At 39.2% G+C, this 268,259-nt stretch overlaps 28 protein-coding genes and 1 long non-coding RNA gene across 64 annotated transcripts in view; 16 read left to right on the top strand and 13 right to left on the bottom strand.

Annotated features, from left to right (window-relative positions):
* Positions 1-4,122: 4,122 nt before the first annotated feature.
* LOC101159508 (dedicator of cytokinesis protein 7) lies at positions 4,123-27,433 on the top strand. Of its 5 annotated transcripts, none has more exons than XM_011478026.3 (50): positions 4,123-4,332; positions 5,798-5,885; positions 7,743-7,918; positions 8,111-8,179; positions 8,282-8,408; positions 8,739-8,951; positions 9,636-9,721; positions 9,814-9,880; positions 10,129-10,278; positions 10,350-10,430; positions 10,594-10,750; positions 10,859-10,989; positions 12,196-12,289; positions 12,377-12,539; positions 15,131-15,248; positions 15,767-15,837; positions 15,929-16,067; positions 16,443-16,544; positions 16,649-16,735; positions 16,997-17,228; positions 17,393-17,557; positions 17,646-17,821; positions 18,362-18,463; positions 18,787-18,873; positions 19,421-19,516; positions 19,599-19,739; positions 19,956-20,069; positions 20,166-20,336; positions 20,438-20,577; positions 20,700-20,869; positions 20,961-21,106; positions 21,350-21,532; positions 21,994-22,120; positions 22,203-22,287; positions 22,405-22,501; positions 22,594-22,728; positions 23,292-23,444; positions 23,586-23,744; positions 23,843-23,943; positions 24,034-24,226; positions 24,322-24,465; positions 24,589-24,720; positions 24,822-24,836; positions 25,123-25,248; positions 25,330-25,419; positions 25,501-25,737; positions 25,808-25,951; positions 26,095-26,201; positions 26,297-26,470; positions 27,088-27,433. In XM_011478026.3, exons 1-50 carry the CDS (start codon positions 4,283-4,285, stop codon positions 27,128-27,130), a joined length of 6,354 nt encoding a protein of 2,117 aa, XP_011476328.1. In that variant the 5' UTR covers positions 4,123-4,282; the 3' UTR covers positions 27,131-27,433. The 5 variants fall into 5 exon arrangements, with proteins under 5 accessions (XP_011476328.1, XP_011476326.1, XP_011476330.1 ...); XM_011478024.3 differs by having other exon boundaries at positions 22,200-22,287; XM_011478028.3 differs by lacking the exon at positions 18,362-18,463 and having other exon boundaries at positions 22,200-22,287.
* A 1,649-nt stretch (positions 27,434-29,082) lies between these two features.
* kank2 (KN motif and ankyrin repeat domains 2) lies at positions 29,083-42,516 on the top strand. Of its 2 annotated transcripts, none has more exons than XM_004071602.4 (13): positions 29,083-29,174; positions 33,620-33,704; positions 36,417-36,488; positions 36,944-38,302; positions 38,464-38,658; positions 38,740-38,848; positions 38,928-39,533; positions 39,615-39,702; positions 39,940-40,159; positions 40,317-40,459; positions 40,569-40,769; positions 40,850-40,948; positions 41,293-42,516. In XM_004071602.4, exons 3-13 carry the CDS (start codon positions 36,452-36,454, stop codon positions 41,347-41,349), a joined length of 3,114 nt encoding a protein of 1,037 aa, XP_004071650.2. In that variant the 5' UTR covers positions 29,083-29,174; positions 33,620-33,704; positions 36,417-36,451; the 3' UTR covers positions 41,350-42,516. The 2 variants fall into 2 exon arrangements, with proteins under 2 accessions (XP_004071650.2, XP_020560868.1); XM_020705209.1 differs by lacking the exon at positions 29,083-29,174 and adding an exon at positions 29,258-29,342.
* Positions 42,517-45,613: 3,097 nt separating this feature from the next.
* Positions 45,614-50,089, top strand: gb (hemoglobin embryonic subunit alpha-like). Of its 2 annotated transcripts, XM_011477879.3 has the most exons (4): positions 45,614-45,646; positions 49,345-49,442; positions 49,532-49,739; positions 49,896-50,089. In XM_011477879.3, exons 2-4 carry the CDS (start codon positions 49,345-49,347, stop codon positions 50,022-50,024), a joined length of 435 nt encoding a protein of 144 aa, XP_011476181.1. In that variant the 5' UTR covers positions 45,614-45,646; the 3' UTR covers positions 50,025-50,089.
* On the top strand, positions 45,641-46,412 carry LOC101155030 (hemoglobin embryonic subunit alpha-like). Its single transcript, NM_001278898.1, is given in 3 exon segments — positions 45,641-45,744; positions 45,834-46,041; positions 46,198-46,412. Coding segments are annotated over 3 exon segments (435 nt in total). The 5' UTR covers positions 45,641-45,646; the 3' UTR covers positions 46,327-46,412.
* gb (hemoglobin subunit beta-like) lies at positions 47,698-48,354 on the bottom strand. The gene is given in 3 exon segments (NM_001278899.1): positions 47,698-47,875; positions 47,955-48,177; positions 48,243-48,354. Coding segments are annotated over 3 exon segments (444 nt in total). The 5' UTR covers positions 48,335-48,354; the 3' UTR covers positions 47,698-47,746.
* A 2,062-nt stretch (positions 50,090-52,151) lies between the features above and the next one.
* Positions 52,152-52,914, top strand: LOC101159018 (hemoglobin cathodic subunit beta). The gene is made up of 3 exons (XM_004071601.3): positions 52,152-52,304; positions 52,486-52,702; positions 52,786-52,914. Exons 1-3 carry the CDS (start codon positions 52,213-52,215, stop codon positions 52,912-52,914), a joined length of 438 nt encoding a protein of 145 aa, XP_004071649.1. The 5' UTR covers positions 52,152-52,212.
* Positions 52,915-54,710: 1,796 nt separating this feature from the next.
* On the top strand, positions 54,711-55,851 carry LOC101174997 (hemoglobin embryonic subunit alpha-like). The gene is made up of 3 exons (XM_004071343.2): positions 54,711-54,900; positions 54,976-55,183; positions 55,630-55,851. Exons 1-3 carry the CDS (start codon positions 54,806-54,808, stop codon positions 55,756-55,758), a joined length of 432 nt encoding a protein of 143 aa, XP_004071391.1. The 5' UTR covers positions 54,711-54,805; the 3' UTR covers positions 55,759-55,851.
* Positions 55,852-64,666: 8,815 nt separating this feature from the next.
* Positions 64,667-65,336, bottom strand: LOC101175238 (hemoglobin embryonic subunit alpha-like). Its single transcript, XM_004071344.2, has 3 exons — positions 65,205-65,336; positions 64,928-65,135; positions 64,667-64,853 (listed from the first exon to the last, which is right to left on the bottom strand). Exons 1-3 carry the CDS (start codon positions 65,297-65,299, stop codon positions 64,725-64,727), a joined length of 432 nt encoding a protein of 143 aa, XP_004071392.1. The 5' UTR covers positions 65,300-65,336; the 3' UTR covers positions 64,667-64,724.
* Positions 65,337-66,214: 878 nt separating this feature from the next.
* On the top strand, positions 66,215-66,938 carry LOC101174748 (hemoglobin subunit beta). The gene is made up of 3 exons (XM_004071342.3): positions 66,215-66,345; positions 66,421-66,643; positions 66,731-66,938. Exons 1-3 carry the CDS (start codon positions 66,254-66,256, stop codon positions 66,857-66,859), a joined length of 444 nt encoding a protein of 147 aa, XP_004071390.1. The 5' UTR covers positions 66,215-66,253; the 3' UTR covers positions 66,860-66,938.
* A 3,927-nt stretch (positions 66,939-70,865) lies between these two features.
* LOC101158529 (hemoglobin subunit beta) lies at positions 70,866-71,679 on the bottom strand. The gene is made up of 3 exons (XM_011478023.2): positions 71,544-71,679; positions 71,149-71,371; positions 70,866-71,063 (listed from the first exon to the last, which is right to left on the bottom strand). The coding sequence occupies exons 1-3, from the start codon at positions 71,633-71,635 to the stop codon at positions 70,935-70,937; spliced, it is 444 nt and encodes a 147-aa protein (XP_011476325.1). The 5' UTR covers positions 71,636-71,679; the 3' UTR covers positions 70,866-70,934.
* Positions 71,680-72,716: 1,037 nt separating this feature from the next.
* Positions 72,717-73,419, top strand: LOC101175481 (hemoglobin embryonic subunit alpha-like). Its single transcript, XM_011478022.2, has 3 exons — positions 72,717-72,849; positions 72,930-73,137; positions 73,219-73,419. Exons 1-3 carry the CDS (start codon positions 72,755-72,757, stop codon positions 73,345-73,347), a joined length of 432 nt encoding a protein of 143 aa, XP_011476324.1. The 5' UTR covers positions 72,717-72,754; the 3' UTR covers positions 73,348-73,419.
* A 1,209-nt stretch (positions 73,420-74,628) lies between these two features.
* LOC105354600 (hemoglobin subunit alpha-A-like) lies at positions 74,629-76,660 on the bottom strand. The gene is given in 5 exon segments (XM_020704981.2): positions 74,629-74,747; positions 74,750-74,791; positions 74,794-74,845; positions 74,983-75,117; positions 75,996-76,660. Coding segments are annotated over 5 exon segments (423 nt in total). The 5' UTR covers positions 76,071-76,660.
* A 43-nt stretch (positions 76,661-76,703) lies between these two features.
* Positions 76,704-77,782, top strand: LOC101158279 (hemoglobin subunit beta-A-like). The gene is given in 6 exon segments (XM_011478021.2): positions 76,704-77,100; positions 77,188-77,301; positions 77,303-77,362; positions 77,364-77,398; positions 77,439-77,549; positions 77,552-77,782. Coding segments are annotated over 6 exon segments (447 nt in total). The 5' UTR covers positions 76,704-77,011; the 3' UTR covers positions 77,590-77,782.
* A 592-nt stretch (positions 77,783-78,374) lies between these two features.
* Positions 78,375-89,019, top strand: nprl3 (NPR3 like, GATOR1 complex subunit). Of its 3 annotated transcripts, none has more exons than XM_011478020.3 (14): positions 78,375-78,788; positions 79,233-79,302; positions 80,302-80,340; positions 81,054-81,186; positions 82,837-82,911; positions 83,613-83,766; positions 83,860-83,938; positions 84,029-84,166; positions 85,036-85,192; positions 85,509-85,615; positions 85,737-85,866; positions 87,125-87,314; positions 87,406-87,598; positions 88,272-89,019. In XM_011478020.3, exons 1-14 carry the CDS (start codon positions 78,593-78,595, stop codon positions 88,435-88,437), a joined length of 1,827 nt encoding a protein of 608 aa, XP_011476322.1. In that variant the 5' UTR covers positions 78,375-78,592; the 3' UTR covers positions 88,438-89,019. The 3 variants fall into 3 exon arrangements, with proteins under 3 accessions (XP_011476322.1, XP_004071388.1, XP_004071387.1); XM_004071340.4 differs by having other exon boundaries at positions 83,857-83,938; XM_004071339.4 differs by lacking the exon at positions 80,302-80,340 and having other exon boundaries at positions 83,857-83,938.
* Positions 88,915-90,902, bottom strand: mpg (N-methylpurine DNA glycosylase). Its single transcript, XM_004071599.4, has 3 exons — positions 90,475-90,902; positions 89,622-89,826; positions 88,915-89,477 (listed from the first exon to the last, which is right to left on the bottom strand). The coding sequence occupies exons 1-3, from the start codon at positions 90,733-90,735 to the stop codon at positions 89,023-89,025; spliced, it is 921 nt and encodes a 306-aa protein (XP_004071647.2). The 5' UTR covers positions 90,736-90,902; the 3' UTR covers positions 88,915-89,022.
* Positions 90,903-96,418: 5,516 nt separating this feature from the next.
* rhbdf1 (rhomboid 5 homolog 1) lies at positions 96,419-124,771 on the top strand. Of its 5 annotated transcripts, none has more exons than XM_023957467.1 (19): positions 96,419-96,796; positions 114,590-114,734; positions 114,832-114,971; positions 115,861-115,962; positions 117,107-117,320; positions 118,215-118,421; positions 118,534-118,656; positions 118,803-118,966; positions 119,261-119,512; positions 119,632-119,743; positions 119,844-119,918; positions 119,993-120,154; positions 120,265-120,365; positions 120,951-121,014; positions 121,377-121,468; positions 121,605-121,680; positions 121,849-121,949; positions 123,616-123,769; positions 123,860-124,771. In XM_023957467.1, exons 2-19 carry the CDS (start codon positions 114,618-114,620, stop codon positions 124,277-124,279), a joined length of 2,676 nt encoding a protein of 891 aa, XP_023813235.1. In that variant the 5' UTR covers positions 96,419-96,796; positions 114,590-114,617; the 3' UTR covers positions 124,280-124,771. The 5 variants fall into 5 exon arrangements, with proteins under 5 accessions (XP_023813235.1, XP_023813234.1, XP_023813231.1 ...); XM_023957466.1 differs by having other exon boundaries at positions 115,858-115,962; XM_023957463.1 differs by having other exon boundaries at positions 115,855-115,962.
* A 252-nt stretch (positions 124,772-125,023) lies between these two features.
* aanat2 (arylalkylamine N-acetyltransferase 2) lies at positions 125,024-126,032 on the bottom strand. The gene is given in 3 exon segments (NM_001104846.2): positions 125,024-125,360; positions 125,471-125,625; positions 125,798-126,032. Coding segments are annotated over 3 exon segments (627 nt in total). The 5' UTR covers positions 125,964-126,032; the 3' UTR covers positions 125,024-125,054.
* Positions 126,033-130,630: 4,598 nt separating this feature from the next.
* On the bottom strand, positions 130,631-138,261 carry mgrn1 (mahogunin ring finger 1). 2 transcript variants are annotated; one of them, XM_023957461.1, is made up of 17 exons: positions 137,769-138,261; positions 137,393-137,511; positions 137,129-137,217; positions 136,875-137,021; positions 136,265-136,382; positions 136,111-136,177; positions 135,999-136,042; positions 135,874-135,921; positions 135,549-135,617; positions 135,288-135,447; positions 135,087-135,196; positions 134,796-135,010; positions 133,013-133,124; positions 132,893-132,938; positions 132,710-132,814; positions 132,375-132,418; positions 130,631-132,219 (listed from the first exon to the last, which is right to left on the bottom strand). In XM_023957461.1, the coding sequence occupies exons 1-16, from the start codon at positions 137,854-137,856 to the stop codon at positions 132,378-132,380; spliced, it is 1,578 nt and encodes a 525-aa protein (XP_023813229.1). In that variant the 5' UTR covers positions 137,857-138,261; the 3' UTR covers positions 130,631-132,219; positions 132,375-132,377. The 2 variants fall into 2 exon arrangements, with proteins under 2 accessions (XP_023813229.1, XP_023813228.1); XM_023957460.1 differs by lacking the exon at positions 132,375-132,418 and having other exon boundaries at positions 137,769-138,260.
* Positions 138,262-138,576: 315 nt separating this feature from the next.
* Positions 138,577-144,662, top strand: cdip1 (cell death inducing p53 target 1). Of its 3 annotated transcripts, none has more exons than XM_020705206.2 (5): positions 138,577-138,817; positions 140,192-140,285; positions 140,540-140,692; positions 141,953-142,229; positions 143,254-144,662. In XM_020705206.2, exons 2-5 carry the CDS (start codon positions 140,210-140,212, stop codon positions 143,363-143,365), a joined length of 618 nt encoding a protein of 205 aa, XP_020560865.1. In that variant the 5' UTR covers positions 138,577-138,817; positions 140,192-140,209; the 3' UTR covers positions 143,366-144,662. The 3 variants fall into 3 exon arrangements, with proteins under 3 accessions (XP_020560865.1, XP_020560864.1, XP_004071385.1); XM_020705205.2 differs by having other exon boundaries at positions 140,188-140,285; XM_004071337.4 differs by having other exon boundaries at positions 138,582-138,817; positions 140,140-140,285.
* A 20-nt stretch (positions 144,663-144,682) lies between these two features.
* polr3k (RNA polymerase III subunit K) lies at positions 144,683-145,858 on the bottom strand. Its single transcript, XM_004071336.3, has 3 exons — positions 145,642-145,858; positions 145,459-145,546; positions 144,683-144,922 (listed from the first exon to the last, which is right to left on the bottom strand). The coding sequence occupies exons 1-3, from the start codon at positions 145,750-145,752 to the stop codon at positions 144,795-144,797; spliced, it is 327 nt and encodes a 108-aa protein (XP_004071384.1). The 5' UTR covers positions 145,753-145,858; the 3' UTR covers positions 144,683-144,794.
* A 192-nt stretch (positions 145,859-146,050) lies between these two features.
* On the top strand, positions 146,051-148,460 carry snrnp25 (small nuclear ribonucleoprotein U11/U12 subunit 25). The gene is made up of 5 exons (XM_004071335.4): positions 146,051-146,439; positions 147,059-147,149; positions 147,802-147,907; positions 147,985-148,059; positions 148,155-148,460. The coding sequence occupies exons 1-5, from the start codon at positions 146,227-146,229 to the stop codon at positions 148,210-148,212; spliced, it is 543 nt and encodes a 180-aa protein (XP_004071383.2). The 5' UTR covers positions 146,051-146,226; the 3' UTR covers positions 148,213-148,460.
* Positions 148,461-148,501: 41 nt separating this feature from the next.
* On the top strand, positions 148,502-152,509 carry LOC105354536 (cell death inducing p53 target 1). The gene is made up of 6 exons (XM_011478017.3): positions 148,502-148,638; positions 151,128-151,277; positions 151,365-151,499; positions 151,571-151,669; positions 151,866-152,013; positions 152,108-152,509. Exons 2-6 carry the CDS (start codon positions 151,136-151,138, stop codon positions 152,214-152,216), a joined length of 633 nt encoding a protein of 210 aa, XP_011476319.1. The 5' UTR covers positions 148,502-148,638; positions 151,128-151,135; the 3' UTR covers positions 152,217-152,509.
* A 752-nt stretch (positions 152,510-153,261) lies between these two features.
* On the bottom strand, positions 153,262-163,738 carry LOC101157539 (MKL/myocardin-like protein 2). Of its 3 annotated transcripts, none has more exons than XM_011478015.3 (13): positions 163,431-163,738; positions 161,049-161,114; positions 160,044-160,099; positions 159,881-159,956; positions 159,481-159,642; positions 159,015-159,193; positions 158,717-158,830; positions 157,707-157,975; positions 157,377-157,512; positions 156,457-157,290; positions 155,646-155,741; positions 155,510-155,570; positions 153,262-155,426 (listed from the first exon to the last, which is right to left on the bottom strand). In XM_011478015.3, the coding sequence occupies exons 1-13, from the start codon at positions 163,528-163,530 to the stop codon at positions 154,966-154,968; spliced, it is 2,610 nt and encodes an 869-aa protein (XP_011476317.1). In that variant the 5' UTR covers positions 163,531-163,738; the 3' UTR covers positions 153,262-154,965. The 3 variants fall into 3 exon arrangements, with proteins under 3 accessions (XP_011476317.1, XP_004071645.1, XP_011476318.1); XM_004071597.4 differs by having other exon boundaries at positions 157,731-157,975; XM_011478016.3 differs by having other exon boundaries at positions 163,446-163,737.
* Positions 163,739-179,818: 16,080 nt separating this feature from the next.
* On the top strand, positions 179,819-191,533 carry LOC101157296 (protein shisa-9B-like). Of its 2 annotated transcripts, none has more exons than XM_020705204.2 (4): positions 179,819-180,783; positions 181,962-182,068; positions 188,476-188,616; positions 190,770-191,533. In XM_020705204.2, the coding sequence occupies exons 1-4, from the start codon at positions 180,269-180,271 to the stop codon at positions 191,147-191,149; spliced, it is 1,143 nt and encodes a 380-aa protein (XP_020560863.1). In that variant the 5' UTR covers positions 179,819-180,268; the 3' UTR covers positions 191,150-191,533. The 2 variants fall into 2 exon arrangements, with proteins under 2 accessions (XP_020560863.1, XP_004071644.1); XM_004071596.4 differs by having other exon boundaries at positions 179,820-180,783; positions 190,767-191,533.
* An 11,918-nt stretch (positions 191,534-203,451) lies between these two features.
* Positions 203,452-205,739, top strand: igfals (insulin like growth factor binding protein acid labile subunit). The gene is made up of 2 exons (XM_004071334.4): positions 203,452-203,581; positions 203,698-205,739. Exon 2 carries the CDS (start codon positions 203,703-203,705, stop codon positions 205,434-205,436), a length of 1,734 nt encoding a protein of 577 aa, XP_004071382.1. The 5' UTR covers positions 203,452-203,581; positions 203,698-203,702; the 3' UTR covers positions 205,437-205,739.
* A 3,542-nt stretch (positions 205,740-209,281) lies between these two features.
* Positions 209,282-221,175, bottom strand: unkl (unkempt family like zinc finger). 3 transcript variants are annotated; one of them, XM_023957459.1, is made up of 16 exons: positions 221,074-221,175; positions 220,237-220,446; positions 218,523-218,699; positions 217,983-218,116; positions 217,728-217,863; positions 217,539-217,656; positions 217,303-217,387; positions 217,004-217,170; positions 216,461-216,649; positions 216,078-216,128; positions 215,811-215,988; positions 215,634-215,723; positions 215,324-215,557; positions 214,977-215,164; positions 214,637-214,894; positions 209,282-214,491 (listed from the first exon to the last, which is right to left on the bottom strand). In XM_023957459.1, exons 1-16 carry the CDS (start codon positions 221,136-221,138, stop codon positions 214,405-214,407), a joined length of 2,367 nt encoding a protein of 788 aa, XP_023813227.1. In that variant the 5' UTR covers positions 221,139-221,175; the 3' UTR covers positions 209,282-214,404. The 3 variants fall into 3 exon arrangements, with proteins under 3 accessions (XP_023813227.1, XP_004071381.2, XP_020560862.1); XM_004071333.4 differs by having other exon boundaries at positions 209,282-214,454; XM_020705203.2 differs by lacking the exon at positions 216,461-216,649 and having other exon boundaries at positions 209,282-214,454.
* A 4,428-nt stretch (positions 221,176-225,603) lies between these two features.
* Positions 225,604-228,392, bottom strand: gper1 (G protein-coupled estrogen receptor 1). Its single transcript, XM_004071332.4, has 2 exons — positions 228,001-228,392; positions 225,604-227,090 (listed from the first exon to the last, which is right to left on the bottom strand). The coding sequence occupies exon 2, from the start codon at positions 226,690-226,692 to the stop codon at positions 225,628-225,630; it is 1,065 nt and encodes a 354-aa protein (XP_004071380.1). The 5' UTR covers positions 226,693-227,090; positions 228,001-228,392; the 3' UTR covers positions 225,604-225,627.
* Positions 228,393-232,090: 3,698 nt separating this feature from the next.
* Positions 232,091-238,697, bottom strand: gpr146 (G protein-coupled receptor 146). Its single transcript, XM_011478011.3, has 2 exons — positions 238,337-238,697; positions 232,091-235,404 (listed from the first exon to the last, which is right to left on the bottom strand). The coding sequence occupies exon 2, from the start codon at positions 235,366-235,368 to the stop codon at positions 234,367-234,369; it is 1,002 nt and encodes a 333-aa protein (XP_011476313.1). The 5' UTR covers positions 235,369-235,404; positions 238,337-238,697; the 3' UTR covers positions 232,091-234,366.
* Positions 238,698-264,894: 26,197 nt separating this feature from the next.
* The window catches only part of LOC110014357, an 11,296-nt gene continuing 7,931 nt past the window's right edge, over positions 264,895-268,259 (bottom strand). For 12 of the 16 annotated variants that reach the window (XR_002873657.1, XR_002873654.1, XR_002873665.1 and 9 more), the window contains 3 exons: positions 267,781-267,918; positions 267,232-267,361; positions 264,895-265,597 (listed from right to left, as the gene is read on the bottom strand). This is a non-coding gene — a long non-coding RNA (uncharacterized LOC110014357). The other 4 variants (XR_002873660.1, XR_002873659.1, XR_002873661.1 and 1 more) reach the window with 4 other exon arrangements.

Raw genomic sequence — 268,259 nt, 5'->3', positions numbered from 1 at the left:
ACACACAAAGCTCTTAGACATTCTCTTTGTTTTTCTCTCTTCGTTTCTTGCTGCTGTCTTCCTTTAAGATGCGGGAAGAAAAAAAAACATACTCGTGACGGACACAAAACGATTAGAGGAGGTGCGGCTGTTCTTGTTCTGTGGAGTTGAGCTGCTTTTAGATGGATTTACTCTGTAAATGCCTATGATGAACAGTAAATAACATAGAAGACAATTTCTGCCTCCAGTTTAGCTTTTTTTTTCATTGCACTTTCAAGAAGGATTTCATGTTGATGTTTTCGATAGATGAGACAGTGAAATTTTGCCTTGGAAATGAAAAAAAAAACCTCTCCTCTTTCTCCCTGTAGCCCAGCTTTCTACCCTCATTGCCCTTCCCCTTTTTAGTAATAGGAGACTTGAAATCAATAGCACATTAGTCTGGCCGGAAACTCTTGTGGAATTAAATATGAATGACTGAGATTGCAGCTCTACCTGCTGCTGAGAGGAAAGCATCATGGCTCTTGGGGATATGGATTTTTCTTCCCCCTCCTTCCTCGAGTAAACAGCCTGGCCTTTTTGTGCTGTTCCTACAGCTTACCACATCACTGTGCCACTTAGTTTTGTACCAATAAGTGTGCAGCAGAGATCACTCAGAATTCTTTCAGATTGTTATCTTTTTTGTTTTTTTCCCCCCCCTGCTCCTGTCCGATAGCCTAATTCGATAAAGTAAATGGAATTACAGACGTCACAAAGCCGCGACAGCTGAAGAGGCTCGAAGAACCAAGCGACCACACCCATCCTCCGAGCACAACAGCAGTACCATTTAAATATGAAAGAGCACTCTGCTTTTTAACAGATTGCATCTTTTCCCACTAATTTTCTGTATGACTTTTGTTCGAGTGACTGATTTCTTTCTCTTTTTGTTTTTTTTGCATGAATGTCCACAGTTTGGGTCCATATTTTTTTACATGCTGTTTGTCTTAAAAGAGTGATTTCCCCAGAAGCTGGAAAGTGCTTGCTGGTGGGAGGAAGGTAATATGAGACAGAAAGCTACTGTTTGTGCTGCTGGGAATTGGGAAGAGCTTGGTAATCTAATACACAAAGATGATATAAAAGTAGATATATTTGTGAGCCATATTTCACTCTATCAGAGATGAAACGGTTAGTGACAGATGGAGTGATATTGTTCCCCTGTATGGAGGATAAGTAAGGCCCCTCCTGGTTTCCCTCCCTGACAGATGTAGGGGGACGACCACAGTAGACTCTTCTTTCTTTCAATTGATTTGGGTTCTTGAACCCTCAGGGACTGGAGGATGAAGGTAGGATGGGGGTATAGGTAATATGATTTTGAGTTAGGTCATTTCCTGCATTCTAAAACCTTTAAAAAGTACAGAAAAGTGCAGTAAATACATCATACATTTGTCATCCAGGATCACTAATAACACTGTTGGTAGAAGATTATAGACTATTTCCTTCTATTTGAGGTTAGTGAGTAACAGCTTAGCATCCATCCATGCATGTAATTTAAGCAATGGAAAAGATGTTGATACTCTTATTTGCCAAGGAATATTTTAACTGATCTCCTGCAGTTTTTTTTTAAATAAAAAGATGATAAAAAATTATTGTTTCTAATTGATAACCTGTTTTTTGATGAAAGTTGCGTGTTTAGGAGAGAATAAGATGATGCTGACTGATTCAGCAATGATTACCTCTGCTTCTCCAAACCTGACTGTTGGATCATCATTAAGAGACTTAACAGCTGTCTGGTAGCAGATGCGTCCTGTTGCACCACTCTCTCCATCCCTGGAGGGGAAAGGTCATAATAGGGGTGGAGGTTGAGGCAGAGAGTCCCCTAAAGTTGCTACGTGTTAATGCATTGTGAAATAAAAACAAATGAGCATCTGCCTGCCTTTTGTATTGACCAAAACTCTGAAATGCAGATTGGAATTTGCATTATTAATAGCAAATTTCAGCCAAACAACCAAAACTGACGGTCGCTGCAAATTAATTTTAAAATATTTTCTTTCTTATACATGAAATGATTAAGATTGTGTACATTTTTGCTTCTAGAATTTTTTCAGAAAAAATAAACAAAAGAAGTAAATGCATTTAAAAAGACTCCCTTGTGGGGTGGGGCGGAGAGGGGACATGCCCTGGCCATGGGCGCGTGGCAGCAGAGCAGGTGGATGACGGGCAGCTGAGTAGTGAGCTCCAGAGGGAGGAACGGGGGGGGGGGGGGGGGGGGGAGAGTGCGGGTGGGGGGGGGGCATTTTGAAGGACTCTTGGGGTTGAGAGAAACCCTGAAAAAAGGCAACCCCATCTGGAAATGAGGTGGGGGCTCTGGTGTGAAAGAGATCTAGTGGGTGGTGTCTGACACTCTCTCTTTTGTTCCTTGGTTACACAGCAGTGATGGTCGTGGTGGTAGGGGGGCTCTCGCTGACGTGGGGGGCTGGGCGCTCAAACAATAGTGCCGATCCAGGATTTGAAAGGATTCAACGAACAGAAAAGCAAAAAAGCAAGCATGGAAGGTGTGGACAGAGGGATAAAGCAGACGTGTTCAGCCCACTTTCCTACGAGGCAAAGTTGCTGCAGTCCCCTTCCAAAAACAACCTTTTAGCTTAGTAAATCTTAAACACTATGAAGCAATTTTTAACAGTAACTTTACTGTTTTTTGTTAAGATGTAAATTAACTTTGAAAGAAGACTAGTAGATAATTCATAGATAACAAAACAATAAATTAAAGGGATTGTAAAAAGCAGAAAAAAAAGGATTTTCTGCTGTGTGGTGGAAACGTGCCTGCATAGGGAGGAGGAGATGGCAGGCAGCATCTCCATTTATTTTCATTAACAGTTTCTTCAGGCCAGACTCACGCCCGCTGCAAGCTCTGATGCGTCTTCGAGTGCTGTTCCATGCATAAACACACATCCCAGACATATCTGTCCTTGGTCGGCTTCAGCCAAGCCTCTGTCGCGCAAGGTTAAATTTTCCCTTCTCGTTTTCCACATTTCTCCTTTGCAATTCATGCTATTCATCAGCCATCTCACAGAGGACAGTGGAGTACCTGCAGCAGCTCTCCAGGGTGCTGAATAAGGACGACTGCAGGGAAGAAGGAGAGAGGGGGATGGCAGAGTTGGGATGCAGTAATCTGAGTGGCTTTATAGTCTCCCCATAGGAGGCATGGGGGTTTGGAGTGATTGCTGGTAGGACAAAGTGAGATGTAGACCTGCCATTACTGCACGATGACTAGTCCCCCACTTCAGTGATAAGATATTGTCAATGACATCCCTAATTTGCTCAAAAACAACAGTTACAGGCCCGTTCTTGTGTACATTTTAAACATCTCTATATTTGTTTGTGTACATGTGTTATTGGTTTTCTTGGTTAGTTTAGTGGGTTTTCCAAATATATTAATTTATTACGGGTACCCCTTAGGTGCATTAAGTAAATCTTTCTAAAGATACATTTTATCATCCGAGAAGAGGTCAGATTAGTTAAAAAATAAGGCGAGGCCCTTTCCCAAATTACATTCATGGTAAACTGCACCATCTGCTGGTCATAAATTGGTATGACATGCTGGTTTGTATTTTTCAGATCAGGTGTGTAAGAAAGAAAATTCGCATGAATGAATAAATACATTTGCTGACAGTTAATAAGTTATAAACTCGCTTTGTGCTCCTGTGTTTAGATAAAAAATAGTGAAAGTGACAAAGTCAAGTATCCAAACTGAAGAAATCCCCTTTATGTTAATTCTTTTAAGCTACTTTTGTACACTTCCCTAACCTTTAAACTGAAGTGAAACCCGTAAAACGCATAATGAGGTTGAAACGCAATACTGTTAGGTTTCTCTAAACCGGTCAGGTGAGGTTTCTTCCTGAATTTAACAGAGAACTAAACCAGGTATAACTGTGTCAAACTCGCATTAAAGAATGACAGGAGCAGAAAGGAAGTGACAAATTCTCAAACATTTAGAAACTACACTGACCCAGGAAATACTAATTTACGAGTGTATATGTTAAATATACTCGATGCAAAAACAAAGCTGATAAAAACGGAGTTGATTAAAAGCATGATTAGGCATCCTGAGAAAAATAATTGTATTTTATTGTGAAGTGTCACCGGATGTAGTGCTAGCTTACCGTTAGCCATGTTCAGCTCCCGACCGCTAGGAGGAACAAGGAGGGAGATCCTTGTCTAGCCCTGGAGTGGAGAAGGAAGAAGTCTGCATCCCGGCCAGCACCAGAAGGGAATGAGGCGAATCACTTTCAGATAGACTTTGAAGACTTTATTTTCATGGGTGGAAGACATGACATCGACGGCGAGCGACAGAAGAGCGTTTGCTCATAAAATCAGCCGGTGAGAAAGCGGCAGAAGTACGGCTTAACAGACGCGCGCGCAAGTGCATCGAAGTGACCTACTGGACCGAGTGTACACACAGAGTATGCTAGGATTTGTAGCGTGGTACACTACATTTGAGACGTTCCATTTTAAAGAATGCTTTTATATAATGAAAGTGTGTTTTAAAGTTATTATTGCAACTGTTCTTGATGTTTTTTCTATTTATTTACTGTTTACCCGACGTTATTGTTATGCCGTGCATTGTTGTGACGAGCCAGTTCAGAAACACAGAACCAGCATGCAATGCGCAGCTTGTTTTAACTATTTTTGACGTTTTGTTTTCGGTTATAAACTGTAGAGAAAAAATAGTTGTAGCTATCATGTGAACAGCCCATAGCAACTTGTTTGCACATGTTACAAACTGGTTCTTCTCCTAATAAAACAAAACAAAATTTAAAGTAAGACTTAGAGTCTCAGCATTGGGTTTAATAAGACTGTTATGTTTGCAATTTTTATATATAGCAAACTAACAAGTTCACACAAGTGTATAGTTTTATTAATAAGCCTAATTATGGCTTCCTAAGAGGCTAAAACAAAGTAAATCATAGGGCTGTCATGTGTTTCCTAAGCAGCTCTTGCTGGACAGTGCGCTATTGAATCTCTGCTGTAGGCTGCATCCTATAGTGGACACCCTCATTCCCCCCTCTGTTGAGATTGTTTTCTCCTTATGTGGGTCCAACACCATTGTTTTGTTCCGGATGCAGGAAAGGGTGGGAAAGGCCGTTCTGGCCATTGCATTTGGAGTCCATAGATTTCCTTTTTCCTGTTTTAGAAGAACGCGTGGAGAACTCCACTCACAAGTGCCTACCACACTGTTCCGCTTCTCAGTGAAGCAGAGTTTATTGTTTTATCTTGGCAATTTGATCTAATACTATTTGGGGAAGCATTAGCACTAGGTCTACTTCGTTATTGTAACAATATCTGTGCATACATTGAGTTTTTCCTATTATAGTGGAACTGTTGAAGCCCTTGCAGCTGTGTTGAGGAGAGAAGCTGACAGTTCGTGAATCTGAAAGAGCAGCTGCTCACTGTCTCTGCAAGGGAGTTTTTTTTTTCTTCTTCTCTGCTTTGTCTTTAAGCCTCCTGTTTTCTATTGGTTTGCAAGAGCCAGGGACAGAGATCTGGCTCTGTGCCTGGTCCTGGAAGCCTGCTTACCACTTCTTTGTAAAGTTTTTTGAGTCCTTGTCTGGAACAGCTGTTGCCTTACAGCAGATTAAAGAGATGTTCCCAAAACTACACCACTGACTCATGCTACTGCAGATGATGTCTCACTTCCCAGAAAGTTTGGGAAACTGAAATTTGGAGAGAAAAAGCATTTGCTATACATATGTTTAAGGTCTTTACAATAGGACAAATGTGTATTTTTATTTGACCTTTATCAATACTTTATTTGTGGGTGATTTCCTGTTGTTGTTTTTTTTAGGACGGTTGCATCAGAAGTAAGAAAACAAGTAACCAGAGACTATGGATCACCTCAATTGTCAAAGAAACGAGGTGGCCCACACCCCCCTGTGAGTCACCCAAATGCCAATTACTTGTATTCAGGTGTAAAATACCAAATTTTACACGTTTATGAAAAAAAAAGTTTATACCTATTCTTGTTCATCTGAAATATTTTTCTACTTGGGTATCAAGAAAACCATCCAGAACAGATTATTTTATTAAATTAAAGGCAGTTATCGAAGTATTTTCTGAAAGTTTATTTTCAAAATGCTGGGGTAAATGGAGTGCTGAGGTTGCATGTCTTATGTTGAGTCATCATTTGAATCCTTAAGCTAACCCAGAAGCCCAGTGATTTTAATGGCAAATTCTGGGACCTTTGAGTAAAGCGATGTTCACACTGCCCTCTGCAAAGCGTGTCCCAGTGGCCACTTCCAACAAAAACTCTTATATAAATATGTGTTTCACATTCTCTCACATTCACAGGTAGCTACGCAGGTTTTTACAACCATTTTCGGGCTCTATGTACCAAACATGTGGCCATTGAACGCACATTGCCAGTTAAACCAGGTTGAACTTTCACCAATCAGGGACTCGAAATTTGGTAGTGACAAATGGATTAGGGTTGTGCCGATGGACGGTGATGAGTGAGTGACATCCCGATGGAGAGACACCATCGTGATGCCACGTTGCGAGTCGACACCATAAGCCGCGGTTACATGTGCAAAATATCTTGATCGGATCAATGGTCGGATTAGAAGTCCTAAATCTCCCACACATACCGCTCATGTAAGAAAGCACCCCCCCCCCCCTTCCCATCAAACACAAAGCTGTAAGTCTGCACTCTGCCGGTGTGCGGGAGCGGACTACTTCTTTTCTATTTTGTTTGTTACTTTTTTTGTTAAAGTCACTTCCCTCAGTTTATACTGGATCATCGCAGATGAGTCATTAGTTGGGTAATAAAATAAATAAAGTAATAAAGTAAAATAACGAATAGCAATTTCATAAGAACGAAAAATTACCCCCCCCCCCCCCCCCAACGATATCATCGTCCATCCCGATGGTTGACACCAACCCTAAAGTGGATGGCGTCCCTCTTAATTCGCGATGGAACCGAACTTAATAATTGCTGTTGGATGACGCCAAGTCTTTCATATATCGGAATAAAGCTGTGGAAGAAAAAGCCTGAAACAAGATTTACGAGATTTGCACCACTACAACATTTTGCACTAAGCTGCTTCCAACTGTAGGCGGCGGACATGCGCTAGTAAACATTAGAAAAGGGAGAAGAAGCGGCCTCTCCTTGCTTGTCCAATGTGAACACCATGGGCTAAATGAAGGTTTAGGAATGGGTTTAATGTGAGGGTCACATGGCTGGTGTGTCCGTAAATTTAATGCAGCAAAATCTCTAAGCTGAGAGGTATAAAAACCTTTTTTAATGACTTTAAAATCAGTTCGTGAATTACCAACCAGTAGGATTCAATACAACCTATCCAAAATTACGTTTGGTGAAACCCAGTCACAGCTTTGTGGAACTGTGTCAAAAGTTATTGTCCTGATTTTTAATAACTAAATAAAATTCCCCAAAATATCCATCTTTCCGACAGATAATAATTGTAAACTGGGAAAAGGCTGCCTGCTAAAAATGTATAATAAATCACTTTAATAAATGCTTCTAAATATATAAGTTTGTTTTAATAAATTCATCAGGCCAAAAAAAACATTGGAACGATCTACTTTTGCCTTTCAATCCTGTTTTCTTTCTATCATCGCATGAATCTTTGATAGCTCACTCTGGTCTAGAATAATGGCACACATTCTTCTCACAGTGTGTTAATCTCTCCGATCCGGCTGATCAGATTACACTCGCCTATGATTGTCGTGTTGTAGTTCTGGGTGTGTAACAGTGTAATAATTCTGGCTGACAGTTGCCCCTGACGGAGGTCGTGGAGCCTGTGGACTTTGAGGAATATGTGAGCAGTCACGCTCCTGGGGTGGAGCCCGGCCCCCTCAGACAGCTAATGGAGTTCCCCCAGGATGACCTGGAGCTCCTCCAGCTGGAAAAGGAGTGCACAACACTGGAGCCCCCTATGCCTGAAGAGGAGTGAGTCCAAATGCTGCAAATGAATTCATCCCAAAGAATTAAACTCACAGTCGCTCTGTGGTTTTTACTTGATCAAACAGAGCATTAGACTCGCTCTAGCAAAGGACAAACACGATTAGAGATGAGAACAAAGGTCTTTCTTCTTTCATATCTTCATATCATCCTCAATTATTGATGTGTTTCTCTGTGTAGCACCCTGGATTCCAGAGTGAGAGATGCTTTGGCAGTCTACACAGACGACTGGCTCATCATTCAAAGAAAGTATGTCGTTGCTGCCACCAAGAGAATTAAACACATCACTTATTTTCTGTCGGCGTTTTCACACAGTTAACACTTACCGCGGCTGTGCCACATGCTCTGCAGATACCAGCACTTCAGCACCATGCACAGCCCTCACAGCTCCGAGCGGCAGAAGGACAGGCAGCGAGGGCTGCTCAAACAGACCTTTGAACTGGACGAGGCTGATGTTGCTGAACGCCAGGATGATCAGGTAGACGCTACAGATGTTCGGGCACTTAAACACACGATGGACTGAAAGTTTAAAAGCACTCAGAAGCACTTTGATTGTTTCTTGTCTGGGCTAAGAGAGGGATGGAGTTGATGGCCTGCTATTATGGTGGGAAGGGCAAAGTGAGTTGTGTTTTAGTCAGCGTTTTATTGAATTAGTGGATCTAACTTCCCCATTTACTTGTTCTCCTTACGAAGAGTTTTCAATCGATTTAAAAATAAGGGGATTTGTACCGTATTGTTCTTCGTTTAGTCCATGTGTTGCTTTTAAAGAAAACACAATCTCAACCCCCCCCCCCCTCGTGTGATTCAGGATGATGCAAAGCGACGGTCCGTGAGCCTAGACGAGACTCCTCGGGGCAGCTGGGCCTCCAGCATCTTTGACCTGAAGAACTCCTCCCCCGATGCGCTGCTCCCGTCTGTGCTGGAGCGGACAGCCCCTGACGACATGGACCGTCACAATACAGAGGCACGCCAGCAGGGGCGCCACAGCGATCTGCTTGGCTTGTACCCTCCACCTGATGAGGTTTGGATTAAGAGAGTTCAGGGAGAAAAAGAAAAGATAAATGCAGTCACTTAGTCATTTATTTGGAGAGCGGCCCACTAGGAGAAACTGAGCAAACATCCATGTGGCCGGCAAAAAACATGTTGTGTAATCATCAAAAACAAAATAAGACATCATGTTTCTGGTGTTGTACAGTTAGCTGCAAAATAAAAGCATAATTCGGTCAATCTGGTAGTGTTTTTGCTTGTCTCATCAAAGGATAATCTGTTACACTGCAAACAAACTATGCCAAAATCTGTGCCAAACTACCTTTTATCTGATTGCAAACACTTACGTTCAGAACGAAAGAGCAGCTTGAATGGTGACTGATTCTTGGTCTGACGTGCATATGAAAAAGCGATTAACAAGATTAAACACACAACAGTCTCTCAAAAGCAATCTTTTTGTAAGTTGATTAGACTGGTTGACGTAGTATGCTGTTGCCATGTGCCCACGTCAGGCGAACTGTACTAAATGTTCCCAAGCTGTGAAATTCAATGTCTGCAAATCCATCCACGTTGATTGAATCGTTTAATTTTCAATGTTCCTTTAGCCGTCTCTACCAGTCCTTACATCTGTGTGCAGATTTTTTCCCTCTACCACTATGTTACCATGACATCTGAGTCAATGTTAGCTTGAGCTGTTGCTGTGTTTTTTGTGTGGCAGGATGAAGCAGTAGAGAGATGCTCTCTACCCGAAGCACCCAAAGAACACTGTGGTCAGAGGATCCTGGTCAAGTGTCTGAGCCTGAAGTAAGAAACCAGTTGGAAAACCCTGGATGACATTTCTGTTTCCAATTCTGTAAAATCTGTCTATCAGGGAATAAATTATGTTTATTTTGCAGGTTTGAAATTGAAATTGAACCGATATTTGGTTCTCTAGCTCTTTATGATGTCAAGGAAAAGAAAAAGGTATTTTGTGTGTTTGTGTGTCTTTTTTCAAATTATTTTAGTTTCACTATTCTTACACTCAGCACTTAACAGCCACTTACATAATGCTGAGCCCATACTTGACTAAATGAATTAGCCTCAATTCAAAAAGGTCTAAGTGGTTTTGCAGTTCAGATCATTGAGTCAAAACTCAATTAAAACCCTCTGATCTACATTTCCATTACTGGTTTTCCATCCACAACCCTTCACTGTCTCCCACTCTCCGGCAGATCTCTGAGAATTTTTACTTTGACCTAAACTCGGATCAGATGAAGGGGATGCTTAAGCCTCACACGCCTCAGGTTGCCATATCCACCCTGGCCCGCTCTGCAATCTTCTCCATCACGTACCCCTCTGCTGATATTTTTTTGGTCATTAAGGTACAGAAAATTGCCGGCCCGTAATTATTAGTTACTGTTGTTACAAATGATCACCTTGAATTCTGTTTCAGCTTGAAAAAGTCCTTCAGCAAGGAGATATCGGAGAATGCTCTGAACCCTACATGGTTATGAAAGAATCAGACTCCTCTAAGGTACAGAAACAGAAATGTGTTGTCAGATGCTCCTCACCTTCAGCTTGATTACACTCTGTGTTATTCAAAAGCATGTTAGGTTGTTGTCAGAGAAGTTTTCCATCCTGTTTGAGATGTAAGATTTTGCTAGGGATAAAGTAACGCTGACTTTTTTCTGCTGCAGAATAAAGAAAAGCTGGAGAAGCTTCGTCTTCAGGCAGAACAGTCGTGTAGCCGCCTTGGACGTTTCCGCATGCCTTTTGCCTGGACGGCTATTCACCTCTTCAATATTTTCAGCAGCGCGGGAGGTCTGGATCGGTCGGATCCAGACTCTGACTCTGGTATCTCAATTTACAAGCATGTTTGCTGTTGACTTGACATATTTCATATTCCTGTCTGGCAGAGCTGCACCAACACAAGCCTCCTCTGACATATCGTCTCTTTCCTAGAACGAAAGAGCCATGGAACCTGGAATGAAAAGAAGAAGAAAGGGTTTGAGAGGATGAGCGTCGGGGACGAGATGTGTAACTTTGCCACCTTTCGTCCAGCGACCCTTACAGTAACTAACTTCTTCAAGCAGGTCAGTCTAACTTCAGTGTGTGAGACATTTCCAGATTGGGACATAAAAATCCCCTACTTCATTACTGAAGTTAGTATTTCCCTTCAAATCATAAAATTCTGGAGATTTTTGTTTAGATTTTAACAAAAATAACCCCAGATCAAGATTTTAAATTCTTACATTTAACACTACAAAAGATGGTTTGTATCCTTTAATGCTCAAGAAAATCAGTACAAACAACAAACTAACCCACCATGTTAGAAAAAGCCTTAAAACTCTGTAATTTAGCTAATATACTATATTAGCAGATCAGTGTCAAGGTTTCTGGATACTCCAGTGCTTTTCTTTTCTTCATGGATTGCCTGACTTCAAACCAGTTTGTGTTCTTGTTTAAAATGACTCATAATCCCAGAGCAGCACGTTGCTGCTTTCTGCAGAAGGAGCAGAATTGCTCAGTTTATAATTTAAATCCTGTTTTTGTTCTAATTAATACTGTTAGGCAAATATGTTCATCAAAATTGATTTTTTTCAATGAAAGCATATATCTATTTACACACACATGAAATCAATTTTTCTTTTTTGCCATGTTGTTTTTTTGTGAAATATTAAGTAAAAGAAAAGTTGCATTTCTATTAAATGATTCCAAGTGCTTAAAACAGGTAAAAAATATTAGAAAAATTGCCCAATATCTGTCAGTGGAATGTTTTTTTTTTTGTTTAGTTTTTTTGTACTAAAAAATTGATTCAGTAGTGACTCCTGAAAAGTAATGTTTTAAAATTGTTTATTCAGGTTTCTGTCAGGAATTTTTATTTTTATTTTAATGAATTTCGTTGTCTAAAAAATAGTTATATGGTAATTTGATTCTTATTTCAATCTCCACTCATTACTCTGAACATTAGCAAAAAGCTTTTATTCTTTAGCATCAATATTTGATGTATTTTGTTTAACAAAGCTTATTCTAAAATAAAATACTAACCAGCAGAACATTTTTACAGTTAAAGCTCTACACTAAAAGCACCAAAGTTCAGTCGTTGCTATATGCTGAATTTATCACTGGCTGGTAAACTTAAAAATCCCAATATTTATGTTGATAGTTTGCTTTAGCTTGTATCCTACAGCTTTTATTTTTGTTTGTTTTTTTGCAGAATTGATCAGTCTAGAATCAAGTTTAATCACAAAAGGTGAAGAAAGTGTGCACTAACTCTGCTTCTGTTTGTGCATAAACAGGAAGGAGATCGACTTAGTGATGAAGATCTGTATAAGTTTCTGGCAGATATGCGCAGACCGTCCTCTGTTCTGCGACGGCTGAGGCCCGTGACAGGTAAACATGTCGTCACATTCGGATGATGTAAAAACTGAAAAGCTTTTTGGTTGTGGGTTGTTTATGAAGCGTTTGTTTCTCCCTCAGCTAAGCTGAAAATCGACATTTCTCCAGCGCCGGACTCTCCTCATTACTGTCTGTCACCGGAGCTGCTTCACGTGAAACCTTATCCAGATCCACGTGTGCGTCCCACCAAAGAGGTGCTGGAGTTCCCTGCTCGATACGTCTACACGCCACACACCACCTACAGGTGAGCACTGCATGCTCAGTGGTGCACGCACGCACAATCTGTAACCTGACCCGCAAAAACAAACATCCATCCACTCTCTGGGCGCGTGAGCCAACACATGTACGCCTATTGATTTTGGACGGAGGCAGACTATTTTTTATTTTCTGGAAATAGAAATTATTCAATTCTAACTTAAATTATAACATGTTGTTCATTAAATATAAACCATGCGCATTTGCACTGCAAAAATAGAATCTTAAGAAACTAATTTCCTTGTTCCAAAAAAATATTCTTATTTTGTTTTGCAAGAAAAATAATCTTATCAAGAAAATTTTTAATAGCAAATTAAAAAAATAATCTTAGTTTAAGAAAACATGTCTTGGTGACTAGAATTTTCTTCTTAAAATAAAAATTCTTGGTAAACCCATTTTCTTACCCTATTAGCAGTTTTTTTGTGCTTATTTATAAAACGTTGTTTACATTTTGAAAAGCTTTGACTTAAAAAAAAAAATTGTGCTTTTTGAGTATGTGTAAAGAAAGACCAGACAATATTTTTTGAGACAAAATCTTTTAATAATTTAACATATCTTAAAAAAAATCTTGAAAAGGGTTAAGTTATAATATATTAAGAAAAAGAAAAAAAACAAGAGCCACACAAGAAATGCGCAAGAAATGAATATTGGATTCTAACAGAAAGCATTTCTAGCCCTCAAAACAAAAAGGTTTGGAAGTGACTGGAGTGACGTCAGGGATCTGACATTAAATCAGACGTTTCTCTTTCAGAGCAGCGGTGACTTTGTGAAACCATTTAGGATTCCTGCACAACTCCACTCTGCAAAGAAGATGTACAAAAGTAAAATTAGTAAAAGAAAAAGAAGTCCTAATTTTCTGTTAACTTTTGGGATCTTAAACACATCTCACCATGGTCTCCAGTTTGGAGAGCTGCTCATTTTGAGTATCGATGTTTTCTTTATGCATTTGGTTTAGGAGCTGTAAACCTTTCAGCATGTTGGAGTGCATATGTGCTCTCTCCTAAAGGAATACAGTTATTCAGTGGCTGCTCTTCACAGTTCTCACGATGGGGACTTGGAGAGCTTCAGCTTTCCGTTACCTGCAGCTCCTTGATGCTGGTTGGTGCGTGATTGTTGATGAACATCTCCAGCCTCTGTACTTTGGTCTTTAATTCTTCCTCGTCTCTTTGTAAGCTGTTCAGCTGCTCTTTAGCCTTCTGGGTCTGGGCTTGGTCCTGGTACATCTGGACCTGTCAAAAATACATTCACCTTTATTATTATGATCTGTCTCTTTATATTAAGAATGGAATCATTAATATTTTCAAAAGAACGCAGTTGGATTGAGGTGTTATCAGTAAGAACAGGGTGTCATGCGGACAGTTTTTGGAGTCACAGAAGAGGTGCCTTGTTATGTCTGCAGAAGTTCACTCTGATGGAAACTTCCTACACTCACTGCCTTCAACCTTTCTGTTCTCCTCTGTTTTTTTTCTTCTATCTTGCAACAATACAGCTTCACACAGGAATTCACTGTTGACATATTTTAGTGCTATCTTACCTGCAGTAACTGTATCACTTCTTTCATCTGCTTCTCCACCTCTGCAGCCAGCTCGGCCTGCTTCCCCAGCTTTTGGAGAGTGCCTTCATGGTTCTTCAAAGCCCGGTTGATCCTTTCTATCTTAGCTCCGGTGGTTTCATAAACATAGTTAAGCGATTCACTCAGTTGTATGACACCAAACATGAGTACGTTGACTTCTTCCTGAGGGGCAGTTTTCTCCTCTAACTTGCCCGGGCTTCTGATGGGACCTGCATGGACTGCTCCTAAACCTGCCACCAGGCAAAACAGACCGAAGCTCCAGATCATCTTGATGATTGTCTCCCACTCAGATGACAGAGCAGATTTAGGCTTATTTGGATTTCTTTTTCTGCTCCTCACAACAAGGATTTGATGTAAATTTGACACAAACTTTGAAACGGCATCCGTACAACTCCCATTTGCAGTAGCAGAGCAGAAGCGTAATCTGCTATTGGATAATGCAAGCGAGAGCTACTCACACTCCTTTTATAGCGACTCAGGATTTGCAACACACGGTAAAATATTAGCTCTGCAATGGTTCGATCACGGCTGCAGTACATGGACTCAAGCTCTGTGACCTTTTTTCCCAATGACCTTTTTGTGAAGGTTAACTTGCATGTTTCTAAATTTGTCATTTAGGTCATAAACTTTCAATGTGCACACCAAAAAAATGTATAGACTGCTGTTTGTTTAAGACAAACACAATGTTTAGCAACGATCTGCATACCAACATGTGAAGTAAAAAAAAAAAAAAACCCTACAAGAAGAGTCAACTCCCCAGGATACGTGATGGAAATCAGTCGTTGCAAAATCTGAACAATAGTTACCTCTGCAGTTTGACTTGGACTGAAGTCAGAGTGGTGTTTGCTGATTGGATTCATTATGTGTAAACTCCTCCCATGTTTGCACACAATTATTTATCTCGTGTAAAATTGCACTTTTTCAATATAGAAAAACAAAACTCAAATTTCTTTATGGTTTTGCATTCACTAAATCCTGTTCCTGTTTTTTTTTTTTTTTAAATACAGGAATTTGCTGTATGTTTACCCACAAAGTGTGAACTTCAACAGTCGCCAGGGGTCAGTGAGGAACATTGCTGTGAAGGTTCAGTTCATGGCTGGAGAGGACCCCAGCCAAGCTTTACCTGTGAGTAACGGTCAAGGACAGGCAGGAGACATAACTGCTGTGTTGGAGGATGATGAAATCTCAATCACAAAGCTCCATGTGAGGCGTTATCTACTCTGAAAAGAATGTGGTTAAAATCCCACTCCCATCATCTTTTGAGCTTGTTTTAAAAACGTTCCCAGTGGTCCTTTAGTTAGGATTATGCCGTTTTTAACCTAAATTTAAAAAAAAACGTGTCGTTTTCTAGCACATGGTTTCTGCAGAGCCGGAGTAGTTCTTTAGAAATACACAGAAATTCAATTTTAAGACTTTTTTCTCTTAATAGTTCTCCTCCATCATCAAAAAAACACCACAAGAACATGTTAAAAACATGATTTCTATCAGAGAGCGACATTAAAAGTGACATGTTTTTAATAGAAAGTTCAGTAGTTTTTCATGGTTTTGTCATAATTTATTATTAGCTTTTTTTGTGGTATGTGTATATTGTTGATAATAAAATCCAAAACATGCAAGAGGGCTTACAATTTGTTGTTGATCAGGTTATCTTTGGAAAGTCGAGTTGTGCCGAGTTCCTGACAGAAACCTACACTCCTGTCATCTACCATAACAAGTAAGGCTCAAAAGACTCTCTGCTTGCTTCATTTAGCTTTTCTTTTACTTCTTTTTTTTAACTGAGACCTTGTTTAACTGTTCCTGAAAAGGTCTCCTGAGTTTTATGAAGAAACCAAGATGAAGATTCCTGCCAATCTGACAGACAATCACCACCTACTGTTCACGTTCTATCACATCAGCTGCCAACCCAAACAGAACACTCCTTTGGAGACCCCTGTGGGCTACACTGTGAGTACGCTCAAAACCGGGATCCCTTTTAAAGTGGTTGTGCTATGGAGAGAGACTGAGAGGGGGCTGCAACAAAGCTGCTTACCTCCTGCTTTACCTTCACCTCTAAACCAAGAAAAATTCAATTTAAAATCTGCTTACTCAGGTTCACATATTGGTTTAAAAATACGGATACAAATATTTTTTTCAAATGGCCATAAAATGAGTTTTAAAAGACTTAAATTTAGCTTGTAAAAAATTCTAGGAACCCTAAAAAATTCTAGAAAAATTGTCCCATTTTAAATTTTAATGATGCTGCTCAAGTGCCAAAAAAGGCATAAAAGGTCTTCAGAATATTTCATTTATAAACTAATTGTCTTCCTTTTTTGTGTTCAGTGGATTCCTTTGATGCAGCATGGAAGGCTTCGCACCGGTTCATTCAGTCTGCCTGTGTCAGTGGAAAAGCCTCCACCGAGCTACTCTGTGCTCACCCCTGATGTGAGTTGTTTTTTTTGTAATCACTCTGTATACATTTCTCTGCTGTGGCCTCTTCCTTTGCGATGCGTCTTGGTGTGAAACAGCTGGGTATTTATTCATGGCAGGTTCAGCTCCCAGGGATGAAGTGGGTGGATAATCACAAAGGAGTGTTTAATGTTGAGGTGATAGCAGCTTCTTCAGTTCACACTCAGGTAAGTTCACCCATACATGAGAATAATGCTGAGGTTTAGTGGGATTTTTTTCCCTGATTTAAAAGCTGCCAGAGGTGTGAATTTAGTCATTTTTGCTCATAATCCTAACTAACGTGATTTAAACACTTGTAGCTGTTTCATTTATAAGCCTCCGTTCCATCTATTCTCCGATTCTAATGTAGAATCCACAAATGTCTTTGGTTATCAGATCTGTGAAAGCTGAGCTAGTTCGACTTGTAAACGTTGCGGATGTTCCCTTAGGACCCCCACTTGGATAAGTTCTTCACCCTGGTGTATGTTTTGGAGGAGTACTCCTTCCCTTTTCGCCTCAAAGACGTGATCATAACCGAGGCTAACATGGAGGGGGAGCTTAAGGCCAGCATGGCTGCACTGAAGGGGGCTCTGCTGGACACCTGCATCCGGTTTTTGCATCAACTTCTCAACAAACTTATTCAGCTCATCGTATACCCTCCCGTCATTGCAGGACAAATTGGTGAGCAAACGTCAAATATTCTTGCTGCGTGACAATTTCTGTCCTTTTGCTCACAAATTGCTGGCGTTTGAATAGCTGTTGCTAAATGATGCTGGGCTTTGGCCAATGTAGACAAGTAATGTGTGGTAAAGTCTACCTTGTGCTGATCATTCCATCATCTGCAGTGAACCTTGGCCGACCTGCCTTTGAAGCAATGGCCTTGTTGGTCAATCAGATCCACAAAAACCTGGAGGGAAACCAAGACCTGCATGGGCGCAACAACCTGCTAGCGTCTTACATCCATTACTGCTTCCGTCTGCCCACTGCTGAGCCCACCATGCCACCGGGAGGTGAGGTGGACCCACCCTCTTTGTTCTTAAATTAAGGTTTGTTCACATTTGTGGTCTTACATCCACGTTCTATGTCTTTACTAAAAAGCTGGCGCCTCGCAGTCTTATGAGATGCCTGTTCAGTATGCTACAATTTCCCGAGCAACGGGCCGACCGAGCAACCTCTTCCTGTCCCGCTCTAAGAGTATAAGCAACTCTAACCCTGACCTGGCCACCACACCCGTTTCCCCTGACGAAGAAGTCCAAAGGATTATAGGAAACAAGGTAAACACGCCTTCAAAACTGTTCAAATTAACTATAGAGCATTTTAGCATGTGGAAATGTATACATTTTTGTAGATTTTTGGTCGTGACTTGTGGTTGTTTGCTTATTTGTCCTGTTTACATTAATACAAATGTTTCTGCTGATTTTTTTTTTTAGAACAAAAAGTATTCTTTTAATATGGTTTTATAATTTATGGATGTATCTTGATTTAACTAAACTGCTTTGATGTTTCAGAGCAGATTCCATAAACTTGATTGGTTTCTCTATGCTTAAGTGCAATTCTGCTCTTCGCCTCTTTTCCTTTTGTTTTCTAGTCCCCCTTGATATGTGTGTATCCCAACCTGCTATTTTCTTAATTTTATTTTGTCCTCAGTTGTTATAACCCTTTTTTGTGTTGATTGTTTTTTTTTTTTTGGTTTTTGGTTCATTCCTGTTGAAATCTCGTGTGGTTACTTCCTCCCCTTTCTCACTGTGTTCTTGCCTCCTGCGGCTCTATGTTTCCGTGTGTGCTTTGTGTGTGCGCCTGGTGGCTCGTGGCAGGGCATTGACCGCTCCCATTCCTGGGTGAACTCTGCTTACGCCCCTGGGGGCTCCAGATCTGTTCTACGCCGGAACCCCAACTCCAGCTGCGAGCTCAAGCAGGTGCCAAGTCCTTCTTCCTCCTTCGCTTCATCTGCTTTTAACCATCTTCAATGCACTCTGGTGCTTGCTTCATCCAACCTGTCGCATCATTTAATCACTCGCTTCATCTTCTCCATGGCTCCAAACACATTTCTCTTCGCTGTCTAACAAGCCTAATATGTAGTGATTGATTGACAGAAGCTCTGCCTGCGGCTTGTTAGATTTCTTACCAGCCTTGCACTCCTGGGAGGTCGTAGACGTCCTCTCTCCACCCACCAGTTCCCATCCACTCATTTTCACATCACTGTCATCTCTGTGTTCACCTCACCATCACTTCATGTCAGGCAAGCGACCTCAGCTGCAATCGCATGTCTGCCTTTTTGGACAGCGTGGCCTTGTTTTCAGTTCCTGCAAGGCAACTTACTAAGAAGGTAAAACTACTTCAACAGACTGTAGATGTGACACTCTTTGTAGCAGACTAACACATATTTATGCCATGACTCTCACAAGGTTATTCAAATCTGTTTTTTTTTGTCTTTGATTTAAAGCTTTTATTGAAATTTGACTGTCTTAGAAATATATTGGTACTGGAATTTATTAAAAAAATGTAACTAATTAAAGTTGTCTAATTTAAATTTTAGAACCGAGATCTCATATGTCTTCTAAAAGACCCACTCTGATAAAAAAAAAAAAAATGTATTTTTGGTGTTTTTACCACGATCTTGTGACATTCTTCTGTTTCCTATTATTTTTGTCAAGTACCGGTAATAAGAAAATTAAGATCATAACTCGGAGGCAAATTTCTAATGAGCTACTACCACTCTGCAGAAACTATGTCCTATTTCATTTGATTTAGGCTAAAAAAAACATCATTATCATAAACAAAAGACCTCTGGGAAAGCTTTTACAATAGATCAAAAGATGATTGGATTTTTTTAAATGATTACTTGCAAAATGAATGCACTGTTTCATGTTTAGCTGCTTCATGAAGAGCTGGCCTTACAGTGGGTGGTGAGTACCAGCACCGTGAGGGAGGCGTCGCTGCAGCAGGCTTGGTTTTTCTTCCAGCTGATGGTCAGTTAACTCTTGGAAATATTCAGTAGCTCTGAAATGTTTCCATCTTTTTCACATTTTCATTTTTGTTTTCAATCTGCAGACCAAGAGCATGGCTCATCACTTATTTCTGACGTCTAAGCTGGAAACACCCAGACGCCAGCGGTTTCCTGATCGCTTCGTCGATGACATTGCAGCACTGGTGTGTGCTGTCAGCGCAGACATTGCAAGCCGATACCACAAGGTAAAGATATGGCATCGTTTTTGAGAATGCCGTGCTGTTCATCAGCAATATTTTGGGATTTTTGAACAACACAAGACAAAGAAAAGTGCTGTTAATTTCCCTTTCCAGGGATTGAGTTTCTTTGATTGATTCAGACATTTTTGCCCCAATTTTGATGACTTTGTATGCTATTTTTCTAAAATGCAAATTCATATTCTCCTTGAAACTCTCCATTAGGATGTGGAGCTGGTGGAGAGGCTGAACAGCAGCCTCGCCTTCTTTCTCAATGACCTGCTGTCGTTACTGGACCGGGGCTTTGTGTTCAACCTCATTCGCACCTACCACAAACAGGTGTGCATTCACTTCCTCATCAGTCTGTTTTAATTCCAAGCAACTCGGTGCTTCACTTTCATTTTAATGTTTTCTACACCCTTTTGCATACAACAGATTGCCAACAAGCTTCAGACGGCCCAGAATCCCAGCTCCCTGAATGCCTTAAGAATAGATTTCACGCGAATAATCTGCAGCCATGAGCATTATGTCATCCTCAACCTACCCTGTTCCACCCTGAGCCCTCCAGCGTCCCCTTCTCCTTCCACCTCCTCCACCACCTCACAGGTACCAAAGCAAGCTGGGGAACGCATTTAGTCTTAAACTGCATGCTACAATCAGTAAAAGTTGGATAATCGCAAACGATTTTTTTCTATCTTTCTTTATAGAGTTCAGCCTTTTCCAGTTTGTTGCAGGACCAGGGTGTGGCCACCATGTTTGATTTGTCATTCCCCTTTCGTCAGCAGCACTTCCTGTCTGGCCTGCTGCTCACTGAGTTGTCTCTCATTCTTGACCTTGAGGGTGAAGGGTGGGTACTGGGTGTATTTTACAAATGCTGTTCAGAATGCTGCTCGGTTAGAAATACCTAAGAAAAATACCCAAAAATACCCAATAAAACATTCAGTATGACACATTTTTTCTCTTCCACAGGGTGTTCTTCCTACATAAAAAGGCCATCAGTGCTATTCACTCCCTCTTGTGCAGCCATGACGCGGATCCTCGTTACAAAGACCCTCAGGTCAAAGCCCACGTTGCTCAGCTGTACCTGCCTCTCATCCCCATCGTCCTGGAGTCGCTGCATCAGCTCCATGACTTCTGCGGTTAGCATAAAAAGTCGTGCAGCTTCTATGGCATCAAGAATATTTTTATTTTATTTGCAGAAATACTGACTACTTTTCCTGTTTCTTGCAGACTCTTCGCCTGCGTGGGCTCGCCATGCCCACGCCGATAATGCTGACCCAGACAGTAACAGCACTATCAGTCAGTCTGTTGCTATGGCAATTGCGGGTTCCCCTCTGCCGCATGCCAAAGTGAACCCATTTGCACTCCCCTCAGTGGTAAGTGATAGAGGCAGGGGTCACACTGCTCCCCGGGGCCCTGCAGACTGAAGGGTCACAGATGGGTCTCTTGTGTAGGAAGCTGCTGCTTCACTTTGACAGACAATCATCTCCAAAAGCATTTGTATTCTTTCCATGTTTGCCTGTAGGTGGTTTTCTGTCCATTTCTTATTCGATAAAGAGTCATTTTGTTCAGGTCTGCCGCAGAAATTGGCATAGAGTTTGTGTGTTTGTCTTTATCAGGCTGGGCGGCAGTCCAGCTCTCTGTCAGCTGAGTGCAGCAGGACGCTGCTGGTGTGTTTCCTGTGGGTGATGAAGAACGCAGATGCTGCTCTTCTTGAACGTTGGGTGTCTAATTTGTCCGTCCTGCAAATCACCCGCTTGTTGGACCTGCTGCACCTCTGCGTCTCCTGCTTTGAATACAAGGTATAAAAAGCGTATACCGTCATAGGCAAGGGGGTATTTCGCCAACCTTACACCATCATGGGATGACATTTGACGGATTCAAAACAAGTTTTCCATAAAATTCTGCAATTTGGTTTGGATCAGTGCAGTCTGGAACAGCATGCCCTGACTTGTTTCCATGTTCATAAGTGTAGGCTGGATGGTAACCATTGCATCAGCTGAGTAAATATGTTTACATTTCACACAGCTGATGCAGCCTATATTTAACTTTTACAGTCTTTTTCAATTATTTTCAAATTCAAATCAGTGACGTTCAGGAATTTTTATTATTTTTCTTTGATTTGATTTACTTCTATTAATAAATTAATATTATTATTTGTATTACTTTGGCTGCTGTTAATAACTGCTACCCAAAATGAACAAAAAAAAAGTCAAATGAGCTTTAAATGCGCCTCTTTTTATCATCACATTTTGTGTTTTAGGGGAAGAAAACTCTGCAGAGGATTAACAGCCTGACGTTTAAAAAGTCTCAGGACATGAAGGCCCGCCTGGAAGAAGCCATTCTCGGCACCATTGGAGCTCGACAAGAAATGGTCCGCCGCTGCAGAGGTAAACTGCATGACAAAAACATCCCTTTTTTCTGTACTTGCGAACATGTGACGGATTTATGAAGATGTGCCTGTTCTAGCAGAAAGAAGTCCTTATGGGAGCCATGAGAGTGTTAGGTGGAGAAAGAATGTCACTCTCTGGAGACAAAACGCAGACAGAGTCGACAAGTATGTTTCTACAGTACCTAGGTTTAAATTATTAGCAACGTAATCAAACATAAACTAACTAATAATAGTACGTTTTTGAGTTAAATTGTTATCATGTGATTCTAATGGTAATAATAGGAGTAAGGCTGACATGGAACAGGAGTCTGTGGTGGATGGAAACTTGGCTACTGAAGCTTCTCTGATAGTTCTGGACACACTAGAGATTATAGTAAAGGTAAGAATTATGCTTTTCAATCATTAACTACATTTTTTTTTCATTTTTCTAAAATTCCCTGGGTGGAGTTTTTGACCTCTCTCCTCTTTCAGACGGTGGTTGCATCAGAGTCTAAGGAGAGCGTTCTGGGGGGCGTGCTGCGAGTGCTTCTCCACAGTATGGCAGGAAACCAGAGTGCCCTCTTTCTGCAGCATTGCTTTACTACACAGAGAGCTCTGGTTTTCAAAGTAAGAGCAGTCTCTGTAAAGTTAGATTTATTCTTTAGCTGTGATTTAAAGATCCACACTGATTATCTTTTGGCCTATTTTAAAAGCGGTCCCAGTGTTTTTTTAAATATGATTACGCTGTTTTTAGCCAAAATTTAAAAAAATTGTGTTGTTTCCTAGTATTACTTAATTAGAAATAGTAGTAGTTTATTAGAAATTCACCTTTGAGCTGTGGGCGAGACTGTTGAAGCGGAGGAACCCCTCCATCCCTTCCCCTACCCATTGCTGAGAGCTCAGAGCAGGAAGCTTGTGGCCCGCCCAGCATATTTTCTACGTCACCAATAAGCTCTTTTTCAAACAGCATTTTTTTCATCTGCTCCTGGTTCACAACAATTTAAATAAAGAAATACCGGTACTCAGTAATTTAATCTTAAGCCAAATTTTCTGTTAAAAACACTATTTTCATCAGATTGGGTCTTTAATTGCAAGAAAGAGATAATTTTTGTGGATTCAGAGTTTGTCTGTTTTTAAGTAGTTTATTGGATGTAAGGAAATAATGTTTCTTTTTTAATTTTATTTTGCAGTTTCCAGAGATGCTGTTCGAGGAGGAGACGGAACTTTGTGCAGACTTGTGCCTGCGTCTCCTGCGACACTGCAGCAGCAGTGTGGCCTCTGCCAGAAGTCACGCCTCAGCTTCTCTTTACTTACTCATGAGGCAAAACTTTGAGATTGGAAATGTACGTTTAAACCTTATTGTGCTATTCAATTCTGATTATCTTGTTTAGGATATTTAAAAAAATGCTTCCTTCATAACATACTTCCACAAACACTCCTCATTTTCTGTCTCGGTTCTGTTTTTTTTTCTGGCTCTGCTTCAGAACTTTGCTCGAGTGAAGATGCAGGTCACCATGTCTCTGTCCTCGTTGGTGGGAACGTCGCAGAACTTTAACGAGGATCATCTTCGTCGGTCACTAAAGACAATATTGATGTACGCAGAAGAGGATGTTGACCTGCGTGACACACCTTTCCCAGACCAGGTGTGTGTCACCGAACTCTACTTTTTCTTGGATTAATCTCTGAATCTTTTTGCAGTAGAAGAGACCTCACCATTGTGATGTTTAATCAAAAACTTCAGGTCAAGGATTTGGTGTTCAACTTGCACATGATTCTCACTGACACTGTGAAAATGAAAGAACATCAGCAGGATCCTGAAATGCTCATTGATCTCATGTACAGGTACAGAGAAGATCACGAGCAACAGCAAAAAAAGTTAAAAAGTTGTTTAAAGAAAGACTTTCAGGATTGAAACTGACTGAAATTTTTCAGGATTGCCAAAGGCTACCAGAACTCGCCTGACCTGCGCCTGACGTGGCTGCAGAACATGGCGGGGAAACACTCGGAGAGAGGGAACCACGCTGAGGCCGCCCATTGTCTGGTTCACAGTGCAGCCCTGGTGGCAGAATACCTGAACATGCTGGAAGACTGCCGCTACCTGCCTATAGGCTGTGTTACATTTCAGGTTGGTTTATGCGCTTCATTACGAAAAGTTTCAATAATTCTATTTACGAAGAATTCATGAGCAAATGTTAATGTTTTTCTCTGTTTTTCTCACAGAATATTTCATCCAACATATTAGAGGAGTCCGCAGTATCAGATGACGTTCTGTCCCCAGAGGAGGAGGGCATTTGTGCCGGGAAGTATTTCAGCGAGTCTGGCTTGGTGGGCCTCTTGGAGCAGGCAGCTGCTTCATTTAACATGGTATGGCTCATATTCTCTGAATGCACGGGGACAGTGTTAGGTTACAGCATTAACACAACTGAAAGATAGCTGTGTGATTGAGTGATGAGTACAAATCATGTCTTGTTATCTTAATATGTGCAGGGTGCCATGTATGAGGCCATTAATGAAGTGTACAAGATTCTGCTCCCCATCCATGAAGCTAACAAAGACTTCAAAAAGCTGGCAACTGTCCATGGAAAGCTGCAGGAGGCCTTCAATAAAGTCTGCAACCAAGTTAGTCAGCTTGAACCTAAGATCAACTGCAAACAACCAGTGTTTGTGAGCAAATGTACTTAATCTGCTTTTAATTCTGTTTGTCTTCCTGTCTGCTGCAGAGCTCTGGATGGGAGGTAACAGCTTCATTTAAAACATTGAAAAATTCCACAATAAAGTTGAATAGGTTCATTTAAGAATAACGTTTCTTATTTTCCCCATTGCCTCTTTCTGTTTTTGTTTTTTTTTTCTCCTCATCTTCTGCGTCTTTCACAACATATTTCTGGTGAGTTGTGCAAAACACTTTCATGCTGGTGTTTAAAAGTTGCATCACGTTCAAACTGTTTCCATTTCTCTTTGCTCCACTCTTTTTTTTTTTTTTTTTTTAATTGCTTCCATTTTTTTCCTGTCTGCAGTTCTTAGAGAATGTTTGGCACCTACTTTCGAGTGGGCTTCTATGGCTCACACTTTGGAGACTTGGAAGAGCAAGAGTTTGTCTACAAGGAGCCTTCCATCACCAAATTAGCTGAGATTTCACACAGACTTGAGGCACGTTGATGTGACATAGATGTGGCATCTGTGAATTATGAGAACTTGTTTTGCTTCATAGTGACTGTGTGTTTTGCACAGGAGTTTTACTCAACCAGATTTGGAGACGATGTGGTTGAAATAATCAAGGATTCCAGCCCTGTGGACAGAAACAAACTGGATCCCAACAAAGTAATTAGACATGTCTATTTTAAGAGTGAAAATAACAGTTAAATGTTATAAAATGTGTAACAAATCTATTGGTTGTTGCAGGCCTACCTCCAGATCACCTATGTGGAGCCTTACTTTGACACATACGAGCTAAAGGAGAGGATCACCTACTTTGACAAGAACTACAACCTGCGTACTTTCATGTACTGCACTCCCTTCACCCTGGATGGCCGCGCCCACGGCGACCTGCATGAGCAGTACAAACGCAAAACCATCTTGACAACATCTCATGCCTTCCCCTACATAAAGACTCGCATCAACGTTATCCACAAGGAGGAGGTGGGTCCCCGCTCTGCCGTGATCACGTCTTATTAAATGCAATGTCAAATCACCCTCCTGTCATCTGCAGATTATTCTGGTCCCTATTGAGGTGGCAATTGAGGACATGCAGAAGAAGACTCAGGAGCTCGCCTTTGCCACAAATCAAGACCCTGCAGACTCTAAGATGCTACAGATGGTTCTGCAGGGCTGTGTGGGCACGACTGTCAACCAGGTTCTGACGCTTTTTGAAGATTGAAGAACTCATGTCTGCCTCTGGAGTATTAATTACAATAAGAAGTGCTTGTAGTCTGAGTCACTGTTTTAAGTAGTGATAAACATTCCTCAGCAAATGTGTAACCGTTTTCCCTCCGACAGGGCCCCCTCGAGGTGGCGCAGGTCTTTCTCTCCGACATTCCTGATGACCCAAAGCTTTATCGCCATCACAACAAACTGCGGCTCTGCTTTAAAGACTTCACCAAGAGGTGACGACACACTCCACACCTGCGGCACAGATTGCTTTTCAAACAAAAGCGGCAGATCTCAAATATCCCAACCTCCTGGGCTATTTTTCGTGCAGGTGTGAAGATGCCTTGAAGAAGAATAAAACCCTGATTGGTCCGGACCAGAGAGAGTACCAACGAGAGCTGGAGAGGAACTACAATAAACTGAAAGAGGCTTTGAGTCCTCTCATCAACCGCAAGATCCCCCAGCTGTACAGACCCCTGCCAGCTCAGAGCACTCAATTGCAACTGTAACTCAAGACATAAAACACACACACACTCACACGCCTCCACACTGGGAGCAAGAAATGACCTCATGCTGCTTCTTTAACAGCTACACAAAAACAACATTAAACCAAGCTTATCACAATTCCACCTACAGACTAATACCATCGAACTCAATTAAAACTATTTAATTTAGTTTTTTGTTTTTTCCACTTTTGGCTGAAATTTGAGTTTGCACTGCAAAACCTCCTCTCTTAAAGTCCCACTCCGATCACATTTTAGCTATTTTTAAAGCGTTCTCAGTGGTCTTTTAGTTATGATATTTATTTTTATAGCCTAAATAATAAAACCTAGGTTGTTTTTTTCAGACATAGTTTCTGCAGAGCAACAGGAGTTCCTTAGAAAGTCACCTCTGAGTTCTTTTTTTTTTTTACCTGTTACTGTGAGCTCTCTGTTTACAATCTGTCAACCAAAACACAATTTTCATTGGAGTGGGTCTTTAAACTTAAGTCAAAAGCACCTGTGTCATATTTTAACATTTAAAACGTGTTTAAACTTGATGTTAACCTCTTAAATATGAGCTGCATCTGTGTTGCAAACATTCAGTCCTTCACACTCATCATTCTGGCCGTCTCTCCTGCAGGAACTCGGGCAGCAGGTCCAGCTTCCGAAGAGTCGACTGTTGATCTGCACCAAACTGGGAAACTGCGCAGAGCAACAACCACCGACTCCAACCGTCTGCTCCCCCTCCCAGCTGCCCTGCACACCAACTGTTACAGACACACACACACACACAGCTAGTTGTCACCTCTTTCCCCTGCTGTACTGTCTCCCCCATCACCACCACTGTTAACTCTGTAGGAAAAAATCTCAACTGTTTATACTGGAAGCTTATCTGCCTGGTAAACATTGTCACTTGAAACGAAGTTCCTAAGAGGCTGCGTTCAAAAAAAAAAAAAAAAGCTAAAGCTTTCCAAAGTAATCCACTCTGAGAAGACCCAAAGTAATCTCTCTGAGCTGGATCTTGGCTTTAACTTGAGTTTTTATCAGAGTGCAACACCAAACATTTACTGTCAAATTAATTTGAGTTGCATTTCTTTTTTCAATCTGTTTGCAAGATGTTCTTTGATGTTTTTTTTTTAGGCTATTGCCCTTAATAGTTAGTCCAATTTTTTTTGTTTTGTTTTATTTTATTGTCAGCAGACCAAATATCTGACATTCCTCCTCCTTGAAGTTGTAACTTTTATCTGAGCATTCCTCATTTGTAGTACAAAGTAGGGTGTTGTTGGCTTCTTTTGTGAGTTGCTGACCTCGTGGTTTTCTAATAAGGGCAAAAGTTAAAACAAATGGGCTGAAAAGTCTTTTTTTTTGTACATATATATAACTGTGAAACTAAAAAACAGCAGTCACGTCAAACATTTATCACTGAAGTTCTGGCTTGAACTTGTTAAAGCTGTGGGATTTATTATCGGCAACTGTTTGTCTGTAGGTAATCTACAAAAACGAAGCACTCCAAATGTTTTGTGCATGTTGAATATTTGCATTATTTTTTAACTGCTGTATCTATCCGATTGCACTATTGTAAACCAAACTACGGCACAGTAACACCACTAAACTTTTGTTATTTTACAAAGTAAAAGAAATGTTCTTTTTTTACTTTTTTATTTATTTACACTGTCTTTTATTAAAACAAACCTGGTTCGAGACCGAACCGCTGTATGTGTGGTAATTCATCTACATCCTGATGACACATTCAGATATCAGTGTCACTGATGGGATTCACATGGAAACAGCTTGTGATTATTGTTGCAGTTTAAACTTTGAATCCATGCCCAAACCTTCAAATACTGAATTGAATTTACTTGTTTCAGCTCAAATATATTACTGTTTGCCTTATTCTTTTGCCTGCAGATTCTTTTAGATGTTTGAAAAATGAAACAATTTGACAAACTATTCATAATAGAAGATGCTCTGAGGATTTATTTCTAATAGTTTTTGGAAAAACAAGAACATCATAAGAAAACATTTTTGAATTTAATATAACATCAAACAGAAAAAATGTCAGATACCTTAAATCAAACTTTTTGACTATAACTTGAGCTCAGGAACTTGTCTGATTTGACCCTGGAGAACCCAAGGAGTCAATTTTTACTCCTTTTTTAAATATTTGTTTTTGCTGCCATCCAAAATGAGCAAACAAAAAAAAAAAACTAACTTTAAAAGCAGAAAATTCCTTTTAGGTTCTGCATGTTTAAACCGTATAGTTGATATTACTAAATTATTACCTAATTTCGAGAATTCAAACAAATTCTACACCACAAATGAAATATTTTTGTCTTTCTTCATCATTATAGTTACATTGAACCTTGCCTGTGTCTCATTAATTGTTATATATCTGCTATTATTTCATTTTTACCACCTTAAGTTCCAATTAATTTGGTTTCTAAAATAAAAGCTTAAAATTTTTAATTTGCTTTTTTTTAATTAAAGAGAATTAGTTGATGGTTAACATTCTTGAATGTTTTCGAGGTCACAGAAGGCCTTTTTTAAATTTTTATTTCTTTGTGACTGAGCCGACCCTGTCTGAGATGAATAGCGGGGCTCCTGAATGCTGCTGGCCCTTTAAGAGGTGCGGGAGGGGCCCGCAGCATCTCGGCTGCGGTGTTTTTGTCTCTGTCTGTCAGTGAGCGCTCCTGGGCCGAGAAGGCTGAAAGGATTCCCAGAAGGAAGGTAAGAGTAGCTATTAAGTTACGTCTCCTCTGTGCGAGGAAACGCAGCGTGCGGGACAAAAATGCGTGGATCTTTTTTTCTAGATTTCCATCGCGCCTCAGACAGACGACGCTTCTTTAGCGGGGACTTCTTTGTGGACCGTCGGTCCTTCCCAATCCCATTCCTCCGGTCAGTTCTGTCCGAAGTAACGCATCGTTAAAGCGTTAAATAGCCTCAAATGATGTTATATCCTTAAAACTAAAGATTTAGTTCCGATCAACTGTGTTTAGTGACGTCACATTCTCATCTTTGGACCTTTAGAGGAAGTGAGTCTCATGGTGATGGTCGCTTCTCCGGTGCGCCTTTTTTGTTCAGAGCATCATCGGAGGCAAGGAGCGCCGTTTATTTATAACCTCATTCAATAATCGCTCTTTCTAATATTTCCACGTGATGTAAAAGCGCGTGTCATTTCTCCAACCGGGTGGCCACATTCATAGATCTTTAGTCATCCACCTGGAAAACCTTCTTTCCATCATACAATCGTGAGGAAAAGCTCCTACCGTCTCACATAATGCCTCATGGAAAGTAAATCTGAACTTTTCTCTCTGATCAGTGCTCTCATCATCCTAACTTTTACCGTCACCTCCTCCATTGCGCATTTCGGCTTGTTTACGCACGGCTTGGAAGCGTCCCTTTTTTATTGTTGCACATGTCGCAACATTCCAGCGTTTTTTAATCTCATTAAAAGCCCCAAAAACTCAATTGGGACTCTTGGGAGAGGGTGGGTCCCATCCATCCTGCAACTTTTCATTACTTCCAGATGTTTGCTCGGCGCTTCTTGCCCTCTCAGCTGCTGGTCTCGCTGGCTGAAGCCAAAGGGGTGAAGCTGTTGGTCAGACCTGGGTAAACATTGTTTTTATTTTTAAATATAAAACCTTAACATTTTAATATTTTTATCAAATTGAACTGTAATGCCCAATTAAACATTTTTTGTGACAGAAAATGTAATAATTAATTGCTCAGGTTCACGAGAAAACACATGAGATGTTGTTTTCATGGAGATCATCCAGACATTGGCAGGCTGCGGGGGTGTATTCATCACCCAGTTACCCTTCATCATACAATACTTCACTGTCCTGCTGTTGTATAATGACTTGCTGACTCTACTAAGTCCCCTCAACTAGTTTGCAGCAGCAGATACTTTATATTGTGCAGCTTCAGTGTTCCGACTCCATAAAAGCATTGTGTTAGTGTGGCTTTAATGAGCTGTTATGCTTTAATTGAAAGTCGTCTCTTTGTGTTGCTAAGAGGGATGTTCTGGAATTTCGTCCAACAACACGAGAGTCCTCTATCCTGCAATTTGAGAATCCGAATGTGATTGTCTCATTTGGACCCAGGGGTGCTGTAATGGAATGTGGGGCTATAAACTCCATTTGCACACCGGGCCACACGCCGGGCACTTAAAGAACTAATCAAATTATGTCCTGAACTTTCACAGGAAGACCTGTCTGCTGATGACATTCTTCTGGACAATTTAGGAGCACAGTGACTGACATCTATAATCGCTATGACTCCTAAATGTTGTAACTGAGCCCTTTTTTAGACCGTTTATCGTTGTTTTGCTAGATTTCAGTTCCAGTAGAAACGTTTTTTTGAGCTAAAGAGGGATTAGGATAAAGTGATGACCCTGCTGGTAATCCCAGCGACCAAGAAAGCAGGATAATACTACTTCTGTGCATCTCTGATGATTAACAAAAATATACTTGACAGATCCTAAAAGAGATCCCAAATCCCAAATAGAGTAAATTGGTTATTTTCCTGAGTAATCTCAGTAATCTCTTAATGACTAAGAAAAGCCCCAAATCAGCCCTGTCCATGCTGGGCCTGTAAGCTCTTGTTTTGATCAACAGGCTTCTCTAAATAGGGAAATAATTGATAGGAGCCTTTAGATTGGGTCAATAAGGCTCTTTAAAAATGCAGTTTGATTGGTTCATGCTCTGAGGAACCCCAACACACGCTGACCTGCTTTTTAACCCCAACATTCTTTCTGTTTGTCACATTTTCCTCCCTGCTTCATTAGTTCGAATCCCCACCTCCACAACTCCTCAAGATTTTTTTTCCCCCCAACTTGTTTCTGTGTGTGCGTCTGTGCTTTTGCGTGTCCTTTTTCCGGTGCCGCTCCTCGCTGCTTAGCCCCACCTCGGCTCGGTTTCCTGTTGGAGGTCAGCACAATGACCAGTTGCAGTCAGGAGAGCCGTCCAGTCCATGAACCATCTCCTCTTCCATATCTTTATTGTGAAAACAGGCTGAAGGAGTCTCTGGAGGTGACATCCATTCTGTCCTCATTTTTAAAGCCATAATGGTAAAAAAAACACACACACATCCCAGTGGAAGCTCTGTAGGACCATATGAGATCATTTAGAACTCTTGGTGAAAGTCCTTTTACTATTGTAAACAGTCAATCAACTGAGTTCTGATAAAGTCAGGTTGTGTATAAATGAAGCCTTTCGTGCTTCACAGTGTAGAGACTCACATGCAGCTGGATGAGGTTTATGTGAACATCTGAAAACAGCTCAACAATGGGTTTTATTTTAGTTGGACAAAGTGTCTATTTATGGGAGAGGAATACACAAATGCTGGTAAACTTCTTCAGGGCGGCTCCTTTTTATCGTCCCTGAGAAAGAGCCTCCTCTCAAACTATATTTACTGTGAGGGGGAGCCTGCAGTCCTCTTTGGGATCTTTTTTGATGTTTTTCTCTGCGATAAAAGAAGCAGACTTAATTCTGGCGTCAGGAGTGGTGTCTTGGTTTCGTCCGAATCTGAGACCTCATGCGTTGTCCTCATTCCAAAAGTTTCCATCTGAAAGTCTCAGCCGGGTCCCCCCCCTCCTCTCCGCCTCTCCTTTTGCCTTTCTTCCTCCACATTCCCCATCTTTCTCTCCCACCTTCCCTCACATACTGTACTGCTCTCCTCTGCGCCTTTCCCCATCCCTGCCCCCTCTTTTTTCCAACTTTCTTGTGCTCTCCTCGTTACTCCTCGCCCTGGGCTGGGAGGAAGTGACAGAGTTGATTTTGGGTCTTTGGGGAATACAAAGATGAAAATCGTTTTCCTGTAACCCTTTCTTTATCACATCTCCAGCTATCATCCTCCGTGTTCTGCAAGTAGCCTGGTTTGATGACAAATTAAAAAACATAATTTCATCAGAAGGTACGTTTGATTTAAGGCAGCCAAGTCGTCCAGTTTTCATATATTTTTGTGTTTTCACCTGAATAAATCAAGTTAATAGCTTCAGCTGTGTTTGTTGATCTGTGGGAGTCTTCAGGCCTCAGACTGTGTTGATGTGTTGGGGATCTGTGGGTTTTCAAGTGTCGAGTGGGAGGCGATGGGAGTTTAGTGAGTCATTTGCTGTCTGTGCCACGAGGTTAAAGCCAGTGCCTTACATTAAGCAGTTTGTCTTTGACCCTATGGCTTGAGAATAACTTTTCCCATTGATATACAGCTTTGGCTGCTTTAGACATACGAGAATATGTCATTTATGCAGCATTTAGCAGCATTAATAACTAGTCTTGTCGGTGAAGTCTTTAGGACTTCAGCAATCAATCACAAATGTAAGCCTTGCGTCTTTTATTTCCTCTTTCTGTCAGCATGTGGGTCCACAGCGCCACTTTATCAACTGTTTGTTTGTTTTGAGGTGGGTTTTTCTGCCGCACACACACGCAGAGCTTCTCTCAGGCTCTGTCTGTAAGATGCCCCTCCTCATTTTCTATTAAAACCAGCTGTGGAACTCGGAGCTCGATGAATGGCTCTTTGTGATTTTGGCTGTCGTTCCAGTCCAAAAGATCTGTTTCTCCCTCCAGCCCCCCTCCCTCTGCAGAGCCGGCATGACAACACCATGAAACAATGGGCTTAATAACAGCGAGTCATGTTCTGATATTAAGCAAAGGTCACCCCTGCCTTCGGGGCTAAATGTCGACCACACGGTTGCAACGTCCTGACCAGCTTGAGGTTGAGCAGACTCTGACTTATCCAATAGCATCTGCTTTCGGGTTTGTGCTGGTGGTGGCAGTTCCCACCAAACTGGAGGGTGTGAGTCTGCGCTGCTGGATTTAGGAGTGTTAGTCACACCAGAAAGAAGGCAGAACATGTTACCCAATCACATGGCAGAGAGATTCCCGCTGCTGGCCTTGAATTGATTAGATTGCCCTGAGCTGCTGTGTAAACTGTGACGGAGGTGTTTAGGACATGGATCCAGTTTCACTCATGCCTGTTTCTTCTGCTTTACCTGTTGATCAGTTAAAAAAACTCAAAAATGTAACACCTTTTTAAAATCAACCCATTTAAATATTGTTTAAAGTGTCTTTTATAAGTCCATTTTCTTTCTTTATGTAAGGGTTGCACGCTTCAACTATTTAAGTAAAGTGGTTCAAGTTTCAAAAAGGACTTTTTTTGTTGTTTTGTTTCTTTAGGTGCTGACTGTTACAGGGGAAAGAAAAGGAAAGAAGAGAAGGAGGCTGGGGAGGAGAACACTCATCCTCACAGCACAAACAGCTGGTATGAAACCGTAAAAGAAACCTCTTTCTTTTTCCTAAATTGCAAGTCATTAAATGACTGGAAGAATCCATTAAGATTCTTCTTTGTTGCTGTTTTCTCGTCCAGAAATAATGGACTTTGATGCACTGTAATGGCAATAATGATGAGATAACACAATAAACGGAAGCAATGAGTCTGACAAACTTTGGAGAGCTGACCTCCAAATGTGGCCTGGCACTTTTAATGACTCCTCGGGGTGGTCCCTGGTCTTAAGATTGAAGATAAAAGGATGTTTGTAAATGCCATAAATCAAACCCAGTGTGCAAACTTCCAATGAAAGAATGAAGAAAGCTGAAACCTCACAGAGAGAAAATGAAAACGAAAATGTGCCGAAATTACAGCACAATAGTTATTCTCATGGCATCTTACAGGACATACTACTAACATTCAATTTGTGCTGGATGACCTGCATCCTACCCCCCTGAGGGCTCACTCAATCTTAATAGGAAGGAATGGCATAAACTTGGCAGTGTAAGCTTCTTTTATTATGATTTGCAGCAGGAGGTGGGGGAGCGCCGTGGAGGCGATGTTATGGATGAGGGTAGCCGAGAAGAGCTGTCTGGAGAGGGGCAGAGAGGAAAGGGCGAACTCGGCTTTCTGTTCATCCCAAAGGAACTCTATGAGAGAGGAGGGAGAGGGAAGAAGGTCAGCCAGTCTGGGCTCAGCAGTGCGCCCGAGGTGGATGCTTTCACAAAAAAAAGCTCTCACAGAGCCAACGAGGAAATAGACATTTCAAGCAGAACAATCCAGGGGGATTAGGAGTTGAAAACCGGTGGACAAAGTCAGCCTCGGAGTCTGGCTGGGGTGTGTGGTTGCTAAACTGCAGACTCTAATTATATCTCATCAACTGTCCCCTGTCAGCGCTGTCCCCCACCCTACCGCTGGCACACAGACACCCTTCTGTGTCCTCTCCTCACTTTCTCACACATCCAGTCAAACTAACAAAGCACCGCAACCCAACTCATAATCAGTCTGACGCTTAATTTGCAGATTTAAGCTTAAGAGAAGCACAAAAACAATTATGGTTTTAACTCTAAAATCTTTTTGTCTTAGCTTCTTAAAATCTTTGCTGATTCTTATCTATATATCTTTTGTTTATATTAGTATTAGCATTTCATATCTACGTGTATTTAAGTTGAAAGTCTGTAGATCCTTTCTTGTCACACATTTTTCTGCATTAGACTGAAGCGTACAGTGTTATCATGGCTCCTCGGTGTGATGAAAAAGTGCAGATAAGGGAAATCGCATGGAGAAAATGTAACCGACCTCAGCACTTCACATACGATGCATTGTTTCCGAGTGTCCTACTTTTTTCTAAACGGGCAAGCAGCAGCAAGGGTCACAAGACATGAGGGCGGACGGGGGGGGGGGGGGGGGGGCGACGACCTTAAACTGATTCAAACCAAGTATGCCTGAGGAAAAAGAAAAGGAAAGTTTCAGCTCTAACTTCTGATCGTCGCTCCTTCAAGCCACAGAGCTGTTCATCTGACTAATGCTGTGGGTGGCTCAAACATTTCAGCCCTGTTCCCACAAAAGGGATGACCTAGAAAGTTAATCTTTTTTTCAGGCAGAGTCAGCTCTCAGGAATTGGCATGGGGGGGGGGGGGGGGGGGGGGGGGGTTGACGTTTTTGCAGGATGTCTGTTGCTCTCTGTGGAAGTGAAAAATCACAACATTTAGTTTATGGCATGTCAGAGTGCGCTGAAAGTCTGAGCTTTTCTGTGTTAGAGTGGCAAGGAAGTTAATCTGCAGAAAAAGGAGGGCGAGATCTAACCGCATGATCATCAGCTGATGTCGAGAAGGGAGCAGAGAGGCTTCAAGGGAAGACAAACAGATAATAGACGTGAATTGGAGGATAGGAAAAGAGAATGAGCAGGGGCTGTGAGCAGACCTCTAATTTGAGAGGCAAAGTTAGTGTGCAGAGTTGATGCCTAATAAGGTTGCATCTGGCAAATCTCTGTTCTGGATTTAGCTGCCAGGAAACTTTCCCCTCCACTTCTTCTCCACATGCTGTAAAAGAAAGAAACATATGAGTAACTATGTTCCAGAGAATAGATAAAATTAGAGATGGGGGGGTAACTTCACAAGACAAGCAGTAAAGTTACCATCATATACAAAGGATAGCAGATTTAGTAACAACTCATTCTGTGTAAACAGGGGTCCCACTAAGGCTGCGCTTTACTTCAGTTAACACCCACTCCAATAAAAATCGTGTTTTTGACATATTCTTGTAACATGATGGGGGACATATAATAAGAAAATAGCATTTTAAAGTGTTTCTTTATTCAAATTGGGTTGAATCAGAAAAAGAAGAATCAAATGTGCTGTTGCATGCCAGTTTTGTGGCGCGTGATTTGTTAAGTTGGGGGTGTGACAGGCTGTAAACTAGCAGAGGAGAGTGTAAACAAAGGGATGATCGGAAATGGGTGCAGATTTACTCCGCCCACAACTCCGAGGTTAATTTCTGCAGCTCTGCCAAAATTATGTACTAGAAAGCAAAAGTTATTTTTTATTTATTTTTGGCTAAAACAGCTTAATCAAAATGAAGAGACCACTGGGAACGATTGTTCATTGTGGGATTTTAAATGTTCCTTGGTAAAAACAAAAGGAAGTGTTTTTTCCTAAATATTTGTGTTTGTTTGTTCATGATTTTGAGATATTTGTCTCCCCACAGGTGAGAGTTTGTGTGGCTCAAAACACAGACTCAGCATGGCTCAGGTGCTGCACATGGACCCCACCTTCCCAGGTGATGTCTCCTCCTGTTATTTATAAATGCACGATCCTGAAGGAGACCCTGGCGAAAACTTTAAATTAGTTTAAAATGTGATCAAAATTGTTGCACAGATGTAGAGTACTTTTGGTTTTCTTCACATCTGGTTTTTAATATCTGACGAGAAATAAAAATCAAAGGGATTCTGAGAAACAAATCAGCAGGACAGATAAGAAAGCTGATCTGATCCAGTTTTGCTTGAGGTTGAAACAAAAAGATCAAGAATGTCTCATTAGAAAACAAGCAATCTAAAAGAGAAGCAGGATAAAACATGTTTATTCACATGGCTTTAAAAAATATTTGTCTTTACTTTCAGGATTTATTTTCTAACCATATTTTATTAGTTTTATGAGCAAATCAAGCTTATCTCATAAGCTTGAGAATAAATTTAAATTGCTGTGACTTTAAGCTTCATTTCCTCGCCCCCGCAGGGAAACTCAACTCGCCGGCTCCTCCTTCCCTGCACGCCAAAGAGCAGGAGGCGCCCTATTCAGTGGAGACCCCCTATGGCTACCGTCTGGACCTTGACTTCCTCAAATATGTTAATGACATAGAAAAGGGGAACACCATCAAGAAAGTGTCTATACAGCGAAGGCCGCGGTATGGTTCCCTACCTCGTGGCTACGGCTATACTGGCTCCTGGTGGACCTCCACAGAGTCTCTGTGCTCCAACGCCAGCATGGACAGCCGGCATTCGTCCTACTCCTACTGTGCCCCGGGCTATCATACATCGCAGAGGCCCAGCTTCACTGCTGCTCGAGTGGAGAAGACTCTTTTAGATGCTCGCAGGAAGCTGGAAGAGGAGAAAGAGGGCCGGAGATTCTCCAACTTGGGCAGCATGCACAGCAGCGTAGCCGGCTCCAACACCTCCATCAGCAGCGCACACAGCTTCAACCGGGCTCAGGGTGGAGGTGGATCCGTCACTAACTTGAGCTCTGGCTTGTCCACCCCCGTCACTCCAACTCCAGCTCACTTGCAGCACGTCAGGGAACAGATGGCCGCGGCGCTGAGGAAGATAAAAGAGCTTGAGGAGCAGGTGAAGACCATCCCTGTGCTCCAGGTTAAAATATCTGTGCTACAGGAGGAGAAAAGGCAGCTCAGTGTCCAGCTGAAGAGCCAGAAGTTTCTCGGTCACACTCTGGGTTTTAGCCGTAGCCGTCCTCGCGGAGAGCTTTACATCGACATCCCTGAAGAAGAGGCCAGCACCGGAGCTCCCACCCAAAATAAGACAGCAATTCCGACATCTCCAACCACACCCGAAGGCTCCAAGCAAGACTCGGGGTGTGAGATTGAGGACACTGTGATTGTGGGTGGAGCTCGACCACATGGAAAGCGGGAAGTCCGCACTGTTGGAGTGGGACCAGAAGTCTTCCGGGGCAGCTGTGATGTGGGGGTGTGGGTTCAAGAGAAGGACCTGGGGCTGCTGCCTGAGACAGAGGCCCTCAGAGATCAAGTGGGTCAGCTTGAGGGCAAGTTAAAGAGGACACTGGAGGAGCTGCAAACTGCACAGCAGCAGAGCGCCACCGTTCAAGAAACCCTGCAGGTGGACCATCCAGTGATGGCCACCAGCATCGGCTGGCAGGAACCACAAGGACGCAGTCTGCACAGCCTGGTCAGCTTCACACAGCAGCCACAGAGGCAACAGAGAAGTGTGGGGATCCAGGTGTACACACTGGAAAAGTCAACTGTTGTGGAGGTGGGCACGCTGCTACGGGCGGAGTCCTGCAGCTCTCCATCTCCTCGACCAGCGAGTGGAGTTACAGAGAGCCAGCACAAAGAAAAAACAGAAGGTTGGCCTTTTCATTTCACATATCTCAAAGGCAGTTTAACACAAAAGCAAGCTGATGACAAATATTTCAATTTTTGTCGGCAACATTTTTTTATTTTACCACTTTTTTTGTCATTTCTTTCCAAAGTTAGTCAGTTTAAAATACTGCCTCTTATCTTTCAGAACATCCAGTGGAGCTGCCAATCGCAGTCAGCTCCAAACAGGTACGCAATATCCTAAGAAGAGGTTTGTCCACCTCAGTACCCATCGCTAACGCTGCCGTTGCTGTAGCAACGGGCAATCAGATCAACTTGGTTCAGTCTGAAGAAGAGGAGACCAGCAGTTCCGTCCAGTCACAAGAAAACTCATCTAAACCAGGTGTGCAGACTGGAGCTTTTTGCCAACACGTTTAACATTACTATAACTTGATCTACATGTAAGGTTCATTGTCTTTTTTAGCCTCATCTCCTCAGTCCTGTTTGAGATCTATCATGAAGCGTAAGGCTGAAGGCGAACCCGGTTCTCCCTCCACCAAAAAAAACCTTCAGTTCATTGGAGTCAATGGAGGGTAAGAGTCATTTAATGAAGACCAGCAACCTATAAGCTTTATATAAATAGACGCTGATGGGTAATGTCTTCTCTTGCAGTTATGAGTCCTCATCTTCAGATGAAAGTAGCAGTGAGAGCTCAGATGAAGGGAGTGACTCCAGTGAATATCATGAAGCCAGAGAAAAACTGCCAGAATCCACCATCCAGCACCAGCACATAACCCTGAACACCTCCAAGCCACAAGAAGGAAACACAGGGGACCCTCAGCAAACTGCAGCCAACCCACCGGCTGTCACTCCAAACTCAAGTTCCAGCCAAGCTGCTGCTGCTGTTAACACAAAACTGCCAGACAATGCTCCTCCGTCACCAGCAACAGACACTGTTTTGCAAAAATGTGCCTCTCAGCCAACATCAGATTCCACCCAAACTGCTCCAGCCAAGGATTCTTCCTCCAAAGAGACTTCTGACCGGTTATCCGAAAATACCCCCACACAGAAGATACCTTCCACACTGCCTCACACTGAATCTACTAAAGGACAAACGTCTTTGGTTACATTCCATTCAGCGGTAAAAACAAGTGATGCCACAAAACAGCAAGACACTGCCCAGTCAGAAGCATCTGCTGCCTCCTCCCAGCAGGACTCCAAGCCAGCAGCAGAAAGGGTTCCAAACAACTCCGGAGCAGCATCTTCTAATCAAGTCAGGTAGGCATGCATTCCTTCTCTTCGTGTGGACTGATTCCACCAGCATCTGTGCACTGATGGCTTTGTCTTTGTGTGTTGCAGAGCTGAGTTGAGTAAAAACCTCATGTCAGCGCTGCAAACTCTGCGGAAAGCTCTGGGGGAGCCAAATGCTTTCAGCCAACAGGCAGCAGTACGTGTTGAAACGGAATCACTTGTTTTAAGAAATGCTTAGAATCTCAGAGCTTAGACTCAATGCCAACTGTTCTAAGTGCTTTTGAGAGTTTAACATCTTTACTCTAATTTCATTTGTGCTTATTTCTGTTGTATTTGTCCTGTGAAAACCCTAACATTTCGGTGCTTTTGTGCTTTCCCAGCAGTCTGTCACATATTTATTTGTCTTAAGTGTCCTCATTGCGTCTGTTCTCAGAGGGAAGCCTACACCACTGTGCTGCAGGAATGGCTGCGTGTGTCCTGTCACAAAGCAGCCGACACATCTGTTGTCAAGGCCTACATGGACACCTTTGCCTCGCTATCCCCCCAGCTGCTGGAGTTTGTGATCAACATGGCAGATGGGAATGGAAACACCGCACTGCACTACACAGTCTCCCACTCTAACTTCCCAGTTGTCAAACTTCTGCTGGATACTGGTGAGTTCATTGATAAACAATCTTTTTTTTTTTTTGGGCTTTTTATCGATGAGAGTGTCAGTTCTAAAATAAGCCTGTCTTGTTCATGTCATGCCGTGTCATTGTGTTTGCAGGGACTGGATCACCTGTCACACTGATTGCTCTTTTTATCCCACAGGTCTGTGTAACGCTGACAAGCAGAACAAGGCCGGTTACACGGCCATCATGCTGACGGCGCTGGCTGCTTTCCACTCCGACAGCGACCTCCAGACTGTCCTTCAGCTGCTGCGCACTGGGGACGTCAACGCCAAAGCCAGCCAGGTGCGCCCCCTTCTGTTCCTGAGGTTTTACTACATCAAGCCAAATATGTGGATGTCTACAGGGGGTAGTTGCAGGAGCCCTACAGTCCTTATGTGATGTGTGCTTGCAGGCTGGACAGACTGCACTGATGCTGGCGGTGAGTCACGGTCGAGGGGACATGGTGAGGGCGCTGCTGTCCTGTGGAGCTCAAGTCAACATCCGGGATGATGACGGTTCCACCGCACTCATGTGCGCCTGCGAGCATGGTCACGTGGACATTGTCCGTCAGCTGCTTTCCGTTCCAGGCTGTGATGCAACCCTCACTGACAATGTAGCCTATCTTGGTCCACAAGTCATCATTTTAAATTCTTATCAGTCCAGCATCTCATGCACTCTCTTTGTGTCATCCAGGACGGCAGCACCGCTTTATCCATCGCCCTGGAGGCAAGTCAGAATGACATTGCTGTGCTTTTGTACGCTCATCTCAACTTTGCAAAGCCTCCTTCCCCTGTAAGTACTGGAGTCCACTGCTAACACACATCCTCAGCATGCAGGAACATTTGCATCAGGTCCTCCCGAAATTAGCCACTGAAATGTTTTTATTTTATTTGTGGGTTTGATAGCTGATGGAGCAAAATTGCATCTTCAGTTAGGACATTTGGGAGAGAAAAAATTATAAAACGCCTAAGTTTTGCTTCATGTCCAAATTCTCAAATTGGTCTATGGTCAGTTAAGGCAGAAATGGTGCTGCTCCTGCTTTAAAGCGTCTTACTGGGGATTATAAAATGCATTGTTATTTTAATTTAAGATGATATCTAAAAGCATTTTGTTTTCTTTTTTTAATCTTTTCTTAGGTTTCACCTAAGTCTCCTCTTCTGGGTTCCTCTCCTCCTGCCGCTGAACCAAAATGAGGGGGGCTCCTGCAGCTCACATCACAGATGCTTCTCATCCATGTTGTCATGAAAAGCAAAGAACTGGTCTGCATCCTCTGTCACACTAAAATATCTGTTTGCATCGCAACATGTATAGCTTGCAACATAATAATTTAAAACTTTTGTGTACATCGTTGTTTTTACATGTTGACTGAAAGTGTGAGAAACTGCTCATTTGGTGGATGTCTAGTTTTCGGTTTCATCTGGACCATTTTTAGTAGCATTAGGAAGTCAAAACTATTCACTTTCATGAGTGTACACTTTTATTTTTGTGTTTTAGTTAGCGGTGCAATGCTATTTCCATCCCATAATTGTCCGTAGTTATCAAACAGGAGCATCATTTGATGCGATTACTTGGAATAACAAAAGCCACCCCTCTTGTAGAAAAAGTGTCCTTGCATCAAACATCATTGGTGCTACTAAATAATAACCCACCTCAACAGTATATTAATGTTGATGCACCTGATTTATTTACAGCAGAGTATTTTTATATTAGTTTTGTTAATCTGACCTCTGAGTATCATGGTTTTATGTTCATGAAGAGGCAGAGTTTTTACTCCAGAAGGAACTTTTTGGTATTGTTTTCTAACAAAAAACAATTTTAAAACATCTTTTCCTAAAGTTCAGCATCAGTGAGAGAAAAAAAGCAGTTTTTCTCTGAAGGTTAGGGTACGGAAATGCTTGGATTTTGGACACAACGGTGAATTTATTTGAGGCAGGAAAACAAGGAAAGATGAAGATTTGTCAGAGATATGACCTTGGTTTTTAAAGCATGTTCCATGTAATATATATTAATATCAAAATAATATATATCTGAAAAGAAAAACTCTGCACCAAAATCTGACGGTTTTGAACAAAAAAGGATACGGTATTGATGTCAAATTTTTATTACTTTTTAAATATTTTTGGTCTCAACTTTCATACTCGATTTTTGGTGATGAATTTTTGTATAAGCTTAGAGATTTTTTATTTAAGTATCTATGTATCTATCTTTTTATACATTTTAGATTTTTTAAGATCACCTACTTTATGTAAGCATACAGCTCTCTAGAATTGTTTTCCAACAGATTATGTAAATTCTTGGCTGTGTCTCTTCTGGTTTGTGCATTTTGGAAAGCAGTCGATTAATAAATGTAGACCACCACATCTTTTGTCTGGTATTAATTCAGTGTATCATTCACCGCTGATGTGGCTGATTTACGCTGGTGTTGCACACATAAGGGGCTTTCACAGAGGGTATCTTTTACACTTTACATTTTTCCCAGTCTATCTATCTTTGCACTGAATTATTAAAATAGTTAATATAGACACAGATTTTGAACCTTCTGTACAAAAATTTAAATACCTCTGTACTCAGTGACATCTGTCATTTCAATCAGAATAAATGACTTTCACTTATTCTTTCACTGTCAACGTGAAAACTAGTTGTTTTATCATGTCCGGCAAATAGTTAAGAAGTTGTGATTAAATCTGCCACAGGCTTGCGACCAGTCAAGGATGTACCCTGTCTTTGTATAACATTAGCAGGGATAGGCTCCAGCAACCCCTTAACCACAAAATGGATTTAGTGGAGTTAGAAGAAATATATTTAGGTCATAGTTTTTCTTAAATGTTGCTTTGATTAGACCAAGGGCTTCACAGTTTGCTCTGCATTCATAAAAACAATTGAAGCAGCACTTTGATTTGTGTATATATATAATTTTAGTATTACTATATATAAATAATAACTTTAATTAAAACTTTTTATTGAGCTAAAAAAAGGCGAAAAAGACAGGCAATATTAAATAAACCAATCCAGCCTCCAGAGAATTTCTAAAGTTATTAGTCACAAATTCTCAGAATAAACTGACAATCAGTTGGATTCTGACTTCTAAAAAAATACTAGATTGTAAATAATCAAGAAGGGGGTTAAAAGAGCAAATTTTGAGTAAGAATAAGATATAAAGACCTCTTAAGGGGCATTTCTAGCAAGTGTACCTCAATGCCAGGACTCAACTGAGCATGTGCAAAGTTAGCAGCTATGGGGCTCGATCAGATGTAGACTTGTTCTAAGATTGCTTAGGGAGCTTGCCAGGAGCAAGTCTCATTTGTGTAAAGAAAAAACGTCATACGAGCAGAACATAATTTTAAAAACAAATGATAACACAATGAAATGGCATGCCATTAACCCACTGCAACATGTTTGCAGAAAACAAAATGGAGCCTTTTAGCAGGAACTCCTGCAGTCTTTAGTAAGGCACAGTGAGGTAAGGCTAATGATTTGGGCTTAGTTTTGTAAATATGCGATTTAGAAAAATGGCAAATATGCCTTTAATTAAAGCCTGAAGTTTATTAAGATGCTCTTGAAGGAAATAACATTTCCAGACATAAATATTGTATATGAGAAGAACGACAAATCCATTGGAAAACAGTCAAGCATAAGAAGACAAAGTCGCAATTTCATTTTTTGAAAGAATTAGTTTATTGTTACATAAGTTTAATGTGAATGTAAACTGATCATGATGTCTATGTCTGAGTCCCTCCTTCCATTATGACTCCACACTTTCTTGCCTTTTTTACAAACAATGAAGCAAGTTTGCTCAGGCCACAATCTGAGAAAAACAGGGTTGCAGCTGCATCTGGTGTCCTCAGACAGCTGCTCGTCTTTGGGAGGAGCTGCAGATAACACGACTGGACCGCTGGGCCTCAGCTGCTTTATAGCCACGTTCAAAAAAAAAATGGCTGACATAAACACTATAGTCAAACAACTTGTGTTGTCCTGGTAAAGTAACATTTTAAGGTGTTAAAACCAGCAATAAAATAAATTTAGTATGCACTGTATACATTAAAGCTCTATTTAGACCAAATAAGTTTAAATAAACCCCATGAATTCATGTCAATAGAAAAATGGAAAGTTTATTTCTTGATTAAAAATGTCTCAAGCTGATTGTAATCTGTCTGTTAGTTCGGGAATTTCAAAAACTTTTCAGATTGGAAGAAATTAAAGAAACTAAACTGAATATTTGAAAAATGCAATATGGATAAACTTCAGGCTTTGAAAAAAAGGTGATCGGGAAATTAAGAAAAAGCACCTAAACCACAAAAACTGCAGAAAACACAAAGGAATCCACATTCAAGTCAAATCTTTTTTGTGGAAACTTTAGTAAATTTTCTAATTTTTTTGTTGACAGCTTTAGTGTACTCATTAATTTACCAATATAGTCTTCTCAATATCTGTTTCTGATAATTTCAGCCATGTTTAAATGATTTCCTATATGAAGTTTAAAGAAATGTGCTTAATTTATTTCTTAGACTTTCCTGTTCTGTAGCTTCCAGCTGTCAAAAGTTATTCACTAATGTTGATTTCATTGCCTGACGAGATTTATTAAAACTTTTAATATTTTTAAGAATCATGAATTTAATTAAAAAGTTTTTGTCAAGCAAGATTTGCTTTTGTTTTGGATTTTTTCTTTTTTTATGGCATAAAGGTTAGAAATGATAACGTTTTGGAAGAGTTTAGTGTGTGGAAGCAATAGACCCATATCAATGTAATTAACTTAAATAGTATATCGAATGTGTTCTTATAAGTTTAAGGCTGAAATCTTTAGGAACTTCATGACTTTATGACAACTTTTCAGCACCACAGGATCAGCTAAAGGAGTGAAAAAGTCTTATCTCCCCAGCTTGTGTGGGTCCACCCTTACAGCTGCTGTGTACGGCCTTTGATAAGAGTTTGGAATGAATGTTTTGGCAGGAAAGACAGAACCTTACTTTAGTGATGATTTTGGAAGGTTTCCAAATAAATCTTTCAATATTGGGCGACTTGATTGAAGTGCCTGGATTTTAATGCTGTTTGAATGAGGTCTGTCTCCTCTGTTCCCTTTTCAGCAACACCCAAATTAAAACCAGTATTGACTGTATTTGAATTAGATTCGTTCTTTGTCTATTTTTTCTTTCATTTTAACAAAGATAATTTTCTGTCAAATGACTTTTAAAAATATATTGTTGAGATATGTTTCTGTGATTTAAAAGAAAGCTGATTTTCCTTAATGTTTGATTTAATATAACATATTCAAACACACATTATCCTTAGCTTTCTTGATGATGACAGAAAAAAATGTTTGTACAGATGAAGTGAAGAGGCACTTGATGAGGGTTTTTGTTTATCTCTAATTGAGGCTCATCTCTTGGAACGCCTCTGCTCGCTATATTTGTCTTGGGTGTGTCTATTCTGGGGAGTAGTACATAAACCCCCCAAGGTCTCGACACATTACAGTTCCCAACTGACAAAGACAAGATGACCAGTCTCTCTGCTAAAGACAAGGATGTCGTCAAGGCATTCTGGGCCAAGATCTCTTCCAAGGCAACAGATATTGGAGCAGATGCTCTTGGCAGGTGATTATGACATTCAATGGTTCTCTACAAATGTAAATGAAGTTTTATTTTTGTGCTCTGATTCACCACCTTTACGGATTTCCCCTCAGGATGCTGGTGGTCTACCCTCAGACCAAGACCTACTTCGCCCACTGGAAGGACCTGAGCCCCGGCTCTGCCCCGGTGAAGAAGCACGGACAGACTGTGATGGGAGGAGTTGCTGAAGCTGTGGGCAAAATCGACAATCTGACTGCTGGTCTCCTGAACCTCAGTGAGCTGCATGCTTTCACTCTGAGAGTGGATCCTGCCAACTTCAAGGTGAGGATCTAAAGCTTGTAAAGCTTCTCTGTCTGTGACTCAGAAGGGCCTTTTTTGTTCTTGGAAATACTATTTGTTGAAAGATAATACTTCTTTATTTACTTGTTGAGATGCAGGAGCCAGAGCTTAACATTCATCTTTCTTTTTCCACCACAGATTCTCTCCCACAACATCCTGGTGGTGCTGGCCATCATGTTCCCCAATGACTTCACCCCTGAGGTGCATGTGGCCATGGACAAGTTCCTGGCTGCTTTGGCTCTGGCTCTGGCTGAGAAGTACAGATAAACAACACAAAGTCCAAGTCATTGAAGAAGAGAGTGTTTGCGCTTTCTCTGCCAATGATCAATAAATGCATGGTTGCAAAACATTAAGAATGTTGTCTTCATAATTTGGGGGGGTTTTAAGTTGTTAGTAATTTATAGTCATAAATTGGCATTTAAGAATATATTAATAATTTTAGAGTGTTACGTTTGTCATGACTCAAGAGATAACATGAAATTGACAAGAAAATTTTGGCTTAATATTAATAAAACCTGGTTTTTTTTTAGTAAATAGAAAATGGACTTGTAAATAATAATAACTTTAATAGGGTATGATTAATCACATCATGAAAATCAAGTCTTTATTACAAAATAACATTGATTTTTACTTCAAAGCCATAAAACAATTCAATGTGCTTCATGTTAAATCGTAATCATATATTTTACATTATTACTGTAGTGGAATTTTAATGGATGAAATGACATCTGTACTACATTTTACATAACAGAAGTATAATATATATCCAGTGTTTCGCACTAATGATGTAAAAATAATTACAAATGTTTGGTAAATTCTTGGCAAAAAAAAACCACTGGAAACACAAATGGGGAAGTTAGTTTATAGCTAAAAACCTGAATCCTTCGTACCTCAGAAAGGCAAGAACAACAACAAATGTTACCTAACGGTAATCAAAGCAAAAGGTTTCCACCTCCACAACTATACAAAGAAAACAACAACAAAAAAAACAGGACTAAACAGAATTAAAAATGTATTTAAATCTTTGAATCAACAAGATATTATATTCAGTTTTTTGTATTTATAGAAATCAAAATAAAAACTTGGCAATGCCGGCAGAAAAATGGTTTTCTTGTGAACATTTTAGTGTTAATTTACCAATTGTGCCTCACAGTATTGCTGCTTTAAACCTTTTGTACATAGAAGATTTAATAAAAGAGTTACCGCTTACATTTTACAGTTTTACAGTTTTGCTGCAAAGTAAGAATAAAGTGAAAATTAAAATCAATTAAAGTGAAGTTTAAGCAGTTTCACCTTATGATACTGCTTAAAGTTGCGTAGCCTACTACTGGATCAGCATTTTTGAGTTCTCCACTCTAAAATATAAAAAAAAAGTTATTTGATCATCCCTTTTACATTCTCCTCTTACTTTCATCTTAAGTTTGTTTTATTTATTACAGGAATAAAACATTTTGTTAATTTTAAACATTTTCGAATTAGTTTTCTCCTGTTTTTTTTAAAGATGATTTACAGGAAACAACATCAAGTTTAAAATGCATTTTGTTGTAACTTAAAAAAATTATATATATATATATATATATAAATATATACATCGGAAAAAAAATCAGTAATCAGACACAGACACCAGTGTAAGTGTGCTTCAGTTTGTATTTTTTATTGGTCAATTGGAGAGAAATTCGGTTGCTCCTTAGTGGTACTGCCTCCGGAGGGAAGACACCACCACGGCCAGGAACTTCTGGAAAGCTGCCTGGACGTCGCAGGTGAAATCTGGTCCCATCTGAGCGGCGACCACAATCGTCAGGCAGTCTGCCAGGAGCTGCAAAGCATCAAACATCAGAAAATCATCCAAGGCTTGTGACGGCTGATGACAGTGCGCCTCATTCTGTCCTCTGTACCTTAAAATTGTCGGGGTCCACATGCAGTTTCTCGGAGTGCAGCACGCTCAGATCTGCGTAAGTCTGCTTGATGTCATCCATGTTCTTCACGGCCAGCTCCAGACCCGACAGGACAACCTTTCCGTGTGCTGCGACCTTTGGGTTGGAGGTGATGGCGGCGGCGTTGTAGAGGTTTCCAAAGCTGCCAAAGTACCTCTGAGTCCAGGGGTAGACGATCAGACACCTGAGGAAACGTGAGGAAATGAGAGCAAGGACTAAATAACAGAAAGGTGAACCGAGAGACCAAACCTGGAGAGAGCAGCAGGTCCAACAACATCCTTGTCTATCCTGGAGAAGATGTCCTGGATGGTGGCGCGCTCAAAGTCTGTCCATTCAACCATGTTGACAGCTACTGATTTTACTGTCACAAGCCTAGTGCTCGCTGGTGCGATTCCTGCAGCTTTTAAAGGAAAGCGCCTCCTCTCAAAACCCTGAGATGAAAGGGCGTTGGACTTAGAGGCAGAACATGGTGTGATGTAGATTTACAGTAGAACATGATAAGAGGAGGGCGTAACATTCACAGGCAGAATAATGTAAATGTCAAATAGTTTTTAAAGCCGAATGAAAAAAACAAAACAAATCGGAATACAATTCAAACAGCAGATGTGTAAATTCCTGAATTTTAAGCTTTATTCAAGGAAAGGTCTGATTAAAAGAAAGATGAATGTCATATTATTAATGTCATCCAATCAAGTAGTTGTACACACTGAGCTTTGAGCAGTACAACCGCAGAACATTTGGTTTTTTAACAATCATTTCTTGCAGATTTATGGGAAGATGGATGGTTACAATAAAATACAGTTAATACAAAAAAAAGGTTAAGTTGTTACTAAACTTGGTGCATTCATTGTTGGTTTTCATCTTGTAAATAAGACTTAAAACAAAACGACATTTACACAAAACATCTTTATTCACTTCATGAAATTGTTTTTTTTATTTATTTTGGACTTTTTCCTGCTTCTTGCCCTTCAATCAATCAATGTTTTTTTTAATTGACAATGTTTACGTTTTTTTAAATAATTTATCTTTTTTCAATTATTTTCAATTCTTTTGACCTTCTGAAAGGTTAAAAGTCAAAATAATTCCAACATACCTAATGGGAAGGTACTTTGCTGAAAAACATTGTTGTATGTTCTATGGAGGTGAATCATGACCATAGAATTTAACAAAATCATTTTTAATGAAGGTAAACCTACTACACTTCTGAATTTAGGATATTTTTCTTATCTTACACAATCAGCATTTCTTGAACTGCCTCTTCACTATCTTGAACCACTGCTGGGTGTGTCTGTGTTGACGTTCACACATATAATACTCAGGGTGTCGACCAGATCACATTAACAAGGCAAAGATGACCAGTCTCTCTGCTAAAGACAAGGATGTCGTCAAGGCATTCTGGGCCAAGATCTCTTCCAAGGCAACAGATATTGGAGCAGATGCTCTTGGCAGGTGATTATGACATTCAATGGTTCTCTACAAATGTAAATGAAGTTTTATTTTTGTGCTCTGATTCACCACCTTTACGTATTTCCCCTCAGGATGCTGGTGGTCTACCCTCAGACCAAGACCTACTTCGCCCACTGGAAGGACCTGAGCCCCGGCTCTGCCCCGGTGAAGAAGCACGGACAGACTGTGATGGGAGGAGTTGCTGAAGCTGTGGGCAAAATCGACAATCTGACTGCTGGTCTCCTGAACCTCAGTGAGCTGCATGCTTTCACTCTGAGAGTGGATCCTGCCAACTTCAAGGTGAGGATCTAAAGCTTGTAAAGCTTCTCTGTCTGTGACTCAGAAGGGCCTTTTTTGTTCTTGGAAATACTATTTGTTGAAAGATAATACTTCTTTATTTACTTGTTGAGATGCAGGAGCCAGAGCTTAACATTCATCTTTCTATTTCCACCACAGATTCTCTCCCACAACATCCTGGTAGTGCTGGCCATCATGTTCCCCAATGACTTCACCCCTGAGGTGCATGTGGCTATGGACAAGTTCCTGGCTGCTTTGGCTCTGGCTCTGGCTGAGAAGTACAGATAAACGTCAAGAGAAGGAAGCATCCGCATCATTACCTTAATGCAAATAAAGTACTTCAATTTCAACAATTTGTTTTGGTGGTTGTTGACCCATAAACAGTCATGCAAAATAGTGCATTTTCTTGCTTACAAAATGATAAAAGATTTCTGAAATTGTGTAATTGGTTTGTTTGAATTCCCTATTTTTGAAGAATCTATAAACTGTACATTTGACAACTCACAATGTTTTCTTGTACAAAGGGGTATTTGAAAAGATAACGTTGAAAATATCAACAAATCTTGTAAGTCAATGGGAAATGCAACCAAGAACTCCAAAAGAGCATCAAAATGATGTTAAAACAAAGCAATTTCTTTTGAAAAATTCTGAATTATTTAAAGATTAAGGCACAAACAGTGGATTCAGCATGCTTTCATTAACTACTGATAAACTTTGCTCTCCATGGTGCTGATTTCCAACCTGGAATATATTTTCAAGTCAGGAAGACTGTTCTCTGTTCTTATCATCCTCTTCTGACTCTTCTTTTCCACGACCACATGTAGTTCATGCTGTGACATGAACTATATGTGGTCATGCTGGCAGGCTCACAGTGCAAAAACTCATCCCAGATGAGGATTCAAACTTTTATTTCAGTTTTTGTTAGATTTTCTCAAAACAACATGAATAAGCAAACTTGGGTGGATTGCTTAAATAGGTGCATTTTACTGTTTATTTAGAAAAAAATACAAAGATGTGTTCAATCAGTCTGCATGGTAACATAAAAAACTCAACTATCCTGATTTATTTCAATTGTCTGTTGATTTAAAAGGAAACTTAGTTTTTTGTTTTAGCTGGGTGACAGAAAAAGGAAATAACATCTGAAAGGCAAGATTTTAGAGATTTGTTTTTTTACTAGCCTAAACAATTCTGTCGGAATCTATTTTACTGAAGCTTCTCAAGAACCAGAATTTACTCGGCGATCCAACACAAAACTGCTGTATCCCTATTTGTCCTTCTGCCGCCCCTTCATAAAACCGATGGCCTCCTTAACATCCGATTTGTTTCCAGCATCTCAGCAGTTCCTCCAGCAGGGGGCGTTGTTTTACATAATTTCTCAAAGCTTTAGTTTAGCAGTGTGTAAGCCTTGTGACAGGTCTATATGAATTCCCCATGGTCTGCAGGGTCTATGATCTTATTATTGTTTAATTGTTGATGTTAATAAAGTTATCTATTAACCCATTTTTTATCTTTGAAAATCTGAGTGACGAGCTTCTTTCTTGTCCTAATTATTAAAACAATTGTCACTGCACATACTGTGAAAGGTTTGTAATTTACTACTTTTTAAAGACAGAAGGTAAAAACTGATAATCTACAAGTTATATGTTTAATGTTCAATAGTGTGCATCACATTATTCACACTTGACAGGTTGTAAATGCAAATTTTTTCTATAATGAATTCCCGGGTCAACATGACGTTTCTGACAAGATGGAAGGAAGGACGCCTGCATGAAAGTACACAAGCTTAAACTATTGCAAGCATTTTCTTATTGCCAGACTTCTATTTCTAACCCTATCTCATATGTGATTATACTGTGTGAGTGGGGGTTCAGGGCATCGTATATGTTTAGTGTTTTACTTTTTATTAAAGAAATTGTTTTTGTCATATGAAGATTTTTATTTTTAAATTTGAAGAATTTCTGCGGACCTAACATGCTTTGTCAATAACATTTGATCTTATATTGAGTCTTTTGTCAACTTTTGAAATGCATTTAGCTGAGGATTTTTAAAACTGCCTGAGAACAAACTCTAATATTGTAGTCTAAGCTAGTGAGATCAACAAATGTTCCTCCTTCCCAGGTCAAAGTTAGTCTGATGCTTGTTCCTTTTTTTCCCATTTTTGTTTTGTTAAGAAAAGTGTCAAAACAATAAAAGCACTTGGACCTATGTACATTCATTATATGCTCAAGAGAAGTAAAGACATGTTGATTTATGAAAAGAAAAAAAGTGAAGCACATTAATTAAACTACACTGGAGCCACCGATTATTTATTTGGGCGTAGTGTGTCTGAATGTCCAGATAGTAAACGTATATTGCATAATCTGAGTTAAGCACCTGTTGACAGCATTTTACCAACATTTCAGACATTTCATTAGACTTCAATATTCAGAAGAAAGACGCAATTAGTAAACAGGCTGCTTTTTGAATTCATGACATTATGGTCAAGTGGACAGAAGAGGAGCGCTGCACCATCAGGGAAGTTTGGGAAAAAGTTGATGTTGATGAGATTGGACCACAAATTCTAACAAGGCAGAACATTATATCCTTTAAAAGGTCAGAATGATGAAGTTCTGAATGGATTTATAATTCATGACTTAATGGGATGACCAGATTTCCATCATCAAGATGTTTACTTGCCTGATTGTTGGTTTGGCTGTTTCAGCTTCTCATCTTCTTGGATGAATTATTGATGCATTTCTGCTACTGATAGGGTTCATATTGTTTACCCCTGGAGAGAGACATACTTTGGCACCTTTGGAGACATTTTCACTAACACTTCCATTCTGAATAACCCCAAAGTAGCTCACCATGGAAAGGTTGTGCTGAGGTCCATTGACAAAGCAGTGAGAATCATGGACAGGATACAAGAGACACATGCTGCTCTGAGCAGGCTGCACTATGAATGTGTGGATCCGGATAACTTCAAAGTAGGCGGCAGACGTTCTGAAATCACTGATCCTGCCAAAATCCCTTGCAGATGGGATTTATCAAGCTTTTGTTTCATCTGCAGCTGCTGGGAGACTGCATCACCATCTCCATTGCCTGCAAACTCAAGGAAGCCTTGAACCCTCAGGTCCAAGCAGTCTGGCAGAAGTTCCTCTGTGCTGTGGTGGAGGCCATGAACAGCCAGAACAAATGAAATGTGGATAAAAACCAGAATGAAATAAAGCTTAAATAAATAAAACCCAGGTTTGAACTTTTTTATGTTAGTGATTAGTGTTTGCTTTGATTCTTCAGGCTCTGTTTCATCCTTGCTACAAGTAAAAATGTGATTTGAATATCTTATGGTGTTCTTGAAAAAAACTGACGTTTTATGTCTTAGTCAACTTTATCCATCTGTCATTAACATTAAAATATTCAACCAATCATACAACACAATCACTTTCTCAGAAAAAAAAAACATTTGAAGTGTGTCCATTTAAAACTGTTTTATGGTAAAATATTACCAAAAAATGAATAATTTGCTTGGAAATATAATTTTTACTAGGTTTGGCTTGTTATACAAATCAATAAAGAAAATGAAAACGGCTGTTTTCATTTTTATTTTGTGCAATGAGTCCAATTGTCCACAAGGAGGCTCTCTACCATTGCAGCATAAATTCTGCTGTGCTCCAAACTCAAGATTTGAAAATTTTTGCAGTTTTCTTTTTACCATGAAAATAAAAATAACTTTTTTTTGTAACTCAAATAATGTGATAAGCTTTAGTCAATGTGAAAAATCCACAAAGTGTCTAGCTAAGAGACTTCAAAACTAAGATGTCAAAATATGTAGGAAATAATAAACCCTAAATAAACCATATTAGCTATATTATTATCTTTTTTAATCTTTTGACAAAGCAATGAATTAAATTTTTCTTTTCCTTGGCAATTAGTAAAGCATTTTGAAGTATTTCTAGGTAGAAGTAGAAGAAAGGTCGAGGTTAAAAAAAAGTGTTGTGTGAGAATTGAGATTCATTTAAAACATACCTCTCTAGTCATCCTCGCTGTTTGAATCTTTTTTTCCCAACATTTTTTTTGATTTATTGCTTAAAGTTTATAATTTAGACATGAATATTTTTTTTAATTTAAAATCTGTTTCTTAGTAAATTATGAAATCAACAACGATGGTTCAGACACGGAGCAAAAATTAGATGAAGAGAATTTTTATTTTTAGAGAGAAGACCAGGGTGAGGGTGGATCATTGGGCCTCAAACAATCTCTGCACTTCAGAAAATTAGATAAATCAAGTGATGCTCCACCGACTGAAGTGGGACGTATAAAACTGACGTGTAATTGAATGAATTATGTGGATGATCCGCTTCGGCGGCCAAAAGAGAAGCTGCAGTTGCACTGAGCGCTATCTTGTCCTTTGAGCGGCGCCGCCCAACCATGTTCAGATAAGAGAGAAACACACCGCATGTTGGCAACAAATGTCACCAGAAGTAACCCCAGTCAGCATGTTGGTATGCACTTATAAACCAGAATGGAATCATTACGATTAAGGATTTTCAATCACTTTTCCCGGACTTCTAAAGACATAAAAGAAAATATTTTCTATACACAGACTTTAAAAGAAAGCGTTAATGTTCCCATAATTATGCATGTTTGGGATGGATTTTCGTTTGTTACTTTTGTCCAGTTGAGTGTTTCTTACAATAAATATAAACATTTTTTGGTCACTCAGTGTGTCTTCCATGCATCTATTAAAAATAACTGTAACATTTCTTATTGTAACATCTCTGTGCTTAAAAAATTCAGACCATCTGGATCTGGGAATGTTCCAATTGTCACCATGGGAATGAACAGGATTACCTTCAGTAAATTCTCTTTGATGGTAACTTTTATTTGACTCCTGATCGGGTTTTGCACACTAGCAGTTCAGAGTGACACATTTGTCCTCCCTTTATCTCCTGTGAGCGGTACATGACATTTGGAAGTGGTCCAAACTTGCACATATCTTGAAGGTGGCTCTGGTGTGCCCATGCCCTGTCGCATGTATAAAAAGACCCAGTTTTCGAACGGATCTTCAAACCGAACAATCAGCAGTCAGGATGAGTCTCACAGCTAAGGATAAGGAGGTCGTCAAGGCCTTCTGGACCAAATTGGCTCCCAAGGCAGATGATGTTGGAGCTGACGCTTTGTCCAGGTAATTATTATCATCAATTTTCACAGAATTTTGTCCTTCATTTCTCTTTCTAATATTCACTTCTGTTTTATTCAGGATGTTGGTTGTGTACCCTCAGACCAAGACCTACTTCGCCCACTGGAAGGACCTGAGCCCCGGCTCTGCCCCGGTGAAGAAGCATGGGAAGACTATAATGGGAGGAGTTGCTGATGCTGTGGGCAAAATCGACGACCTGACAGCAGGTCTGCTGGACCTCAGTGAGCTGCACGCTTTCACCCTGAGAGTGGATCCAGCCAACTTCAAGGTATCAAATCATTTCTGTAAGCAAACCTTTGGGCTGTAAAGGTAACAGGAATTGAAATTCCTTGAGTACGTTTATACGATTTGATTGGACGTGAACAAATTCTTAGACTTAAACTTTCCTCAAGACTGATAGATGAAGTGGAATAATTAGGTTTGGGGGAAATATATCTTTATTTAAGCAGTTTTTTAGTGTGTCATTCAGTTTTAATAATCCTTTGTGGGCTATGAACAGCCTGTTTTTAGTTTGACATTTTGATATGCATTTGTCCCCCTGACCCTTTTCTTCTCAGATGAGTAGAAAACTAAATAAAGTTGCTTTTTTCATGTCTCTTCACATCGTTCAATAGTTCAGCTCCACACCTGGGATTTTTAATTTGTTTCAGGAGACTTGGATCAGACCATAATACACTCTCTCTATGAGGCAAATGATATGTGATATATTTACAGATTCTCTCTCACAACATCCTGGTTGTGTTGGCCATCGTCTTCCCCAACGAATTCACCCCTGAGGTCCATGTGGCCCTGGACAAGTTCCTGGGGGCTTTGTCCCGCGCCCTGGCTGAGAAATACCGGTAAACCAGCAACAGGAGCAGCAGCAACAGAGGATGGTCATTCCAATGTGCTTCAGTGCAATCCATCCCTGTAACCTGAATAAAAGATCAAATGCAAGAATTTGTCCTCTTGTCTTTAAGTACGAGTGTTAAATTTTACAGATGGAGTCCCATAACTAAAATAAACTCTGTAGGAAAACACTAATCCCTTATGTTGTTGTGCATAAATTCTGAAGGCCTCTTCTTTAAAGTGGGTTTGCCGTTGGTCTGTTTGGTGGTTTGGTGGTGGTTGGCTCTGTCACCGCACAGCAAGAAGGCCCTGGTTTGAATCCTAGCTGGGTCGTTTCTGTTGGAGTGTTTTTTTAGACACTACAGCGTCTTCCCAAAGTCGAAAAAGTATGTTTCACATATTGACCCTAAATGTATCTGAGGGATGAACGTGAGGGTGTCAAGCCCCCCGATGGACTAGTAAACTTCAGTGTCTCCCAACTTCACCCTGAAGTAGCAAAGTGGCTCCAGCAACTTTTGTGACCAAGCACAAGAGAATGATGGATGGATGGATGGATGGATGGATGGATGGATGGATGGATGGATGGATGGATGGCTGGATGGATGGATAGATGGATGGAAGGATGGATAGATGGCTGGACAGATGGCTTTGCATTGTGTGCAGTGTTTACATTATGTTATCATATTTCAGATATAATATTGCATATTTTATTTCACATTTGAGTAAAAAAAAACATGTTAAAATGACAGCTCTCTACAGGTTCTGATGAGTACTGCAAGTCCCATTTAGTGTGTCTCTTACCTCAAGTCCAAGTCAACTATCAAGTCTCTTGTAGATGAGACATATGTCATTTCATGTGGGTAAAAAAAAGTCTGGTCCGGAACGAAGACTTAAGATCAAGAACAGGGGTGAAGGATGTCATCGAGAAAGGGATTGAAGCCAAAGCCAAGTGGGCAGGACATGTAGCCCGAATGAAGAACCACGAATGGGCTAAGAAAACAACAGAATGGACTCAGTGGGACAAACAGAGAGGAAGGGGAAGACCGAAGAAAAGATGGAGAGATGGCATCGAGCAGAAGGCAGGCTGCACGTGGACCCAATGTGCCCAAAACCGTGATGAGTGGAGTAAGATGTGGAGGCCATCCGCCAGCAGTGGCGTGATAGGCTGATGATGATGATGATGATGATGAAATAAAAGTCTCCAATATTCAAGTCCAAGTCATATCTTATAGTCCTCTTTGATACAAAAAACATCATCATTATTATTATTATTGTTATAATAATTATTATTATTATTATTATTATTATTATTATTATTATTATTATTATTATCATCATCATCATTATTATCATTGTTGTTTTTATTTTTTATTTTCTAAATCAAAATGATTAGAAGTCATGAAATAATCAAACTTCAAACTGCAAAAACAATGTTCAAAATTCTTGATATGAATTTATATTGAAAAGGAAAATACATTCTTATAACTTGTAGGGTGAGAAATTTGGTTTGAGGATGCGTGTGTGCCTAGTTGAGTTTGTGGCTATAAGTGTGCAGACGTATCCTAACAGCAGTTAAGATTAGACCTGTGCTAGAAACTCTGAGGGTTCTGGGAGGTGCCAAAGCAGTTTAATTAGAAAAGAATCACTCGTACTGGTAAAATATTTATTAATATAAAAGACTGAACAGATAAGAACACAATAGCAAAATATATAGTGAAAATATATAGTTAATGTAAAATATAATAAAACATCTAAAAATAAATCCAAACAAACTTAAACTGGATACTTAAAAAAAGGTTAAAAAAATCTAACTTTACTCAAACATGATTTAAAAGAACAAGAAAATTCTCTAACAAGACCTGATCTCAGTGGCATTTTTTGGAGATCAGATACACAGGAACCAAATACCTATTCTCCCTATGATGCCACAACCAATGAGGCAATCCACTTCCTGTTGTCTCCTACTTAAATTAGCTCCACTTTACTTTACAAAGCCATCCGTCCATCCATCCATCCATCCATCCATCCATCCATCCATCCAACCATCCATCCATCCATACTTCCATACATCCATCCATTTTTTAACTCCACTGTATCCCTTTCGAGGTCATGGGGTAACCGGAGCCCGTCCCAGCTGTTGGGGAAGGTGGGGGTACACCCGGACAGGTTGTCAGTCTGTCAAAGGGCTAGAAGCTATAAATTAAACAAATTTTAGTTATGATGGTGGACATCATGTTGTCCACCATGTTGTTAAAGTCAACAAAACTAAAGTCTGCTGTTAGTTTCAGCTCAGCTCATTAACCCAAAAACTGGGTCGAAACATCCCATACAAAAGAATTTTCTCCCAAAAGTGTTTTTTTAAATGGAATTTCGCAAAAAAGAATAGATTGGAATAATCTTTGCAGAAATCTGTCCAATTCTTTGGGCACAGCCTGTCCTGAAATGATCTATTTATAAGATTTAAGTACTTTTCTGTCTTGTCATCCATGTCACCTTTTTCCAAACAGTTTAACTTTTTGTGAGGAATCACAAACAACAGAGCTCACTTGCTTGACTGGGTGTCCATTGACTAAATCTGTCCCCATGAATATTTGGCTTTAAGAAAACTATAGAAACATCCATGCCATAAACCGAATTTGATTTAGGTATAATGGGCAGCAAACACTAAAAAAGAGAGGCAAATCATCGATTGCACTTACTGTTGCTTTTAAATGTAATTTAAAAAACAATGTTACTGTCATGACCGGATCACGTGACAAACCCAGATGCTGTAACCCGGAAGGAGGAGGCAAGTAAGTGAAAGGGAAAGTAACTGGTTTTATTTTGTAGGAGCCAGCGGATCTTGAGGCGTGGAGCGTCGTGGGACTAGATGGAGCAGATCGTCAGCAGGATGGAGGATATGTAAGAAGAAGGCAGCTCTGGATCTTAGCTTTGACGTGGCAGGAGTTCTTTGGGGGTGGCGTGGCTGGATTTCTTGGGAGGCGTAGAGGAGTTCAGCTTCAGCTCGGCTGGTAGAAAGACTCGGGTGTCACTCGTGGAAGGCAAGACCTGAAGCACAGCAAAACAAGATGAGCGAGGAACAAGGCAAGGGGGCCAGACGTAGCTCAAAGCGGAGTTAAGCACCATCAGTGTTAACGAACTGGCGAAGAATGCTTGAGATGAGTCTCCTTATGAAGCAGGTGAGGGGATGAGATGAGTGGACACAGCTGTGAGTCTGGAGCAGAGCTGGGAGGGGGAGGAGTCTGCCAGGCCACCATGACAGTACCCCCCCCTCAACGACCGCCTCCAGGCGGTCCAGGACGCCGATCCGGGTGGTCACGGTAAAAGTCAGCGATGAGGGAAGAGTCGAGGATGAGGGAACGGGAGACCCACGAGCGTTCCTCAGGCCCGTACCCCTCCCAGTCCACCAGAAACTGGAAGCCACGGCCACGGCGGCGAACGTCCAAAACCTTGGAGACCGTGAAAGCCGGAGCGCCGTCGATGATACGGGTGGGCGGAGGGGAGACGGAAGGCGGGCACAAAGGGCTGTCCAAAAAAGGTTTAATTTGCGAGATATGGAAAGATGGGTGTACCTTTAGAGCCGCCGGCAACTTGAGGCGAACACAGGTGGGGTTGATGATCCTTTCAATGATGTAGGGGCCGATAAATCGGGGAGCCAGTTTCCGAGACGTGGACGGGATGGGAATGTTATTGGAGGATAACCACACCCTCTGCCCGACTTGATACTTGGGACCCTCCACCCTGTGCCTGTTGGCAAAACGACAGTTAGCCTCTTTAGTGCGAAGGAGGGCTTCACGAGTCTGGGCCCAGACGCGCTGGCAGCGCTGCATATGACGCTGGACCGAGGGGACAGCAAGGTCGAGCTCCTGGGAGGGGAACAGAGGAGGAGAGTAGCCTAGAGATGCTTCGAAAGGGGAGATGCCAGTAGCAGAGGAGGGGTGAGTGTTATGAGCGTATTCGATCCAGATGAGGTACTCGGCCCAGTCAGATTTGTTCTGAGCGGCGAGACAACGGAGGCCGGCTTCAAGCTCTTGATTGGCACGCTCGGCCTGACCGTTGGACTGCGGGTGATAACCTGAGGATAGGCTCACACTGGCACCCAGCGCAGAACAAAACGCTCTCCATACCTGTGATATGAATTGGGGACCCCGATCAGAGACGATGTCGGAGGGGATGCCGTGGTGGCGGAAGACTTGGTTCACCAGAATCTTGGCCGTTTCAGTGGCGGAGGGGAGCTGAGGAAGGGGAATGAAATGCACCGCTTTCGAAAACCTGTCAACGACAGTCAGGATTACCGTATGGCCTTGCGAAGGCGGTAGCCCAGTGACAAAATCCACCGCTAGATGAGACCAGGGACGGTGAGGAGTGGGCAAGGGATGGAGAAAACCAGCTGGGGGCGTGTTGGAGGATTTAGAGCGAGCGCAGACGGTGCAAGCTGCGATAAACTCACGTACATCCTTATCCATGTGGGGCCAGAAAAATCTTTTTCGGAGCATGGACAAAGTCCTATGAACCCCTCCATGGCAGGCAATCAGGGAGCTGTGACCCCAGGCAATCACGTCAGACCTGAGGGACGTAGGGACATAGAGAGTGCCATCAGGACAGGATGTAGGACAGGCTTCCTCACCTTGGGCCTCTTTGACACGGGTTTCGATATCCCACGTGAGGTTGCCCACGATGCAGGTAGCTGGGATGATGGGGGAGGGAGGAGAAACGTCATCCGAGCTGTATTTCCTGGAGAGGGCATCAGGCTTAGTATTACGGCTTCCGGGTCTGTAAGTGATAGTGAACTGAAAACGGTCAAAAAAGAGACACCACCGGGCTTGACGTGAATTGAGTCTTTTTGCAGTGCGCAGGTAGGCAAGATTTTTATGGTCTGTCCAGACTATAAACGGGTGAGTAGCCCCCTCCAGCCAATGACGCCACTCCTCCAGAGCCAGCTTGATGGCAAGTAATTCGCGGTTGCCCACGTCATAGTTATGTTCAGCCGGGGATAGTTTGCGGGAGAAGAAAGCGCAGGGCTTCAATTTGCCAGAGGACCCTTCCTTCTGGGAGAGAACCGCTCCCACACCCGTGTCGGAGGCGTCAACTTCAACTATGAACTGTTTGGAGGTGTCAGGTTGGATCAGGATTGGGGCGGAGACGAAAAGAGACTTCAACTGATCAAAAGCTTTCTGGGCTTCAGGATTCCAGACGTACGGTCGTGAAATGGAGGTGAGCTTAGTGAGAGGGGCGGCAATACAACTAAAGTTGCGGATGAACCGGCGGTAAAAGTTGGCGAAACCTAGAAATTGTTGTAGTTTCTTGCGTGAATCAGGAGGTTCCCACTGGGAGACAGCCTCGAGTTTGGCAGGATCAGGGCTGATGCTGCCTGCTGAAAGAACGTACCCCAAGAATTGAATGGACGCGGTGTGGAATTGGCACTTCTCTGCCTTAACAAATAACTGGTTTTCGAGTAGTCTAGACAAAACTAAACGGACATGGTTTTCGTGCTGAACCGGGTCATGCGAGAAGATCAGAATGTCATCGAGATAGACGAATACGAAACGGTTCAGGAAGTCACGGAGGACGTCATTAACTAACCTCTGAAAGACAGCGGGAGCGTTAGTTAGGCCGAATGGCATTACAAGGTACTCATAATGGCCAAGAGGTGTAGTAAAGGCCGTTTTCCATTCGTCGCCCTCCTTTATGCGTACGAGGTGGTAGGCGTTGCGCAGGTCCAATTTTGAGAAGATTTGAGCCCCCTGGACCGAGTCGAACACAGAACTGATGAGGGGGAGAGAATACTTATCCTTGATAGTTATTTGATTAAGCTCTCGATAATCGATACAGGGACGAAGAGATTTATCTTTCTTTTCGACAAAGAAAAACCCGGCTCCAACGGGCGACGAGGAAGGACGAATGTGACCGGAAGAGAGAGCTTCATGGATATAAGTCTCCATGGCAGCCTTTTCGGGCCCCGAGAGGTTGTATAAATGTCCCTTGGGGAGAGTGGCGCCTGGGAGTAAGTTGATGGCGCAATCATATGGCCTATGTTGGGGCAGCGAACTTGCTTTACTTTTACTGAAGACCGCCTTAAGTTCGTGATAACAATGTGGAACGGAAGTAAGATCAATGTCATCGGGGATGTGATCGCTAGATGGGGATACGGAGGGAATAGCGGATTGTAGGCAGTTAGCCATGCAGAACGTGCTCCAATTGATAATGCGTTGTTTAGCCCAGTCAAACTGGGGGTTGTGGGTTTTTAGCCAAGAATAACCCAAAACCACCGGACAATAAGGGGATATAGTGACAAAAAACCGAACGTACTCGTGATGGTTACCTGAAGTGATGAGTAATAAGGGCTTGGTGCGATGAGTAATGGATGAGAGATATTGACCCCCCAATCCGGCAGCGTTAATGGGGGTGTCTAGAGGTTCTATAGGGAGAGAGAGTTGTTGAACTAAGGTTTGATCGATGAGGCTCTGTTCGGCACCAGAGTCAATGAGAGCATGAGTGTCAGAGATCTTAGACTTGAAGCAAAGCTTGACAGGAACATAACAGAAGTCTTTTGGCAAAGAAACAACTGACTTACCCACCCGCGGCCTGTCTTTTAGCGGGGGGATTCGGGAGTTTAAACGGAGAGGGCATTGTGAGACTTGGTGGCCCTGATTCCCACAGTAGAAACAAAGTCCCTCCTCTCGGCGTTTCAGCCGCTCCTCAGCAGACAGGCGTGAATGTCCTATTTGCATTGGTTCTTCAGGGGTTTTGCGAGGAACAAACTGTGGAGGAAATTCAGGCGTGGAAGGCGGAGGAGAGTCAGCCGGAATGGTATTACGCACCGTGTGGGGGCGTTCATGCTGGCGCTCCTTGATGCGTATGTCAGAACGTAAGGCAGCTGCGACAAGATCCTCAAAAGAAAAGGCTTCGGGTTGGGTGCACAAATGATCTTTTATAGCTTCATTTAGAGATCGATAGAAGATACCTCGTAACGCGGGGTCAGTCCAGCCAGCTTCGACAGCCAAGATGCGAAAGTCTATGACGTGGTCGCTGACGGACCGGTTGTGCTGTTTTAGATTTAACAGGCGTCTGGTGGCCTCCTCCTGTTTGCGAGGTTGGTCAAAAACAAGTCTGAACTCACAAATGAAGCGTTCAAACGGGAGGTGTGTGATAGGGTTAGCCGCTAGGAAGGCTTGGGCCCATTGCAGCGCTTTATTCCGTAAGGAGTTAACGACCAGGGTTATCTTGCTCTGATCCGTGTGGTAATATCGGGGAGCCTGTTGAAATAACAGCTGGCATTGAAGTAAAAAACCGCCACAATTTTCTACTTCACCATGAAAAGGCTCCGGCTGGAGACGATAGTTTTCCGGGTTCGAGGCGGAAGCGGAAGTGACCATGTTGCCGGAAAGTGGTGAGGGAGCAGGAACTGTGGGACCAGAGAATTGACCCGTTAATTCTAATAGTGTCTGTGTCATACCATCAAGACGTCGGAAAAGGTCTTGCTGAGCGGAGGCCATCTGAGAAAGGGCATCGGCTTGGCGTCCCAGCATTATACCCTGTTGGTTGACGGCAAGGGGAAGTCCTTCCGGGTCAGCTGGGTCGGTGTCTTGGCCAGTTCGTTCTGTCATGACCGGATCACGTGACAAACCCAGATGCTGTAACCCGGAAGGAGGAGGCAAGTAAGTGAAAGGGAAAGTAACTGGTTTTATTTTGTAGGAGCCAGCGGATCTTGAGGCGTGGAGCGTCGTGGGACTAGATGGAGCAGATCGTCAGCAGGATGGAGGATATGTAAGAAGAAGGCAGCTCTGGATCTTAGCTTTGACGTGGCAGGAGTTCTTTGGGGGTGGCGTGGCTGGATTTCTTGGGAGGCGTAGAGGAGTTCAGCTTCAGCTCGGCTGGTAGAAAGACTCGGGTGTCACTCGTGGAAGGCAAGACCTGAAGCACAGCAAAACAAGATGAGCGAGGAACAAGGCAAGGGGGCCAGACGTAGCTCAAAGCGGAGTTAAGCACCATCAGTGTTAACGAACTGGCGAAGAATGCTTGAGATGAGTCTCCTTATGAAGCAGGTGAGGGGATGAGATGAGTGGACACAGCTGTGAGTCTGGAGCAGAGCTGGGAGGGGGAGGAGTCTGCCAGGCCACCATGACAGTTACATTTATAAAAAATTGCAAATAAAACCTAATTTGTTTCTGGAAAAGTTTTGTCCAGGAGTTTGTTACTAGACCAAAGAATTCAGGCAGATTCAAGCTCAAAAATATGTGAGGTCAACTACATATTAATCATATTGCAAGACATTATGAATATTTGTATATAACCAGTTTAAATCTTCATCTCAACAGACAAAAACTGACAATCCTTTAGCTGTCCTTTAGATCTTGTATGTATTTGATTATTAGTAAATACATAGACACGTGAACATTGGTCATAATAGGATGCAGTTGTGGGAAAACTACTAGAAAATGATTTCAAAAACGTTTGAACCTTTGAACGATTGATACTTCACATGTTCATGGATATTTGAAATAATAAATGCCTCAAGCTGACTGATTTCCTTTTTTGTCCTTGCTGGTTACTTTTTTCGCTACTTCAAGATTTGGTCACATTTAGCTTTAATTTTTTATTACATTTCATGTGCACAAACAAAAGTAAAATGTTCAATGGCAATTTGGCAAAAAATGGCAAAAAAGATTTGTTTAATAACTTTCAAAATATTGTTTTTCTTTGTGAGAGGAGTCAGACGTTAAAATGCATGCAATAGGGATGAATAATTGGATAACAGGATATATGGATAATTGGAACATGGATCATTCATTTAGAACCAAATTGAAATCTTTGAGGAGAAATATGAACCCCCAAACTGCTGTGCCATCCAGATGTTAAGCTTGATTCCATAACTACCCCAATGCCAGACAGAGAATGCAATGGATCACACAAACCATCCAAATATTTTTCATGGATTTGGTCTTTTTATTTAGCAGCAGCTTCTGCTCTTTTTATGCTTTTTATCGATATTTCTCAGACAGAGCCAGGGACACTGCAGCCAGGAACTTATCCAAAGCCACATGGACCTCAGGAGTGAAGTCCTGGGGGAACATTATGGCCATAACCACAAGGATGTTGTGAGAAAGAATCTGTCAAAACAAAGGACAAATTGAAAAATTACTTCAGGGTTTTCACCAAACCTTCCACAAATTCCTCTCAGTACCTTAAAGTTGGTGGGGTCCACTCTCAGGGTGAAGGCATGAAGTTCACTGAGGTTTAGCAGACCTGAGGAAATGTCATCGATTTTGCCCACAGCATCAGCAATTCCTCCCATCACAGTCTTCCCGTGCTTCTTTACTGGGGCAGAGCCGGGGCTCAGGTCCTTCCAGTGGGCAAAGTAGGTCTTGGTCTGGGGGTAGACCACCAGCATCCTGGAGAAACAAGACTGGATATATAATCTGACTAAAACAAGAACTAAAATTCCTGGGAGTATTCTTTACCTAGACAGAGCATCTGAGCCAATGGCATCTGCCTGTCCAGACACTTTGGCCCAGAAGGCCTTAACTGCTGCCTTGTCCTTCGCGCTGAGACTCATCTTCAATCTTCTTTTGGGTTTGAGGGTTTCGATAAATGGGAACATTTGAGGGGTTTTTATGCAAGAAACTGCCCAGAGACACACCCACCTCCCCAATGAGATACGAGCACTTTGAAGGCGTTCCATCAGATAAAGAATAAAATGACATTAAGGTCTGAGAAAATAACAAGGGAAAATACAGATGATTGTTAAAAAAAATTTTTTATAGAGGTCTGCACTTTGTAAAACAAGAAAATGTAACTGAAAGATGTCTTTAAAATGTTTTTTTGACATAATTGTAAAAAAAAAGTTCAAATTAGTTGGCAAATATAAACAAATCAAATAAAACTTTGGATTTGTTTTATCAAGAAATGCTTTGTGTCTTTTGAGACGTCAAAAAAAAGCCCCAAAACTGTTTTCTTGCCTTCGATCAATCTATAACCTTCAAAATTAACTTTATAAGACAAAGATTGTTAATTATGAACTGACATAATTTAAAATGTAAAATATTTTTTTTCCATTTTCAGTGGATAAAGAGTATGAAATCTAATCTTCTGTATGAAATCCGGATGAGGTTTTTTAAAAACTAATGTAGGGATAAAAGTTTTCTTTTGGTGAGAAGAATTTATAAAAACTCAAGGTAAACAAAAAAGGGTTTAATCATAGATTTTTCAATTTTATTCCAACAAATGTTTAGAACAAATATTAAGGGTTCCTAAAAAATTGGATTGAACTCATGAAGTCTCAAATGTTTTAAAAAAGAGATATTTTTCCATGTAGATTTTTAAAATTTGTTGCATTTTTGTGATTTTCTTCCCCCCATTACACCTTTTCAAAATGTTAAATCAATACATTGTCAGCTTCTGTTGCCCCTCCACCCATCTGATAACAAAGGGAGGAGCAGAAATGTATTCTTTAAAAGCTGAACGAACCTTCTGACCATTCAGGACAAGTTGATTAACTGATCAAGCCACAATGGTCACCTGGACAGACTTTGAGCGTGCAACCATCCAGGACATCTTCTCCAAGATAGATTATGATATTGTGGGGCCTGATGCTCTTTCCAGGTGAGCCTTGCAATCTGCTTAATGAATGTCAATCCCCCTTTTTTCTGTTTTTGCAAACACTTTGTTCTCCCTCAGGTGTCTGATCGTCTACCCCTGGACTCAGAGGTACTTCGGCAGCTTTGGGAACCTCTACAATGCTGCTGCCATCGCGTCCAACCCAAAGGTAGCAGCACATGGAAAGGTTGTCCTTGGGGGTTTGGAAAAAGCTCTAAAGAACATGGACGACATCAAGCAGGCTTATGCAGATCTGAGTGTCCTGCACTCTGAAAAACTACAAGTAGATCCTGACAATTTCAAGGTGAAGCTTCATTCAATGCCACAATGCTCCCGTGCTGCTTTATGTGACTTCAGCTCTGATGATTTTTTTTTAATGCTTCTTTTGCAGCTCCTGGCTGACTGCCTGACCATCGTCGTTGCCTCTCAGCTCGGTAAAGACTTCACACCGGAGGTGCATGCAGCGTTTGCAAAGTTCTTGGCTGTGGTGGTGGCAGCTCTCAGGAAGCAGTACCACTAGAGCTCCGTCGCAGAAGCTAAAATCTGTCTCCTTATTTCTCTCAGCAGAGGCGCTGGCCAAATAAAACAATTTACACTAATTTTGTGCTGGTTTCTGATTGTAATGCTGGTCATTGTAAAGAGATAGAACAACATTTTAAAACCACATGACTTTGAAACATTAGAATAAAACATCTTTTATTTCTTTAGGTTAAGATATTACAATAATGAAAAGGTTTTAGAAAAAGAAATTTGGAAAAAAAAATGCTAAAAAAAACTACCTTAAAAATGGGTAATACCAGTTATAAACAAATGGACAAAAACGTTATTTTTTGCAAATGCAAAATATTAATTAGAATTTTAAAACACATAAAATGCTGACAACAATCGTAAATAGAGCTGAAAATCTTTTTTCTTCTTCTTTAAATTCATCTATAAATCTAATTAGAAACCAGAAAAAATACCTTAAGTCATGTCTTTAAATTTAGTAAATTATTTTTAAAAAAACAACTCTTCACACTTTTATTACTTATGTAAAGAAACTGTAGAAATATAGAAGAAATTTCAACCAAAGCATAAGCCCATTTGATTTAACAGTTGACGATTCTTTTGATCCATGGCTATTTTTAGCTGTCTCGGTTCACAGTTGGTAAAAAAAAAAATAGAAAGAATAAAAAGCATGTAATTGGTTTGAAGGCAGAAAACAATTTCTTTTTTTGTGGCTGTAAAATATGAGGACTTTTTGCCCAATGTTTTTCCAACCTCACAATCTAAATAATTCAATGTTTTGAGATACATCTCTTTTATTGCTAATTACATCATATTTGTTATTTTTTGTTCAAATCTATATAACATTTTATCAACTAATTGAAATGATTGTTTTTCCCAAGAACTTTTCCAAAAAATGATATAAAATGATGTTTTCTTAAAGCCTATTATTGTGTTTGTGTTGGAAAAATGTCAAATGTAAAATAATGCGGTGGGTTCACTAAATGAAATTTAACATTTGAATTGATTTCTAAATACAAAGAACTGAGTTTTACATGTTTTTTCTCTTTTTTGGAACTTTGTGATACATTTTTTATTTCTTATTTTAATTTTTATGATTCAAAACAAACATCAACTTTGTCCCACAACATTTGGGTCAAATATTAATGAGTTTTGGACCACAATTTTGATTGTTGCAATCAAAGGACAAAACTACAATTTAGACTTTTTGTTCCAGAAACCAAATTCTGAAGATCAGTATGATTTAAATACTTTCCCAAATTATATTTTTAATAGGAAAAAACATTCAACTTTTTTGTCTTTCCAAAAGATTACAAATACAACAACGCATTATTTATTTCATTTTGCAGCAAAATTGACTCATTTTGACTTTACAAAGAGGTGAGGCATTTTAACCATATCATGCAAAAAAAAGTCATTTAAACATGTTCCACTAACTTGATTTCTAAAACAGTTTGCCTCAGAAAAAGATTGGTGCACACCTTCATCACACGCTCAGCAGATCCGTTTTTTTCTGACGTCAATAAAATGTCAGATTGGTCCACAGTTGGCCCATATCTTCCAAAATGCTCAGCTTCGCCCATCTCTTGAAGGGGATAAGAAGTTGCACGTAGACGGGTCCCACACACCCCCCTCCGTTGACCATCATGATCAACAGTCATTGATTTTTACTAAAGACAATTTTGTGAAGATCAGGAGCAAAACATGAGCTAAAAATGAAAATGAAAATGAAAATGAAAAGACACAAACAATTATTTATGATCTGACATCAAAAATCCTCAAACCAATGCTTGAAAAATCAGCAATTTCCTCATTTCATCAATGATTTTAAATTAAAAAAATGGTCAAAACTTCTTCGAAACTTTTTTTTTTAAACAAAGACTACAAGATCAAATTTTAATTAAACAGATATTAACAGAAGTCATTAAAACTACCAAAACACATTTTTTTATAAGTTGCTTCACAAAATTATTTGTGTGAATACCGATTACTCAGTAGTCCCACAAAAACTAATCCCACAGAAGGATTTGTGTTTTAGGACTGTTTTTGTTGGTAGATATAAATTGTGTCAAATTGAACCTGTAGAATTTGTCAGTTAATTTTTTTTCTTCCACTAATTTTATATTTAAAGTCAGACAAGTTTGGTCCGTAAAAACAGAATTTGTTTTTTAGATAGGTTTTGGAAGTTTTGAAAAGAACAGCCATTAGACTGAGAATCCACTTTTGCTTTAGATCAACAACATCAACTTAGTTGTAAAATGTGCTCATTCTGAGATCTTGCTAACTGCAGGCTTTTTGCACATAACCATTTGGAACGCGCAATGAGACACTTGAAAGACGTGCTAAGAAAATGGGAATCTCTGCAATATCTGTTGCAGAATATGAGCCAAACCAATGGAGAAACACTGCAAAGTCAAACAATAAACTTCTGAAAATAGAATCAGTTTACCGGTAAGTTAAAATTAATTTTTGTAAAATGTATTTAACATTAAAAGCTGCAAAATGAGAGATGGTAGTATTACTGTAGGCACCTTTCTTTAACTATACTGTAACTAAACTAAACACCAGCTGTTAAAAACCTTATTATGTATTACTTATTTACCATTTTATTCTAGTTATATTGAAACTGTTTATGTGGTGTGATTTTCACACCCACTGGGGCTTGCTTCAAGGCCCAGTGGGAATCTTTCTGTGTTATTTTTTTAAATTCTTTCTGTGCATTTGTTGGTTTCACTAAAGTAGACTTGATATTGTTCACTGGTGTAAAATAAAGGTTTGTTTGTTTCTATCTGGTGTTGCATTGATCTAGGAGCTCATTCAATGTGAATACAGCCTTGGCTAAAAACAGCTCCACTAATGACAGTAATGAACTAAGTAAAAAGGTAAAAATTGGACTAAAAATAGCTAAAAGAGTTATCATAAGAGTCCCAGATGAACTTTATATTTACCATGTTTATTGTACAGTAAATAAACTGGAAATGAAAATACGGTTACTTTATCGTTAAGTATTATTGCTGTAGGAACATTTACAATAACTACTGGCACAGTAAAATCTTCATGTACTGTATTTCATTTTACAGCTTCTTTAAAAAAGCCGTATAATGTTTTACAATGATTACTGTCATCCAGCTGCCACGAAGTTACTGTAAAATCTACAGCAATTGTTTGACACTGTATGGTCTTTTTTTCTACAGAGACACAAGAACAAGATCTGCCAAACTTCCTTAGAACTGCTCTAAAGAAATATGACAAAATTTAAACAAAATAGTCTCCTCTACTAGTACTAAACTATATTTTAAAAAATATGATACATTTTGAAAAAAGACATTTAAAAAAACTCTCAAAAATTGCAATTCTCCAAACCAAAATCAAAACATAATTCCTTTTAAAACTAGTAAAAATGTATCTGAAATACCTTTCCATTCACTGTGTTCTCCTGATTGATCAAAATAAACCATTTAGTGTCAAATCGTTGTGAAAGTGTCTTAGCTATAATGTAATTGAATGGTTTAAAGTTGCCACAGACAAAATTGAAAATACTAACAAAAAAACATACTAAAGCAAAAAATATCGGTAAGTTTTTCCAAATTTAGACATTTTTTGATCAAGCAAAAGTTTTATTTTTAGTTTGTTTTTCTGTGTAGAATTGATTGTGTGTATTGTCATTTATCCCTAACCTGATTGCTGAAGGGAAATGCAAACCTTTAAGGTTTTGATGCAGCATTTTAGCAGTTATTTCAGTATCAAGAAGGAACCGATTTGTCCAAACAGAAATTACTAGCAAGTGGAGGTGCATTGTAGACATAGTTTTTGGGACATTTTTCACATTATTGATCAAAGTCTTGTTTGCTAAGTTGTTTAAGAAACCGTTTAAACTGGTAGGTTTTGAATTAAATTATTTTAGGTATGTTTTAAGGCTTTTATGGCTGTCCCACTGTTGAGTTTTTAGTTTACATAAAACAAAAGCAATCAGGCTAAATTCTCCTGACTTTGCAAACAAACTTAGTCAAACACATAGATGGATGCTGCACATGTTTATTGATTCATATTCAGGATTTTTAAGAACAAGTCATGTGACAGTCTTCAGTCTAGTAGTACTGCTTCCTCAGGGCGGCCACCACAACATCCAGAAACTTCTGGAAAGCTGCTTGGACTTCAGGTGTGAAGCTGATACCCAAATTGGAAGCAACCACGATGGTCAGGCAGTCAGCCAGGAGCTGCAGAGATAAAGTATGGACATCAGTCATCAAGCAGTAAAAGCAGTCAAAAAGAAATTAGTGGGGAAAAGGTATTCAGCACCACCTTGAAATTGTCAGGATCCACCTGCAGTTTCTCTGAGTGGAGCACACTCAGATCTGTATAAGCCTGCTTGATGTTGTCCATGTTCTGCAAAGCTTTTTCCAAACCCCCAATGACAACCTTTCCATGGGCTGCTACCTTTGGGTTGGAGGTGATGGCGGCGGCGTTGTAGAGGTTCCCAAAGCTGCCGAAGTACCTCTGAGTCCAGGGGTAGACGATCAGACACCTGAAGGAAGATGAATGCAACATCACTCCTCATTCATAAAAGTTTGGAAAACCATCAATAGAATTTTGTTCTTCAGTGCATATTGACTTTAAAGTATCAAAGCCATTCCAAATCATCCGATTTAATATAAAAAGACAGCAAAAAATAATTCAAATTAGGAAATAACCCTCACCTGGAAAGAGCCGCCTGACCCACGACATCCTTATCTATCTTGGAGAAGATGTCCTGGATTGTGGCACGCTCGAAGTCTGACCATTTGACCATTTTGGCTCGGGTTTGTTCCACTTGTGGTGCGTGGAGTGTGGGCTGGCGGTATGCACCTTTTAAAGGAAACCATGAGCTCCTCCCAAAGCTGTCAGAAAGGTGGAGATGAACTGGCGGTTGGCCAAACCCTGATTTATGGATTCAGCAAAAAGATAAGACCAACTGTGTAGTGCCTGCAGTCAAATGAAATAAAATAAAAAATCAAATAAACTCTTAGTCTGACCCTGTTAACAAAGTAAGTTAATTACTGGACCCCTGCATCATTTTCAACAGCATTAATTTATTTATAAAACAGGAAATCTGAATATGTTTTGACCAATAAAACTGATCTTTTTGCATAAAACCAAAAACCCCAATGTGTAGAAAACTGAACTAAAACGCAAATATTCTTATGATTTACTTTACATTTAACAATTAAGCATTTTTTTTCATAATTAACAAAAAGCTGCTGTATTTTTAAAAGTAAACTTCAAAATTTTTGTGCTGACTTTTCTAAAATGCAGAAAATATGCTAAAGATGAGTTGTAAAGCTGAAAAATGCAAAATAATTGTAGGAAAATCCCTTTAAAAACTGGAAACAGAACTGTTTAAAATACTTTAAAAAATAAGCAAAACATCTGGTCCCTAAACTAAATAAAGTTACTATTCTTGATTTACCTTTTTTATTTAGTCTAAAGTTTTTAGGTTATTTAAAGCGTTATTTGTATCCATTCATTTTGTTATAGTTATTGAATATGGGCAGCTTTTGATAAGTATTTGAATGTGTCCAAGACAACCCTAACATTTGATTTATTTTTGTACATTTGTTTTTTTTCATTTCCACATTCATTCTTTAATTGTTTTAGGCAGGGGACATTATGTTGAGGGTACGGCAGTGTGTTGGAGATACATAGGAACATAAATAACTTTTTTATGATACAAAAAGTCCTGGAATCTGGTCTTGAGATCTGCTCGTTTGTGTTCCACTGACGTCATTCTTTTATCTGATGCTGCTTTGAGTTTATCGGTTGAACCAAACGCTCCTGTCCTGCAGATTGTCCGGGTGTGTCCGGCCTTCTTTCCTGCATAAAACCCCTTCACGCACCTTGCTCATCACGTCATTCAGAGCCGGACCTCAAGATGAGTCTCACAGCAAAGGACAAGGACGCCGTCAGGACCTTCTGGGCTAAAATCTCAGGCAAGGCGGACGATGTGGGCACAGATGCTCTCTCCAGGTAAGACCCACCTCAAACTCACAGGTGTGCTCTCATATTTTTGCTTCCACTCATTCACCAGTGTTCCCTGTTTTCCTTAGGATGCTGAAAGTTTACCCACAGACCAAGACCTACTTTTCCCACTGGACTGACCTGAGCCCAGGCTCTGCTTCAGTAAAGAAACACGGGAAGACCGTCATTGGGGGAGTTGCTGATGCTGTGGCCAAAATCGATGCTCTATCATCAGGTCTTCTGAGCCTCAGTGAACTGCACGCCTTCACCCTGAGAGTGGACCCTGCCAACTTTAAGGTGGTGATGTTTTTGAACTTCTGAAAAAGAAATCAAAATTTGCAGATGTGCTTGTGCTGAGCTTGTTTTGTATCTTTACAGATCCTCGGTCATTGCATCCTGGTAGTGATGGCCATGATGTTTCCCAATGACTTCACTCCTGAGGTGCATGTGGCCATGGACAAGTTCCTGGCTGCTTTGGCTCTGGCTCTGTCTGAGAAGTACAGATGAACGGGAAAAGTGCGAGCATGCGCAGAAGTTCCCTTTCTGTCTGAATCTAAATAAACAAGTTCATGCAGTTTACCTGGAGTCTTGTTTTTCTCTGTCTGTGAACAAGAAATAATTTTTCAAAACAAAAGCACAAAAAAGTAAAAACAGAAGCTACATGTCCACATTCCCTCCCTACTACCTAACAATAAAAAAACTTTACAGTGCAGGATTATCTGTTGTCCTGGATTCTCAAAGCAAGTTGGACACATGCTCAATGTTCTGTTTTAAATAGTAAATACGACATCACCAATTTCCCAAAGTAAAAACCTAATAAATATGAACATTTTACAAGGTCTATTGTTGAATCCACTGGGATGGTTTCTAAACAAAATAAATAAATAAACAAAAATAATTTAAAAAAAAACGTTTAACCCTTGTGCTATCTTAGATGACCCCACCCTTACATTGACGTGTTCTCCCTACAATGACAAAGGTGGATAAAGGTGGAGAGGATTTCATGTAATCTATGGACACCAGTGAAGATCACAAATCATTGAAGAAAAAAGGTTCAGAGCACTGTCTAGTGGGTCTAGATGACCCAACTCCCAACGTCAAAGTGCCTAGGATAGCACAAGGGTTAAACACAATGCTTTGTGGTCTATATTCGCCAATCTAATGAACATTGCACAATGGTTTTTCGCAGAGACTTCTGGGAAATCTCTTGGGCACTTTTATTTTCAAATGATAAATTCCAACAGCTCTTTAAAATGGCAAATGCACTATAAAGTGCTCTAAGTTGTGAGTGGTGAAGGAAATCAGACACAACCAGGGGTTCATTGTCAAGAGGATGAAAAATTAAATACAACATAAACATATTAAAACAATCATGGCATTTACATTCATTATTAAAACATAAATAAAGTTGTAAAAACCATTTTTTCTTGTAATGTGTGATATATTTCAGTTATGACCTTCTTGTAAATCTTTTTCTTATGAACTTTTCTCCAAAAATATGATCTATAAGATGAAAATGAAATAAACTATAAACAGTTTTTAATCCTTTATTTGGATTATTTACATCCTCTTATGTTTGTAAACTCACTGGAGTTTTTCTTTACATTAAGCTGTTGTTAAGTATTGATTTTTAACATAATTTAAGCAATGATTCAAACAAAATATATAAAAAAGTAATTTTTTAAATATAACTGTTTCTTATTTATTTATTGCTGATGTTGTGGTGAAAACAAACAAACATATGAAAAAAAATACAAAAACGAGGACGGACACCTCCATGAATTTTTTTTATTTTTTATTGGCCAAGTTCTTCCATTTAGAGAGGGTGATACATATGCGCTGGATAACACACAGCTGGTCCTCTGAAGTCCTGCTGGGACTTAACAATCTCTCAGCCAGAGCCAGGCCAGATTATTGAGGAACTTGTCAACGGAGACGTGGACCTCTGGAAGAAGTCTGCAGGATAGTACGTGGCCAAGACCAGGATGATGTTGTGAGCCAGGATCTGTTGAAAAAGAAACTCAAATATTGCATCTCACTGAAGCAATTTTGATTGTTCTATGTGCCTAAAAACATAAAATTTAAAATAATTAAAAATGATCTGAATCTCCTTTTGCATAAAGTGATCCCATTGGTTCTTACCTTGAAGTTGACAGGGTCCACTCGGAGCTTGAAGGCATGCAGCCCGCTCAGTTTGGACAAAGCAACGACGAGGTCGTGAATCTTTGAAATGGCCTCTCCAATGGCAGCCATGATGGTGGCGCCATGCTTCTCTACCTGAGCGGAGTCAGGGGTCAGACAAGTGGGCAAAGTAGGTCTTGGTCTGGGGGTATGCTACAAGCATCCTTCAAAACAGAAGAAAGATGTACTGTCTACACTTTCTACAAGCTCAACTGCTTTATTATATATACATGAAACGTCTTACTAAATACTTTAATGAGGTGTTACTCAATAGAAATGTAATGTTTTACAGTAACTTTTTTATATTGTTTGGAAAAAAGGAGATTAAGACATTACTAATAGGTTTTAAAAATATTTTACTCAGTCCATATTCTGTAACTTTTGGATTTTAATATGCAAATTATTTTGCATATTAAAACATCTTGGAACTTTTTAAAATGTAAAGCCCACAAACCTGCAATACAATGAGAAATTAATACACAAAGAATTTAAAGATGAGTTGTTTTTTTAAATTATATAGAAACAAAAAAAAAGGTTTAGAGCTGAAGTTGGTTAAAATAGAAAGGAAATGTTCAATATTAACAATCTATAAAAATGATCTAAGTCATACTAAATCATACATTGCAATAACAATCTGTCATGATAGTTTTATGAGGAATTTATTTTCACTACTTCTGTTTGTTATCATTTAAAGATTTTTTTGGTTAAATGTTTACCCATTGAAAACAAAAAGGGCACGAAAACAGGTCAGTTTTCCACAAAGATCAGCTTCTGGATGTTTCTGGAACTTATTTGGCCCTGTTTAGGATCTAAAGTGCTCAAATATCCTGGTCACTCACCTTGAAGTTAGCTGGATCCACACCGAGCTTAGAGGCATGCAGCACACTCAGTTTGGCAAGGCTCCCAGTCAGGTCGTCAATCCCTGCAACTGCATCTGCAACAGCAGCCATGATGGTGGCGCCATGGTTCTTCACCTGAGCAGAGTCGGGGCTCAGGTCAGACCAGTGGGAAAAGTAGGTCTTGGTCTGGGGGTATGCCACAAGCATCATTCAAAACATGCACAAGAGAGAAAGAAAAAAAAAAAAAAAAAAAAGCAAAAGGAAAAATTAAGATGGCTAACCTGCCCATAGCCACAGCTCCAATCTCGTCAGCCCTCGAGGCTGCTTCATCCCAGAAAGCTCATCCAGAGAGACTAATTGCTGCTGTTTCCGCACGGCATCCAAGCAGGAAAGCTAATGCAGAAAAACAACTGTGATGGTTCACTTAATTTCTTTGAATAAAACCCCACCCAACATCAAATCCAAGACACACCTCCATGTATCCAAAAGATGCCAAGCCAAATTCTAAGATAACAGTAACAACACCCTGTTCTGGAGCATTTCGGTTATAATCGAAATTATTGCAGGACTTTGTGAAAATGTGTTTTTGATTAATGAAATACATTTAAACATAATAATTGTATAATTAATTATTGTTTCTTCCGGTTACTTTTAAAACAATTCAGTAAAGTCTTTTTGTCATTATTATAGAAAAAATAAAATATTCGTGTTTTATCATATATTGGCAGAATTTAAAAATGTTGATGTCACATTTAAAAAAGGTTTGAAATTAGTTTACAAGCTCTAATAAAAAAAAAAAAAAATTTAACTTAAGTAAAACATCTAGTTTTATTTTTTTCTTACTAATTTTATTTTATTTTATTACCCTATGAATACATGTTTTATTAAATATAAAAAAATAAAGCATTTTTATTCAAAATCATTGAAACCATTCTTATCATTAATTTCCATATGAACAAAGATCTTCTCAATTTGGGCAACAACCCAGCATCTCATCCACTCCTGACCAATCGGCTGCTTTCATTTGTGAGAGGAGAGGCTCTGTGATACCAATAAAAAGCTCTAATGTAATACATTTTTTTATTAAGTCTGCAACCTGACAATTTTCCAAATATTATTTGTGGAGCAAAGGCAATACAAACTTCATCTCCATGTTCGAGTGGACAGATGCTGAGCGCAGCGCCATCACATCCCTGTGGGGGAAGATTGATGTGGGTGAAATCGGACAACAGGCTCTCACAGGTGAGCCCATCATTTAACGACTAGGATTTTTTTGTACAAACTCCATTTTATTTAACTCTCTTTTTTCTGTGTATTTGTGTGATTTCAGACATCTGATCATGTACCCCTGGACTCAGAGACACTTTGCATCATTTGGTAACCTCTCCACCAACGCTGTCATCCTCGGAAACCCCAAGGTGGGGCAGCATGGAAAGGTTGTGAAGTGGGCTGGAGAGCGCAGTGAAGAACATGGACAACATCAAGAACACTTACACAAAGCTCAGAACTCCACGTGGATCCTGACAACTTCAGGGTATGTCATCAATGTCCAATTGCTTTCTTTTTTTTTAACTATAGCCCTCTATGAAACCACAAATGCACTGGCTGAGTGCATCACCGTGTGCATCACTGCCAAGTTTGGTCCTCAAGTCTTCACTGTTGGAGAGCAGGAGGCCTGGCTGAAGTTCCTGCCGTGGTGGTTTCCGCTTTGAACAGACAGTGCCACTAGTCTCCTGAGAGGCACTTCCACAAGAAAATTGACAGGAAAGTTACTGTGCCTTCCTCAGTCTACAGCAAACTCCAAATAAAATCAAAATAAAACTCATGCCACCATGTGTTCTGTCGTTTCTATCATTCTGTTTGGAGAAAGCCTACTGGAGAATTTTTTGTTGTTTTTTTTGCTCCCAAACTAAAAAAAAAAAGGTTTTACTAAAACAAGAATTTTCAAAGGAAGTCACGTTTGGCTCAATTACCATCATTAGCAAATAAATAAAACAATAGCAGTAGAACCCATTTTAAAAAATATATTTTTTATACATTCCTTTTTAGTTTTTATTTATTATTACAATTCTTTTGTTTTTGTTTTTTTCATCTTCTAATCTCTTTTATCCCTTTCGGGGTCACAGGGTTGCCGGAGCCTATCCCGGCCACTTGTGTTCGAAGGCAGGGGGCACCCTCTCATACAGAGAGTCTGTCGCAGGGCCACAATCACACACCCATGCACTCTCACATTTACACCAATGGACAAATTAAAGTAACCAATTAACCAATGAAGCATGTTTTTGGGATGGTTTGTAATCATTTTATTTTATTGCCGTGGGCCCCAGATTCCCGACGGACAAGGGAAAAGAAGTGAAGATTTATATTTATGATCTTATATTCTACTGTAACTAAATAAAAACTAACATTACAAATACAAATAAATACATAAAAATCCAGCCACAAATTTAAAGAAGGCTGCCCAAAGTTATTGTTTCCCTTCGTGCAGCTGGGCGGAACCTATGGCCAACGTCTGGTCTCCTAGCCGAGCAACTTTAGATGTGACACAAAACAATCTCAGCAGTAGCAGATGGATGAGTGGTAAAATCCAGGCTTACTGTCATAATTGTGGGGTCGATGTCTTTTATGTATATGTGTTAATTCCTCTACCAGGCTCCATTTAAAGAAGCCAACAGTTGTCTTTTGTGGTTTCATAAAGAGGCAACAGCCGTAAGATTAGCTAGCATGCTAACATGATGCTTAGCCCTTCAGACGGGTTACCAGACGACCAAAGGTCTATGTATAGTCAGTCTCAGAGTAACGTATACACGAGTGGAGACAAAACAAGTCCCATCAGCGTTATCCTGGTCAGCTCTGGCAGCAGAGGCAACAAACTTCTGTTTCGCTACCCATTCCAAAAAGTCGCTGAAAGTCCGTCTTCTCTCACAGGTTAGAGAACATCATGATTTCATCACACTTTTAGTCAGAGCCCTGATCTCTTATAAGTTGAGCTTTCAAGCCCCCTTAATGATCCAAACCCACATTAAATTAGTTTAGTCATTTTATAGAATGTTTTTATGCTAATTCTCAGTTTGGCTATTGTCGACGAAATTTCAATTCTTCGAAGCTCAATCAATCTAGTATGCATTTACATATTTTGCTTATTATCTGTTATTTACATTTTCTTTTCTTAAGGCGAATTATTAAATAATCTTTGCAATTTAAGAACCCACATTTAAACTTAAACCCCAGTAGAAGATCGTCTATGATGCCTAGTGGAATGTAAAATTTTAATGAGACACATCCTTAAAAAAATCGACACATTTATTCTCTGATATGAATTGTTGACTTGGTCCAAACTTTGCTTAACCGAAGCTGATGTCTGCCCTTAAGCAAAACAGCGGAATCCGTATGCACTAAACACAACTGTGGACACGCTGGAGGATCAGGATGGAGATTCCAGGTATGTTTGTTCCTCATCGAACATGAATGGATCCTAACATGCATGAGTGGATTATTTGAACAATAATTTGTTTATTCTAGAAATGGGGTTTTGACAGCGAAATAAAAAGCAGATGATCATCATACATTTCTGCTTCTCTGTGTTTATCTATGATTCTCAGATTAAATCAATCTTTATGCATTATTTGACTTTATTAAAGCTGTTTTATAGCACTTATGTTCAAAGTAACACGATTTAAGATGGACAGCATGGACTAGGGGCGATAAAGCAATTTTATTAATTTATTGTTAAAGAACATTTATTTTTGGGATGTTATAATGGCAACTAGCAAAGAGGAGCTTGTTCCCAAAACGGGAAAAGTTTCTTCAGTTTTATGGACTTGCTTCAGTTCTGTGACAGACTTGGAGCATCAAACCGTACGCTGCGAAATCTGTTTGAATTTGTTTCAACACGTTAAACAGAGGCACTAGTCAAAATTGGAAATCAAATTTGGTTTGAAAAAATGAGAGATTTCTCTTTTTGCCAGATCGCCCATCCCTACCGACTACTTTACAAGTTAATCTGTAATCTAAATCATAAAGATTCAAATTAAATCCTCAGCTATTGTTGAGGTATAGCAGTGTTTACACTTAATTTAAAAACGATCAAAAGGGGATGACAACGAAATAGTAAGAAGCTGAGCTGTCTGTTTTAACACTTCTTTTGGTTTTACTTCGTTAAGTCACATCTTCTATCTTTTATGTCTATATTTCTTTTTTAAATCCCACAGTGTTACTCCCATAAAAATAATATGAGTGTTTTTTACTACAAATAAATAATTGGTATTTCATTTAATGAGCATCAAGGGCTTAATTGTGTAAAATAGAGCAGAGCAGTTTTTGTTTTTCCACATCGCGTATGCCTTAATGTCCATTTGATGCTGTCAGCCCAACCATGTGTTGCATTTTCCCTTTTGTTTGCTTTTTTTCTTCTTTTTTTGTGGCCCGATTCCCATTTCAGGGAGCAATCTCCTCTTACTGACGAACAGTTGGTAGCAGGGTAAGACCAAATATTATCAACCACCTTTCCTTTGCTTAGACCAACCCTTTCTTTTTATCCCTTCTCTTCTATGTTGTGCTCTTTATGGATCTCCAACCTTAATCAAAAAAACAAAACACAACCCATAAATGAACAGCAAAGGTTAAAACTGCACTTTGACTAAGTTAATCAAGTGTAAAACTTGTCGTAATTGACTCTAATTTTTTAAAACTATTATATCAAATACAATTAAAGGCAATTATATGAGGAAATTTAGCAAATAAACTGCATTTTTTGATGGTGGTGGTGGATTAAGAAAGAAGTGGGCTTAAATATAAGAACGTTAACACTTTAATTTATATCCTCTTTATCACAGCATGAATTACTTAAATCAAGCATGAGTCTTTCACATGTCTAATTTATATACCGGTTGCACAATTTATTTATTTTTCTGCCAGAAATCTTTTTCCTTCACTTTCCTCTCCTCTAGTGACACCAGTTTTCCTCATCATCGTTACCTTAAATGTCTTCTCCGATGGTCTAATGATGCTCAGACACGCCTGGTTAATGCCACCCTTTCTCAGAACATTTCAACCGTTAGCACACAGCTAATTGCAAAGCTCCCACTTTTTTTCTGGCTTTTCCCATTTTATTTATTTATTTATTTATTTATTTATTTATTTGGAAAGATTCTCCATTTTTCCTCATTCAGACATTTTTTTTTTCTCTTTAAGGTTCTCGGACATCATCCTCGCCACAATCCTGGCCACCAAGTCCGACATGTGCGGAAAGAAGTTTGAACTGAAGATCGACAACGTTCGATTTGTGGGCCACCCGACCCTTCTTCAGCATTCTCCCATCATGCAGGTGAGAGAAATAAACAAAAAGATTTGATCCCATTTTGTATCTGATCAGCATCAGCCATTGCTTTCTTAATGTTGCCTTGTGTATAGACTGGCAATCTTTAATCAGCATAGGTTTGCTGTTGAATTACAGACGAGAAATGAGGTCTTTTTGCATTTAAATCAGGTTTGAACCGTCTGCCAATATGGATTAGAGAATTTAGAAATTTAGTGTGATATATATTCTGGATGTTTATTACATTTTAATTTAATTTTTTGTGTTTTTATTGTGTATTTGGTTGTTTTGTACCAGATAGGAAACTGATTTGTGTAGATTATAGATCAAAATCAAATCAAACTTTATTTATAAAGCACTTTTCCTGTAAAACATAACACAAAGTGCTTTATAGTAAAACAAAACAAAATAAATAATATAAAATCAGACCTACAGACCACCTCCCACCCCCTGACTGATGGGGATAGACAGTAGGAAAAAGGCTGAGCACGATAACAACATGTTGGTTGTAGGAAACGCTAATATTTGGGACCTCCGTCTCTGTGAATAGCTGCAGAATCAGAGGCGGGGACCAGCCTCACCACAGCTAAGCGGCCATGCAGGTCCCCATCTAGAGCTGCAGCGGCTGAACAGCAAAGGGAGAGGATCCACTCAAGGAAGCACCGGAAAGGATAATTAAGATAAAAATGAGATTGAAAAAGTACACAAATAAACAATAAAACATTGAATTGAGGAATATTAAAATTAATTATTAATAATCTAGTGTAAATTAAAACAAGATAAAATGGATAAATACAAAAATAAATAAGTAAATACAAGTAGTAAAATGAGTTAAAAAGCCAGGTTAAAGAGCCTTTTTTCTTAAAAGCAGCTATGCCCGCTGCGGCCCTCAGATCCTCCGGCAGACTGTTCCACAAACGAGGGCCACAGTGCTAAAAAGCTGCCTCTCTGTAAGTTTGGGTTTTCACAGTCGGAATGGTTAGAAGACCAGTGCCAGAGGATCTCAGGGTCTGTGAGGGTTCATATTTGACTAAAAGATCTGACAGACAAGAAGGCGCAAGACCATTAAGGCATTTAAAAACTGCTCAAAGTATCTTAAAATCAACCATGAAGCACATGGGGAGCCAATGCAGGGATGTGATGTGAGCCCACCTCCTGGTCTTGGTGAGAACTGATGCAGCAGAGTTCTGGAGAAGCTGAAGGTTCTTCATGTTAGTTTTTGGAAGACCAGCAAGCTGGGCGTTACAATAATCAATTTTACTGCTAATGAAAGCATGCATGAGCATCTCCATATTAACAGGAGATGTGCATTGCTACAGTTTAGATGTGTCCTTTTATGTATAAACTTTATTTAACTTTGGCGCTTTGGTTAGTCCTCACTTAAGCAACATCCTTTTGAGTTTGATTTATTTTAAACTATCATTTTATTTGTTTGGTTTAGTTTTTGTTTAATATGTAATTGCGCTTTCGCCTGCATTTTTGGACATGATACTACATACATATATGTAAATGTATTACATGTAAGGAAAACGTATCAAATGTCTTGAGGAAAATATTAATTTTAGCATCTTCAGGTTGAAAATCAATGTTTTCCATCATGTAATATCTGCAAACGTTATTATATAGACAACAGATTATTTTTGATGTTTTTTGTTGCAGGTTTCTAAAACGGATCCTTCGCCTAAGAGAGAGTTGCCGACTATGATCCTTTTTAATGTGGTGTTTGCTCTGAGGGTAAGAAGAGAAAATCTTGTCATTCAAATATAGAAAATTGTCTTTTTGGAATGTGGATGAATAATTATTTTGCCCAAAGGTTTGTCAGAATTACAGCAACAATACTTTCATCCTATTTGGTTTATTTTGGCTGACAGTGGGTGGGACACAGTTTTTTTTTTCTAATCTGTATTATATGAATGAGGAGGGTTAAATGGAAGTGATAACGCCACTATCTCTGACAGCTTAGGGAGGCGGGGCCCTTCAATTTAGCCTAATCATGCTGCCCAACAAGGCACAACCCTGTTTCTGCCCATGCTGAGTCATGATACGCAGTAAGCTCTGGTGGTTCAGATCAGGCAGAAAGTGCTCGGTCATGTTTTGTTCACAATGTCTGCCTGGAAACTCTATCATCTGCACTAATGACATTTATTAAAAATTGTAAAAAACCACGTTCCTCACTTTTCCTGTTTTGTTCAATTAATGTTAAAGTCTGAACACAAAAGTGACCAAAACTCGGCAAAAAAAAAAAACATCATTTTGAAAATACGAATAACTTGAATGTTTTTTTAAGCTTGCCGAGTTTTTAAAAGTTCATTAGTGTGGCGTAAACGTTTGACATGATTTTTACCTGATTTTTAGAGGAGCACTCCACTTTACTACAGTAATTAAAAGCAAAGCTTAAAAACTGGGTAACAGTGCCTGTTTTTATTCATCACCAGGCAAACGCCGACCCGTCAGTCATCAGCTGCATGCACAACCTGTCGCGGCGCATCGCCATCGCTCTGCAGCACGAGGAGCACCGTTGTCAGTACCTGACCCGCGAAGCAAAACTCATGCTTTCTGTTCAAGATGAGATCACCACCATGACTGACAGTGAGATTTCTGCTGTGTACACCACAAAGCACACCCGTTAAATATCCAGATACAGTAGCTTCAGGTGTGCTTACAGTGTCCTCATGTCAGCAGATGGCAGCCCCAAGTCCCCGTTTAGGCAAATTCTTCCAAAATGTAAGCTAGCCAGGGATTTGAAGGTGGCTTATGACAGGTATGTCAAAAAACGCTGTACGTTTTCATTCCTTCATTTTGTTGTTAAACTTGAACAAAACAGTCTGAGGTGCTTGTGATCATTTTCCAGCCTTTGTACAACCGGCGTGGTGCGGCTTCATATCAACAACTGGCTGGAAGTTAGCTTCTGTTTGCCGCATAAGATCCACAGGATTGGTGGAAACTATTTCCCACCTGAAGCTTTAGAGCAGAGTTTGAAGGCCATACGGTACGTCTGAGGGTTTTATACGCAGTACATGCTTCTATTATTCAACTGCAACAAGAAATACGTCAAGCATTTCAGAGAATATTATCCATTTAAATAATTACAGAGAAAATGCTGAGTCTATAGGTGAAGCTGAACCGGTTGTTGATTCATTCTAAAGGTGACCCTGCACAACTGCACATGTGCACACAATAGAGCGGCAAAATTATAGTGTTGTGTATATTATATTATTAACCTGTTATTAATGATTATGAGTATACCTACACCACAATGTATAATCTATTTCTTATTTTTTATTAGATTGATGTGTTATATATTTATCTTTATGGTGCTAAAATGCAGTTGAGCCATTAACTGCCTTCTAAATTTATTTTTGACAACTACTGGTGTCAGGAAGGGGTCTGCTGTAAAACTGAGGCCAAATCACATGTTTAATTTGGGGAGTGATTGTTATGAATTCTGAAAAGATTCACTGAAAAGAATGGATTGAAAAAAGGCAGTTTTTGTGATAAACACTTCCTACTGGGTTTGTTTGGGTTCTACTGCCACCTATTGGCGTATTTGGTTTCTTTCTGGGATATTTTAGACTCTTTTGTCTTTTTAAGTTTAATTAGGTGAGATAATTACTTGTTTTTATATTAAATTAAACTAGACAGTTTTATGAGAAAATGTCTGCTAAAACCTTTTATCTATCAAAAATGGAACAAAAAGTGTAAAGTTAAAGTAATTTTTCCACATTTCTGATTAATTCAAATTTTACTTACGACCTGCAAAAGCTATACTTTGCAAATATTAATTTTTGTCTGTTAGATGAAGGGACTGGGGTTTCGCCTTTGTTTAACAGAGGATGTCGGGTGTCTTTGACCCTGCAGGCCTTATCATGCGCTGCTGCTGCTGGAGAGCGAGAAAGCCCTCCTCAGCCAGCTTCCACTGGACTGCTCGCCGGCGATGGTGCGTTTGATAAAAACCTGCTCAGCGGTGAAAAACCTGCAGCAGCTCGCGCAGGATGCTGACCTGGCCTTACTTCAGGTGCAGAATAGTTTCAATTAAATTACATTTGTCATAAATCTTTGTATTTAGAACCACAGATGTTACCCACTTACCTTTAATTAGTTTATTCACTTGAATTCTCCTTACAGTGGTTGTATCAGGATGTGTTTTTCTCGTTTACTTAATTTGCCACAGAAAATGTGAAGATAGAAACCATTTCTGCAAATGTAGGTGTACAGATTTGACATTAAGTTATTAGGTAGTTTGTGATATACTGCCACCCAGTGGACAAAATGAGTATTTCATTATTAAAAATTTCTGATTTTGTAAATGATCAGCACATGTTCCTACTCAGATCTTTCAGATTGCTGCTCACTTGGTTTATTGGGGCAAAGCTATTATCATCTACCCTCTGTGTGAGAATAACGTATACATGCTGTCTCCTCATGCCAACATCTGCATGTGAGTAAAAAAGTGGACCATTACACCATCTCTTATTCTTTTATTGATCGTTTCCTATGTTTAATTGGCTTTTATCAACACAAATAATTCTAAAAAACAACTCTTCTATTATTTTAAACAGATATTCTTCATTGGCTGAGGAGTTTTCCCAACAGTTTCCTGGCAATAATTTGCCCTGCATGTTAGCCAAGTTCTCTCTGCCTGTCTCTTTGGCCGAGTTCAGGAACCCACTCGAAACTCCTGCTCAGGAGGTAGGAGAGCATCTTCAATGTACTACTCACATAATGACAAGAAAAAAAGCGCATTAAAAGAAATGACGTCTTTATAATTCTTCTTTTATTTATTTTTTTGTCATCTATGCAGATATTTTTTAGGGATTTTTTGCTGCAGGATTTTTTTAAAAGTTGAAATGTTTGATTTTTTTTTTTAAATTCCCATAGAAAATATTGTTTAAGCTTAACTTAAACAAGAAAAAAAAAGAACAAAAAGTCATAACCACACACCTTAACAGACTTGAAATGGCATTCAAAAGACCTCTAAGCCATTTGGCAGAAGGTTTTTAGAAAATATTTCAGCATTGATCCAAAAAAAAAAAATATTTACACAATGAAACTGCTTTAAATTTAAAATTGATAAATGCTTTAATGTTTTAGTTAAAAAAAAGTTTTAAAGCCTGAGGTTTAAAGTTATTGTAGTAATTATTTAAGTGTATGAAAAAAAATTAGAGATCTATTCATTAATTTGTTTGATCTTTCACCTTAAGAAAAAAAAAGATTCTCTAAGTGGATACCATGCACTGTTCTAGGAAATGGGAGTTATTGTGAAATAAACCTTTAAAATATTTTTTGTGTCCTGACACTTAATCAAACTGGCTAAAGTCGCCCTCTGCTGGTTATTGAACAGAATGCATTTTCTAACTTTTGGACGTTAAGGTGTTTTTGTTTTCTTTAGTTTTGACTTTTAGCTCATTTTGAGCTAAAAAAAAACATAATTATCTATTTTATTACAAGGCTCTTAAAGATGAGTCTTTATAATCTGTTATATTATCTTTTGTTTCCATAAACTACCCTTTCATTCCCATTTTACGTTTTGATCTGAAGTAGACACTACCCTACCATTTTTTTCAATTGCAATACTTGTACTGTAAACAAAAAACGTCGATAGGATAAAAATAATTGATCAAAAAGAGTTGTTTAAGCAGCGAAAGAGGAAACACCTCTTCCTTTTTACCTTTGTCCTGCACAGTATCACCTGCTGAATTTTTAAAGGAAGCAAACACTGCAGAGAACCACATGCTCCCAATTTTTTTTTTTGTGCTAATTTTTGCAAAATGTTCCTTCCCCAGCAACAGTTTGTGTTGCACATTTTAAAAATGTAGTGTTCAAGTTTTAACATCCACATCTTCTGTTTTTCCTGAGAACATGATCAGCATTTTGGCTCCTTTGTGGTTTCACAAAGTTAAACCAGCAGGACTTGTGTGTGTGTGTTTGTTTCTCCGTCTCAAACCAGGCCCAGTTAATTCAGATGGTGGTGTGGATGCTCCAACACCGCTTACTCATCCAGCTGCACACATATGTCTGCCTGCTGGTACCACCCAGCGAGGACGAGCCTGGAATGAAGGATGAAGAACTTCCTCTGGCAGCCCGAGTAGGGAGCCGGAGCCTCAGCACCCCGAGCGCCCTCAGTTTTGGTTCCCCCAGTGCGTCCTCCCTCAGATCCTTCAGCCCCTCTCTGCCACCACTGACGGTTCTCAATGGATGTGTGTGACCATGTCTTCTCCATGTGTGCAGCCAGCAGCGATGACATGACTCTCACCAGTCCCAGCATGGACAACTCCAGCGCAGAGCTGCAGCCTGGTGGAGACTCGCCGCTCAACAAACGGATGACGGAAACTTTACTTACAAGCCTGTCGGAGTACGAGCGGCAGGTTATTCTGAACATCCCTGCTGCTCAGAACCCAGAGGATCTGCGGATGTTTGCCAGGTATCAAAATGGACAAAAATGTTGCAGTTTTCTTCAACTTTATCTTTCAAATATAAGAACAAAGCAGACGGAGAATCCAAATAAACAAGCTTATTCTAGAGATAATGAATCAGTTGATTCTAACTTGCAAAATCCATCAATTTTATTTTAAAGCAATTTCTTGTATTATTAAAACATATATATGTTGAGTAAATTTCTATTTTAGGAATTTAATATTTTATTCATCAAAGTTCAGTGTTTGTTTAGTTTTTAAATCTCTAGATGCATTTTTATAGATGAACAGTAGTTTTTGAATGGAAATTTGATTAAAAAAAAGATCCTTAACTAAATCGGAGATTTTTGGTTTAAACCTAGTTTTGACAAATTGTATTGAGTTTTTGGTACATTTAACATAGCTTTTTTATTTTTTTTTAACTGCAAAAGATTTGATCTTTTCACACAGAAGGGATTATTTTATGTACTGCTATAGACTTTTGTTATTTAATTTTTGTTTTGTTATAAAAACGGTTTTCATGACAAGCTGGGTCTTATAATAGTTGACAGCTAAATGTAAATAAATCCTCTAATTATCCTCGTCTGGTTCAATAGATTTTAAAGTAGACTTTTAATATCAGTTCTTGACGGTATATAAAAATATTGACGTAGAGTCATTTTTTTCTTTAACTATTTTTAGGCTGCTCCACTATTTCCGGGGACATCACCATCTGGAGGAAATCATGTACAACGAGAACATGAGGCGCTCGCAGCTCAAAACGCTGTTTGACAAGTTCCGCAGCGTCCTCGTGGTGACAAACCACGAGGATCCCATCATTTCCATCTTCCAGTCGCCCATGGAGTAGCGACACGGAGAAAAGCGTGGGTGGGGTTGATTCCCGTCCTCCAAACGGAATTTTTGTTTTTTCCAACCAACATTTTACATCAAACTCAAACGACGACTGCCTTAAAGTGTGCGAATTTACTCAAATCGAAAAAGTATTTTTCTTTTCCTCGAGACAAATGTTTGTTTACAATAAATTATTTTGTACATAAAAGGAATTGCATTATTGAAGATGATGACATCCCCTACAGAAAGAGCTTATGCTGTGTCGTCTGTGAAGGTTACAGAGCAGCGGAGAGTAATGATCATACCAGGCCTGCAGCTACTTCTCTTTGGGAATCCCAAAGGTGCTGAGGAAGAGGAAGAGGAGGAGGAGTCCAAACATCAAAGAGGCTTGATTTTGCTCTGAGAAAAGCAGAAATGTCCAAACATCTGTGAAATTGATGAGGAGGACCCTGGAGTGTAAATGTTAGATGATTATGTGCATTCCTGATTCCGATTTGTTCAACTTTTTATTGTAATCTATTACAATTGTAACTGTTTTTTTATGTTTAAAACTGTCTGGCTTTCACTTATAAATGAAACAACTGGGAGAGTAGTTTCAGGATTAGTCCTGTTTGGTTCTTCTCACATCGGGCCGTTCTGTCCCAGACTGCACTTCTGAGGGTCCTAAATCCTTCACGACGTTTCCAGACCGCCCGTCTGCTGCTTTATTCACAACACTAACACAAGGATGTCCGCGAAGATAAAACCGCAGAGGCTTCTTGGCCCACTCCCCGTGGGATTCGATCCCGATGCGCGGCGCTGACACTATATCCTGGGGATTTATGGGACTTTCGTCTGGATCCCTCTCCAGCCACACCTCTGGATCTGAGGCTAAATCTCGCCGGTCGAAACAGCGGGGTATATTTAGAGCCTGGCACAGCTTCGAAGGCCCGTTGCAGAGCTCTTTGTCCTTCAGCTGGCGGGCGCTCTCTCTACGTCTGGCTGCCCTCAGCTCCCGCATGATAGGCAGACCCTGCAGGGGCTCCAGAGAACGCAGCAGCACAGCGGCTCCTTCCCCTAAAGGAAGCCCCACATACAAGACATCCGTCAGCAAAACGATTGATTTGACCAACATATGATTGAAAACAAAACTGCTGAGTATCTTTAGTACTCCAAACATTGACACAGTATATGCACTCACAGCAGGGCGGATGGTTTTACCTTCACTAGAGATGTTCATGCAGAGGTAGATCCCATAGATGGGATAGACGTAAATGGTTCCCGGCTTCATAAACATGGCTAAGTTCCTGGCGGTGCGTTTGCCTCCAGCTGAGTGGGAGGCCTTGTCCTCGCCTCCAAGGTAGGATTCGGTTTCCACGATTCTCCCCCGCAGCTCTGTGCCATCTGAACGCCTGCGGACCAGAACCTGCACGTAGTAGATCCGCATCCTTTAAAAAAAGATCCTCTGTCCACCTGTGAAAAACTGATTAAAAGTTCTACAGACAATGGAAATCTGACACTGTGGATCAGAATGTTTTTTTTCATCAGCTCTCAAGTAGAACATGAATAAACATCTCTAAATGAAAAATGTCACCTCAAATATTTTAATTCTTACAATTTATTTGTAGGCATATTTTGCTTTAAAATGGTTACGGAAATCTTTTGATGGCAAATGATGTTTAGGATTGTAAAATTAAGTTTAGCATTAATCAAGTTGAGTAAAATTCTTATATTTGGAAAAAAGAAATGTCTTTAAAGACCCACTCCAATGAAAATAGCGTAGTCTTGTAGGATTTTTCTCATGACGGAGGACTTTTTTTTTAGAAAATAAAGCTTAAATTTTTATTTTGGACATTTGTTTTTTATTCAAATCATTCTGAATCAGGAGTAGACGAATATGGCTTTTGGCTTTTTACAATAGGTCAAAAGATGATGAAACTTTAAGACAAAAATATCAACATTTGACAGATATTTCACTGAAAATAAACATTTTTTTCAAGTGTTGGTTCTACTCTTAAAAACTATAGATGTTTTTTTTGTGTGAGAAAGAACTAAGCTAATGTGTCAGATTTACCTTTCCCAGGAGTGCTTTAGCTAAACGGATGCAGGGCTGCTGGAAAAAATCCTCTCCCAGTCTGTGCTGCAGGTCGTTGGTGAAATACTGGCTTTGTTCCGCCGTCACATTTGAAATATTTTCACTTATGACTAGCTTTTTTAGCTTGGCAGGTGACATTTTGCGTTTCGCTTGCGTTTGGTTTGGAAATGTATTCGCAGATTCGGGGTGTTCAGAGGAAATTGCCAAAGAAGCTGGCAGCTTTCTTTTTGTCCCCGCCATGTAGCCCTATCTGAATTGCGATTGGGCAAAAAATAAATAAATACATACATAAAAATACACTTGTGAATTAGGAAAAACAATTGTGTGTGAATGAAGTCAGCGAACCATACGTGTTAATTCATTTCAACCGTTTGTTGTCATTTCGTTTCCAATCCAGCCAAACAGGAAGTAGGCGATTGTTTTGAATTTCTTAAAGGGGCCGTCACCCCTTTTTCTTTTTAGACCTTTATCCAAGTTAGTGAACCCCCGTCCTCCTCTGTTTAACTTTCTCAGACATAAAGGGCTGAAACATAAAAGCCTCTTTGCAAAGTGAGGCCTTTTCCTGCTGCACTCTTATCTTTTCTGCCTCGTTTGGATAACGATGGATTATTAATAGAACAGAGAACCGTCAGGATCGTGACTGCTTCTGCAGAAACTAAGGGGGCAGCGCCAGTTTAGCCTCTCTGGTTCTGCTGCTGAGTTTTTATTTATTTATTTTATTTTTAAGGGTTACACTGCAAAAAGCCCCCCACCCCCCTCAGAAATAAGTTAAAAAAATAAAAATAAATTAGAGGGAAAAAAAATTCTTTTTAATGCCCACTTCAGTGAAAATTATGTTTTTGATGTTTGATGCCTTTTGTAATTTTCTCATGACGGAGGACATATAAGAAAATTAAGTTTAAAATTGGGTTAAGGTTAGGGTTACAAATGCAAGAAATGTTCACACTTGTTTAATTTTCACTTAATTAAAAAAAAAAATTCACTTTTTGATTTAACAAAACAGATACAATTTTTCTGTGGCTTTTGACATTTTGTTTTCTCATTCTCAATAGTAATCATGACCCCGAAGGCCTGCTCTGCTCATTGGGTGGGAAAAAATTCCAGACAAAAATCTGTTCAACATTTCCAGCATTACTCCCCTGACACGAACTGTTGACTTTGTCATGGCTGACGGACCCCTGAATGCTATTGTCTGCCATGGCTGTGTTTCCATTGCCCGTAGAGTGTGAATCGTGCTACTTTCATACTTACTGGCACTGATAATCTTAGCAGACACATTTTGGCAATGCATTCTGGATCATTTTCATTTTCAGTGTAGATTCATCTGTTTGTGCAGATGGATGGGCGGTGTGCAGCCTGACTAAAGATATTGCAGTAAAACAATGATTCAGAGACATGGAATTGTTGTCTTGAGTGTTTCTTAGCTGTTGCGGTGCAGAATTTGCCAAGAAGTGGTACCCTACAATAGATTAGGGTTATAATTAGGAATGTTTGTGAAGGTTTATAGAAATTTAACAATTCAGTTGTTATAAGAAATGTATTTTTACTCCATAGTTTTGTCTTTGGATGACAACTAACTTTTTCCAAAATGCACACCTGAATCAACTTCATCTTTAAGCTCTTCCTGTCAGGAAACTGTCAAAACAATTGTGTCGTCTTTTGAAATGTCTTAAAGTACTAAGATTATTTTGGAAATGGGAACATATGGACTGTATCACGGTGCACAAACAAATCCAGCTGCACAATGACAGCGTTTCAGCCTGAAGTGCCAGACTTCTTGTCTTACACAGCTGAGACACGCACAGTTGCATCGCTTTATTATGAGAGCATTCATAAGAAGGACATTCGTGATGGTGTTTAAAAAAACGTCTTGTGGAAATGCATCACAGTATTTGAGGCGCTGAAAATAACTCCCTGGCTCGATCTGTGTTGGAATTTATGCCGCTTGCGTGGCAGTAAATAATTATTTTGAAAGTCAAATTCTCAAGTGATTAGGCGTGTAGAGTTTACACATCTTAATTTTTTTCTTTTTTAACAAAACAAAAAAGAATTTAAAACAAAAAAGAATGTTCTCTCATTAATTATTTGGGTGTTAATATATTGTACAAGCAAAGTATTTTTCCTAAAATATCAGCATTTTTGAGGGACGCCAAAAGAATACCAGCAGAGGATTATGCCTTACCACAGTGAATCCTGTCAGCAATTTACATATGATGAGATAAATAATTGATGATAATTAATGATTCATGACGCTGTTTTCTTGTGTGCCACTGAGTTGTGATGTGTGCTGCACAGGTGGCTGAGCTCTCACTGGGAAAAGGAGCATTACTTCATCAGGGATTTCATTCTCACATCTGCACAACAGAGGCCCGGGAACATCATCCTTTTCATCTGGTGTTGCATTTTGAGTTTAGTTTTAGCACTGTCACTTGGGCAAAACGCTGAGTTTAGAACCAATTGGTGTTCCAGTTGAAGACAGATGGAGGATTTTTTTTCCGCCTAGGAGAAAAGAGTCAAACAGCTTTTGAGTTTTGGGGGGTTATTGCATATTTTGAGCTAAAAAAGTATCACTTAAAGAACTCTGTAAAGTTTAGCCCTCTGCCAACTGATAATTGTCTGGACTCACACCTGTGGGGAACAACCAGGTAACAGTCAGACAGAGAGGTGCACAGCTCTGTGCCTCTGATCTCACCGTTTTATATAAACAGGGGAGCAAATCTGCACATGAGCACACAGCCAAAACTCTTCCTGATTTTTTTAACAGCATCTGATCATTGCTTTCAGCCTTTGTTGTAATTTAAAAGATGTTACCCTTCACAAAAATGAAATTCTATACTTTTTGTAAGAGGAAAATTAACAGAAACTTGTCTTTTAAAAAGTTAAATACATAGTTAACTCTGCCACTGTCACAGTGAATCTGTTCCTAAAACCAAGACTGATCGACTCCCTCTGCCTCTATAAGAACAGAGGGAGTCGTTTATGGACCACCTGACACTGTCCTTTTGGTTAAACATTATCCTTACACTCCACTCTTTTATCTGCGTCTGACAGATGGGCCTTCAGGGGACTTTGAGTGCTCCTACAGGTCCTGCTTGGCTTCCGTAACACTGCCTTTGACCCAGCTTCAATCCTCCGTCTCTGGGGAAACTTCACCATTAATTACTGGGACTTCATGGTATATCAATCAGGGACTCGTGCAAGGTCACTGAAGTGTCTTTGCAGATTGAAAGAGTTGACGAAAACTGGTTCTATTTGTGGACATATTAGCTTTTGTTAGTTTTGGAGAATGTTTTTCAAGTAAATTTGATTTGGGTTGTGCCTATGGCAGCTGAATGAGGCTTGTGGGTGTAAGATTGACAGAGAAGCTCGGCTTCAGTATGTGTAGGAGCTGCAAGATCTTTACAATTGAACAGAATGTGTCAGTTTTATTAGAGCTGATTAAAAAAAACGTAATTTTTGCTGAATTTTTTTTTTTTTCAGGAAGTTATGCAGGAAGTGTTACACAAGAGCAAACCCATACTGTTGTTTTGTTCAACTGATCCCAGAAAGAATGTGGATTTCTTAAATTTGCCATGTCAGGAAAATGTTAAAAACCTAAACCACACTTCAAGATGTCAAAAACAAATGCAATAAAAAAAAGGGGGGAGCTAACTTTTCAACAATAAGCAGTTTAAGAAGAGGATGAAACGTGTGAAACACAACATCTAAGAAGAAACATCTTGTGATTTAAAGTCTTCATCATGGAAAAGCTCCATGCTCTATGCCTGCCGCCATCATCCCTGCTTTCTATCATCCATCTCACTTCTGAAGAATATTCCCAGGTGGACCTGAGCTTTTATGGCCGGAATGCGCTGTAATGGTCTGAGCAGCAAAGTACGACCTGTTGCAGCAAAAGATGTTCTCTCAAAATGAACCTCTCCCCGTCTGCGGTAAAGGGGATGCAATATATATGAAGTGCTATGATTACTTTATGTTATTTGTTAAACAATCGGAAAAAGTGAGTCTTAACTTATTGCTAATCCATTTCTGACAACAGAGCAAACTGAAAGTCTTGCTGAGGTTTTGACATCAGCAGCCTGCATGTGACTCTGGTTCCATTATTTAGACTCCAAAAGAGGATTTGTTTTTCTTCATTTCGTTAGTGATGATGCAGAACTTTCATTCTCGGACATGTGATGTTATGATCATCATGTGATCATGTGTGACACAGCATGATTTATCCAGAAAAAGGCCTTAAAATAGAAAAATAAACAAGTTTGTGCAACACATCCGCCACAGTATCTTCAACCATGCGTTCCACATATTTGTTTTTCAATTTTAAATTGTTTTTTGTTCCTGAACAGTTGTTTGTTTTTGTTTTTGGTGTGAACTTCATTAGTTATTTCTGTATTTTGAAAAAATTTGTAATGTTTTTTTACAGTTTACATGTTTTGCAGACCACATGTTTTTTACACTTTTGCAGCTGTATTTATTTAATATTTATTTCTTCATTTAATAAGAATCTCATTTTTGATAATAATTTTTCATAATAATTTCAGTAATATTTTTAATTATCTAGTATAAATGTCATTTGTGATGTCCTTTATTGATGTTATATTATATAGATTATTTCTGAATGTCGTGTTGCTGCCACAGAAATGAAATTTCCCCATTGTGGGATTAATAAAGTCATCTATCTATCTATCTATCTATCTATCTATCTATCTATCTATCTATCTATCTATCTATCTATCTATCTATCTATCTATCTATTTATCTATCTATCTATCTATCTATCTATCTATCTATCTATCTATCTATCTATCTATCTATCTATCTATCTATCTATCTATCTATCTATCTATCTATCTATCTATCTATCTATCTATCTATCTATCTATCTATCTATCTATCTATCTATCTATCTATCTATCTATCTATCTATCTATCTATCTATCTATATGCACTAATGCATTAAAAGGGAAAGAAATCCATGCACAGTGGGGGGGGGGCAACAGCTAAATAAACTTGACCAGAAACCCCATGATAGCAGCAAAAGATGGAACCAGCACACTATTGTGTAGTTGTGGTTTGTAACACACTGAAAACAACCAAACCAGTGTCAACCACTTGTATAAAGCAGGAACATGATTGTGAGGCATGTAGGTTATCACTGAGAATCCCGGGATATTTCCTGTAGACAAGAGATTTGAATAAAAAGGCCAAAGATGTCACTGGGAGATTGCTATAAACAGAAATAAATCAAAACACAATTCTGTTGAAAATACTTTTCTTTTTTTTTTTTTGCAGCTGCAGAATCCTTAAAGTAACAGTTATGTAGGAGTAAATATTCCTATGCCCAGTTTCAACAGCTGTAGAGTTTTAACAATAACATGTTATCCCATAAATTTAACACATTAGTATTAAAAGCAATCATTCTTTTTTTTATTAGGAACAAAGGAACACAAACTCATACATTGTTTTTTCTCAGTTTCCCAAGCAATTAACAAAAAAAGTGGGCCAATTTGGCTGATGTCACCAAAAATCCCTTTTACTTAAGAGTTATAAAAATAAACAACTATGGTCAGCAACTTCTCACTAAGGTTTGCTTTTTTGTTCTCTTTTTGTTGCTTCATAGTCAGTGTATGACAAATGTCTTCTTTATGCTGTTGTCATCCATCTCCACTACACTTGGACGAAGTAATGAGCTCTTAAACATTAAGTAAACTATTAAACCTGGAAACGTTAAGTGGTTAATTTTGGTGCATCAAGTCCCGCAGATTTTCTAAAGATCAATGGTTTCTTTGCGCGTCTGGATCCACATGGATTCGGGAATTCAGCTTAGTCACCCCGCTAAACTGGGGGCAGCAGCGCCTCCCTGCGTGCACACGGATTGGTCGGCAGTCTTGACGGCTCTCCTTCCACACAGACCGTCTTGAGTCCAGGGCGGGGCTGACTCTGCACCGCACTGGATCAGCCACTACCGGCAGAGGGGAACGTGCGCCGGCGGCTCCATGGAGCAGTGCGGGAATGCCCTGTTGGTAGGAGCGCAGCGCCGGAGCGGACAGCACGCCTCACCTCCGCGTTTTTCCTGAACTGCTGCTTGGATCAACAGTGGCCCGGTTTAAAACCGGCTCGGATTGGCTTAAATACATCTGCGGGGTGGCCAAAAAAGAAGAAGACGCGCGTTTATTGCCGCGCCGCAACCAAAAGATGCGGTGACGGAGGTGTCATCTGCGAGAGAGTGAAGCCGGATCTGGACACATATATTTTTCCTGTTTTAATTCGCTGCTGGGGGTCCGCTGAGCCGGTCGCTGTAGGGGTGAGTTGCTTGGTTTTCATCGTGACTGTGTCCTGTGGTCGCCCATACGGAAGGCAGAGGGAGGAAGACGCGCGCACGCGTCGTGATCGAGGAGGAAACGAGCTGTGGACAACTTGTCGATGATATCTGGACATTTTTCATTCATTAAGTGATCAACACAGTAATCTTTAAAATAAAAGAACACACTTTCTGGCAGATGGCGCTGTTTTTTTAGTGGCCATCTGTGTTTTAGTGGAGTTGTTTTTTATATTTGGACACTTAAAATAAGATTAAGCTCTCCATTGATTTAGCCCTTAAATTACCCCTTTAAAAAGTATGATAAAGACTAATTATTTAATAGATTCTCCAGTAGTATCTGTTAATTGTTCTTTATTTCTTGAAAACGACAGACCAAGGAACTTTCATTTTAAAGCGAAACTTCAATCAAAAAGGACGCCCATTCCATGCATGCGCCAACAATCCGGATGCTTTAAATGTTTACAAGTTTTAAAGAATGCCGAAAGGAATTCTAATTTCCTCTTGAACAACCAGGTACATCTCGTTCTTTTTCCTCCTTGAACATCATCAGCATCACCTTCTTTCTTCCTTCTCCATCCTGGAGTTCAGGTGAACCAATTAACATCCCCCTTTTTTTTAATTTGGCACTATAGATCATCTCAGCCTGAAGAATTTATTTAGATGCCTTTTTTTCCCTGGAATTTGTGGTTTTTTTGTGTTGGGGTCACATTAAGTGACTCAAAGTGAGTCATGCTCAAAAGTATAGGCCATCTAAATGTCCAGGACTGACTCACCAGAAGTCAGGCATTCCAGGACTCCAGCGCACATATTAACAAACTGCAACCTTGTTGACAGGTTACACGCTCCACCATCCTACAATACCTGGGCAGACTGAGGTGAAACTGTAGATGTACTGTATTAGAAACTGCTGAGTTATTTTGGCAGACAGGAGGAGGGAGCACATGGCCCGGTTTGTGTGCCCAGTGTTCCTGAAACTCTATCACAGGAGGCATGGAGGTGATGTAATCGCACCGATAAAGCAAGCCTGCGATGTTTAATCTGACAGTCATGCTCGTCATCCGTGTTTGGTCCACCTAGATCCTGGGGAGAATAGAGGAACTTGTATGGACATAGAGCATGTATGGATGTAGAGCATGTATGGCCATTGAGCCTGTACAAACGTATAACCTATATGGACGTAGAGACTGTAAGAATGTGAAGCCTGCATAGATGTAGAACCGGTATGAACGTACAACCTTTATGGAAATAGAGTCTGTATGGATGTAGAGCATGTATGGACGTAGAATCTGTATGATTGTACAGCTGGTATGGATGTAGAGCCTCTATGGATATTGGAGCCTGTATGGACGTAGGGATTGAATAGACGTGAAGCCTGTGTGGATGTACTGTATCAAGTTTTAAAGGGTAACTGAGGGGGAGGGCCCACACCAAAGACATGCCTTTGTGACTCATGGCCTGCTATCTGTCATCCTGGCCCAAACACAGCCCTGTGCAAATTTTCTATGATGTTGCCTTTGGATAAACTACTTAATGTTCTTCTGTAGTTGAGTTTTTCTTCAGTAGATTTATTTTTCACAAAGGCACTTCAGTGTTTCTAGATTTTTTTTTTCTCACAGGCCTGTAATCACTTCAAGATGATGAGTCTAACCACAGCGCTTTAACTCTCAAAGGCCTTTACTTGTTAGCTTGGTGCTTGATCCAATGAAGAAGTGTTTTTCTGTAGATCCCCTAAGCGGTCATAGATTTCCTGGAAGGACTCTTAAGAATTCGGCCTGTTCTCATAATAGGGCGTGCCCAATGTGATTGTTGGTCATTTTCTGCAGTTTGACCAGCCGGTCTCTGTCTCTGAGTTCAGATCACCCGGCTCTGCAGTTTCATATGTGCAGAGCTCCACTTTCTAAATAACCTAAGGCTCTTTGGGCCTCAAACACATCAGCAGCTGGAAATGAGCTCTTTTAGAATCCCCTCTGGCAGAAAATTGGAAGTTTACTCTTGTTCAGGTGAAATTGCACTTCCCCATCCGTTTCAGGGTGTCTTGGATAGGAAGGGTCCCATTTTCCATGTCTACCTGTGACTTTTAGAGCTATATCGAGCCTATAATTTAGTTGGATCTTATTTTTATGTAAGCATTAAACATTTCCTTTGTTTAAAATACTTAATTCTATACTTTGAGTGTTTTAACCACACTCTCCAGAAATACATCAAAGCAGGGCTTCATAAAAAAAAGAGTTTCAAACAGAAAATAAATCTTTGTCTTGGCATCATAAACCTCTCATTTCAAAGGTTGTGGGCCTCCTACTTAACTCAAACAGTGGTAATGTATAACCACCAGACTGCACACCACTGAAGACAGTGTTTGTAAAAGATTAATCTTTCCAGCATTTATGGACCACAGTAGTGTGTTTCAGTGTGTCGTGTGTCTGTCGTCAAATGTCAGCATCTGCTTTGTGAGCAAGCCTCTGCGTAGATTATGAAAGTGGGGCATGGTAGCAGTACCTGGAGCACTCAGACATGTTCACCAACTCGTTCCTTGCGTTAACAAAGAATACAAACGCATTCCTGCCATCTAAGCCAGTTGCAACTGATCTCAATGCGGGGCTTAAAAACTTTTCAGGTATGTTTGATGGCATGAGAGCCCACAGGCATTGTTAGATCTCGTCTTCGCTTGCTGAGCTGATACCTGCTTGACTTTGATGTTACAGTTTGGAGTAAGCTGTCAAAACAACAGATTTTTTTTCAGGCTTTTTCAATAATGTTTGCAGGAAAATATGATTTATCCATTCTACACTGTGACAATGAAACTGGAAGGCGGAGGGGCAGAAACGTTTTGGAATTAACAAAACAATTTTGCACATATTGGTCCTGGTGTGAACATGTGATTACGCAGCAAGACGCTTATTGCTTTCACAAATCATCCTCCTCCAGGCTACGAGGTCGCTGTGTGCAGGGTGCTCTGTGATGTCAGAGCCTTCCCCCTTTTTGCAGCTGGACTCCCGGGTCCGTTCCTTTGACACCTTTGTGGCGAAAGTGAGGCAGCGGCAGCCATGATGATCCAGTCAGCTGTGATGTAATGCAACAGGGCTATTTCAGATCCACCTCTGAGTCTCCAAGACCTCCATCTGCCAGCGTGCCAACCTGCCTTTCCTTTCAGTCAGCACCTCATCTGTCACAAGCTGGACAGCCATACATAAAGAGTCATCTGCAGAGTGAAACAGATAACTTTGACACTTTAGATGGGAGGTGGGGGGTTAAAAAAGTTATGGATCTTTCTACATCTAAATCCCTGCGGCTGCAGACTTGTTGCTGACCCTCAAATCGAGTTTAAGTAGAAAGGAAAACATCTAATTTGGGATTTGGAGTGGCGGGGTGTTTTGTCTTTCACCGCTTGTCTTCTGGCTGACAGGATGTCTTTGGCTTTTTAACCTCAGAGTGTAAAAGGGCATTTTCAGAGCTGTGTGTATTTTCCCAGCAGACATATTGCAGTGGTTCCTTGACCATTGATCTTCCTTTTTGAGCTTGAAGTCTTCCCTGAGGGTGTGTCTGCAAACAAGTCAAGAAATACTCGTCTACACCTGATACAAAAGAAAAATATGTGTGGCAGCTATAAGACAGTTTCTTAGACAGCTTTAAAGAAGCAGTCTCGTAAAACTATTCAGACATGCTAAGGGAATGTTTTTAAAAGGAAGAAAATGTTATTTGCTAAAGGATGGTTTTTTAAAAACAATAATTGTACAATTTGGGGATATTTTTTTTATCCTTCCATTTTTTAATGTTCAACGCAAGCAGTGAACAGCTACACTGGAATTGGTCCTACACACCTGGAAAATTGCATGGATGCAGTTCCAAGTGATCTATTTGGGGGTTGGATGCCTCGCACAAGGGCGCTTCATCCAACAGTCCAGGAATGGGACTGCCATTGCCCCGCCCTACATTTATTTTCCTTCAAGTCAGAGAAATTATTTCTTCCAGCCCCCAGCTTCCTCTACAGACCTAAGCCAGGACTGCCCCCTGATTAAAAACTTTCAGTCTTCAGATGGAGCTTAAAATTTTGTCCAACGTTAGAGTTCTGAAGCTCGTTCTGCTTTCTAAGCTGCGGTTGTTGTAATGGCAGCACTGCATAATGTGTTTACGTTCTTTCCTTGTCGGTCCAGAACTCTGATACCCTACCCCAGCCCCGATAAAGTAACCATGAGGGGGGCTGTTTTAAATAGGATAACCCACTCTCCACTCCAGCACCCCCTGCTTTCCTCCCACCCCTCTATCTTTGGCAGTCGGTCATCATCAGTAGCGGTTTTAGGCACGGGCCATACGGGCGATCGCCCGGGGCGGAAAAATGATGGAGGGGCGGCGTCAGCGGCTCAGCTCTTGTAAAATACCTTATGCACCACTATTGGTTTACTTATATCACAGAGTTTGTAACAGCCTGAAACCTGGCTGCGCCCCCGCCCCGCAGCTGCGCTCCCTCCTGTCTTTGAGAAGTAGACGCAAATGTGTGTGAGAAGGAGAAGGGAGGGGGCGCGGGGTGAAGAAGGAGAAGGGAGGGGGCGCGGGGTGAAGGGTGCAGGCTGAGGTGAGCACGGAGCGCAAAACGCATGCGCAAACCTGGCTGGATCTTCTTCCAGGGGGGCAACGGTCGCGGGCCGCGGCTCAGTGCTTGATGAAAAAATAAAAATAAAAATTGCGCCGCCATGTAGCGAATTGGCGCCCCTGGGTGCAGCTGCACGCGCTCCTGCTGGAAATGTTTGACGAACGGGAGGGGGGGGGCTGCGGGTATAAAAAAAGTATAAAAAAATCATGCTTTTTTGGTTATTTTTGTATGAAATGCCCAAATACAAAATGGGAAAACAAAAACAATTCTTCACTTAGATGACAGTTGGTTTAGTCGACAGACTTGATACCTATGTCAGGACATTTATGCTAAATGCAAAAACATCTGAAATATGGAGAAAAAAGGTCAAAGCTGGTGCCCAATTAGGAAAGAGAAGAGAAAAAGAGGAGAAAAGAGACAAAGAAAAGGTTATTATCACATAGCTAGATGCACGTTTTCTAAATTCGAATGCTACCTGCCCTACAACAACAACAACGTTGCAGAGGAAAAATCTCTTGTTTGGTCTATCATGACCAAAACTGAAGTAGGCCCAAATATTGCAAATAACGTCATTTTTAAGATTTTCTTCTTAAGTGTTTGCTCTGTCTTAACTTGTAACATTAGTTATGATTCGTGTGTCTGTCTGCTCTGCTGTATCACAAAGTTTTTGTTGTGTTTTACTGTTGTATATTAGTTCATAATGTTAAATAAGCTGTGATGGTAGCATGCTGCTGCTGATGCTGCTGCTGCTGCTGCTGCTGCTGTAGCTGCTGCTGCAGCTGCTGTTAGCTTTTCAAAACTCCAGTGGATCAAGTCATACCTGAGATCACCAAAGTGTCAGGAGCAACTCACTAACCTGCTGTTGTTAGTATCAATCATTCAGGGGGGGAGCAGATTTCATATGATGACGTTATTGACAAGCTTGCATCAGGAAGGCCACAAAGGTTAGGTTTTAGTTAGTGTTTTCCGTTCTTAGTGCTGCAGTTACATTTATTCTAGTGTATTATTAGTGTGATTTGTAGTTTATAATATTTATTTTAGATTATTTATTTGTGTTTGATTAAATATTATATATATATATATAAGGCTGCACGGTGGCGCAGTGGTTAGCGCTCTTGCCTCACAGCAAGAAGGCCTCCAGTTCAAGTCCCGGCTGGGGGACATGAAAAATACATCAAAGGGGGACCTTTCTGTGTGGAGTTTGCATGTTCTCCCCGTGTATGCGTGGGTTTTCTCCGGGGTCTCCGGCTTCCTCCCACCGTCCAAAAACATGCTTCATAGGTTAATTGGTCACTCTAAATTGTCCATAGGTGTGAGTGTGAGAGTGAATGGGTGTGTGATTGTGGACATTCTACCCTGCGACAGACTGGCGACCTGTCCAGGTTGTCCCCTGCCTTCGCCCACAAGTGGCCGGGATAGGCTCCGGCAGCCTCGTGACCCCGAAAGGGAAAAACGGTTAAGAAAATGAATGAATGAATGAATAAATATTTCCTAACTGTATTTTTGCCATGCTGATAGCCTTTTTTTTTATTTTTATGTTCCGATAACTGTTATAATGCAGTGCAGAATTCTGATAAACATCTTTTTTTTATATCAATTTCTTAGTTTCAGTTACAATAAACGGACAAAGTGACTCTATTGGGGGGGGGGGGGGGGGGGGGGGGGGGCGCCAGAGGAGGGTCTCGCCCGGGGAGTAATTCAGGGTAGAACCGCCACTGGTCATCATAGCCAGAGGCTGGGAATCTTCTTTGTGTACTAAATGGCTAAACTTAAGCTGACTGGCCCCTGAATGGAAACACACACCGCTATATCTGGACAGTTTCAACTTTCCCGCCTACATCTCGGACCATGCACCAAACTCATTCCAGCTGCTTTCCCAGAAGTGAGGGCGTGTTTCGAGGTCCAAAAACTCTGCTTTTTTTTCATCCTTAAAAAAGTCAGAGCTACTCAGTCTACTTTTATTTTGACTGATACTCATTTCTTGACAAAAATCTTGGAACGCAGTTGCATCAACAAATATGTATTTTAATATTTTGTTGGAGGAGTTTAATGCATCTCAATGGCTTCCGTTTGTCATTCAGAGAAAGTGATGAGGCATCGAGCCAGACTGTTTACGTGTTTGAAAGTACCTGACCTTGTGAGTCTCAGCTTGCTTTGTGTAGATCTGCTTTCTGTTTCTACTCACAGGCGCCAGCTTTTCCTTGCCTTTGCCATCTGAAGGAGCTCGTAACTGTGCGCCAGGGAAAATGATGTAAAGCTTCTCATTTATGGTGCTCACACGATCACGCCCAACTTTTCAAAAGGCAACACTTTAGAAAGTCAGTTTGGGGTGTAGCACGCTCACTTTAAAGGTATTTTTTATTTATTTATTTATTTATTTATTTATTTATTTATCAGAATTTCGATCTTAGTTTTTCTAAATTGAATTAGTGGGAGCATTTGCTTTTGTTGACTTTTGGCAACCGCAGCACGGAAGTGTTCTTGTGGAAAATCTGGCTTCATTTCCTTAGACAAGAAATGTAGGCCATGTTATCACAAGATTTTGTTCTCCAGGTCAACTGGACGTTAAAGTTTGATCTACGAGATGTTTACGAGCTCATCCGGATTAGTCTTTTCAGTTCCAACAGCCAGTGAGGAAATTTACGTTGTAATTTATGTACTGGCTGGTTGGGGTGGAGAAGGAAAAGTTAAATAACTAGTTGTTATGTGATTAAATGCAGAGTTTATCAGAACAGTAGAAAAATGTCCTATTATTTGCTAGGGGTCTTTTTTTTTTTAAATGTGTTTTTTTTTGTCTCATCAGTGGTAGAAAATCTTCCCCTCGCTCATTCTGTTATGCTCCCTGGGGACATGCTTCCCTTGTTTTGCTTTTGTCCGGAATTGTTGTCCCTTAGTGTATGGCTTTAGTCACCTTCCTTCCTGTCTCCCTAACCTTCAAATCTTCCTCCTTGGTTTTGAAAGGGTGTCCTGACTAATGCTTAAGTACTTTCTTCCCTCTGATTTTTAGAGGGAAAGTCTAAAAGTTCATTTCCATCAAATGTCATCTGATTATGTTATTTGACTCTTATATCTGATACATAACTAATCTACAGCTGCTGAAGCTGCCACTCTTCATGTGGATGTTCCTTTCTGTTGAATGATCAGGAAAAAAGCTCAGATTTGAGAAATTTGAGGGAAAAAAGTGCAAGAAAACAGCGGTAAATGTTAATTTCTAAAGTAAATGTTGGACTCAAAAGATAATGTGGATCACAGGGAGGTAAACTGGAGACCATTAATGCCACCATTCCAATTAAGGCAGCACTGCATGCAAAAATGAAACCACAAACTGAACAATGCACGCAAGAATGAAGTCACAAATCCGCTCTGTGCAGAGACGTCATGTTTCCACCGAGGCGGAAGCGTATGTTTAAATGTTGGAATGGGAAAATGCCTTCATGACTTTAGTGTTTTCCCTGGGTGGTCTGTGCAGTTTCAGCTTGTATGACCCAGATCCCATTCTGCCTGGTTTGCTGTGCATCGTTGTCCTCAAGCACAGAGGATGACTTACTGCTGTCAGATTTGTCTCCTGAAAATTCATGATTTTTCAACTGGAAGGAAAAAAAAGACATTCTTCACCATGGACTGATGGGCAGCTGACATCTTTAAAATATAAGAAAAAGACATGTTTCTGTTAGAAAGGTGAAATAATTAGAATATTTTGTTCCTAATAGAGCTATAATTGTTATTTGAATGAAAGCTTGATGTAAAAATCACATGTTTTCTTAGTTTATTTGTACAGGAAGAGTTTGCTAGAGTTTGGTAAAATACAAAAGCATGTTATGGTTAAAGACCCAGCTGATGAAAATTGTGTTTTTAACATGTTCTTGTGGTAATTTTTCTTATGATGGAGGACATATATAAAGAAAAATAATCTCAAAACTGTATTTCTGAGTATTTCTTTTTTCAAATTGTTGTGAATCAGGACCAGATTCACATTGTTGCACCGGTAATATTAGGTTGTTTGGGGATGTGAGGGGCTGTAAGCTAGCAGGAGAGCCTGTAAACATAGAATGGCGTATACTTGTATAACTTCTACCTACAAGGCCCAAAGCGCTTTACAGTCACAGACCCATTCACCCAGTCACACACACATTCACACACTGCTGGCGGCTCCGCTGCCAAACACTGGCGCCAACCTACCACCAGTAGCAAGGTGGGGCTCAGTGTCTTGCCCAAGGACACTTCAACACATGGGTGTGCAAGGCGGGAATCGAACCTGCAATATTACGATCATGGGTCGACCGCCCTACTGCTACACCAGAACTCTCACCAACATAGAACTCTCACCAACAGGAAAATAGATTTTAATTTAAACTGCTGTAAACATATAATAGCTACATATTATCTGGTGGAAGACCAATGATATTATACACTATATGATTATATTCAAATTTTTTATATATATATTTTAGACTTGAAATGACATCAAGTTTGTTCATAGCTTCACATATTGAAGGGCTGTTGAAAAAGCTGTCTTCATACCGGGTTGATTGCACATTTGTACATCTGTCTTCCTTCTGTTCATCTGCACGCAAAAGCCAGTCCAGTAAACAGAGCGTGCATTCATTTGCTGCACATAAAGTGAGGGTTGTCGATCTTTCTGTTGCTCCCTCATATGTCACCCGATGGCGGCTTCTGCTTTCCTTCCTCATATTTCCAACACAGAGACCAAAATTTTGCTTTTCGACTCCATTCTCCCCAGTCCACACTCCAAATTGAGGATCATGTCGACTCTCATTTTTGTTTTGTCATACCTAAATTTTTTTCCTGTATATTCCAAAATGTCACAGCGTTGAATAAAAGCAACGAGTTGTCAGTTCAATTCCATTTTTCACATAACAGTTCAGGCAAAGGGCACGCTGTGGTTGATGTGCATGTGACGGATGCATCATCTGACCACGCTGAGTTTGGAACAAAAGCACATTCTGTAACTGCTGGTGCAGTTGTGCTCAAATTCCAATTATGAAGACGGCGTACGATAGGGTTGGGCAATGTCCCTTAAATTGGCAGTTGACGATGTTTACAGTAAAACATCGGGATGGACGATGATATCGTCCATCGGCACAACCCTAGCGTACGACTTGTCTTTAAGTTCTTCGTCTATGTATATTTCTATGCAACAGATGTAAGAGATTTAAAATCTGGTCATTTGTTGGAATTATGTTGCAGGTGGAAGGGTTCCCTATCATCCAGAGAGGGTCCTGGAGATTAAATAGGTCCGTGCTGCTAACATTACAAGTAAACAAACAAAATCGTTCTACCTTTTAGAAAATTACGTTTTATGCTTATTTCTGTCGTGGAGTTACAGGATGTTGAGTCAGCCCAGGAAAAGCTCCAGGAAGAGGATAGCTTACTCAAAGCTTTAAATATTCAAATAAGAAAAGAAATGAACAATACCCTTTCATCATGATTTTTTAGTGCAATCTATCCCTCGTAGTGTTGTTTTTCATTCCAGCACATATCCTGGTTTGATGTGTGTTTGAGTGCTTGATTACTCGTAAGATGCATATCTCAAGTCCATTACATTGCTGCTGTTCTTCCTCTCTGATGTAGGTTAACCATAGAGATCTGGCAGCACTTTGGGTTTTGGAGAAAAAACAAACAAAAGCGATCTCCGGATTTTTTTGCATTTTTTCTTAGAGACTTGGATCAAAAACTGTTTACTGTGTTCTTTTCCTCTAAAATGTTTCAACATTTTTGTTGTGCAGATGCTCTTGATGGACATTAAAGGAGCTGAGTTGATGAGCAAAAACTGTTAGCCTGTTAGTTTCATGTTTTTTTTTTTTTTCGCGCTGTCCCATCATCACATCATTTTCCCTAAATGTGCAAATCAGCCTTTGCTGTCACACTGTGAAAACCTCTGCTTGCTCTCATTAGGGCGGCGGCGGGGAGGGGGAGGGGGGGGGGTTGTAGCATGCCTGCCTTTAGGGAAACCCCCCTTTTTTTCAGCCTAGAGTGACGTGAAGCTCCTCACGGTCCAGGATGGGATGGATGTGCGTGTTTACACATGCAGTGTGGATGTGTTCCTGTGCATGTGAATGAGCGATGTTGTTTCCGTGATCGTGTGGCGAATGCACCCTTTCTGCGGCACGCTTCCTGCCTTCATTTACTCATCCCCCCCTCCACCCCCACCCCCTGTTCTCTGCACTGCACTTCCTTCCTCCCAGTGCTACCCAGTATAGCGGCCAGTAAGCTGACCTCTTTATGCTGGCGGCCTCCCACAATGGATGTGACATGACAAAGCTGATGGATGTCCCTTCTTAAAGTATTTTTAAGGTTGTTGATTGACTGATGGTGGGGAAACAACCTTACAGTTATTTTTTTTTAGTCATCTTTAAAATAGGTCTCCACACTGAGCCCCCTCCCTCATGATGTGCTTGCTAAACCGTGATTGAGTTAACTTGCTTTCCACGCCACCCTGAGTAATTTTCTTAGCTGGGAATTTGCTTAGTGGGCCTTTTCCATTGATAGAGCAATGAAAACTTCAGCCTGCTCCTGCTTTTTTTTTTTTTTTTTTTGACTACGATCAGGCTTCACAATGACCCTTGTTCAGCCCAGGCAACATCAGGACACACAAAGAAGCCTTTTGTAGGCTTGATTCATGCTGATATCATGCTGGAAACTATTTAGATTGATATCACATGTTTTCAGGGCAGGCTCTTTCAAAGATTCTCCTCTTATACACTTAATAGGTGAATGTCAAACTTTCTTTTGGACAATGCCCTCCTTGTATTAAGTCTCAGGACACAGTTGAGAGGGCCGGCATGGCAGAGAACACAACTTTTTTTTGGGTTTTAATTGGTGCTCCAGAGAAAATTTGAGCTTTTTCTGAGCTGAGATACTAAAGCTGTTGATCTAGCAGTTATAATAAGACAAACTGAAATATATCTGTTTGCCAATGTTAATGTCAACTGACAATTTCGATCTAGTTTAAAAATATCTACGGCAGGGAAGGCTTTTAGATTTATGAGGCTTTTGAAAAAGCTTTTACTTGATTTCATTTACCGCCTTAAAGAGAGTTTAACATTTAATCAGCTCCATTCGAACTGTGTTAAGCCACAGAGTGAATTCTACTAGTTTCCTGTACTTACATATTTCTAAAGCATGTAAGAAGCGGTGTTTAAATGATAAAAAAGAGGTTTGCTGATTTTCAAGTCTAACCAAACTCCTTATCTTTCCTTCATCCTCAAGCCAGATTTTTTCACTGTGAGTTCATCCCGCCTCCTCATTTATTTCTGAAGGGTCCTCAGACAGCAAACAAATAATTTGATTTTTGTACAAACTCACATCTTTGCCGGTGTGATATATTTAGCCTGGGTGAGGGAGTCTTTGCTGTCAGCTGCTTCCTGAAGATTAGAGGCACAAACTCGGCTCTCCGCTGAGACATTGTACAGATTTACCAAGAGAGCGCTCTTTTTCCCAACAAAAAAAAGCTGCTGCTATCTCCTGTAGTGAGCCGAAACTGCCATGTTAACTGTAGAGATGTGCCTGCTAAATGTCACATGCTCACATATGCACGGAAACTCCAGTAAGACTGGAGCCGTAAATAATTTACCCGTCCTGCTGGTTGAATAATTAAATGCTGAATTAGCCACCTGGATAATACCGTTTATTATTGATCAAGGTAAAAAGACACAAAAAATTGCAATGTTGTTATTTTGTTGGTATCATCCTGTTTCTGTTTTTTTCCCCCCAGTGCTCCTTTACTTTGATTTCCTGTGCAGGAAATTACAGCACCTTTTGAAGGGACAGTCATGTACTGATAAAAAAAAAAAAAAAAATCTCTATCTGCCCAGGCAATATATAAGGCCAACAGTGTTTATTTCCCTTTGAGAGATCAACTGATAAGTTTATTTCAATAAAATCGACAGAGAAAAGTGGAAATTATTTAGAGGCTAAAGTGTTCATTTTTGTCATAAAAAGAACAGAAATGTGGTGCGCAAGGAAGTTTTTACTTTCTTGTTTTGTGTGTTGGGCTCAGGTTTTGCCAAAAGTAAATTTGCATCTATAAAAAGAACTAGCAGCTCACAGGTTGCTGTTAGGAGGCAATTTATACTTTCAGAGGCTATATCTGGCTCTAAACGAATAGTGTTATGATTGTGGGGTTGCCTGGTGTTGGACAGGGTACAAATCTGTCACTCCATACTGAAACCAGTGCCACTCGTGTGGCTAAATTGATATAGTTAAAGTAGTGTGAGCTATAAATCAGGAAAACGTAAGTAAAACTATATAAGCTACCCTGCCCGTGTTGGTTTTCCTGCCCCGCCATCGACCATTCCGGCCCCACCAGCTCCCATCCACCCCTCGACTGGCTGTGACACTTGATCTCAGGGTCAGCTGTGATGGATATTTTTGCTGTCTCTGTGCATTTTTTTATGTTGTAAGAAACTGTTGTGGTGTGACAGACTGTCACATGTCACTAAGGTCAGTTTAGATGACTGCAAGCGTTTACTGGTCCTGTGGTTCAGCTTACTCTTAATATGGAGGAGTATGTATCACTGCGGGACATAAGCCTGGTGCTCTACTTTCTATTCAGGATAAATCTTGGTGGCAGTTTTTTGCTCAAATTCCACAACAGACGTTTTTTTGCTGTTTAACTCCATTTGTGTTTTAAAACCCAGTTTATTTTAATGCTTATCTCTTCATTGTGTTTCCGTGCTTCTCACCTAATTAAAAAAATCACTTGCTTGTAGTTTTGCCTTCATAATTTGTGGCGGAATGACAATAGCATATATTAAGATCAAATGTGTTCTGCAATTCATTTTTACATGAGGCACAGATGCAGGTAAAGCGACAAATGCCTGCATCTTCTTTATTTAAATCTATTTGTTATCAAGAAAGTTGCCGTTTTCTGCACATTGAGGTAGATTTTCTAACAACAGTTTAATTTAAATAACATTTCAACTTAATTGAGCCCTTATTTAAAAAAAATGCATTTTCTTAATTTCTTTAGCTTTAAGAGTGGAAAAAAAATCCATGGAGGCTGGTTTCCCTCCATTGTCTCAAATGTTAAGCCTCTCCTCCAATGTCGAGAGTGAAATAAATAACAATGAATAAAATGTACTTTTACGGGGCATGAGTAATAAAGTATGCTAAGAATTACAAAAAACACAACCTGTTTGCGTAAAAATTTAGTATCCTGTCTTTTTTTAATCTGCCTGGCACAGATTGCACAAGTTTGAAAAAACTGGAAAAACTTGTGGTTTTTTAGGGTTAGGGTTAAAAGTTAGTCCAAGATTGAAGCAGCTTGAGCTTGGGAATAGGAATATTTGCATTTTCAAAAAGACACTCTTTTCTCTACCATCTATAATGATCTGTGTGGTTTTTGTTTGGAGCTCTGATCTTTCCCCAGTGGCCACCTTAGCTCGGCAGCTCCCTCTGTGTGCACGACCCGACTTGGCCAGTCACTGTATTCTTTGTCAGCCTCAATAAGGCTCATTCCTCTGCCACCCTAGCTGGGGCTACACTTTGTCTGCCTCCTGTGAAGCAGCAGCACCAGAGCACACGCGGTGCCCGGAAACCCGCCAGCTCCTGTCCGCTGCGGTTAGACTGCATGTGGTTTCCATCGTCACCATTCCCGCTTTGTTGGTTTTCAGCCTGGAGATCTTGTGGAATGTGGTTGAGGCACACACTGACAATAAAAATGACCTCAGATAGAAGAGATTTTTGAAAAGATAATGTACTCTAAAATGTTTAGGAGATAATTTTTCTGCACAGGCGACCTGGTGCAGTGACATGTACTTGGGTAATGCAAGTACTTGTTACTTTCTTTCCTGTAGTGGTTAAATGTGTGAAAAAAACACAATAGAGGCTATGTAAAGCTGGACCATACAGTCATGAACTGGTTTTTGACTAGATACAATTAAGTAAGTCCTCATATCGTAACATGTCATAAACACTTATCAGGATGGAGTTTGTAGAGCAGCCTGTAAACGTCTGGAGCTCCCAAGACAGAGAGAACACTCGATACGCCTGTCAATCAAAGGCATTATTAGCCCACTGGACATCCAAGCACCTGCATGGATGTCAGCTTGTCCTCTATGTTTAGTTCACCTGCCTGTTCTGTCCTGCCTGATGGGTTCTGAAGCCTCAGAATGCAAAATTAGATGCGCGTCCCTTGAGTTTTTGGTTTGGTGAAAAGTCCCGGCAGCTCAGTCTTTACTATAGATAGATGAAGGTCTGAAGAGCGTGAGGCCCGAATCAGCTTCAGGAATGTAAACACTGCGGGGAAACTATCACATGCTGCAGATAGTTGTCATGCACCATCTGAAGCAAGAACTCACTGTTACCTTGAAAAAAAGATGAGTCATTTTTGGTGCATTTCAGGAGATAAGCTTAATAGTTTTGAATAATTGAAGGCTTCTGTCCCCACACCACAGAGCGTGTGTTCAAGAGCTAATCCTAGACTTTGTATAATTGCCAAATATTTAATTAAAATGTTTTTCCCTCTGAATATGAGAAGGACATTCAGAAAACAATGTTCTGTTTTTCTCAGACAAGGACCAGCCTTTCGTCTAACCTTCTCCATTCAATGACTTTTTTTTTCTCACAGTGAGGGAGCTGCTTCCTCAAGTGATGATGATGATGACAGGAGGTCAGACTATAGACATTCCCAGACATGAGCTTTCAAAGATTTTCAAGCCTGTGCATTGTTAGAAGTTCACTCTGATATTGTCTGGGAACGAAAAACAAGAGCTGGATACGTGAATAGATTTTTTTCTATTTTTTTTTTTTACCAAATGTTGCTGGGCATTTTTCTACGATCTTAACTGTGTTTTGTCCTGATAAGAATCCAGTTCTGCTTGTTCCGTGGGATTTACAGTAGCTCTCCTCCTGCTGTGAGCTGTGAAAAGATATTCACACCTGCCTCCTTTTTTTTAAACTTTTGTTGCGTTATTAATTTGAGCAGCAAGTAAACACAAGATATAAGACGCTGTAATTCAGCGGTAATCATGTGGACACAGGCGGCTTGGAAATAATTATAAAATGAGTGGGAGATGGCTTACAGGAACAAAAGATTCAGTTAAGTTTACTCCCCTTTATTCAAATCAACATATTTGTGCATAAAAGAGGTTCAGCCCGCCTTTGGTAAACTGGATTTGTTATTTTTCCTTCACAGATGTGCACTTTAAAATGAAAAGAAGTGTTTTTTGTGGCAATTATAACCTTTTCTGTTGTGAAAAGGCCACAATAAAAACTGAGTAAATATTTACCTTAAATAGAAGCCAATCCATATATAATGGGAATAACCCTCATATGTGCCACTTGTTCTTTTCTTAAATTGATAATTCTTTTTTAAATTTATTTTCTGAGTTTATATGATGCTGCAGGTCAAACTGAATCACTATAGGACCCCCAAATTCCCACATAGTGTTTAACAGTTGCATAAAGCTTAAGATAAACCTTAAATTAAACTGTAATTATAATCCATCCATCTTTTATTCCTGCTTGGTCACGTCAGGGTTAGGGAGGTTGCTGGGGCCTATCCCATCTATTTAGGGGGAAGGTGGGGAACATCCAGGACAGTTTGCCTGTCCATCGCGGGGCAACAATGGGTGTATCCGTAGTGTGATTTTCCATCACCTGAAGAGGCTGACGGCTGATTACTTTTTCTGTCCTCAGTGGGAGGTTTTCCCCTCTTCCTCTGCTGAGCTTTTCTGACAACACTTCCCATCGTCACATGGGCTAAAACAGAAGCTTGTGGTGCATTAAAATGCCAATGTGAAACAGATGTGGTCACAGACTGCCACAGATTTCTTTCCTCTTTTTTTCCCTCCATGGAGCCAGTTCTGTAACAAGAGAAGTGAGGGCGTGACCTGCTTTCTTTAACTTATGAAAACCTCTAGAAGTGACGACATTGACGACAAAGATCTATTGTCGCATTTTAATTAATAGATATTCAGACAAAGAATAGAACGGAAACTGGGATTGTAATGAACTTAATTCTTGCTCTGAGAGTTTTTTTTTCAATTTTTCATTTTTGCAGTTTGATTAAATCTATTTTGCTGTGTTTTTTTCTTAATTGCAGAGCAAAGGAATGTGCACAACTAAACATTTTAAGAGTACAATTTTCCATGGGGATAATTGGAACCAAGATCAAGGCAGGAAGTGAATCCAGTGGTGTGAGTTTAGACAGTGGGACAGTAAAAAGCAGAGCTGGTGATGATAACAAGACTGCAGACTGTCTGATGCTCTGCTTTACTGTGCACCTCCTGGGGTTTACAGGCCTCATCATGGGAATGCACACACCGTCATTAGTCTCCATTAAATACACTCTGAAAGTAGAACTACTTCAAACCACTGAGAGGAATTAAGCTTGTTTTAAAATGAGTTATGGGATTAAGATTAAGCCGACAAGCTTCCCTTTATTCAATAAACACAGATGTGGCAGGTTTTGGGAAGGTTTTCCAATTCTGAATTGTTTTCTTTACTTTGGAGAAATAGTTGAATGTTTAAGTAAAAAAAAGGGTCTCTTACAGACCAAAATTAACACATAGTAGTTCAGTACCTCCGAGTGTGGTTTTCTTTTTAAATTTCATACTAATTTGCTCTAATAGATTATATTTAAAACTGTTTTGGTGGCAAAGCTTGATATACAACTCTTTATTAAAACCTCAGCTTCTTATTTTCTTAATATATTAAATAATAATTCCACAATGAATGTATGACATAAATTTTGTCTGCATAAATCACAAAAATTGAGATCAAACTGTTTTGTTTTTGGTGTTTTTTAACAAAGATTGAGAATGTAAAGGCAAAAAAAAAGGATAAATCCAAAAACAAAGCAAAGACGAGGTCAAAACAATATGAAAAATGTCTAAAAACCGCTTCACAAAAAAATAAAATGTTCCAAGATTTTATTCCAAAGGGGTCTTACAATTATGAGACTCTTTTTTGTTTGTTTTCAACCAAAACATTCTAAGATAAAAACTTTTTGAAATCTTTACATTTCTTTACACTTTAAATTTTGAATGAAAATTATACTAATGGGGGTGTCGAGGTCATTCCTACATTATTGTAAACAGCTGATGTGATTGACAAACAGATCAGTACTTTACTGCAGGAAAAAATAAAGTTAAACTGTGTTTTTGAGATATTTTTAAGGATTTGTTAAATTTGTTGTATTCTGTCTGTTTCTATCTGTGCAGCTGGCAGGCCTGGGGTGGGACAGAGAACATGGCTGAATCGCGGCGGGAAAGCACAAGCAGCCTACAGAGGAAGAAACCTCCCTGGCTCAGACTGGACATTCCCACAGCTCAGATGTCACTCGATGAGCCTCCTACTTTTGTCCAGGTACTTTCTCTAGCTCAAAGTCTTTTTCTTTTTAATCCTTTGCAGGATGCTTTGTTTTTAAACACTCTTTTTCATATGATTTTTTCCCCCAATGCAGCCAATGAAGAGGCAGGGTTTCCTGCGCAGCATCAGCATGCCTGTGGAAACCTCCCATCTCCCATCTCCCCCACGGGACTATTTTGACACCCGGCGGCCGGTCTTGCAGCGTCAGTCATCTATTACTCAAACCATAAAGAGGTAAACTCCTTCTATATCTCAAAACTATATTAACAAAAACGTCTCCTGTATGCAGAGAACTATACAGGATGTCACCTAACAGGGTAGATCACAACCCAAGGGCTTCTCTTTAACTTTCTCTGAAGATTTTAAAATGCTTTATGATTAACACTCCTATACAGACTTCTCAAAAATGACTTTTCTTGTTTCTGAAACCTTTAAAGTCTCACTCCGATCATCTCTTTATCTATTGTAAAAGCAGTCCCAGTGGTCTTTTGGTTACTATAATCACGTTTTTAGCCAAAATAAAAAAAACCTGTGCCATTTTCTTGGACATAGTTTCTGCAGAGTGGCAGTAGTTCTTTAGAAACTCCCCACTGAGTTGTGGGTGTGGAGTATGCCTGCCCCCACATCCTCTCATCCATCTGTTTACGTGCATCATACTAGCTTACAGCCCTTCATCAGAACCCCAAGCTCACATTACTGGTGCAACAAAAATGGTGAGTAAAATTGAAACTATCCAGCCGTACAGTTTTGAGCCAGATTCCACCTCGGACGAGGATAACAAAGACGAACGTAGATCCATTTGTCAGCAACTGAATGCATCAGAATGGAGCCAAGCAGAGAGTTCAATTCACGATTTCAAGATATACTCAGAATTGTAATTAATATATGTCCTCCATCATGAGAAAATGGCACAAGAACATGTTAAAAACACGATTTTCATCGGAGTGGGCCTTTAAATCAGAGGTTCATCTAAATGCCAGCTTTGCCACCCCCCACATAAAGCCTCACTGCTTTCTTTTGCTGCACCTTTCTTTTCACTCCTGTTTTCTCTTCTTCTCCTCCTTCTCTTTGTCCCTTTCTCGCCACCTCCTGGTCCTGCCCTACCTGGTCACTTCAGCAGCAGGAGAGTGCATTTTGAGCGGATTAACACTGTGCCCATTAAAGGGCAGCGGGCTGCACGGCGCAGCACCAGGAAACACCACTCTCTGTCCAGAACTCTTCTCAGGTACGGCGGCTGGTGCCTCACAAGCATAAGGATGCCATGCACCTCCTCACTTATCGTAACTGTGTGACTAATGCTGATCACCAGGGAATTTAGCCATCCGGCTGATTCACTGCAATGGAACAAAACAGATAGCTTGCTTGTGAAAACAAACAGAATAGCATAGTTCCTTTTACGTGTGCACAAAAAATTCCCTGAACAACCCATCATCTTCAAATTTGCCACGTCAGGGAAAGAGGATGTATTTTTCAAAATTTCTCGTGTACATTTTTTACATTTCCGAGTCAGTAGATTTAGGTGGTAACTGTGGTTGATCTGCAGAATCATAAACTCTTTTGCTTTCAATATTCAATCTTGTTATAGTGCTGGTTGTTAAGTAAAGCCCCAATGTTTCAGCCTCAATTAAAGATGGACCTAAACGCATAAATCTTGTCACAGTTTAACCACATTGAGTCATTTCCTCACCACAACCTCTTTTTAAATGAATAAGAGAATCTGAAAAGCCATTGCTCTTATTTATCTTAGTGTCCAGTCATTTTAGAGGTATGGCGATGACTAAGCCTGCAGGTTTCGTCTGAACGTTAACTTGTTGCTGTGTTATCTACATGTTATTGAGCTGATGTTAGAAATTTGCATTTTTTTTAAGACGGTTGATTAGATTAGGCTAAAAATAAAAAGAGTAACCAGTGCTATAAAGACAAAAAAAAAAAGACTGGACCATAAAATCTCAGCTGCACAGGAATTGCTCTGATGAGTTTTACAGTTGAGAGAGAAACTGATTAACTAAACCTGACTGAACTTTCACTATGGAAGTTACTAATAGAAATGAAAGCACTTCATAGCCTCAGGTTTGCTTTAAAAGATGCTTCCGACACTTAGAGAACAGGGATGTTTTATTGGTTGATATTTTATTTCAGTTTTATCACTTCCTTCTTGTGTTTCAAGCAAGAAATTGGTGTGTGGGAATTTTGTGTCTTTCCCTGTGCATTTGGACTGGGACATGTCAGAACTTGTTCCCTCCTCTTTGCGCAGTTTTCTGTCCCAGAAAGTGCCGTTGCACCATCTGTCTGCTTACCTCCTCCTCTGTAAAAATAAAAAAATAAAAAAAGATGTAGTAGGTCTGAAATACTCCCATTTGTGGCTTTAGGGGAACGGCGGACTGGTTTGGGGTCAGTAAGGATGGCGACGCCACCCAGAAGTGGCAGAGGAAAAGTCTCCGCCACTGCAGCTTGCGCTATGGGAAGCTGAAACCGCAGGTGATCCGGGAGATGGATCTGCCCAGCCAGGACAACATCTCCCTGACCAGCACTGAGACCCCTCCTCCTATGTATGTCCCCTCCTCTCAGCATGGGATGCAAAAGGTACTGGATGTTGGTTATTTGTCTAGATAGTGGATCTACATTTATATCTGATTTATTTATTCCATCTTTTTATACTTTTTAAATATTCAGAATACTATTAAATTATTACCCAGGGTATACATGCATCCACTTATTATTTTTTGTAACTTTCATATTTTCGAAAAATGCAGCATTTTAATAGAATTTTAAAATGGGGCGAAGCATTTCCATCTCTTTAAAATCTTTTTTCTCATTGAGCGTTAATGTAATACTTTCAGTATTTAACTGCCCAGGAGACATTAGGCTGTTTCACTAGTTTTCAGGTAATTGAAACTAGTACAAGTCATTGAATGTTTTTCATTTAGCCAGCTTGGGTTGATTCAAAATGTGGCTTAATTTGAGATGATTTTGTTATTTCTGTGGGAGTTTCCTGAGGTTTCAGGTCTTTGGAATTGCTCAGCATTCAGTCAGTTAATTTTAACAATGTCAACATGTTTTTTTATAGCTAATTTGCAGTATTTAAAGTAGATTTACATGTTACTTTGCTTTTTTTTAAAGATGGTTAAGATTTTCCTTAAAAGCTGTAATACAAAAACTAACTGTGCAGTTAAGATCACCTTTTAACATTTCAGTTTTTCTTTTTTTTTTTTTTTACTTTCATGCAGCATTTTGGGATTAACTTCCAAGTTAAACAATTGTTTTAGACTTTTCACTAAATGATTTATAGAAATTTTAAGCATCATGCAAACAGGGACCTGTCTCTAAACATCAAATTCACTTAAATTTTTATGTACATTATTTGTCACACACTATGGTTGAGTTCAAATATTGTATACATTTTTGGTATATTCATTTGTATTTTAGATTGATCCCTATCTTGGGATCTGGGTAACTATACTTTTTATAAATCTCTAGATAGTTGATCCACTGGCTCGTGGGAGAGCCTTTCGAATGGTGGAAGAGGTGGATGGCTACAGTGTTCCTCAAACCCCCATCACCCCTGGTGCTGCCTCGCTTTGCTCCTTTACCAGCTCTCGCTCAGGTCTCAACCGGCTGCCTCGGCGGCGTAAGAGGGAGTCTGTGGCAAAAATGAGCTTCAGGGCTGCAGCTGCGCTTGTTAAAGTGAGTGGACAAAAAAAAAGGACAAATGTTAATTTTAGGGGAGTTGTTTTTTTTTGCTCCTGATTGAGTGGGAAGGAAATGTTTGCAATACCTGCTTGTATCTGTGCTTCAGGGGAGGTCATTTCGGGAAAGCACGCTGAAACGGGCTCAGAGAAGAAGCTTCACCCCTGCTAGCTTCATGGAGGAGGATGTGATTGACTTTCCAGATGAGCTTGACACATCCTTCTTTGCCAGAGTACGAAGCCACAACCAACATTCTCCTCTCCACCTTTTCTATTTTGCATATTTTTGCTTCATCGATGCACTTGAATACACGTTTAAGGATCCAACAAAACCAAAATGTGTGCATCTATCCCCATTTTCTGCTCTTGAATGTTGTAGGATATTTTGATGCAAGAGGAGCTGTCCACGTATGCAGACGAGGTGTTTGAGTCTCCGTCTGAAGCCGTCATCAAAGAGGCCCCTTCTAGCAGCAAAAACGATGAGATGGAGCTGACAGGCAGTGCCCTAGATAAGACTGAGCTGGAGAGAAGTCACCTCATGCTGTGAGTGTGTGCGGCTGCAGTGATAAGCCCTTTCAGAAAGGCAATTCTCTCCATAAAATCTGGTGGAAATTCAACTGTGCCATGTTTGATTTTCTGGCTTCTGGTGATTTTGTGTCACATTTTCCATCAGCCACATAATCCAACTAATGAAAAGATTCTATATGTGTACATCTTCATTAAATTAAAAATAACAAACCTTATCAAGGAGCATCTTGTGTTTTTTTGTTGAAAAAATTTTTTTTTTCTTTATCCTCTGTTTAAATAATCTTCTCATATTTCAACCTTTTCTTCCAGACCTCTGGAGAGAGGGTGGCGTAAAACCAAAGAGGGAACTCCAGGTCCGCCAAAGGTGCCACTGCGTCAGGAGGTTGTGAGTGTGAACGGACAGCGGCGCGGGCAGCGCATCGTCGTTCCCGTCAAGAAGCTTTTCGCCCGCGAGAAGAGGCCTTATGGGTTGGGCATGGTCGGAAAGCTGACAAACCGCACCTATCGCAAGCGCATCGACAGTTACGTCAAGAGGCAGATTGATGATATGGATGACCACAGGTATAGCGCCTGATGCACCAGATTGTTTGTTTTTTCTTTCAAAAATGATTTTATTACTAATTCAATTGTTGCTACCTCCTTTTTTCACCCTTCCACATGTTTTTCTTGCTGTCTTTTAGGCCTTTTTTCACATATTGGATCTCCTTTGTCCATTTACTTATCACTATCCTGGCTGTATGTATCTATGGTATTGCACCTGTAGGCTTTTCCCAACACGAGACAGTTGATTCTGTGAGTTCTGCTTCAGACATGATGAGTATCTTCGATTAAAAACAATTTTTTTCTGATTTTATATCGATTACATTTTTTGTGATTTTTTTTTCTGACTTAGGTTTTAAGAAACAAAGGTGTTTATGAAAATGTCAAGTTTGTACAGCAGGAGAACTTCTGGATCGGGCCGAGTTCAGTAAGTTCAGCCTCTTTGCATTTACAAAAAAAAAAAGGCCCACAACTCTCTAAATGTTGAATTCTGCATTTTAGGAAGCCCTGATCCACTTGGGGGCCAAATATTCTCCATGCATGCGACAAGACAAAGAGGTGCACAGTCTTATCTTGGAAAAGAGAGAGATCGAGCGCAACTCGGCCTGCTGCGTTCGGAATGATCGCTCTGGATGTGTCCAAACCACAGAGGAGGAATGCTCGGTCAGTTGCTTTTTTTTATTTTTATTTTTTATCTAATTTGGGTTTTCTTATTCCTTAAAATATATGAAGAGAATCTAAGATAGACTCATCTGCCCTGTGTGTCTGCGCAGAGCACTCTGGCTGTGTGGGTGAAGTGGCCGAAACATTCCAGTACGCCTAAGCTTCGAGGTAAAGAGAGGCAGTATGGCTCCGTGTGCCATCAGGATCCAAGGTAAAACACATTCTTTACAACGCTAAAAAAACAACAAGCCCTGTCTGAAATAATTGAATAATTAAATCCCATCTGTAGTAATGTATTCTATGTATTAGTTTATTTAAAGGTAAAGCTTTCTTAAACCATTCTAAAATTGTTTAATATTTAAACATCTTTTTTTTTAAGTTTTTGCAACTTGTACTCTTAAAGGAAATTTTACAGCGTAGAAACTAAAAAATTCACTTTTGAAGAACTTTAGTTTCTTTCTACTGTAGCAAGACTTTTGTAGCTGTCAATCTAAGAGTCAAAGTCCCCATTTGAGCTCATTTCTTCATAAATATATAACAACAATATATATTATGTATCAAAAAAAATTCGCTCTTTCTTGAGAAATAAATCCTATTGTAGAGATGGAATTTTAATTTTTTTTTAGAGCAGCCACATCCGTTAAAATATGTATATTTCTGCCTGGAATTTTATTTTAGATTGAATAAGGATGGTTTTCTTGAGTAACAGGTGAACTGATCTCAAGTTTCAAATTGGAGTTGAAAGTTTTGCCACTTGGTTGTTGAAAGCAGTGCCAATGTTTTTGTGTGTTTGCAGAATATGTGATGAACCTTCCTCCATGGCTCCGCATGAGTGGCCGGATGACATCACCAAGTGGCCAGTACGTTTTTGTGTTCTTTTGTTCTTTGGAGACGGATTTTCATTTGATTTTGGGAAGATTTTGATTTTTGTTTTTTTTTGTAAAATTCCTGTGCATTGCAGCTTTATCAATTAATTTTATAAAATATATTTGAAAGGTCATCTCAGGAGGTTTTTTTTATTAAATATGATTCTGGCTGATTAAAAAAAGCAATGACATATTGGAAAATCAGAAGAGACTTTGACATCAGAAATTTCAAATAACATTTACTTCAAATGCCTTTTTCTTCAATTTGTGCCAACTACTCACTCTTTAATTAGCCACATGATCATAATGCTGACATCATCAGACTCTGACTGCTGTACGTCTGTGGTGGCATTTAGATTTGTACCAACAACACGCGTAACCACACCTACCTGCCTCATATAGACTGCACCATTATGGGCCGGCCCTGCTGCATCGGAACCAAAGGAAGGTGGGCAAGCTCAATACACTTTTATTTCATTATTGTGCAGAACTTCAGTTTCTTTTTAACTTGCTATAATAAAAAAAAAAAAAAGAAAAGAACATTTATAAAGTTTACTCTCTGTGTGCTGTTTGGTTTCTTTGAGGTGTGAGATCACATCCCGTGAATATTGTGACTTCATGAAGGGCTACTTTCACGAGGAAGCGACTCTTTGCTCGCAGGTAAGCAGCTCTACCCAAAGTGTTTTTTGTACTTGGTGAGTTGGTAATTCTTTCACTTAAAAAACCTAAGAAATATCTCACTTCACCAAGCTGCTTGCAGAAAGAAAGTGAAGCTTTTGAGATGTTTGATGAGTTTAATTGTTTCATTAATTACCTGTCCTCTCTCAGGTGCACTGCATAGATGATGTCTGTGGACTCCTGCCTTTCCTCAACCCTGAGATCCCAGATCAGTTTTACAGACTCTGGCTCTCACTTTTCCTGCACGCAGGGTAAGTTGGAAAGCTTTAAATTCAAAAACTCAAACTGAGTCAATGTTCTAATTTCGGCTGTGAATGATGCTTTAAGGAGGTTTTGCTGAAATCGTCAATTTAATGAACAAATCATTTTTTTCTTTATACAACATTAAAGAAAACATTTAATAGAACCAGAGTCAGCTTTGCATCAGTTTTCATGCACAGTAGTTCATGTTTTCTGATGACTAGGTAAACACATGATCTAATGAAGACATATTTACTTGAAAAATAAAATAGTCTTTTTTTTGTCATGAAGGTTATTCGTTTTTTGGCAGCTTTTTAGAAAACGATAAGTTGCCAGAGGCTATTGTCACGTTAAGCTCTGAGCAACAAAGTAAAGAAAAGCAATGAAAAAAATGGCAAAATACACATTTTTACTTGATTATGATAATATAAAGCCACTTCAGTTTTTATGCTGCTGTTAGCCACTGTTTACGTTGTCTGTTAGAATCTTGTATTCTCATCCTCAGCTTAATTCTGCTGTCCTCTAAGTTTTGTCTTGTTGCCTGGAGTTTTGTTTGGTGTCTGTTCTTTTTTTTTCTTTTTGCATATTAAAGACCCTCTCCAATGAAAATTGTGTTTTTGGCATTTTTAACATGTTTTGTGGCATTTTTCTCAGAATCAGAAGCCTTTGTTGTCATTGTGCATAATACAACAAAAGTGTAACAGCCTTGGAGTGGTGATAATATACATTTAAATCAAAATATGTATAAGTAATCTATAAGAATAAAAAACGTATAAAAAAGACGAACGTATAAAAAAATAGAAAAAAATGGAGCACAATAAAGTGCGGCATAAATAAATATGGTGTGTGGAGGTAGAAAAAAATCAGTTATTGCAAACAGAAGTAGTCAATTTGGAGCAGAGTGGGAAGTTCTTTTGCATAATGCAGTATGTAGAGTGTGTGTAAACAGTAGTGTAGTGTGTGTAAAATAGAGTGATAGTGTAGTTAGTGGAAGTATGTGGGTTCAGTATGGTAATGTGGGGGACTTGTATAAAGAAAATTAACCGTTCTAACAACAACCCGGAAGTGAATTTCTAATTGACTGCCACTCTGCATAAACTGTGTAGACAACAACACAGGTTTTTTTTATTTTGGGAAAAAAAAGAGAATCATAACTAAACTCCACTGTGAATACTTTAAAAATAGATCAAAAGATTGTCAGATGTGGGACTCTAAACTGGCAGCTTCCAATTCAAATGGAAAATTACTTTAACTACAACTGTAAATGGAAAAGTAAGACAACAGGGAAATGGAAACTGCCTTATTCACATGGAAGTGATTTAAAATAAGTAAAATAAGGGGTTTAATATAGCAACATTATGTGCATTATTTAACTGCATAAGACTTGCAGGTTTATTCTGGGTCAGTTCACACTCATCAGTTGTCAGTCAGCACAAAGAGCTGACCCCACAGCTGAGAAGAAAACCTCTTCATCTTCACGTTCCGTCAAATCTCTCACGAGTAATTAAGCGAAGTGCCCTCTCTTCGTGAACTCATTAAGCCACAGTGAGATGGGGAGCGATTTTGTTGTGCAGAGATATTCTCAGTAGACTGTTGAGGGGTTTGCCTCTTCTGAACAGAAGGATTATCTTGTCAACACGTGCTGCTCACCACCCGCCGTGTTTCTTGCCCTTCCAGGATCCTTCACTGCCTGGTGTCCGTGGTTTTCCAAATGACCATCTTGAGGGATCTGGAGAAACTGGCTGGCTGGCTTCGAATATCAATCATTTACATCCTCAGCGGCATCACTGGCAACTTGGCTTCTGCCATCTTCCTGCCGTACAGAGCAGAGGTGATCATCTGCAGAACATATTGTTATTTTTAAGCTGTGATGTTCATGTATTTAATTGTGTTTTGGGCTCCCCTGTTTTCTGTCTGTCAGGTGGGTCCAGCTGGCTCTCAGTTTGGCATCCTGGCCTGCCTGTTCGTGGAGCTGTTTCAGAGCTGGCAGATCCTGGCCGAACCCTGGAGGGCCTTCATCAAGCTGCTGTGTGTTGTCATCTTTCTGTTTATCTTCGGGCTGTTGCCCTGGATTGACAACTTTGCTCACATATCCGGATTCATCTCCGGCTTCTTCCTGTCCTTCGCCTTCCTACCTTACATCAGCTTCGGCCGCATGGACCTGTACCGCAAACGCTGTCAGATCATCGTCTTCCTGCTGGTGTTTGTCGGCCTCTTCTCCGGTCTCGTGGTGCTCTTTTACGTCTACCCCATCAAGTGCGACTGGTGCGAATTTCTCACGTGCATCCCCTTCACAGACAAATTCTGCGAGAAGTACGACCTGAATGCTCACCTGCACTGAGGCGTGAGCACAGAAGTGTTGTGGACTGTGTGGGGATCCTTCTTCCCCCTTTCCGTGAACTAAAACGATATGTCTATGTTCTTTTACTCTCATCGTGAAGACTTTCTTTCCTTCCCATTCAGCAGCAGTCATGAGTGAAACAGAGCGAAGGCACCTCAGAAACTCATCAAAGCATCCAGCAGCCCTTTACAAGAGAGGCGATGGCTGTTACAGAGAAAAGGACCACTTTCTATGTTCACTGTCCAGATGTAGATTTTATTATTCAGGCAACTTTGCAGACTAGCAGGGACAACAATATCAATGCCTTTGGTGCCTTTACAGAAAATGTACCAACTACTGCCATATTTTTGTTACAATATGCTGAGCACTCGAATGTTTCCGTTTATTCGTTTATTGCTTCTCAAGAAGTGATTATTGTTTTTAACACGGTAGTGTTTTAGCTACCTGTCTACACACGTGTAACAGAAAACAACAGTAAAAAAGAAAAAAGAATCTGTCTCCTTCTCTTTTTTTAATTGCAAGAACAGAATGTGAAGCTGAAAAGTAGCAGAAATCAGACATCAGTTAAGCCACATGATTTACCATAAAAAGCAAAAGGTTCATTTTGATGCTCGAACCAATGATTCCTTCCTAAAGTCGCCTTCGTCCACACAGATGTCGCTCCTCGCTCAGTGGCTCTAGACGGAAACTGGCAGAACGTGCAGCGTCTGCTGTCTCATTTATTTTTTGTGTCCCGAGTCCATGTCATGGGTGAATAACTGAAGCCGGGGGCTGATTAGCAGCCGCTGTTCCGCCTTGCATATGCCTGCCCGCCGAGCGCGTACTCCATCTCTTGAAACTGCATGTTGGACACTGAGATTTCTGAAGGGCCCTTTTCCTTGAAGCCTGCCTTTCGGTAAAAGGGCACCAGGAAGTCCTCGCAGATCAGCAAAGCTCTACGGAGGCCCGGCATGCAGCGGAGGTACTGCAAGTAGCGCCACAAGAGGATGGAGCCTTTTCCTTGCTGCCGACAGTGCCGGTGCACAGACAGCACATGGATGTGCACGGTGGGAGTGTCTGGGACATGCTGAGTCATGGCCTTCTGCGGGAAAGAGATTAGATGGAGCAATTATTGATATGGTAACTTATCGAGCTGCAGAAATAACAGTTTGAGGGGAATTTGCAGGCCCCTCTGCTGGGTGGCTTTAATACCTGTGAAAGCCTTTCCTTGTCCCAGCCGGAGCCGATGATGAAAGCCACCAGCTGTCCCTCTTCAAACCAACCCAGGGACAGCTCAGGGCACTGACCCAGGAAATTAAGCACTTCATCCAGAGTAAGTGGACACACTCCAGACACAGAAACAAACGCTGTAAGGCATTTCAAAGAAAATATTAACAAGGGAACCCGTACATACAAAGACTAAGGTGAATTTTGTAAAAATACACACAAATTCCACACTTCCTGATTAATTCAAGCTTTAATCATATATAACAAATGATTCATTTTATACGTGTTTCGACAAAGGAAATCCAGACTTGCCTTCTCTTTCGATTTCAAACACGCTGATGGCGTCCTGTGATGTGAGGTTTCTGAACTCGCTGGCGGGGAGCGTGTGGCGCCTCTGCTGCAGGGGGGTCGCAACTCTGACGGGCGTCTTCAGAAAGAAAGGCTTGAGGAAAGGCGAGCCGCTGACCTTCTGAGTCATGATACTAACACCACAGTACACACAAGGCTCAGATTGGTTCAGGGTGATTCTGTGGTCCTTTCTGATTCCTATTTTTCCAGACTTTTGCAATAAAAATGATGTAAAATCCAGCCAACCAAATCTCTCTGGATAAGTTTGCCCCACAGCCCGGTCTGTAGTCTAGATCATCTCAATAGATGTAATGCTGACCTTCCAGTCCCTCTTGTCGTCTCCTGCTCCTCCTCCTCTCCTTTCTAGCTGATCTCTTAATACAAAGTAGCTGTCTCAGACCTGGATAGCTTGCTGTGCACGTGTCTGTAAATCCTACGGTTTTACTCCTTGTTCTTGCTGTATTTTCCACAAGTTTTACAAAACAAGGCAAGTTTGTTTGAAATGCACCTTTTCCACCACACTTGGTATTCAAAGTGCTTTATAGAAAAAAGTCAAAATAAAAGCACGAAGCCAAAATTTACGAGTAAAACACTAATATTTGAAATAAAAATTGGATTTTACAGCCCTGTTATGAAATCAATAATACAGGTTGAAAGCTTTTTTTTTTTTTGCATGTTTTGGGCTTCAACAACCATAACAACAAAAAAGGAAAAATATCCTTTTGAAAACTGATTACCGGTATTTAAGATTTTAAAAAGCAGTTTTTGGCAAATGCCCACTCCGCCCAACTTATGTAATAATTAATAACGTCTTTTTGGAGATACGTGTTTGTGGAGATCAAGGCCATGTGGGCTAATTTAGCTGCACAGAGTGAGGAGGGAGATTTGGGTGGATTGTTGTCGGGATGATTTCATGTCTTAAAGAGATTTAGGACAAACTAATTAAATGAGAGAGCACTTACTTTTACTGTCCTGAGGTAAACCTGTTTACACAAGCTCTTATGAGTGTCGGCCCACCATTTTAAAAACACCCTTAGAGTTCATTCTATTGAAAGATTTATAATATATAATCTCCATTTTATCTTCTGTTTTTCCGTCAATGCACATTTTTTAAGCATGTTTATTTCGGGAGCTCCACAAACACGGTCAACTATTTTGACCCTAATCATTTTTAACATTGTTTTAAGAGATTAGATCAAAACAAAATTATTTCAAGGATTACTGTTTTTTTTATTTCATTTTTAGAGCTGTGAGTCAGTGATGAAGGGGGGAAATCTGATTTGTAAGCTGTCAGCCGGACTGCTGGCCAAATCACAAATACAAGAACATCTTTGGGTCATCATACGGGGAAGGAGCATAGCTGTCCTGTGGTGACACGGCCTTTTACCAACTGGACTTCTAAAAAAAATTGAGTTTCCCTCGAATGCATTACAAATGAAACCCAGCCTGGAATGTGAATTTACACAATCAAATTAATTTTTATTTGATTTTGGCCTGATTTGATTTATTTTATCTCAATATTAGTCCATACAAAAAAAATCACACAGGTTTACGGAAATTATGAAATGCATAGATGAATAAACAAACAAAAACAAAGACACACTTAAGTCACATTTGATTAATTAAAGATAGTGATCGTTAACTAAAGTCAAGTAGAACTTGATTTATGGCTTGAAAAGGAGTGGGAAGAAGCGAGTGTATGTAATCCCACCCCAGCTGGTATGGCCCCATCCTATAACAAAGACCTCATAGTGCCTTACCATTCAAATAGAAACACTTCGCTCCCAAAATGCAGGACTGCTTGTGATTCCCAGAATTAGTAAAAGTACAGTTGGAGGTAGAGCGTTTAGGCACCAAGCCCCTGTTTTATGGAAAAAACTCCCAGCTCATGTCAGACAGACCGACACAGTTTCTACATTCAAAGTTAGACTGAGAACATTACTCTTTGGACAGGCTTATTGTCAGACTAGCTAGTATTCAGAGATTATTTAACTTAATGTTAATGTGTTTAAATTAAACTAAATAACAATTAGTTGTTAGTAGGCTGCTAGTAATTTTGAAGCTGGGGTAGCTATGGTGCACTGGGGTTCTGTCCTCTTTTCTCATCTACTTCTACCCTCCTTCTCTCCTCTTTTCTTGATTATTATTCATCATTTAGTTCTCCATGCCTCTGTTTGGTGCAGAGCAATTCATGGACTGTCCCTCTTTCCCATTTCCCTCCGAGTGAGTGGGAGTGCTTCCAGATTCCAGTTGGCTCATCCGTGCTCCGGTACCTAAGGAACTTCCCTATGATTGTCTTTAGAATACCTCGTCTCTGGCTCGCCTCTACTACTGCTCCTACGCCTGGCTGTGGATCCTGGCCTGTCTCTGCTCTGTACCTGGCCGTGTACCTCGTCTCTGCTCCTGCTCCTACACTTGGCTGTTGACCCTGTCTCCGGCTCGACTCGCGCCCCCGGCCGTCCCCCCAACTCCGTCCGGATGAAGCTAAATATGTAGTTGTAGAGTTAGATAAGTTAATTCTTCTTTATGAGTTCTGGTAATCGCCTGTCCGTCCTGGGGGAGGATCCCTCCTTCATATGGGCACCCCTGAAGTTTCTTCGTTTTTTCCGGAATCCGGTTATTGGGAGTTTATCTATACCGCGAAGGGGGGTCTAAGGGCAGGGATGTCCATTTTAGTCAGTTTGTTAGTTCAATTTAGTATTTTCTTATTGAATTCTATGTATTTATGGTCCTTTTGATTTTATGTTTTACTTTTTCAATTACCGATACGAAGCCCATTGAGGCAACTGTTGTTGTGAATTTGGGCTATGCAAATAAATAGAATTGAATTGAACGGAGTTATTTAATTTTATAGTTTTGCATAGTTTTCGTAATCCAGTTCTGATCAGATAGATTCTTTTCAAGTAACAAAATCAAGTGCATATTTATGATTGATTATTTTCAGAAAACAATCATTCAGGATTTCAGCAAACAGAAACATGAATCCCACACCATGTAACAGATATGAAGTACTCATTGATTATAATCAGAATCCAATTTCATATTACTCCAGATATCATTGCTCCACATTGCAGATCAAGTAAAGAAAATCAAAATCTTGTTGATTGTACCATAATTAAAACATTTCACAAATTGTTATTGCACATTACACAATGTAATACTCATTGGTTGTAATTAAAAGAGCTTTGATTATTTTACCTCAATCAAGTTCACATATTTGGATATTTGAATATTGTTTGAGCTCATTACTTAACCCGTTCCAAAGTTTAGTGCCACACACCGACACACAAAAACTTTTTGTTTTCGTTTTCAGTTTGATCTTGAAGTTCCTACATCCCCTCAGTTTGCAGCCTCCTTCATTTTCTAAGAACTGTTTTTGGATATTGAATGGTAACGATTTCCCACTATAGAACTCTGTATAGAAGTTGCGCGGTCTAAAAATCCACAAGGTCATACAGTTTTAAAATAAAAAAACAGTTCTTATAATCAAGATAGCTGGCTTTATGTAAAATTCTGGAGGCTGGTTTTTGAAGTAAAAAGAGGAGATATAGTAAACTCTTATAATTATTCCCCAAATTTCTATAAAGTCGGTGAAATATGGTAATATTAAGGAGCAGTACAATAAAAATCTATTGTTGTATTTAATATATACTTAGATTTATTTATGATGGAAATACTTTATGAAACTTTAGTTTGTATTTGTCTGATGTGTGGCTTCCAACTTTGATAACAACCCCTAAGAATTTGATTTCTGTGACACTTTCAATTGATACATTATTTATTTTAATGTTGTAGTTACCAAAAAACATCACTTTGGTTTTATATATGTTCAAATATAATTTCTTGTAATCCATCCATGATTTTATTTTGTTTAACACTGTGTTCACCACATTAATAAGTTCCCTATGATTGTCTTTAGAATAGAATATATTAGTGTCATCAGCAAATAACATGAGTTTTAAGAGTTTTGAAACATTGAATATATAATTACTGTAAATATTGAATATAAAGAACTTCATAAAGTTCTGGCCGAAAAGCCTGGACTCAAATGCAATCAGTGTGTTTACACTAGGGATGTAATCTGCAGATTTGCACAGAAAAATCAATCGAGCACTGAGAAAAACCGCAGAATTGGTTGAAAACCAGAGATTATGTTGATAAAACGGTATAAAATCAATCAGGAAGTCAAAAATCAGTTTCTCTTTCTATTGTATCTTTACTATTTTGCCTTTTTATATACACATAAATAATAATAAAAAAGACTCCCAATCACAAGCTTGCTTGTACCAACTAAGGTCAATTATAATTAGCTGAATGTCAACTACAGGGAGGGAGGCGTGTTGTGTGCCCTAAACATATCACCGTTTTTTTATAGCATTTCAAACAATACCTGCATAAATTCATGACACAGTTTTATTTGACCACAGAGCAATACAGTCTAATGCAAAGTTTTAATTTTTAAAGCTGTTTTGTCCTACAAACTTTGTTTTTCATTTATCGTATTTGTACAGTTAGTTGCACCTTTTGTTAAATAATTTGTGGATTTGTATGAAACAGTGTGTACAATTGGACTTTTTGCCTCCATCTTTTGGTGTTGTATTGTCTTTTCCTAGAGAGCTTCAGGAAGTACTAAAACCTTGTGAATCTTCACACCAGTTGGTAGAAATATCTCACTAAGAATGTATTTTTTTTTACTTCACACATTTTAATCTGGATTTTTGCCTTAAAAATTTTTTAAATAAAGATTCTTTAGGCATAATCACAACTCTTATTGAGGGAAAGAGATTAAAAGTCTGGTTGGGATACTGAATGTTTCTTTATTGTTCTACACATGCGTCTATACACAGAGAGAGACGGTGAGATAGGACACCACCTACTGAGGAGTTATCCTGGATACCAGGTTGACAGTGGTCAGAACAGGAAGGCACAGTGTCAAGTTGAAATGGCACAGAAAAAAAGGGGGGGGCATTATTAAAAAGCAGAAAAGAAGGGGGGGGGGTCTCAACTCACAAGCAAATGCAAGCCAACTCATTACAATGCAAACTCTGCAAGGTTTCTTTCAGTAACACAAATATTACAAGATTGCACCTGAACTAGATACAGATATTAAATGCATCACTTTTAACTCGTCATAGTAAAGTAACTTCATGGTTTAACTTGTTTAATTCATTAACACTAATGAGATGCGTTGTTATTATCTGGGCATTATAAAGATTACACACAAAAAAAGAAAACGCTCTGTACATGAGCGTCAGAAACCATTTATGTATTGAAACTGAAGAATGAAGAACACTAATGTCTGTTTCCACAAGCAGGCAGGCAGCCATATTATTTCAAGGCACATAGATCTATATGCATGGTGCTACACATAAAAGACCAAAGTAGATAAAGCTGCCCCGCCCAAACGAATGCGACCCCCAACTTTGCCACTATGTCATACCAAACAGTTTTTGCAGCAACATTTAAAAACCAAAAGAAAAACTGGACAGAGATCAGACACATCGAAGACAAACGCGCTGGCTGTGCTGCTTTTGAGAAGGTGGAGCATCTATCTATAAGCTGGTTTCAGGCTTCAGCGATCTTTGATTTTAGCTGTTAGGATGGTAATCTGCAGTTCTTGTCATAAAAATGTGAAACATTCTGCAAGTTATAGTTACTTCATTATCAGTTTTTTTCCTACATATTATGCAAGAATACATTTTTAAGCAGAGGATTTTAGTAAATATCTTACATAGATACACAATGGTTCAACAGACTATGTTTAAAACAGCAAAGCACAGAAATTCTTCAAATACACTTTTTAAAAGGAATGATTTCTCAATAATTTTGTTCAAAATGAACTCAAAAGGTGTTTTTTTTGGAGGTCATAAACCTGTAAGGGCTAAACAAAAATGCCTTAAATTATACTTATGATTCACTACTGGATACAATATTTAACCACAAACTGTATTTATAAGTTATTTTTTACTTTTAGTGTCAAGAAATGTGTACAGGAAATGTAAAGTAAGTGTGCTTTAAAGCACCACCGTCAAAGGTAGTGGAATTAGAGGAGCGCTGGTCTGACTGACTGAGGCAAACAAACAAAGAAAAAGTTGGCGAAATCTTTTCAAATGTTAAGAAAACACATCTTTCTCAGTCCGAAGCATCTTCACAGGAGTCTTACGACGTGAACACTGAAACAAATTTCCTCCAAAATCAAGGAAAACGCTCTTTTCTGTCCACATCAGGGCAGGAAATGTTGAGTGACAGGAATGAGAGGGTTGGTGGTTTCAGTCAGGGGTTCAGGTGTTCATCTTCCATATGGAGGTTCATGGTGGGACACAGAAGAGGCTGGCTGGAGCAGTTGGTGCTCTCACTTTTCAGGCTTTCTGTTGACTCCGATGATCCTGAGGAGACACCCACAGGTTAGGGGTCACCTTTAACTGACGTCACAAAAAGCTACACACTCAGGCTATGACATCACTACAGCCGTCTAAAGAAACACTACAGAGGGAGCAGAGGAGCTCACAAAGAAATAGAGCAGACAGGAAAGCCTACATACCAGTTATTCCTCCACACCAATAGAGCAGGAATCGGGACCTAGAGCTGCAGAAAGTGAGGCGATACAGAGAAGACAGGAGCTGAACGGAGGAGTGTTAGAAACAAACAGCAGCAAACGGCAAACCGGTTAGATGCAAAGCACAAGCAATCAGAGGCTGACAGTCGGATTAAAGAGAATGGAGATTTTACCACCTAACCGAGCCAAACGAGGCGGACAGTGTTGGTTGTTCAGAGGGAAACACAATAAAAAAGGTGACATTTTTAACCTTCCTTCAAGCATAACATAGTTGGAAATTGTTCACAGGGGAACGTTTGGTGCTAAAGCGGTTTTCTCACCAGGAAGAGACAGGTCGCCCGCCGGATCGCTCTCAGCTTTGGTCAACATGCAGTGCTCACTGCTGCAGTCTTGCAGAATGTCTCCTGCAGAATGCATCCTGTCCTCTGCATCAAGCAGAACAGCACGACATTCAAACACATTCCTGAAGGGCTGTGTACCCGGCGCCAAACGGGAAAACCTACCATCATCTGGAGAGAGCGACTCTGCCGCGTCCTCCGTCGCCGTGGCCTAGAAGAAAGCCAGCAAAGTGATTTAACGTTGTGCAGGGTCGAGGTCGAACGTGTGGTGAAGACGAGGCTTACGTCTGTGGGGGCGGGGCTGCTGGAGAGAAAGGTGTGCGGCTGAGCATCCGACATCTCAGACAGCTTCTCCTCATCCTCCTCCTGGATGGGAGAAGAAGGTGATCGAAGGGTGCTGTGGAAAAGATAAGAGAGTTTTATTCATGTTCAGTCCGCTCCATCAGTTAAGTTTAAGCTAATGTTTAAGCAAAATTAAAAATGAAAAAATAAAAAATAATCAAGAAACTTTAACTTAATCTTTTTGTTCTGCAAAACTGATAACAATTCAAGCTAAACAGACCTACAATTTCAAGGAATTTCCTAGTTTAGTTAGGAATTTGAGGGTAAAAACTGCACTACAATTAAAAAGAAAACAGTTTTTTAAAATAAAGTGATTAAAGGTCTACACACAAATTATTTATGGATGCAGCTGCAACACACAAAGTGTCTACAGAGTTCAAACAGTAACATTTCAGACTTTATAACCTCCTTATTCCTGATTTGAATCTCGTGTACAAAGAAAACGTCCTGTTGGGCGAGCGTGCACATGTTCATAGATAAATGGACTGAATAGTGTCAGAATAAAATGAAAACCCACTCAGTGGAAAAAACAACAACAACAACACAACAATAAAAGTTATTGTTCCTGTTCTTCTGGCAAACAATGACAATTGCAATAAAAAAAATTTTAATTACATTTTAACTCAACAGTTTTGGATATTATTCTAGATTTTTCCATCAATGGTTTTGTTTTTTACCCTTCTTAACATTACCGGTACCAAGGCAGAAAAAAAACGGCAGGAATAAAACTGAGCAAGGCAGAAAATAAACACTTTATATTTTAGTATCCTAAGTATCATCGCAGCAGAAACTACAGTGACTTCTGCTAGATCTGTTTCAGCTTCAGCCTCCGAGTACCCCCAGACCTTCCTCTAATTTAAACAATTCAGGAAACCTTTTTAATCTACTTGAATTACATCTTTCTTAGAGACCCACTCCAATAAAAATCGTAATTTTGCTGTTTTTAATATCTTCTTGTGGCATTTTTTTGATGATTGAGGACATATATTAAGGAATTTCTTTAAGAGTATTTCTTTATTGAAATTGTTGTGAATAAGGAGCAGCTGTTTGAAATAGATCCCATTTGTTACATTAAAAAACCCATTGGGTGGGGTCACAAGCGCTCTGCTCTGCTCCATTCTGATGCTAGTAGACAACTAGATCCATGTACGTCTTCGTTTTCCGTGCCTGAGCTGGCATCTGGCTCAAAGCTGTACAGCTGGATGATTCAATATCGCTTGCCGTGCTTGTTCGAATCTTCAATTTTAGGTTAGGGTTGTGATGGGCTGTAAGCTAGCAGGAAAGTTTGTAAACAGAGAGCTCTCAGCAACAGGGGGGATAACTCAGCACCAATGATTCAGCTAAGAACTCAGAGGTGAATTTCTAAAGAACTCCTGCTACTGCAGAAACTATTTTGGCAAAAGATGGCATAATTAGAATTAAAAGACCACTGAGAACTCCTTGACAATAGTTTAAAAGATGATCAGAGTGGGGCTTAAAATGAAATGGACACTTGAGGACTGTTTTTCTGCAGGACATGATTCAGACAAGAGTCATGATGGAAATAGCAACATAGAAATCTTGAGAGGGCAACTGACATTCAGACCAGTTCCCTCAGAATTGAAGAAAATGTATTTCTTTTTAAGGTGAATCTACATTTGAGAGATTTTCAGAATCTGCAGCTTCCCTGTTTGCTTCCTCTTAAAGTCACTTTCTCAGACAGTAAGCATTATTAGCAGAACGTTACCTGTCAGGTGACTTGCTGACTTTGCCTTTCTGCAAACCTCCATCACTTAAATGTTCTGGGGAGCTAAGTGGTCGACCGTCTCCTCCCAGCCCCTCAGAGAAGTTGATTTCATCGTACAGTGGGGCAGAAGGGACGACAGGAGACACAGACCGCAGACCGTTCAGGGCCTCCAACAGAGAGATGGGTTCAAAACCAGGAGGAACAGAGTCTGTGCTCTGCAGAGGTCAAGATAAACAAATGTAAAAAGACAAACCATGTGGATACATTTGCTCTGAATGTTCATTTGCATACCGAATGCTCGTCATGGTCCATAGTTTGAGCCAGAACGGGACTGAAAGACACCGGTGAAAGAGCTCCAGGCTTTTTCCTCACAGCTCTGATCTGCAGCAAGGCTCTAAAAGCTGTAAAAAAAATAAAAGAAAGACGATTTAAGATCAAGACTATTTAAATTCATGAAGGTGGAGGGGTGAAGCAGGGAGAGTGTCGTCTTACGCAGCCTGCAGATGGGACAGTTGTTGGCTTGGTAACGCAGGGTGTCTGCGCAGGAGTTGCACAGACACAGGTGTCTGCAGGGAAGGATCAGTGTGTCTCGCAAGTCAGACAAACACACAACACACTCATTGCTGTTGTCACTGTTCTCATCATCAGATGGCTGCAAAAAAACAAACACACGTCAGCAACACAGACACTAAGAAGTCCAACATGGCTGACTGTTCTGTCAAAATAATGAATTTTTCACAATTTTTATAGAACCTTGGTTTCTTGGTTGTTCTTGTTCTCAATCCCATAGATCTCCTGCAAGAGGTAGCTCACACGGTCCACCTGAAAATAACCAAACACTTTTCAAAATAAAGACCCACTCGATCAGGAAAGTTTGCACGTTTTAGTGAGAACAGATTAGTGTGGTGTTTTGAATTTTCAGCTTGATGCTTAAAAACAAAGATGAAGTGTGAAAATAGAGCTAAACTGTCAGCTTAAGGACTATAACAGTCAAATGCCTCATGACTGGAACCCACAAACAAGAACAGATTTTGAATTTCCACAAAACAGAAACATTTTAATAATGTTATGCACTCACAATCTGCTTCTGCTTCAGAGGCTTGACAGAAAAACTTCCATCAACATGCTGCAAAAATATAAGAAAAAAGGTCTTTGGTGAAACATTTCGTGGCAAAATCTCACTGCTTTTAACATTTTACTTACTCTTTCAAAGGCTGCCAAAAGTACATGAGCGTGTCCAAGACAATCTTAAGGGAAAAAACATAACAGCATTAGATCCAGTGTATCTGATTTAGTGCAGCTGCTGGGAACTTACCATCTCCTTCATCGACAACCGCCTGGATGACCATGGGAAACACTCCTCTGTCCAGGTCGAAGTTCAGCTACCAAGAAAATGTAAACGATTCGGTTAATTATTGGCACACCTAAAGTTGTGTTCTTAGGATCTATGAGGCGAAGCCCAAACTTACATCTTCTTCTTTCCACTCGCTGAAGTCTATTTTGAAAGATGGCATGGAGAACTGCTGATTTACCCCCCGCTTGTAATGGACCGTTTCAGAAACCAAGGTTGGATCCTTTGGAGTGTACCTGCACATAAAACAAATTCAATTAAAATCACATAACTCTTAAATAAAAAAAGAAAACTTGTCATGCATGTATGTTAACATTTTCAGTTTTCAAATGAGACGTGGAAAGAATTTAAAAGCTAGTTTCAGTTTTATCGGTAAGCGATAAACAACACAATCTGATCTAAAGTCGCTTTGGTCTTTCATTTTCCTCCAAGTCTTATCTGCCGTATCCATGGTGACAGCTTGTTGCTATGGACCCACTCTCTAGACTTTGCACTCCAATGCTCGAATCTCATTGCCCATAAACGCCTTCTCTGGCACAGTTTTCTACATAAACACGAGGAAACTGTGTCCAGATGAATCCATGTGTGACTTGAATGGAAATATAGGCAGAAAGATGCAACCATAATTAGCTGAATTCCGATAGAAAGTTAAAAAACTAAAAGCCAGATTCAGTTTGATTTTGTTGTGAATGTTGGATTAGATAAAAAGGTTATGAGGAGACTCGTACGCAGGCATGCCGTTGGAGAACTCCTCAAATGCCTGACAGAAGAGGGTGATGGCGACCCGGGCGTCAGCATCAAATGTGAACTCCACTCCGTACTGAACCTTAGGTTTCCCGCCATCTTCCACCAATGGATCAGAGTCATCTTTGTACCTGAAACATGTTCACAAAATTTATAGAAAAATTTGCCTCATTTAAAAAAAAGAAGAAAAAAAAAATCACAGCGACCAACCACTTTTGTCTTTGTTTTTTTTTTGTACCTGACTAAACGCAAGGAGTCCTTCCGAATATTAACCAAACTCCTCAGGGTTTTCACTGGTTCGTGGGGAGCGGGCGTCACATATGGAAACTAATAAAATAAAGTTATTAATGCCATTTGTTTTTAATGAAAACGATCCAGCATTTTTTTTTTTTAAATCAACTGCATTTCTAAAATGAAATTCAAAGCTTTATTTAGCATTGTTCAGCTCTGAAAAAAAACAAATCTGTGCTGATTTCAGAGGTAAAGGAACAGCAGCTTTCACCTGCACTGGCCTATTTCCAAGAAAATTCAGGTCCATGTTTTCCCCAAAGAGGTATCCCTCTGGATGTGGTGTGTCAAACTTCTCCCCTCCCATGAAGAAGTGGCTTGCAAAGTAATTCCCTTAAATAATAACAAAAAAAAAAAAGACAAAAAATAAAAAAAAATAAAAATTGACACGTTAGCTCCACAGTCTAAGTTCTTTTTGCAGCTTAAATCAAAAGTACATCTGTAAAATGGCAGCTAATAATAATAAAAAATTCGCTAATGATATAGCAGTGTTGTTGGGGAAATTAAAACACGCAGCGTTCTCTTCCTCTTCCGACTTTTGTTTCTATAAAATAGAAAGTAATGATAATAATGATTCATTCGTCACTTACCAGATTTAGGAGGAAACCGATAGGCCGAGTTAGCTTGGATATCGATGTCTTCAACACCAGCGATCCTGCGACTCAGAATAGACCCCATCTTCCTCCACAAGATAGCAGATATTTAGCTACGGCTAGCTAGATGCTAACGGCGAGTCAGAAGCTCAAATTAGCTTTGACTTCAGACAAGACCGCCGCCGCAACACACCTCTCGTCTACCAACAACACGCTTTTTGACTAATATAACATTTTTTTTTTTATTATCTCGGTTGCGATGTCGCGGAAAAAAAGATCGAAACTGAAGACGGGCTGTTGTTTTGCCAGAGCTAAGCTAGCGTAGCTGGGAGTCGAGCTGATTGGTTGTCTCCAAGGTTGTACGGAAGTACGGGACGTTTGTTTTTTTCAAGGGGATTGCCGGAGGGCTCTAAAACAATAATACAGTTAAACTAATATATAATAATAAAATTGAAGCCAATACAAAAACTTGAAGTTGGAGAGATTAAAATACTAAATACCTCTAAATACAATCAAGATTTTTTTCTACATGTCTTTTCTTCCCCCTACGCCCTCCCAGAGTTTTTTTGTGGTACACCCCCCCCCTTTAAAACGATAAAGCAAAAAAAAATTAAATAAAATAAAAATAATTTTTAGTAAAATAGTAAAAATAAAAACAATGATCTGGAGATATTGCCACGGTTCTATGCTCATTTTAATATAAAACAATAAATTATCAGAAGCTAGATTTCCGCTTAATATTATCAAAATAAAACCCTTGTTTAGCATTGTTTACAATTTTCTTGCACTGAAATTATTACTGACTACACAAAATCGTTGCGACAAACATAAGTTTGGCTTAGGGCTATTTTCTCACGTTACATTGGGGTTCTTTTTTGTACGTGGCAATAAAAAGTTACAAGATTAGTGGGATATCGAGTTAAATGACGTCAGCGTAAGTCAATAACGGTTTCATCGGATGTGGTCTCACCTCAGGAGCGTCGGAGAAACCAGCATTTAACCACTTCTGTGAGCCCGAAGGTGGATGACATTTCTCCGAAAACTAGGTACATTTTCTCTTGTTATCATGAAAGCTGTAAATTTAATCTCATATGTTTATATAATGTGTTCTGTTCTGTGTGAAGAAAAAAACTAGCTAGCTAGCTAGCTAGCTCGTTGAACAGCTAATCACATTAGCCCTAGTCCTTTTTACGTTATAAGTTATATACAGCTGTTTTCTGTCAGTCGTGCCCTTGCATACAAGAGAAAGGTCAGTAAACGACAGAAGTTGTAGTTAGTAATCATCACTAATAAAGATTGTATCTTTTCAAAAATCGCCTTTTGCTTGCTTAGTAGGAAGTTAACAGTTATGAAACTGTGCTAGACTTGTTTTGTGTTTACAATTTTTATTTTAAAAACTAAGTCAGTGTAGACGTCCGTATTGTGCGTAAGTAAGTAGTTATTCGTGGTTTGTTGTGCAAGTAGCTCTGAGCAGGATTATCTGCAGGATTTAAAAAGAAAAAACAACAACAACTGGCTAGGTTAGCATCAAAAACTAGCACTTGCACACAACATGAACTATGTTGTAACGCATATTGACACACATGCCACCTTTTTTTGTCTGATCACCTAATTACATTATGTCTGACATGATCTGAAACAAGGGCTATTGCTTGCTTTCAACGTGGCCCCATCCTGCTGTTTTATACTAAATGAAGACTTAACTACCCCAACTGGGGAATAAGTCTTTAATTTAATATCATTAGGTACAGACAGAAACTGATTTTTTAGTGCATTGCATCTTGTAATCTGGTGGTGGCGCTCTTCTTACACCGCTGACTTAAAATATTAATTTCATACTATCCCAGCAAAATTTAAACAAGGGAAAATAGTGGACTCAAAATCAATTAAAGGTTTGAAAAATAGTACAACTATCATTTTTGTGCATGATATTGTCAGACAAGTTTACTTTTTCTGCATTTTATCAGGCTATATAGATATTAAAAAATAACGATCTAAATATACATGAGGAGGTAAAAAAACTATACCACTATAGTTTTACCTAAAATTCTCCTAATTTTAAGCACTACACTCTGCTTTTCAGCATATTTTGTGTGTTTTACAAAGTAATATTCTGTAATATACTGCAATAAAAACAATTGTAAGCCTCGTATCAATACTTTTCTTACATTGTTATTAAAGTCTTGCAATTCTACATGGTAACAGGAAAATGTTAGATCTTATCTAAGCTGTCAATATCTTTTGTTTACACAAGCTTCTCTGGTAGGAACATCAAGATTTTTGCCTTATGTCAGTTTGACAGAATTTAGCTCAATCATTTGTTTGAAAAGTTGTATTTTTTTTCTTTTTTTTTTCTTTTTACATATAGAAAACATCCATAGTGTTCTGATCGTGTTCCTGTTTTATTAACAACAAGCCAGTTCTGAGTTCTGGCCACTATGTCCAGTGATCCACCTCCTCCGTACCCTGGAGGTCCCAGTGCCCCCCTACTTGTGGAGAAGAATGGACAGCCAGGTAATAAGCTAAAGACACATTATTTTGTTCAATATTATTGAAAGGTATTATAAAGAAATTAGCCTTACATTTATTTCCTGTTGTGAAATCATTTCAATTGAAGGTTGATTTTCTGTTTCCCAAATTAGTGATCTGCATATTTATGTCATAGATGTAGCATTTATTTGTAGTATTCATTCATAATGTCAGATATGTTGTTTTTGCAGTCTGTAATGCTTTAAAAAAAACAAAAAACTTTTTGTCCCATCTTTCAGAGTCTGTAAGAAATGCTCCCATACAAGGACAGCCCCTTCCTCCAGACTATGGCCCTCCACCTTATGAAGCCACGCAGCCTGGTTTCCTTCCACCACATGTCCCAGGGGAGGGTCCTATGCCCATGCCTATGCCCATGCCTCCACCAACACAAGGTACCTAATTCTTGATATTTGTAATTATATTTAGATTCTATAAAGAATTTCTAAAGTGAAATTTGAGCATCAAGACTGAGACTTTTTCTGTTTAAAAACTCTTAGCGAAATGCTTAAAACTTTTACGTCACACTTTCAGCTCAAGCTTGTAATCTTTTATTACTTTAAGCTTTTCATTAACTCTTTAGGATACCGCCTCGCTTCCCTCAGGGCCTAAAGTTCTCCCTTTTTGTGACACATTTTACCAATGAAAATGTGGATGTTTTGAATTGTTGCCATTTACTTGACCTAATTCCTGTTATCAGAATCAGAAGTACTTTATTGATCCCACAAGTGGGAAATTTGTGCGTTACAGTAGCAGCATTGTAATCATAAAAGAAAATTGAATCATATAAAAACAAAATAATTGTAAAAAAAAAAAAAAAAGGTGGTATAATTAAAAAAATATTCACAAACAGTGCAGGCAAAAATGTGCAAAAGTTATCTGTTACCCTGTGAGTTATTGTAAAGCGTATTGTATTGGGTAGGAAGGATTTCCAGTATCGGACAGTGTTGGAGCGGAGCTGTCTGCGCCTCTTAAAGAAGGAGCTCCGCTGTTTGTCCAGAACAGGGTGGAGAGGATGGTCTGGGCTGTCCATAATGGATAAAAGCTCCTCTCCACCACTGCTTCAAATGTTTCATGTTTGCAGCCAATGACAGAACCCTTGATTGTTCTACCATCAATTTCAAATGAAATATTTATAGTTGTACTTCTATTGCTAAATCTCATGAAATATGATTTTTCAGCTTGGCATTGGGCCGTCATATTTATCTGATCTGATTTTAAAGTTTGAGCCCTTGCCGAGCCTGAGCTCCTCAGGTACAGGTCTGTTAGTTATTCCAAAGGTTTTAAGTTAAAACATATGAGGAAGCCTCATTCAGTCATTATGGAACTGTAGAAAAGCCACCCAGAGATCCACAGAGACTGTTTATGTTTTTAAAGGAAGGCTCAAGAACTACCTTTTGATTCTGGCTTTGAGTTAAAATTTAGAAAAATTCTTAATTGATGTTATTTGATATTCTTATCGTCTGTTTTTACTCATTTGATTCAATCTTTTTTATTCACTTTTACTGATTTTATATCTGTTCATTGTGCTCCATCCTTGTAGTCAAGTTTATTGCAGGACTTAAATCAAAGTTGTGTTTTTGTGTGGTCTCTATAAAGTTGTTCCGTTGACACAGTTTCAGTTTTTATTACACCTCTGGATTCATTCTTTACAGGTGGCCCCTACCCACTGCCTCCCGGGCACTTCGCTAGCCCAATACCAGGTCAGATGGGTCCAGGCCCCGGCCACTTTGTGCACATGGGAGGACAAACAACAACAGTCCTGGGTCCACCAGGTGCAGCCACCACCGTGACGGTACTGCAGGGGGAAATGTTCCAGACCTCGCCGGTGCAGACTGTGTGTCCACACTGCCAACAAGCAATCGTCACCCGCATTTCCCACGACGTTGGCCTCATGAACACACTCTTCTGCCTATTCTGCTTCTTTGTAGGGTGAGTGTACTGTGGAGCTTGTAAACTGCACTTGTTTGGAACGAGTAATCGTTGTAAACGGCAGATACAAATTGGTCAAAAAGGTGACGAAACGGAACTTTTCCTCTGATGAGGAAAACCAAAGGAGCATCAAAGTTTAAACAGCTTTATCATTAATTCAAGTGCTAATTATTTTTATTCAGTTGAAAGCGTCACATTTAAGGCCTATTCACAATGATAAAGTAGTGTTAAATACAAATTATAGTGTAAATATTCTGGTTTTGTTCTTGATTTTATTTACATATAGCACATGTAGTGCCATGTAATACATGTAGTATTTTATGAGACAATTTTTGGATCAAATTAAAGGATTATTGAATGATAAAGGAAACTTCTAAGCTTGATTATTAGTAAAAAAAAAAAAAGTATGTGAACCAGACAGTTCATCAATATAAAGGAAATGAACATAGATTGCAATTAAAATCCATGTTAGTAAAAAAAAAAGAATTTAAAGAATTCTGTATACATTGTATGATTACAAGTAAAATTTAACATCAAAATGTTTTTTAAATACATTTCAAGTTAGAAATGTCCATATGTAAGGTTTTTGTAAATTGTGGAGCCTTGGCTTGCAATAAGGCCAGGGAAGTAAAGTTCAAGAAGTGGATAAAAATAAATCAGATTTTTTTTAAAGATGTTTTGTCTTACATTTTTATTGTTGCAGTCAAAATCTGAAAGCAGGAAGTCGGTGTCTCTTTAAACCACGTTTTAATGAATGTGTCTCATGGCTCTTAGCTACCTAAAGTGTGTCATTTAGCCTTTTAAAAGTATATTTTGCATTAATTCTTTGTCCTAGACATTTGAACAGATTTTTGAATATAGAAAATGTCATCTTATTTTAGTTTAAATTCACATTCTTGTTGAGGGACTTTGTTGTTTACTTGGAAGCTTAATGTGCTCAGAGTTCATTTTCTGTTCCTGCCAGCCCCTGGCGTCCACAGGTCTGAGTCTAAATATGCATAACCGTCCCGTTCCGCATTCGCAGGTGTGACCTGGGCTGCTGCCTGATTCCCTGCCTGATTGATGACCTGAAGGACGTGACGCACACCTGTCCTTACTGTAAGGGCTACATCTACACATACAAGCGTATATGCTAACCACCAACAGCTGGATGCCACAGAGCCATGTACATGCAAACAGAAACAAACTTGCAGCTCCCCTGGCTGATATTAACAGGCCGACTTTTTTTTTTTTTTTCGCATAGTGTTGTGAAACCCTCTTGTATTGTAATCAGTTTTCTCATTAGCTAATTTGCTGTATATATTTCTTCATATTTTAAATTATTAACATGAAGTTGAATTGTACAGATCCCTGTTACTGCTAAGGATGCATGTGAATAGTAGGACTTTAAAAGCTTGGCAGCCTGGTGTAGAGGAAAGCTGTCCTCATATGTGAAGTTGTCTAATTTTTCGTTTAATCCGTTCAAGCTCAGACGTGTTCTTCCGGATTATGAATATTTGTGCGTAATTTTGTTTTTGACATTTGTAGTTGTCAAATGTGGGAAAACTGTCAATTTAAACTGACACATCTGCTAGAAACTTGATTTTTCTTTGCTCCAATCAGGAGCTGACTTATTGTTTTACTGTTACTCACCAGTTCCTCGTGTCTGTGATCTGCTTTCATTGTAATGTCAACATTTGCACTTTGTTATGTTTTTAGCCTTTTTATTCCTGAAGAAAGGGTTGTCCTGTTTTAATCAATTCCCTGAAAGAAGTGGAATAATTTCAAGCATAGAGGTAATATATAACTGGAGTTAATCAAAACATATTTGATCAGAGATTTTAGTAGTCTTTGTGTGCCGAGGACATGGTTATGTGGAAACACTACATGCCATCTCTGTGATACTGAGATTGTAGAGATTCCTCACTGATTTGAAAGTAGTAAACCGTATTTAAGCTGGAAAGGGATGCAGCCATCATTGCATTGATCACCTAATCTTGACATTTGTCATCTATGACATAAATAAATGCATGTTAGATGAAGCGATAGCCTTGACTGAGCAGTCTTTTCAGATTAAGCTAAAAAAATATCAAAAATACAGTTTTTATTGGATAAACCACTAACAGTGTAAAAGCACTGTTCCGTCACAGCATGTCCGATTTCATTTTTCACCAACGCTTTGGAGGTGCAGAATTTGTCTGCATGAGCTACACATCCAAATAAGTGATTCTCTTTGGCTGGCTCCTAGATTTGTATTTTTTTTTCTCTTCCTTACCTTAAGGATGATTGAGTTGCTCTAGAAATTGCATTTTGAGCTCAAGGATTGCATAGAAAATAAACGTGTGGGAACCAGTGGTATGCATTGCTCTCAATGTCTGCAACAAGATACAAACATCTAAGACAATTGAATTGACTGATGTACACAGGTATTATTTTATCAATAAAAGCTCTGAAATAAAGAATTTGTCCGTTGATTGATTCTGAAAAGCAAATTTTATTTATAAATAATAATGGGTCCAAAACATTCTTTACATGTGCTTTGATTGCCATTTAAACTAGAAATAATGAGTGAATGAAATAAAATGCTCAATCTCTCCATCTGTTTCCACACTGAGCATTACAGCATTTGTAGAAAGTCGTCATTGGTTCATCGGCTGATCTGGTCTGGATCTGCATGAAGTAGGCTCGAGGATGCTCGCATTTGGGACACGTTTCTGTGAAAAAACACAAGCAAACATGCATATATGTACACACATGTTCAGAATTTTAGTTAGTTCTCGGATTGAACTTCTTTCTGTGGCCCACATTCAGGTTGGTACTCGCCATAGCATCACACAGCAACACTGCCTCTAGCAAAAAGTAGTCCATTTAAGTGTACTACAAGTATACTTAGAGTGAGGCAGTGTACTTGAAGTTCAGTCTATATATAGTAAACATAAAATGTCACAATTTAGTCAGAATAAGTGTTAAGTTAATGTACTCCCTACACGTTACATGGTCAGCAGTATATGTGCAATACTTGCATCCAAGTACACTTAATAAAATAAACTTCAAGTGTACTTGCAGCTAAGGGTGACTATTAACACCCTTTAAACACGCAAATGGACTGTTTCAAATAAACTTTAATTTATTCCTATGGAGAACATATTTGTCTTAGTAGTCAAATTAGTTTTTCTTGGCCTTTGTTTTATATTATTCTCTAGTCTATCCATGTTTTTTTTTAATTCTTGGTAACAAACTTGTTTGTTACCTGCAGTAGAATCCACGTTCTCCCACGCTGCAGCTCCACCCAGCACATCATCCACCTCTTTCAGCTTGGGATATTTTCGGTAGTTTACCTACAAATATTGAAAAGTTTGAGATTAAAAACCACCCTAAGAAATGTCGTGTTTGTTTCTCGAGTCAGAGTCAGACAGTGATAAAAGGAGCGTACCTTTCTCGTGACGTTGTGCACATAGGGACAAGTGTTACAAGCGAATCTCAAGCATTTCTGTCCTTCTTCTACGATTAAAACGTTTCCACAAGTAGGACAAAAAAGAAGCATATTACCAGATTATTTAAAGAAAAACTATCTCGGGAAAGATAGTAGCGACTACGAAATTCATTAGCAAGGAGAAGCAAAGCGGAAGCAGTTGCTCCGGTTTTACAGCTCGGTAGGAAACAAAAAAAAAAAAAACGTTTGTTAAAAATGAAATTGTTATTGTTAAAGAATGTATATAAATGTATAAATATATGTATAACATTATAAATAATATAATTATTTTAAAACCCCACCATCCGCCGCATGAAAAAAAGTTCTTACTTTTGATAAGCGGAACTATTTATCATGTTTTGATGATACCACCGGTATAAGGTCTGCGACACACAGCATTAAAATTCACACCAGTCTTGGGATACATTTTTGTAAACAGTATCCTATTATTATTATTTTAAGAATCTTTTGTACTTAATTGAACGCGTCAAAAAAGAGAAAGCGGTTTCATTTTTACTGAATGTATTTATTTTTAACCAATAATAGATGATGGAGCAGGAAACCGACGAAGGAGAGAATCGTTTGCAGGACAGTCACAGTCACAGTGAGGTGAAAGAGGAGAAGCTGGCTGATGAGACAGCTCCAGATGCCGAGGAGGAAGATGAGGAGTCTCTTCCACATTCAGAGATCCTTGATATCTTCGAAGAGGGACTTGCTCGACTTGTGCAGGACCCTTTACTGTGTGATCTGCCGATCCAGGTCATAGAAAAACACCACACTCCGCACACCAGGCAGATGTTTAAAGAAAATTTTCATAAATTGTAAATTTAACACTAAAGTTGAAACGCGTCCTTCTTCCGGTTTGTCTGACGGCATATTTGCATAGCAGAAAATAGCTGCATATATATTCTTGAAAAGCCAAATCGAATCCAATTTCAAAACAATCTTATAGCTCTAATTTATGTTTTCTCTCCTTTTTCTTCTTGAAACTGTTTATACGATTTAAGAATTATATACGAATAGCAATGAAATAAATGTTCTAATCTAGAATTAAGTACCAAACATGCATAATAAAAATAACAAAAACACAGGTTATAATCCATAACATTAGTATTGTCAGTATTGCTCTTGTAACATTGGACTATTATACAATAATCACATTTGTTTTTTTTTAATCTCATTTATTATTAAGCCCAGAAAGAAATCTGTTATTTACAACTGGTTTATCTTTCGTATTTGCAAATTTGTCTTTGAGAAAACATGAAATGTCTGCAGTTATAAAGGATTAACCAAGTCCATTTGACTGATTTTTTTTTTTTTTACCCTCTACTGTGTTAGAAGGATGAGAATCCACAATCTGCAATATTTTTGTGTTCAGGTGACTTTGGAAGAAGTAAACTCCCAGATTGCATTGGAGTATGGGCAAGCAATGACTGTGAAGGTTGTTAAGGCAGATGGGGAAATCATGCGTAAGTTCCAAAGTCTCCCAGCTGATTTGTATAATTAGTATGTGTCTATATTGTGTTTGTATGACTATGTCTGTGTTCACTGCCTGACTCATCAGACCTCATAACCTTCTTCTATCGCTCTGGAGTCCAATCTAAATGTTCCCTGACAAACGTTTTTTTTCTGGTTGGCCTTAATGGTCAGTGGGTTTTTTTTTAAGGGTGCACAGCTCTTGTGTCCCGCATTATCCCTCCAGTTTTTCATAATGTGTTGGACAGTTCTTAACCCGTTCGCCCTCTCTGCAGTTTCTTTTGATGTTTAATTTACCGCCAGTGATTTGACCCGTCACCAACAAACTAACATCTCTCCCACAGGATGTGTTTATTGACTTGGTGGTTTAAAAAGAGGGAATCAACTCATTGCATCAGTTGGGATTATAAAACCTGTTACCCGTTGACAGACAATCACCCCATCGCCCAAGCAGACAGTCGCCCATGCAATATTTATCCAATGGGAGGCGCGTCCAAATTTGCATATTTAAATCCAACTTTTAATTTTGGACAGACCATGTATATTTGCATGTGGATTTTTCTTAGCTTTCAAATGATTTTAAATATGTTTTGCACATTTTTTTTACTATACACAGTAGTAACATTTTTTTTTTTTCATATTTAGCTATAGTGGTGGTGCAAAACGCCACAGTTCTTGATCTTAAGAAGGCCATTCGCAGATTCATGGAGCTTAAACAGCAACGAGAAGGTGGAGTGAAACATGTCAGCTGGTAAGAATTTTGGTAAACACGATAACAGAGCAGTTGTGTCCAAATCTTCACTTTGTTTTTCCTCCTTTCTTCTCCAGGAGATATGTTTGGAGGACGTATTATCTGGTATTTCAGGGGGAAAAGCTTGAAGATGACTCAATTAGGCTCAAAGAGTGGGTATCAATGAAGTCTGGTTTATACTGTGTGCAACTGACATAATATTAAAATGTCCTCTGACTCCTGCATTCAAATGCTTATTTGTTTTCAGTTACGGCATTAGAAACAGAGATGAAGTGATGTTTATGAAGAAACTCAGGAAGAAGTGACTCATCCATTTGCCAATTCAGAAGAAAGAAGTTTTCCCAACATAATTAAACTTGTTTTTAAAATAAACCATAACTTTAAGATATATAATACTTGTTTTGAACATCTCTTAAAGTAAAATCTACTTGTAATTACTTGTTTGGAACTGTTTCTTCTTTTAAAAGGCTCAAATGTAAAACCTTTTTTTTTTTTAAATGTTTTGTTTTAAATGGATAGATATGAAATATGTCAATAAATAGCATATCATTTATCTGGGTTTGCATTTTGTCCCTCGAGGATTCAGTGTAAATGTTCACAGTGGGTAATTGTAAACGTAGCTGAACTATTTGAATATTTTGAATAATTAGTTGGAGGAAAGGAACAGTGTTCTGTTGTCCGGCTTCTATCTAATGCTCTATGAGGACGATGAATCAGGTGCAGCAGAACAGGTAAGGCAAAACAAAACTATATTCACGATTATAAGACAGCTTTGTTAACATATTAGTGTGCCAAATGTATCCTAACATGGATTTATTTCAAAACATTTTAAAAATGTAATTTTACCCAACCAAAATAATAGAAACTAAGAAGTTTTTTTTTTTTTTACCAACCATATTCTCTGTGCCCCACATACTTATTAATTTCTTTCAAAATATGTATGTTTTGACCTCTAAGTAATTATCAATCACTTTACTTCTGATTTTTATTCTTAATTTTGGATCACAGATTCTGCAAGTTTTCCACCTAAAGACGAGATAATTTCATCACAGATACACTTCAACTGTTAGAGACAGACTAGAATATAAGAGTGAAGATTTCAGGAAATCACACTGTATGATTTTTAAACATTTTTTAAACATTTGTTTGTATATGAGTATTTGGTCAAAACAAAAGGGTCTAAGGGCAGGAATGCCCAGTTTAGATTAGACTGTTTAGTTTAGTTTAGCATTTTATGACTGATTTTATGTTCTTGTATGAAGCTCTTTGGCACAACTATTGTTGTAATACTGGGCTATATAAATAAAATTTAATAGAAAAGTTACCTTGATCTCAGAGACAGAGGTCAAAGGTCTCCTGTAGGCCTTTATCCGGTTTAGACACAGCATAGCTGCTATTTTGGCCCATTCTTCTGTACAGACCTTCTAAGAGCTGTGATATTTTGAGGGTGTCACTGGGAAACACAAACTTTCAATTCCCTCTCCAGATTATCTATTAGATTGAGATCCGGAAATGGACTAGGTTACTCCAGAACCTTGAAAGGTTTCCTTTTTTTTACGTAGCCACTCCTTTGTTGCCCAGGTGATGTGTCTGGGATCATTGTCGAGTTGAAAATCCAGACACGTTTAATCCCTCTATGATGTCAATAAGGAAACATGTTATTTTTCCCAATATCTCACCATACACGGCCCCATTCATCCTTTTCGTAACCCTTGTGCGATCCTGGGCACTTTAACGTTGGGAGTTGGGTCATCTAGACCCACTAGACAGTGCTCTGAACCTTTTTTCTTCAAGATTTGTGATCTTCTCTGGTGTCCATGGATTACATGAAATCTTTCCACCTTTATCCACCTTTGTCATGGTAGGGAGAACACGTCAATGTAAGGGTGGGGTCATCTAAGATAGCACAAGGGTTAAATATGTGACATTATTACAGGTAACAAGTAGAGAAAAGAAAAGCTTCTCAAAGAAAAATTAACAGGTCTGAAGGAAAGAATTCTTGCTTGTTTGTACCAAAAGTCTCACTTTTTGAACTATTATCCAAATATTTTATTTAAAATCATTTAATGTGATTCCTGGGTTTTATTTTTACACTCTGTCAGAGTTGAAGTGTATCTGTGGTGAACATGAAAAAACTCATGTTTTTGAAAGAAAGAACTTGTGGAATCTGTGACAGACAAATACCTTTTGCCTCACCGGACATTAAAAAATGTCCACCTTTTGTATTTGGGTTTTTTGATACAAAGAACATTCAAAATTGCTCCACAAACAACAATTTAGAATCTGTAAATATCAATAGATGCATTGACAATGGGTAAAAAAAATCCTTTGCTATTAAAGTGTTAAGATTTTCCCTTACAGCATTACTTTATTATAAAATAAATAAAAATACAAAAAAAATATATATGAAAAAGTAAAACAAATGATTAATCACTAATTGAAAATGGTTAAATTGATCGATGTTTAATGATATTACTTCATTTGCTCCAAAAATTCATAAATTGATTCAAAAATCTTTCCTAATGTAACATAATTTTGCACATGTTTTTAACTTTTGATACTTGATGAAATTTTGCTATGAAAATTCCTGAAACAGTGTTGTGTCTATTTTACTGATATAGTATTATGTTTTAATTATATGAATGACTTTTATAAGTAAAATAATCTGCATATATTTTAGATGACTGATCTGCATTTGCCATGTTGATTTCTAAAATAGTTATTTTTACATAATAATTAAGTAATTCATCTTTGTCATGTGCTTTATCGATACCATATGATTTTTAATTCTGTCTGATTAAAAACTAGGAACCGGATATTGATAAATCATGTAATAAAATGGTTATAGTATAATGGAGTATTTTGAGAGTCAAACAGCATTAAAAACTATAATAACGTCTTAAAAATTGGAAAACAAACACAGCGCTCTTGCCTCAGTGTGAAAAGGCCCTGGTTCTGTGCTCTCCATCTTTTCCCACAGTCTAAAAACATGCTTCATAAGTTCAGTGATGTCTCTAAATCAGGCAGGTGTGGTGTGAATGTGAGTGTGTGTGTGGCCTTGCAGCAGGCGGGCGACCTGTTCAGGGTGTACCCCGCTTTGGCCCAACTGTGGCTTCAGCAACCCTGTGACCACAAAACGGATTCAGCAGGTTCAAAAGATGGACAAATGGAAGGAAAACTAACGTCCGTCTGCTTTTCTCTGCCCATCTTTTCCACATAGGTGTCACCATGAATTCCACCAACAGCGAGGCCACTAAAATTTCCATGGAGTTGAAAGATATTTCTTTAAAGATTCAAACACTTCAGGAAAGGAGGAACATTATGTGCATTTTTCAGGAGATAAGGAATCGCACAAACCTTGGCCAAACAGGTGGCTTGAAAGAAACAAATAGCATTTCTTGATGTGATGAAACGTTTTTGTCAAATGTATGACCTCCTCTGCTTTGTGTACTCTCAGAGGAAGCATACGCCAAACTGCAGCAGATCAACATTATTGAAAATGAACTGAAACAACTCAGAGAGAGGCAGGCTGAACTCCAAAAACGATTTAAGAGCACTTCAACTGTCAAATGTGTCAGATTTGACCAGAAGGGTAAGCGGTAAATGTTTGCTTTAATCCTTCATGTTTAAGTCTTGCAAAGACTCCATTTCCTTTTTCTCCAGAGACTGCTGTTCCCCCACCAAGACAGGAGGTAGAGAAGGATGATGATGATGTTCCTGAGAAAAAAGTTGTCTTTGTTGAGGCTCCGCCTTCCTTCCCAGGTGACCCACTTTTGATTTCAATAATAAGCTTTTTGAATTCCTGTCATAAAACCCCCCCCTGAATTTCAGGTTTTCAGAAGCTGTCATAGTTTCTATTGCCTAAATAATAAAAATAATAAAAAAACATCTGAGATACAAAAATAAATGATGAAAACAGAGGAAGGGGAATCATTTCTTGCATGTGTGACCTTTGCAGCTCCTTCTGTGATTCTGGACACGGATAAACTTCCACCTGAGCCCAGCAGGACTCAGTGCCCGCAGTGTCAGCAGTTTGTAGTGACTGAAACCAGTACCTCCATCAGCAGCGTGACCTGGCTGGTGTGTGTTATGACAGCTCTGCTCGGGTACAACTGATAACACATTTGCCTATTTACACAATGAGCTCCGTTTGTGCCGCTGCTTCTCACTGTCCCTTCTTTCTGTTTCTGCCCTTCCCAGCTGCGTTGCCGGTTGTTGCCTCATTCCTTTTTGCTCCAACAAGTTCAAGTCCATTACACACAGATGTCCAAAGTGTCGGACGTCGATCGCAACCCTGAAAAAGCTCTGAACGGGGGACAGACCGGCCGGGTTTTGCTTGTGGAGTCTATGAAAGTGAAGCAAACAAGCCAGCAGGTTCTGCTGAAAACTGGAATAACAGAGGCACAAATGAATTTAGACGTTCGTTCAACTGCTGGAAAATAACGACTAAACATAAGAAATGTGAAAAGACAGACGTTGTACAATGTAGCCCAGTGTATTTAAGGAACTCATTCAAAAAAGGGGAGCTTTTGGAGAAAACAATAGACTGAAATACAGATAAACAGACCCTATACACTGTATATAATCATATTCTTTAAATTCATTCCAACTTTCTTTAACCGCAGAAGATCCATCAACATTTCTTTAAAATAAAGATTAATTATTAGCGCTTTTACTCAGCCAGCATCTCCTCCTTCCTCTGTGACCTCTGGATGTCTTTGTGTTTTTCGCTCTGTTTTGTCTGTACTTGCTCCAGATGTTAAACACACCTGAAATAGAGCAGTTATCATCTTTTGCTGCACTCTCATATGTTGAATGCTCCTTCTGGAGGAGTTAGTATTAATGTTTTCCGCTCTTCCTGTCTGCAGTGCAGCAGCTAGAAAAGGTCGGTGAGCACTTCCTTTGATCTGCTGACTACTTTGTAAATTTAGTTTGGTGCAGACATTTGCTTCAGTTCATCTATGGGATTGTTAAAAAAATGGATTCCATCAAGATGATTTTTTTTTTCTTTTTTGAAAAAGAAACTTTGAACAAACATCCTCTGCAAGTGCTGATTCTGAAGGTTTCTTTTATGGATTTTACCATTTTTAATAAGTTAACTGTGGAAATATGAGCCTCAGTGCAAACATATGTTTATCTGTGTGTTTAAAATAGAAAACTGACAATCTGTGAATGTAAATGCACCGAAAATCAGATTTAGTTTGAATGAGTAAAACATTTATTTCTCTTGTAAAATTCATAACTGCATTTTTTTTCAGTTTGTCCTTTTTTTTAACAACCTTTGAAGAAAATTTATCGACGCTCCATTGCATCCCACTCTGATTTCTGTATGTACAAAACAGCTACTCACGTATAAAAACATATTTAAATACAATATTTATATATGGTCTACGAAGTACAAGTTACAATGCTTTTGGTTTTGAAGAACACAAATAAAGAGACAAAGCATTTCTATTTCCAGCACATAACCCTTATAGGAAACTCACATCAGGCGTTAATGAGAAACAAAAACAAAGTAAAAAAAAATCACTCTTTTCACCGCTAAATGACTCAGTTTATAAAATTTCAGGAACTTAAAGTGATTGATTTAACCCTTGTGCTATCGTAAATGACCCCACCCTCACATTGACGTGTTCTCCCTACCATGACAGAGGTGGATAAAGGTGGAAAGATTTCATGTAATCTATGGACACCAGTGAAGATCACAAATCATTGAAGAAAAAAGGTTCAGAGCACTGTCTAGTGGGTCTACATGACCCAACTCCCAATGTCAAAGTGACTAGGATAGCACAAGGGTTACAGACAGAAAAATACTAATGGCATAGTCTTCCTAAATAAATAAAAAACACTGAAGTGCATGATGTTTTTATTCATCATGAAGTTTTTTGTTTTTTTAAATACGTTTAGGATTTGTCTAACCAAATGTGACCACCAGAGGACGCTGATGTGCAACTAAACAAAAGGCTCCCACTTGAGTTTTTGTTTAAATTTGTTTTTTGAGAATATTATTTTCCCTTTAAAACTGTGAAAATGGATCATGGAGGAAAAAGTGGAAAAAAATACTAATAAAAAAATTAAAAGAAAGAAAAACACTTTAGAAGTCAATGCATCAGAATCCCGTGATTCCTGCAGTGAAGCAGATTCTTTGAGCAACTGCCTTAAGATGAGGTTCAAAGGACTAACAGTTCCTCAGAAGTGGGCTGTCAATTTCACTACAGACCTACAGAACTAGTTATGAAATTAGGAAATGTTCAAAGAGTATTATGAAATAGAAGTTAGGACTGGTTTTGCCACCTTGTTGGCAACCAAACTCACATTTTAAATCCTATGAAATGATAGACTAGGTCAAAGTTAATGTCCCGCCAAAATGTTTTGGCTTCCAGTATAGAAGAAGCAGCAGTGTGCACTTTAAGTTCTTTGAACTTTTGCTAAAAGAAAAAAGAAAATCTACTTTAACTTTAAATATTTAAAGTTTAAACTGAGCAATGTGTTCTTGTATTTTGACTTTTATTCAGTTAAATGTTTTTGCCTTTTAATTTTAAAGCAGGCAACTCCAAACTACTGCATAATTGCTCATCTACAGGTTACTTCTGCTTTCTATGCATCTGAATAGAAACATTTGTGCAAAACAAACAAAAGAGCAGAGAGTTGACATCCAACTGGCAGTTGTGTTATGTGCTGTCATTTTAAATTTTTTTTTTTTTAGATATTGCAACTCAGTAAAAAAAACACACACAAAAGCTTTAATGCAAATCTTTCCCAGTAAGGACAAAAACATTTGCATATTTTATGTAGTCTGGTATCCCGACAGAACAATAAGTCTGTGTTCACTAAGCATGAAGCCCAATAAATGATGTGCAGAACTTTAACAGCTTCAGGTTTAAGCTCAAAAGTACCATTTCATCTTTCTCTATGTACAGAGGCCTAAATAAAACGTAAAAAAAATCTGCCTGCTCCAACCTCACCTTGCAACTTCCGATCATTAAAGAACAAATGATCCCATCGAAAAACAAAATATGACTTTGGAATGACAGATTAGAGAATTCACCTTTATGCAGTCAGTCCCAGTTCATCTGCAGTTCATGGGAATCCAGGAAGTCTGGGGAGAAGACACCCACAGATATTGACATGTCCAAAGGGTTAACTCCCTCTGCGGGTGCAGACAGCGTAAGGTCCAACCAGTCCATGTTGTCTATGTTGCTGTTGTCCAGGTTTGGACCAGAAGGTGGTGTGCTTTCAATGAGGAGCTCCTCCATAGGTGACTGTAACTCCTCCGTCAGCTTCAGTTTCTGTGTTTTAGCGTCCAGCGTGTTGTCTAATAGGTTTTCCAGCTGGGTGTTGGAGGTCAACCCGGTCAAGGTGGCGGAGGAGTTGAGGGTGGAGCCGGGCAGCTGAGCCACCTGAACCAAGGGCGGAGGCCGGGACAGCACCGTGTTGATAGGAAGGGTGGTTACGCTGGCTGTCACCGGGAGAGGCTTGTCCAGACCGGGAGGTTCCTGCCTGATGAAAGGAGAGATCTCTGAAAAAACAAATGTCACAGTTAACACATCATCAGGTATCCCACAACCAGGTCAGAGCCTCAACACGAGCAACACTTCTCACCGCCGCTTTCAATCAGCACATCGAAGAGGTCATCCATGTGTTGGCTTGCTGCAGTGGGAATCTGCAGAGAAACACACAAAGGGACTTCATCAAAAATGTAAAGATCAAAATTCCTTTATCTATTTTTTAAAGTTACCTGAACTGCAGCCAGCATGCTGCGCGTCTGTTTAACGGCATCCTCGTAGCGAGGTGGATCTTTGGTTTTTCTCACTTGGTTTGTGAATTGTGTCTTCTGTTCAGTACAAAAAAAACCAATGTGTCAAAAAATGAACAAAAACAGAATACAATTGACATAAACAATGGTTTGAAAGGGTTACCTTATCAATGAGGATATATTAATATCAGAGAACAGAGAGAATAAACAAATTTAGGATCATTTTCCGACCAATTATTATTTAAGGGTGTCACAATAATTGACTTTGAATGTGGTGATAAAATGGAAAATGAGGAGAGTCATGTATGAACGTGTTAAATTCCCAAAGTCTGTGTTTTTTTTTTTCTTTTGGTCCCACGGTGATGCTGCTTGGAAATGTTGCAACTTTAAAGTAGACTTTTCCCTGTTTCGGTTCTGATGGGGCAGACTATAGCACTATTGAAAAAAACTTTATTGATCCCTGAGGGGAAATGAAGTGAAATTCTGTGTAACTCATGAATGCCGTGTCAGTTCTGCTCAGAGCAGCAGAGGCCTGTGAGGGCAGCACAGCCAGCCCTCACGAGGAGGACAGATTAACCAGTGCCATTGAAAACAGGGCATCACGTTCACGAGTCCAAACTGACCTTCTATTTACTGCCCACAAAATGGGATTTATGATGCCTGGGAAACATACATTTTACATTACACAATGTGTTCAAAGGATTCAAATTTGCTACAAAAATACAGCTGACACTGATGAGTAATAGGGAGGGAGTCTGCGGAGGTCTGTGCATGCAGATGAATGTTTTCTTACGTTTTTCAGTTGCTTGGTTTGAGTGCTGCATTGTTGCTGTAATGCTGCTGAGACCTGTGTTTTCTGTGGCATCTGTCCAGAGGTCTGGATGTGGCCTGGAGCTGTGCTGCTGGCGGCACCGTGCAGCTCCACCGGTGCTGGTTGGGTGGGGGGCAGCAGGACCTGAGCTCTGGACTGGACAGTCTGCAGGCCGTCGGGCTGCGCGGCAGTCTGGTGACAGATGATGAACGGGTTTGTGCTGCTCATGCGGTTCTGATCCACAGACTCCTCTTGTTTGACCAGCAGAGAGGGAGAGCCGCAGGAGACCGAGCAGCTGGATGGGGTCCTGCTTTCCTTTTTAATCTGGAGAGGAACCAAAGGGCTGAGCTGAAGAGGACAGTCCCCCTGCTGACTTCTTTTCTCCACCTCCAGTTGCATCTTCAGCTCCTCCACCAGCTTCTGCTCCTGCTCCAGCTTCCTCATGAGCTCCTTGATCTGTCGCTCCTTTTCATGCAGACGCTTGTCCTTTTCGGAGTCCTTCTCAGTGGAACTTTTCTGTGTGGGACTCTCCTCTTGAGTTGTTCCCTGTTGGGGACTTATACATGTGTTGAAGTTTGGACTCATATTATTGTCATTTATGCCCAGGTTGGACACTTTGGAAGCTATCACAGAAACCGGCGGAGGTGACTTGACGTTTTCAGACTGTGAGGCAGCTTTAGCAGCAGTAGTTTCCGTGGCAACAGCACTCTGGATGTTCAAGCTCTCGTGAAACAACTTAAGCCTCTCGATTAAATCGGTCTTAGTCCCAGAAACAGGCAGAGATCTGAGCTTCAGCTCCATTTTGAGCTCAGAAACCTGAAAAGGAAAAGATTTGATAAATCGCCGCTGCATAGGCCTTCAGGTTGATTCAATCTGATTGTTTGTGGGCTTTGGATTGTCACCTTCATCTCATCCAGATTAGCCGGTAAATGCTCTGGTCTGTGATTGGTCGTGGTGGGGAGGAGCTGTGCAGGAGCGGTCTGACGGTTTCCTTTGAGAACAACAGCTGAACAGCTGGTTTGTGCCTCATTTGTTGATCTAACGAGACAAGCGGAAAAGGGAGTAGAGATGTGAGAGGGAATCCACTCTTCATTTTTCACAATCTGGTGCCTCTGTATAGGACGCTTTTGGCAGAAAATTGCAAACAACAAAAACAGTTTGCGGCAGATAACTTTGAGTGAAAAGGAAAACAGAAGGGACATTTTACATTTGAGTGGATGAGAATAAAGAACCTGAATTTAGTACTGGAGTCATACTGGATCAAAGCAGGCCGGCTGGTTTGGTAGCTGTACTGCTGCTGCTGGCTCAGGATCTGGAGTTGCAGGAACTGCTGCTGCTGCTGCAGGAGACGAGCATAAGAGGAGTCCATCTGCACTTCATTGTGCTCCTGCTTCTGGTCAGGGGGAATATACTGATGGTACTTCAGTTTTTTCACCCGCGGCCTGGGCTCTTTGCTTTTCTTGCCCCGGGTTTTGTCAGCTGGTAGCCTGGCCAAGCTTTGCTGCAGAGCAAAACACAGAAAACAAAAATGTAAAAACCTTTTGAGGATAATTTAGCCACTGTTTGAGATCTCAGGCCACTGAAAATGCAGTTTGCATTGCCAGCACCAACATTGCAAGGCTTTGAAATGTTAGTGTGATACCCAGCGAAAGCAGGAGGATGAGGAAATGGGTAGTGGCAACACGATTCTTTTTGTTCTACCTCCTGCTGTCACAGGATGTAGTGCACGCAAAATGTTTCAGCGCAGGGGCAACGGGTTTTACTGCAGGTATGAAACCAGAAACTCAGGCTGAGTCGAACAAGCAGGCAGCCTCCAGTTTGTCAAATTTATTCCCCTGAAGCGTTCCATAAGGAGGAGTGTTATTCTGAGAAAAAGACAGGGTTCTGATAAATGAGCTTGTTGTTTTTTGACTCCCACTCTTTGATTTTTAGTTTAGATTGCATGAAGCTTAAGTGAAGAAGGTCAGTCAGATCTTTGGATGACAAACGGATTTGCTCAGAAATTGCTGTTCGCCCCCAGTTTGACTCGGCTGAAAGACGCCCCACGAAACTAATGTGACTTTAACTTTGACAAAGTGCAGCCTTTGACATCTTATCTGGAAGAATGTCTTCAGGAAAAAGCCATAACAGAAAGCACACAACCAGTCAATTAAGCCGAAAAAGAAGCACCACAAGTCACATATCGCAGTCCTATCAGCTGATTGTGCACAATCTGAATCCATCCTAAAGAATAAAGCCTTACTTTTACAAGAACTGGACCTGACGGAGAGTTGGTGTTGGACAGACGGGGTTGCTGGTTGCTCTGTTGCTTGGTGTTGACTACATCTGTGGTGGCTTTGGGGCTTAGAACTGAGTGCTAGAAAACCAAGAAAAGGCAAATTAAAACAGATTTAAAGTTTAATTGTATGTTCCAATTCCAATTCCATTCCAATGAGAAATAATTAAAAATTATCCTTCAAAATCAAGATCTGCCAAGACAACTTCATTTTTTGCAAGAAAAAAGTTGATGTTTTGTTCGTTTTTTTTTCTTTTATACATACTTGTGTGGGAGCTTTGAGGACAGACGTGGCCTCTGCCCCTTCGGACTCTGATGGGGAAGCATGTGAGCGCGGTGACGGTTGGCTGTTAGACTGCAGTGGCGAAACTGCATCACCGCTGTCTTCATCAAAGCTGTAAACATCTGAGGCAGGCAACGTCTGAGAGCAATCTGCCTCATTACCTGTGAGACCAACATCAGAAAAGTATAGAAGCACCTTTAAATACAAAAAAAAAAAAAAAAAAACACAAGAAATTAAATAACCATAAATTGACTTGTGAGGCGGTCTTGATGTCCAAATATATTGAGGGAGATCTGAGCTCAAAAACATCTAAGAAACTTTTCCTTTGTACAACTTATGTTTTAGAAGTTTGTAGCATTTTTCAAAAGTGAATTGATGGAATATTCTGCTGGTTTGTTTTAGTTAAATCGTGACTTTGAAATGAGGGGGGAAGAGGATAAGCATCTACCATCGATGAGCTCCTCAATAACAGAGTCAACAGGCAGGATTTTCTTCTCGACCAGCTCCAGAGGTCCAGGCCTCTTAGCAATTTTTTCGTTGAGATCGTCAGCCAGCCTGGCTCTCTTCAGCTTCATCTGTGTGGCCTGCAGGGAGGGCTCTGCCTGCGTCTCTGATAAACACAAAGAGGATGTTCATCGCTGATCTGCTCAGCATCCATCAGACCCTGGACCGGTTTGTCACCCTGACTCACAGCAGGCTCAGCCAGACTTCTCCAGCAGCCTCTTATGCACAAATACATTTATGCTGTTATAAGATTGTTGATAATAAGAGCAGACATACCAATAAGCACATTAATCATTCGGCTTATCGAGGTGCTATCAGGCAGTAAGAGCAGACGGAGGGATTACCTTGCAGGATGTGCATACGGACCAATTCAGAGCGCTCTGGTCTGCTGCAGAGTTTGTGCTTCAGGAAGTTCCCAGTCTGTGCAAAAACAGAAACATTTCTTACTATTTTATGAACATATTCTATAAAAAGAGAAGTCAGACATGGTGATCGCTGTTGTCTTACTCGGGCTCTCTCCAGATTGCGAATCTGTTCATGAAAGGCAGCAGGTGATTTTAGAGCTGCAAAGGGAGAAACCCAGATTAACGCAGAGTAAAATGAATGTTGTGAGTTTCCAAATCTATAGTTGACAAGTGCTTAAATTTAAGTGTAAAAAGCTGGAGTTTTAGTCTGAAAGCAAAACTGTGAGCAGGAAACGTCAGCTCTCCTGACTCAAACAAAGAGATTATCCCCTCAGTGAGTTACTCTTTGATCACTCAGGATAAACTCATCCTGCCTCCAGCCTCTGGCTCACCACCGTCTCACGAATGATAGAAAGGTTTTTGTTTGGTTTAACGACCCACCAGCTAGTGGTGGTGGGGGCTCTCAGGAGCGTGCCTGAGGAGCAAAGCAAAACATTCCTGCTTATTGCCTAAACCGCATTTGTGTAGGAGAAGCAGCGTGCTGAGCTGGAGAATGTTCCACTTTGGTAGTTTGTGTGACGGCCATGCTTGGCCGCATCATGGAGGGGGTGAATGACCTGCGCTGACGGCCCGGTCCCTGACTCATGTGACCGTGTGGAGACAGGAGAAGGAAAACAACCACAAATAAGCCCCCCCCCCCCCCCCCCCCCCCCCAAAAAAAAAAAGGAGGTTTCTGGAATCCTATCATTTTTTTCTTGGTCTTACACAAAAAGTTGATTTAGAGCGAGAGTGAATTCAATCTACACCCCCCTTGACAGATGATGGAAGAGCTGTCTCTGCGCAATCAGCTCACACGTGTTTCATATTTAACATGGAATATTATTTATAAATAAAATGAGGGAACGCTGGCATAAAAATGTTACGTGTAAAAGTCATATTAAAGTGCAATCATAGAGCGTTTCATGTGTGTGTTATTTAAAAATGGCAGGGTGAAGAGGCCAAAGAATAGTAGAAATATATAACAAAAGGGGATTTTCTTTATTTTTTTTGTCTTTGTAATTGTCATATATTCAAGGCAAACAAGACTGTGGTAAGTAGGAAGACTCACGTGGCATGATGCCTTGCTCCACGAGCTGCTCCCGACTTCTCCTCTGCTGCAAACACAGCTGCAGGACTGTGAGACAGCAGAAACACGGAGGTTGAAGTTCAACATTTACCATTCAGAACCTTCTGGACCGAGTCATCGCTTTCTGTGGCTTCAAACTCTGAAACCTGCGAGGCCTCAAATGAAACAAAAATACTTATTATTTCTCCATCAACGTGCTGCCCTGCAGGGTTGATGCTAACCAAGCTCTCAACCACAGACATCCTGCTCACTTCCTCTATGGTTTTAAAGGATAGATGTTGAGAGTACCAGACCAGGCTGACTGGCTCAGAGCCCTTCTAATGATAGGTAATATCTGTGGGTTCCAAATGCAGAGAACAAGGTAAGAACAGAACAGAACAGAATATAAACATCTGTGAGAGGATGGATATCAGGGCTGCAGTCATGATTATGAGTCAACTCCAAGCCGGTCAAGTCCGTCGTGACTGCTTCTCCAATTGTTTTAGAATCTTTCTTTGGATGGATGAGCAGTGAGCGTTCATGTTAGACATCAAAGATGGGACCATCCTCCAAGAGAAATTCTTCAGTTTTTCATCCGAGCTCTGCATGCAGTGTTTGGACACTTTGTGACATTTAACCAAAAATGTAAACTGTAGTAAGACCCCAGTTTAAACATTTCCAAACAAGTGAGCGTGGGCTTGTTTTTGGTGTGGAATACCATTGAGAGCAGAGAGGGCGGTGCTTGACAAATGAGCTGGCGGCGTGAACGACATCTCACCGTCACCGCCGTCAGCTCAGCTAGATCTAGTCTTCACACACACAGACCAGCTCCAAACACAGACCTGCTCGACTCTCCTGGGAAAGGCGTATGAGCAGGCCTCTGTGACTCACTGGAGCAAAAATAAACTGGGCAGCTGTGAGAACAAGGCCTGGGAAACGTGAAAGTTGGGGGCTGCTGAGGGGGTGGGATATCCAGTTGAGTCAAGGGGAAGTTGATGGGCTTGGAGTGGTGGGCAGGGGACGCAGAGTGACAAGAGCTGAGGCGAAGGGTGGAAGGCCATGTCTACTCTCACATCATCTGCAGAGCAGAGAACATGCTGTGCCTGATGTGTTTTCCCATTACAGGCTCTGGGCCATGGGGGGTGATGGTCAGACCAATCCTACCAGGAGGTTTGGAGAAGTTTCCATTGCTTGGTCTCAACGTTTATATTCACTGTGACTCGAAAAGAATGCCACAAGCGAGAGACTTTATGAGTCCGTGGAACCGCATATCAATAACATCAAAGCTGCCCTCAACCAGCAGGAGAAAATGCAGGGTTTTATTTGAACATCCCTATGGGGGCACAGCTCATGCCCGGTGTCCTCCTGTTTTCTGCTTCAACCCTGGCTAACCTTTCTGTGATGCAAAGCGTCTCTCCTGCTCTGCAGTCGCATCAAAGCATGAACAGAAGTTATGGAGAAACGCAGAGAGGGGGATCTGCTGGAATCCTCCACTCCTGATGTAATCTCTAATCTCATACCAACGTTGTTCTCAACAAATCATCCCTGGAGGTCTGTCATCGGTCCAATCCTTTTTGTCTTTCTTCAACAGAATTCACTAGAACCAGCCACAAAATAAACTGTTTGGTTTAGTAGCAGAATAAATCTGCAGTTCTGGTGATTTTACAAATGGTAAACATTACAAATAATTCAGAAAAAAGTCAAACATTTGTATCCCCAAAGTTAACTTTCTTTTCTTTTATTAACACAATTGGATCATAAAAACAAGATAAACTAGAAATGTTTAGCTTATTATCTACTTAAAAGAGGGGGAGAAATCTGTTGTTTCCCTCCTGGTGAGTGGGTGTGTCCTTCACAGCAGGAAACAATATAGCACACCAACCATCATGTTTAAACCTCTAATAATTCTAAAGCACAATATGTCTCTGCATTTCTTCAAAGGTGACTTTAATGTTGTTGTTCCCAACAATGTTTCTTTCAGTTGTGCACATTTTGTCATCATTAACCACACAAAGTGGAGTGACAAACGGCAGTAGAGCATTCGCGTCGGGAACATAACTGCTCTGTTGCTGCAGGTGAATGCAAAATGGAAGATTAAAAGCATTCAAATGACGAGCAGAATCTTGATGAGCAACATGTCTGACAATTCTACTTAAGTTCAAAGAAGCACATATTTCACAGGGGAGAAACCATTCTAATGTCATGTGACACAAAACCAACCTGAGCTCCAGAAACTACAACCCATTGTAGTTTCTGGAGTGGTTTTTTTGTGCATAAATCTAAACAGTAAAAGAGTAAAAATTGATGCTTGGCTATAAGACATACAACAGCAAAGATAAACATTTGTTGAGAGTTTAAAACTGTACCCATAGAAATAAAAAGCACCTGATTTGAATTTACCCCTGCAGATGGAAGGGGTCTCCACATCAAGGCAGGCCATGGAGGGCAGTGGTGGCTTGCTTGGTGGCCAGGTCTGGAGTCCCATGGAGCGATGAGGCCAGAGGAGATCACGGGAGGCGAAAAGGAGGGAGACCAAACTCAGCTCTGAGCAAAACACAGCGTGTTCAGCGCCTCTCTGTCGACCTCAGCCGGGTGAGGTTGTGAGCGCGTGTGTAGTGCATGCGGGAGAGTGCGAGTTCACAGTCGACGTCAGGAGGAGGGAACTGCACAAGTTAACCCTCTCCCTTTGCCTCCCTCTCTGCAACACAAAGAGCTGAAAGGACTTCAGAGGGATGTTCACTTTGAAGAGGAGAGAATCATTTACAAGCAACTAACTATAATAATCAGAACAAGCTGTTAGTAAATCAGTTTTATGAGGAACATTGTTGTCCTCTATGGGAAGTGAGGCATATCTTGCAGATTTAGTAAACACAAGCATCTGATTATGCTTTTTATTGCAACATTTATTTGAATTAGTCTCAAAACTGTGTTTGAAACTAAAACATTTAAAGAAAAGAAGAAAGACAAGCAAAAGATGCAAAAAAAGTAGCTTCGATGTCTTCTTTGATGACATCTGTGACCCCAAACAGGAAACGAGAAAAAAAACAAAAACCAAGTGTGGTAAGTTCAAGATAAAAAGAAAAAAGAGATATGGGATGATTTAGAAGCTGATGTCAAACTGTAAACTCCCAGGCTGCTCAGAGCAGGACCCAACATGCTCAGGAGCATGGCACAGCTGGGTTCAGAACCCCCAACGCTCACATTTGGCATCAAGTAATGTGTGGAACAGGAGAAAATAATCGATTGAGAAAACGTGGATAACAAGGCACAACATGTTGTGACACACTCCTGGGACTGAACATGGTGAGCAACAAGTTAATGAAAAATATGCGCAGATAGAAAGAGCTTCAGGAAAACATCTTCCAGCGTGTCACACAGAAAAGTACGTTTTTATTAATTTTTCAAGAGAAAACTATTTAAATCGACTTACTCACATCTGCAACAAATCCTCTTGTGCTGGAAAATGTCCCAAGAGTCAAAAAAACTCCAAACATCTTGTCTTGAGTCACATTTGATGACAGCTTATCCAGATTTATCCAATGTACACAAAACACCTCTTTTCGGACTCTGCTTAAAATAGCTCTAATCTGTTGCTTCATTCTGTTTTTACACCAGAAATACGGGCTTTCAGTTGTTTACAGACAGCAGCCAGAACAAACAGAGAGAACAAAAAAGCTTGTGCTGCAATGTTCTTTTAAGACAGAAGACTGTTGGGGAGAATGAACGGACTTCTGCAAAAACTGCAGATATAGACGAGTCAGTAGTAGACAACAGTCAGAAAGTGGGATAAACTTGATGAAAAAACTCATTAAAGAAAATAAAGACAACATTTTTCATTTTGAACTATCTTTTTAAATTAAATGGTGATTAAAATCATTTTATTTGGCTTTTTAACATATTTATTTTTTTAGTGTAAGCATATTTTTTAATATGATGATTATGGAGTCCATTGCAGCATGTTTTTAAGATTCAGAATTTATTCTTGTCAGTTCAGTGTAATCTATTTATAATTGCATTCTGGTGTAGTTTTGTAAAGTTATCATTACTTTTTGTGTTGCTTTATCTTGAAAACCACTATTTGTCATATAATCTGGCTTTATATGTCAAAGCAGGAAAGATTAGAATAATTCACAGATGTTTATCACTGGATTTGAATTGCTAATGGAACATAAAATAATAAACTGCAAATATTGCAGAACTTTGTTTGGGTTGCAATTATTTGCACACAGGTCAATCAAACAACAATTACAATCACTTCTTTTTCTACGGATAAAGTTCTTAGAGAAAAATCTGATTTTAGCAGCTAATGAAGTTGTACATGCACTTTTTTTCCAACGGCAATTCCATCCAAGTCCTTTCGTCATTCCTCAAACAAACCATTAAAATAAGTTTGTTTTTCTAAAGCGTTCTAAACAGTTGTGCCACCAAACTTGGACATTTTATTCTTTTTAGGTTGAGGTTTTCTTATCAGAAAGGGTCATGGACCTCTTCAAAATGCCACAAAATGCAACTCATGGTCATGCAGAAACTGCAACAGAGCTGGCAAACCACTGTTTTTCTTACAAAGACATTACAAACTGTCTGTGTATTTTATTAGATCTTGTTTCATAAGAGTTTCCTTTTTTTTTAAATCAAAATTTTTTTAAAGTAATTTACTCTTTTTCCACAGATTTCTCTGAGCGTTTCTACTAGTTGCAGCTTTTTTCAATCCACTTTTTTAGATTTGCTGCTGGATAAAGATCTTAGATCCCAAACTGTTTGATCGCCTTGAAAGCAAAATATGGGAATCAAAGCAGAAAAATTTAGATGAATCAGAGCCGTTGTTTGTGACGACTGCTGATGGTCACAGTTTAATAAAGTTCAGGTAGTTCCAGCTCACAGATATTTTCTATTAAAGACAGAGTGTGTCCTATTTCCTGCAAGTTTTTACTGGGGTGGTTTCAGGAGGTATCTCACAGGGAGCTGGATAAAACACACATTTTATGTTAGCTAGGCGCAGTTATGCACCCAGATCAGATGTAAGCTGGGTGGATATGACGGACAGCTCCATCCAAAAAATGCTGTTTTTCTTTGAATGCTCTTTGCAAAATAGGTTGAGCCAATAAATAAGTTGGTAACAACGTGGCACCAAAACAGCTTTGGTTCAAAGCTCACAGCAAAGTTCTCACGTGTTTCACCTGGATCTGATTTTCACACAGTCGATGTGTAAAAGTTTGAATGCTTGCCGGCCTTTGATGGACAGGCAGACGACAGACTTGGAAGAAATGCGACGAAAGGTTCAAGCATTTATTACGATCTTTAAAGAGATTGTGTGCGCTTAAGAGGTTGCAGGAGACTCTCAGCAGAACTCCCCAACATCAAATCCCATGCAGGCCTCTGCAGATGGTGGGAAAGCCAGAGGGAAATCCCAGTAGGCCTCCATTTTCCTTTGAAGCTAAAAGCAGCAGCCACCAGAGGCTAAAAGAGGCAGGCCTTGTGGCAGTTTTAACCACACTGAAATAATCAGAAAAAAACTGATGTATACCCAAATACTCCCAATCAGCTGCTTGCTTGAAATGTGTTTGCACATTCTTTTGTACTGACCAACAGCTGGCAGCAAGGTTGAGTGTGAAAACGTTTTTTTTTTTCATCTGGGGATTTTGCCTGCTTTCTCTTTGCTTGCACAGGTTGTCTCCAGGTGTTGCTGCTTCCTTCTATTGTCCATCATCTACATGTGCTGGGTGTGGGGCACCACTTGTACGGCAAAGCTGCCAATGAACGTTCACATGGATTGTTACTAGTGGTAACAAAGTAACGGAAATGCCAAACATTTGTTTCCTTGGAAGCTAAACAGTGGAAACGGTTTACCCAAAGTCGACCTTTTCACTTTAAAATATCAGCAGTTATAGACGAGTCGAATGGAAGTAAAGCTTTAAACGATCCTGACAGAAAATCTCTGCAAAAACAGATTACACACCTGATGTTATCCAGTGCCAGAGTCTAAATCAGTCCTTTTCTAAATATAGCTAAACATTTAGCTAATGCATCTAATGGGAGAATGAAAACAACGTGAGTCTGGGGTAAAGAAGCAAACTTCCCCACAACACTTAAAACTCTTTCAGAAGAAGTAACTCAACAGCAAAAGGGCGTGCAGCTCCGTCACACTTCCCCTCCAGCATTCCCTGATTTCAACAAGCATGACTTTCCTGTAAGTGTAATTAACCCTCGAGTTGCTGTTGTTCACAGCACTGGCACACACAGTGAAACCCCCTCCCACCTTTGCTGGACCCAGTCAGAAGTGAACGTGGTAGGGGGTTGGTTAAGGGTCAACCATGGACAAAAATAGCTTCTTGTTTGCTCACTGGCATGCTTTTACTGGTGCTGTTATTCTGCGAGCCAGACAGGGACTGTTGAATAAAATCTGCAAAAGCAAGTGGTGTGGAGAATGGGTGCAATAAAAGCGGAAAATGTTGCTGAATCTCAGTCCCATTATCTTTGTATGTGGAGATTTTTGCTTCTAAAGCTTCTCCCTGGCTAATTCTGCTGCACGTAATATTTTTTTCCCTCCCTTTTTTTTTTTGCTACCCCCCAAAAAAAGATCAGCAACAATATTTGTTCATTTGAAGAACAGGTACAAATAACAGTGGAGTCATGGCCTCAGCCACAAGAGCCACCGACAGTCAGACAAACAGGCTGTGAGAACACAATCCAGATTTCAGCAACACATTAAGTGTTCTAAAAATGCCGGACATGAGAAGTGTGCATCGTCAGTATTCCTCCAGCAGAGTTTGGCAAGAAAAACGAAAAAAAAACACTAAAAAGCTGAGAAAAAGAGCAAAGAAACCAAACGCTTGGACAAAAACCAGGACAGACAAAATGCTCCCTCCATTCATCGACTGTCATCTCCGTGCAAGTGATTGGCTTCCTGACTCTGCTATGGGAAAGGTTGAAGTTACCCTGATTATAGACATTTCCTTCCTCCACCATTCACAGCAATGTCTGGAATTGCTGCACTATTTACACAGGCCCGGAGCGGTAAACTGCAGATCCCACACCCACATGGCATATGCATCATGGGTTACAAAGGCCAAGAGTTCCTGGGAGAGGGGCTCTTAATCCACAAAGAAAAAAAAAATGTTATTTTTCACAAGAGACATCAGGCTGTTTGACAGTCTGACTGGGCCAGATGGCATTTCACAGAGTTCTGTCTCATCTAGACTTATGGTGTTGCTGCTCAGACTTTTTCACAAGTCTTTCCACAAACAGTTTGTGTCACATTTGCTTTGATCTGATAACAACATTTTTGACTAATGCTATTATTTTTAAGATCTATTGTCTCTATTAATTATCCTCCCAGTGAATATAGGCACATAAAATGTGGTAGTTTCTCTGATTTGGAGAACTCCTGCTGTTTATCCTTAAAACTAGTGACAAACACAAACTTTTACTTTTACTTTGAATCTTCCCACAATGGTTCAAAACCCAGCTGTGTGGAGTTTGCTTGTTCTGCCTGAGCGCACATTCCTCCCACAGTCCACAATTTCATCGGTTGATTATAAGCTGTCCCTTAGAAATGTGTGTGTGGATCTGCAACCTGCCAACCTGTGCTCGACCCTCACCCTGCAGTAGAGGGGATAGGCTCCAGCATCTCCATAATCCCTTCACAGGACAAAAAGGTACAGAAGATAAATGTGGATTCTTTATTTTGCTTGTTTACACTCCCTTTACGTCCAACCAAAAGAGGGTGCCAAAAGGACACGAAATGTTGTGTCCTTATGACAAATTTGTGCCTAAAAATGCTTTTATTTTTAAAAATATATCAATGACGGTCATGAGGTGAGATGTTTTTATTCTAATATATACTATAATATAAAAATATTTTTGTTTTCCTAAAACAGCGGAATTTACACAATTTATTAAAACATTCCCCAATACTTTTTTATAATCTTGGCCATAATATGATCATTTATTTTTGCTCAATTTCAGAACAAACCATTTCACTTTTGCCTTTTACTCTGTCCCATTTATTAAATACATATATTTAGTTTAAGGAAAATCCATTGTAGTCACAGGGCCATTGTAGAATTGCTTAAAATGACACTAAATTAGGAAAAAATAAAAGAGACTAGTAAACTAAACAGGAAGTATCTTTGATATCAGAAAGGATGTTTTTAGGATCACACTGCCATCTGGTGAAATAATACTAACATCCCCAGCCAATGTTTTATCTATGATCACCTACTCAGATGTTTGTTTCCCAATATACTAAAACAAAGAAAAGCATGTTTAATTTTCATATTGTTCATGTGTAATGTGCAACATTCACTGATGTTTTTAATTTCTCAGAGGAAAGAAGCTGCAAATCCTATTTTTTTTACTTTAATTGGACAGAGAACCAATTAAGTTCTGTTACTTTTAGTTTGAAGACAATCCTAAAGAACAGCAAGTTTATTTTTAAACATAAAATGCAAAATGAGCTGCGTTTTAGGCAGCTTTTGTCATCATAGCTGGAATTATAAAGCTAGAAGATGAAATAAAGGAAGATAAATGAATGCACAAAGAACGCTACAATAGGGACGTACCCAAAAAAAGACTGCAGCCAGCACTGAATCACAGGCACAAAAGAGCACAGAAGTGTTTATGATCTTGTTTCTTTTGGCTCCTTTGAATCCTGTAGCTGCAAATTAAATCTGGAGTGTTGCTTCTGCGCCACATGGGGATAATTTTAAAATCTTTTCAGTCCATATGTCCTTCGGTTAACTCGTCCCCAAATATAGAGCCCGGGAAGAAACAAGATTAGTGTGATAACATTAGTCTGTGGATTTTCTCCCCAGGAGCCAACTTGATGGAGTCAGTCCATCATTTTACAGGAAGAATATGCACTTTGAAACAACCAAAATGTATACTTACATGTCCTTCGGTGTTTTGTTAATAAGCAGGTCAATTATTCACTTCAACTGACCATTTACACCAAAGTATTCTGAAACATGTGCCCTTCACAAATCCTGCCACTGAGTAAACTTATTTATCTCATCATTGATGTTATAATCAAAAAATTATACTTTTTCCTCAGTAACTCAAAAAGCAATTGGACTAATCAGAAAACAAAATTCCATGAAAGAAGAAGTCTGGAAAGAGATGACATACAGGTCACACTGCAACAAATGATTAATTAGATCATAACAACTTGTGTAAAAAGGTTTTGTATAGTTTCCATTATTAATTTTATAGGAGGTTTCATCTAAAATCTCAACAATAAAAACAAAAAAACATGCCAGAAGTGCAGCAGAATAAGCAAAATCCATTTTTTATTTGTATAATCTTCTCAAGATAAAGAAAAAAAAGGTCAGTTTTCTGTTCTTGGTCTGCCAATATAGATTTAAAACAAACATCTCTGACTTTACTGAACTTTGTAAATATTTGTGTGGGTAAACGCTGTTATTTAGCAGAAACCAACGGATTTACTGAGTCCAATCACCAGGAGACCTGTGATATTTAGGAAAGCAGACCAAAACCAAACGTAAGCCTCTTAGTAAACCTCATACAGTCCTGTTCTTTAATATTAATAAACTTTATTTGTATAACTCCTTTCGAGATAAAAATCCCAAAGTTCTTCACGATAAAAAACAGTAAAACATGGTAAAACACAGTAAAACGCAGTAAAACATGGTAAAACACAGTAAAACACAGATTATAAAAAAGAACTAAGAAAAAGCTATTTTAAAAAGACAGGTTTTTAGCTGCTTTTCAAAAGAAAACACTGAGTCTGCAGAAATCTGAGGCTGAGGGGAAGGGAGTTCCAGAGGGATGGAGCCACTGCTGCAAAGGCTCTGTCACCTTTAGTCTTTTATCAGGTTCTCTTAACAACCAGCAGACCCTGGTCACATGACCTCAGGGGCCTGCTGGGAGTGCACGGCTGCTAAAGGTCTTTTATGTAGACCGGTGCTTGGCTATAAAGATCTGTGTATGTTAAAACCAGGATTTTAAAATGCACTCGGTAGCGGATAGGGAGCTGGATTAGTAACGGGGTGACGTGTGAAAACTTGGAGGAATTAGTCAAAAGCCTGGCAGCAGCGTTCTTGACAACCTGGAGCCTTGGACCTGGAGATATTTTGCTTAAACATGAGAAGATGGAGTTACAATAATCAAGACGAGAAGATATAAATCGTGGATTAGCATCTCCATCTCATAACGCGACACAATTGGACTCAGTTTTGCGATGTTTTTAAGATGATAAAAACAACAACGAACAAATGACCCGACATGAGAGTCAAGGGATAAAACCGGGTCAAGAGTCTACCCAAGGTTCCTGACAAAGGGCTTTACTTAATTTACAGATTTCTTACAAACCAATCCAGTTTGTTCAGATTGAGACTTTGTGATTCCATTGAGTTATATTTAAAAGTTGCACACATTTTTATCTCCTCAGCTGTCCAAGAAAGCATAAAATATTTTTCAAAGCTCTGAGTCCCAGTCTCGCTCTAAGAACCTTCACCTCCAACAACCCCGAGAGAGAGAGAGACCTGACCATCATTACTGATGACCTACAAATGACAGGAAGTCTGGACTCATGCCGCGTCTATTTCTGTCCGGAACAGCAACCTGCTCCGCTTCAAATTCTACAGCGTTTTCCTGCAACACCTTTCTTAAAGAAAAAGATTGATGCAACTCTTTTTTCTTGTTTTTTATTCACTTTAACCCTTGTGCTATCTTAGATGACCTCATCCTTACATTGAATTGTTCTTCCTACCATGACAAAGGTGGATAAAGGTAAAGAGGATTTCATGTAATCCATGGACACCAGTGAAGATCACAAATCATTGAAGAAAAAAGGTTCAGAGCACTGTCTAGTGGGTCTGGTTGACCCCACTCCCAATGTTAAAGGGTTACGGTAAACTTGATTTGACCCAATGAAACTGTAACTGACTGTAATTAAAAACAAAAATAGCTTTATGTATGCTTTATATAGTCTTTTATTTCAGAAAAGATGAACACAAATATTCTTTTAGTGATGTTTCAAGACGAAATTGTGTGAAACATCTTAATGTTACTTCATAATGTTTTGTCTGCAGGGTGGAAGTGTCTTCCCTTCAAAGGTCATATTTATTCTAAGTTTCTTTAGAGAATCCCAGCAAAGCGCCGGATCGTTGTGTTTGTGTGTGTGATCGTCCATCCAACTCTCCAAGAAAGCGCACTAGGGAGATCAGCTTCGCTCCAGAAAAATGTGAGGGCTTAAAATAGTTCGGATCGAAGAAAAGTGTTTCATGTTACATTGCACAGGAGACCCAAGCAGCAGAAGATCCCACTAATGCCCTTTTCTCTTTTCTGGACCATAGTATCCACTCCTCCCAACCTGCACACTATGGAAACTTCCAAAACTGTAGTCAAGGTCACACCATGGCCACAATAAACTCAAATATTGTTGCAAGAAGCACATTTTCACTTTTAGAGCTTAACTTTGTTTGCTTGTGAAGATTGGGATGATTGAAAACTTTGTACAATGGACTTTTTAAAAAAAAAATTATTAACATGCACATGCCTGGAACGGCTCCTCTTTATACCCTTTTGACAGGAACAGGCTTGGTTTAAAGTGAACCATAACTTGGACAACACTGGATCACAATTGCGGAACAAGTAAACAGTCAACCAGTTGCACTATGTAAAGACCTTTGTTTATATGGGCAACCATATGGTTTTGTCCATTTAGTGGATAAAAAATAATGTTTACATTTTGTTTTGTAGGTTATGTTTTTTAAAGTTTTGCACTCAATCTGTAATGTAAATTAATAAAGTTGCAGTTGTAGTTGATGTTTTGCTGTAGTTAATTAATGATGTAGTTATGGAGAAAATAAACATTAGGGAATTTTAAATGTCAAAATTAAGCTTAGGTTAATTTTGTATGTCAAGTCAGCTAAAATTGCAGGGATTAGATGACAGCAAAAATACAAAAGTGAGTTTTTAATTCCCATTTTATGTAGTAACATCATCCTCCTTTTGCTTTATTTTCACAGCTTTGGGTAAATTATGATGATCTGTTTTCATAACCCAGTCAGAAATTGTTCTTTTTTTAACCATTTTTTTTATAGAAAGAATAAAAATAGTTTCAACCAAACCCATGTTTGGAATTTTTTACGTTCTGGTAAAGCTTGAAACAGTCGCTTTCATTGTTTTTTTCTCAGCGGTTTAGAACATTTTAGCTGTGATATCTTGATTTTAACTAAAATGTAAACTTTATCAGTTACCAAATAAAGTTCTGCTGGCCTTTAGTGGGAGCAAGTCTATCACTTATCAGTTGAAATGCCTAAAAATACCCAGGAAACCAAAGTACCCCACATGGAGCTACGTTTTTGGGTTTGCTCTGCTGGGATTGTTTTGGACAGAAATCCAGACGTGATGCTACAACTGCATGTGTCCCAACTCCTTGCCAAGGTTGGAAGCCCAATTATGCCTGTCTCTAAAATGTTCCCAGCACCAAAATGCGCCAGCCCCACCCCCACATTCTCTCTTTGCCTCCACAGACCTAGAAATCTGGGTCTCTCACACATCATGCATTGCCTGCGGCTGGAGTGTTTTTGAATGACAAGGTGAATAGTCAATGACATCTGAAAATAACCGACTGGAGCTGTGATGTTTTTCTTTCTTAACTGAAAGCACTTTTTTCTTTAGTAAAGCTACCGCTGTTGCACTTTTTGTTCGGCTGAGGTTTCTGCCCACAAAGATGCCAAAGATCCTGCACAGCAATGATTCCAACCAGACACTGTCAGAAGCAAAATTGTGATGACGACTAGCTTTGGGAGCGACCGTGTAAGGATGAGGAGCCTCAAACCCTGTTGCTTTATATGTGTCCGTCATAATGTTTGAGGATGACTCAAAGAGCACAATCTGTAACTGACTGATGCATCAGTTGTTGGTTTAAGTCAGCTTCTCCACTGTTTATCTCCTAAATAGTTAATGGGATTTGTACATTTTTTTAAAACTAAAACGTTAAGTTTTGCTGCAAAAATGCCCCGATGGAATCAAAAACTAAATAGGATGACATTTTTGCACAATAAAAAGGGTACAAAATGGAAAATATTGAATACAGAATGAATAAAAAAGTGATTAACACCCCAATCCAATCATTTTTTGATATTTTAAAAGCGATCTCAGAGGTCTTTTAATTATGATTATGTCGTGTTTAGGCAAAATGAAAAACTGGTGTTCTTTTTTCTGCCGACCCACCCACCTTTAAACTGTGGGTGGGTCTGCTGGCACGGTGTAAACCTGCTCTTATTTCCTATCATCCCTTTGTCAACACTCTCTCCCGCTAGCTAACACCCCCACACCCCCAACCTAACATTACAGATGCAACAAACATGGCGAGCGATAATAAAGATATCCAGCCTAGACAAGGAAAACAAAGACGTTTATGGATCTATTTGTTCTACAAGTGGATGCATCGGAATGGAGCGGAGCAGGAACCTTGCTGCCTGCCTTCTGTAACATTTTAATATTGCTACAGGCTTTTTCAAAAGGCATTTTTTTCCACAACTCCTGATTAACAACAATTTAGAGAAATAGTTTTAAGCTTAATTTTCCTTATATATGTTCTCCAATTATCAGGAAAACACCACAACAATATGTTAAAAACTCCACAAACACTATTTTTATTGGAGTGGGCCTTTGAATGATAAGCTTGTTTAAAACAGTTACCGCAGTTTGAGTTGGACGGCTGAATTCAAGAGAAACTATTTCTAGACAGTCTGAAGCAGCCAGACAAGAGTTTACTCCCACTGGTCAGCGGTCTCATTATCCATGTGAAGCTCAAATAGTTAGAAGTGAGAGCTCATTCTGCTGTAATGAGCCTGGCATCCCACTAGAGACTTACAAGAAGCCGGCCGACATAGAATGAAGCAGCCACCCTGTTGCTTCACAGCTGCGATGGCGTCCTGAATGTGGCCCGCGCTGCCAGAAATCACTTTTTTATCTTTGCCCTGTATGAGGATGGCCTCAATTTGAAAGAGGAAGCAAATTATTTTTTTTTGGGCATACAAATGTTAAGCTGTTTGCAATAACAGCAAAAAATTAGTAAAAATGCAAGGAAAGATCCTCACCCTCAAAGGATGCCCTTGTTGTGCCATGTGCAGGATTCTTATTTCTAGCTGAACTGAAAATGGTTTTTAGAAAAACACTGGATTTGCTGTTCCAACTCCATTAATTGGTAATGTGCATTCTTTTTAAATTATTTCTTTATGTACAGTTTGTGTTTTTATTCCACAAAAAGATCCACACAGTTTCAACACTGTGTTGTAACATCTAAATACAATTAGGTCACCATTGTGTCTGATTGTTATTTTTGTTCCCTTTATTGAACGAGAGAAACAGAAGAGAGACAGAAGAGAGACAGACAATATTACAAAAATAACAGAAGTGTCTAAAAGTCTCTCCTGACATCCTTTTCATCGTCTTTAAAGTCAAAGAGTTTGAAGTCTTTCCGTTTTCTATTTCCAGCTATAGAGGAAAATGCAGCGTCTCCGTCAGATTGCAAGGCAGAAGCAGCGGCATAACGGTGGCTCTTCAGCAGCTCTGAAGCTGTCGCTTCCATCATGTTTCAGACTCAAAAAGCAGCAAGGATGTTGATAAAGTTCATATCTGAGGGCCTCTTTCTGTGACCACTCGAATGCAGTGATTTGCTCATGACATTTGAGTGAACCCACGAAATAGGGCCATTCTCCTTTCCTTTACTAGCCACTTTTGTTAAACATATTTATGTCTTGCAGCAAGGGCCATACTGTATTTGCAATATAAGAAAAATGTCACCCCTGCCACATGCTGAAAAACTCACCAGCATTTGCTGGATGGCCCCAGGACCTACAACTTGTGGCCGTTTTGTGGCAAGTTTGAAAATTGACAATTTTTCCACAATACACACACACGCCACCAGCTGAAGTCTACAACCAAAGTTTTATTGACCTTTGACCTTGAGAAGAGGCTGCCATCATGAATCTTAAAAAAAAAATCCTTTTAGCACCTCCTAACTCCTCGAACATCATTAAGAAGCTACTTGGGAAAAAAATGCTGGACATTGTTTTTAGATTTTAATTGGTGTCAGTGTGACAAGTTAGGAGAAGTTGCATTTCTCTGTTGCTGGCACATTTTCTTCCTGACTATAGTGAAAAATTAATACATGGTTAAACATGAATGAATCAATGTAAAATAAGGTATGAGCATGTTAGTACTGTAGGCGTGGTTAAAAAAAAAAACCTCTGTTGCCAAGGAAATCTAAAAGTTTACTTTCGCTTAGTCCTCTGAAGACCAAATGGACATGTTTGCCATCCCTAGGCGACAACAATATTAAAGGGTTGCTATGGAGATCACACTAATTGAAAAGCTTTGAAAAAAGTGAGGATATTTTATGAATATATCATGTGCAGCTCTGAGCGAGGGGCTTTAATTATGTCTGCATTTAGTGTGATGAAAAACTGTAACATTTTCCACCATTACAAATCTGGAAAAAAGGGTTTTCTTAAACAAAAAACAAAAAAATGCAGATTGTCCATGAAACATCTATGTGTAATTTTTTTAATTTCTCGGTAAAACTTCAAATCTTTTTTTTTATGTTTTTTGGGAAGATTTTAAAGACCACTCAAAAAAGCCTTGCCAACTTTTGCATAACAAAAGGCTCTTTTTAGGTGTATCTTTCTTTAAAACAGATTCCCTGTTGTGATTTTAAACTCTCCAACACAATTTCTTCATATAACAACATATAAAACATAAAACAAACTGAGAAATTAGGACATAACTCACTCTTTTCCTCACTCCCTACATACACGGTCCTGTCAAAGTAAAATACACTCTGAATGAATAGTAAACATCCATTTTTTCCCACCTATTTCCTCTCGTATTTTTTTTAAATTACACATATAATTTTATTGGGAGAAAGAAAACAACAACCCTAAACCCTACAGTTTAAACAGATTTAAACTTGATTGTTTCTTGAGCATTATTGCCTTCATCCTACAGATGTTTTATCTCCAAGAAAAGGGTGGGCTGATTTCAAACACTGACATTTGCCTAATGGAGTTTTGTACCTTTATGCTTTTAAAGGAGTGTATTGCTTTGATTGTAGTATTCTCCCATCCTTCACATGATTTGAGTAGTTGGTTTCAGCTAGCTGAGATAAATCACAATAATTGTAGGCCGTCAGTTTGCATCGAGAGCTTAATGGGTTTGCAGATAATGCATTTTTCTGTCACTGCGTTAGCAGTGAGTTTTCAGCTATTCACTAAGTGTGGAAACTAAAGGATTTATTCAGAAATCTTTGTGCTTTCAGCCAAGCTCTAAATTATGCAGCTTCTCCGAATGTCATCTAGCAGCTTGAACAAAACGCAAAGTATGAGCATCCTTCCTGGGCCACTTTGACTTTGACAGTTTGGAAGCCAATGATGACCTTCAGGAATTTCAGACCTCAGTTATATCCTGAAGCTCTAACATCAAACCTCAGCAAAATGTCCTTTTTGGTTTTGTTTTGTTTTTTTGTTTAGTGCTGTGCCACTTTGCTTCTATGGTCATTTGGGCTTTTTTGTTGCCATGACAACTTCCCTCCGCTCTGCTCTCCTCTTGATTGTGTAGACAATGAATAAAAAGAAAAGGGGAAAAATGTCATGCACTGAGAAGAGGAGACTGAAGGCTAGAAAAAAATATGAAAAATGAACTGAATGTCCTACTTTGTCTCCAGATTACTTAAAAGGTTCAACTTGATGTTCTTAAAATGCCGTATTATCTAACCAACTTTAGTCTCCGCTCAGCAATCTATCTTTGGAAATAGGACAGGGAGTCGCTTGATGTTTTATTGTGATCACACAGTAAAATATTGTGTTTCCTGGTCCACACTCTTATGCTTGATGAGCAGTCCTTGTACCATTTTCTCTGCTTCACAGCTCAAACAAATGTGCTATATAAGTTTGATAAGTCTTTGACAGGATCCCATTTCTGCAACTGGAAATCACAGAGCAGCGCCTCCACATTATGTCTCCCATAACAATGAGCGCTACAAAAGGAGATTTTTGGATGAAAAGAAGCGGCGTGGAGTGGAGAATACCAATTCATAAGGTCATGAGCCATTGTGTGAGTGTCTCTTTTTGAAGTGGCAAGCTTTAACCAACAGAAACAAGTTGTACAGCTGTGGGAGGACACCCTTAGATCGCATGACAAATCACTGCTTCTTCGATCACTTCAACCTTTTCCCAAATGAAAACTGGTCAGTTTTTTGGAACAAGAGACTGCCAGTTATAATGTTTGTTTTCAATTTCAATAATTGTATTCAAGAAAGATCTTAGTTTCTGTTTTTGTAGCAAAACAACGAGTTGAAATAGTTAAATTATTATTGCGGCACTTCAACTGATTGTATTTGTAACAACTTAAACAACAAAACAGTTTTTAAAAATTGTAATAAAATATTGAAGGGGAAGTATTTTAACATGAAAAAATAAATAAAAAAAAAAGTAAAAAAAAAGACGTGTATTTTTCAAGTTCATATTCTTGATGTGTGTCAAAAAAAAGAAAAACATCAGAACTCAGACCAAACACCGTTTGCCACATTTTGGCCAGCAAGATTTGAAAAAAAAAATTTTGAAAGAAAAAAAGACTATTTGAAGACCTTTTGAAATGAACAAAGCTCAGGACACCGCATCTATAACTCTTTCACTTTAGAAGAGGTTTATTAAAACTCCTGCTTTTTTATTTATTTTTTTAGAAAATTCTCACCAGCATGAGAAAATTGTAAAAAAAAAACAACGCAAACAACACTCCTGAAGCACTTCCTCAAGTATTTGATATTCCAAATACTACATAAACATCAGAAAATGTCTTGTTTTTGCCTTTTGTTTGAGCTCAGAGTTTGAAATTAAAACAGTCACTGAATGCATGGAGTACAGAAAAGGAATCTGCAGTTAAAAAAAAAAACACTGCTTTTGAGTAAACAAATTTTGAAATTTCTAGCCATCATCCTTCGTCTTTTCAAAATGTGCCTTTAGTTTATAGCTTTAGCTCTGAGTTGCATGATGTTAATTTTACATAAAAAAACAGGATTTCTTTCAAAAATTAGCTTCCACAAAGAGCAAACATGAACACTGCGGATTTAACACTTTCCTTGCTTCCTTGACAAAGATTTACATATGCATGAATTATGGAATTTTGCTTAAGAAAGAAATGCAAATGATAAAAATCCTTAACAATCTCTTCATGTATTTAGACACTGATTGTTGTATTATCTATCAGTTTTAAACTAATATTGATTAATGTCCATTCACTTGTTTTATATAACCAGAATAGCAGGAATAGCAGACCCAATCAATAAATACAGTTTGTCTGATTCCATTAAACAGAATAGTTATTTTTTCCCTAAAAATAATTCTAAAAAGGTCAAAAATCTTTTGAAGACGTTAGAACTTAAAATATCTGTGCTCTCCTGACAGCGGTTTGTAAATAAAAGTAGCTTCGTGATTCCATATTAAACAAGAACAGAGAGACTTCTCTGGTGACAGATGGTGTGCTCCTTTCAGTGGTAATAATTTTAGATCAAATGGTTTTTCCAAAAATAAAGGATCCAACATGTTAAGATCCATATTTCTCCTGTCTCCACTGTCTGCCTTTAGGAAATGATGCTTTTTCCCCTGTGGATTGAATAAAGTGTTTTGCACTGTTAATTCTCTGCAGTCTTAAAGCTAAAGCAAAGAAATCTTCAGTGGTTGAGGCAATGCAAATGTTTTATTTACCTGTATGTGACTTGTTATGGTGTTATACCTGGGGGAGGAAAACTCTGGTTTTGGAATTGTTAGAAAGATTTAGATCACAAATTGTGCCTTTGCAGCCTTTAAAAAAAACCACAGCACAATAATAACGGGCTGTAAGGAGTTGTAATTAGAGCTAGTGCAGCCAGCTCTCTCCTTCCTCTCTCTCATCTGATGTTTGGCTTGTTTCGCCCTCCCTCTCCGTCTATTTTCTGCACCGAGCCCTGGAGTGAAGCTTCCTCAGACGCGTCTGAATGACACCCCCCTCCTTTCAGTGATGCTCTTTTTTCTTCAGCCGATGGTTGAGAGTTGAAATTATTCCCCAAATGACCTGAAACCGAGAAAGGTGCGCGGTGGCGCGCAGCTTTTACGCATGGAATTTGGAGTTCTAATTTACGCACCAAACTACCTCAGTCCTTCGTGACGTGCTGTCGGAATATATGAATTATTTTCAGGGAGAAAAACTCAGCAAAAATGCGGGGAACTGAACTGCTGCTTGGCTACTTTTTGGTGAAAGTTATGGTTTGTGACGCGCAGGGGGAGCCGGATCGAACCGTCGATGACTTCATAATAATGACCGGGTTCAACGAATCCATGGTGACGGATGGGGAGAGTCTGGTCACGGAGAGCCCTCACACCGAGGAAAAGTGCCAGGGCTACTACGACGTGATGGGTCAGTGGGACCCGCCATTCGTGTGTAGAACCGGCAGCTACCTGTACTGCTGCGGCACCTGTGGCTTCAGGTTCTGCTGCGAGTACAAAAGCTCGCGCCTGGACCAAACCACCTGTATGAACTACGGCACTCCCCCGTGGATGATGACCGGCAGACCCCCCTCAAAAGTGGATGTGGCGCTGGAGTCTGCAAAGGATAAAACCAGCCTGATTGTGTATATCATATGCGGGATCGTGGCCATCGTGGCGCTGATCGGGATTTTCACCAAGCTTGGTCTGGAAAAGACGCACCGTCCGCACAGAGAGAACATGTCAAGGTGGGTGTTGGACTTCACGGGCCTAACAAGGGGGGGGGGGGCAACAAAACTTTATTAACATAAAAAGAAGTTATTGAAAGACATAAATATATATGCTTGTATATGGTTTTTTTAATTACAGAACTTGATCATGTCACAATTGGTATTTATTATTTATTTGCAAATATTTTTTTTTTTTTTGCCTAAAGGGTTGACTCACACAAAACTCAACCTTCAAGCGTTGTGATAGCTTCAAATGACAATTAGCTCTCAAACATGTCAATTGACAGAGAAATTATTCATGATTCCAGTTCAGCTATACTCAAGCAATAGGCTGCTCTGTTTAAGGGGCCACTTGGAAAAGGGCAGGATGATGTTTGCTCTTCTTTTTCTTTTATTTTCTGATTCTAAAGCTGGTCTTTGTAAACCAAAATAATCGTTGACTCCATGAGTTCACAGCTGCAGCAAGACCTTTGATGACCTTAAACACACACAAAAAAGCAATGCTGAGTAAATTAAAGGTGCCATAAAAAATATAAGTTTAGTTTGTTGACACTCAAAATTGTTGAAGAATTACAAATCAAATCTGTTTAAAGTGTTTATTTCCCTGTAATGAAAGATTGAATAAGAAGTACATTAATTTCAGAATACATGGGATTAAAGGCTAAGATTTTAAGATGTTTTTACACTAAAGACCCTTATAAAGAAGCAAAGCAATTTGATCACAGCAAATACTCAGCTTGGGAGGGATGATCAAACATTGGCCTCTTCCTCACTTGTGAACTGAGCGGTTGTGCCATAAATGTTGGTGTCAGGAGGCTGAGTGGGTGTGGGGAGGATGCATGTTCTCCTGCCATTTAGGGACCAGACAGGCCTTTTGACAATTTGGGTTTTTTAAATATTTCTAGTCAGGGCTGGGAATAAATTCAGCTCAAAATGAAAAATTAGTTATTATTATCAACTTTAATGGCTAAATGGTTTGACTACGACTAAATAAATGTTGATAGTCAGGTTTGTGTGAGTTTGTCACATGTGCTGGTGTTACAATTTGTTACAGCAACAAGGAACTGACCAAAGCCGCTGAGTTTTATGGTTATATTAAACGTTTTAAATGTTCTTTTTTTTAGTGGTGATGAACACAAAATAGACACGGTAGAATTTACTTAAATGGAACCTCTGATTGTTTTTGTTTTTTTCAGAGCACTTGCACACGTAATCCGACATCCTGCCTCGGAGCATGCAGACATCCTCGGACTTAATCAACACTATGAGAACATCCAAGCTGAGTTATCGTTAACCAGTTTCTGTAAGTAAATCTTTTCGTTTTAACCTATAAGAACCCAGACTCATTTTTCCTTAAAACTAAATTTGTGTGGGACATACCACAGACCAAGGGGACTACAGAACAATTTTTTTTTCTATTACATAGATGTCACCATGGGTTTTGATAGGTTGAATTAGAACCTTTTACTTTTAGCATTTTTGCCACATTATGGAGCAGTTTCTTTGTTTTTTTCAGTCATTTATTCTAAAGAGAAACACAAATATGTGGTTTGATGGAAATTGCATTTCAATGTCTACAGGCTATTTTCAGGCTTAAATCAATGTTGGCAACAGCCTTTTTTCAAATGCTCTCAGACTTAATTCTGATTATAAAAACCCTTTTTGTGAACAGAAAGATGTTTATACTCAAGAAATTTTTTTTAGAATAAGTGTATATCCTCAGAGCTCTTATTTTGCAAAAGTTCGTCTGTCTGCAGTTAGTGTTATGGTTCTCCAGGTACACTTAGTGAACATATTTTTGCAAGCTCCTTCTTTGTCCTCATGTCTGTATAAAATGGTAACATAAATTGATTTTGAAAATAGAACATACCGGTAGCTGCTTTTACTCCTTGGACAACATTTCCCACTCATGTAAACTACGACCATGGAATACCAAGGCCAAAAGAGCTGCATATTTTATGTCAGGGTTTGTGACCTTGATCTTGGAAGTGCAGCAGGACACAGATGTGTGGGAAGGATTGGGTTTCATTGAGTTGGAGCAGCGCAATGGTGGCGGCTGTCTTCTTGACTGCCATCCCTGAAAGGTTAAAAAAGGCGTCTAAATATCTTTGTTGCTTCATATCAATCTGTCATGATGTAGTGGCATGCCATGTCTCTGTAATAACCACTACACACTGCAGAGGGTTCAAAGCACTCAAGGCTCATCTTTGTTTCTCAGCTGTTGGCTGTCAGAGTCTAACAGTCTGCTTCTTTTGTATTTTTCTCTTTCATTTTCATTCCCACTAAAAGTTATTTTCTCTTGGACCAAAATATGGAATATTTTTAATGGCATCCACACATTTTGCATTTTCACAGATGATTTTCACAGAGGGCTTGACATGAGGCAAGTCATGTGTTTCAATTGCTAAAAAAAAAGGCGTGAAAAAAGTAAAATTAGTAAAAGTTGGATAAACTGTTAAAATAGGAACTATGGGGGAAAAAAGTTGCAAATTAGGTTTGGTTTTCTCAGTTTGCCTCTGTTTGTTTCAGTGATATTTAAAATTAACGTAATTCACATTTTTTTCTACATACGTTTTGAGAACAGTGACCAGAAAGGGCAGTTTTCATGATGGTGTTTGGCTAAAAACCAATATTGTTGGTATTTTACCTTTAATTCACTAATAGTTCCAGCTTCTATGTTAAATGACTTGATGCTTTTTTTTTAGCTTGTCAAAAGGCATCTTAATTTACACCTACAGGAAAATTTAAACTGTACATATTTATATATGCTATATATGAATTTAGTTTGCTGCACATCAAGCTGTCTCATACGATGGCCCTGAAGTGCAAATTCCACCAACAAACCACTAATCACGAAAACATTGCAATGTTCACAATGGAAAAAAAAAATGGTAAAAAAAAAATAACACTACATTTTAGAAATCAAAACAAAATTCCAGACACCCAAACACAATTCCAAAAAAATTAGCCAAAACAAAAACGAAATGTTTCGTAAAGCAAAAGTAAATGCCAGAAATCAAAATGAAATGTTAACACGTTTGTTAACACGCCTCTGGAAAATGGTGATTATTCTGTCAGAGTCAGAACCCATACATGATGGTCCTGAAACCTTGTTTAAAAAAAAGCTTTGGTGCAGATTTCACACAAAAGTATTATTAATAGAAAATAGAAAAAAAATCATTCTCATTATATATGGAGACATTGCTCCTATTTGCTTTGATTCTATGTTTTTCACAGCATCAAACTGTGTAACAGGCATGGTTTTGGTGACATTCGCAGTTTTTAGAGCTCCTACGGGACTCCTAGCCTTTGGTCTAATGACACTGTCATTACAATTTTTGAAATGAGAAAAAAAGGAAAATCAAACATTTTTACAGAGAACAAGTCAGGTTGAGGCGGACAATTCAGTTTAGCAAAAATAATATTTTGTTGAACAAAACAGGTCTTTTTTTCAGACAAAAGGCTCAAAATAGTAAAATCCTGAAATGGGAACCACAGAGAAATAAACCAATTGGTGTGAAGTGATGTTTTTGTCCCACCAGACAAGAACATCCTGGACTTCAGGTACAACTCCACAAACAGTGTGATTGCTGATAAACAGCAACTATGACTGGATAAGATTTTACAGTCAACTTAAATAAGATCACTCTCATGGAGGGCCTGTGTTCGTGGCCTACTTACTGTGAAATGGAAACAGGTCAATAAGCTTAAAAAAATGACCAGAAATTGAACACAGATAGATTTGATGCTTGTCTTTAATATATAGGGACCCAGCAGCTGCTGTTCAACAGGCAGCATCCTTGCTCCTCCATCGACCGACACCAACTTGAATCAACAGCTGATTTTAGACTCCTATCAGCCTTGAGAGGTTTTCGGTTTTCCTATAAGAAACTAATATGATGGCACCTAATCAAATCACATCTGTTTCTAGTGAACCTTTGACCAGTTGACCAGATAGTGAAGATGAAACTCCAACATTTAAATGGTTTTGCCTCAACAATAATGTTTTTAATTTCAACAGCTTGAATTTATGTAAATATTTTTGATTAAAACCCAGAAAGAGAATGAAACGGTTGGGTGAGAAAGGTGGATAATACCATCATTGGACTTAGGGCTGAAACAACTTTCCCACGAACTTCCTGGTCATTCATCCTAAATAAGGGGCTAATTCAACCAAGACTACTCCTCAGTTGATTGGATCATCATCTCTTGCTAGGGGACTGCTCCTTTCTCCATACATGAAGCTGACCAGGTGGACCAGTGGGTCCTGCCCAGCCAGGCAAGACACTCTAGGCTACCATGTTGCATGCTCTTAGCACCATGAGATGCTGGGCCCATTTGATGTTCTCAATGGTTCTGAGAGCTCTCCAAGTAAATCCATCTATTTTTGCTGCCAAGGTCTTGTTTAGAGGCCACGTCTATGAGCCATACAGCAGGATGAAGAGTACTGGCAAGTTGTAAACCCGAAGCTTACAGGAGATTGTTTGATGCCGCCAGAGTGGTTGTTTCCAGAGAGACTGCAAGACTGATCCTGCCAAATCTTTTCTACAAAGGATCACTGGCTTTAGGTCACTGTGGAGCCCAAATACACAAAGATTTTGATGGTTTCAATGGTATAATTACCGAGTCGGAGGGATGAGGGGTGAGTGTAAAAGATGGATAATCACTTTTCTCGAAAAAAAAAGTTCAATTTTGAACATTTATAAAGCGCGATTAATATTTATCAACCTTACAACCAAGGTTGTCTCAAAATACTTTACAAAGAGCAAACAAAATCCTACAAAACATTTTTAAAAATGTGCACAAAATCGTCCTCAAGTTACATCACATAAATTGATTTGCTCATCTAATTTTCTTTAAACTAAGCAACATGGAACATCTGTTCCCTCTGACGTGTCAATAGGCTGGGGCCCATCTATTTGCTGTGCACCCTTCAATTTACCAGATGTCTACTTTGGGATTAGTTCAGTGGCACAAAGAGCAGCCATGATTTTCCAGCTGGGTCACCAAAAAAGCCTTTAGGGGGTGTAACACTATCAAGCCACAAAACGCTCTTTTTTTTTTTTGCAAGACACGGTAATTCATTCTGAGGGAATTAAGAGTCAAACAAACATACAAGCAGATGATTATTGCTCCCATTAAAGCATATTTTGTCAAAATTGTACACTTTGAATTTGTTTTAAGGAAGACAAAATCTAAAAACAACAACCATATTTGACTAAGTCTGGTTGTGGGGTTGTGATAACCCCCAATAATGCCTCTAGTAAGGGCCCATATCTGATCATCTTCATCATAACTCTATGACACTGTTGGAGCACCATCAAACCGCAGACTTCTTCTGCCCAGGCCACTGAGCTTCCAGGCCACTGAGCTTCTGATTTGGTGAAACAGGTGCATGTTTTTAATTTCATGCAGCAACACGAATCGAAAGAATAAAAAAAAAAACTTGCCAGTTTGTGGACGTGCCTGCTACAATAACTTAACTACTTAAGCCAAATACATATCAAATGTACGGTGGCCCTGAAGTGCAAATCACACACCAACAAATCTCTCAATAAAAAAACATAGTAAAGATCATAGTAGCAATTAAGAAAGCGAAAAAGAATAATAATAATAAACAAGATTTAAAAAAAAAAAATTAAAAAAAATCCAGAAACCAAAACACAATTACGAAAAAAAAGAAACAAAATAAAAATCACACATTTTGGAAACCAAAAGAAACACAATGGAAAACCAGACAAAGTTGGGACTATGAATGGGATGTCGCTGATTGGATGACGTTATTCTTCTATCGCATCTATTGCACAATGTCCGCATACTAATAAAAGTTTAAGGATTAGTATGGAGCATATCCAGTATTACTTTGTACCAAATAACTTTAGGTTGAAATGATGAGCAAAGGTCATCGTTCAATCAGCGATGTCCCACAGTACTTTCCTTTTCTGGTTTTTTCTTTTGTTGCATTTTTTTAACATTTCATTTTCCTTTTTCTGGAAGTTAATTATGTTTTCTAAAATGCTTCAGATGAAATGTTCTGGAATGTTTTTTTTTTAATTGTGTTTAAGTTTCCAGTATTTTGCTTAGATTTCTAAAATGTAATGTTATTTTTAAATTTTTATTTTTTTTATTTTTTAATTGTCATTCTGATTTTTAATACGTTTTTTCTATTGAGTGATTGCACTTCCGGGCTACCGTACAAATGTGATTTTAGTGTCACAATCAGAAGATTTCAGTCCTTCTCAAACTAAGCTAAACTAAGCTAAACAATCAAAAAACCTAAAAAATAGTTTCTTTTTGGGGTTCAATTGTTTTTGGGGGAGCTTATCAGAAGGCCTTTACATGGTCCTCACCTTTTAGACATTGCTGCAGCCAAAGCAGAAAATCCTCACCACATTTACCTTAAGGAATGATTTTTTTTTTTTTTGTAATATGGAAAGGTGGAAAACTTATTGTAGGGCAAAGAAAAGTATTTTTTATTCAGCCGACAATTGTGCAAATTCTCCCATTTGAAAAGATGAGAGAGGCCTGTAATTCTTATCATAGGTATACCTCAACTATGAGAGACAAAATGAAAAAAACAAATCCAGAAAATCACATGATTTTGAAAGAGTTTATTTGTAAATTATGGTGGAAAATAACTATTTGGTCAATAACAAAAGTTTAACACAATACTTTGCTATATACCATTTGTTAGCAATAACAAATGTCAAATGTTTTCTGTAAGTCTTCACGAGGTTTTTCACAAACTATTGCTAGTATTTTGGCCCATTCCTCCATTCAGATCTCCTCTAGAGCAGTGATGTTTTGGGGCTGTATCTGGGCAACATGAACTTTCTACTCCCTTTCATCTGACCATAGGACATTCTCCCAATCCTCTTCTGGATCATTCAAATGCTCTCTAGCAAACTTTAGACGGACCTGCACATGTACTGGCTTTAGCAGGGGGACACGTCTGGCACTGCAGGATCTGAGTCCCTGGTGGTGTAGTGTGTTACTGATGGTAGCCTTTGTTACCTTGGTCCCAGCTCTCTGCAGGTCATTCACTAGGTCCCCCTGTGTGGTTCTGAGATTTTTGCTCACTGTTCTTGTGATCACTTTGACCCCGCTGGGTGTGATCTTGCTGGGAGCCCCAGATGGAGGGAGATTGTCAGTGGTCTTGTATGTCTTCCATTTCCTAATAATTGCTTCCACAGTTGATTTCTTCACACAAAGCTGCTTACCTATAGCAGATTCAGTCTTCCCAGCCTGGTGCAGGTCAGCAATTGTGTTTCTGGGGTCCTTAGACAGCTCTTTGGTCTTGGCCATAGTGGAGTTTGGAGTGTGACCGTTTGATGTTTTTTCAGGTGTATTTTATATAGATAACGAGTTCAAACAGGTGCCATTAATACAGGTAACGAGTAGAGGACAGAGGATCCTCTTACAGAAGAAGTTACAGGTCTGTGAGAGCCAGAAATCTTGCTTGTTTGTAGGTGAGCAAATACCTATTTTCCATCATAATTTGAAAATAAATTCTTTAAAAATCAGACAGTGTGATTTTCTGGAATTTTTTTCTCTCTCATTTTGTCTCTTATAGTTGGTTTATCTATGATGAAAATTACAGGCCTCTCTCAAGTGGGAGAACTTACACAATTGGTGGCTGACTAAATACTTTTTTGCTCTACTTGTTTTAAATATGATGTATTTCTTATTTGTGTTCCTTTTTTTTTTTAGACAGTAACCAGATGAACAACGTGGCTCAATCACCAACTTTGATAAGTCAGCCATATCCAGCAGTGGGACAGATCACCAGCCCATATGAGCAACAGACGCCCCTTAAAGACCTCAACAAGTACACCACCCTCAAGACTGTAGGTGAGCAGCTGTTCATCCGGAGGTATCTGAATAAAGCAAAAGAAACTGTTCAAATTCACAATATTTATTGAATAAAGATACATTTTTCATGAGGAAACTGTGTTTATGAGAAGTTGAAATTACATTTTTGCTCTGGAAGCCAAAAATGTTGTTTCTGTGTAAAAATACTTTAAAATATTCAGCCAGTATAGGAGCTAATAGTGAAGTCAGCCTTTTTTTTTTCTTGAAACACGGTTTACTTGAAACTCCATCAAGCTTTTGCCTTGCAGACTTAATCCCTTTATGCCATCAGGAGAGCAAAAATTAATTATAGAAGCAAGCCTAATTTGTTATTCTCCCTTTTCTAATTTAAAAATATAAGCCTGCACCCAAAAAACATGTTTTAAAAAGAACAAGTGCCATATAAGAATTGAACATCACAGTACTAAATTATTTCTGTCGCCCTTTTGGCGTTGTCGTTAACGGGACAAAAATAAATGCTTGCGCTGTCAGAGAATGTGTAAAAAAATGCTTTATCTAACTATTTATGATGTATAGTAACAGGCTGTGATCAGTCAGAATGAGTCCTTAAGGGATTTCTGCAGATATTAAAATAACTGTGACAGCCAGCGATGACAGTTAAAGTCAACTGAAAAAAAACAACAAAACGCCGTCCTATGTCCTTTTCAGATTTGATGCATCTGAATGCAATACTAGGGAATTAATATTCAAAAAAACGTATTATTAAAAGTTGCAAAATGTGTTTATTTAGCTGTTTTCATCAGTTTTATCTGAATCTCTTTGCTGTATTTTGACAAAGTGGTCTGGAACAGATAAACGTCATCACAATGTTCATTTTTATCGCATCAAGTCTAGAGGTCTGTGGCTCACTCAAACAGCACAGCTAATTTTCTGAAGGACCATCAAGCAAAGTGTTCTTTAGGGAAAATGTAGATGGAGTAAATCTTATTAGTAGACATCTGGGACAATGTGCAATTAGGAGCAATCCAAATACTAATAAGTGAGGTCATGGAAATTAGAGATACAATCAAAAATGAGGATAAAACTGCAAAGGCTGACGTGCATTAAGAGTTTAAGGTGCAAAACTATGTTAATATTTGAAAAAGAAAATATAAAAGAAGGCCAGGAAATGTCAGGAAGTGATGGTAAAACCCACAATCCAAGAGACCAGGCTTGATGGGATAAACTTCAACATTTAATAAATAAACAAGACAAAAACCATGGGGGGAAACAAAAAGGTGACGGCGCAAATGATCTGACATGGAAGAACTCAAATATACTTTAATACACTGAGAGTAATTACAGAAATGAAGACAGCTGTGGATTGTCATTAACCTCAACCTGGTGTGACTGACTGAACAGAACATGACCAGAACCAAGAAACATAACTGACAAAATCAAATCCAGGAGCACAATCCTCACAAAAAGAAAAAAGCAAATAATGTGCACCCCAAATCATTTTACACCAAACAGTCTTAGCAAAAAGACTCAGCCTGTTCAGTTTGGTTCAAACTATATTTAAAATTAACAGACGTTGCAGAATAATAAAAAAAAATGACAATAAAATAGTTGTTAAAAACAGAAGGTATCTTGAATTTTTGTTTTATTATCTTTTTTTTAAATTTGCTTTTACTCAGGTGACCATTTGAATACCTTTTTACTTCTTTTAGAGCATATTTTGAAATAATGCTTCTCTGAGTGTTCTTTTCTTTACATAAACTGAAAAAATAGTTTTTTCTTGCAATATTTATCTTACTAAACTTTTGTATTTGTTTTTTATGCATACATTATCCACATTACTAATCTTAATAACAGCAAGTTATTCATGTTTCAGTCTTGTAATTTTTTTTTATAACGTGAAACTGTTTGTTACATTTATTGGATTCTTGCTCTAAATAAATATATAAACTAAAAATAGACTTTTTTATAAATTATCCCAAATTATCTACGCATGATATAAATTTTACATTAAAAATGTCAAAAAGTTTTGAAAATAAATAGCCTAATAATAAATAAGAGTAATAATATCAGTTTGAAATACAAGTATTGCAATTGACATTTTTGAGTACGTGCAAATGGCATATTTTATAATAATTAAAAAGTATTTTAGAAGGCTGGAACTTCTAAAATGCTTAATTTTGTTGTGTTAGCAGAGAAAGCGGGAGAAGGCTACCAAAGCAGCCGGCAGCAACCATTTGAGATGACGACCACGAGCAGCCTTCCAATGGAGGAGGTGGATATGGAGCCAGAGCTGACTAACCCCTACAGCCCACCCAGACAGAAGTCTATGAAACAGGATGGACAGAACAGCAGGGGCCCCCGGAGCTACAGCACCCAGTCTCTGTACTACAGCTCCATCTCGGCAGCAAGCCCAGGAGCGCTGAGACCATGGCAGAGCAAAGACACACTGGGCCACCGACAGAGTTACGGCCCCAAAAATCTCAGTACAATTGAAAAAGAGTTGCACAACTCCCGCTACATGCCTCCACAACCATACTTTGTGACCAACAGCAAGACAGAAGTGACAGTATGAGGAAGTGCACCACATGAGTTTGCATTAAAAGACATGAACTGGTGGCTTTGTGTTGCAGAACAAGAAACACAAACAAAGGTCTGGGTGGTTTCTACGAGGAATCGGTAAACATTTAAAGCCTTAGTCATATGCATCTATCTGTATGAGTGATGCAGGTTTTTAGGTTGTCCAGGTCCTTGGAGGGTGATAGAGAGTAGCAGCTGCCTCTTAAAGACCCACTCCGATCATCATGACGATGCAGTTTTTTTCTTTTTCCAAATCGAAAACCTGCGTTAGTTTTTGGGACACATTTTCTGCAGAGCGGCAGTAGTTGATTAAAAATTTGTCTCTGAGTTGTGGCCAGAACTTCTGGTGTGGAGTAAGCCTGCCGTCACTTACCATCATCCATCTGTTTACACGCTCTCCCACTAGCTTATAGCCCCTCACACCCCCAACATAACATTACCGGTGCAACAAAAATGGCGAGCAATATAGAAGCTATCCAGACGTACAGTTTTGAACCAGATGCCAGTTCGGACAAGGTAAACAAAGACACACATTGATTTGTTTCTCTGATACATCAGAATGGAGCGGAGCAGAGAGCTTGTGGCCTAACGAATGTAGTTTCAACATCACACAAGCTTTTCCAGACAACATTTTTGAATAAAGAACCACTCAGAAAAGCTATTTTAAGCTTATGCCCCAAAAATATGTTAAAAATTTTTTTTCCTTGGAGTGAGTCTTTAAAGGTGTGTCTTTCAGTTTCCTTGTGGATCATACAGGCACCTCAAGAGGTCGAATGAAAACTTGTGGTAAGTGTATTGTGAAGCATTTTAATGTAAATTGCACAATTGATCCCGCACAAATGCCACATGCACTGGGTGAGGACTTGATACGCAAGTGCCCATAGGACGCCAACACAAACCACACTAATGTCCTCATTTTTAACAATCAGGCTGCCCTGCAAGAAGCACGCACTTATTACTTGAAAGGCACTAACGAGCTCCTTGTTCAATGTGCAGGACTTGGTTGGATTAAAAATAATGAGTCAATAATGTTTCTTACAGACATGCCTGTACAGACACGCCTGTACGCCGTCTCACCTACTTCCCCATTGCTTTTCAGTAGCATGTTGTCTTTTTTCGCTGTGACCAGTTGCTCACAGCATGCTTGTAGAAAAAATGTGCATGAACATTTTCCCCCTACTGGCTGTCCAAACGGTTAACGACCTTGCTATTTTGCATGGGTCACCTGCACGCCCTGTACTGGTTTGCCCCTTTTTTTGCTTGCAGACAGCTTGTATCCACCCATAAGGGCAGTGGTGACTAAGGCTTTAGATGACATTCAAATGTCAAGAGTAACTAAAACTATGTCAATACTCAAGTTTTGAGATGACAGTTTGGAAGATTTTCTGTTTAATGTAATCCACAAACTAACAAACCACAGTGTTGAAATGTTACACAAGATGTCACACAATTATCACTATGGATCAAAGGAGTTATGCAATCCATGCCTGCTCTGTAATTTCTGCTGGCACTTGTAACTGAAAGCAGATATTAATTGTCAAAGTTGCCTGTGTTTCATTCCATATTATTAAAATGTCAGATTATGTTAAAAAAATGCCAGAAAACATTCATATACTAAAGACTAATATTGACTCCACTCATACACCAGTTGTTGTGTTAAGTGAAATGTCAGAAGTTGGAAATTGTACAAATGTTTATTAAAGTAGAACTTAATTCTCATAATTTCAATTGTAGATCAACAAAAACTAAAATGTCAATTATAAAATAATGTCCATTTAAAAATATGAATGTAATGCCAATTTTTAGGGATATTATGCTCTGTTTCCAAAGAAAATGTTTGATTTCTGATAGGAATAAGTGATAACTAATAGACACTACACATAACCAGATGTTCAATAGCTGAGTGATAATATTGTGTTGTGTTGGTGCAATGGTGCCTTTATTCACATGTAATTGTCAAGGCATTCATCTATAATGCAGCCTGCAATAAAACACATCACCAATTACTGCAGACACCTGTATAACTTCTGAATATCTAAGTTAAAAAGTGCTCACTCACAATAATTGTTATAAATGATGACAGTTGACTATTGTTTATCTGTTGAAGCTTTATAAGTGTTGCCTAATGCCCGGTTTATACTTCAGAGCGATCGGCCATCACATCATATTGTGTCCCCATCGCATTTGTGCGGTTTAGTTCATGCTAAGGTTGACCGGTGTCGCTTGCGACTGTCCGCGATAACTGCAACGAACTTCTAAGTGGCGCTTATAATGTTGATGCAGGGTTCCAGTGGTTTGATATATACATATATATATGTATATATATGTGTGTGTATATATATATAAATTTCTGTCTTGTTCCGTCTTATTAAAGTCATAATGGGAAACACCTCCGAAGGTGGTAGAAAAGCAGATCAAAGATCCTGTGGGACTTCCAGATCCAGACCGATAGGATGGTAATGGCGAACCAACCAGACATTGTAGTGGTGGATAAAGAACAGATGAAAGCCATTGTGATGGATGTGGCAGTGCCAAGCAATGGGAACATCAGGAAGAAGGAACATGAGAAACTGGAGAAATACCAGGGACTCAGAGAAGAACTGGAGAAAGCATGGAAAGTGAACGTGACAGTGATGCCTGTGGTAATTGGAGCACTCGGGGCAGTAACCCAAAAGCTGGAGGAGTGGCTACAACAGATCCCTGGAAAGACCTCAGCTTCTCAGTCCAGAAAAGCGCAGTGCTAGGAACAACAGAGAAACTGCACAGGACCCTCAAGCTCCCAGGCCTCTGGTAGAGGACCCGAGCTTGGAGGAGAAACCACCCGTGGAAGGGTTAGAGGGGCGTTGTTTTTATATAAATGTATATATATATATATATATATACATACATACATATATACATATATATAACTCAAGGCATCTTTGAGTTATCTCCAGCTGGTTTAAGCATCTATTTTAAATATAAAGCTTGTTTATTTCGTCCTGAAGATTCTTAATAAAAAGTAAGACAAAGTAAGTAGTTCATCATTTTCTTTTATATTATAAAAGCTTCAAGCTTCAAGATACTAAATGACTTTGCTTTAAAAAGAAGTTATATTTGAAATGATTTGGCACCTGCTCTATATCTTGATCAAAAATAGATAAAGTTATGGTTGCATTAGAAAGTAAATATGCATTGAAAGTCTCATGTTTTTTTTTGGAACTAAGTCAGAATGAAATAATGTCTAACCTCTTGCATTTAAATAATGTCTTCAAAATCCTGGGAACTGGAACCTGCAATTTTCTGGACGGATAGAGTTTGCTTCACCATTATGTCTTCTGATCAATCGAAATAAGTAAAGATTAAATGGTGCGAAATGCACTCAATTGTCTTAGTGCTGTAAAGTTCCAATCGTGAATGATGTCATCAGCTTGTTTTACATTTTGCAATTATTTGGGCGATTTCCTTCTGATGGCTTTGCAACCATTGAGCCTAGCGATTAGAAATTGCTATGAAGTATAAACCGAGCCTAAAGCTTAAAGGTAAAAGGACACAAATATAAATTCAGGTTTTTACAGAGTGGAACCATATTTAACTGATGGATATATTATTGGTTTTGACACATATAACAATAATCCCCCTTTCTGCCTGATACTCATTAACTTTATGTATATTTTTCTTACATTGTTGTCATTTTATATTCATTTTTTAATTACCAGAAACCCACCAATAAGTGACATTACATTGTAACTACTCACAAAATTAAACTGGTAATGGTTATTGCTACATATTTACATCTTTAATGTTTGAACCACTTCTATGTAAAGCCTCTGGAGCACATTTACATTACCTCACTGGTATTTCACTATCAGCTATAGTCTTTGTTCTTAATGCATTTTAATCTAAACTAAATAAGAAATACTGGTTTAAAAATTCACAACAGCTTTGTTGGCACTGGTGACATCTTTGCTGCCCCACATAAATATTTCTTTTCCCAGAATTTTTAATGTGTTTAGCATATATTGTAGTTTCTTGCGAAATGTTTCTCAAATGTCACTTCAATCTGTAATAAAACGTTTGAAAAAATTCTGTATAAGTGCTTGTTATTTCAATGCTTGATTGGGCTGGAATGTTAGATTAGTGTTTCAAACCGAAGCTCACAGTGGGATGTAAAAAAAGAAAAAAAAAGAAGACAAAAATAAGAACCAAAGGCATACACTAAAACAAAGGGAACAAATGACGGTGCCCAAAACAAGCTTTCTGCAAAAGCTCAATAAAAAACTCAATAACATGGAATAATGGTTTACAACGCTGAACAAAATTAGACTGCCACCAATCCATGCCTTTTAAGTTTTTTCACACTGATCAATCAAAACATCATCATCTGGCCTTGATCATCTTATCCTCACCAGCTTAGACAGCAGGTCTGGGAAGTGACGGCTCCTCCAAACAATGAGACGCACACAAAAAACCTAGAATGTCATGGCTCAAAGGCTTCAAGTTAGTTCAATTATTGAGCTAAAAACAGGAAATGCAATGGACCAAGTGGATAAAAGGAAAACCACAGAAAATGATTTACTATATCAGTTTCTAATTATGCATCATAGCCAAACATTTATATAATAAAACTAAGTCAAAATCAACACATTTTAACAAAAACATGCAAAGCTGGCTGTTTAAAACAGAATTATTTCTGTTTTAAGATAAACAGAAATTAATCAGGCCGAACTTTAACTTTACTAACTGAACAGAACAATTCACTGACACAAACTAACCTTGAAACCAAACACAACCTGGAACTTTTACAGCAGTGTCTGACCAAACCACTTTACAATCATGAAGGCACGTGGAGGTCACCTCCTTTAGAGGAAAAAGAAAGAATTACACACAACATAATTTATACAAAAGCTAAAATGGAAACAATGTAAATAATTATATTAAAATTATCCATTCATCTCCCTTTGGCAAGCTGGAAAGATGGCTCCTCCCACTTGGTTGGCTTGAGTGTTTGATGGTAAAGCTCTACAAATATGAGTCACAATTATGGACTGAGTCGTTTTAAAGATTTTGTTTCTGAAGTTGACCTGTTGACCCTCAGTTCAGCATCCGGGGTGCAGGTCCCTACAACCATTTGAAAGCGCTGCCGTCCCACATGAAGATTTCTCTTGGAAAACAAATTTATCTTTCTCTTCTTCAGCTTCTCTGAAATGCGTGTCCTGAATTTTGACATTAGTTTGCTTTTAAAAGCTTTATTGGATGCTCCATTGTGTACACAGTAGAAGCTGTTACTTTCATGTAACATATATATGATTGCAGAAAGACAGAATAAGTAACTTCTTAAATGTATTTGACAATATTTCACATTTCATATCTTTATAGGGAAACATTATTATAATTTTGTTCAAAACTGACAAAATAAAAGAACAGGAACAATTTTAAAAAAAAAAGAGTGGACAGTGGTCATACAATGTGCTTTTTTTGGTTCAGATTTCTGTTTTGGTCATTTTTAAATAAGTCAAATACTTATTTGGACTTTAAATGCCGCTCCTGTGTACACCCCAGCTCTAAATTAAAATTTTAGTTTCATCGCTCCCCTGGGAGCCGGCCATTTTCTTAAAAGTGCCAGGAGACATTTGGATAATTAGCAAACCATGTTTCCTACCACCAGAGTGGGTCCCTTTGGAAATTCAATTAGCATAGTAACCCAGTTCAGTCAGAGAAAAAGGGTCCAGATGTGTGCAAGTCTTAATCATAAACTGCCAAGTGTTTCAGTCATAATACTTCCTTCCTACATGTTTCCAATATAAACTGTGAGAAGTGGGGATTTAATTACTGTTCATGGACAGAGGTAAGAAATTTGCTGTAAGTCTATTGAAAGCCATTACAGGTGATGATTGACTTTAAATTGAGTCTAATTAATCTTTCGACTAATCTCCAGCTGGTTTAAGCTTACTTTCTTAAAAACAGACTGACAAAGATAAAACTCCAACGTCATGCAACAGCCATGGTGTCATTATTCTTCAGGGTACGAACATTGGGGAATGTAATTTATTTCAAAGGTCCAATCTGTCTAATTGTTTGGTAGCCGCAACTTGTGACTTGCTGATGACTCAAGCTTCATTCACATCGCCCTCGGCAACGCACGTTCAAGCGACCACTTTTTCATGAAAAGTCTATAAACTCTCCCGTTCACCCGTTATAATGCACATTTTAAGACTGTTTTCAGGCTCTACGTTCAAAACGCGAGTCCATTAAAACCGGGTCAAAAGTTAAACCAGGTTGAACTTTGACCAATCAGGGGACGTGGCTTTGGTAGCGACATATGGTTGGCATCCTTTTTAATTCACGGCAGTGCCAACCATTTTTATATTGATCACGGAGGAGAATGAATAATTGTGTTTTGTACCCTGCTGCAATTATATGAAACTAAGTCTTTTGTAAAAGAACTGTGAAGGAAAAAACCTGGAGCAAGATTCACGAAATTTGCATTGACATTTTGCACCAAGCCTTTTCTAACTGTACGAGCTAGTTTTGGGTAGCGACAGTCCAGTGTGAACACCATTTGATAAAGACAGTCCGGACTTGAGTCACAATCTTCTCACTGTGAGGGGAGAGCAGTAACCACTGTGCAGCCCAAAGATTAATTCATTAACTTAATATACAAATTAACATAAAGGTAAACGAGAAGAGAAAATGTAAACAAAATCTAATACACTGAAAGATGACTGGACAGGATGAAGCAGATCCTGAAGTCTAACCCAGAACAGATGTGAGTGATGGTGAGGTTTCCCATTGTGGCTCCTCAGCAGGCAGACAGCATGGGCAGTGGGTTGCAGGGGGATGTTATCTTAAGTAGCACTTCTGCTGAGTCCAGATTAATCAGATTCTTCTTCCTTGTTTTTTTTTTCTTTATGTTACATTTAATGTCAACTTCAGTGTCCATTCTTTTGCATTTGGGATCCTTTCGTGCCATTTTAGAAGCTTTTACTGTGCTCTTACTGAATTTATATGAGGTAAATATTTTTGTAAATATTGCATGTCCTACATTTTCTGATCATCCATTGTAACTCCAGTCATTCAGTTACATTTCATAATTTACCAGCTTGTCACAAAAATATAGAGGACATGAGCGCCTGCTCATCCTTTTTTAGCTTGTTTTCTATAGAAAACAACTTGATACCTCACCATCACAAGATAGCGACAACTTTCTCAAGCTAACGGAATAAATTATGACAATTAATAATAATTAATAATAATTTAAGAAGAATAATTTGCTTAATAACTATTTTGGGTTTCTCAAATTTAGACATCAGGAGAAAAGCCTAAATAACATTTCATTGGAGATGTGAGCTAAAATGGAAAAACAAAACAGTGATCACTAATTGATCAACTTATCATTGATTACTTGAGTCATGAAATACCTTAGGTGGAAAATATGCTTAGGTTGTTCATCAAAAAAAGAAACTTTTGCGAAGATCAGTAATATTTAGTGATCCCTAATGAAAACATTTTTTTTCTCAAGATAGCCAATAATTAAGGTAATCTTAAGGTAACCATATTAATGTCCACATCACGAGCTGCATTATTTTAATGCTGCATCATAAATCCATAATTATCTCAAGAAATCAAACTGAAACAAAAAGTGTTTGGCAAAATAAGCCGTTCTTGTATTCTCACAATAAAAAATAAAAAAAAACGTTTAGGTGCAAAAAATCCATTTGTAATGAAACACCTGCACAACAGGTTTTTTTTTCTAAAATTAACTGCAATATCTGAAATAATGAAATCTGTGAAAGAATTTGAAGGCATAGCAAATAGCAATGAAGTGGAAGGTCAACAATCTCTGACTAAATAATAGTTAAGAGCTTTGTACGTGTCAGCTGTTTTTGGGTCAACATCTTAGCTGTATTTGGGTCATCTTTGTGTCACAGGAAAATAGAAAAGCAAAAGTGAAGGACAAAATAAATAATCCTCAGGTTGTGTCCCCTGATGGAAATTATTGCTAAGACCTACACTGCAAAAAAAGAAAAGTTTGTAGAACTTAAAATTGTAAGGCAACAAACTTCGGTAAAATTTTGAGTTAAGGACCTAAACTCAATATTTTAAGTTTTGTGTTGGAGTTTTCAAACTCATTTATCTAAGTTCTTCTAACTCAGTTGTAAGTTGTATGAACTTAAAAGTTCAAGTTGGATTAACTTTGAATCGTAATTTTGACCAACTCCGATGTAAGTTACAGTGACCTAAAATGTCACGTAATCCTAAATCTGAATCTTAACTTTTCACAACTCAGGCTTAGATGTACAAACTTAATTTTTTAGGCCGTAACAACTGTAAATTCCGATTATTGGTGACTTCACCAAGGTTGAAGTAACTTAACTTTGAGTTTTAAGAGCACCTCTGTTCTTGACTTTGAATTCAGCTTCATAATCACACATACTTTTTACCTTGCCACATTTCCACATGCAACCCAGATCTTTACAAGATCATTGGGTCACAGGTGTGCAGTTACAGCTCACCCGCATGTGTGCAGCAGGACAAATATTTAAATTTATCTTAGTCACTGCAACAACATGAGTGTCACTTCTCTTCACAGCTCTCTAACTCAAGGTGTGGGAATCAACACTTCCCATGAGTCTTAGTTGCCATGGGCGGGGCTAAGGCCCGGTTCACCAAAACATTGTTTACAAAATGGCTGAAGCCCTGGGGGGGGGGTGTTCCAGAAAGCAGGTTATAGTTATAACGGTAAGTTTGAGGCTAAGGAAGTTGATAACCTCAGCTTTCAGTTCCAGTGTTTCAGGATATGCCAAGTTGCCATAGCAACTCATGCTCTGAACATAACCTGGTCTGGAGCAGGTTTAGTTGAAGGTTAGTTTGTTTACAGAGAGGTGAAGCAACATGGCGTGTCCATTTGAAGATGATTTAGTGGATGAAGAAGCTCAGATAATACTTTTTCCACCATGAGAGGGAGATAAGACCACATATGGATGTTGGAAAGATAAACTTTTTTACTTTGATCTAACTTAGTTATTTGCTTCAGTTAAGATAAATATATTTCTTTGTTTAGTCAACTTAAAAATAACATGTAGTTATCAGACAGTTATTTTACTTTCATTCAAATCAATTCAATTAAGTAACTTTGATGCTGCTGTTAGATCGGCACCGCAAGGAATTGTGGGATACAACGTACTTTATGTACTTGCTAATACTTATGTCATTAAATAAGAGTAAAAACTTCTGCAGACGCTTCTTGACAAACCACTCAATCAGTGGACAATGCCAACTCCAAAAGTTGGAATTCCCGCATTTCACAATTAAAAAAGATAAGTTCACAGAACTTTATCACACTGTAATGAACTGCAACTTAGATATATAAGTACAGACAACTCAATAAATAATGTTGAACTGTTCGACTACCTTAACTTGCTGAACTGACTTAAATTTTTGAATTGATTGGTAGAACTTAGATTATATAGTTATTACAACATAAAAGATTTTGTTAAGTCAAAAAATTTAAGTTGGATTTATTACAGTGTACTCGAGTCTCCACATTTAACAGTTTACCAGCTGGATTTGTTTCTGTTTTTCTCTGCTGCACTGAATAAGATAAAGGTTTTCTCCTGGCTCAAAACGCAGTCATACTTATAGTTTGCCAGGACTTTGTTATAACTGTAAGACCAGCTTTCATTGTTTAGAGTTTTGTGGATTTTTTGGTATATTTTGCTGGAAACAGTTTTTAATGCTTAACACCTTGTTGGCTGAGTGGAGTTTGTCTTCAGCAAAGCTGCTCTTGATTCTGTAACTCTATATTTGCCACTTTTTTCCTTCCTTTTCTGTGTTTTATTTGACGTTTTCAGTTGTTTCTAAAAAGGCCTGCTTCCGTTTCTCTTCATTAAATTGTTAAACAGCCATCGTTTTAACACGAGGATCAGACCACCTTAGATTCGGAGGGAGAAGGTTCTGCAGTCATTTTCATATCCATAACTTCCATCTTTCCATTTAGAAGAATGTTTCCTCTTATCTATGTCACCTTTTGCTTTTTCTTCAGAGATGAGTCAGAAAAGGAATTTTCTTTCATATAATCTGTTAGTAATTGAAATTGACCATTAGTATACTGTTAAAAATAAATTCAGTAATTTTTCAAACTTGCTTAATTCCTGTTGGAGTTATAGGGTTGCTGGAGCCTATCCTGGCCACTGTTAGACGAAGGCAGGGTAGACCCCTAACAGTTCGCCAGTCCAAGACACGGCCACACAAAAACTAAGAACCACAGACTCACACTCACAATTAGAGTCACCAATTGACCAACTTTTATAATGTGGAAGGAAGCTGGAGCACCCAGCAAAAACCCAAACACCACATAGAAATGATGAAGCTGAGATCTAAACACAATCTGACCTCATTGGTGTGATTTTTACAACAGTTTTATTTTACAACAGGATTTATTGCCCCCCATATTTCAGTCTATATAGTAAATCTACTATATTTAGAGGCTCTTGCTCTTGCTTACGTTTCTGTCAACACTTGAGTCCTTCATGTTCACGTGCCGTCTAATTTTCTGAGGTGTTAATTTAACGCTTAAATGAAACTCAACAGTTTCTCTTCATGTTATTCCAGGTGAAAACTGTGACTTACCTGAACAATTTAAGCAGTTTAAGAGTTTCTACTAGAATATGTTTTTTTGTGCTATTTTTTTATAGTCAGATCAGACATTTCATTCAGCATTTAAGTGTGAATGCAACTGTAATAAATATTTATGTCTTCTAATAAAAGCGGAGAAGTTTATTTATGAAGAGCATTTATCTTTAAAATAAGCTTGATTTATGTATCCAGAATACATCTTTGGTTTTGGGCTGCAGGACATCATTCAAAGATTTTAGGAAAACTATTCCCTCTGAAGGCAGACAGCTCATCAGTGACTGCTCACAATCTTGTCATCAGGCTCAGATTCATTCATCTAAATATTTCCACCAATTTGTTTCTTCAAATTTTAAAGTTTGATGCAGCTTTTTAGTGGAAAAAGACTCAAACTCACAGGATTTGAAAACAAAAAAAACAGGCCTGCACTGCCCTCTGCTGGCAGGAGGTCAGTGAAAATTCAACATGAAAAGGTTTTCTTTCACACAAATAAAATGCTTAAAGTAGGGAATTTTATTCATAAAAACGCAAAACTATACATGAAAAAATATATCTTACAGTATCCTTAGAACCCAATCACAAAAATACTGCTTTATATAAAATAAAAAAACAAAATTTTGCTGACATGAGGCATTTATTACTAAATCCTTCAAGTGGGGCAGTTTGAGCTGCGCCTCGAGAATAATTTCATCAACTAATTAGCTTTGACAACAGATTTGAGTGACAGATGAAAATGTCCTTATAAGGCACATTCAGTGCAATGAATCTGATTTTTGTGAGTCATTCTGTAAATTCATGTGCAAGATGTTCCCTCAGACCATGACCGGTTCATGGTTACCCAAAGAACCTCGGATTCCATGAAAAAAGTAAACAAAAAGTTAGTCATTATAATGACTAATGTGATTAGGAAATGGATCTCTGCAACCTCTGGACCTCATCACCGCACGGCAGAGGAAATGTAAATGAAATACAGTTTTTATAACACATGTTGTTGATTTCACATGAATAAAAAAGATGTATTAATGATTTTAGACTCAAGAGACATCTACCAACTTAAATAACAGCCTAAGATATTGTTTGTGCTTGTTAAATGAACTATTGATCAGGGTAAAGTGCAAAAATTCTGTGAATCTGATCAACTGAGCAGCAAACTGAGTAAATCACACGAAGTTAACAATGTCCCAGTAAAATCTATAGTAAGTCCTGACTAAAGTAAACACTCAAAGGACACCCCGTTTAAAGCCTTTGATCATTTTCTATAATGGTTTGTGGTAAAAAATAATAATAATAATAAATCAAACATTATTATTATTTTATTTTTATTTAAATAATTTATTGGATTAAACTTTTATTCAGAGTCATTTGAACCAAAGTGAGGAAAATTTGATATTTTTATTGTAACACACACACACAAACACACACATATATATATATATATATACATATATATATATATATATATATATATATATATATATATATATATATATATATATATATATATATATATATATATATTTTTTTTTAATTTTGTTTTACTCTTATTAGGTTTAGTGGTTTAAAACTGGGGATTTTATTGAACTCATTCACACTAAAAATGTAGGAGAAACTTTTTTCTCCTACCTTTTTAAAAAAAAATCAAAGCTGTTAAGAGGAGTAATGGAAAGGAATGGGTTAATAACAGTTCAGCTGGCTAAAAAAAAGTTAGAGGGTTGACAGTCTCCCCATTGAGCATACAAACAATTGCACACAGATTTACCATTCAGTATTGCAGTCTGTCCACTACTACTAATTAAGACCTCTGGGGAAAACGGTAAGCTACACATTTAGGTGTTTTTTTCTACAAAATGGATGAAAAGAAGGTTAATATGTATTTCATTTTAAATCTGAGTTAGTATATTTATATCATGGTGTTAAAAATATCCACAGCTGGCATGAAAACCCTCATATTTCTTGGCGTTTGGGTGCTGGGAGCATCTCTGGTGTTGCCAGACCCCGACACGGCAGGACAGAAGGAGGCCGAAGACCCCGTCCGCTGCTCTAAGGGCTGCACCTGTCTGTACGATGACTACAGCTTGGAGCTCAGCGTGTACTGCAGCGCTCGTAACCTCACGCACATACCAGGTGACATGCCCTCGTCCACTCACTCTCTCTGGCTGGACATGAACTTGTTTACTTCCCTGCCGGCAGCATCATTTCGAGGCCTGATCAATCTGGATTTTTTGAATCTACAAAGCGGACAGTTGATTACCCTTGACCCTCAGGCTTTCAAAGGCCTCAGGTCATTGGCACATGTTCATCTGGAGAGAAATCGCCTGCGGGCGTTACCAGGTACAATCTTCCAAAACACACCTAACCTGGCTTCTCTTAGTCTCCATAACAACCAGATCAGTCGCATCGATGAAAGACTTTTCGCTGGACTGTCGCACATGTGGCTCCTTAACCTTGGGTGGAACTCACTAACGGTCCTGCCAGAGACGGTTTTCCATGATCTGCACAGTCTGAGGGAGCTCATTCTTGCAGGAAACAGACTTGCGTATCTGCAGCCGCAACTCTTCCAAAACCTCGTTGAACTAAAAGAGCTGGATCTGACCGGGAACCACGTCAAGGTCATAAAGGCCAATGTGTTTGTCAAACTCACTAAACTGCAAAAGCTTTACTTGGCCCGCAATCAGATTGTGACCATAGTACCGAGAGCGTTTGTGGGCATGAAGTCGCTCAGATGGCTGGATCTGACCAACAACAAGCTGACTTCTCTGCATGAAGACACCTTCTTGGGGCTGCACAGTCTTCACGTGCTGCGACTTTCCAACAACTCCGTCACTGGCATCCGGCCCAGGACATTCAGAGATCTGCAGTATTTGGAGGAACTGCAGCTCAGTCACAACAAGATTCGAGTTCTAGGGGAGAGAATTTTTGATGGGCTTGGCCATCTGGAAGTCCTGGAGCTGCAGCACAATCAGGTGCAGGAAGCACAGATGGGGAGTTTCACAGGCCTGTCCCATGTGGCTGTCATCAACCTGTCTGGCAGTTGCTTCAGCAGTCTGCCCGATCAAATGTTCAAAGGTCTGTCGAAGCTCCACAGCCTACATCTGGACAGAGGTTGCCTTACGCGCATCCCCGCTCAAGCATTTGTTGGACTCTCTGGTTTACGGAGGCTCTTCCTTCAACACAACAATATCTCTGTGGTGGAATACCGGAGCTTTGCAGATCTAGTGGGACTGCTAGGACTGGACTTGAGTTTTAACAAGCTGGAGGTTCTTTCCCCGCACACTTTCTCTGGTCTGAAGAATTTGGAGTATTTGCTGTTAGTCAACAATGATTGTCGACAGTTTTTTCCAAACGGAACAGAGCAACTGCTTCCAAAACTGCGTTACCTCGACCTCAGAGCGAATCTGCTGACAAGCGTGGTCCCGAACTTCTCAGACAGCATGGAAAAACTTTTGGTGTCCGGGAATCGATGGAAATGTGACTGCGGCGCTCTCCCCCTGAGGAGCTACAGCGTGGGGAAACCGCTGGTGGTCCCTCGGCAGGTGGAGACCCACGCAGAGGGTGAAGAACCAGACTCCACTATTACCATATATAACAACATCACCTGCACGAGCCCGCCACATCTGGTGGGTCAGGACCTGCGCGACGTGAGCGATGAACCCTTTCAAAACTGCTGAATACATAGAGAGAAGATGACCGGATTCCTAATCTAAATCAAAATCTACATTTTAGTCAGTCTTATCTCATACTTTAGCTCGATTTCAAGTAAAAGCCGAAGCAGAAGCTGAGTTTTGTTCCAAAATGTTTAGAGTTCTGTTGTGTAAAGCTTTTTTTTGACTCATTCTGAACAAAAAGAAAATATTACTGAATAAATGTTATTAAATATTATCTTATGTAAGTAAAAAAGTGTGATGAATTGTGTTTATTTGATGTGCCTAGGTCTGTTGAAGGTATTTAATAAAAACTTGATTAAAATGTGGTGCAATGTGAGCTTTTTCTTTATACAAAATACATTTATTTATTCCAATATTTTAATCATACGATCAATTTAACAAATGTCAATTTTAACAGCATGAAAAATGCTATTACTGGTGCCATACTGGTAATTGTTTCTATAATATTAATGCATTTCTGGTGAAATAAATACAGTTAAGGAATCACATCCTCGCTCTGGTTTTCTGAATATCCAGCAGCAGGAAAACAAAAGATTATCACTTCTTTTTGGAGATCAAATAGTGGAAGGAACAGGAGGAAGTGGAGTCCCCAGAAACTCCTGCTCTCTCAAAAACAGCGGCAGGATGATCGCCAAATTCCTCATTAGTTTCCTGGCAAACACACTGAAACCTGCAAAAGGTGCCACAGTTGAACAAATCTCTGCATCTTAGTTCATATCTCTTATAGGGAAACAAGCAAGAACATTTAAAAATGTTGAGACCAGAGCTGTCATTGGTTCAGCCAAATCTTCCAAAGTGCTGTTGAATTGGGGAATAATCTAGAATCTTGAAAAAATCCTCAGCTGCTAAAAACAATGTTACGGTTTTCACACAAAATGAGTATTGGTTGTAAATCAGTAGCGGGTTTTTTGAATTTGCTTTATTTTTTAAGCATTTAAAACAAAAAAAACACTTAGGAATACAAACAAAATAAATATCGCTGATTAGAAAAATAAGAAATTAAAAAGTAAAAGAAGATACATTTCCATTTATACATCCACATACACGTGTAAATGGTACCATTATACATTATAAATAGACATATTTGGACTCATACATACAGTACATGACATAGTGAATCCATTAAATATCAACTTTGTTAAATAGAGTTAATTAAATTGATATTTATTTGATATTTTTACAGCCAGTTCATATCTTAAAAATGTCGACATTTTTAGATTTGAAAATAATTTTATAGTGATTTAAAAAAATACTTTTGTAATAACAAATGATACCTAAACTTGTTGTCACTCATTATTTTGGGAGCTGCTCTCAATGCACACCTCTGGAGCCGTGTAGAGACAGGAAAGCGTTTGATAGAAACTCCGTTAGTTTATGGCTGCACAGAGTGGCTGCATCAGTTCTGTGCTTTGTTAGCACAGGGGTCTGCAACCTGAGGGTCTAGGCTCATTCACCCCTCCATTGTGGCCCTTCGGCTTTAAAGAAAAATGCTAATGATTTCAATGAATAATATTTGTAGTTTTGGTGTATTTGTTTTAGTAAATTAGGTTATGTCAACTGATTTTTAACATGTCAGATGAATAAATTATGGTAAGACTGTATTTTTATTAGAATAAGCCTAAAGCACAAATAGATTTAAAAGAGAAAGATTTTACACAAATGTTGTCATGTTTATGTTCTTTAGTAAAAGGAGAAAAAGGATGAAGATAAAGCAAAGTCATAAAGATGGAAAATATCATGTTGCATTTGGCTTTCTTGCATTTTCATTCAAGTAAATCTGCTGCAGCAGGAGGATCTTCTTCGGCATAGGATGGCTTTTATATTAAAAGGAACTTGTATGTAGTGCTGACAAAAGTAAAATAAGCTAAAATTTTTATATTTTGAAAATTACAATAATTCAACTAATGTAAATATTTAAAAGCTACATGTTATACATGATTGGCTAAATGGCCACAAAAGCATAAAGTATAATTTTTCAAACAGTGACTTTGTGTCTCTCGCTAGGTTTTGGTCGGTAAGAAAACTGGATCAAATATGCCTCTTTTACCGTTAAAGGTAGCAATGTCTGGGTCAACAGGAAGTGGCGTTTTTCTTTCCATGCATTCTATGTATTTTCAACTTTTTACTCAAATTTCATGCCTTGTTTCTGTTGTTTTGGTCTTGTCACAATGAAGAAGAGTTAGGCACAAAGGATTGTGGGACGTAAATGAGTGAGAGCAAAAGTGCAACTTGCTTGACTTTGGTTCTTTGTTAGTTTACACTAAAGAAAAATGAATACAATCCAGTTTAATAGTTTCTGGTAATCCAGCTGGTTTTGATGTATGTCATCCAAACATCCCAACACTGTGAGATTTGGGAGAATGTATCCAGATATGTCCAGATCGACAAGTGTATCCCATCATCCACCAACACAAGGCTCTACAAGCCACCTTCTGGCGTGACACGCTCTGGTTCAGCGCTCACCTGCTTTTGGGGAGAAAAGCCTCCTGGACTTGCTGGGTGATCAGACTCTGTGGTTGACCTGGTGTGGCTTAACCTACATTCAAGAAGCTGCTTCAGTTTTGGAAACAGAACCAAGGAAAAAATGTTTTAGTCTTATATCAGGAATACTAATGAGTAATGAATCTGTCACACAAGCACCAAATCAGGAGCCGTTTCTCTCCATAGTTACTGACAATGCATCTCCATTCTAAGTCCTAGTGCAGAACACTGTCCTGCTCAGGCTTCTCTCATTTATTTAATCATTTATGGGGCTTTGGCAGGAGCTCCCCTGTAAGTGATGTGGAAGCAGGACTCTGTTCCTAGTGAACTTTGAAAACTGAGCACAAATAATTGCTCTGTTTGCTTATTTATTGGTACCAGGGTCCGGGATTCACAAGGTTTTCTGGCAAACAGCACATCTGCTGATACAGTGTAATGTATCGGAAGGTAAAACACTCTAAATAGAAAAAAAAAAAAGAGAAAAAAAAAACTGGTGCTGAGGTTGGACTGCCATCTGGTGGACAATGAGTATAAGATGGAGCTTCTTTGGTCCTGGCCATAGTGGAGAGGCTGCTGTCTGGTGTGTAAAGGAAGACGAGCTACATTTTGTCAGCATCATAATGAACTGAATACTTTAAAACTCAAACAATGTGAATTCCTGGATTTCCATTCTTTCTTTCAGCTGACCCTGAAACGCGACCTTTCATCTTTTTGGTGGGACAATTTGCAGAAACAGTGACTGAAAAACACTTTTTGCCCCGCTGTACTTTACAGGCAGGTTTCTTCACAGCACATCTTAGTTATTAAATTGGTTTAATTTTAATTGATGAAGTTATACAATTTTAATGCACTTCTACAATATTTATAGCCGTAAATGGTGCCCTTGAAGAGGGTTTTTTAAAATAAAATAAAAATCTAAAAAAAAAAAAAAAAGGAAAGTTACTATTGAAAAAGTGAGAATATTTGCTGTATGTCCAGCAAGACATGAAGTCAAAAAGTAAATGAGCACATGCAAAATCAAATTATTACTCCTCCACTGAATGCAGAAGTTGCTCTGAAATATTAAACAAAAAAATATTTTTTTAGCTTAAAATGTTCAAATTTGCCCTTTTTAATAATTATTAATTAACAGCACTTTGTAAATCTAAACTGTGCGGATACATATATATATATATCTATTATAATTAAGACTTTTCCATGAAGATGCCTGTTTGCAAAAATAAGCCACTTACCAGTAAACCGATGTTTTTTTTTTTTTAGTACTAGGTAGATTTTTCTCAATAAATTTAAACTTAAAATGTCAATAAATGCAGTGAAATAAAACCATATTTTAAAACCCTTATCCAGAAAAAAAAGAATTCACACAATTACAAATGAAAAAATTACTTTAATTTTCAAGATGGTAAAAATAATGTGTAAATTCCATAAACCATTGCATAACTGTAGTGTAACATTTTAACAAGTGTTAACAAACTAGTAGCACACTACAGTAAATATATATAATGGTACACAATCCTCAATGTAGAAAAAGAAACATCTAATACTCTAAGACTTGCACCTGTTTGTGTTAACAACACAAAATACCAATATGCCAAGAAATTACTCTACAATTTTTTAGCTTAGATTACAATTTCCTACGTTTCCATACAGCTCCTCACAAAATCAGGGACATCCTTTTTCCCCCATATATTTATATATATATAAATAATGTGATTCAGTAAATAATTCAACGAAATGCAATTTCCTCGGACTAAACACATTCCAGATCACGTCACTGCTTTTCCCCTGAGAAAAATACATTTCTTTTCTTATAATGTCTCGATACATCGACAAATAGAAACTTGCAAAAACTTGCATTTGTTTAGATTCTAGTAGACTTTATTGAATATCAGTTTACAACTAGATGCTACATCATAATCAATAAACTGTGCTCCGTAATATCCAGTGACCTAATAGTTGAATATCTAATTTGGAAGAATACATTCAATATTTCAGGGCTTTAATGAAGTAAAAAAAAAAAAAAAAAAGTCTCCTTAAATGTAAGTACATGGACCTGCAGGTTCCACATTTTTTACTTTTCTGCTTTTACTTAATTCAAACAGCTCCATACATCATATTTTATAACATGTACAAGATTGCATAAATTTTCTGGCTCCATTTATAGAAGTTAAAAAAACAAAATAAAGACACAACAACTAACAATAATGCAAAATATATTGAACTATTCCAGAGCATAATGACACAAATATCACGAATAAATTTACAAAACGCGCCCTATTTGGTGCTTTTCTTGAACTTTGTGGTGCCGAATGACTCGTTCATAATTGTTGTGTTCAGTGGTTTGGTATTGTTGAGGTTTCTTGGACTGTATGGCAGACAAATATTTGTGAGTTGGTGAATCAAATTGCAATAATTTGTTGCTTTTAGCCTGAACACGCAGGGATTTTTGTGGTCTACGGAATTATTTAAGGCACTGGAATTTGAATTTCGAAATAACCGTAATTTCCCCCTCCCCCCTCCCTTCAGTCAGTCTATGTCATGTAAATATTAAAAAGGCACAGTTTTGTTAAAAAGTAATTGGTCCACTAAGAGATTAAATCGAAAGAAGCAGGAAAAAAACAATGCAGAGAAGCTATGCTTACCCGACATTTGTTTCTTTTCCTGAAATATGTCAATTGACACAAACGGATTTTCTGTAAGACCACAGACCTAAAAACGCACGAGCAACACGCCAGATCTGCCGGATTCTTCTGCCACTGCGATAAACTGTTCTCTGGTTAATGAGGAACAAAAACGACACCTTTGAGAGAAATCGAATAAAAAGCACCTGTAGGCCTACCATATCAATATAGAACACATACCGAACGACGTTATAAACTATCTCGATTAAGCAAAAATAAAAAAACAGTACAGTTATGAAGTTTATTTGGCCACTTCAGAAGCACAAACGTCATTCCCAAAAGCAATCCTTCACTGTAGACGACTATAAAACCCACACGGAAACCTCACTTATGGCCAGAATGTGCAAGCTAGCGTCGCACAATCCGCCGATGTACACGCGCCACCAAATCAAAATTACAAATACATGTTGGGAAGGATCTCACCCATGCATTTTTGTTCAGCTAATAACTCACTATGACTGCCGTTAAATAATTAAAAATGTAAAGAAAAGGTGTCATTTATCATTTTTATTGAATTTTTCCATCTATTTAAGGTTGCTAGGTGACATGATTCCTTTAATCTACTTAAGATTTCCTAATGAATAAGACAAATGAAATATAGTAGAAAGAAAGAAAGAATACAGGTCTTTGGTAAAACTGCAAAATATAATAAATCTATTAACGCTGCAAAGCAAATGTAAATCCTGTTGCTCAGGTTTAATAACCAAAATATGAAACATTAAAGGAAAAATCCTCCCTGCTTTTCAACGATTCCTTTATCATAAACGTCTGACTGGAACGCCGCTTTGGCTTGATCTGACATTTGTCACACCAGGCGCCTTTTTTTTCTTCCTTTACCTCCCAGGTAAAATAAAAACAAACAAAAAAAAAAGGCCAAAAGGTTTTCAAATTACCTGCAACGTACACCGCTATCCAGTGTACAGAGAAACCACAAAGCCAACAAAAGTATTTACGTTACATCAAAGTCAAAACAGGACAATCTATAGTAGTACGCAAGCCCATGACATCATTTGAAGTGATTTACAAAAGTATAGAAAATTGGACTCGAATGGATTAACAAATGCACAATTAGAAAAAAAACAAATTTAAGTTAGATACATTAGACAAATGGTTTCATAGTTTCTGAAATCTGAGCTGCAGGTACACAATAACATTCAAACATCTATAACAAGAAACTACATTTATACCTTTTGTAGTAGCAGCGAAGCTTGCAAAAGTTATTTAGCCTTACCTACATCAAAATAAGTCAATACAAATATTCTGGCAGTGTGACACAGTGCGACCATTTTTTTCTTTTCTTTTTTTTAAATAGCTGGTTACTTACATCGCATAACATGCAATACCAGAAGTGTTTAGCCTGCCTGTAATATAGTAATGATAATGCTCAAATACCATTGGCTCTCTTGATATTTTTCTTTTTCTTTTCCTCTGAGTTGCTTCATTGTCATTTGAGAGAATGTAAACAATGCATTATCCCATATTCATGTGTAGCAAAAGACTGTACCTGGAGATACATGTGTTTCTACTGGATTCAAAGCAAGAATATAAAGTTGTTGTTTTTTTTTCTTTTTTAAACACAGTAGAAGGTCGTTTCAATTAGAAGAACCTAAGCATAAATCCTATGCAAAATCCATTCTACGAGTAAACAATGAAACTTTTCATTCACTGCAGAATTAGTCCAAGAAAACTCCACAGTCCTAAAAGCCTTTTGTGTACGCCTTTATACAAGTTTCAATTGATGTTTGCATACTCCCAAAACAAACAAAAAAACGCCCATATCCTCCGAAAGGTGAAGCTGCACCAAAACAAAGCACCACAACCACAAGGAATTGTGGGTACAGGATGCTTTTCTGAAGGTCTGAACGCAGGCACTCACAATTGAACTTTTTTACCCCCCCTCTAAAATACTTTATGGATATTGGCCAAATACAGCAGAATACACTTTTACATATAGTTATACACATCTTGATGCTTTTGTAAGGTTAAATATACAGAAACATGTTGAACTACTAGTGTCTGCTCTGACAATTCTACACATAACCTGTCACCTAAGGCAAGGCACTTCTGTGGAGTTCGAGGGCGATATGTTCTAGAGGCTAGATTTCTATACAAAAACAGAAAAGCTAATCCATGCGTCTCTAATTGACAGCCTTGATCACTTTCTACATAACAAAACTGATTGACAAACAGCCTTTAACATGTAGCATGTGCCTCGCTGATATCATCTAGCTGCTGGTTATGCGTAAAATGCAGATTTCGTTTGCACTCGTTTTGATTGAATTTTATAAATCGAACTATGAAAGTAGAAACTATCTGGATTTTTTATAGGAAATCTTCAATCATCATGCTGTGATTTTACAACAGGAAATATCCAAATTATAGTTCACAGTTCTTAGAAAAGCTCCAGGTGTTAGCTTATGTGGAAAAACAAAGGAAATCTAAAAATAAAAAAGCAAACCCATTAATAAAGTCCCATTTTAACAAAGTGCTTTAATACAAAAGAAAGTTTTAAGATTATAACAGAGAAATATCCTTAGAAACTTGGTCAATATGATTGTTTGGTTAATTGCTTTAAGGTTTTTTGCATGTTAGCATCATTTGTTGCTGCTTTTTTTTTTTTTGAGGATAATACTATGTTTTTTTTTGGACGTGAAGTGTTTTTAAGTTTAGCAAAATACTTAAGCCAAATATTTGAAATAGCTTTAAAATAAGAGGTGCTAAGTCAAAATATGAAATTTTACTCAAACATATTTCATAAGATTTTTATGGTTTAGCTGCCAAATTAATTTTATTTGCATTTAATTTGTGTTCCTTTTTTGCTTACTGAAAAACATTCATTTTTGTAAAAAAAAAAAAAAAAAAAAAAAAAAAAAAAATTTACATAAAAAATAAGATGCAATATTTGTATTTTGATATAAACTTTGGTGGGATCCAGGAAAAGACGCTCAAATGCGTTTTGAGCTAAAGCTTAGCTTAGTGACTGATAGATATTATTGTATGAAAAACACTGCAGTTTTTTTATGAACTTAAAAAGAATCACTTCTACAGTTGACAAAAAAACCTTCTCAAAAGCTTAATACAGATTTCTAAAATGATATACATGTATTTATATACATATATATATATATTTATCTGTTCATTTCTGAAGTTGTTTTTGTATATTTTCTTTTTTGAAAAGCTGGTGCTGAATGCCTTCAATCATTCTCCGGAAAGTTCATTTTGATGCTACCTCACTCCTCAGGGGGTTTCAATCTTTCATTCTCCTGACGTTTATCACCGCTGTCCATTTTAAAAGATGTCATTTTGCTCAACTTGTCTCACTGTTTAGTTCTTTTTCTGTTTATTTGGAAAAATCTATAGCTGTGTTTTGCTTTCAGATTAAATATGAAAATGTTGATCTGTAACTGGACCAAAGCCCAGCGCCTTTTACTGTGCCTAAAGCTGGAATAATACGGTTATTTATAATCTAATCAGAGAATATGCAGTATAAAATGTTATGTCCAACAGAACAGAAAATAAAAAGAGCTACCTTAGAAATGAATGTCTACTGGGAACACCTGATTTATAATACTGATTTCTAATATTGTGTAATTCAGATTATAGTCAGACGTCAGAAAAAAACAGACATCACTGCTTAGAAAAGGTGTGATTAGTAGTTCTTAACAGGATTAAGTTTCTAAATAGTAGCTCGAGTTTCTGTACATCACCACTTGACTATTTTTGTTTTACAATAAGGACATTCTGCTTTACTAGGTGCACAGTTCTCACAAAGTACATAATGTTGGCAAGGTTGCAGAACAACGCAACGATCATGGTTTTGGCAAACTATACATTTCTTTGACTGAAGCTGATAAATTACCTGTTGGGGGAAGAAAAGAGTCGATATGAGCTGCAAACTACAAGAAAAAAAGAAAACCTGTTCATGCAAATTGTTGAAATAAGCATGCTTCATGACAGAACGGGTGCTTTGTAACAACCTAACAAACGGTCTTACTCAGACGCTACAAAATGAAATGCTGTTTGAGATCTAGACTTTCTTACCCCGTCTATAAGGTCTAGGTCATTACGTAGCTGACTCTGGATAGAGTGGAGTTTGGACAGGGAGAGCTGGTCCAGCTCTCCGTAGCTACGGAGGAGAGGAGTTCCAGGGGTGCGACAAAACACGTCAAAGTCTCCCTGGAGTTCTTTCAGCTTGCGCTCTGCGTCTTCCCATTTCTGCTCTGCCAGCTGCCGCTCGGCCTCAGCCGTCTTTGCTTGCTCCTTCGCTTCGTGCGCGTCTTTCTGACAAGCTTCAAACGCCTGGAACGAAAGCCAAACTTGGCTTTTAACAACATCAACTTGAAGCTTTGTGCTGCGGCAGAAGTGGGGTTAGACGGCTGACCTGCTTGACTTGATGCCAGGCCTCCTCCCATTGTTTGATCTTCCTTTTAGCTTCATCCAGCTCTCGAAAAAGGCGGGCCAGATCAGTGCTGCTGGATGTGGAGGTCAGGCTGCTGAAAACTGGGGATGGACTTGGAGAAAAGCTGCCACTTACAAAGTCCCAGATGTTGCTTGCTCCTCCATTCAAACCTAGATGTGAAATAGTTTTACAATAGTTAGAAAAAGGATTTTTTTAATGAAGAAAATCCTTTTACAATCTAAGTTGCATCTTACTTTGAATCTAAAGAATGTGGTTGATTATACTGCATTTACTTTTGTAAAACACTTTTAATGTCTGCTGCCGCTTACCCAGGGAATTCTGGGAAGAGGAGGTGGGTGTTCCCAGGAGGCCATGTTCCTGCTTGGTTAACATGGCGGCATGGTTTTGCTGAGACACTGCTCCAGACAGCAGCGACTGTGACAGCGACTGGGAGAGGGAGCTCAGCGGAGAGGTGGAAAGCGATGACGAGGAATTAAAAGAGGAGGACCTCGCCAGGGAGCCGGGAATGTTGACGGGAGCCGACCCACCCAGCACCCTTTGACCTACGAAGCAACGTCAAAGCGGCTGTCACCCGAGAGAAACTAAAAACATTTACCGGCACAATTTGGAATCTCTTACTTGAAAGTCCTAAACTGTTATCTTGCTCCTCTAACTCCTTATCAAGAGATGCAACGTTGATGTCGCTGAAATTGAGGTCTAAAGCAGAACCTGATGAGGAGACAAAAGAATCTTGACTTACACCTGAAAGCAGAACCTTTCTAAGCCTGTTAACCCTCGGGGTTAGCGTGCAGTTACCGATGACGGACTCCACCGTGTTGCTCCCTGGATAGAAAGGAGTGGCCTTTGCATTCATGGTGGATAAGGTGGTGGGTGAAGAACTATCGGATCCAATACTGGAGGCCAAACTTGATGTGATGCTGGACGTGAAGCTTGATGCCAACGGGTTCACAGCAGAAAATACAGTATTTTGCATCTAAAGAAAAAAGAAAATATATATATATGTAACTATTAAAGAACGTTTGACAAATACTGGGTTTACATTTTACAGATTTATGTACAAACCTGCTTATCTTGGTCCATTAATTTTTGCTCCGTCTGTCCCTTACACTTTATCTATAAACAACATTGGAAACGTCAGTAACTTTCTCCTTATATCCAGTCTATATGAAATAAAATACTATTTCTGGGTTCTTTTGTTGCCGTTCTGACATCTTTGCTCAGAAACTAGTTCAGGATTGAGCCGTTTTAGAAATTAAATCGAAAAATTAAAAAGTTAAATAACTGCACAGATCAGGGCAAATACAATGAATCACACAAAATGATCTAAAATCGAAAATATGTGATAGCATGAACTGATGACGGAAGAAAACAACATCAAATAAAATCAAATAAACTTTAAATAATGAATGGCAGTTGATCATCCTAATATTTGTGCGTCTGTATACCTGATCCTCACGTTCAAAGCCCGGAGCTTTGGGATAGTTAGACATCAGAGATGGAACACTGGATGAACTGGACTCTGAACATAAACTACTACTAGTTAGGGACACGGGCCTGCTGATGGATCCCACTGGGGAGAGCAAGCTTTCGCTTCCTGAGGATGTTGTTACTGTTGTATTATTTGAACATGAAACCTGAGAAAGACAAGTGCACACGATCCCATAAAAATGACGATCGGAACATTACAAGCTACATGTAGCCATCATTTAGGAATAGAAGCAACAATTGCGATACTATTGGTTTCAATGAGAGTCTGTGTGTTGTCTGTTTTGTGACAAAATGTGAAAAAAAACAACAACTAATAAATGGATAAGAAATGTAAGACAAACTGAAAGATGGTAACACAATGACAACAAATGAACCGAATCTCTGACTAAATTCTGGCTCAAACAGCTTCAAAAAACGGGCTCCCTCTTAGCTTTAACACCCACTTTGGTCAAAGAATTTTCATAATAAAAGCACTGATAGAGAAAGAGAAAAGAACCTACACTTCCTAGTTGTCCGTTGCTACTGCTTGTGTTGGTGGTGGAGTTTCCCCCACTGTTCCACTCACCAACTGGACCCTCTAAATACTGCTGAGAGCCCAGCTGGGCCTGTGAACCCGACTGTATGGCTGACAGCAATGAGTTCATTGTCTCCTCTGTGGAGGGAATTCCTGAAAACAGTCAAAATACAGACTACTAAGTGACTTGTATCTAAGTAAAAGACATTTTTAAACTAGTAAAATGTAAAAATGAAAATATCAAAGCAGAATTTTCGACACTTGCAACTAAAAGGATCGACTTACTTTCTACATGTGCAAATGCACAAAACGGCCCTCTGGGGCAGTATCCTGTTTGACGCATATCATTGCATTTGGTAGATTTGTAGATCTGCATGCAAAAACAAACCGATTATTTTTGAAGCATCCACTGGAAGGTTTTCAGCAACCGGGCGTCCCAAATTCCACAAGTTAAGTTCATTATTTCCTTCAGAAACGCACACAGCAAAGAGGTTGAGGAACCTTCAGAAAGTGTCTCTCACCTCTGGGTGAAACTGCTGTTCAGTGCGAGAGTGACAATACTGGCAACTGTCCCCACTGTCACACTTTGAGGGTTCACCCCATTCATCCCCGTGTTTCACGTTGGGACAAGGAGTTGACCTGCAGGTCAAAGGCTTTATTATGACCATAATGTTGACATTAACGTGTTCATTCTAAATGACAAAACTCACCTGTACTTGAACTTTCGTGGATTTCGCCTTCGATCCCTACTGTTGTGGTAGTGAGGACATGCATAGCCCTGTCTGCATAGTCTGGGGGGTTTGGTACACTGATCTGTCTTATAATTGGCTAAAACAAAGTTGGTATCTGCAAAAACAAGTCTTCATGTTAAATTCTTGTGACTTTTAGCATTGCTGCATATTTCATTGTTTTCTTATATAAGCTGAGCTTATTTTAGAAAAAATATTTATTCGGGGGTTGCCCACCTTGCCACCTGGGATCTTCAGTTAAAGTTTTCTCAATCATAGCTTGACTAGCGAGCACACCAGGTTGTAAATCAGGAATACCATCCCCAGATCCCAACTGACCATTCTGGAGGGCCTCTTGTGCTTGGATCTCTCTGTGAATACACACAAAAAGATAAGGAGATATTAGAAATAATAATAATAATAATAATAATGAGATTAATGTGTAAATCCAACCTTCATTAAAACACTTTAAACACTTTGAAAATATATTTTCTTTGTTTTATTAAAACAATTTCAATTATAATGTGCAAAATGTTAGAAAACCCAATCAAGATATCTCATCATAAAACATATGTTACATTATTATGTTGATACTTATTGGTGCAGAAAGACAAATCGGAAATTACAAATAGTAAAAGTCATGCTGGTGCAAAACTAATCCTGCACTGAAGATGATCTAAGGCTAAACTAGTTGCTGCAAATGCTGCATTGTGAGGTTTATGGGAGGAGAAGCTCAAAAATATAAAAGCAAAGGACAACAGCTGCTCCGCAGGTCACCTGATATCATAGACTGGAGGCCGGAGATCGTGTGGGCCGTGAGCAAAAGCACAGTGAAGGCCGTTCTTCACACAATGCCCTCGAGCATCTGTCTCGTGGATACAAGTCCCAGTCTTGTAATATCGTAGATGGTACTTGCGCTCGGTGTCGCCCGTGGTTCGGTGTAGATAAGGACAACTGCAGACACAAAAACTCAATTTTAGAAGATCTAAATAAAACAAAAAAAAAACTTATTCTGAAAATAAAATATTGCAGAAGTATAAGCTTCAAAAACATTTTAGACTGAAACTTCAGGAACAAACATTTAATTTAAATGCTTAATGATGAAATAATCAAAACCTTTAGCATATTTAATGAATAAAAGAAATTAAAATAAATTAGCTGAAATTTTAGGGAATTTAAAAAAAAAAATAAACCTAAAAAAAAAGAGCAAAAACTATTATATTGATCCATATTTTCAGGGCTCCTAACACCTCTTTTACACAAATAGGCCAGTAAGCTTCTTGAATAAAATCTGCCTTCCTTGAGCAGCAACAGTTGCTATGACAACGCATAAGGTCATGCAAAAATAGCCTTGATCAGCAGAGGAGAACTTTCAACGACTACAATAGTCACAACCTATTATTATGATTTCTGTAATAAATAACTCTTCAAACATTTGAATCATAGTTAATTAAGCAGTTTACAGATTGTGTTATAGTGTGTGATCACATTTCCTCTGCCAGCTCTCCTCTGTTTAGTCCAACAGAGGCTGAACAAAAAACTGCTTTAAACATGCCAAAGACCTTTAGCAATAGGTTTTTTTTATATTACATTACAAAACTTAGTCTACGACAGAGTATAAGGACCAAAATAAAAGAAAAAAAGTACAAATAAATGAGAATGAAGTTGTGAAAAGTTACAATATTACAAGTACAAGATCCCAAACTTATGCTTCAAAAGTTGGAATTTTACATAAATATAATTTTTTTATGAAATGTTATATTTAGCTTTCCAAATGTTTAAACAAAGACAATCAAACATTATCTGTTTAGTATATGTTGCAAACAATTCAGAGGAACAGGATGAACATCACTGTTCAAGAATATCACTGAATCTGCCTAATTGGGGGGGATGTACAACTTTATTTTCATTAAAATAAAATTTTACTTCCAACAAAGTAGACTTTTTTCCTTTCAAAATTATGAATTTTATAAATTATAAAATGATGACCTTTCTTTAATAATGGAACAATGTTATTTTCATTATATTTGGACTTTTTTCCTCGTACGGTAATTTTATGACTGTCTTTCTAAGAATTGTACAATTTTTTCTCGTGTAAAGGAAACACAACACGGATCAGTTATCGGAGAAGTGAATAATGCTTAAAACTAGCATGTCTTTAATTATTTACTAGATAATATTTATTTAATTTCAGCTGATGACAGATCTGCATACAAAACTTAAAACCTTCATTTAAAAAAATAAACAACCACACGCTTTCTAGGTTTATATACCTTTAAAACCTAACCACTATAGTATACTTCCAAAAAACACTCAAAAGCATGAACTATTCAATCAACAGAATTAAAGTCAGAAACTCAGTAAAGTTAGTGCCCCCAAAAAATGTCTTTATTTTGGTATTTCTGGTTCACGAGAAAGAAATCCCTCTATGACGTATTGGACTCCAGTTATATAGCACAACATATAGCACCAAATTTTGACCGGAACTTACTCATCTCCATCTGGACAAATGCCTGTAGTCTCGTCGTATTTCGTGCAGTACACGTCCGGGCTGTAGTTAAAGGTTCCGTCTCTTCTTCGGATGGGTCGCCTGCGTCGCTGGTTAAGAAAATGCCAATGAAAGCAGGTAAAGGGTCTGTGCTGAGTGCACTTGTGCTGGAGGAACAACGGACACTGCTCTGTCCTGAACTCCTTTAAGTACCTGAAACAAGCGGACAAAAACAACAACAAAAAGATGTTTAAGTTACCCGTACAACGTCTACACAGCAACAAACGAAACCAAAACAAAGAAGGAGTAATGGTGTCCTGCCGTAATGGTCGTGCTGAAGCAGCTCATTTTAGGTCACTGACGTTGGCTTGGTATTCTGAACACAAACTGCGCAAGAGTTTCCGCGTGCGCTCGTGAGAAACCCCGCAGCGTACGTCAGTAAAAATACGTAACAAGGGGGAACACAAAATAAGGCCGAGCTTTGCCACAAGCAGACTGATTAGCAGGATTCTTGCTAACCATGTAGCACAGCAAGCTATAAACACAAGGCAGGCGCCTCGGAACGATCTCTTCAGGCTTTTGAAGGGATTTTAAACGAGCCAAACTGCGAATGGTTAAGGAATTTCGCGATTTAACAGTTCCGAATATCTTGGTGTCCTTAGCAGTTGCTGTTGCTGTGTGTTGCGTTAGGGAGTCACAAAGCCAGGAAAAGCACCATGTTTTAACGCACTCGCAAGAGTTGAGGAATGTCAGAAATGCAAACGCGCCACGGCAGACGAGTAGCCAGTAATTTTTTAGCAACGAGCATTTCTGCCTTATTCGCGCGGCAGCGCTACTTACGTATAGTGGGTCGGTTTCTCAGTTTGAGGAGACGCATTGGCCGCCGTTTTCGAAACCGACGGCATTTTCAATCAAAACAATGATGTGCGCATGCGCGCAGATCTGTTGCTGGCGTGCAGGCACGTCCGCCTGCAAACAACAGCAACACACGGATGTTGTTGTAGAATGAGACACTTGCGCTATTTTCCTGCCCTGTTGACACCTGGCCTCTCACTAAAAACACATCATTTACATATATTTAGGCGGATATTCTTATTTCTTATTTCAAATTTGCTGTTGAATTTACGTTTGAACCATGTTTTGAAAATATTGATGCAATATGAGGTTTATTTGAAGTCAGTGGCAAAAATATTACATTATTAAATGTATATTAAATGCATTGATCAAACAATGTTGACAGCTAGTATTGTGCATATGCAAAAGGATTCAAACAGCAAGGAATAAGCCTAAGCAGCGCAGCAACAAGTGGTTACATCAATTCAAGGAGTAGGGCAGAAACATACGACTCCAATAAACCCTAATCTAAAAGTAAATTGAAACAAATATATAAAAACAGGGGAGTAAATGCAGAAAGATCTGATAATCTTTATAAAGTGAGCAGCATCATTACATTTTTTTAAATTTAAAATTAAAAGGTCACATTTTCAAAAGAGATGTGTTTTTTTAAAAGATTTATTCATTTTTTATTTGTGTTTATGTGTATGCATGCATTTGTGTCTGAGTGTCCGTGGTCTCCTATGTTTGTGAATTCCTTTCAGTTATATAGATTTTGTCATTATCTCACAAACTTTTTTAGTCTGAACTTTTATTTAGAATCCACTGATTCCAAATAAAAGCCAGACTTTTTAGGCGTCTTTCATATTTTCATTTGTCATAAATGTTGATAATTTGAGAAATGCTTCTGGATAAAAAAACAAACAAAAAACAAATCTACTTTTAAAGTCATTTTACCTTAAGATGACATGTTGGTTGCTGCCAAACACTTCATAGCATCTACTAAATTATTTTGTGTAAATCTCCAATCCTTTTTTTTGTTTTGCCTCTGTATCTGGCAGGCTAATTCGTTCTACACAGCCTCTCTTCTTCCCTGCAGGGGTTTTTAATGTACAAATGCAATTATATGTCTAATCCATTATTTAACTGCAAAGGTCCACTGAGTGCACAGTTTTATTACTATACATAAGCCCTGGCTTATCCAGTTGTAATTACTTTAACACGTACAGAACATTCGGTTTACATTCAGACAATTTCCATCATCTTTCTCACATAACACACAAAATATGAAAACGTCTCACCTTTTAAGAAATGCTTTCGCTTTATCTTGTTTTTCAGACTGGAGGACTGTCATGACCGACAAGAGTTATTCAAACACAGCAATTTTGTATATCCCTTAGTATTCACCTATTAATTCACTTTATTTTAGAACTGTATCCTTTTTCTTATTTTTTTTATTTTTACAACGATTCTATTCTGTTTTCTTGCAGATCTAGATCTTTTCTGTTTTCTTTTTTTCCTTCTTGGTACTGAACATGGCAGGGGTAAAAGTCACACCCTTTTTCCTTTTCATGACGTGAGTCGGCGCAGACCCTTTAACCCTACTCAGTAGTCTCAGCTGTTCCCACAATTCACCGTGGAGCTTTCCTCACTGCATGTCACAGGAGTGTGTGCAGATGTGTGTGCATGTCAGGATGTAAAGACACAGCGTCTCGTCTGTAGCTGAACACTTGAACGTGGACAACGCCATTCATGCCCATGAATGTGGCAGCAAACGTTGCAATATCCCTCTTGTCTTTTTGTCTTTGCCACGGAGCCATGTGCTGCTTGGAGACAACTTTGCATATTTAAAAAAGTGTAATAAATTCATGCATGTATTACAATTTCACAGCCAGTGATGAGACTTAGGTTTCTGGGTTTTTTGACTAAAATCTCCAAAATAAAGGACTTATAGCCTAACAATCAAAAGTACTTTTTGTTTCCATGCAGCAAGCCGCTGGTAAACAAACCATCTGACAACCCTAGGCTCAGCTTTCCCAGGATGGCTACAGCTGGAATAACATTTATTTTTGTGCTTTTCCCAGTCAAGTTATTATCTCTGGCCGTCTCAAAGACAAGACTCAGAAGCTGGCAAAACAGAAACTGCTCTAACGTCTCCACAATCTGCCCCAGCATAGGTGGGATTCCTTTATTTGTCTTTGGTGTCTTCAACATTTCATATGCATAGGCATTTCTCATGATACTGTTTTTTAGGACAATGCAACTTGCACAGAGACATGTTAAATGATGCAGAACTACATGCAGGTTCAATAAGACGAAGGAACAAACACATCTGAAGCCTCAAAATTGCTTCTACTTGTAGCTTGATGCAATAAATTAAACCTTATTGAGCGTATTTCTTCTAAGAGAGTAATTAATTATGAACAAGTGGTTAAAGAGGTGGAATATGAGAGGCCTGCAAAGAGATCATGAGTCATTGGTTAAAATATGGAGCCATTATAGAGCCATTTTCTGTTTGATGTATTGAAGTATTGATTTACATAAAGGGCTCAGCCTCTTAATGAAAAAAAAAAAGGCAGGGAAACAGGCCACACATGAGTAAATAAAGTATGAAATAAATGAAATACAATAAATAATTAAATGTTAAGCCTTAATGGCTCATTACAGTTGTCAGATGTGAACCGTCGCTGTTCTTTGTTGCACACTTTACAATAAACCAATGCAGCAGCTTCAGGCTGTCAAAGATGAAGAATATGTTTATTCCTTCCTCTCAGTACACCTGCTTTGTCACTTGACAGCTACTGAGAGGAAATGACAAAGGGGTGATTTTCTGCAAATCGGAATAATCTTTAAATAGGCGCTTGCAATAATGCATGCACACACCTGCGTTCTTTTTGATTATTCTTACACACGTTGCATGCACACGTGGCATTTAAAAGTGTTCTCTTTTCTTTTTAAAACTGCACAAAAAAGATTTCTGTGTCATTTCCTTAGGGTCAGATGGATACAGCTGATGAATTATTTAATGTTGAAACATTTTAATGCAAGTGTGGAAATGACAGCAAGACAGAAAGGGTAAAAAAGATTAAACAAAGGGAAATTGACTTTAAAAAGTTATTGTAAAATTGTGCAAAGCTGCAGTAGAAAATTACATCCAGAAAAGTTACAAACTTAAATAAAACGATTAAATAAAACAAACCTATATTTATATATAAGTATTTGTACAACATTTTTTTTGGAGTACATTCAATGAAGTTTTAACTTTTCAACTAAATGACACTGACCACTTTTCCCCCCCTTTAATTTTTTTTAAATCAGCGCATCGTTTTCCTGAGTGCTTCACGTTGATTAATATACCATTATGACCTGTAAACTTTTTCTAAACAAATAAAGAAAGTGACAGGCAAATGTGCCATTTTTTCTTCAAACAACATTCGTTTGCATCTGAACTGAATTCTTGACATTTCAACTGACAATAGTATAAATAAGTAAAAAAAACCTTTACGTTGTTTTTTTCTTTTCTTTTTTTGAATGGCCAACTTTATGAATTTACAAAAATTATCATGTTTTTCACTGATTTTGAAAAGCACAATTAGAGCAGAAAAATAGATTTTTACTTTTTTTAATCAAAACAAGATACTGAATTTACTTGCAGATCTAATTACAAAAAAGGTTTCTGAACCACAATTACCTTTAATGATGAGTAAAGAAACTATGGTTTAATTTTTTCATTAGAATTCTGAGAGGAACGTCTAAATAATTAAGATTTATAAGAACAAATATAAAAGGCAAAACAAATTTGAGTGCATTTCAGAGAAAAAAGGGAAGAATATATTGGTGACTTTTTAGATTTACGGTAAAAAAAAAAATCCAAGTTTAGTTTGTAATTATGAAAATGAAACACAAGCCCCCATAATCCTATGTGATACCAAATTAATGCTTGTTTATTTTTTATCTTAAAACTTATGGAGACATTTATGTTTCAACTTAAAAAAAATAATTAAATCATTTTAAGACTTTTTTTATGCTTTTACTTTTAAAATTCTTTGACCCACTCCACTACTTAGCCACACTGGTAACTTAAAAATACAGATGAACAGATACATATAAATTCATTCATTCATTTTTTCATTCATTCATCTTCTAAACCCGTTTTGTCCATTTCAGGGTCACATGGCTGCCGGAGCCTATCCCGGCTACTCATGGGCAAAGGCAGAGACATCCTGTCGCCAGTCTGTTGCAGGACCACAAATCACACACTCATGCACACTGACACTCACACCTAGGAACAATTTAGAGTAACCAATTAACCTATGAATCATGTCTTTGGATGGTGGGAGGAAAATAAATTTAAAATAAAAAAAGCAAAATGGAACTTTGCATTTCCAAACCTATACTGAAGACATGAAATTCTTTGGGGTCATTCCTTCTTTTTGTTCCGTCGTCGGGTAGATTAGATCAACTTCTGCATGAAGGATAGCAGGAAAACAGCTGGAGGGAAAATATTCAAGAATGACATGAAGAAGGCAGAACCTATGGCTTCATGGAAAGTGTTTGCTGTCACACTTCAGACACTTTGCTTCGGACTGAGAGGTGTAAATCAAGGCTGTGGTGGCAAAAGCGGTTTACCAAAGACCAGCTGGCGTTTTGCTTAATGAAGAGGCGCAGTTTGTCCCTGAAGGTTTCGCCAAGAAAGCTGTAGATAATGGGGTTGAGACAGCTGTTGGAGAAAGCTGCCAGGTTGACAATGTGCCCCGTGAGGGGGTAGTCATGCCACAGGGTGACGGCAGTCCTCTGCGATGAGTCCGCTTTACCCTGCAGCAACTGGATGCTGATGAAGACGTTTTCTGGCAGCCAGCAGATGAAGAAGACGAGTACCACGACCACGATCATGCGCAGAGCTTTCTGCCGGCGCGGCCACAGTCCATGGTGCTTCTGGGCCTTCATGAGGATTCGCCCAATCAGGGAGTAGCACAAGCCGATGATGGTGAATGGCACCAAAAAGCCGATGGTTACCTCAAGCCACTGGATCTCGTAGACGTTGGCGAAGCAGAAGTGCAGCTCACCCCTGTGCTGCGTCTGCACGATGGTGAACGGGAGAAGCGTGGCCAGAATGGCAGCCATCCAAATGAGACCACAGCTGAGCTTTGCATGCTGCATGGTCCTCAGTGGGCTGCTGTTCATGGAGCTCGCCAGGGCCACGTATCTGTCAAAGCTCATCCAGGTGAGGAAGAAGATGCTGCTGTACATGTTGACCTGCAGGAAGAGGGACATGAAGGTGCAGAGGACCGCGTAGTCGTAATATTTCTCGTTCAGATTGAAAACCTCAATGAGGGAATCCGCCACCAGGATGAGGTCTGCTACAGCGAGGTTCACAAAGTAGACATCAGGGATGGTCATCTTCTCTCTGTGGTTCAGGTTCACCACCAGTATCAAGATGTTGCCAATAAATCCAATGGGAAAGAGGAGGATGGTGTACAGGCAGGACAGGAAAAGACCAGCTATGTAAGACTGGTACTTGTCTGAGATTTCACTCAGATCTGTGCAGTTGAATGCATCTGAAGTGTTCAGTGGTTCTGTGGTGTTGTCACGTATCCACATCAAAGCAGGAGTCTGCCGTTCCATGCCAACTGCGGTGGGCCCGTCTCAAAGGAGCCACGTGTACATCAAACGTAGCTCCTACATCACTGAGCCATGTAAGTCCCCAGTTTAGTCTCTTGGAAAGGAGGCTCATTTATCCTGCAGGCACATGTTGACAGAAGTCAGGTGACGAGAGTCCTTGACCCCATCGCAACATCAGGTTCCATCTGCCTGTACATTATTGATGCAAAGCAGAAGCCCCTCCATGTCTTCAAAGCGCCTGCGGCCTTCGCTGAGTCACGTTTTTCTTTTTTTTTTCTTTTAATTTGTGCCCCTGAGATTAGAGGGCGCCGGTTTTGAGTCATCCAATTGGAGGGCTGCTTTGTCTCTCCAAACACGTGAATCTTTATGCAGTGAGAGATGCTATTGCTGTGACACCTGAGCTGCGGAGTCAAGAGGAGGAGAGAACACGACACAAAAATATCATTAGAGGAAGAGGCTAAAAAAACATATTTTTTCATTCTGATAGTGTTTGTTCGGCTCCCCCAGTATTGTTTTTTTTTTTAAGCTTCTATAAGGCCACTTTAATCACATCTTTTACAAGGAGGAAAGTGGATAGCAGCTATAAGGACACATTAACATTCAAGCTTCAGACTTAAACAGATGCATTGAAATCCTCCTTCAAAATCCACAGATAACCAAAGCACACTCCAACTGGTTTTGGCAAGAATGAATCATTATTCATGAAAAAGTTGAACAACTTTGTTTATTTTAAAAGCAGAGCACTTAAAATTCGAAATTTACAGATAAAATTCCACACACGTTTTTGGCTCAGTGGATGTGGCCTTTAGCAGACGTTTATAATCTTTATGGTTATATTTTCATTAGAAGACATCCTCTGCAATATTCATGCAGCTCTAAAATAAAAGTGCACTGCAATCATTTAAGATGTGTGCATTGAATATTAGAACACAAGGGTGAATACATTTTAGTAGGCAAAAAACTGAACAATAATGCTTGATAATTTACTTGAAAAATATCAACTTATAAGTAAAAAAAAACAGCACAAACCCTTGTAGAAAAAAATAGTTCATGAACTTGTTTTACAAGCAATATCCAAGTAAGGACATGAATTACCCATCAAATAATGTGTAAAAACATAGTGTTTGAAAATTTTGCATTTTTTCCATCACGGACAGTGAAAACTAAAATTGCAGATAAGCTCTCACATGTGTGTTACAGAAAATAAGAGTGAGACTATGACATAGCATGCAACTGTATTTTCACAAAAAAAGGGGAAAAAAACACAATATTTGAAGAAACAACAGTGTCAGGATCAACAGTTGTACTCACGTTGAGTCTGGAATTTATTGCTCCTTCATGCTCGTCTGGTGCGGTCGAGGAGCTGTAAATCCCACGTCCAAACTTCCGCTTCTGCACCACCTGCTGCTTGGTCCAGCCCCGTCTTTGGATGCGAGGAGGGTGGAGATGCAGAAATCCAAGGGACAATCTCTCACTGAAGCTTTCTCACCCTCATAAGATCATAGGCCTCCATTTCTTTTATTTTCTTTTATCTATTTTCTTTTATTTATTTTTATTTTGCAGTTCAGGCAGGAACTTAAGTAAGTGCTGATTTTGAAGCAAAAGTGTGGACAGCAAATAAATGCAGTCTGGAGTTCCCCCTGTCAAGGCTGGGTCACCATGGAAACCACTCATATTTTTTACACTATTCGTTCACCCAGATTGTCAAGCTTTCAGCCTTAAGGATCATGTAAACAGAATGATTTGACACTGTTTTTGTAACAAATTCATTCCATCTGGACGTGATCGTCACCTGCAGCACTTCTATCATCAGCATTTATATTCATCTTAGGATAATAAAAAGACAAAGCTGTGACTTCAGTTTGAACTTTGGCCAGAAAAAAAAGAGCAGGTGTCTTACTTCAAGGTAAAGGGTAAAGATTTTGTCTACATTGCGTGTGCAGACGTGTTCAGACTGCAGGGGAGTCAGATAGTAGCCGCAAAACCAGATTATTAAAAACAAGTCTGCTACAGTGAAGGTCTCAATAAAGATGTATTATACCGATGGAATACATTCTGTTGTCATCATATGTCTCAGCCCTCTGCAGTATCAGATTTATGTTTCATAGGAATAAAGTGTTTTTTTTAAAGGAAACAAGCAAAATATCACCCTCCCATAACAGGAAGAATCTTGGTTTTACCTCTAAGGACAGAATGTGACTCCGAGAAGTCACTTCATTATAAGACAGCCAAAGGCTACTGAGAAGCGAAGACCGTGCTTTGAAAGCGCCTGGAGGTATGGAGTTGTGACTTCTGTGGTAAGTCCTGTGCAAAGCATCAGAATGACAGCTTTTTTCTTTCTTTTTTTTCAGTGTAAGTTGCAGCACTGGCAGGTTTCTTCACACAGGAAATGGGGAAATATTATTCTCAGAAATGGCAGCTATCTGAGTGCAATGCAGGGCTTTGGATTTAGCATCAACAGATTCTGAAATGAGCAATGTTTGTGTCCTTGCCTTGCGTTACTGTTAACTATAGAATCATTGTTGTGACAAAACTCACTGGATTAGTCGGTGTAAAATTCTGTTCAGATAGTTTTGTGTCTTAAAAGGAAGACCAAGCAGATGTTTTATCTGAAAGTGATGAGTGCTAATGAGTTGATTTTTGACATTTTATTTAAGTAGGTTTTTCTATAAACACGTGAAAAAACATTTTCTTATCATTTAGAGTGACGGCCATAATGCAAAGTTAAAATATATCCTTTAAGCAGAAAAGAGAAGATAGCAAATAAATAATTATTGTAATATTTAGTTCAATAAATTGTAAAAATGGGATGATATTCACCATAATTGATTACAGTTTTTCTCAGTCGCTTTAGTACAATTCTCAGATCAGAATTGAAGTTTGCAAATACGTGTGTGCATTTCTCAAAACAATTTGTACAAACAGCAAAACACTATGGATTTCTTGCAAAAGCCTGTAACTTGCTCAAAATCTTTAGTTTATCTCTCAAAACTAAGTCTTTATGTCATTGAACATGTCAGTGCCATCAGAATGTCAAGTCCTTGTGTCACTGTCTACGAACAAAACAGTCAAATTACTTAGTCATGTTGTCAATATAACTTTGTACTTTAGAGGGAGGTTCTGATGTAAACTATGGCTAAAGTTTTGATGACAATTATTGTAAAATGTAAGTTACACCTTTTTTGTTTGATTGCAAGAGAGTGGACAAGATTCACATTTACACTTTTATTGTTCATATTGTAATTTGTTGACAGACCATGTCATACCAACATAGAAAAAACCACTGCAAACAGTAACACAAAGGGAAAAAAAAGATAGGAACAATATTCTGTACAACAGTACAGGCAGTGCAGTAGGAATTGGTGTGGTCTTCCTACACCTCTTGTCGTTCCTGTATGTTAGGACACAAATTCTCATCCACATCACAGTGAATATCCTCTCTTGCAATCCAGCGAATATGTTTGTCACATCATGACAACTTGGTCAACCATTTTGCAGTTAATGACTTATACGATGAACAAATGACTTGGTGTTTTGAGGAGTAAGATTTTTGCACAGTGAACTATATAACACATTTTGATCAACATGACATGAACAATTGATAATGTAGCAAAGAGCAGAGAATTGTACATAATCATTTGCATGGATGTACCAAAGCAATTGCAACTTGTTCAAAGAAGTGAGAAACTGCTTATATGATGTGCACAAGGGACATCATGATGTGAAGATTGAACAAATAGTTTTGGGAATTTCATTCTGATCTGAGAATTGTACAAAAGCGACTGAGAAAAACTGTTATTCAGCTTCAAACCATCAAGACGAGAATGGAGTGTAGTTCTTAATTTTGACCACAAGATGGCGATCTAGTAAAGAAAGTGAACCATGTTTGGAAAGCACAAAATGTGAATTTATCGCACAGAAATTTAAGTTAAAGAAATAAACTGAATATAAACTGAATGTCGGCTTAGTACCTTTAAAAATGCAATGTTATATATCTGACATAAAATTCTTGTTTGATAAACAATCAAACAGGGTCAGACTCAGCATGATTGTTTTTTTTCCTTCTTTTTATTAAACCTTGTGCTATTCTGAATTGTTAAAACTAATTAGTAAAATTGATTGAGTATTGGAGGAAACACTTTCTCTATAGGGGGACGTTTGTGTGCAGATCATCGTCTGCCTCCACTTCCTCCTGCAGGTTGCTGTTGTCTCCTGCATCCACAACCCCAAACTCTGATAGAACTTCCTGTCAGTGTCTAGCTCCACTCCTCTGCTTCCAGACCAGTTTCTGACTGTCAGGCAGAGATTTCGACATTTTTATTTTCTTCTTCCTCTCTATGGAGGAAAAGCAAAAAAAAAAAAAATGGACAGGCGTGTCAGGAAAGAGAACTTGGGTTGATCCACTTGTTTCCCCCTGGAGCTGAAGTGGCACTGTGGTTCAAAGATGAAAAGCTCTGCCCTGAAGCAGATTTTATGAAGGATTGTAACAGAATATTTTAAAAGCAACAATTCAAACTGTTTCCTTATGATTTTTTCCTTCAAATATAGTTCATAGTTCATTTTAAAGGCCTTTGTTTTAGGTTTTCTGGAACAAAAACAGGAACCTGTTCAGTCTTGACACTTTACAGAACAATTTTTCCCCGTGTTAAGAAAAACAACGGCGGTCTGAGGTTATGTGTGAAATGTTCCCGACAGCCAAACAAAACCGATGAAAGTGAGAGCAGCATGTTCCCTCTTCATAGGTGGTCTGCCGCTGACCCTCCTGTTGCTGGAACGCCAGGAACCGCATGAAGGCCTAATGCAGCACATTAAAAATCGTGCTATATCAGCATTCCTTCATCACAAGACTGCAGCCAGTAGAGACTGATGAGGACTTCTGCACTGAAAGATGAAGACAAACTAGAAAAACAAGTCGATTGAAATGGTTTATGTTGTGTTCAAACCCTAAAATCCACAACTTTTAGTAAAATTTTCTTAGAAAACCCTAAATGAGTGACATCAGCTGGATGTTTGTGAATGGACAGTATTTCCCTACACCTTACCTGATTGTGCAGAACTTCACCTGACCTGATTTTTGTTGCCTTCCCAGGTTTTTACACCTCTCGTGGAGCTGTGAAACCCTGATGCAACACTGGTTTTAATTGGGAAAAGCAGCACTCTTTGTCTGCCATGCCCAAAGAGACAAAAAAAAAAAAACAATTCCCAGAATGTGTGGAATGCTGCAGTTTTCCCCACCGCTGTGGTAAAAGCTCCTTCCACGCACGCTGGCATCCGTCCGTCTTGGCGCTCGCCTGACATCTTGCCCAGACCTGAGCGGGGTTAGAAGTCCAAACCCTGAATATTAAAAATGTTTGGGGGGAATAAAACAAAGCTATGATGAAAGATAGTCGACATCCGTGTGTTAGTTGTTTTTTTTTTTAATCAGGCTTAGACTCAGCTGACAGTACATTAAAGGGTTTCTCTCCAAAAATACTGTATTTTTTTTAATAGAGCATAAGATTTTTAAGAAATTCTCTCAGAAACAATATTTACATTTTTTTATACAGAACTCTTGTATGCAAACAAAAAAAGGCATCACTTCTAACACAGATTTTAAGTTCAGTCACTGCAAGAAGGTAGGAGATAATGTGAGGAAACCCTTGGAAGCAGACAAACGGGGGGATGCCTTCGTCTCAAGGTGGAATTTTGTGCAGCAGCTCCACTTCACAAAGCTTCCATATCACACAGATGACAGGAAAGCAGAATCAAATGTCACACAACGATCAGTCACTTTCATGAAACTGAGCTTTCTGCATAAGTGCCTTAAGGATGATCAGTTCAGAGCTTAAAATGCTCATAAAACCTGTTCTTCACATTTGTTTTGTTCAAACTGAGATTGATGCAGCTTAGCTCAAACGGTCGATTTTTATTTTCTAAATGTTCAAGTGGGCATTTGGACTTCGGTCTGAGCTCAATGATTAACTCTGTCAGGGGCTTTTGAGGGAAAGAGGATGCTGCGTTTGGAAATGTAAACAGCCCGAGCAGAACGCTTCCTCCAGAGGAAATAATGATGCTGTCCTGCAAAAATTAAACTCATTCGCTTTCAGATTTGGAAAAAAAAAAATTAGAAAAATGAACATTCGTAAAGCAAACAAAGAAAAGAAAAAAAGGAATGTGCACGAGGGCTTTGTCTTCAGATTGGCAATAATAAATAAGGATCAAATTAGTCTTTGTGACTTTAAAGCATAAAGACTGAATCATTTATATTTGGAAACATAAATTAAACTCATCTGCAGTTGTTTCTTATTGGGGTTTTACACCACTAACACCTGCAAAAATGCCCCATCTGCCAGGTTTACGTTGACACAATATTGAGGAAAACGGCCCTTTTGATCAAAAATCATCATTTTCATGCAGTGACAGATTGTGCAATGTATCATTAACATGTTGTAAATCTGCTGAAAAAGCTCATTTGTTACTTTGATGCATGTGAGCAGCATTAGAGTTCCTGCATGGAACAGCGCTGATACCAGGCGTTTGTTATGCTTTCAGATTTCCACGCAGGATTTGGACCTCAAGGCGGAATATTTCCACCAGACAAAGCCCCCCCGACCCCTCAGGTGCTCGTGAGATGAGAGGCCTGTCCGTGCCTCCGCCGCCGCCGCCGCCTCAGGGCCTCACAGTAGAGTCTTTGTGGAGGCGGCTGCTCCTGCGTCAGCTTCTCCACGCACACTTTCTTCATCAGTTTAAAACAACTTAACAAGGTCCCACCCTGGGCTGTCAGCTCTGCTTAACGGGTGGATCTAAGCTGCTTATGATTAAAAGCTCATGTTTTTCAGCAGAAATCGTAAGAGGTACACCGGTTATGTCTGAACCCTGAATACAATCTTTGTTTTGGTTTCAAAGTGGGGGGAAAAAAAATGTACCTTGTGTTGGAGTTTGGCCTCACGACGGCCCCTAACTTCAGAGATTTCGCTTTTTTACACGTCATGTAAAGAACCACCAATGAATTGCTTTCAACTTTCATAAAATATTTTTTAAAAACTTCGGATCTCCACGTATTTTGGTGAGCCAGAACTGAACTGAATGGAATATTTTGACCCACATTTCCAGTTTGGAAGGAGAATGGAGGCAGAAAGTCATGAAGGTTCAGCAGCTAAACATCAACAACATCCATCAATACAAGACAATCAAGTGCTCAGATAAAGGAAATGAAAACCAAGCAAAAAAATGGTTGATTTTTCACTTGATATTTAAAAAAAAATGTGTCGTTGCTTGTGGGGCGACTTCTGCTGTCACTCCAAGACTTTGATGGCAGAACCTGCAAACTAGCTTTTGACAGATAGATTGCTTTTTTGTTCTGGTTTGAGTGGACTCTTACAGAAGTCCACTCTGATGATTGGAGGATTTTACACACTTTACAACCTCTGAACCAGAAGGCGAAGTGTGTTGGTTGAGAGCTTTATACGCTGACACAAAAAAAAGAAAGAAAAAAAAGCAGCACTTAGTGGTTTTGCTTGGTTGATCCCTGTCACTGCAAAGCTCCACAGATCAGATGAAGATCTGGAAAGTGACAGGAAATTCCACAGTTTGCTATGTCGCTCTTAACACAGTCCAGAGCGTGGAGGAAGCCCAGCCTGGCTCTGTGGAGGGGATAAGTGCTGGCTGTGCTGAGAGTTGGGAGTGGAAGCTGTGATCTCACGTCACTACTTGCTGCACCGCTGAGTGTTCGTGAGGGCAGGACTGGTCTCTAAAGTGCAGCCTCCTGAGCAGCCGCTGAAGCTTGCCGGAGAAGTTTTTGTTCATCTGTCTGTACATGAGTGGCGTGGCAAAGCTGCTGGAGAACGCCAGCAGCTTCGCCACGCATCTGACAAAATTGTACGTCGGAAAGTAATGTGCACGGCTGATAAATCCGGGTACGACAGCCACGGTGTGCACCAAAAGGGTCATGTAGTATGGGGTCCACAGGACAAACTGCACGCAGACGGAGGCCAGCAGCAGCCGGTGTATAGACGGGTCCAGGCGGGCCGACTCCTGATCCAGCGGCGTGGACTCCTTCCTGATGCGCAGGATGAGCACAAAGGCGTAGAGTACAGCCAGAGCTGGGACAACATAGCCGATGAACATCATGATGGCGTCCGCCGCCTCCTTGTTCTGCATTTTGGAGCATTCCACCATCTTCGCCGAGATGTGATTGCACACGTAGAACAGCAGCGACGAGAAGCTGGTCAGCACGGCGCCCCCCCAGATGAAACCGCACACGTGCTTGGTGTTGTACACGCTGGACATGTACGTGCGCGGCAGCGCTCGCTCGATGTAGTAGTCCAAACTGAGAAGTGTGGTGGAGTACATGATGACCAGAGACGAGATGTTGAAGAGGATGAGCAGCGTGATGTAGACCTCGTTGTTGTAATCCCACACGTGCCATCGGGTGAAGGTGGAGCTCAGCAGCTCCATGGGCGCCACCAGGTTGAGCACGAGACCCGCGATGGCCATGTTGACAAAATACACGTCCGGCATGGTCAAGGACACCTTGTTGGAGAGGTTCACCACCACCAGCAGCACGTTGTAGCACAGCCCCAAAGGGAAGCACACCAGGAGGTAGATGAGGGACAAGACTGACAGGATGAGGCCAAAGTCCCTGCAGAGCTGGAGGTCCACGCTGGTATCTGTCTCATTGTAAAGCATGCAGATCCACATCGCTGGGCTCTGAAACTACAACTTTCAACAGATGAGCTGCGGGAGGACAGATGAGAGATAAGCGTTAGCTTATTAAGATCACAGAAAATGTTTCAGGCTCTGCAAAAAAAAAAAAAAAAAGAGCAGAAAAAAGCCCCACAAGCCATTCTGCTTTGGGTAAAACTGTTAATTTCCCTTCACTGCATCTGACTGCCTGAAAACAAACGACAAACAATGAGCTTCATTTGCCCGCTCTGCCTCCAAACTCCACCGTTTTTTTCCCCCCACTGGCAAGAGAAAGTATGGCTATTGTTCTGTGGGAGAATACAAGACTGTATTTGTTTGACATGGTGGAAAGCTCGTCCTTCGGTCCTCTGCGTCTGTCTGCATCCGTCACGGTCACATGCGAGCACACCGCCACCGCCTGTTCAATGCCGGAGCTTATCTTTATTATAAGGCCCCAGAATGAAGTGGCACACCTCAGAGGCAGATGCATTCTGCTGAGCTACTGCAGCGTTAGCAAGACTGAGCATGCAGCCATACAGAAATATTAATAAGTAAAGTTCCAGGAAAAGGTTAAGGACGCAGATATGAAGTGGGGGTGGGGGGGGTTTCGAGTAAAGATTTCCTTAATTCAGTGTTTCACTTCCTCTGTCATGATTTAAACAGACATCAGCTCAAGTTGAGGCTGTCTGGCTGGCGATCAAATAAATATTACACAATCTAGAAGGAGATTTTCCCCCAAAGTATGAAGACGGAGTTTTGTTTTTAAGAGGAAAGAGTAATTATACAAGAAAAGGGGGAACATTCCTCTGTTCACTTACGTAATCCCACTACCAAGTTTTGGCCTCCAGCCACAGACAGACATACACTTCACGTCTCTGTCCCTGATCACAGTACACTGTAACTGTAATGAGCCTCCAGAGCGGGCCGCCTGGCAGAGCTTAGGTCAGTCAGGAGGAAGAAAGTGTAGGGTTACAGTCTTTAAAAAAAAAAAAAAAAATCACAACAGGAGGTGGTCTGGGCAGTTCTATGGTGAACGTGACTGTCTTGTGTTTCACTGACATGTTTAAAAGCTAAGCCGTCCTTTTCAATGAGTCTATACCTTGTTTATGTTAGAATAATAACCCTAACCAAACTGTTTAAGTAGTAAAAACATAAATCAACGTGATTTTTAATTGGGGAAACCAAATCCAAGACTTTGACGAGGATCCCCCCGGCCTTCAAATCACAGGGAAGTTGGGGATAATTAAAGGGCAAATGTGGCGAGATGCCACCTGCTGGTTACCTTTTCATTACCCCAGTGGCTCAAACAGCAACTTCAATTAGCTTCTAGATCTCCTAAAAACTGTTCTTTGACCTTCATTTTCCCACTTCAGAAACAAGACGTTTGCAAGATTTGATGCATACATAAATAAATACATTTGTATATATAAATGTGGTACTTTTTCGAGTTTCAGTGCCATCTCTTAAAGTAATGTTCTCCAGAAGTTTAACCCACTTTTGAAATGAATAGCCGCTTTTAAAAGTGGGTTAATTAATTGTGCTAACAATTATTATCCCACGACCTACGTCTCCGATGCAGCCCGGCGAGGATTTAAAGGCGAGAAGGAACCAGAAGAACTGACGAGAAGTCTTTGTCTGGTTCTTCGTGGGACATTAATGTTTCTGGAAAAGCTCCCTCTGAACTTAGCCATGTCAAAAGCGGTTAAGTTAAATATTCCCAGAGGGGGAGGCCCTGCCTCAGCAAGCTTCGGCCCCCACCGACGACAAACCTCCTGACGGTGACGCCAACATGCTTGACGTCTCAATGTTTTGAAGCCAGATCTCCCAGACTGATGGGAAGAGTGTGACATACTCGGCCCACACCCGCTTATGTCCTTACTGGAATTTCCAGGGCCTTCACAGAAGGTCCTGGATGATGTCACATGATTCTTCTACTCCACAGAGACAATCCATTACTACAGGAAGAGAATAAGATTACGTGATTCCCTTTAATGTGCCGCAGTGTCAGAGGCCAGGACAGCCTGTGTTTGACTTGCAAAACACAGATCTTGTTACAAGCTAAAGTACATACATGCAAGTCCTGTTAAACATTACATGAGGAAGAAAAAAGCTGCTGCTCAACGGCGGACATTTGCCTTCCTCGTAAACTTTGATTAAACGCTGGTCGACCACAGGTCACGGTCAGTCTCAGCGACCTCTTCAGCTCCTCTCAGGCGACAAGCTTGACTGTGACCGGCACCAACAAAGTCACAGTTCAATGGTCAGCACAAAGCAGGCTTACTGATTCTAAGCCAGGCCCATGCATGCCCACCTCTCTTTGGTCACATGGGTGACATTGACAGCAAAGCTTTGCAAAAGTGCAAAGCTACATTTTTTTTTTAGGAACATTTCAGTCAGGAAGCACTGATGCACCAGCATTAGAGAGCAATGTACCATTTAAAATGATCAAAATAACATGTATTTAGTTGCTGGCTACAACAAAGGCAGGAAATGTTATGGAAAATAAGTCTTTTCTACTTATCAATCAAAATGTATTTGTTTTTTGCACATCAAATTGTTTACAGTAAACTTGCACTCTGCGTGACATATCATATGTGGGCGTTCCCCCCCCCCCCCTAAGAGACTGTATTTCTTTGTTTTTGCTCTTGTGAGGAAACCTTTACTGAGACACAAACATCTCCAGGTGTTATTTTCCAAACTGCAGGCGGTTTTTTGGCATCGTGTTAACCTTCAAAACGTAAAAAAAGTGCAAAAAACATTAATATTTGTGCGCATAGTGCCTCAAAACCCGACTAAACCTCTGCAAGGACTTCTACTCACTTTCCGATGAAGACTGATGATTTTAAGATAAAAAGCCTTTTTTCTCCAGCACCTACCTAGCCACCCCCAGCCCGGTTAAACTGCTTTTCTTTTACTTTCGCTCAGGTTTACTTTACGGACTGAAAAAAGCTACTTTCGTGTTAGCGAGAGTTTAAAAACTCACCACAAACGACTGGCTTTGGATCCGTGACAAACCTAAGGAGGCATGGGGTTAGGATGTAGCATTTCCACTGGCATGTTTTAGTCGTTTCGGGGGGAAATTAAATGAAAAGAAAGAATAAAAAATGTCCTCTTCGTTGTGCACGAGCTCTCAAACCGTTACAGAGAGTGGGAAGCGCGAGCAGAATCGCTTTAGCGGATTTTTCTTGGGTCGCTCTTCATCTGTCAACGCGTCGTGCGAGGCATGGACTGAAAAGGGGCCGACCGTTACTGACTTTACTACTGCCGGAGTGCTGCTGAGCCCTACAGTGTGTACACACGTGACCCTCCCCCACAGCCTGCTCGGCTCGGTCCCCTTTCTCCTGCAGCGCTGAGGTCACGGACCCGAAAAGCCGTTCTCTACTCTGATTGGATGATGCTCAAAATGGGCGGAGCGTGAGGGAGATCGAGGGAAGAGGAAAACAAAAGACAAAACTGGTCTTTTTAGGAATGAATTAAACACGCGGAGAGAACAGGAAGGAAGTTTCTTATCTTGTTTTCATGAAAATAGTGGCAGACAGACTTGCTTTGAAAATATTCACATTAGATTTAAATATTACCAGTAAAAATCTTTTTTTTTTAAATATATATTTTTTAAAGACAATTGCATGAATTCTAACCCTAAAAACTATTTCAAACAATTTTTAAAATTCAAAACTTCAATTAATCCAAAATAAAATAACATTGAAAAAATCAATAAACACTAGGTCACAGTTTAATCAGGAACAAGGCTCTGATTGGGTGGGTGTTTATGATTTGGGCGCCTGTTTGCAAGGGCATATGCAGGTTTGATTAGAGCCACAGGTAAAGGTAGCCTCAGATTCACTTGCCTCGGGTGACTTGCTTGGCATGGTGTTAGATTTAAAACACAAAGCTGGGGCAATTATGGAGAGAAGAAGGAGGTAGGCTCTCTTTTGAGTATACTCATAAAGTAAGGATTAATTTTGACCTACAGAATTGACAAATTGCAGCTTTAGTTGTGATGGAAATGAAAGATTTGGCAATAGAAAAGTATTTTTTGTTGTAAAAGGAATCAGAGTGGATATCTTCACTGAAAATTACAGAAAGGTCTTGTTAGATAAAAAAAAGGCTGTAATTGATTTTGAAGTTTGAAATAAAAATATGATGATTTTAGAGTTTAAAGAAACTACGTATCTTAGATTTCTTATAACATAACAAACTCTTCATGTGTGAAACAATGGTGGTCACTTAGATAAAATGAAAATACTTTTATTAAAGATAATGCACCAAATTTGAGTTTTTTAATCTTCATTTTACTGTTAAAAGCATGAATTTAAAAACAAAACAAATACAATCTACAGAGCTTTATTTTAGTTTCTCTTCTACTGAGTAAATTTTAAATTTGCATTTTCTATCTGTTAACCTTTGAAAATCCCATTTAGTTATTACACAATGATATTGAAATGTGCAACAAGGAAACACAGGTCTTAAACAGAACCCATTAATCTATTTCAAGTAATTTTCATTATCTAAACTACAAAAAAAAAGGAAGATTAAGTTTATTGCGTAGAATTAATACCAATAGCCTGGCTGTTTTTCTGTGTACTGGATTACTTTATGACATGACAAAAATAGACAGATGTTATAAAAGAAGTTATAAAATATCATAATTTGGCTAACTTCTTTAAGGAAAGCTTCAAAATAACCACTCATTTTTCTTATCACTGATTTAATGTTTTTTCGTCTGACTTTGAAGACAGGCAGGCTAAAACCTGCCAATCCTAGGCCCATTTTCTTTTTTTTTTTTTTTTTACATGTTCTTGTTATTCCAAATTTTTTGAAGATATTTTTGTATTAAACTGACTAATCAGATTACAGGCAATAAAAAGAATGTTTTCTCTCTTTGAACATTCAAAATGGTTGATTGACAGACCCAAGCCCGCTTTCAAGTGGTAGGAATGGACTTTCAACATGCTTACTCTTGATTGAGAGCGGTTTTCATAGAAATGTTGACTCAGACCAATCACTGCTACTGACGTCAGCTGGTTCCAACATGGCGGCGTCCATTTCACAAAAAAATGGCGACTGAATTAACTTTATGAATTTGGGGCTGGACAAGGTATTTTCTACCAGTAACGTCACACTCACTTGGTTTGGTTCTCATATAGTTACTGTATGACACCAACAAACAGAATGAAATGTAAAACTTGCATTGGTGGGAGTAATCAGTGACAGAAGAAAATTCCAGTTATTCTATCTGTCTGTTTGCCATTTGGTAACTGATCCCCTAAATACACTTTTTTTGTCATAACACACAAAAACTAACGCAAGAGCTGCAGTTAAGATCACTGTTGGGATTTTTAACCCACGTTTGATCGATAACAGATGCATAAAACTACATTTACTGTTTGTTTCCATCTGCAACTTGGCTAGAAACGTTTGCTTTTCCAAGAAGCTGCAATGACTCACGTCTTTTGAAAAACATACTGCAGATATTTGTTTGCATGCTCTTTGCATTTAAGCTTTGGCTTACTTGGCTACATGACGGTGTGTTTGCCTGTAGCTGAAAACAGACCACTCGTTGTGCTTGCAATAAAGTCAAAGTCAACAGCGGAGTCATAAAATATTTCTTGTTGAGGCTCATTTTGGTTTCGTGTCGTTTGGGAATGACAACAGAGAACCTTTCCGTTGCGAGGAGATGATAAACCAGGAAGATGTACCTGTTTTACCTCATATTTTGATATTGATTTATGTCCAACTGTGTGACAGCAGCTCATTTTATTGGATTAAACCACCCTTTTCCTTTTCCCGCTTCAATCAACAGCCCGAGGCTGTGCTCAAACAGACACTGACTTTTTTTATGTGTCTGTTTGAGTTTGGGCCTCTCATTTTTCCCCCAGAGACTACAGATATTTTTGAAATCATTTGAGCTGAGCCAGCTGGTTCATGTTATCTGCTTGGTTTTTGAGAATGTGTCAATCTACCTTTTTAAAAATTGGCACTACAGAGCTCCTAATCATTGTTCAATCTTTAATAACACACAGATAAATCCAATTTGAACAGAATCTGACGGATTGTTGGCTGGGAAGTCGTTAGGAGTCATCTGACTAGTGAATGGGCTATTGAGGTTATTCCTGTAAGAGGAAGACATCAGAAATAAGAGAACGCTTGCAAAAAAGATCAATCTTTACACCATGTACATTTGCGATTACAGTTGAAGAGAAATTACATGCCACAGGTGATATGCCAAACAAGAAATTACTTGCAAAAACAGCAACAATTGAACCACAAAAAGGGAAACACGCTCCAGTTAAACCTGCTTTTGGATTGATAATTTCTAAAAATGACTGTAATCTGGGTTTATTTTATGTACAAAGTTGCTTGCTTTTGTTTGAGGACAAAAAACTATAGATATTTCTTTATAATGAGAATCCATGTTTAGGCCCATCTGAATAATTTTTGTTGTTTTTTTGTTAAATAGTTTAAAAAAAGGTGCAGGATTTTGAACAGAAATCAAGTTGATTAATGATCAATGATCAATTTTCATTTATTTTTTTCAGTGTACGATCTGCTGAACCTGCACAGTTTTGCAGCACACATGAGTCTAGTACCAGTACATAAATGTGTGCAGATGGAACATGTTAACAGGCTTTGTTTCTTGTGGTTTGATTGATGGAAACAGTTACCAGCACAGTTACTACACCAGGTATGATCGCTGACAAAAAGCTGTGAAACTAAAACAGCTGTTCAATTTATAGGATCTGAATTCTGACAATGGCCCAATCACTCCAGTATAAAGCCTAAAGATAAAAAAAACACAGACTTGCTGCATTCAATCAAATCAGCTGACAGCTGTTCCTAATCTTCCAAAAGTCTTGTTTGCATTCTTGATGCAGTGATAATAAAATAAAGCCAGCAGGCAACCGCCGCTTTTTAGACACATTTTCCATGTGTTTGTCAAAAGCAAACAATATCAGTCCTCCAGTCTCTTCTGAATAATGCTCTTTTTTTAACTCTGATTATCAATTTATTGCTTTAATAGATCAAATCCTGTTTCTTGTCCAATCAAATTTGATCAGAATTAATCATTTGTATTCAAATTTGTATTCTCTTTATTACAAACTCTAAAAAGTTCCAGAGAATAACTTAAAGAAACCACAGAGTCACCATTAAGCAGCACCAATCTTCAGAAAAGAAACGTTTTTATTTTTTTTCTCAGAATCCAGGCTCTGAATTCATTTTTTAAAAGGAATTATATTTTGAATGACGTTAGATCCAAAATGTGTCATCTGATAAATGGACTCAGTCGACTGAAGAACATTTTAGGATGCTGGACAATGCTTTTACAAGAGGTACAGACTGTTCTGTTCCACCTCTGCACACCAGGTGCGTAAAAAGATAAAAACAAAAAGAAAAGCAAGGCTGCACAGTCTGGAATAAGAAAAAACTGTTATGTCACTGCAAAAGATTCTAAACAAATGCTGCTGATTCTGAATCATGCTTTTTGTTATATATTTAAAATCTGACACTTTGTCAATCCCAGCTTCAGTAAGAGTTAAAGTCTGTAAAAATAGATGGTAGAAGCAAATTTAATTGGTTTGCATTGGGCTGAGCAAATTTTAGATGCTGGAATATGTCAATCTAGATTTGACTCTCCTACCCAAGTGAAATGTGGATCTCAAAAATAAAGAAAATTCATCAAAATTCACCTCAGTATTATAAATATATATCTAATTATAAATATTATACTTACCTATGAGTAAAAAAATAAAATTTCAGAAGCTAAACCTATGCGAATTTCTTTCATTAAGTTGGAGATATGAACACTGTAATGGACTATGCCAACAGTAGCTGGCATAGGCTCCAGCAACCCTGTGCCACTAAAACTGATTAAACAGGTTTGGAAAATAAATGAATGGATAGACACGTGTACACTAAATTAAACAAAAAAAAAAAATTCGTACTTTGTTATTTTTATTTTTTAAATAGCTACAAATGGGAACTCTTGGACTCTGACCACTTGGACTTAAAGGATGACATACAACAGAGTTCCATAGTACAACTTGAATTTATTACATTGCGTTTAGGATTATAAAAACCTTAGAGTTTAGTGATGTTGAAAATATGAACTGTTTTCATTGCTGACTACAAGTTTAAACTGGTAACACATGTCGATGCTGAATTGCGTTGAAGTGTATGCGATGTGGACATTTTCTGCTGTGAGGGAGAGAGTGTTTGCCAGAGCTGGGGAAAGGGTGAGTATTGGGTTTTAGAACAAAATCATCGTTTATCCCCAATCAAGCTGAGAAATCTGCTCTTATTCTTGGAATCCCCGGCAGCACTGAGGCCCCAGTCTGCATTTACTTTCCCTTAAGGATTTCCGCCTGCATTACGACATATGGCTTGTTTACAAGTGATACTCCAAACTCAGCCTGGGCAGTTTTGCACTTTCTCTTTGGCACCAGATGGTCACAGACACGCAACACAAGTCTAATCATAATAAATGGATCTCAGCATCTTCAGGCACAGTGAAGCTCTGAAATATTTACATAGTACTCTGAAATGCTGCTTTGTCTAACAAAGGGCTGGCACCGTAGTTGTGACATTGTTTGATAATTGTGACAAACACAGCACCAGACACACATCAGCGCTCATTAGTCTGGCTGGTTTAACTAAAAGTGATCTATCTGGGTTAGATGCCTGCTAACAGATAGAAGCAAACTGTACAGTGCTGCATCAGGAGCACACTGTGTTCATGCCTTTAAGCTCAGTGGCCTGAGAGTGCGCATTAAGCTCATTAAGTCTGTTGTGCAGATTATAGTCCGCTGCAGTCCGGGCACCAACCAGCATCCAGTAGCCAGGGTGTCTTATCATTTTCAGGGCAGGGAGGAAGTGGATAGATTAGGATGGAAGAGCTCCTTTTATCCGTTCTGTTTAGATGAATGCTTGGAAAAGCCCATGGTGAGATATGAAATGACAATGAAGATAAACAAATTTATCCGGTTTAAAGTGTATTTTAATGATGAACTTTTATTTTATTTATTTTTTTAAAATACAATCAACACATCCAAACCTTTACATAATGTGGAGTTAAAGCAAGAGGGCAGAGCCTGCATGAGCTGAGCTTTCCTGACAGTTCAAAACAAGTTCCCAGTATGAGCGTCAGCGTGGAGCCAGCAGCTTGTTTCAAGTTTGCCATCACGTTTGACTCTGCTCCCCCTGCTGAGCTCCATCGTGCTGTCAGATTGCTTTTGGGAAAAAGGCTCCCCAGGTAGCAGCTTGTGAGAGGTGGGGCACAACAGTGGCAACGGCTCTCCTTTTCCAGCATGAACGGAACAAGAAGGTGTCGGGGAAAAAAATACTTGATGGAATGGAATCCCTTCAGATGGCGTCGACATGTTTTCCAGCTAAACAATCAAACACTTTTTGGGTAGTGTCTTCCATCTGTCTGTGGTTTCCTGTTTTCCTTCAAATATCTATCAACTATTTGGTCCTGTAAGCCAAAAATGTTGGTATTAAGTTCTTTGCTGGCTGCCTACTATGTTTATGCTGAAAGTAGAAGCTCCCCGTTTGGCAGAAGATTGCAAACAGAACTTCTACCAAACGTAAGCAAACTCTTTCACTCTCTGTAATTCCAAAGGAGAGGCAATGAATTGGAAATTTCCAACACCAAGAGACAGCCAAACCTCATGTGCAATTATGCACCGTGAGTGTGCATCTCCTGGAAGCTCGTTTACAGAAACTTCTTCAGAATTTTCACAAAGCCATCAGCTGGAACTCTGTGTTTATGTAAGTGAATTTGAAATAAACAGGCATCTGCAGCAGGAAACCCTTCTGTAATTTTGTACTTTTGTGCTTTGCACCACATCTGCACAGACTTCTAAAAATTGCGACGAAAGTAAAATCAAAGTATTTATAGATTTTATACAGATTAAGCCTGGATTTCCAGCTGAGAACCAAAGATTGCATCTACTTTTTGTTAATCCTCTTCGTTGATTCTATTTTTTCCATTTCGATGCTGTTTGCTTTCCTGCATGACGTCCTAAAATGACACTTGTACTCCATAAATAAGCTGAATTCATTTGATTTTCTCAGTTGCAAATTGATCTCATATGACCTGGATTATTGTCATTAGTTTTTCTACTATCTGCTTTGGCTGTTTATATTCAGTGAGCATTACTTGTTCTTGACTCTGGCTTTACACATGGTAAGCATGCAGATGACACACAAGTACTTGACATTTCTCCAAAGAGACGCACATATCTTTAACATTCCTGATGTAAGTAAAGTGAACTTACGTTTCAGTGTATTTAGAAAGATGATGCATGCAGAGAAAGCAATAAGACAGCTTCTTACCTTGTCCCTGGTTACAGACTGAGCACTGACCCCGGGTCAGTTTTGTAATGTATACCTTTTAATAATATCCACCTCAGCCATATACTTTAGCAGTAGTTTTATGGCACGTTCCTGAGATTTTCTTTGTCTGTCAAGGGAAATCTGTCTGTTGTTTTTTGTCGCAGGAGGTCAGCCTGAATAAAGTTTTTTTTGTAAATGAAATCCAGAAGACCACGGCTGACCTCATAGGGGAGTGATAAAGGAGCTCCAAAGCTCTTCCTCCCTGTTGCAGATCGATTATCGCCTGGGTGTTTTTTGCCACTTACTTTGTCATGGAGTTGTCGTTTGGAGGGACGGGCAACACAAAGCCCTGTTTTGGGTTGCGTTATCAAAGCATCTCTGTAATGGTATGTTCTGTTGTCTGAACGAACACTTCAAAAGACTGAAACTTATCTTGCAGGAAGCCCATTAGGAGATAACACATTTAAAAGCTTAGAAAATAGAAAAAACAAACCCCTATGAAAGTGTTGGGAAAAAACAGCTTAAGTTTGTGTGAAAACACTTTACAGTGCCTTGTTTTGGTTACTGTTCACTCCTGTTCAGATGTTTGTTCTTATATGAGTCAAAGGGGAGCGTGAAAACCTCCTTTTATAGCTGATCTACTGAAGAATGTATTTGCTACATTCATATTGGCCGCGTCACCTCGCGGTCAAGTGGCCACTTTCAATAAAAAGTCTATGTAAAAGTACATAAACCAGAGTTTTAGGCTTCTGTGTCCAGAACCCTCGCTTTCATACATTGCTATGCAAGTTTTTTAATCCGGTCACGTGCTGAAAGTTCAACCAGTCTAACTTTTGACTGCTATAACGCGACAACGCTGAACTTTGACCAATTAGGGACTAGGACTTGGTAGTGACGAAAGTGCCAACCATTGCAAACATGATCCCAATAGGGGAAAACAATAATTATGGTTTGTACCACCAAGATGTACATTCAGAGGAAAAGAGCTGTGAAACAAAAATTCTGGAGGAAAAACTTGCGAGATTTGCACCACTTTGACATCTCGCACCAAGCCTCCTCCAATTGTAGGTGGCGGACATGCGCTAGTAAACAGTAAAAAAACAAACGAAGAAGAATCCCCTCCCAGCCGCTCCCTACTTGTCTGGTGTGAACACCACCGGCGGAATGCTCGTTCATGAAACCGTGTACAATGTGTTCTTGAACATGCAACACATGCCCGTGTGAAAGCCTCTTAAGACTGTTTACGTACGAAATGCATGGCAATTGAACGCTCGCATAAAGTTAAACCAGTTGAACTATGACCAATCAGAGACTAAGATTTGGCGTCCTTTTCAAAACACGGAAGTACCAACTTTTTGAAAATTGTTTATGGAGGAGAAATTAATTGAAATAAATAGAGGTTTGTTAGGGGATTTGTTAGATTTGCACTGCTTCGACATTTCACACCAAGCCTCTTCTAACTGTAGGTACATGAGATAGTATCGTTCTTGAATGGGCCACACTTGCCCGGTGTGTATGTGTTGTGTAGCCGGCGGCAGAAATCATCCACAAAACGGATCTTGTTTCTGGACTTTATTTTCAGCTTCAACTCACTACAACATGCAGCAGCTCAACTCCACACTCCCTTCTTCTTCTCCTTCCTCAGTCGTAACTCCTGCTCACTGCTCCGCCTAGTGGCGTCACGTGCTATAACAATAGCTGAACACAACATCCCCCCCTTACTTAAGGATAACCTGTGCTGTCACAAAAATCCCTGAATTTAATTCTTAATGCAATTTCCTTTGTGCATCAACAGCATATTTCAAGTAATGTCATTACTCACAGAATAAAGAGCAAGTAAGAATCAATTCACAACAATTGAACATATGTAGATTTTTTTTTTTTTTTTACATTACAAAGTCCTTAAGCCAACCTGGTGGCTTATGTGATCTGACAGGGCGATTTAGGGCTTGATGATCTTGATTAGGCTCCATTTCAACCCTTTCAGTACCGGCCTCTGGTGGTGAAGGGCATACAGGAAGCCTGTTTGGTACTGAAGCCAAGTGGGAAGCATGCCAGGCCCTTCCATCATCTAAGATGTAAGTGCTTGGGCCCACCTGCTGTTTGATCCTGATGGGAGCAGAGAATTGACGCTGACCTTTCTGCACGTGAACAGGTTTCCGTACACGCACTTTGTCACCTGCTCTGAAGAGAGGAGTGCGAGCACCTCTTTTAGCATCACAATACTGCCTCACGTGACTTTGGCGGAGTGACACTCTGTGACGTAGGTCGACAGCAGGCTGTTCCAGTGGTGGAGGAGGAAGAATGTTTAGTGTTGTCCTCATTTTGCGTCCGTGCATTAGCTCAAATGGTGACACACCAGTCATGGCATGTGGCGTAGCACGGTAAGCTTGAAGAGAAGAGGATGTTGCACTTTTCCAAGGTTTGTTTTGGATGATCGCAGCTTGAATCCAACCTTTAAACACTCTGTTAAATCGTTCTACTGCACCATTAGAAGAAGGGTGGTACACAGATGATCTTGTGTGCTTAATTCCTTTGTCGCGCAGAAAAGAGGAGAATGAAGCAGATGTGAACTGCGGTCCGTTATCTGTGACCAAACACTCTGGGTTGCCATAGCGACTGAAAAGTCCACTAAGAATTTGGATCACAGTTTCAGAGTTCACGGAAGGAGCAAAGGCAACTTCAGGCCATTTTGAATAATAGTCAGTAAGAGTGATTGCAAACTTACAGTCCCATGTAGCAGATTCAAAGGGTCCGACAATATCCAGGCCTAGCTTTTCCCAGGGACCCTCTGGCAGGGGCACCGGTTGTAGTGGGGCCTGAAAAACTTTGGCAGATTTGTCAGTTTGTTGGCACAAGGAGCATTCGGTCACTTGGGAAAGCACTAATGCATCCATACCAGGGAACCAATACAGGTCCCTCAGACGTTGTTTTGTTCGCACCACACCCTGATGACCTTCATGAGCAAGGGCCACAAGTGTGGAGCGGAGGGAAATTGGCACCACTAAACGGGATCCCCGAAACACCAGGCTGTCTTGCACACTTAACTCATGCCTTATTTTGAAATAGGGTTGCAAAACAGGACTTACTGATTTAGCAGATCGTGGCCACCGCTGTTGCACCTGCACACGCAAGGAGGAAAGCTCGGGGCAAGAAGATGAAGCATCTTCAAACTCTTTGGCTGTCACGGACACAGGAGTTGTAGCTAGTAAAGCCACCAACTCAGGTTCTGAGTCCTCAGGAGGAAAAGAAGCGGCTGGCAGAGGTAACCGTGAAAGGCAGTCAGCTGTTTGGTTCAGAGGCCCCGCTCTGTACACGACGTCATATGTGAAGCTGAGAAGGCGTGCAGACCATCTTGCAATGCGCATCCCTGCTCGATCAGCTCCTTTTGTAGTCAGAAGCGTTGTGAGGGCCTGATGGTCTGTGCGCGGTGTGAATTTTCGTCCCCACAGGTATGTCCGCCATTTTTCTACAGCCCAGACACACGCAAGAGCTTCTTTTTCCACTGTGGAGTATTTCCTTTCAGTGGATGACAATGTCCTTGATGCAAATGCAACAGTTCTTTCAGTGTTGTCCGGTTGCAGCTGGGAGAATACAGCACCCACACCATAATCAGATGCATCAGTGGAGATTATGGTTGGTAGCTCAGGGTTAAACAAGGCTAGCGCAGGGCTTTCTAGGAGTAGACGTTTTACAGTTAGAAAGCATCGCTGTGCCTCTTCAGTCCATACAAACTGTGTGCCTTGACGTAGACAGGCTCGAAGAGGCTCCACCACTGTAGCATAATTAGGAATAAATTTTCCATACCAGGATAGCATTCCCAGGAATGAGCGAAGGCTCACAGCATCTGATGGAGCAGGGGCCTGTGTGATGGCCTGCAGGTGCTCCGTGTCTGGTTTTATTCCCTCAGCGGTTACTAGATGTCCCAGGAACTTCAGGCTCGTCTGTCGAAAGTGGCATTTCTTGTCATTAAGCTGCAAGCCTGCTGTTTTGAGTTTCTGTCGGACTGTCTCTAGGGCAGCATCATGTTCATGTGCTGTGCGCCCGTAGCATATTATGTCATCGAGGTAGAACTGTACATTTGGCACTCCATGCAGCACTGTCGCCATTAGCTTTTGAAAAGCTGATGGGGCTGAGGCAAGACCATAAGGAACCCTGCAGAACCTGAACAGTCCCTCATGGGTGATGAAAGCAGTTAAATCCCTGCTGTCAGGGTGCAGCAAAACTTGGTGGTATGCGCTCTCCAGATCGATGGTTGAGAATAGTGTTGCACCTGTTAGCGCTGAGAGTAATTCCTCCATGTGAGGAAGAGGAAAACTGTCCACCACAATGGCTTTGTTAGGCTCTCGCAGGTCCACACACATTCGGATTTTTCCATTTTTCCTTTGTGTGACCACTATTGGCGAGACCCAGGGAGAAGCATCAATGCGCTCAATCACACCAGCTGAGAGGAGGCGGTTCAGCTCCTCTGACACAGCAGACCGCACAGAAAAGGGAAGGCGTCTCAATTTTTGACGCACCGGAACAGCTGTTTGCAGCACCTTCACCTTGTGTATGAAACCAACAGCACATCCAAGGGTTGCAGGGGCAGCTGGCTGAGACACAGAGCATTCCATTAGAGCAGCAGAGGGTAAAGACAGAAAATGTGTGGATGGCAAGTATGCAGCGTTGCCCTCAATGCGCAGATTGAAAGCAGCTATTAAGTCTCTCCCCATGAGTGCAGTTCCAGAGTCCACAATGTGAAATGTTGCAGGTTTTTCAAGGTTCTGTATGCGCACAATTGCCTCCATGCAGCCTATCACTGGAATAGATGTTCGGGAGTAGGTCACCAGTTGAACAGTGGGCTGATGAAGCGGAGCGCCCTTGAACTTTTCCTCATATATGCAGAGTGGCAAGATGGAGACGGCAGCACCCGTATCCACAGTCAGTTTCATCGACTGTGAGCTTTCAGCCACTTTGATGTTCACTGTAACTTGTATTCCACCTGAAGTGACTGATCTGTCCACCAACAGAAGTGTGTACTCTGGTAATTCAACTTCTTTAACTGTATGTGTCTGCAAAGATCTGCACACTCGTGCAAAATGGCCTCTTTTGTTACAGTTTCTGCAGGTTGCTTTGGTTGCTTGGCATTCACTTGAGTTAGCCAAGTGTTTCTCAGATCCACATCGGAAGCATGTGCGTGTAGAAGGGGTAGAATTAGATTTCTGTACGTGCTTTGCAGGAAAATGTTGGCGTGGCTGTCTACGCCTGCATGCTGATTTCTGTGTAGTTACAACTTGCACAGGTGCCTGCTGGATACCCGCCATTGACCTAGCTTGTTCATTAACGGACTCAGCTTGAGTGGCTAACGTGATAGCATCTGCTAGCGTCAAGTTAGTTTTAAGCAGGAGCCGTTCTCTGATGCGGGGGTCAGCAACATGCTCCACCAGCTGGTCCCGAATCATATCATCCGCATTAGCAAAGTCACATGTTGAAGCAAGTTCTCTTAGGGCAGCAATGTAATGTAGTATGGGTTCTTGAGCACCCTGCACTCTCTTTCTGAAGGTGTGGCGTTCCACGACCACGTTTACTGTAGGCGTAAAATGCGCGCGAAGCGCGGCAATGGCTGTAGCTAGCGTGGTACCTGTCTCTGGTAATGTGTGGAAAATCCGCTGTCCTTCGGAGCCCAGACAGTGTAGTAGTAAGGCACGTAGTCTTATCTCTGGCCATGCATCTCCACCGGCATTGATGACTAGAAGATAATTTTCAAACATCCGAATCCACGTCTTGAACGGCATAATCGGTTCTCCCGGGCACGGCAGAAAAACGTCTGGAAACGGCACATTTGAAGCCATCTTTTTTCACTGCAGACTATGCTTGTAGGTTCGCCTCGTCGCCAATTTGTTGTGTAGCCGGCGGCAGAAATCATCCACAAAACGGATCTTGTTTCTGGACTTTATTTTCAGCTTCAACTCACTACAACATGCAGCAGCTCAACTCCACACTCCCTTCTTCTTCTCCTTCCTCAGTCACTGACTGCTCTCCTTCCTCAGTCACTGCTCCGCCTAGTGGCGTCACGTGCTATAACAATAGCTGAACACAACAGTATGTAGCCTGATACTTTTCCTTGTTTCTCTGCAGGACAGTTGGGTGTGGCCCAACGCCAGAGGGGCATCCAGTAAGGGCCCCAAGGACTCCTGCTTCACTGGCCCCCGGGTGCTTTCTCCTGTGGTTGTGAGCCAGGATTATTCTGCTTTTTGCTTCCACCAGATGCAGCAGTGGATGTGCACTGTCCTGCTGCACAGCGCTGATGAGCAGATCTAAGAGGGATTAGTGGGCTGTTGTGGTGGACAGCGGGCGGCGGTCCACACACAGCTGTGTGTTTGTGTGTTTCATAATGCTCTGGCCTCTGGCTCTGCTCCCACCCTGAACCACCTTTCCCTCCCTCTGACCCCACAGCTAAAGGAACTCTTGGATTGTGGACAGCAGTAACTCCCAAATTTTTGGAATGACATGAAAGCTTTTAAAGAAATATGACTCTCCCAGAAGATTTGTGGGAGAGAAGTGCTCAGACACACACCATCATTTTTTTTTGTCGTTGCCACAAATGCTTGAAATTTATTCAGCTTTGCAAACATTCTTAAACGTGCAACACTTTGGAGTGGAAAATTACTGGTTTATCAGTGTAACAAGACAAAATAATCCCTGCTTGGGCTCTAAGGCTGCTCTTAGAGATCTAAAGCTGCCGCCTTTCCTAGTAAAAAAGGAGGCGTCTGTTGGTCAAGTTTTTGCCTTTTAAGTGATTTGGGATCATATTTCACTGTTAACTAGAGATCGTTTATTTACAGACAACAACTCCTCATGGAGCAAAAAATGTCAGATGAGAAGTGTTTGTGGAAAAACATCAGTTTAGCAAGTTTCTAAACCAGGAGATTTCCACTGAGTCACATTATTGTAGAAGTTATGAATCCTTGGAGTAAGTTTTGCAGACACGTCACGGCAGCTCGTGAAGAAAGAAGTTTTCCATTTGATTACAAATGCTTTGAAATATATCAAACAATATTTGAGCTTTTTTCAAATAACAAAGAAATCTGAGGGGAAAAAAAGTCCATTTCAGAGATGCTGTCAGCATTGTTTTTTTCCTCAAAGACTTTCCGGTTCAATTCAAAAGTGGAGTGTTGGTAGAAATTGCTAGCTTTGTAAACTTTTCTAGAAGTCCTTGGTCTGCACAAAAACACTGCTAACAACTGTCTGGCTCGAATCTCCCTGAACTCTCACTCTCTGTGTGTGTCTGTGTTTGATGTCGTGGTTTGGCTGTCCTCTAAAGTGTTCATTTCAAAGTGGTTACTTTGGACCTCAGCTTGACTTACTGGCTGTCTGCCTACACCCTGTGGTCTGCCATCCACTGCAACAACTGTGTGTGCATGTGTGTGTGTAATGGCATTCCTTGTGTATATGTACAGGTATTGTAAATGCCACAGTAAAACTATAATTTTTATAAACCGGTATGTCTAGTCTCTCCGAATGTTTGTTTAGTCTAGAAATATGAGTAAACTATAAAAAGTCACACTGAAGTGTTTGATTTTTTAAAATCTGACTAAAAAAACACCAAAAACTCAGTTTATTAACCCTTGCTTCAATCTTAAAGACCCAGTCTGATTAAATTTGTGTTTTGGTGTTTTTAAAATGATCTGATAACATGTTTCTGATCATGGAGGAGACGTCTAAAGAAAATAAGCTTAAAACTGCATTTCTGAGTCTTTCTATATTCAAATTGTTATGAATTAGGAGTAGGGGAAACAAATGCAGATTTAAAAAAGCTTGTAACAGTTATGTAGACGCTACAATGGGTGGGCCACAACCTCCATTCTTATGCATTCACTTCCAGACAAATAGATCCATGTACGTCTTCATTTTCCTCATCTGAGCTGACATCTGGCTCAAAACTGTGCAGCTGGATAGCTCCAACATTGCTTAGCATTTTTGTTGCCCCGCTAATGTTAGGTAGGGGTGTAAGGGGCTGTGAGCTAGTGGGAGAGCATGTAAACAGAGAGCTCTCAGCAATGGGGAGGGTAAAGGGGGTTGGGGTTGATCCGCTCCAACAGCCCCGCCCATAACTCAGAGGCGACTTCCTAATGGACTCCTGTTGCTCAGCAGAAACTAAACTTCGAATAACAATCTGCTCCTGATTCACAATGATTAGAATAAAAAAATACTCAGAAATGCAGTTGATCTTAATTTTCTATATACATGTCCTCCATCATGAGAATAATGCCTCAAAATCATGTTCAAAACACCAAAATATGATTTTCATCGGAGTGGGTCTTCAAACAAAAGACAAACTGTGAATTGTTTCGATAAAAGCTTCAAAATAGAAAGATTTACGTGCTTTTCATTGTTTGGGAATAAATCAAGGGAACAAGGTTGAAGTCCGCATTAGAGGAGCTCGAAACCTTTCTACCACACATATCTGTAAACATTTTTTTTTCTGCCTATTGTATTATCCCAGTTCAAACTGGAAATTTGAAGTAAAGATTTGAGATAAAAAAGCAAAAGCAAAAGCAAGGAAAAAGCAAACACAAGCAGACAAGATGTGATTGTTCAGCTTGATTTGAACTGAATCAGATTTTAGTAATTTCAAAAACACATGAAAAGCATGTTTTGTGTATCAAACTCATTAGGTTGAATGAAATAATATTTGTGTCCAGTGCAAAACAAAAATTCATCTACAGCAGATTTCAGATCGATTATAAATAATATTTACAGATTATTTATAATCTGTGAAGATTTATAATTTAATGAGCATGGACTTTCTGCAGTTTTCCATTCAGATTGTAAATGCATAGTATGAAATGACATGCTGATGTGTACAGAGATACAGGGACTGTATAGGAGAGAAGAAGTGCTCTCTTTAAAAGCAGAACTTGGGCTCCATGGAGCTCAGTGTTTATGACCCCTGATCAGCACATGGAGTTTGTTCTTTGCTGCTTTGTGAGCCTCTGGCGGTGAATTAGACCTGTCTCTCCGAGCGTGGAGAATTGAATTGATTTTAGTGTTAGTGAAGGGAAGGGGCAACGGAAGGAGATGCAAATCATCCCTATAGGTAAAAAATGGGACATTTGTTTTCAGGTTGATTGATGCACAGGACCTTTTAAAAGATTTAGTTAGGCTGGATGAGCGTCTGGGGAAGGCTGACGTCAAACAGTCTATTAAAATTAAGCAGAGAAGAGGAAATATAGAAAGGGGAGAGTTAACAATCTAAACCTCTTTTTTTATCTATCAGGGTCACAATGTTTTTTGCCTCACGATTACTGAAAGTGATTTCATTTTTCCAGATTCAGTCAAACATTTACTGACTTTGACGCAAAAAATATTTCAGATAGCTCCAGGTGTCTGGGCTCTCCTCCAAAGGATTATTGATCATTCTTCTGGCCAGCCTGTTTACGTAAGGATCTTTTCTTAAAAAGAAAAGGAAGCTTTAGTGAGATCCTCTGTGGAGGATCTGCACAACTCGTGCTGCAGGTTTTAATGGAGCAGAAAACCCCCATCTCTTGTGTTTTCCTCCCTCCACTCACATAAACCCTTTTTTCCCCTTCCCTCCTTCCTTTTCTTTACCACCATCAGGTTCCCCATGGCTTTGGGTCCTCCTCAGATGTGTTTTTTATTAAAAAATTCACATTTTTATTATAAAGCAAGTATGATTCACTGCATACAAAAAAAAAACAACAACCCTTTTTTTGTTTTCGTGTAAGAAAAGAACTACTTTCTTATCAATAATGTTGTCTCACCAATCCTCTTATCCAACTCCTGGTATAAAATCCTTATTTAATCAACATTGCTAATATCTAAGTATTTCTGAACAGTCTGTGCTGCTGAACAACATATTAGATCCATGTGTGTTCTAATCAAAAAAGTCTTCAGTGCTTTTTGATGTGGTTGAGCCTCACAGGCAAAAAGAAAAACACAGTTTCTAAGAAATTCATCATACCAGAACGTTGCGGTCTACCAAGAAGCAGTCACAGTGGAATCGAACCCGACTCAACCATTTGTAGTAAATAACGACACAGAATTAGTGGGCATGTTTTACGGTTACATGAACTAAAGGTATTTAAAAGTAATGATTTCGACATGAAAAATGGTACGGACATGTATCATGCAAATAAAAAAAAAAACTCAACTGTTATGCTGTGCTCACACGTTAGCATATGTCTGAAGCTATGTGCACGTGTGGCGCGCATTCATGAATGCGTTGAAAATCTTGTGAATCTTTTTCTTTTCAAAGTTATATTCCGATATATGAAAGACTTGGTGTCATATAATTCCAGCTGGGAACAGACGGTCATTCATTTCTCCTCCATGATCAATTTTCAAACAGTTGGCGGGACACCATCCAAACGTCACAACAAATCCCATTCTGTGATTGGTTCAACCTGGTTTAACTTGCAATGTCCGTTTGTATATAGAGCCCAAAAATAGTTGTAGAAACTTGCATAGCTACACATGAACCTAAGAGTTTTGAACAGGAAAGCCCAAAACCTGCATTCATGTCGACTTTTCATTGGAAGTGGCCGCTTGAACGCGCGCTGCCGAAGGCGGGGTGAACGTAGCTTAACATGTTAACGTACGAAAAATCATGAATCTATGCAAAGTCTTTTGATCTTCTTCTTTGCAATTTATATTTTTAACATCCATCCATGTCTTGAGATCCCACAGAATCCCTTCTGTGGTCACAGGGTTGTAGGAGCCAATCCAGCTACTGTTGAGTGAAGGCAAGGTCTACCCTGAACAGGTTGCCAGTCTGTTTCAGGGCCACTCACACACACCCACATGCACACCTGGGGGCAATTTAGAGTCACCAATCAACCTATGATGCAACTTTTTGAACTGTGGGAGGAAGCCGCAGTGCCTGGAGAAAACCCCACATGCATGGGGAGAACATGGAAACACCACAACGGAAATGTCTCAGCTGGAATTCAAACCAGGATCTTCTTGCTGTGAGGTAAGAGCGCTAACCATTGTGCAACTGGGTAGCTCAACAAGCTTTTTTTTTCAGCAATATTAAATATGCCCGAAAAATTTCAAATGAAACACAATCTCAGCTTCTTTGACCCAGAGAGGTCATTAACTCAGCTGTGGGCACATCTTGAGTCAGTGTGACTCCAGACTCAGAGATGAAAGTCAGTGTAAATTCAGAGAACACTTGTGTCCTTTTTCAAACGTTTCCCCACTGTGTGTAAAAATACTCATATTTGTGCCAAGGTGCAAACTCCACAAATAAGCAATTGTGCTCCTTTCTGTTCATGCCCTGTTCTTGATTAAAGCACCACTTGTGATTTCCTACTGTGTGAAGTCTGTTTCAAAGTAAAATCAAAGGTTTTTATATGGACTTATTTGTATTTGTGTGTGTTCTAGTGTAGCAAGGAGCGCTTGTGTCGTATTTGACAGACAGTTAATGCAACAGCAAAGTTATTTGTTTAGTGAGTGGGTGTCAGAGGGGTATTAGCTGTTGCACAAAACAAAGAAGGATGTCCAGTTCTCATGTCGTGTGCATTTGCATCACAGTTTGTAAGCATGCTTGCACTGATATGGAAGAAAATCCTTGATATGGTGCACATATGAATGACCCTTTTTACATTAAGCATTTTTACATTGAATTCAATGAATAATTATAGGTTAACAACTAAAATTGTTTGTATTAGCTGATACATTTCAGCTGTGTTTCAGCCATGTATAAAAAAGTAAAAGCCTTTTCATTTCTAGTTTAAAGTGATTCATATGTGCTTTCAGTCAGAGCACTGTGATTTGTGAAGCTGCACAGGAAAAAAGTGGCTGTTAAACTGACTTCCAATTTGAGTGGTGCCAAACATGATTTTACTTTTAACAACAATAGCACAGCTCAGGGGTTTGCAACTTTTAATGCTGAATGCGCCGAAAGGTTCGGGTTTTTTGTTGATCAAAAGCTCAGAGATGCAAATTCTCACATCACTGTTTAGAAATGTACACTTTATTATGTCTTTGTGTCCATTAAGCCATAAATGTAGCTTTTGGGTTGGTGTCAAGTAAAATTTTTAATAAAAATGCTATTCAGTACTTTAAGAACTTTGCCTCTAAACAGCAACTAAACTGTTGTGCAGCAGATATTCAGCATATGTGCTTTAAGGTTATTGTAAAAACAGTATATTAAACCTTTTACAATAATTTTGCTCAGTTATCTGACATGTTACATCCTACACACATATGACAAAACTTGATCAACTAAAACAAGTGAACCAAAACTAAAAATTATTTATTCCAATTAAAATGGAGAGGCAAAAAAGCATCATGTGGCATCAGAGCATCTAGTAGAAGACCTCTAGTATGGCTAAAATTGAAAAATAATTGCAAATAAAATAGTTTCAAATACAATTTTCGGAGCTGCTAAATGTGAATAATGCCCTGTAAAGTTATGACATGAATCATACTAAAAAACGTGAAAAAAATTCTTGCAAACTATATTGTCAGCATTGTGTTGTTAGGTTGAAGAAGCAGTCTAACATTTGGTGTTTTTTTCTGATGTATTACTGAGCTGAACCATTCACTCCAGAGACAAGGTTGCAAAATACATGAACAGTGCATTTTGAGCGGTGCTGCCAGCGTGGTGCTGAGTGCCTCACTCCCTTTTATTACTACACTGTGGGTCTTTCAGCTGCCCCTCTCTGGGCCCCCTTTTTCCTCCAAAGCCCTTCTACTCTCCATTGTTCCTGTGTTTGCTGCTTTGTCTGAGGCCTTCTCTTCATCAGGCTCCAAGTATCCTATTTACTGTACAATCTCACAAAAACCGCCGTGCCTGCTCTCGGAAATTGCCTTTCACCGCAACGTTGTGAAATATTTTTTGTCAGAAATTGACAGGAAGACAAATGTGTTTGTCTTCTGCCATCACATCACCTCCAGTTTTTTTTTTTACTACTAACCAGTTCTACAGGTTTTTCTTGCCAGAATCCATATTTATTGTCCTTTGAGAAGTATTTTTGGAGGTTTGTGCGAGGGGGTAGAGCTGAGCTGTCCCCCTGTCTGGGAGGCTTGTTTTTATAGGATGTCTGCATTTACCACACAGGATTTTCTCAAGAAATACAGCGTAAAAAAGAAAAAAAAAGAAATAAGCACTTCTCTCTCACACATGCATTTTTCAGGAACCGCTTGAGAAATATCTACTTCTGACACGTGTTCATTATTTATGTAACTGAGGGGGTGCAAGGATGACTTTGAAGGAGATGGTATAACTTTAGGTGCTTATTGTGAATAGAATTAGTGGACCAAAACAGTACAGTTAAACATCTAAAAGAACTGTCAGGCAACAGCAGAGAGAGTCTGTTCAGAAAAGTAAAGATGGATTGCTGTTATGCCCCACACACACCGGGCGTCAGGACCCAAAGCAATGGATTTTGTGGCAGAAACTAAAAGTTAAATAAAGAACCATAAGTATTTAAGCTCATACGTGACACATCAAGAAGCAAAGACAGAAACAAAAAAGGGGAACAAAGCAGTTGACCTGACAAAGCTGAACTGAAAAACCAGACAGACACTTACTGTAAATGCAAAGAAGATGATTAACTTAAATGAAGACAGCTGTGGAGAATTTGCAACTTAAACTTGGCGTGATTGTGACAGTGGAACAGAAAACACAAAAACCAGAGCACAACATGAACCAAGAGCACAAAGCAAAGATGCTCACATCATGAACACAATATTTTCTACAGAAAAACAAGTTACTGCAATAACACAAAAGTGTGAATTCTATAAATATTTTAAAACATCATAGTGGCATATTAATAATAATAACAATAATACTGACTGGCATTTATCCATATAACACTTGTCCATATCTATTTTTTTTACTTTGAACAGTTAGTTTCTCCCTTTCCTGATCAGTACCTCTGTAGAAACCCTTACCATAAAGTAGTCTATTTAAGTGAGGCAGTATTTGAAGTTTACGTTTTATATACTACCTATATGTTGTAAACATAAAGGTCGTGCAAAGTCAACTTTTCGAGCTTTTAAGTTTATTATAATGTTTATACCTCATAGAAAAAAACACCAGTGGTATTTGGATCCCTTCAGGCATCTCTGAGTATTCCTCTAAAAACCTGGGCTATGAGCACCAGCCCCTCCCAATCCATAGCAACGAGCGGGTCCCCACAATCACACGTATGAAAGTGAGGAACATCCCCTTCCAGGAAAAGTCTGTGCTGCCAGCATCGCCCTTAGGCTAACACACACACCCACTTTCTCTGTGGAGCTAGCGGTGATTAGCTAAACGCTTTCCTTTTATTATCACAATATGCAAAAGTTTGGATGTTGTTTGTTTTCGTGGGTGAAATGCAGACAGGCTACCAAGGCCGGCTCTAGGCTGATGTCATGAAACGGGAGCAAAAAGGCTGTGCCTCCGAGATCAAGTCGTCTTACTTCAAGATGGGAAATTTCATATTTTATATTTCTTAGAAAATATGTTCTTTAGTGTGCCAAAGGTAATATATATGGATATAGTTTACTCTGAAAGGCTTAAGAAAAGAATAACATAGGCCCTTTAAAATGTTCCAGTTTAGCTTGAAAAGGTATTCAGTTAGGAGACTTTCTACATTACATGTGCATGGTCTATTGTATTCTTGAAATACTTTTATTCAAGTATGCTTGGTAAAATAAACTTCAAGTGTACTACTTTTTGATAGGGAAGTGCACATCAGCCGGGAATAAGGTCCTCAATCACTGCATGTATGTATGAGAAAAACCGTAGTAAATGTAAGTAAATGCAAAGGCCTGCCTGTTATCCTTTAATCGGATAAGAATATGCCAAGACCTTTTCTGAGAATTCCTCTTCTGACAAGACGGCTTTTGTTTCGCCAAGATATGATCTAGGCCATATTTTGTGAGAGGTATGAGTAGCAGATTAAAATCAAAAGGTGAGACTTAAAAACTACCGTACATCATAAAAAACGACGAGGAAAACTGAACCTGCATCCTCCTCCACCTTAAGGAGCCAAGGCTTTCTTTGTCTTTGCCATGCTTTAGATTTGTCATAGTCACCAGCCACTGCAGGGTTTGACTATGGGAAGTTAGGAGAATTCAAATAAACCTGAAAATACGAATGCTTTCCAAAACAACATGAGCTGAGAGTATGTTGGTCATTGTTTTCCAGAGCCACAAAAAAAAACAAGTATCATTATTTTCCGAGCCCTTTGGGACATTTTGGATTCCTCTATCTTACTGTATTAAAGCCAAAGAAAATGTGCTCCTGAAGAAAAAAATCAGACCCCTGATTTATTTCACCACGATGAGTAGATTGTCATTGCAACGTGGTGATGGCAGATGATTCATCCTTTGTGATTTCAATTAGTCTTTCTGGTGTCTCAGAAGGGAATGAAGCATCACATATATCATTCAATTTTAAGTTTATTCCAATTTATATATGCAGTTGTGTTTGATAGATTTCCCAGAGCTAAAACATTTTTGCTTAAAGTGCTACACATGTCTCCAGTGCTTCTGTCATTGCTCGGAAGGTACCAGATTTACTAAACATATGGATTAAACAAAACCAATGCAAAAATTATTGAAATTTACTCATGTTTTAAATTTTCAACAGGGCACAAAAAAAGTTTCAGAAAACAAAAACAAACAAAAAAAAACGTTCTGCCCAATATTTCTCGATTTAAAAAGGCATTCTAAAAGACATAACCATGTGCTCATGGCACTTCAACAAGCTTAAAACAAATAGCTTGGTTGAACAGTGTCCTGTTTGGGCAAATTTGCATGTCATTGGGGGAAAAAAAGTATTTGTCAATTTTTTCAAAATTTTCATCAACCTAATTGCACAACTTGTTGTTGTTTGCTCGTGAAATGTGTTGATTTGAGCATAATTAAGATATGAGGACAAATTTAAACAATTCTAAAAATTGCTTTCATCTCATTCTGTCATTTTAGCAACATTTTATCTGCATTAGTTCCACCAATAGTGCTTTGACAGCAGATTTGATAAATAAGTTTTTGGTGCCAGATTTTTTTGTCAATGAGGTCATTCAGCTGCAAGCAGTTTGTGACCTAGATATTTTTATAGTGTTTTTTTTCTGGATGCAACATTTTTACATAAAAACTCCTTTTAAAAAAAGAAAATTTCTTTTTTATAAAACATCTGGAATGGTGAAATATAAAAAAGTCACTTTTTGTTTTTATAAAGTATTTATGATCTGGCCAAAAAAAATCGATTTTGTTCTTAAGCAGAAGTCCCACAAAGACACAAATGTACTATATGCTCTCTTCCAGACCTGCATGTTGTGGTGTAAACTGCATGATGGCTCTGTTGTGTAACAGCTTCCAGGATCTGAGTCAAATAGAGGCTGTGCATATGTTTTTGCCTGGCTGACTGATATGTGCAAGCCTGTGTGTGGGTGGGTGGATGCACTTGATCTGATAAAGTACAGTCAGTCTGCTCACGCTCTGATTATCTGCACGGTATTTTCTATAAAGGCTTTTGGAATGCAAACAAACAGTCGGTTGACCCCGATCCTCCTCACCGTACATTAGGTTGTGTGCTGACACAGGAACAAAGTGGCGCAACAGAAGGACAGGATTTTGAAGTGTAGTTACGACAGGAAATGAATGAGTCTGTCGAATTTCTGTTATCATGCTTAAAATAGCGAGAAGTTATGCAATGTGTAGTCAGAAATAATGGTCTCCCAAAAAACTTTTCAGAAAAACACTGTCAAAGCCAAGATTACTTGGGGCTCCTCGAACATTCAGCCGTGTGCTTGGTGAAATCCATACAAGGGTTTAATAGCATAAGACAGCACTGGTATTCCCAAATAAGAAGCATCTGGAATGAGTTTAAGCCCAGAGGGGCACGATTCTCAGCAGATGGTACTCACAAAACAAGCAGGTCTGATTAGAGCCAGAGAGACAGGCCCCTCATTTACTTTAAGTCCTCATGCATGCTCATCAGGTGGCCAGTTTCTGCAAAACATATTGAAAGGCGATGAGTTTTGGCTGTAAAAAGCTGACGATGATGTGTCTGGACCTTCGATTTTTGATCAAATTTACCCATTTTCAGCAGGTTGCAGTTTTCAACTAAGATCAACACGGAGGCAACCAATTTAGAATGAAAAAAATAATAATTTTAAGCAGATGGCGTTGTATAAACAGCACAGCTGAAGCTCAGAAACGTCTTCCATCAAGCTTGCCAGCAAGATTTAGACTTAACTTGCCCTTGCCTATTCCAGTCAAGATACTTTGCAGAGGAAGGTGGGTGCACACAGTTTTTATTCTGCTCAAATACAGCTTTTTTTTTTTTTTTTGTATAATCAGCCCACACAATTTAAAAACATACAGCTGGCCCACCTTGGCCACAGCTCACTGTCTGTGTGGGAGCTGATGAGAGTGTTGGCAGCTTCCCTGGTGGTCCCGGAGAATCAGTGACGACATCCACAAGGCTTTACGCTGACTTAAATAGTTGGATGTGGGATTTTGGCGGTGTGGAGCAATTACATCTGTGGTTGGGTGCGCAGCAGACTGTCACCTTTGATTTGGGAGCAACTGCCCTGCACTGACGTCACCGGTCCTCCTAGGCGGTGACAGCGGGGGGAATTTAGGGAATGATGCATGACCCCAAAAACATGTGCAATACTGAAAGGTGATTTCATTTCAGTAAACATGGAAAGATTTTTAAAAAATCCATGGCACCTTTTGACTTGACTCACTTGTTTAGATTTGTGTTTCAGATCTGGGCTCTCAAATATTTCATTTGACACTTTTCCTGTAAATTTTTCTCCCTGGCTCATGGAAAAACTAGCATAATCCAGTAGACTGTACTGCTCGGTGGTAAAATGCAGAAAACCCCACATTCATTTGAATTGATTTGCTTTCACATTCAACCCGGTCTCATCCTAAAATGTGTAGTAGCTACATTTGTCCACATGGAAATGCGTGAGAGTTTTACAAAAACGCCCCCTAAACTGTGAGGGGGATACGTTTCATTTTTCTATTCATTTTCTACGAGCCTTCTCAGGATCACGTGACTTTGGAGGTTTGGCCTGCCGTGAGCAAAAAACATGGCGGATGCACGTTCATTTTTCGGTGGAATATCCCATAAAACAAGATATTTTGAGGACTAATTTTTATTTTGACAACATTTCTAGTGAGAAATATACCATTTTCTTTTAAAATATGCTTTCATTTTGGACATACAGTTTGTAGTTTGCTTGTTTCGTTCAACTTTTTCTCCCAAAGGCTCTGTTACGTTGGAGAAACACGTTAACTTTCATTCATATCTGCAGACGTGCGCGTGGGTCACGTGACTAATATGATTCTCTTTTTTTCCGCAGAAAATGCCATAAAATAAGAGTGATTGTGGACTAATTTATTTTTGAAAACATTTCTAGCAGTATATATCCCCTTTATTTTCATAATATCCATTCATTGCAGACATGCAGTTCGTAGTTTGTTTGTTAAGTTCAACTTTTCCTCAAAGGATCTGAACGCGTCTGATCTTTTCCATAAATATATGCAGCCTGACGTGGGTCACGTGACCTGAGTTTCTCTTTTTTTATATAGAAGATCTCGTAAAAAGGTACGTTGCTATTTATTAATTAGTTTTATTTACATTTCTACGGACCCGTGTATAGGTTTCATGCTGTGTAGTTGCGACTTTGAAGGACATTTAATATACCGGAAGAATGTTGTTCAGGAACGGACTGGAGAATTCTCTAAATTTACTTAGCGATTTATTTTATTCAATATTCTTTTACATGTTAAAGTATTCACACTACAAGTCTAAATACTGTGTACAATGTCTGATCTTTCCCATCATATCTGTGGGCTGACGTGGGGTCATGTGACGCGAGTTTCTTTTTTTTCCCGTGGAAAAAAAATCTCGTCTGAGGTTTAATATTTACGTTTAATAACATTTCTAGGGACCGATGTACTCTGTCGTAACGTCCATGCAAGCGTATTTTTTCAACATCAACTAGTTGAGTTAAGAAATACACTGTAAATAATAAAAAAAGACGTTTGGCTCTAAACTGGTTTTGTGATTGCTCCCAGTCCCACGTTTATCGGGAAGATTAAGTTTTAAAATTAAGCCCAGCGACAAACAGGTGTTTATTTTTATTTTTTACAGAAATTAATGTTTCCATTACTAATGCAAACTTTTTGTTTTGCAGGTACTTAAAGAAACAAAACATCAAATGTTTTTCAGAGCTAAGGTACCTTGTCGCATGACAGATTGCAGTTGTTTTTTATTCAAACTTTATTGACTGTAACAATTCAAAACAACAATTCCAAAAAGCAACAAGAAAGAAACAAACCAGGGGATTATTATGAAATTTTTCACAAAAACATTGAAACTGACGCACAGATTGAATGTTTTAAATGCTTTCTTATTGTCAGAGTTTCTTATTGTGTTCATGTTTTGTTTGAACTCATTGATAAAGTTAGAAAAATGGGGGGTATGATTTATAACTTTGTATTTATGAATGTGCCATATGAATAAAAATAAAAAAAGGTTAATGATGTAGAATTGTTCTTTTTTATGGGATGGACAGTGGGTGAGGCACGACAGATTACAGTAAAACAGTCAGACTGCTACCACAATAGCGTTGAACTTCTGTTGAGAACAATTCATTCATAAATCTGTCTATATATTAGAATATCAGCATCTGGATCATTTACGTCCATTTTAACATAAAAGGGGCTAAAAAGAACTAACATCAACAAACAACAACTACTAATAAATATTATAGGAAATAAGGAAACTAAGTATAAAAAAGTAAAACAGAATAAATGTACATAGTATATTATTTATTATTGTAAATAAAAAAAATAAACATGTCTGACTAAGAGTGGGAGTTGAGGGCGGGGTTTTTTTTGTCTCTTTTTTGGAATCCAGCGTAGAGGCCATGACCCCCCCCTGCAAGAAAAGTAGAGAAGGTTCAATCAAACAGTGATAGACAATGGGCTACAGTTTGTTCACTCAGTGCTTACAGGACGACTGTTTTTAATTTGATTAGTGTCAATTATCCTTTGTAGGAAATATTAGTACTATTCAAATATTCATGAATAATTACAATATTACATTGATTTTTAACGCATAGCACAAAAGCATCAAATAATCAATATCTAACAACTTGTAGAACATGAATAATAAAACTTGGACATGCATCCATCATCTACCCCTTTTGTCCTTTTATTGACAAAATTAGAAAAGATTTATATAATTTTAAATAAACAAAAAAACAAATTAGGCTGATTATTATTTGGACTTATTTATTTGCGACCAAGCAAAAAAACTGATGGAAATTCATGTTGAAGAGGCACGTTGCTGGATTGTCCGCACGTATTTTAACCATAACCCCGGCTTCTTTACTTGCAAATAGGCACTTCAAAATAAATAAATGAATTCATTAATAATATATACAACATAAAACATGACGAGCACTCCATTCACTCCATCTGGGTTTCATAAATAAAATAAAAACGTTTACCACTCAAAACAATCATCAGAACTCTAACACAGTAAATATGCCAAACAAATTAATAAAAAAGCATTTATATACATTAGAGTTCTACTTTAAAATAGTAATAATGTAAAATAAAAACTGCTCCTTTTTTCTTTAAATGTCCTTATTGCATATTAATCTTTTCCTCCAATCACACGGCTGCATTCTGAAAGATGAAAAGTGTAAACTTGTTTAAGAGATGTTTAAGAGGACTACTGTAAACTAAGATAAATGTGTTAGTTAAAATAAAGTAATAATGCATAGTTATTTTATAATAAAAGACTAAAAAAGGCAAATTAATAATACAAAATCCAAATCTTTACAAATTCTGCAAGTATTTTGTCGTATTACTTTTTACTGGTGGAAATGCAAAGAAAAGCGACAACTTAGAAGAACTGGTTTGAACATGAATTATTGCACAAAGACGGAAAGGTGGGCGTGTCTCCAGGAAAGAGATCCTCATGACAACCAACATGATTTTTGATACGGAGGCTGATGCTTCAAGGAGAAAAGAAACGTCAACAGCCAGTGCTGATCAGAACACAATCCAATATTCTCATCATTTGAATAAATCCTGAAATGTTCATCTGCTGGTGTTTGTCTGCATTTCTTGATGAAGTTTTGCTGCAAAATAAACCCATTAACCATCACTGTTCTGTCTGTGATGGAATAAACGCCAGGGCTACTATGGGAAGATATACGGTAGTCAACATTTTCTTGGAAAGGAATCCTTTTTTATTTAAATAATATTTTATAGAATCTTTTAATAGTGTGTAAAATGTTTTTAACTACAAAGCATTTTAATTGCATGTTATATGTTTTATATCAACTGTAATGCCCATTAAAAAGAAAAGCATAAGTAAACTTGAACTGAATTATTTCTTTCTTATTAAAGATTTGAGGAAAAGTGTAAAAATAACCACCAGATGAATAATTCTGTAGTTTCACATTTCTTTTGAGAAACATTTGTTGATGATAAAAAAACACAGGAATTTCTTAAAAAACATATCATTTTTGCTAACTGTGCAGAAAAATAAGATTGTACCAGGATAGTAAAATGTCAGAAGTTGGCACACTGGTGGACGGCTGTGGGGCTGAAGTGGTGGGAGGATGGATGTCTGAAACGGTTGATGGTTGGACGGCTGAAGCACTGGAGGGCTGCTGGTTTTTCCAACCTTAATGGATGAAAATGATAAAATGATTAGTGTGGTTGTTTTGGTGAGACATGACCAGATCTGCTGACGGTTCACAAATGAAAGTTTCTAATCAAACTAGAGTTTATGCAGATTGAAGATGTCGTGTCATCAAGCTTCCATGAATAATGAGGAACAACAACAGACTGAGGTGAATGTAAAATTATTATTACCAGTATACCTGATACAAGGCCTTCATCCAGTCAAAGCACGTTTCTGCTTGATCAGGGAACTTAGGGCAACTTAGGGGGCACAACATGTGTGTGGTAAGAGACGGGACTTTTTGGCAGGTTTGGCAGCAATTTTTGTATCGTCATCGTCAAAATTTAAATTATCATATAACACTGTGAACAGATCGACAATTGGTTAATGACTCTGAGTCACAGATGGTAAATACATACCAATACAGACACTTCATCACATGTGAGGCGTTCTCTTTTGGCCTGAAATCTTTGTAGCCCGCCTTACATTTGGATGTTTTGGCGGCCACAGCGATCACAGTTGATGCAAGAAGTTGTCGAGCCTCGTGGCAGAGTCAGCTGAAAATAGGAAAAGCAGAATTTTTATGTCTCCAGTTCCCCATTCTGATAAGATTTGGGGAAAATATTGCCATATTAATGACAATTAATGGTTGTTAGTTTTACAATTAAATTAAGGTAGCAATTGAAGTCTAACAGTTTTGTAAGAATGTGCAGGTTATTATTTCTGAATTTTAAAAAGAAAAGTTATAAAAAAAGGTCATGAAGACTTGGTTTTGAGCTGAAGATGTCTTTCCTCTTGTCCAAAATGATTTCTGGAATAAAACTGGTAAAAAAGCAGTTTGACTGGATCAGAGAAAAGGTTTGAGCGAGTGTGACGTCACCCATTTACTTCCAGATCC

This window comes from Oryzias latipes, chromosome 8 (genome assembly GCF_002234675.1).
Source record: "Oryzias latipes chromosome 8, ASM223467v1".
Classification (NCBI taxonomy): Eukaryota; Metazoa; Chordata; class Actinopteri; order Beloniformes; family Adrianichthyidae; genus Oryzias; species Oryzias latipes.
Note: the sequence above shows the minus strand (reverse complement) of the source record. Positions and strands in the feature narration are given on the sequence as shown.

Coding starts and splice junctions, on each gene's coding strand:
- LOC101159508 (XM_011478024.3), top strand. CDS start 4,283: ATGACATCGACGGCGAGCGACAGAAGAGCGTTTGCTCATAAAATCAGC. Junction 21,533..21,993: donor TCTCCTGCTTTGAATACAAG/GTATAAAAAGCG, acceptor TTTGTGTTTTAG/GGGAAGAAAACTCTGCAGAG. Junction 24,466..24,588: donor CAGCTGCTTCATTTAACATG/GTATGGCTCATA, acceptor TAATATGTGCAG/GGTGCCATGTATGAGGCCAT.
- kank2 (XM_004071602.4), top strand. CDS start 36,452: ATGGCTCAGGTGCTGCACATGGACCCCACCTTCCCAG. Junction 38,303..38,463: donor GCACAAAGAAAAAACAGAAG/GTTGGCCTTTTC, acceptor CTTATCTTTCAG/AACATCCAGTGGAGCTGCCA. Junction 38,849..38,927: donor TTCATTGGAGTCAATGGAGG/GTAAGAGTCATT, acceptor CTTCTCTTGCAG/TTATGAGTCCTCATCTTCAG.
- gb (XM_011477879.3), top strand. CDS start 49,345: ATGACCAGTCTCTCTGCTAAAGACAAGGATGTCGTCAAGGCATTCTGG. Junction 49,443..49,531: donor GGAGCAGATGCTCTTGGCAG/GTGATTATGACA, acceptor ATTTCCCCTCAG/GATGCTGGTGGTCTACCCTC. Junction 49,740..49,895: donor TGGATCCTGCCAACTTCAAG/GTGAGGATCTAA, acceptor TTTCCACCACAG/ATTCTCTCCCACAACATCCT.
- LOC101159018 (XM_004071601.3), top strand. CDS start 52,213: ATGGTCAAGTGGACAGAAGAGGAGCGCTGCACCATCAGGGAAGTTTGG. Junction 52,305..52,485: donor GGACCACAAATTCTAACAAG/GCAGAACATTAT, acceptor TGCTACTGATAG/GGTTCATATTGTTTACCCCT. Junction 52,703..52,785: donor TGGATCCGGATAACTTCAAA/GTAGGCGGCAGA, acceptor TTTCATCTGCAG/CTGCTGGGAGACTGCATCAC.
- LOC101174997 (XM_004071343.2), top strand. CDS start 54,806: ATGAGTCTCACAGCTAAGGATAAGGAGGTCGTCAAGGCCTTCTGGACC. Junction 54,901..54,975: donor GGAGCTGACGCTTTGTCCAG/GTAATTATTATC, acceptor TGTTTTATTCAG/GATGTTGGTTGTGTACCCTC. Junction 55,184..55,629: donor TGGATCCAGCCAACTTCAAG/GTATCAAATCAT, acceptor ATATATTTACAG/ATTCTCTCTCACAACATCCT.
- LOC101175238 (XM_004071344.2), bottom strand. CDS start 65,299: ATGAGTCTCAGCGCGAAGGACAAGGCAGCAGTTAAGGCCTTCTGGGCC. Junction 65,136..65,204: donor GGCTCAGATGCTCTGTCTAG/GTAAAGAATACT, acceptor TTGTTTCTCCAG/GATGCTGGTGGTCTACCCCC. Junction 64,854..64,927: donor TGGACCCCACCAACTTTAAG/GTACTGAGAGGA, acceptor TTGTTTTGACAG/ATTCTTTCTCACAACATCCT.
- LOC101174748 (XM_004071342.3), top strand. CDS start 66,254: ATGGTCACCTGGACAGACTTTGAGCGTGCAACCATCCAGGACATCTTC. Junction 66,346..66,420: donor GGGCCTGATGCTCTTTCCAG/GTGAGCCTTGCA, acceptor GTTCTCCCTCAG/GTGTCTGATCGTCTACCCCT. Junction 66,644..66,730: donor TAGATCCTGACAATTTCAAG/GTGAAGCTTCAT, acceptor CTTCTTTTGCAG/CTCCTGGCTGACTGCCTGAC.
- LOC101158529 (XM_011478023.2), bottom strand. CDS start 71,635: ATGGTCAAATGGTCAGACTTCGAGCGTGCCACAATCCAGGACATCTTC. Junction 71,372..71,543: donor GGTCAGGCGGCTCTTTCCAG/GTGAGGGTTATT, acceptor ATCTTCCTTCAG/GTGTCTGATCGTCTACCCCT. Junction 71,064..71,148: donor TGGATCCTGACAATTTCAAG/GTGGTGCTGAAT, acceptor TTATCTCTGCAG/CTCCTGGCTGACTGCCTGAC.
- LOC101175481 (XM_011478022.2), top strand. CDS start 72,755: ATGAGTCTCACAGCAAAGGACAAGGACGCCGTCAGGACCTTCTGGGCT. Junction 72,850..72,929: donor GGCACAGATGCTCTCTCCAG/GTAAGACCCACC, acceptor TGTTTTCCTTAG/GATGCTGAAAGTTTACCCAC. Junction 73,138..73,218: donor TGGACCCTGCCAACTTTAAG/GTGGTGATGTTT, acceptor GTATCTTTACAG/ATCCTCGGTCATTGCATCCT.
- nprl3 (XM_004071340.4), top strand. CDS start 78,593: ATGATGCTTAGCCCTTCAGACGGGTTACCAGACGACCAAAGGTCTATG. Junction 85,867..87,124: donor TCGAAACTCCTGCTCAGGAG/GTAGGAGAGCAT, acceptor GTCTCAAACCAG/GCCCAGTTAATTCAGATGGT. Junction 87,599..88,271: donor GATCTGCGGATGTTTGCCAG/GTATCAAAATGG, acceptor AACTATTTTTAG/GCTGCTCCACTATTTCCGGG.
- mpg (XM_004071599.4), bottom strand. CDS start 90,735: ATGGCGGGGACAAAAAGAAAGCTGCCAGCTTCTTTGGCAATTTCCTCT. Junction 89,827..90,474: donor CTAAAGCACTCCTGGGAAAG/GTAAATCTGACA, acceptor TACTACGTGCAG/GTTCTGGTCCGCAGGCGTTC. Junction 89,478..89,621: donor CATGAACATCTCTAGTGAAG/GTAAAACCATCC, acceptor GGCTTCCTTTAG/GGGAAGGAGCCGCTGTGCTG.
- rhbdf1 (XM_023957463.1), top strand. CDS start 114,618: ATGGCTGAATCGCGGCGGGAAAGCACAAGCAGCCTACAGAGGAAGAAA. Junction 119,744..119,843: donor AACACGAGACAGTTGATTCT/GTGAGTTCTGCT, acceptor TTTCTGACTTAG/GTTTTAAGAAACAAAGGTGT. Junction 121,015..121,376: donor ATGACATCACCAAGTGGCCA/GTACGTTTTTGT, acceptor GGTGGCATTTAG/ATTTGTACCAACAACACGCG.
- mgrn1 (XM_023957460.1), bottom strand. CDS start 137,856: ATGGGGTCTATTCTGAGTCGCAGGATCGCTGGTGTTGAAGACATCGAT. Junction 136,043..136,110: donor GGTTGTCGATGAAGGAGATG/GTAAGTTCCCAG, acceptor TTTTCCCTTAAG/ATTGTCTTGGACACGCTCAT. Junction 132,815..132,892: donor GTCGCTCTCTCCAGATGATG/GTAGGTTTTCCC, acceptor TGCTTGATGCAG/AGGACAGGATGCATTCTGCA.
- cdip1 (XM_020705206.2), top strand. CDS start 140,210: ATGTCCAGTGATCCACCTCCTCCGTACCCTGGAGGTCCCAGTGCCCCC. Junction 140,693..141,952: donor CATGCCTCCACCAACACAAG/GTACCTAATTCT, acceptor CATTCTTTACAG/GTGGCCCCTACCCACTGCCT. Junction 142,230..143,253: donor CTATTCTGCTTCTTTGTAGG/GTGAGTGTACTG, acceptor CCGCATTCGCAG/GTGTGACCTGGGCTGCTGCC.
- polr3k (XM_004071336.3), bottom strand. CDS start 145,752: ATGCTTCTTTTTTGTCCTACTTGTGGAAACGTTTTAATCGTAGAAGAA. Junction 145,547..145,641: donor TGCACAACGTCACGAGAAAG/GTACGCTCCTTT, acceptor CAATATTTGTAG/GTAAACTACCGAAAATATCC. Junction 144,923..145,458: donor GAACGTGGATTCTACTGCAG/GTAACAAACAAG, acceptor GTTTTTTCACAG/AAACGTGTCCCAAATGCGAG.
- snrnp25 (XM_004071335.4), top strand. CDS start 146,227: ATGATGGAGCAGGAAACCGACGAAGGAGAGAATCGTTTGCAGGACAGT. Junction 146,440..147,058: donor TGTGTGATCTGCCGATCCAG/GTCATAGAAAAA, acceptor TTTTGTGTTCAG/GTGACTTTGGAAGAAGTAAA. Junction 147,908..147,984: donor GGAGTGAAACATGTCAGCTG/GTAAGAATTTTG, acceptor TTTCTTCTCCAG/GAGATATGTTTGGAGGACGT.
- LOC105354536 (XM_011478017.3), top strand. CDS start 151,136: ATGAATTCCACCAACAGCGAGGCCACTAAAATTTCCATGGAGTTGAAA. Junction 151,278..151,364: donor CACAAACCTTGGCCAAACAG/GTGGCTTGAAAG, acceptor GTGTACTCTCAG/AGGAAGCATACGCCAAACTG. Junction 151,500..151,570: donor TGTCAGATTTGACCAGAAGG/GTAAGCGGTAAA, acceptor CTTTTTCTCCAG/AGACTGCTGTTCCCCCACCA.
- LOC101157539 (XM_011478015.3), bottom strand. CDS start 163,530: ATGGGACTCCAGACCTGGCCACCAAGCAAGCCACCACTGCCCTCCATG. Junction 157,513..157,706: donor GACTCCAGTACTAAATTCAG/GTTCTTTATTCT, acceptor TTGTCTCGTTAG/ATCAACAAATGAGGCACAAA. Junction 157,291..157,376: donor CTAATCTGGATGAGATGAAG/GTGACAATCCAA, acceptor TTTCCTTTTCAG/GTTTCTGAGCTCAAAATGGA.
- LOC101157296 (XM_004071596.4), top strand. CDS start 180,269: ATGCGGGGAACTGAACTGCTGCTTGGCTACTTTTTGGTGAAAGTTATG. Junction 182,069..188,475: donor GTTATCGTTAACCAGTTTCT/GTAAGTAAATCT, acceptor TTTTTTTTTTAG/ACAGTAACCAGATGAACAAC. Junction 188,617..190,766: donor CACCACCCTCAAGACTGTAG/GTGAGCAGCTGT, acceptor TTGTTGTGTTAG/CAGAGAAAGCGGGAGAAGGC.
- igfals (XM_004071334.4), top strand. CDS start 203,703: ATGAAAACCCTCATATTTCTTGGCGTTTGGGTGCTGGGAGCATCTCTG.
- unkl (XM_004071333.4), bottom strand. CDS start 221,138: ATGCCGTCGGTTTCGAAAACGGCGGCCAATGCGTCTCCTCAAACTGAG. Junction 217,657..217,727: donor CCACGAAAGTTCAAGTACAG/GTGAGTTTTGTC, acceptor TTTGACCTGCAG/GTCAACTCCTTGTCCCAACG. Junction 216,129..216,460: donor GCTTTGAACGTGAGGATCAG/GTATACAGACGC, acceptor TGTTGTTTATAG/ATAAAGTGTAAGGGACAGAC.
- gper1 (XM_004071332.4), bottom strand. CDS start 226,692: ATGGAACGGCAGACTCCTGCTTTGATGTGGATACGTGACAACACCACA.
- gpr146 (XM_011478011.3), bottom strand. CDS start 235,368: ATGTGGATCTGCATGCTTTACAATGAGACAGATACCAGCGTGGACCTC.